Raw genomic sequence first — 288,358 nt, 5'->3', positions numbered from 1 at the left:
TTTATTAGTATTGGCCTGTTGAATATGCAGTGTAACATCATGAGAACTGCAACAGCAATTTCTGCTGTATGAATTCTCTATGCTGTCCACAGTTCATTCAGTTAAGTAAAAGTTAGATTTTCCATTGCAGTCCTATGCAACCCTGACAGCCAATAGAAAGAGTCTGCCTGTATTTTATTTCAGCACTCATCTCTAGGCCTCTATCCCTGAGCAGATAAACAACTTGGAGCCAATTTCTGGTGTGGCCTTTCTGTGAACTTGTTGTTTTCTCTGCACTGTATATGTCAGGAAATCATATGTTCCCACCAGAAGTTTTCAGAGAGGTAGAGAACTAAGTGGAATAGTATAGAAGCCTCTGGAAAGTGAAAGAAGGGTAGGAGGGCTTATGAAAATTTAGGGAAGGGTCTGGTGGCAGCAGTAATCTCCCCCTAAGTATTGTAAGTCTTCTGTTTGCCCACCAAATTTGTCGGGTTCCATCTCCTGCCTTTGACCCTTACAACTAGGGAGATCCCTCATGTCCAGCCTGATATAATAATCTTGACTTGCAGAATCAACCTGTTATACTCCCATGAGTTGGCACTAAAAGGCACTTGCTAAAGGAGCAAGGATTCAAGGACCAAGAGACAAGTTACAGACCCGAAGCCCTGTTGCTGGATGGTTTTCGTGGGGAGGTATGGGGAACCTTCCCACTCCTGTGTAGTCCAGGGAAAAGGAGAGAGGATTCATTCAGGGTACCTGCTGTGCCATCCAGGATGAGAGAAGAACTGCTTCACCATCTGATTACATTATCACTTCAGAGTCACAGTATCTATCAGCAAGATCCCAGCGAGCCTGTTAGACACCAGAGATGTAAATGGTGGACTGTTCCAAAGAGTGAGATTCATAGGCAATGTGTTCAAGATATAAATTTACAAAGTTTTACATGTGAAAAACAAATCTTGACAATAAGCATAAATGAGCGTCTAAGGAACCTCTGTAGTACAGCAGAAAGCCAGGAGATGACTGCAAAAGACGATCCACCACCAAACAACGGCATCTGTAGAAATTACTGCTGCTGTTGTGAAGGAAGTAAACAACTGAATTACACTAATAAACAAGAGTCAAATGCCTCCACAGTCAAATGCACCAGATTTTTTTTTAAAACATAAGACCAGTTCTCTACTGTGACAGATGTCTGTCTAGAAAGCAAAGACAGACACAGATTATATACTGAAACTCTGGTAGAAGACCAGAGTGAACAGCTGGAGTAATTCTCTGTAGAGAGGGCAAAGCAGGAAACAAACAGCAGCACTAAAAGGCATTCTGCTGAGAATGACAAATTGCATGTTGCCATTTAATTGTGTCTACATTTAATGATATTATTATGATATTATTGTGACAGGAGTAGGATGAGTGATATACCAACATCTTGATAATGTACATATATATTTCATAGAGATGTTTTGAATATGATGCTCATATATCTGAATAAATGTGAACTACGTTGCTTCAATCCCAACATCGGCATTATTCAACTGGCGGTACCACAATCATCTATATGCCACTCTGTACAATTATATTTTTACTCCCACTTTCTATGCGTCTGTATGGACACCACCATATCACCACCAGCAAACCATCTCTTCCCATATAAGTAATGGAGACATGCATAAACTTTAGTGAGAAGATTAAAAAAAACTCTTCTAAAATTAGTATCTTCACTAATCTCTTTCTAGAGAGACAGATTTCGCCCATCACTTTCAAACACAAACAGGCATTCACTTGCCGCACTCATAATGGAAAGCATTCACGCATTCATTCTAAACTGCCTGCATCTTCATATTTAAAAAAAAATGAACATCACAATAACAGAACTTTTGTAGCAGTAAACTCAATTCTCAATTAAATGAGACAACGATTTCAATGTGAAAGTTATTCTTATATATATATATATATATATATATATATATATATATATATATATTAGTATTTTCTTTTCTTTTTTGATATGACACTCATACATTAAATTTTGTATGATCATTGTTTGCTTAAAGAATAAATAATATTTTCTAACTTAAAGGTGAAACACCTATTATACTAATATGTTGTCAATTTATTATGCAACGAAACAGATATAGTAATAAGAATTGAAGATGGAGACTCAGAATTAAAATAAGCAGACTGTTAGCTCACGTACATCAGAAGCAGAAAGCCTGCAAGGGAATTCATGGGACCATTAGAGGGAATCCGTGGGACCATTAGATCATGAAGGCGTAAAAGGGGCACTCAGGGAGGCAAGTCCATAGCAGAGAAAGTGAATAAATTTTTTGCTTCTGTCTTTACAGAAGAAGATGTAAGAGATCTGCCTGTACCAGAAATGGTTTTCAAGGGTTATAATGTGGAGGAACTGAAAGAAATCTCAGTGAACCTGGAAGATGTACTGAACCAAATCGACAACCTAAAGAGTAGTAATTCCCCTGGAATAGATGGCATGCATCCAAGGGTACTGAAAGAACTCAAACTTGAAACTGTTGATCTGCTGTTAGTAATATGTAACTTGTTGTTAAAGTCGTTCATAGAACTTGAAGATTGGAGGGTGTTCAATGTGACACTGAGTTTTAAAAAGGGTTCCAGGGGTGATCCGGGAAATTACAGACTGGTAAGCCTGATGTCAGTGCCCAGTAAAATAGTAGAAACTATTATAAAGAATAAAATTACAGAATACATAAATAAACATGATATGATGGGATAGAGTCAGCATGGTTTCAGCCAAGGGAAGTCCCATCATATTATGTCTTGTCTCTCCAATTTGCTTAATTTCTTTGAACGCATGAATAAACGTGGATAAAAGTAAGTCGGTTGATGCAGTGTATCTAGATTTTCAGAAAGCTATTGAAAACGTTTCACATGAGAGACTTCTAAGAAAAGAGTCATGGGATAGGTAGCAATGTTCTGTTGTGGATTAGGAATTGGTTATTGGACAGAAAGCAGAGGGTTGGGTTAAATGACCGTTTCTCTCAGTGGATGAGGGTGAATAGTGGAGTGCCACAGGGATCTATACTGAGACCGGTGCTATTTAACATATTTATAAATGATCTAGAAATCAGAACAATGAGTGAGGTAATTAAATTTGCAGATGACAAAAAAATATTTAAGGTTGTTAAAACACATGCGGACTGTGAAAAATTGCAGGAAGACTTTAGGAAATTGAAAGACTGGGCATCCAAATGGCAAATAAAATTTAATGTGGACAAAAGCAAAGGGATGCACTTTGGGAAGAATAATCCGAATCATAGTTACCTGATGCTAGGGTTCAACTTGGGGATCAGCACCCAAGAAAAACTCTAGGTATCATTGTAGATAATATGCTGAAATTTTTTGCTTAGTGTGCGGCGGCAGCCAAAAAAATCAAACAAGATGCTAGGAATTATTAGGAAGGGGATGGTAATAAGACTGAAAATACTATAATGCCTCTGTATTGCACTGTGGTGCAACCTCACCTTGAGTATTGCATTCAGTTCTGGTCACCATATCTCAAAAAAGATATAGCAGAATTAGAAAAGGTTCAAAGAAGAGTGACCAAAATGATACAGGGGATGGAACTCTTCTCATATCAGGAAATGCTAAAGAGGCTAGTACTCTTCAGCTTGGAAAAGAGATGGCTGAGGGGAGATATGATTGAGGTCTACAAAATCCTGAGTGGTATAGAACGAGTTAACGTGAATTGATTTTTTACTCTCAAAAAGTACAAAGACTAGGGGACACTCAATGAAGTAACATGGAAATATTTTTAAAACAAACAGGAGGAAATATTTTTTCATTCAGCGAATAGTTAAGCTCTGGAACTCTTTGCCGGAGGATGAAGTAACAGCGGTTAGTGTATTTGGGGTTAAAAAGGTTTGGACAAGTTCCTGAAGGAAAAGTTCATAGTCTGCAATTGAGACAGACATGGAGAAGCCATTGCTTGCCCTAGGATTGGTAGTGTAGCAGGTACCCACTCACACCTGTGTGAGATGTAATCAGAAACAGGGTTCCAAGTAGCCAGATGTTAGTAGCCGTGGCAACTCCTTGGACCCACCATACAGGAATGAAGGGCAAGCTAAAGAAACTAACCATGTCACCTACCCTCGAAGGATAGGTGAGGAAATGTAAACTAATTTTTAGGATTTTACCATGTTTAGGACAACAAACACGACCACAAGAATTACTTAGAGTCTATGTATAATTAAGAAACATTTATTTAAAACATTTCTTCGGTTGTGATGTAAATAACCTTTTTGTTTGTATCTCATTTAGGAAACACAACTAACAATTATATATCATTTGAATTTGTGTTATGACAATATAATTCTAAATTTAAACCCCACTAATCAACAATAATGAGTAAACTTTGGTCTCTTGTACCCGTTCCCTTCACTCTTTAATCACCTTAACAAAAGAATAACTTTTTAACATATTATCATTCTTTTCTTTTACAGGACATCCCTCTGCAATCAGCAAACCCAACAGCGATCAAATAAGTATTATTTCTTAGTTCTCTCTCATTCTTCAACTTGTCACTTTGAATCTGTATCAATGTTACTATCAAGAATTTGATTCGCTGTTTCCCTTTCTCTTTGCAGGTATTTCCAAGATCTTCAATCCCGGGAGACTCTAGGTAAGTATATTCCTACACAGTTTTCTTTTTATTGCATTCCCTCACTCCTCTTTCTATTGCAGTGGTACGTAGCTGTAGGGTCCACGGAATCTTTCTTGCGATGGGGCCCTTCTTTTCTCCGAAATAGTTGTTCTTCTCAGCCGTGCAGTCTTCTTGCTACACCTCACACTTAACAAAAAAAAACAAAACTGCAGACAAAACCCTGTCTTCCTATAAATTTTCAGCAACCTTCATGAGATATTAATCAGGGTATCAATACTGTGACCAACTTTTCTAATTAAAATAAAATTAATTGAATATTCCCTTCTACACACCTATTCTGTATTGCAGTTCCTTATTCTAAGCGCTGCAGTGCTTTGCTGTCACTCACTCTGCACAAGATTCTTTCTCTCCACCCAGACAGTGAACATTCTATCCACATCTCTTTTGATGCTTAGGATAAGAGAAACTCCAATAGACTCCTTTTCCTCTCTTTTGAATCCTAAAAGAAATGGTTTTTTTCCCTTTTTCACTTCTAACCTATAGTAACTCTCCCCTTTTCCTCATTCAATCCCCTTCACCCTTAGGCTTTAACCTTTATCAATCATCAAACAGCTTCACTTTACTTCAAACAAACTTCCTTTATACTCTTCCCCTACTACCCTATTTTTTCATACTCATTCCCACATTTCAATCTTGACAATCCTATTTTCACTCTCAATTATACTACAATTCTCAATTCCCACTCAGAGCTCACTCACACAACATCCTTCTCCTTCAAAGCAGCAAGCTCATCTCTAAACTGCCACTAACACCCGTTTCCTAGGAAACCCAGCCTTGGCTTGCCATTCCGAGCACTCCCCAGCCTTTTTCATTCCAAATTACACTGCTGACCAATGGAATGTTGGCCAGCACAACTTACTCTCCATTTTAATTACTATTTTTACAGAGAAACCAATAGAAAAAAATATTTTCTTTAACCCCTAGTTACAGTAGCATGGAATGTTTCAACAATTTGGGTTTCTGCCATGTACTTGTGACCTGGACTGGGCACTGTTGGAAACAGGATACTGGACTAGATGGACCAGTATAGCTATTCTTATGTTCTCCCTCTACTTACCTTCTTTATTTCCCTATACATCGACATACAGATGAATGGACTGACAGATAAAGTATGTTTCATAGAAAAGCATGAATGTCTTCACATTAGGTGCTCATGCTTTTGTGTGAAATATACCTATTGTAAAAATGATGGAAACCAACAGTCCTTGAACAGGAAAAGAGTCTCTCATTTTCTGCAAGCACATCCAAGTCAAAGCACACAATACCAGTAATTATCAATTTCTGCACAAGATGCATGTAATAAATACTAAACAAACCTATTCTTTAAAAAAAAGATGAGCTGGGCCTGTACAGTTTCCCTGAATTGTCTATTCTCCTTGGTTGCCTGGATACCAATCAAAAATTCTCCTCCTAAGTCTCAGTCATTTAAATTTGCTATATTATTAACCATTGTCACCTTTAAATCTGTGATAAAGATATTTTAATAAGTTTTGGATAATGTAAGTATTCATAGTTTATCTATCTGCAAAGACACATTGAGAGACATTTTCAAAGATATTTACCAGGATTCTCCAGATTGTCTGAAAACTGCCCTCCTCTTCCTGGTTATAAGTACATTCAGGCTTCAAAAGCACAGCATCCTTTAGTCAGGTTAAAAAAGAGGAATTCCCAATGGGGTGTTGTGTAGGTCAGCAGAGGAAAAACAACATACAATGCATTGATGGGATTTCAAAAATATGTGTTATTTTATGCTTACCCCAACAGAAATAGCAGGTGTAAGGTGTATGGGTCCTTGTAGAGGGCAATTTTATAAAGCTGTATATGGTTAATGCATGTTTTCACATATCTGTTTTATACCTAGTTAAATTTAAGTATATCCACTTGATAAAAATATTAGCGTAGAAGAGCATGCATATCTGCAGGCACTAGGTAATATAAAAGTACCAGGGCTGATGTAAATATTACTGTATTCTTTCCAGGCATATGCACATAAATTAAGGAAATTTCATTTTAATTGTGGACCCCACTCATTGTCGAGTCAAATGCCACCCCCGCATATACTCAAGAAAAAGTACATGCCATGTAATTTATATGCCTACTTTTAAGCTGGTTGATATTTCATATGACTCCTTTCTTGACAAAATGGCATTGGTTGCCTGTGGCCTAGAATATTAAGTTTAAGTTGCTATTGCTTGTCCACCTTGGATTGTATCAAGATTCATCTTTTTATTTGCGGGACAATCTGCACTGGTATGTGCCATTGAGACCTTTGTGATCTCTGCAGGCCTGTATGCTTGAAGTACCTAATTACCAGTGTTTATGACTTGGTCAAACAAGAAATGGCATGTTTTCCATCACCGGGCCCCGGGAGTGGAATAAGTTGCACTTGGCAATGAGACAGCAAAAGAATGTCAGCTCTTTTAAGTTGATGTGGAAGCATCATTTTTTTAGGATAGGCCTATGACCTGTTGTGATCTTACTGCCATTTGGATTGATGCTGTCAGGGCTGTGCTAACACGGTAAGCGAGGTAAGCACCGCAGGGAGGCGCCGACCTCTGGAGGGCGCCTACCGTTTCCTGAGGTCAGCTCACTTGCAAAATGTTTTACCTGAAGCTGTGATTCTCCTCTCTCCCCTGCCCTCCCCTCTTTGACCACAGTGCTCACTGAGACAGGCAGGCTCTGCTGAAGCTGTTTGAAAGAATACAACCAGTGCTATTTATGTCTTTGGTGTGGGACGAACTCCTAATTCAGGGTGAGCTTGAACAACATTCAAATTAAAGAGAACAGCCAGGTTTGGAGGGAGGTGTGCAAGTGAGACTGGGGAGAAATAAAAACTAAATAGTGTAATTGTTAAAATCTGTAAGTGGTTCAAAGTTTTTGTTTTTTTTTTTTCTCTGAGCTTGTACACCGAGAGGAGGGCATGACTGCAATGATGTTTGCATAATTGTCTGGTAACCCGGTAGCTACAGCTAAAAGCCATTTCATTGGCTGATGGTTCCAACAGTAGTTTCAGAGGAAGTTTAGCTGACATGGAGGGGCATAATCGAACGAAAACGTCTATCTCCATGGGCGTTTATCTCCGAGAACGGGTCCGTGAAGGGGCGGACCGTACCGTATTTTCGCAAAAAATAGACGTCCATGTTTTATTCGACAATTTGTGAGCTGGGTGTTTTTGTTTTTCAGCGATAATGGACAATGAAAGCGCCTAGCTCAAAAACGAATACATCTAAGGCATTTGTTCGTGGGAGGGGCCAGGATTCGTAGTGCACTGGTCCCCCTCACATGCCAGGACACCAACCGGGCACCCTAGGGAGCACTTTTACAAAAACAAAAAAAAAAGTTAAAGAGCTCCCAGGTGCATATCACCCTTCCCTTGTGTGTTGAGCCCCCCAAATCCCCCTCAAAACCCACTGCCCACAAGTCTACACCATTACTATAGCCCTAAGGGGTGAAGGGGGGCACCTACATGTGGGTACAGTGGGTTTGGGGGGGGGGGGGTTGGACGACTAAGCAATAAGCAGCACAATTGTAACAGGTAGGGGGGATGGGCCTGGGTCCATCTGCCTGAAGTCCACTGCACCCCCTAACAACTGCTCCAGGGACCTGCATACTGCTGCCAGGAAGGTGGGTATGACATTTGAGGGTGAAAATAAAAAGTTGTGAAACATCATTTTTTGTGGTGGGAGGGGGTTAGTGACCACTGGGGGAGTCAGGGGAGGTCATCCGCGATTCCCTCCGGTGGTAATCTGGTCATTTATGGCACTTTTGGGGGCCTTATTCGTGAAAAAACAGGGTCCAGGAAAAGTGCCCTAAATTCTAGCTACAAACGCATACTTTTTTTCCATTATCGGCGAAAGGCGCCCATCTCTGTTCGGGTGATAACCATGCCCCAGTCCCGCCTTCACCACGCCTCCGACACGCCCCCGTCAACTTTGTACGCTTCCGCGATGGAGTGCAGTTGAAAACGTCCAAGTTCGGCTTTCGATTATACTGCGTTATTCATTTTTGTGAGATAAACGTCCATCTCCCGATTTAGGTCGGAACTTGGGTGTTTTTCTCGTTCGATTATAAGCAGGATAGTGTAGTAGAGCTGGTAAGTGAAAATCTGACTGTTTTTTTTGGTGTTTGTTTTTATATAAAAGATTCTCCTTGGATAGGGCTGAGGCTCGGAAGCAGGCAGGCAGGTTACTCGATTTGTTAACAGGCAGATGGATTGGAGCAAGCCGGAACAAGCTGAGGCAAGCAGGAACAAGCCGGAATAGGCAGGAACAGATGGGCAGGCTGGAACGAGCAGGAACAGATGAACTGAGTCAGGATGAGCAGACGGACAAGCTGGGATCAGAAAGACTGGAACGAGCTGGAACACGCTGGAGCAGAAGAATCGGAGTAAGCAAGGAGAGGCTGGGTCAGGCAGGCTGGAACACACTGGAGTTGATGGACAGCAGGGGGAAGGCTGGATCGGCGGCTGGAACTAGCTGGACACGCTGGATCCGGTGGACTGGGGCAAGACGGAAGAAGCTGAATCAGGCGGACTGGAACACACTGGAGCCGATAGACTGGAGGGATCAGGCGGGCTGGAACAAGCTGGGCTCAGGAGAACTGGAACGAGCTGGAACACGCTGGCTGGATCAGGCGGGCTGGAACGCGCTGGAGCTGATGACTGGAGCAAGCAGGGAGAAGCTGGATCAGGAGGACTGGAACAAGCTTGAACACGCTGGAGCAGATTGACTGGAGCAAGCAGGGAGAAGCTGGGTCAGGCGGACCGGGACACGCTGCAGCCGATGGACTGGAACAGGCAGGGGGAAGGCTGGAACGGCGGACTGGAACAAGGTGGATCAGGAGCACTGGAATGAGCTGGATCCTGCTGGAGCCAGTGGACTGGAGCAAACACGGAGAAGCTGGATCAGGCGGACTGGAATGAGCTGGAACATGCTGGAGCCAGTGGACTGGAGCAAACAGTGAGAAGCTGGATCAGGCGGACTGGAACACAGTGGAGCCGATAGTCGGAACACGCTGGAGTCGATGGACTGGAACACGCTGGATCTGCAGACTGGAACACACTGGAGTCGAAGGACTGGGACATGCAGGGAGAAAGCTGGATCTGCGGACTGGACAGCAGAGGGAAGGCTGGATCTGTGGACTGGGACAAGCTGGGATCAGATGGATAGGAGGACTGGAACAAGCTGGAACACGCTGGTGAAGATGGACAGCAGCAGGCAAGGAGGATCAGGCGGGCTGGAAGACACTGGAGCAGATGAGCAGCCTGGAGCCAGCAGGGGGAAAGCTGGAGCCGGTGGACTGGAGCAGCAAGCAGGGAGAAGCCGGGGAGGGTGGACCGGGGCAAACTGGAGCAGCTGGGCAGCCACACTCAGTGCCCACAAAGCAGCAGAGCAGCAAGGCGCACGGGCCGTGGAAGCATAGTACCCCGCCCCGAGGACCCAGCACCACGATGGGGGCAGGCCGCGGGATGACGGGCAGCGTGGGCGTCGGGCCGCCGGAAGATCAAGAGATCCTCGGCCAGTGTGGGCAACACTGAAAGCAGCGCCAGAGGCAACCCCAAACCAGTCCCGCAGCCTGCATCCACAGTCACCAGAAGCGCCGCGGTGGGCCCCCTGGACCGCCGGGTTGGGTCGGGCCGCGCCACGAGGTCAGGTGCGCACCACGAGGCCGCGGGCGAGCTTGCTCCAGCTCACCCGGGTCACACGGTGCGCTCACCCGACAAGGCCCGGGCAGTTCCTGCCGGGGAACGGGCGGCCGGACTCGCCCCGGACTCGGCGAACTCGGCGCCCGACAGCGCGTGGCCGCCTCACAGCTGCAGCTGAGCCGCAGCGATGGAGAGCCCAAACCGTCCCCCGAAGCGGCTCCCAGAGTCGGCAAACCCGGGCAGCGCCGGATCCTCTGGGGGGGGGGGGGGACCGGAGCGGAGCACCGGGGAATCGCCCGGAGTCCGAAGGAATCGACTCTGGATCGATCCACGGCGGAGCTCCCCACGGCACGTCCTACCAGTCGGCCATCTTAACCCACTGTAAAGGCCATATGACCCATCCAGTCTGCCCATCCTCTGTAACCCCTAATTCTTCCTGTTCCTAAGCGATCCCACATGCTTATCCCATGCCTTTTTAAATTCTGAAACAGCCCTATTGTGCCAAGGTGGCTTTACATTAGTATTTTATAATGCCTAGGTGCCACTATAGAACTGTTTCTAAATGTGTCCCATAGTGGTGCCTATATGGAGGTGCCAAGTCATAGAATTGCCCCCTATGGGTAGAGGAACAGCCAAGTTTTTATTTATTTATTTATTTTATGCAGAACTTATAGCCCACAAATATCAATACAGTTCAACGGGGGTTATAAAATAAAAGAATGAACACAACATTCAGATAATATAATACAATGCAAACAATACTACACTCTAAATAAAACAAAATAGCTTATACAGACAACTCAATTAAAAGAACCTGCTACATATTTCTTAAATAAAAAAGTCTTAAGTAACCTCCAAAAACCATTAAAATTGCTACAGTACTTGCCCTGAGTTCCAATGGCAATGAGTTCCAAAAAGTAGGGGCCTGATAGGAAAGAGAAGATGACAAAAATCTAGTAAATCTAGTAAATATAACCATCCTCACCGAAGGAAAGGACAGAAGTTTACAACACAACCTAAAAATACATTCATTGCTGCAGTCAAATAAAATGGAGTCTCACCTTGCAGCATCCTAAAAACTGTAATACCCAACTTAAAATAAATTCGAGCCTCAACTGGGAGCCAATGTAATTCCAAAAAATAGTAAGATAGAGGCTCGAATTTATTCAAGCAGAAAATCAAATGAATGACTGCATTCTACACAACCTGCAGACTTCTCATAGAGGATTTAGTACAACCTACATACATTAAATTACAGTAATCAAGCATAGACAAAATTAAAGTCTGAACAATAAGCCTGAAAACAAAGACATCAAAATAGTTTCTAATATAGCAAAGCTTTTTTAATTTGACAAAAACATTTTTTAACTACGGAATTAATTTGCGGCTTCATGCTAAGCGTGCTGTCCATCTCCAACACCAAAATCCTAGACACTGTTCCTAAAGTAAACTTCCAAGTTCCCACACTTTAATTAAAAAAACAGCTCCCTTTCTCAAGTCCTGGTTTCCAACATCTCTGATATTAGCTTATTTGAGGCATCCCCCACCCTTTCCGATAAAGAGGTACTTCCTTCTGTTTCATCCAAACCTTCCTGCTCTCAACTTCATGTCATGATCTCTTATTCAATTACTGCCAGAGCACTCAGGTTTTCTGTGTTATAAGCTTTGGAAAAAAGGAGGGAATGAGTAATGTTCTATTAAAATATACTGAAGGAAGGGAAAAAGTGAATTTTGCTATCACAGAGCTGAGATTCTCTCCTTAGACAGGGAAGCCAGGCGGCTGTGACAATCACTGCTCTTCTAAAGAAGAATTGAAGTGTTGGGGGTTTATGAACCTTATTAAACCAGAGTTCACACAGACACATCAATGAAATATTATCTAAGTCATGGACTATGTTCATGCTTCTCGCATGTGTTGATGCAAATATTACTAGATTCTACAGGGCATGACATTTAGCTGACAGGGCCTGGGAGCATATCTCTAGGGCATCTTTTAATTGCTGTCCTTAGGATAAAATAATTTTGTGTGCTAAGAAGAAATCTAAAGGGACTTGTTCTAGTTTTTGAGACCATTTCTGCTGGAAAAAAATGTAAATATCAACAACTAGGAACTTGGAAATAAAATTGGAACCACGTTACTGAAAAAGGATGTTTGATCAAATCATATATAGGGACAATATTAGAAAATCCTGACACCTAAACCACTGGTGTTCTGAAATGTATATATTTCAAACATACTTCACTGACTGTATTTTACATCTGCTAATAGGCAAGTTTTAAAAATAAATGTTTTGCTTCTAGGGTTTTTTTTTTGTAATAAAAGAAAGGTGGACTAGAAAATCCTCAAAGAATAATGACACAGAGGCAATCCAGACTTTGAAATATACTTGGTCTCAACAGAGGCATCATTCTCAGCCCCTAGACCTTTTAAAGTACCATTTGGAAGTATGACCCTGATGGTAGTACCATGGGACTAATGCTAGGGGTCAACCCACACCATTTTGAACTAGACAACTGCTGGGGCAACAATGAGTAGCCATGCCGCTTCCCCCAACTTCTGGACATCTAGGAGTGAGTTGGAGACCCAGGAGGGGACAGTAGGATGGTTGAATTGCAAGCTCTTTACTGAGTAAGGGATGGGGCTTGGGGGAGGGAGAGGGTCTTTTATGTATTCTCACCCTGTGTCGAAGCTGGGGAGGGAAATCCACTGGCAGGGCCGGCTCAAGAGACTGTAGCACCATGAGCCAAATTTTGAATCAATGTTTTCCCCTGTTTGCAATCCAGTATCTCTCCTTCTACTTCCCCATGCCCATGATCAGGTATCTTTCGGTCCACTCTCCCCACCCACCCACAGTCCAGTATCTCTCTCCTCCACTCCGCCACCTGTGATTCAGTAACTCACCCGCTCTTTCATCCCTTCTGCAAGACCTTGCCCCCTTTGAATCAACTTCCTGGTTTCAGTGGGCCTGGAAAAAGGAGGTTGCATCAGAGGGGATGAGATGTAGCAGAGGGAAGGCTCTGGGACCAGCTGTAGGCAATGTAGGTGAATTGCTGCTGCTGACTATAACCTCTAGGAGTAAAGACAAGTTTGAAGGTAGACCTGGGGGGGGGGGGGGGGGGGGGGGGGGAGGGAATGGGAGGGAAGGCTACAATTTATGCCACTGGGCCCTTTAATTTTTATTTGAGATTATTTGTTATATATCCTATCGCCATTGGCATCACAGTGGTATACAATAACCAAAAGATTACAGAATAAATAAAAATTAAAGTCTGAAATCAGACAACAAAAGATCAGACAGAACAAGGAAACATAAGGGGAGGGGGAATGCTTAGAAAAATAAAAAAATCCTGCTAACAATGTATATAATCAAGGAAACAAAAGGGAAAGGAAAATTGGCCAGAAAGATAGGATTAAAAAAAAAAATCAAGGGAAGGCCTGGCTATAATTTCTTAAAAGTTGGAGCAATGGGGTTAGTTTTAGAACACCAAAGAGTACATGTGGGAGCATATGGGTGAAGGAGAGAATGCAGGCAGACTGGATATCCTTGGATACTGTTACAATGCTAATGGCAATAGGCAGTCCTTCTTCACAAAAATGGTGACAGAGAAGTGGGAATGTTCTGTCCCCATATTCATGGAGGCAGGGTGTATTGTGATGTATATTTAATATGAGTATTATCTGCATTCAGTTGCATTGTTGTGTATAGATAGCACTGTGTTTTAGGGCTGCTTTTCCTATAGTTTGCAGTATGCTGTGATTGACTCCTTGTGAGCTTTCCCTATTGGCTGTTACCTCTGAGCTGGGGCCAACCCTCCCTCTCTGCCCCTGAGCTGTGTGAGAGAGTCTTAGTTTTGCTAGCATGCCTTGATGATCTGCAGCTATTCTAGGGGCTGATCCTTACTTTTTTTTTTTTTTACTGTAATTCTATGAATATTTTTCAGCATTTCCCCAAGTCTTTCCCCATTCATTTTCTCTGAGTTTCTCCCCAATATTCCCCTTTGAATGCTACAGCTTTTCCTGTCAGCTGGGGTGAGGTTCTGGCCATCTTTTTGCCTCCGAAGTGGCTAGATACAGACTCTATTTGCAGAAGTCAACAATTCTCTTCCAAGAAACTGAACAGTAAGTTGGATTTTCTTTGTTTATTATTAGTACTATGATAAAGAAGATTTGCTTAAGATTTGAGAATCTACTGGTAAAGCTTCTACTTTGGGATGGTTTAGCTGGCTGTTTAAAAGCTACACTATAATTCGCCTAGAACATCACAGGGAATCTATACACTGGTAAGCCTAACTTCAACGATGGGAAAAGTAATGGAAACACTGTTGAAGGAAAGGATAGTGAATTTCCTAGAATCCAATAGGTTCTGAGACAATATGGTTTTTACCCAAAGGAAATCTTGCCAAATGAATCCAATTGATTTCTTTGACTGGGTCATCAGTGAATTGGATAGAGGACATGCGCTAGATGTAGTCTACTTGGATTACAGCAAAGCCTTTGATTTGCTTCCTCATAGGAGGCTCTTAAATGAACTCAATGGGCTGGTTAGGATCCAAAGGGCTGAACTGGATTAGAAACTGGTTGACTGACAGAAATCAGGGGGGTAGTGGTTAATGGAATTGACTTGGAAGAAAGAAAGATGAGTAGTGGAGTGCCTCGAGGAACGGTGCTGGGGTCAATTCTATTTAACATATTTGTGAGTGACATTGCCGAAGGTTTAGAAGGGCTTTCTGCAGATGATACCAAGATTTGCAACAGAGTGGACATGCTGGAGGGAGTAGACAACAGGAAAAGTGAAAAGTGATCTGCAAAAATGAGAGAAATGATCTAATGTTTGGCAGCTAAAATTTAATGTGAAGAAATGCAAAGTGAAGCACTTGGGGAGCAGAAATCTAAGGGAGCTGTATGTTCTAGGAGGAGAAAGGCAGGGAGAGGGACCTTGGGGTGAAAGGGTCTGAGGTTCTCAATGCAATGAAACAGTGTGACAAGATGATGGCCTTAGCCAGAATGATGCTAGGGTGCATAGAGGGGCATAGCCAGTAAAAGAAAGGATGTATTGATTCCCCTGAATAATTCATTTGTGAGGCCTTATTTAGAGTATTGTATTCCGTTTTGGAGGTCATATCTTTCTAAGGACATAAAAAGACTTGAAGTGGTTCAGAAAATGGCGAAGAATATGGTATGGGGTTTGTGCCAAAAGACATATGAGAAGAGACTGGAAGACCTGAATATGTATACCCTAGAGGAAAGGAGAGATAGGGTAGATATGATACAGACATTGAAATACTTGAAAGGTATTAATATACTACTACTACTACTTAACATTTCTAGAGCGCTACTAGGGTTACGCAGCTCTATACAGTTTAACAAAAAAGGACAGTCCCCGCTCAAAGGAGCTTACAATCTAATGGACGAAATGTCAAGTTGGGGCAGTCTAGATTTCATGAATAGAGGTATAGTGGTTAGGTGCCAAAGGCAACATTGAAGAGGTGGGCTTTAAGCAAGGATTTGAAGATGGGCAGGGAGGGGGCCTGGCGTTTGGGCTCAGGGAGTTTATTCCAAGCATGGGGTGAGGCGAGGCAGAAAGGGCGGAGCCTGGAGTTGGTGGTGGTGGTGAAGGGTACTGAAAGGAGGGATTTGTCTTGAGAGCGGAGGTTACGGGTAGGAACGTAAGGGGAGATGAGGATATAGAGGTAAGGAGGGGCTGCAGATCCAGTGCATTTGTAGGTTAGTAGGAGAAGCTTGAACTGTATGCGGTACTTGATCGGAAGCCAGTGAAGTGACTTGAGGAGGGGGTGATGGGAGTATATCAGTCCAGGCGGAAGATAAGACGTGCAGCAGAGTTCTGAATGGACTGAAGGGGGGATAGATGGCAAAGTGGGAGGCCAGTGAGGAGTAGGTTGCAGTAGTCAAGGCGAGAGGTAATGAGAGAGTGGATGAGAGTTCGGGTGGTGTGCTCAGAGAGGAAAGGGCGAATTTTGCTAATGTTGTAGAGGAAGAAGCGACAGGTCTTGGCTATCTGCTGGATATGCGCAGTGAAGGAGAGGGAGGAGTCGAAGATGACTCCAAGGTTGCGGGCAGATGAGACGGGGATGATGAGGGTGTTATCAACTGAGATAGAGAGTGGAGGGAGAGAAGAAGTGGGTTTGGGTGGGAAGACAATAAGCTCGGTCTTGGCCATGTTCAGTTTCAGGTGGCGGTTGGACATCCAGGCAGCAATGTCGGATAAGCAGGCTGATACTTTGGCCTGGGTTTCGGCAGTGATGTCTGGTGTGGAGAGATAAAGCTGGGTGTCATCGGCATAAAGATGATATTGGAAACCATGAGATGAGATCAAAGAGCCCAGGGAAGAGGTGTAGATTGAAAAAAGAAGGAGTCCAAGGACAGATCCTTGAAGAACTCCAACAGAGAGCGGGATGGGAGTGGAGGAAGAGTCATGAGAATATACTCTGAAGGTATGGTGGGAGAGATAAGAGGAAAACCAGGAGAGGACAGAGCCCTGGAACCCAAATGAGGACAGTGTGGCAAGAAGTAAATTGTGATTGACAGTGTCAAAAGCGGCGGATAGGTCAAGGAGGATGAGGATGGAGTAGTGACCTTTGGATTTGGCAAGGAACAGGTCACTGCAGACTTTAGTGCCATTTCTGTCGAGTGTAGGGGGGCGAAAGCCGGATTGAAGCGGATCGAGGATGGCATGAGAGGAGAGAAAATCAAGGCAACGGCTGTGAACGGCGCATTCAAGTATCTTGGAGAGGAAGGGTAGGAGGGAAATGGGGCGGTAGTTGGAGGGACAGGTAGGGTCAAGTGATGGTTTTTTGAGGAGAGGTGTGACTACAGCATGCTTGAAGGTGTCAGGGACAGTTGCAGTGGAGAGAGAGAGGTTGAGGATATGACAGATGGGGGGGAGGTGACAGTAGGAGAGATGGTGTTAAGTAAGTTGGTGGGGATGGGGTCTGAGGAACAGATAGTACATTTCGAGGAGGAAAGAAGATGGGCAGTTTCCTCTTCGGTGATATCAGGAAAAGAGGAGAAGGAGGCCTGGGTTGGTTGGTTGAGGGAGTGGGTTATAGGGTGAAGAGGAGGAGATGGTTTGGTGGTGAATTCGAGATTGATCTTCTGCACCTTGTCGCGGAAGTAGTCAGCCAATGATTGAGGAGAGAGTGAGGGGTGGGGTGGGGGTGGGAGCGGAGGGCACTTTGAGGAGGGAGTTAAGGGTGGCGAAGAGACGACGAGGGTTTGAGCTGAGGGAATTAGTCAATTGGGTGTAATAGTCCTGTTTGGCGAGGAATAGGGAGGACTGGAAGGAGGATAGCATGAATTTGTAGCGAATGAAATCAGTATGGGTGCGGGATTTCCTCCAGAGGCATTCAGCTGATCGGGCGCAGGAGCGAAGGTGTCGGATGCAAGGGGTCAGCCAAGGCTGGGGATTAGTACGCCTTATGGGATGGGAGATGGATGGTGCAAGGGCGTCCAGAGCAGAGGAGAGAGTGGCATTGTAAGTGGAGACAGCCTTGTCGACAGACTCGGAGGACATGATGGAAGGGAGGAGATCAGAGATACTAGAGGATAAGGTGGGAGGGTCGACAGCCTGGAGATTCCTGGAAGTAGTGGTTAATGTTGGGCGGGACTGAGGGGGAGGGTGATAAAGTGTGAAGGTGATTAGGTGATGGTCAGAGAGAGAGGAAGAGCTGAGGCGCAGAAATTGGAGGGTGAGCAGGTAGAGGAGAGGACCAGGTCAAGACAGTGGCCAGATTGGTGAGTAGGGGTGGTGGAGCTCAGTTGGAGGTTGAAGGAGGAGGTTAGAGTGAGGAACTGAGAAGCGTATGAGTCAGATGAGTTATCAGTGTGTATGTTAAAATTGTTGGAATGTAATTGTATTTTACATGCATTGACTGTCACCTATTATTTCTCTGTGATTACTCTGTGACCTCTGATGTGAATTACTTAGAGAGGTCACACAGCTATGCAACTTCCTGTGGGGGTTACATGCAGCACATGCAGCACATGGAGCACATGGAGCTCATGATCTCTCCTAACCTGAGAGGATCTATGGTGGTGTGAGCATCCATTACCATCTAAGCACATGGAAGGAGCTGATAATACAAATGTATAGTAATATGTATATAAGCCTGTCTGATTATAATCTAACTACAAACTGTGAGTAAACAGATGTTTTGTTACTTCAACTTTAAAGTGACTCAGCAGTGAATTATTCAGGGGTGAATGAGAGAGAGATGAAGAAAGAAATTAACATTTCTAAAGCTGAAGCTGTGTGTACTAAAATCTGCTAATTATTTACTACAAATAATCCAACAAAAGGGTTATGGGCCCAGGGCTCAGGAATTGAAAAAGAAGAGAAATATTACCAGGCAGAAAAAAAGGCCACATTTTTCTCTTAAGTTTTAAAGGAAAGATTCAGTCTGTCTCTCTCTCCCCCCACACAGCAGACAGAAGGCTAAGAAAATGGCTGAGGGAAGAAATTCACCATTTTTCTATTCTCTCAAGGTGCCTAAATTAACTGAGTTTAATTATCAGCAGTGGGAACTAAGATTCATATGTCTCCTTCGAGCAAAAAGATTAGATATATGCTTAGACCAAGACAGAACAGCTGAAAATATGGCTGAATGGGACAATGCAAACTATTATGTGAAGTGCATGCTTTTGGAAGCTCTCTCAGAGAAACAAGCCATATTAGTGGAGGGAAAAGATACACCAAAGGACATTTTATATAAACTGAGAACTATGTATGCAACTACATATGCAAAGCAGCAACCAATTTGGCTGGCAGAGTTGAATGAAACCAAATTAAGGGATAAAAGTAAATGTAATGATCACATTATGCATCTTATGTCTTTATTTCAAAAGTTAGAACTTTCTGGAATTCCCATGTGTGATGCATTGAAAAGAGCATTTCTTTTTACCTCACTATCAAAGAAGTTTGATGTTTTTAGGTCTGTAAATGAGGCCATTGAAGGGCAATCTTTTGAACAGGCAACATCAAAACTAAGGCAGGAATGCATAATAAATGATTCTGAGGAGATGTGTTCTCAAAGTCAGTCAGAGAGAAATGAAACAAATTTCTTGGCAAAGAACAGAGGAAGGCGGAGCTATGGGAAAACTCCACCCAAGGGCAAGCTGATTTGCTACTCATGTGGAAAGGAGGGACATGTATCTAAATGGTGTAAGGAAACACAAAACACTCCCTCTAGCTCACCTAAGCCAATGGAACTAAAGAATTTTCAAACCAGGAAATGTATGAAGGACAAAGATAAACACAAGGGCTATCTAATGGCAGAAAAATCTTTGACTATGGTAAATAATAATTCAAATGAAAGTACTTGGATTTTGGATTCAGGGAGCACATGCCATTTAACCAATTGTAAAGATTTCTTTCAGGAAATGTGTCCAGAGGAAGGTATTCTTAAAACTGCAAACGCAGGGACTGCTCAGATCCAAGCAAAAGGAATTGGATTCTTAAAATGCAAAGTGTCTAATGAAGTTAAAGAAATTCCTGTAAGTGATGTCTTGTATATTCCCCAAGCAGTTTGCAATATGCTTAGTGTATCTACATTAGATAAGAAGGGATTTGCGATTCATTTTGAAAACAGTAAGTGCACAATCTCTAAAAATGATGAAGTGTATGCTGAAGCTTTTATGCATAATGATGTTTATAAACTGAGCATTTCAGGTGAAGCCTCACATATGGCGCAAGTAAGGAAGAATGATGGTAAATGTAGTCTGGAAATCTGGCATCGCCGCCTGGGACATCGTGATTCTAAGGTGATCCAGGATCTTTACAGTAAGCAACTGGCCACCGGCATTCAGATAAGTGCAGATGCTGGTAAAATGGAGAAATGCATAGACTGTGTTACTCAAAAAGGTGTGAGACCCTCATTTCCTGCATACACAGGAAATAGGAGTAATAAAGTGCTGGACTTAATACACAGTGACTTATGTGGACCGTTTAATATCCCATCATTGGGAAATAACAGATTTGTGCTAATATTCTTGGATGATTTCTCTAGATACTGTGTGGCCTATTTGCTGAAAGAGAAAAGTCAAGTCACAGACATGCTGAAGAAATACGTAGCCATGGTGAGCAATAAATTTGAAAGAAAACCAAAGGTTCTTCAGACCGACAATGGTGGTGAGTTCACTTCACAAAGCATGCGCACATTTCTAGAACAAGAAGGCATTCAACATATCACAACAGTAGCTTATACACCAGAGCAAAATTCTGTTGCAGAGAGAAAATTTAGGTCACTTGTGGAAATGACCAGATGTATGCTGTCAGATAGCAATCTCCCTAAAAGACTATGGGGGGAAGCCATTCTCACAGCAGTGTACCTACAAAATAGAATGCCAACTAAAGGCGCTGAGCGCACACCACATGAGACATGGCATGGTAGGAAGCCAAACCTGTCACACATAAGAACATTTGGAAGTACAGCATATGCTCATGTACCAAAGCAAAGAAGGCATAAGCTGGATTCCACAACAGAAAGGGGCATTTTAGTTGGCTATGCTCCAGGACACAAAGGATATAGAATTTTGAATCTGAAAACTGGCATTGTTGGCATAAGACATGTTACATGTTTTGATGAAAACAAAAGGGTTGATAAAGGCTGGATTATCCCAGATGAGCCTTATCATCCAGAATATGAAACTAGAACCATAATAGACATGCCAGTGTATATAAATGCCATACCAAGGCAGATGTCTGAAAGCAACTCACCTGTATCTAACGAGGAACAGGCAGAGGAAGCAGACACAGAAAGGATCATTGAAGAAGACAGTACAGTTGGAGAAGGGGAATCAATTGGAGAAGGACTCTCAGATTTAGAGGATGCGGAAAGGTCAGACCAACCTGTTGTCAGACGCTCATCCAGGGAAAACAAAGGTGTTCCACCCCCAAGACTGTCTTACCTAACAAAGTCAGCAGAAGCTCAAGAGCCCTTAACATGGGATGAGATTGAGAAAATGCCAGCAGAAGAAGCTGCTGAATGGCATAAAGCTGCACAAGAAGAAATTGATGCATTGGATAAAAATAATACTTGGATTCTTACAAAATTACCTCCTGGCAAGAAAGCTATAGGATGCAAATGGGTATTCAAGTTAAAAAGGAATGCACAAGGAAAAGTGGAAAGGTATAAAGCCAGATTAGTGGCAAAGGGATATCTTCAAAAATATGGAGAAGATTTTGATGAAGTGTTTGCACCTGTAGTGAAACACACGACAATCAGAACACTTCTGAGCATTGCAGTCTCAAAAGGCATGCAAGTCAACCACATTGATGTGAAAACAGCGTTTCTTCACGGAGATATAACTGAAGACTTGTACATGGAACAGCCAACAGGTTTCATAAATACAAAACAAAGACAGCTAGTGTGTAAATTAAACAAAGGTCTTTATGGATTAAAGCAAAGTGCAAAATGTTGGAATGAAAAATTGCATGAAATATTGACAAATTTAGGATTTAAGCAAGGTGAAGCAGATAAATGTTTGTACACTAGGTGCACAAATGGACAATATGCATACATTTTAGCTTTTGTTGATGATCTGCTCATTGCAAGCAAAAGTGAGCAAGAGTACAAGGACATTGTAAAGTGTTTAAACCTCAATGTTGAGATAAAAGAACTGGGTAATGTGTCATACTATCTTGGTATAGAAATTGAGAAACAAAATGATGGTTCTTATCTTCTAAGCCAGAAGCAGAAAATAAATGAGCTTATTAAAAGTTTAGGTATGCAAGATGCCCAAGTTGTAAGCACTCCCATGATCACTGATTTTCTGAAGGATGAAACAGTAAGAGAACCTTTACCAGATAACATCCAATATAGATCAGCCATAGGTAAACTTTTATATCTAGCTACCACATACAGGGCTGATATAGCAAATGCAGTAGGAATTTTGAGCAGAAGGGTCAGCTCACCTACCAAATCAGATTGGACTGCAGTTAAAAGGATGGTAAGGTATTTAAAGGGTACCATTGATTGTAAATTAAAGATTTCAGCCAATAGTAATCCAAAACTAATATGTTACTGTGATTCAGATTGGGCAGGGGATCATTCTGATTATAAATCCACAAGTGGATATGTGTTTATGTATGGAAATGTACAAATTTCATGGGCCAGTCATAAACAAAGTATTGTGAGTTTGTCTTCTACAGAAGCTGAATACGTGGCCGTATCGGAAGCGTGCAGAGAACTGATGTGGATTGAAAAACTTTTGCTGGATTTTGGAATAGCTGAAAAGAGACCAATCCAGATAATGGAAGATAATCAGAGCTGCATCCGACTGTCACAGAATGACAAGGTTCAGTCACGTACCAAGCACATCGCAACGAAATACCACAACGTGCGAGAGTTGGCGAAAGAAGGGGTCATCAGTCTACACTATTGTCACACCAGTGAGATGACAGCTGACATCATGACCAAACCGTTACCCAGAGAACATTTTGTGAATCTGCGTATAAAGCTTGGACTTTGTATGAATAAATAATTGCATGACAGTTATGCATGAGAAGGGGTTTGTTGGAATGTAATTGTATTTTACATGCATTGACTGTCACCTATTATTTCTCTGTGATTACTCTGTGACCTCTGATGTGAATTACTTAGAGAGGTCACACAGCTATGCAACTTCCTGTGGGGGTTACATGCAGCACATGCAGCACATGGAGCACATGGAGCTCATGATCTCTCCTAACCTGAGAGGATCTATGGTGGTGTGAGCATCCATTACCATCTAAGCACATGGAAGGAGCTGATAATACAAATGTATAGTAATATGTATATATAAGCCTGTCTGATTATAATCTAACTACAAACTGTGAGTAAACAGATGTTTTGTTACTTCAACTTTAAAGTGACTCAGCAGTGAATTATTCAGGGGTGAATGAGAGAGAGATGAAGAAAGAAATTAACATTTCTAAAGCTGAAGCTGTGTGTACTAAAATCTGCTAATTATTTACTACAAATAATCCAACAAAAATCTCAGAGAATGAGGGATGGGGATGAGAGCTCAAGAAAAACGGAGAGCCAGGCATCGAAGTCGGTGAGGAAGGAAGAGAGGGACTTATCAGGAGGGCGGTAAATGACTGCAACTCTGAGTGGCAGCGGGTAGAATAGACGGATGGAGTGAACTTCAAAGGATGAGAAGCAGTGAGACTGCGGTAGGAGGAGAGGTTGAAAACTGCAGGAGGGCGAAAGTAGTAACCCGACGCCGCCACCGCGGCCAACTGGGCGGGGAGAATGGGAGAAAAGATAACCTCCATGGCATAGGGCCGCGACTGAGGCAGAGTCGTCAGGGGTGAGCCAGGTTTCAGTTAGGATGAGCAGTTGAAGGGAACGGGAGATGAAGAGATCATGGGTGAAGGAAAGTTTGTTGCAGACCGAGCGGGCATTCCACAGGGCGCACGAGAAGGGGAGGGAGGAAGGGGGAGGAGGGGAATAGAGATGAGATTGGATACATCACGGAAATGTTTGCATGGATGAGACGAGGATGAGGACAGATGTGGGGGACCTGGGTTGGGATTGATGTCTCCCGCGGATAGCAGGAGAAGGAGCAAGATAGTGCGTAGGAGGGCGGGGGAGGTAGGGTGACGAAGGCGACGAAGACGGGATGCGCTTAGGAGGAATGGGGATGTGTTAATGGCAGGGAGGAAGTGTTGAAGGATGAGAGATAGGAAGGAGGAGGGGGACAGAAGAGATGGTTTCCAGAGACAGGGAAATGGTAAAACTAGAGGGCATGAATTGAGACTGTAGGTTGGTAGACTTAGGAGTAATGTCAGAAAATACTTTATCATCGAGAGAGTGGTCAATATCTGGAATACTTTGCCAGTGCATATGGTGGAGACAGAAACAGTGACAGAATTCAAGGGATAAACACAGAGGATCCATAATTAAAAAGAAGACGGTATTAAAACAAAAATTAAATGATCTTATAGATATCTGTGTTGAGAGGTGCCTAGACAGCGACTCAAGCTATGAGGAACTAAGACCAGTGCTAGACAGACTTCCACAGTCTGTGTCCCATATATGGCAAAACAGATCAGGATGGAGTTTGCTAACTACTTGCAACTTCAGTAGTTAGCATAAGATCAAAAGATCATTAAAAGACAAATCTCTCAAAAAATAAAATTCTTATTTTTTAAATCATTTTATATATATAAGAAATGATAATAGTGAAATGCTGGGTGAGCATCATAATGCACCATACAATGGTCTAAACAGATCACAAGACTTCTTATGACTCATGCCATTTCAGGCAACGGACAGTAGAGCAAAAAACCTCTCTCAGATGGGTGTCCACAATGAAGTCTCTCATTTTACTTATCTGAATAAAGACTTGAGGACACCCATCTGAGAGAGGTTTTTTGCTCTACTGTTAAATAAAATAGCACTTAGCTTTATCTTTCACTTCTTTTCATTCATCACCAAAATACATCTGACACTTGTGGGCTCATTTTCAAAAGAGAAGGACGTCAATCTTTCGATATATATCGGAAGATGGACGTCCTTCTCCCAGGGATGTCCAAATCGGTATAATCGAAACCCGATTTTGGATGTCTCCAACTGCAGTCCATCGCAAGGACGTCCAAAGTTCAAGGGGGCGTGTCAGAGGCGTAGCAAAGGCGGGACTTGGGTGTGCCTAACACTTGGACGTCTTTGACCCATAATCGAAAAAAACAAGGATGTGTCTGACGAACACTTGGACGTTTTCACCCGGACGTGTTTTTTTTACGAATAAAGCACAAAAACGTGCCCAAAATGACCACATGACCACCGGAGAGAATCAGGGATGACCTCCCGTTACTCCCCCAGTGGTCACTAACCCCCTCCCACCCTCACAAAAACATCTTTAAAAATATGTCGTGCCAGCCTCAGATGTTATACTCAGGTCCATGACAGCGCGTGCAGGTCCCTGGAGCAGTTTTAGTGGGTGCAGTGCACTTCAGTCAGGTGGACCCAGGCCCATACCTCCCCTACCTGTTACATTTGTGGAGGAAACAGCAAGCTCTCCAAAACCCACCACAAACCCACTGTACTCATATATAGGTGTCCCCCATCACCCGTAAGGGCTATGGTAGTGGTGTACAGTTGTGGGTAGTGGGTTTGGGGGGGCTCAACACACAATGTAAGGGAGCTATGTTCCTGGGAGCATTTTATGAAGTCCACTGCAGTGCCCCCTAGGGTGCCCAGTTGGTGTCCTGGCATGTCAGGGGGACCAGTGCACTAAAAATGCTGGCTCCTCTCACACCCAAATGGCTTGCATTTGGATGTTTTTGACATTGACATATTTGGTTTCAAAAATCGCTGAAATTCAGAAATGTCCATGTCTAGGGATGTAATTCTTATGATAAAGACAAAACTGACAAGTGTCACTGCTGAGGCCAGCAGACATATTTAGGTGGATGCTGTGGAGATTTTCTAGTGGACATTTTTCAATTGTAGACATGTATATCCTGGTTTATGCATATCTAAAACTCAAATAGAACTTCTAATGTAAGCACCTTAATAAACATGTGTAAACTCAGTTTGCATGTGTTGAAAAGTTCTAATGTATGTTAAAACAAATTTTAACATGAATTTGTGAAATGATCCAGCAGTCCAAAAACTAGGAAAAGAAGTTGAACAAACCGAAACTTTCTTCTCTGTGCAGATTCCTGAAGTGCAGTAAAACAAATAATACCAACTGAAGAAAAGCCAACAAATTCTTTTCTAAACAAAGCTCAAGGGGTAGTGAGTTCTGCCAGACTGGAGCACAGAACACAAAAACATGCCACTTGAAATAAATACATTTTCTTCACTTGATGCAATTATTGCTTTAGGGTACCTGGAATGTTTTCTTTTCTTTCCCAGCTGGAGTGAAACCATTTCTACAGTAAAGAAGTTCCCATAGGATTATGACTTTCAACAGCGGTGTTTCTGAACACAAGAGCTGTAGATTTATTTCTGACCCTCATCTGCATTGCTAGTAGTGATTGATGATTATAGGATAGAAACCATTTAACTTATCACATGCTTTCTAAGTCTAGCAAGTCCCTTTTTCATATCTGTTGGTTAGGGCCAGCCTGTCTTGATTGAATAGAATAATGTGAAATCTGTACAGCAGATGGCGCCATCATTCTTTACAACGCAGTTTGCTTTCTACTCTTCGATCTGAGCTTATTGCTTTAGCTGTTCTTCTAATTCTAAGCAACTCGGAAGCTTCATATGTAAAAGTGAATTTACAATAACATAGGGACATTTTAGATGGTGACAGAAAGTGACCAGCTGACCCATCAGTCTGGTTATTTATGCCAGTGCACACTCCAAGGATATACCCTAGCTGCTGGCTGTAGAAAATGACTTGTTGTAAGGTATCTAATTTCCTCTTACTCAGGACTGTTTTTCTCTTTCTTCCTTTATATTTTATCTTCTCAGCGAGATGAACCTGCAGGATCCTCCATATAGTTCACACGCAACACTCTGTCCTTTTTCTTGTCTATCCACAAGCTTTTTGTGATTCGATGACCTGTATAAAGCGATGTGGTAGCCATGTTAGACCACTTTTAAAGGCAATGAATAGAAATAAAACAAAACATAGAAAAGAAAATAAGATGACACCTTTTTTATTAGACTAACAATACATTTTTCAATTAGCTTTTCTTTAGAACGGAAATAAGCAAATGTTGACAAATATCAGAATAAAATAAGTGAATTAGAAAAGGTTCAAAGAAGAGCAACCAAAATGATAAAGGGGATGAAACTCCTCTCATATGAGGAAAGGCTAAAGAGTTTAGGGCTCTTCAGCTTGGAAAAGAGACAGCTGAGGAGAGATATGATTGAGGTTTACAAAATCCTGAGTGGTGTAAAACGAATAGAAGTGAATCAAATATTTACTCTTTCAAAAAGACTAGGGGATACTCAATGAAGTTACATAGAAATACTTTAAAAATAAATAGGAGAAAATATTTCTTTGCTCAACGAATAGTTACGCTCAGGAACTCTTTGCTGGAGGATGTGGTGACAGTGGTTAGCGTATTTGGGTTTAAAAAAGGTTTGGACAAATTCCTGGAGGAAAAGTCTAAAGTCTACTATTGAGACAGACTTGGGAAGCAACTGCTTGCCCTGGAATTTGTAGTATAGAATGTTGCCACGATTTGGGTTTCTGCCAGATACTTGTGACCTGGCTTGGCCACTGTTTGGAAAACAGGATACTGGGCTAGATGGACTATTGGTCTGACCCAGTATGGCTACTTTTATGTTCTTATTCCAATGACAATCTCACAGGAAGAGGGTGGGGTGGGTTAGGTGAGAAACAGGGAGAGCTGGGTGGGTGAAAGACAGGGAGAGATGGATAGGTGCTAAGAGGGTGACAAAGCTCATTTCTGATCTGAAGAAGAAGGGTTACCTTTGCAAGCTAAGCTAATAAAAAATGTATTGTTAGTCTAATATAAAGGTATTGTCTTATTTTCTTTTCTATGTTTTGTTTTATGATTTGTATAGAAACCAGTATCAGAATAACCATTGTCTGAGCATTTGTGGGGCAATTCTGTAGGCTCATGTCACTTACACTCATCAAAGGCGCCTTTAATTGTCAGTTTCATATATAAGTGCATTAGGTGCTATTCTAAGTGGGTGTAAATGTGGGTCTTAGTCCATGACAAAATGGACAAATAATAAGCTAGCCCTCTACACATCTTTGAGACCTCTAAGATCCTCTCAAGGACTATCACTATCTGTCCACTCACCAAAAGTAATTGTACAATGTGATACCTGCCAGCGAGCCTTCTCAGGAGTAGCCTTGGGTGAATCTCTTCATAAAGGTGATTAATAAATCCCAATAAATAAATAAAAAATAGTTATTCTCCAATGAGCTACATTTTTGAGAATCCATCAGTTTGTTGTTGGAAAACTCATCCATTGACCTTACTGTTCTACTGCTTTAAACTTGGGGTGGACCATAGGTGTGGGGAAAAATGATGTATGTAACTTATACAATACTATCACGGGTCAGTTGGCACACTCAGGTGTGACCATTTACACCTTCCATGGATATAGGGTAAGGGGTTGGGCTTATGTTTTGGTGCGCCAATGTGGATTTGTGCTAGTATTCTATAATGACTTCAGCACATCTAAAATGCCATTATAGAAGTGGAAAAGTCTTCCACTGAGACACCGGGTGAGGTGATCGCTTTTTCCCCACACCGCTGCTGCTTCTCCCAATGAGCAGCAGCGGCGGCAAAACAACTTCTGCATCCTGCTCCCCCTTCCATCCGGTATGCGTTTCCTGGTCACTGCTGCTTCTCCTTTTGGGCAGCAGCGGTGGCCACAAAAAAAAAAAAAATCTAACAAACAAAAAAAGCACTCGCGGGGCTGCATCAGCCTTCAGGCATGTGCTATTGCTCAAGAGCACACAATATTGTTCAATAGTGCACTCTGTTTATCAATAGGTGCAATAGGATTCACTTTTTGAGCGACAGAGGACAGACACAGAACTGTGTATGTCTAGTAGCTCTGTAGAAATGATAAGTAATAGTACTAGTAGTGGCAGTATTTGAGCAATAGTGCAAACTGTTAGCGACAATTCCCCCTAAACAAAAAACAAACTTGAAAATAACCCTGAATAAAATGAAAAAAATCCTGTAAATGGCACAGGAAACTAAGCAAAATGACAATTTTTGGTTGACATACCTCTACTATCCAGTTTGCCTATCTACACCAATTGCTAAGGTCTCCTATCCCTTCCTCACCCTCAGATTCTCTGTGCTTGTCCTATGCTTTCTTGAATTACGATACTCACCTTGTCTCCACCTCTTCAACTAAAAGGCTGCTTCATGCACCCACTGCCCTTTCACCTTCATTCTATGATCCCTCAGTCCAGAGCTCACAGTGATTGCAGAGATCTAGCTCCTATGTATTTGCAACTTAATGTATCTAGTATATCTCCCTCTTCTATCCTCTCTTCCAGGATGTACATATTTAGATATTTAAGTTTGTGCCCATAAGCTTTAGTAGCTGCCCCCTGAACTGACTCTATCTTATTTATGCCCTTTTGTGGTCTCCAGAATTTTGCACAGTACTCCAAATAAGGTTTTACTAGAAATATACAGAGGCATTCCTCCTCCTTATTCCTGCTGGTTTTTCCTCTCCTAATGTACTCAAGCATCCTTCTGATTTCTCACCTTTTCTACCTGTCTGATCACCTTAAGATCATCGTATATGATCATCTCCTGATCTTGCTCTTCTTTCATACACAGAAGGGACTGAAACCCTGTACCGTACCATTTCTGAACACTAGACCAGATCACACATCATGTTTTCCACATCTTCAAGAAGTCAACTCTGTTGCAGATCCTATATAATAATTTGCACATCCGTCTGGATGCCTGGGTTCGTAACACAGTTCCCATTGGTCCACCCTGGGGATAACATCACAGGGTGGACCAATGGGAAGTGAGAGGGAAGGGAACCCAGCACCAGCAACCGGAGGTGAGTATAGAATCGCCCCTCCAAGTTCCATGACCCCCTATCTCCTTCCCTCCCTCCTTCCACTCGCGTCCGAGTTCCACCGCCCCGAGTTCCATGCCCCCTCCCTCCCTCCCTCCCTCCTTCCCTCCTTCCACTCCCGTCTGAGTTCCATACCCCCTCTCTCCTCTGAGTTCCACCGGCCCGCACGAGTTCCACCGCCCTAAGCGTCCCTCCCTCTCTCTCTGTGGCCTTCGAGTGCAAGCAGGACGTGTGCGGCTGCCCCTCCGCTTCGTAAGTGCCGGCTGTTCTTTAAAACGTTTTACCTCCTGGTCCTCCGGCAACAGTGAAGTCGAGCAGGTACAGCTTGGTGCTTCACACTGCCTTCGCTTTCGCTTCTGTTTCAGCTGTGCCTCTGGTCCCCCCCCATACCTACAGTATGTGAAACTGTGTCAAAGGTCTTGCTGAAATCTGAGCATACTATAATTCTTCCTGCTCTAACTCTTTAGTCACACAGCAAAGAAATTGATCAGATTTATCTGATTAGATCTATGTCTCTTGCAGCATAGGATCCTGTAGTCTATCATATTCCAGAAACAGGACTATCCTTTGTTTTAGTATTGATTCCATTAATTTACTCACCACAAAAATCAGATTAGCTGGCCTATTCTATGCTTCGTAGCCTCCTCCTTACTTTCATTGTTGAGAAACGGAACCACATCTGCACATGACAGTTCTTTTGAACTGCTCCTGACTCTAAAGAAGCATTGAAAATGTCTGATAGTGGAACTGCCACAACTGTAAGTTGCTTAACACTCATAAATGTATCCTGTCAAGTCCCATCATTTTATCTAGGGAATGTAGATATCCTGGGTGGCTTGTAGATGTGAGGACTGTTTGGTAACTTACCTGCTTGATACAAAACTGGTGGACCTGAAACATAATCTAGATAAGATTGTAGACTGTGCTGAGGAGATATTGGCCAATAACAGGAAGGGGAGGATTTGGAAGCCAAATTTAGGATTTTAGGTAGAAAGCAGGAATCCAGAATCTCAGGGTAGCATTCTCAGGCAGAGCTCTGGAGTCTCAAAGCATGAATGAGATGGTACAGGGAAGATAGCTTTAAATTTATTTATTAGGATTTATTTACCACCCTTTTGAAGGAATTCACTCAAGGTGGTGTACAGTAAAAATAAATCAAACATGAGTAATAGACAATTACAGCAGTAAAAATATTCAAATAACAATACAAAGTATGGCAACAAAGAATGTCAACACAATATGTAATAGAACATTTTAATTGACAGTGTAGGGTAGAAGCAAAGATGGAACATATAGATAGGTAAGGGAGTAAGAAGAGTTAGAAAGTATGGTGATTATTTTAAAGAAAGTTGTATATGAGGTCAGAGAGATGGTTAACATATAGATAGGTAAGAGAGTAGGAGGAGTTAGAAAATAAGGTGACTAATTTAAAGAGAGGTGCACATGAGGTCAGAGAGATGGTTACATATTATCTTAGCTAGGGTAGGAGTGGATAAACATATCCTCCTGCAGTATGTGCAGCCCGTGTCACTCCTTTGTGTGTGTGAGTGAGACTAACAAGTTAGTTAGTTAGTTACTTCTTCCATTAAAGGCCTGGTTGAAGAGCCAAGCTTTCACCTGCGTCCTGAAGTAGAGATAGTCTTTTATTAAGCGGAGCCTTTCAGGGAGTGCATTCCAGAGTGTGGGGGCTACTCTGGAGAAGACTCGCTTGCTAGTATCACATCGTGTAATGTCATTTGGTGAGGGTGTGGTTAGTGATGGTCCATGAGAGGACCTTAGTGTACTTGGAGGTGTGTAGAGGATCACCCTATCCTTCAGGTATACGGGGCCATTTCCTTTAAGGGACTTGAAGATCAGACATAGTTGTAAATTTAGCCCTGTATTGTACTGGTAACCAGTGATGTTTTTGCAAAAATGGTGTGATACGGTCATGTCGCTTGCAAGCTTCTTTTTTTTTTTGTTTAATTTCTTTTATTGATTGTCAATATAGAGATAAACAAGAGCTTGCAACATAGCTACAAGCAACATTCTACAAAATAAAGGAGCTCACATTTAAGAAGGAGCTATCCGTATTTAGGTAAAGATTAGATTAAGAAAAGAGAGAGGAAAAAGGGAGAGAGAAAAAAAAGGGGGGGGGGGGGCAAGCTTCTATTAGTCTTGCTGCAGCATTCTGAATCAATTGGAGCTGGTGCAGGCCCTTTGTAGTCAGACCGTTGTAGAGTGCATTACAATAAACCAGTCTCGATGCTATCATGGCAGGCACAACTGGGATAAGATTTACTTTCTCGATTTAAGGAGAGAGGCAGTGCAGCTGCCATAAATAGTAGAAGCAGCTCTTGAAGGTTGCTTGGATTTGGGATGTCAGAGTAAGTGTTGAATCTAATTGTATTCCAAGGTTCCTGACTTGTGATGTGAGAGTGAGTTTGTACTTCTCAAAAGAGATTTTGATGTCAGATATATATCCATTTGTGTAAGGGACCCATATAAGCTTGGTTTTACTTGGGTTCAGGCAAAGTTTCTTGTGTTTGGCCCATTCTTTGATTGATGTTAGACAGGTAATCAGTTTATTCAGGGCTGTAGGTAAGTCAGGTTCAATGGGTATGAGTAGCTGCACATCATCCATGTAGATGTAGAACAGTGTCCATTGACTGAATCAGCTCAGCTAGTGGCTTCAGGTAGATATTGAACAGAATAGGTGACAGTATCGATCCTTGTGGTACCCCACAGGTCAGTGTCCATGGTGGTGATGAGTTGCTGCCAAACATTATGGATTGTTGTCTGTCTGATAGAGAGGATCTGAACCAGGCAAGTACTGTTCATTGATACCTGTTTCTGTCAGTCGTGCTAGCATGATACCATGATCCACAGTGTCAAAAGATACTGAGAAATCTAGCAGTACTAACACCGAGGAGAATCCCGTCTCGGTTTCTGTGAAGATTTGTTAGGAACTGGGCAACATTTTGGGGAAGGGGGAGCCTTAACCAGGATAGAACAAGGCTACTGACACTAAATTTTGAAAAAACATATAGAAAAGCTTTTAAAATAGATCTTGACGGAAAACTGACAGTCGCTTAGGTTTGTCTTATAAACACAGTCTTCTAAAAATTGTTTTAGGTCTACCTTACTTTTGTTCTATTTGTCATTTTTTTCTGGTACTACTGATCTTTCTTCAGTGAACACTAAACACAAAAATTTTCTCATTAGTTTCTACACATTCCTCTCCTTTACCTTTGAGTCTCACAGTGCTACTTTTGCACTTCCTCTTGTCAATAACACATCTAAAAAATGTCTTATTTTCTTGTTTTAAACTAAACTATAAATCATAAGTACATAAGCACTGCCACGCTGGGAAAAGACCAAAGGTCCATCAAGCCCAGCACTCTGTTTCTGACAGCGGCCAATCCAGGCCCCAAGAACCTGGCAAAACCCCCAAATTTAATAACTATCAATGGACTTTTCCTTCAGGAATCTGTCCAGACCCCCTTTAAACTCAGCAAGGCCAGCTGCCGTCACTACCTTCTCCGGCAATGAGTTCCAGAGTCTAACCACACGCTGAGTAAAGAAAAACTTTCTCCAATTTGTTCTAAACCTACCACATTCATTTCATCTTGTGTCCCCTAGTTCTATTATTGTTAGAAAGCGTAAACAAACGCTTCACATCTGTCCGCTCTACCCCACTCATTATTTTGTAGACCTCTATCATATCACCCCTCAGCCGCCTTTTCTCCAGGCTAAAGAGTCCTAGCCGTCTTAACCTCTCCTCATAAGGTAGTCGTCCCATCCCTTTTATCATTTTCGTCACCCTTCTCTGCACCTTCTCCAATTCCTTTATATCTTTTTTGAGATGAGGTGACCAGAACTGAACACAATACTCCAGGTGTGATCGCACCATGGAGCGATATAACAGCATTATAACATCCTCATGCCAGTTTTCCATCCCTTTTCTAATAATACTCAGCATTCTGTTCGCCTTCTTAGTCGTCGCAGCACATTGAGCGGAAGATTTCAACATTCTATCCACGATGACTCCCAGATCCCTTTCTCGGTCCATAACTCCTAAAGCGGAACCTTGCATGACATAGCCGTAATTCGGGTTCCTCCTTCCCACGTGCATCACTTTGTACTTCTCAACGTTGAACTTCATCTGCCATTTGGACGCCCAATCCTCCAGTCTCACGAGGTCCTCTTGTAATCTTTCACACTCCTCCCGCGATGAGACGACCCTGGATAACTTTGTGTCATCTGCGAATTTAATTACCTCACTAGTTACTCCCATCTCAAGGTCATTTATAAATATGTTAAAAAGCAGCTGTCCCAGCACAGACCCCTGAGGGACCCCACTAACTACTCTTCTCCATCGAGAATACTGACCATTCACCCCTACTCTCTGCTTCCTGTCTTTTAACCAGCTCGAGGTCGAGATACCCAGAACTGCTAATAGGCACAACCAATTAACGGGGTTCTCTTAGACAATGAATACACACTCTGTGTTAGTAGAGGAAAAGCCTCGAGAGGCTCCCAGACCTTTATGCTGTCTTATGGGAGCAGGACCTTAGAGATGGTCGACCTAAATGTTGAGATGGTCGACCCCAGTTTTCGGCCATAATGGAAACCGAGGATGGCCATCTCAAAAACGACCAAATCCAAGGCATTTGGTCGTGGGAGGAGCCAGCATTCGTAGTGCACTGGTCCTCCTCACATGCCAGGACACTAACCGGGCACCCTAGGGGGCACTGCAGTGAACTTCAGAAATTGCTCCCAGGTGCATAGTTCCCTTACTTTGGGTGCTGAGCCCCCCAAACCCCCCTAAAACCCACTACCCACAACTGTACACCACTACCATAGCCCTTAGGGATGAAGGGGGGCACCTACATGTGGGTACAATGGGTTTCAGGTGGGTTTTGGAGGGCTCCCATTTACCACCACAAATGTAACAGGTGGGGGTGGGGGGTGGGCCTGGGTCTGCCTGCCTGAAGTGCACTGCACCCACTAAACTGCTCCAGGGACCTGCATACTGCTGTGATGGAGCTGGGTGTGACATTTAAGGCTGGCATAGAGGCTGGAAAAAAATGTTTTTGAATAATTTTTTTTGGATGGGAGGGGGTTGGTGACCACTGGGGGAGTAAGGGGAGGTCATCCCCGATTCCCTCTGGTGGTCATCTGGTCAGTTTGGGCACCTTTTCGAGGCTTGGTCCTGAAAAAAAAGGGACCAAGTAAAGTCGACTAAATGCTTGTGAGGGACGCCCTTCTTTTTTCCATTATCGGCCGAGGACACCCATCTTTTAACCACGCCTCCGTCCTGCCTTTGGTACACTGCTGACACGCCCCCGTGAACTTTGGTCGTCCCCGCGATGGAAAGCAGTTGAGGACGCAAAAAATCGGCTTTTGATTATGTCGATTTGGGCGACCTCGGGAGAAGGACGCCCATCTCCCGATTTGAGTCGGAAGATGGACGTCCTTCCCTTTCGAAAATAAGCCTGATAGTGTGTATTCATTTTCTAAGAGAACCCCATTAATTGGTTGTGCTTATTTTCTTGTTTTACCATATTAGCAATTTTTTCCATTTGCAACTTTATTTATTTTATTTATTTGTAACATTTATACCCCGCTCTTTCCCGCTCAATAGCAGGTTCAGTGTGGCTTACAATGTAGAGTACAGAGTATCACAGAGATAACACGATTGTATAGAGTAGTACAAGAGGAAGACATGTGGGGTAAGGATTGAGGTGTAGGTAAAGTTGGTGGTGTGGATTAGGTTTGTAAATTATGTTGGGTCATTTGGGTAGGCTTGTTTGAAGAGGTAAGTTTTCAACAGCTTTCTGAAGGGTAGGTGTTCGTTTGTTGTTCGGATATATCTTGGTATGGCTTTCCAGAGTTGGCTGCCTAAGACGGAGAAGTTGGATGCATAATAGATTTTGTATTTGAGACCTTTGCAATTGGGAAGGTGAAAGTTGAGATATGTTCGAGAAGATTTGGACCCGTTTCTGGTTGGAAGGTCGATCAGATTGGTCATATAACTTGGAGATTCTCCGTGGAGTATTTAGTGGATCAGTGTATGGACTTTGAAGTTTATTCGTTCTTTGCTAGGGAGCCAGTGGAGTTTTTCAAAGAGTGGTGTTGTGCTTTCAAATCGTGATTTACCAAAAATGAGTCTGGCTGCCGTGTTTTGGGCGGTTTGGAGTTTTTTCAGGATTTGAGCTTTGCATACGATGAATATGCTGTTGCAGTAGTCAGCGTGGGTGAATACTGTGGATTGTACAAGATTGCAGAAAGTTTTTTTGGGGAGGAATGGTTTTATTCATTTCAGTACTCACATCATATTGAACATCTTCTTCGTCATGAGTTTTTAGAGTTAGGTCGTTGTCTAACATTACTCCTAGGATTTTTAGATTGTTGGATATTGGGATTGTAACATCGGGGGTGATCAGGGTGGTTGGGAGTAGAGTGGAGTGTTGTGATGATTAAGCATTGAGTTTTTTCTTTGTTCAGTTTCATCTTGAAAGCGTTAGCCCAGGAGGCTAGGATGTTCATGCCAGTGATTATTTTCTCAGAGATTTCTGCAAGGTTGGATTGGAAAGGGATGAATATGGTGACGTCATCTGCATAGATGAAGGGGTTTAGACCAGATTTGGATAGGGATTTAGCCAGAGGAATCATCATAAGATTGAGTAGGATCGGGGATAGGGGCGATCCTTGGGGGACTCCGCATTTTGAAGACCACGCAGATGATATTGATGAGGTTGATTTGACTTGATAAGATCTGGTGGTGATGAAACTTTTTATCCACTTAATGATGTTACCGCCGATCCCTAGTTTATCCAGAAGTTTTGTAAGAATATCATGGTCTACCATATCAAATGCGCTGGATAGGTTGAACTGTAAAAGAAGTGTGTTATTGCCAATTGAAATTTCTTGTTTGAACTTAGATATTAGGGTGAGTAATACTGTTTCTGTGCTGTGTGCAGGTCGGAAACCCGATTGTGACATGTAGTATGGAGAACTTTTGTATGAATTCGTTGAGTTGGTAGGTCAATCTATTTTCCATTAGCTTGGTTAGAAAAGGGATGGAGGCCACAGGTCGATAGTTAGTGATATCTCTCGCTGGTTTCTTGGGGTTTTTTGGTATTGGTGTGAGTTGAATATTGCCTTGCTCGGAGGGGAAGGAGCCTTGTTGAAGTAGGAAGTTTAGGTGAATGGTGAGGTCCGTAATGAATCGTGCTGGGGCATTTTTCATTAGGTAATTGGGGCATGGATCCAGGTGGCAGTGAGACTTGGAGAGTTTGGATAATGCTGTGGAGATTTCCTTAGTGCTGGGGGGGGGGGGGGGGGGGTGTGTGAAATTTGTCCAGTAGCGGTCTGCCGGGATCTCTTCTGAGTCGGGGTCTAGTTCGTCGAGGAAAGTCTCTATGTTGGCATCGTCATGTGGAATTGGGTTGCACAAATTAATGATTTTATCGTTGAAGTATTTGGCCATCTGGTCAGTGGATGGACAGTTTGAGAGTGAGGTTGTTACTGGATTCGTGTTGAGGAGATTCTTTATAATTTGGTATTGTTTTTTTTTATGTCTGTTCCAGTGGCTGTGATTTGTTTTGTGTAGTATGTTCTTTTGGCTCGTTTGATGTCATTCTTGTACTTCTTTTGTGTTTGTTTCCACTCATTCAGGGTGAGATCGTCTTTTGATCTGCTTCAAATTTTTTCTAGTTTCTTTAGTTTTTTTAGTTCCTCGTTGAACCATGGTGAGGGGTTTTTCTTTGTGTGTAGGGTTTTGGAGTGTAGCGGAGCGATTTCATCCAGAATAAGTTTGCATCTGCGGTCCCATTCTGTGAGGAAGTGGTTTGAGTTTGGATCTATTGACCAGTTGTTGTCATAGATTTGTTGCCAAAAGGTTTCCTTATCAATTCGTCCTTTGGTATTGATTGTTATGGGGTTGGGAGGTTTGTAGTAATTTGTAGTTAAGAATACAAATTCTCCAAATTCTGTTGTCTTCCTCTTTCTGTGATCTCATGTAGTTTATGAAAGATAACCTGCTTTTCTTACCCTTTTAGCTACTATTTTAGGAAACCATAGCAACCCCTTTTCTATAATCCTTTTTTTTTTTTTTTTTAGTATTGGTCTTACAATATTGCCTTTCAATTTTGCCCATGCTTTTCTACTTTTCCTAGATTTTCCCATTCAACAAATGACTTCTGGAGGTATTTCCCCAACCTAACAGTCTGGGGTTTTCAATCCTCCTCACTCTCTACATATGGGAGAAGCATGGGAGCGAATGATCGGAATAACTTGTCATATCTTTAATGCCATGCTCTTCAAAACTGAACTTTCAACTAACACATGAAGCTTTAACAACATTTCTTGCAGAGGTCATGGCTTTCATAAATGCCAGACCCCTAGTACCAGTGTCTTCAGATCCACAGTTACCATTGATTTTAACACTAGCTATGTTTCTGACATAAAAGACAAATGCCATTCCTACTCCACCAGGAGAGTTCAAAGGTAGCAACATCTACAAGCCTCAATGGAAGCACGTTGAAAACCTCATAGACATCTTTGCAGTATTGAAATAAGTGGCAGGATAACCAGCCTAACATACAAGAAGGTGACCTTGTATTGCTGAAAGACAGCCAAGCACAGCACAACAGTTGGCCTTTGAGGCTCATCACTAAAACTTTTCCAAGTGAAGATGGGAAAATCCACAAGCTGGTAATTAAGACAGTGAATCAAAGGTTGGCAAAGACCTTCATCCGACCAGTCACCAAAGTGTTACTTCTCTTACCTCATGAGGAGATGTGAACTCTGTGGACTGTTGTCCGCTCCAGAGACTCAGACACGTTTTCTCTCTTTTATGTTGTTTGTTGTTTGTGTTTCCTATCTCTCATTTCAGCTCCTCCAAGATTACAAGAGAGAAATCACCTGAACGACAGAGAACTTGGGACAAGCAAAGAGTTGTCAACCTTACAGATCCAGCTTTGTTAATGGACTTTGCATGCTTATAATATTGATAGCTTGGTATATTAAAAAGTAGTAGCTACCTATACCAGGCGGGGAAGTTTTTGCCCCCATTTTCATGGAGGTAGGGAATTGGGCTGTGCCTTTGAAGTACAAATCCCTGTAATCTTGTAGTTCCCTGTGATAGACTCTTTCAGAGCACATGTCCAGCTCCCTGTGTCTTTTGGGACTTTTTCTGTTGGCTTGCCTTGTTTTCTGTGCATGCTGGGGTAATTGCCCCCTCCCACACACCATTTTCTCTCTCCATCAGGCCTCTAAGAGTTAGTCTGCAGCATATCTCCTTTGTGAACTGAAACTGCCTATATTGTATTTTGCTGTATGACCCCTTCAATCTACTGTGACAGTATCAAGATTTTACCAGTGTAAAAGAATAAACAGCATCAATACTCAGTGTGTTGTTGAATTATTCTCATCTTCTCTCTTGCATGGAGAGAGAGAGCTGGTGGAACAGACTACCAGTTTGCACAGCAAAACTCTTGTCCAGCACATCTGAACTGTAAGTTATTTTTCTTTGTTTGATTACTGCATTAAAGATTTTGGTTCAAGAGTTCTGAGTCTTCTCTTGGTGATGCTATATATTCTGGTTTAAACTGCAGCAAATCATAACCAGTGAGAAAGCTGAACAATAATGTATTGCTTAAATCCTTTTGTTTAGTTTTATGTTTTGTGGGAAGCTGTCAAACTAGAAGCAACATCAGGAAATACATTTTCATGGAAAGAGTGGTGGATGCTTGGAATGCCTGGAGGTGGTGGGATCAAAAAGAGTGCCAGAATTCAAAAAGGTGTAAGATAAACACAGAGGATATTTATGCTGCAAGAGGATGGAATCAAAGCAAAACTTAAATGACTTTTACACCTCAAAAAAAGGCTGCTTCAAAATGGCTGCCGCAACTTCAAGCACCATCCTTGTGGTACTTGAAGCTCTGGAGGCCAGGGTAATACGAGTTAGCCCTAGATATTCAGTGCCAGTGGCCAGACATGGCACAGCACTGATTGTCTGGGGCTAATTGTACCCATGGCAGTCAGTGTTTAAAAAAAACACCAACAGCCATGGCCTGAATATTAATCAGATATTTTTAAATGCTGCAGTCAGCATTTATCAAAACTGTCTCACTGTCATGGCTGAATATGGACCCTAAATTGCTTTCATTACTGGTACAAAGTACATGGATAATAGTTTTTGGATTATTGCCTATGCAACCATTCTAACAGGATTAGAATAAAGAGTCACACCCCAAGTCTCAATTGAAAATGTACTTTAATCGAGATATGGCCTATAACAAAATACTTGTCAGTAAATAAAAGATTAATGTACAAAACGTTGCATGAAAAATTGCATTCCTTCAACTAACTAAATATACAAAAGCATCAAGCACTCACTTCATGGAGTCACAGTGTTGATGAATTAATACAATACATAAACAAGCAAAACTAAAAACAGGATTTTTCTGCAAATATCAAGATAATTTTATATTGCTACCTTAAGGCAATGTTTTTGCAGGGCTTGCAAGCAATTTGGCACTCAAATTTAGGAAGCTAATGTACTTTTGCTTATCTAGGTTTGCAAATTTTTAATGACTCAAGGCCCCCTAGTACAGTCATTGAAAGCTTCCTAAGAAGCCATGAGAAGTGAATAGAAAAAGCTTGCTGTGTAATTGTATCACCCAAATGAAGTGCAAATCAGTTTTTCTTTCCAAAAAGACAACTTTTGGGGGGCCCATTGCTTCATGTGGATGAGGGAATTGGCATGATTCCCCCTCTTCACAGATTATTTGCACAGAAGATGGTCTCTGCTTAAATTCAAGCTTTTGCAGTCCTCCTTCAGTATGTCAAGAACTTTCTTCCCAGTAGCTTGACGGATTTGTTCTCTAGAATTCCCTGCCTTCAAAATGGAAATTCTCTGACAATTCTTTTAAACTTCCTAAAAGAATTCAATACTATCTGTAAACAAAAGAAACATCCATCTTCCATAATAGCGTTCTATATGCTGCCAGTGCACGATCCTGCTCCCCAAGTCCAAAAATATATTACCAAGCACTCCACATTTAGAAAAATGCGACAAAAAAAAAAAAACCCTTTCAGATTCCCAGCACCATGAAATGCTTCATTGTCACTATAAGGGGGGATCTTCTAAGTTATGGTGAATTTTTGTTGCTCACAGAAGGTGCTGATTGAGAGCGTAATATAAAGAAATAATCCATTTATGCACAGAAAAGGTGCAGTATGGATTGTTAAATTATGAGCTTTCTTTATAGTGCCCTGCCACTGGGTTTAAGCCTATTCATAAGGATGATAAGAGAATTCATTTTCCATGCTCATTCAGTCCTTAGCCTCTGCTCAGACTGATAAAATTGTTGGGCCAATATTCCAAAGTTTACTGGTGGTGATCAAATGTATACTTTCCTTATCCATAATTTTTAAATGTTATTTAGAGAGATCTCTGAATGGCCTGATATTATCTTTATATTTGTGGGCTGGGTTAAAGATGGCCCTAAAATCTTTTTGTATAGCAGCGATATTCAGTCGCTAAATGGAAAGTGCCATTATGGTCATTGGCCAAGACACACATTCAGTACCACTATTTAAACGGATAATAACATAGTAACATAGTAGATGGCATTAAAGGCCTGCAAGGTCCATCCAGTCTGCCCAACAATATATGGTATGAAGTGTTATATCATGTATTCCTCTTCTTGATTTATCCTTACTATTTTTACGGCATTTTTAGGGCATAGACTGTAGAGGTCTGCCCGGCACTGGCCTTGTTCTAAAATTTCTGACATTGTTGTCAAAGCACCCGAGAAGTTCCACTCCAGTCCATCTAAATCTACTCAGCCTCCATCTGGGCACAGACCATAGAAGTGCTGTTTATTTAAGCCGGTGAGTGTGCCAGTTCAAAACTGACCCAATAAGAAAGTGGCAATTGTGCACTTGAAGCGAGACCACCAACCCAAGCCAGATAGTCCATCAAATAACTTTATGATGGTAATGGTCTTTCAGCCACTGCTGGCCCAAGCTGAATTTGAAGCTGATAATTCAGAGATGTGGTACTCAAATGAACTATTTGGGTCCTACTATTAGTAGGTAGATGATCTTCTTTTCTGTACAGTGTCTTGTATATCATGCGTGGGATAAACATAAAGGAATCCTGTTCGGAAGGAATGGATCCTCAGAAGCTGAGCAGAGATTGGGTGGCAGCACCAGTGGTTGGGAGGCGGGGCTAGTGCTAGGCAGACTTCTACGGTCTGTGCCCTGAAAATGGCAGATACAAATATAAAGTAGCACATATGAGTTTATCTTGTTGGGCAGACTGGATGGACTGTACAGGTCTTTCTCTGCTGTCATCTACTATGTTACTCACGTTAACATAGTAACATAGTAAATGACGGCAGATAAAGACCTGTATATTCTTAGAACGGTGTAACAAATATCATGGAATGGAGATTTTGAATTCAGTGACAAAATAAAGGGAAAAGATTATTTTTATTTAGTTTGTGGGCTTTTTCAGTTTGCAGTGATAAATAATCAGTTTTACAAGGTTTGATGGTTAGACTGCAGAGCTTGAGTTGGTCTCACAGATTCCCTATAGTAAATTGAGGGACCCTTTTAGTAATGTTTAGTGCATGCTAATAGGCATTAGTTGCACTAAATGCTGCATGTCTTAGTTTATACCAATGGACTATGTGACACTTGGTGCACATTAATGTCTGTTAGCGTGTGCTAAGCTTTACTAGAAGGGCCCCTATTCATTTTAAATGAATGTTGGGGCATTAAAACATACGGCACAAAGATAGAAAACCATTAAGCCTTTACCATTATTGGTTCCTTACAATGCAACTGCCCGTGCATGCCTTGAAACACTGTTGGGGTATTTTACTAAAGCTTAGCTTGAGTTATCTGCAGCAGGACCCATTTTATTCCTATGGGCCCTGCTGCAGATCACTCGAGCTAAGCTTTAATTAAAGGCCCCCTTTGACAGGTTTGACAGCTATGCTGTGACCCCACTGGAGTGGAGGAATAGCCTAATGGTTAGTGTAGTGAGCTGGGAAACTGGGTTCAATTCCCACTGCAGCTCCTTGTGACCCTGGGGAAGTCACTTAACCCCAGGGTCACAAGGAGCTGCAGTGCCCCAGGTACAAAAAACAACAACAAAAAAACTTACCTTGTGAGCCCACTAGGGGCAGAGAAAGCACCTGCATATAATGTGTACAGTGCTTAGCATATCTAGTAGCACTATAGAAATGATAAGTAGTAGTATATAGCAGCAGGGTGATGCTGACACACTGAGATGAAGGGGTGTGGATATCAGAGCCATATCACACATTGCTTTGTACACAATGATATATAGAATATGATGGCAGATAAGAAGTACTCAGTATACCCAATGTATGGTGCACCAATTACAGTATTCTATAATTTACACATATAATTGTGCATCCCGCCCATGATACACCTGGACTCCACCCATGTGCATACCCTTCAAACCATGTATCATCATAGTTATCTTATAGAGTAGCATATAGCAAGTATTCTGCTCATTTAGGCATGTTCTTGGTGACCAAATTTTGATGCCCTCTTTATTGAATTACTTCCTATCTTCCTGATATTCAAAGCTATTTAACCGGCTGGACAAGGCCACTGACCGGTTAAATAGCATATCTGCGCCTAACTGGCAATATTCTGTGCGAGATAACTGATTATCTCCACTGAATATTGCCGGTTAGCACCTAGCACATAACCGGCTATATCACGCTACTTATCTAGATAGGTGCCAATATTCAGCGCCTAGCCGGATAAGTTTAGCGGTCAAAGAGGTGCCCTATCTTAAGCCACTAAAATGTTATCCGCTTAGCATGGAATATCAGCAGAACCGGTTAACTTTTTAGTAGTTACAAAAATCCAGATATTCAATGTCGGCCGTTGGAAAAAGCTCAGCACTGAATATTTGAGTTTAATGCCGGCGGTCGACAGCAAAAGCCCTGCCTGCCGCTGGCTGAATATCGGGCCCTATGCTTTTAAGTGCCTACTGTTCTGTATGTACCCCTGGGCAATTTTATAAGGGCCTATGTGAATGTCTAAAATATTGCTCTACACACATAATTCTGTGGGGCCATATCTAAGTTTCCCCTATAGAAGGATTGCAAAGAAATGATCAATGGGGGAAAGGAGCTACGTGAGGCATTAGGCTGAATATTTTAATTTTTTTTTCTATTTTGAATTTCCAGGTCTCCCATGCATTTTCTGTTCAAATTACAAAAATATATTAGTTGAACTAGTCAAGAATATATATAGCAAAACATAAATAGATATGCATAAAAATAGCTGCCAACCAGCAGTGACCAGACTGAATGAGCAATGCTGAAAATCATCTCTGTTGTGCAAAATAACATAGGAAGGATGTTTGGAGCCTGAGGTTCACAGCCAGTTAGTACATTAGTCAAGTGTCTTGGAGAATGGAAACCAGTAGACTGTGATCAGCCCTTGCTGGGTTTAGTTCTCAAGGCAGATATAATGATGTTACTAATTAGCATCAAGAGCATTTGAATGCATTTGTGTCACAAAACGGTAATAATTTATCATTCCTTTTTAGACTGTTGTTTCATCAAACCAAGGTACAACATATATATAGAAAGCTCTAGTGCAGGAAATCCATTAGAAACAACCTTCACTATTACACTTAGAGGCATATTTTCAAAGCACTTTGGGAGGCTAAGTTCCATAGGTTTCTATGGAACTTTGGGAGGCTAAGTGCTTTGAAAATAAGCCTCTTAGGGTCCTGTTTACTAAGCTGCGCTAGAGGTGCGCTAGCGTGTGCTAAAAATTAGTTTGCGCTAATCGTGTAATGCCCATAATATTCCTATGGGTATCCTCACAGCACATGCTAAAAACGCTAGTGCACCTTAGTAAACAGGGCCCTAAGAGAGGTTAACATACGTATTCAGGTAGATGATGCCCCAAAATAGATTAAATTCCCAATTGCTCAGCTGCAGACGTGGCAAGTAAGCCATTGTACGGTCATGAAACTTGAGGGCAAGGTGTAGACAAGGCTGTCATAAGAGGTGAGCAAAAGAGTAGCAACCCCAGACACTAAGAGCTCCTTTTACTAAGCCACCCTAAATAGTGGCTGGTGGTAAGTTTAGAGCGTGGATTTCCTGCATGCTCTGGCCACTTTTAAGCTTGGCTCAAAAATGGCCGAATTTCAATTTTTTCTATTAATGGTCATGTGCTAATTTCCAAATTAGCACATGGCCTTTACTGCCTGGGCCCTTACCGCCTCCTATTTAGGAAGCGGTAAGGGCTCACGCACTACTCATGTGGTAATCGGGCAGCATGGCAATATGCTCACACTGCCCAATTACTCCCCACCCCCCTGCACTAGAAAATATTTTCTAGCATGGGAAATGGCATGCGGCAAAACCAAAACTATCGCAGGGCAGTGGTAGTGCTGTTTTGTCACACACTAGCCATGTGGTAGCTCTACTGCACCTTGGTAAGAGGGCTCCAAAGTTGGGGAAGAGCACCCTTCCTCCCTTTTGAGCCAGTCAATGATTTTGTGAGCAGGTGAACTCTAAAGAGAAAGAGGGGCACTGAAAACAACCTTTGCCTGGGACAATGTTTAGTCTGAATGCTCCACTCTGAGTATGGACTTGTTTATGTAAAAGCCTGTTTTAGGTTCTGGAATGCACTAAGGATAATGTGAATATTTTGTTGTAAAGATTTTCAGTTAGCTCCACTGCTTTTGAAAAAGCTCAAGCCAGCCAGGAAAAAAAGAGAGAGAGAAGGTGATGTGGGATGGTGAACAGAACACTTGTTAAATCATGTCAATTATTGCAAATGAATTCTCTTTAAAAAGCCTGGTCTTTAATGAGGCTGTAAATCTGCCATTCTTGTATGATTTGTATCTTCCGACAGCTCATTGATTGGAGGTATGCATAATGAGTAAATTTTACAAGCTGCTAAGAAAAAATGCAAACTTCATAAGACAATAATATCAAGAACAATGATCTTTGGTGGCAGCCTCGCTTTAAATCACCATCTCATATTTCCTTCTACTTATTCAAACATTTTTCATGACTGGCCTGATGTGGATTTTATCCTTTCATTCTATGTAATGTATCTGGTCCCTCTCCCTCCAATTGTGTTTACGGGAAACATGCTTGTATGTCTGACTAAGACATTTTTTTCTAATGCACATTCTGACGTTTGGTTATAAATTGAATATAAAAATATGTGTCACTATTTAAAAGCATTGGTGCAGCTGCAAAGAACCTGGAAGACACAGGATTAAGCAGCAACTGCTGAACAGCTGTACTCCAGTTGCAAAGGTCAGGCACCAAATGGGAGAAAACCTTGGATAAAATTACCCTGTATTGCATTAAAAGCATTGGCAGCTAAGTTTAAGGAGGTGCAAGGCACAATTAAGTAACTGGCAATAAATTACAATGGCATACAATTTATCTGTTAGATTTACAAATCCCCCTATGGTCAACCTCAGTGATGCTTTAATGTAACTTCCTGCTCCACCCATATCCTTCAAAAATAATGTACAATGCAGAAGACTTCTTAATAAATAAGGCATAGCAGCAGAATTGTTACCATGGTGATTGCTACATGGTATATTACAGTACATAATTAATCAGGTCTCTGGCATATCATAAAATTATAATACGGTTTTTGGTTGCATAAACTGCTTTGTGCAATTCACAGTGATTATATAACACATTGAGTTTCCACAGCATATCAGTACCAGCCAGATCAACTAGCTGGCAGCAAAAATATGCACATATACTCCAACACTAAAGGCTGATATTGCACTTGCAGAGAAACGTTGAGAAGTTTCTTTCTTTCTCTCTCTCTCTCATTAAATAAACTTCACAGCTGAGCAGAAAGAGAAATTAGCAATGTTTTTTTTTTTGTTCCTGATGTTCATCATCCCAATATGGGTTGTACAGTAGCTCCACAGAAAGCCTGTATGAGATTTAAAGGATCTTTGAATGTCTTTTTCAAGCAAGGCCCTTTAAATTGTCACCGTACTCACACTTCGTCGGTGGTTGGCACTTGTAAAGTCTTCTGTTTTATCCATCCATTGATCGGAATCACCCTGACTGGGTTCCAGCCCATTGGATACTAAGCTAGGAGGCATATTTACGCGATGCCTTCTGGGAGAGGGTCTTGATGAAGAGGCCGCAAAACCAGAGGGATCAATTTCTACACAACAATCAATGGAAGTTCTGTTGCTATCTTCCCTACATAGTGTTGAGTTCCCAGGAGGTTGCATTTTAGGGGAGAAGGGTGAACCTAACATATTTTCAGGTCTGTTGGCGTCATTTGCGGTGGGTGATGCCACTGTGGCCTGAGCTTGGTCTCTCCTTTGTTGAATTCTGCGCTCTCTTTCTTCTTTACTGAGTTTGTCCAGTCTTTGTGCTTCCAGGATAAGAGATGAGCCACAAGTTCCTTGCACAGCTTTAATAAAGAACCTGCAAAGAGAGGGAAAACAGACACATGAATCTACATTTTGTATTAAAATTAAATACTTTTTGGACTTTTTTTGCAAGATCAGAACCAATGATACCCATATAGTAACTCTTATGCCTTTGGCAAGTATGGCTGAAGTATTAATACAAGGCTACCTACACCTATCATGGGGACCCCTCATCCTGTTGGCTTTTCAGGATATTTGCAAGGAATATGCATGTGTGAATATACTGGGTATCCAGTATATGAAAGCGTATCTGATGCATAATGATAAAGTCCTGCTGCGCTGATATCTCCCTCCCTCCTGACAGCATGATATGTGCAGCAATTTCTCTAATTTGTGTTGGAGACAATGTGGATTACTTGGCACTTATCTGCATATGTGGTGGGAGTGATCTATTATATATTCATTTTGGCTGGCGGTAAGAGGTGAGATTGCACGCATACTTGGTACATCTGGCTGCTTGTTTTCTCTGGAAACATGCCTTTTAAATGTTACCTTGCCTTACCTAGACGACAATTCACAAAAGATTGTATCCAAGCTCCCACTTTAGTGGACTGGAGAAGTAGACTGTGATATCTATTACTGGTGGAAAAATTGACAGCTATTTAGCATGATAAAGAACAGCTATTTGTTCTGGACTTCTCTGCAGCAATATCTGAACTCTTGTTAATGTTCTAATTTTGTCTTTTTAGACCCTATCCAGTATATGATTTTTTTTTAGGGTTTTTTTTTTGGGGGGGGGGGGGGGAGTAGGGGAAGAGAGGGTGGTAAGGTAAGAAGGTCTGGTTTGGTGTTTTGATGTTGCTGTTTATAGTGTTATTGCCTATTAGTACTTTGTTGGCACTTGATTGTATTCTTCTTGCTGGTAAAATACTTTAATAAAAATTTACATTGAAATAGCCATATAGACTACTGCAATGGAATTTTTGCGGGATGCAAAGAACAAACCTTAAAGAAACTTCAGACTGCTCAAAACACGGCAGCTAGGCTTATCTTCGGAAAAACGCGATTTGAAAGTGCAAAACCCCTTCGCGAAAAACGACACTGGCTCCCAATCAAAGAACGCATTGCTTTCAAAATCTGCACTCTGGTTCACAAAATTATCTACGGTGAAGCTCCGGGATACATGACAGACTTGATCGACCTACTAACTAGAAACACATCTGAATCAACACGAACGTACCTAAATCTGCACTACCCAAGCTGCAAAGGACTCAAATACAAATCAACTTACGCGTCCAGTTTTTCCTACATAAGCACACAACTGTGGAACGCATTACCAAAAGCCTTGAAAACTACGAACGACCATCTAAACTTCCGGAAAATACTAAAAATTAACCTGTTTAAAAAGGCATACCCTACCGATCCAACATAAATGCCTGATCTTTGCAACACAACAAAACTAAAGAACGTAATGGACATAACACAACTCTTCCGTTCTACGATTCCCTAGTGTGGTTGTGCCACATGAACTTTATCTTACCACAACATCACTTTGTATTTGTTTACACCGGAGTCTGCAATGCCTCTCCGGTACTATGTAAGCCACATTGACCCTACAAATAGGTGGGAAAATGTGGGATATAAATAAATTTTTTAAAATCACGATTAAAGGTATGATTTATTTTCCCACTGCAGCTCCTTGTGACTCTGGGCAAGTTACTGAACCCTCCATTGCCCAGAGTCACAAGGAGCTGCAGTGGGAAAATAAACAACTAAGGGCTATGTTTACTAACGTACATTAGTGTTTTTAGCTCATCTACACTTAGGGCATGCACTAACCATGTAGGTACCTATAGGGATATTGTAAGCACGTACATGGTTTACGTGCATTAAATATGTTAATGCGCCTATAATGCTGCTTAGTAAACAGGGCCCTAAATAAGATATCTTTAATCATGTGATTAATCACAATTACAAATTTTAATTAATGTGTAGCCCTAAAAAGATTAAAGAATAAAAAAGTAATGAAAAGATAAGAAATTCAAAATACACATTGAAAAATTACAAATTACAGAATCTAAAACAGCCTTATAGTTTATAGTTTATTTAAAATTTCTGGACCGCACTAGCTGTCGGGACAGAACAGTGTGGTTTACATAACTACAATTATAAAGCATTAAGAAAGGAATGCCAAAGTATGATAGGACAGATACACACTCATACTAAAAGGATGGGGGAGGGGAGAAAAAGGGATATGGTGAGAGAAAAGTGGGATAGAAACCCTGTCTTGCCGAAAGCTTGTTGAAAGAGGAAGGTCTTCAGATTTGCTTTAAAGGATCTTAGAGAGGATTCGCTCTAATTTTGAATATTGTGAAAAACCGACTAGCAATATGAAAGGGTTGGGAAGTGCTGTATTAATATTAGGAGATCATGGATTTGACTTTCATTTGTAGAATTCATTTTGTAATTAATGATGATACCCTTTTAAACAACATGATTTATTTAAGTACCATTCTTTACACTGCTAGTGTTACTTATGCCTACTCTGATAGTTATTTTGGAACTAAAAGATTACAATGAAGCACAGTTTAGGCATAACTTTGGTACGATAGCAGCCATTTTGCCTCTGAATTCAGTTTTCCATCGCTCTTAGCATGATGCTACAAAGGGATAACCAATGAATTGAACATTGTTGTGTTTGCTCTCAAGGAAATCTGTGCTAAGTAGATATTCTGAAGCCTGTAACAATGATATTAAAAAAAAAGAAAATTCTTTCATTTTGCATTGAAATGTCTATTTATTTATTTGTACTTTAACTGTACAAAGCCAGTTTGGTGGCCAGTCGTGGGTCTGGGCACTGTGTAGTGTATCCCTGATTGATTTCCAGGGCACTGCCCAAAGAGCATCATTGGACTGGATTTGAACAGAAAGCACTTCATGGATAAATACTGTCCAAGACATGAAACCCCACAGATATAGTCACAATCATTTTAAAATGTGCAGCACTGTTTCTAGGAGGGAATGTCCACACATCCTCAGGCACAAATGCCAGTCACAGTTTGAGCCGGGGCTATATTCTGATTATAAAACAGTATCAATACAGATTCTGTAACAGACGTCTGGGGAGAAAACTGGGACCCTATGTCAAAGTTCCAAAAAAGGAACCTATTTTTTAAAGGCAACATCCCCCGGATTCTATATAGCGTGCTTAGAGATCTGCGCCGAAATCCAAGCGTATTCTGTAACAATGCGTGTAACTTAAATAGCTTAATTAGTTAATCAGCATTGTTAAGAGCACTTAACAAGCAGTAATGAGCACTAATTGGCAATAATTAGAATTTACATGCACAAATCCCTAAGTGGATTCTGTAGAGCAGTGCGCCAAGTTCTAACACATGCAGGCAAAAAGGGGTGTGGTTAAGAGCGGGGAAAGGGGCATTTCATGAGCAATCCAAAATTTACGCATGTAGTTATAGAATATGGACCTCAGTTCCTAAATCTACACGCCGGGATTTACGCCACATTTTCGTGGGTGTAAATGGATGCACGTAGTTGTAGGTGCTAGGACTACAACTAAGCGTATTCTATATACTGTGCCTAAATCTAGATGCTTCTTACAGAATAAGCTTAGGGATTTGTGCATGTAAATTCTAATTATTGCCAATTAGTGCTCATTACTGTTTTCTGCACGGATTTTATAGGCGCCATATATAGAATCTGGACCAATACGCCTATATGCTTCTGTGAGAGTAGCTCCTACAATGATCCCTAGCAATGAATATATTATTTGGCATAGATTTACAACTGCTCCAAAGGTGGCGTAAACATGAATATATATTCTGTGTGTACTCATATATTTGATAAAATAGTGAACACAGCACAACTCTGCCGATATTGAGGGGCATTTTAGAAACGATGTCCAACTCAGAATATCAAAGTCCAAGTCAGTACGTCACAAATGGATGTCCATCTCACATGCATTTTAGAACTAGACACAGCCTGTTCTTTTTCAGCATGGATGTCCCTCCTCTTTCTGTAATTGGAGCTGGACATCCATCTTTTGGCCTCTTTCTAGTCCTGCCCAAATCATGCCCAGACCACTCCCCCTTGCCATATGGACATACAGCAGTGTTAGACATCCATATTCTGGCTTTATAAAATCGGTATGTGGATGTCCATATGCTGGTTTTCAGACATCCAGAACAAGAACAGAGATTCTAAAATAAGCACCATAGTGAATAAATGTAAGGGGACGCTTACATGGGTAGAACATGGGCAGGGAATGGGCAGTGCTGCCACTTAAGCATGCCAATTATAGAATACTGTAAGCTACATATGCCGCATTTAAGTGCCTGCAATTAAGTCAGGTGTATGGCTAGATTGTAGTCGCCCCAATACTGGGATATGCTAGTATTCTATAATGGAATCCCGGCACCCAGATACCACTATAGCATAGGTTCTTACTACGTGGCATCAGGACGCCTAAAGGGAAGAAAATGGAATGGAAGAAAATCTTTAGTAAAGCAGACCAAAAGGTGGAAAGATTTTGTTCATCACTGACCTTTGAAGGTAAAAGTTTGTTGACAGAGTGTATGATGAGAACTACAAGTCCTCAAGTATTCACTCCTAAATTCTTAGGCCCCGATATTCAGACCGCAGGAGATAACTGGGCTATCTTCCGTGGTCCACGCTGAACACGAATATTCAAAGCCGGGCCATTTCCAGTGATCAGCATTGAATATCTGAGGTTTTTTTTGACTGGTTTGAAGATAACTGGCTATGTTGATATTCACATAGCCGGTTATCTTTCAACCGGCCAAAGATATACCAGGGTTTCACGCAGCTAAATATGACCAACAAACCTGGTTTAAAAATTGGTGGATAGCCGGTTATATCGCGTGATATAACTGGTTATCCGCCAGCTGCTAACCACAGATATTCACAGGAGGCTAGCCGGTTATCCCCTGCTGAATATCAGCAGATAGCCAGTTAAGTGTTGTTTAACCAGCGAAAATTAATTCTGACCTGTTAAAAAGCACTAAATATTGGGCGGTTAGTTAATAGGTGTTTCCAAAGATATAAATCCTAGAGGAACAGGGCAGTGGCGTGCCAAGGGGGGTGGCGGTGGGGGCGGTCCGCCCCGGGTGCACGCCGCTGGGGGGGTGCTGAGCGCCTGTTGGCTGAGTCCGCTTGTTCCTTCCCTGCTGCTCCCTCTGCGCGGAACAGGTTACTTCCTGTTCCGGGGCAGAGGGAGCAGCAGGGAATGAGTGGACTTGGAGCCGAGAGGCGCGCGGCACCCCCCCCCCAGCAGGTACAAATGCAACCCGGGGGGGGGGGGGGGGTCACGCTGCACCCAGGGGGGGGGGCACATCGGTGATCTGCCCCGGGTGTCAGCTAGCCTAGGAACACCACTGGAACAGGGTACAAGAAATCTGCAACCTTAGAGAAACAGGGACATGGCCTACTCCCAGTTCTTAACAGGGAGTGAATGCTGTGTAACTGGAAGGCAATAACTCCAAATCATGCTCCAATTTAAAAGGCATAACTTTAGCCATATAGCCACTTAAGTGTTTGACAGCCTGGGAACTTTAAAGCAAAACTGTTATGTTGTTGGCAATCTGTCAACTGCAGAGCTGCTTCTGAATATTGATCTCCCGGCTTAGAAGCAAATGCAAATCCAAAGTCATATACAAACCTTGGTAAAAGAGCAACAAGTGGGGTAAATAGGCATAAGAGGTAAAAGACAGGATCTGACATCTGAATCTCCATAATCCAGTAGGGGTTCGCAGGGCTGGTGCATGTGACACAGATTGCACTGTAGACAAGTGAAAGTACAAAATAGAAAACGATGCTCCCGATCATTATCCCCGCATGCAGTATCGTCTGTGAGCAAAAACAGAAATGGAAATATTATTATAAGAACATCATGGGTTTTATGACACCTAACTTTGCATAAATACTTGTGGCCACAAATAATATGAATAAATTAATTGCTTTGTATAAATCACTCAAAAGAAGATGGAACATCCTAACCAGATATCTAGCACTCTATGGTCTAGGCATTGTTCAGTTATTATAGATCTGCCTTTGTTACCCTATATCATTGCTACAGTTGTACTACTGATACCATATGGCTCCAGAAAAAGGAGGACACATTGAGCCAGTCTAGGTTTTACTTCCATTGCTTTCACTGGAAGCAAAACCCAGACTGGATCAATGTGTCCTCCATTTTCTGGAGCCATATGGTAACCCTAGTTGTACAGACCTGTGTATAAGGACTCAAGTGGCACCTAGTTTATAATTTACTTTTTTTACAATGACCACACCATGGTCTGATAATCAACAGAAATGTATCACTGCCTTGCTCCTACCACCAGCTGCCAGTGTGAGGAGACGACCTGATACCAACAGACTGAGGTTGCATAACCTAGAATTTAAGGTCTGTGACCACAAACAGAAGGGTTTTTCATTGTTATTCTATCTGACTTTTGTTCATGTTATTACCATCCTACTTGTTTGTATTTGGGACTTTTCACTCTGTGCTAAACTTTTACATAAGACCATAAGAATAGCCACATTGGGCCAGTCGCCAGACCAATAGTCCATCTAACTCAGTATCCTACTTCCAGCAGTGGCCAACTCAGGTCAAAAATACCTGACAGAATCCCAAATGATAGCAAGATTTATGCTACTGATCCCAGGGACAAGCAGTGGCTTTCCCCATGTCTTCTGTTTACAATTTGTTCTTGAACGTGATCCCTGTAAATAAATCCTTTTCTATTTTCTCTGTGTGGACTGTGTAGCTGATCAGTGAATAATAAGAGGAAATTGTGAATTTTAGGCTCTTTTGTGTAGACGTTCTTTCCCTTAGATTTAGTGTCATTATTTTCACGTTTATATTGTACATTCTCCAATAGGAGACATGTCATAACTTCTCCCTCACATTGTTATGTTCCAGAGGGAAGATGTGAATGGGTCAGATGACCTTCAAGATCTCAAAGTATATGTTAGTAGAAGTCTTCTGGTCTTTTTGTGTCTATAGGTCTATCCCTAAATAAATAGTAGCAGTCAGCTGCTAATACCTGAAAATCTAATTATCTATTAGTGACATGCAGAGGAAAATTTTTCAGTTCATCTTCAGGTCTTTGTTGGGCTTTTAAATTATTTTTATTTTACTTTTTTGGGTTCATTTCAAACATTTTATTGGTCCATTGGAACTTTTTAATCAATGTTAATCGACTTTGTATGCATTGATTCATGGGTTTATGGGTTAAATCAATTTTGCAAGCAGTAAATGTTTTAAGGTACACTAATGAACTGAATGTGTACTAACATCCACATCCCTATTACTCATAGCTATTTAATTCTGCCTCCTGCATTGTGGCCTTCACCAACCAACATAAATTATATTTATTGGATGACTTAAGATAATTTTATAAAACCTTTTGCACATGATAAAGGTTCATTTTGCTGTAGTTTTGAATATTGACGGACTAATCAGAATGACAATTATAGAGATAGGTGATATGAACTGCTTAGATAATATGCAATGGATAATATGGGACCATTTAAATAGCAAATCTGATGACTTTTTTATTAGCATATGGACAGTTGGTCTTGCTTCATACCCATCAAAATATCATGAGGTCTCTGGTATACTTAGGCCAGTGATGGAAAACTGGTTGTTCTATATTTTAGGATTCAGAGGACTCTTACTGACAAAAGCGAAGCCTCTTAGGCTCTTACTAACTAAAAGCACTTCTTATACAGCAATAGAAATCCATGAATACACACAACTCAAACATTTATATTCATACTACTTTAAAAAATGAAATTTTGGTAAATTATCCCTTCCTGAACACAATGAAGGGGCATACTTAATATTGGTGATGCTCAGCACCCACTGGTACCTGCTGGCTGCTATGTCCAAGTTATAAGAACATAAGAATAGCTGTACTGGGTCAGACCAATGGTCCAACTAGCCTAGCATCCCGCTTCCAGCAGTGGCCTATTCAGGTCACAAGTACCTGGCAGAATCCCAAAGAGTAGCAACATTCCATGCTACCAATCCCAGGGCAAGGAGTGGCTTCCCCATGTCTGTCTCAATAGCAGACTATGGATTTTTCATTCAGGAATTTGTCCATCTTTTTTTTAACCCAGATATGTTAACTGCTGTTACCACATCCCCTGGCAATGAGTTCCAGAGCTTAACTATTCTTTGCGTGAAAAAATATTTCCTGCTATTTGTTTTAAAAGTATTTCCATGTAACTTCATTGAGTGGCCCTAGTCTTTGTACTTTTTGAAAGAGTAAAAAAATCAATTTACTTCTACTCATTCTACACCACTCAGGATTTTGTAGACCTCAATCATATCCTCCCGTAGCCATCTCTTTTTCAATCTGAAGGGCCTTAAATTTAGTCTTTTCCTCATATGAGAGGAGTTCCATTATACATGTTCAGACTTTTTTTTACATATAAACATTTTAAGAACAATTCCATTATATCACCATAGAAAATTGCATGAAAAAACCATCTCTTTAGCACAGCAGGTTGAGGAGTTTTAAGACACGGGGGATGTTGGTCAAAGATTTTCTAGTTCTTTATAACAGTTTCTCCAATTTAAGACTATTAAGGGTATTTTACAAGAGGTGCCACATTTTACAGAGCCCTTTGCAAAATACAGAGGGAACTGTGCAAGTTATGACCTGGAACATCTCAATTAAAATCTCCACAAGATAGTTAAAATGGACTATCAGATTTTTAACTGATAATATCACCTAAAAATTTCTTTCTTAGGTTTGGATCTGCTACTCATTTGCCTACATTTAGGAGTCTAATTTAGGTGTCTTGTGCTAGAAATCAACATTTTTTGATCATTTGGACTGCATCTCCTATGTACCAATTGGCTAGAATAGGCAGAATTGGTCAATCATGATGGCTGAGTTTGCTTTTCCTCAGTTTCTAAATCTCCTTAACTGGAATGGAAGGTAATGGGCACATGGGGGTAACTTCTATAAAGAGGTCACCAATATATAGGCGACAAGAATGAGCATAAATGAGTAGAATGATGGCATATGGATGCAAAGGTGCATTATTCTAAAAAAATGGTGCCTAAATGTGATGGGGTATAGTTTGAAAGTGGGCACACACATGGGCAGACTCTGGGTGGAGTGTGGGTGAGGCACTTAGGGGCCCCTTATTACTAAGGCATGGTAGGCCTAAAGTGGGCCTACTGCATGCACTACTGTGGGATGTTCTGAGGCATCCCGGGGTAGTGTCCTGCTAGGTGTGTGCTAATCCCGAACTGGAAAATATTTTTTATTTTCTAGCATGGAATGTGTGCCCATGGGCAGAGATTAAGCATGCCTGCGCTAATCAGTTAGCGTGGGCACATTACCGTGAGCTACCCGAATTGCACGGGAGTAGCAAAGGAGCCCTTACCGCCTCCTAACTAGGTATCGGTAATGGGGAAATTAGCGCATGGCCATTACAAAGAAGTATGGCACAATGGCCATTTTACCGCCATGTTAAAAGTGGCTGCAGTGTGTGGAAAACCCAAGCACTGACACCACCAGAGCTGGCCATTTTTTTAGTGTGAAAAGGACCCCTCAGTTGCGTGCATAAATAATATAATGCTACAATTTACGTATATTCTTTTAGCATCTATGTCTGGTATAAACACATATTTGCCTTGCTATTCTAGTCTTCTATAAAGGAAAATAGACCCCTACTTATGTTTATAGAATAGACGCCCTTTAAAGAATCACCTGATTTTATTGATTGCTACAAAATCTTTTATACATACCCAAGTCTTCATTTCTATGGCTAGGTGAAAGTTAACTGTTAAGATGGCAATGGTGTTTATGGGTGTTCCAAACGAAATGAGCCCAATATTGGATCTGTAGTATGTCTAGACAAACAGAGGAGAAAAACATAAATTAAACTGAACATCTGAAAATGCATACTGTACTTTGCAACATTTTTTTTCCTCTTTAACACTGGTTTCTATGGCCACTTCTATAAATGCTACAATCGTTGGATCCATTTCTACTGCACATTAGACCCAGATCGCTGGTTGTAGAGAGTAGCACCTCTCCATGGTTTGATGCCACTTCAAGACCACCCTGGGGCCAATTTGTAAGAGGTTGTTATCAGCAGAACATCTTTTAGAAATGCAGGGCTCATCTACTTCATATACCAAAATCTCAATGTCACAGTTTCACAGGCCATCAGGCTTAGTCAATTTTTTGTATTAAATATCAGAAACTTACAAAATAAGGAAGAAAAAAGCAGATAACACTCTGGTAGAAGGCATCCAGCAACGTAATCCAAAATACAGGATGACTGTAGGCCTGCAAGTGTACAGAATAATTGCCATTATTATTGATGTACAGAATAATTGACATTATCAGTTCTGGTTGCTAGTTCAGGCATCATTGCTTAGTTCTTTGGACTATTGCAATGTTATTTATTTGAGTTCTCAATCATTGCAGATGACTCAGAGCAGAGCACTGAGACTGAGAGTGCATGTGGGGGTGGGGGGAGGGAGGGGGAAGTACTTACTGCCACTCATTGAGGTGGTGGTAAGGATTCCCGTGCTAACCCAGTGGTAACCAGGCAGCTCACGGCAATGCCCGATTACCACCGGGTTAGAGCCATGCTATAAAATTAAAAAATATTTTCTGGTGCACCAGAAATGGTGCGCACTTGAGCTGGAACTACCGCCAGCAGCCGTGTTGAGATAATGTGCGGTAAGCCCGCGTTGGGCTTACTGATGCTTTGTAAAAGGGCCCCTAAATGTATTAATTTTAACTGATTATATTTCTTTGATTGTCATTAAGTTATGTGTTCCTGGCGTGCCCATGGAGAGTAGGCATGTCTGCGCTAATGAGGTAGCGTGGGCACATTACCGTGTGCTGTCTGATAAGCGCTGAAGCCCTTATTTCCTCCTAAATAGATGGCAGTAAGGGCTCCCAGGGTAATAGCCATGCACCAATGGGGAAATTAGCACATGGCCATTACAAAAAAGTATGGCGAGGTGGCCATTTTACCGCTGTACTAAAAGTGGCTGCACTGTGCAGAAAACCCATGCGCTGATACCAGCACTGGCCACTTTTTAGTGTGGCTTGGTAAAAGGACCCTAGCTGTAGCATGCAGTTTATACCCATGCTCCACCCATGATCTGCCTAGGTCCTGCTCCCTAACACAACATGGGGGTTGGTTACACATGTTAACTATAAACCTATATAGATGGAAGCACATACGTAAATACCCCAAGTCTAACAAATCAACTCATACAACTCCTTAGGCTCAAACAAATAATATTTTTTAAAATTTTCTCTTAATGCAATTTAAAAACAATTCTACACAAATTTTATTTTTGTATATCAAAATGTGCTCAGTCTGTGCCTGGTGCAAACATTATATCCCCAGGGAGAATATGTGGTCATGTCACAGTTGGAACCATCACTGCACATTCGATGTTCTGCCTCCTTAAATGTATGTACATACACCCAGAACAGATATAAGGCCTTCACCATATATGAGATAGTATAATAAATTTAAATTATCACATTTTTATATTTGTTGACAAAACATTGCCCAACATTCTTAGACTCTACTAGCTCACTCCTGCACTAAATATATGGAGGTACATGCATATTCAGTGACACTGATATAACTATCCCCACAAACAAAACAACCAAATCTATCCAAAAAAATGCATAGTAAAATATTATTATAATCACTTCCCTTAAGGATATCTCGTGCTCTTGTTGGTGCTCAAAACATACTCATACATTCATCCATGCTTTCTCTCAATTTCAGTACTTGTTCCCTTTTCATCCCTTTTCATGTGTTAACTGCCATGCCACCACAGTTAAAAGCTGGCAGTTCTGCAGAAGCAGTTAACACATGCTAATTTATGTTGTAACTGCTTCCTGCACTTTAGTAAAATGGTTTCCTAGGGTGCTTTAAATCCCATGCAAACTGTTTGCTGTGTGAGAACTGGGCAGGTTATGGAGAGACACTGGATTTGGACAATGCTTATAGTTAGTGCATGCTAAGTTACTGTGTGCTGTCACTGCTGCAGATAGCATGGGAGCAGTAAATTGAGCTATACTATTGGTTGCAGTTAACACTGCCACAGACTGAACCTGTCTCCTGTCCTGATAAATATCACCATAACCCATTCTCCTCGAGAAACCTCATCATATCCCCTGATAACCAGATCCTCCCTAATTCCCTCTCCTGAAGAGCAGCAAGCTCCCTGATGTCCATAACCCACCCTCCTAAAGAAGACCCCAACTTTCCTCCATCACCCAGCACTTACTGGTGATTTCCATGGAGAGATAGTGGCAAAGCTGAGCAATCTCCAGATACTCCTGCCCCACTGCAGTCCTGTGTTCAAAATAGCTATTCTGACCCCTATTTATTTATTTAGATTTTGCTCACACCTTTTTCAGTAGTAGCTCAAGGTGAGTTACATTCAGGTACACTAGTGGATGTACTGCACATCCCGAACAATCATTGCACAGTGGGACAGTGTTAGCTGTTTGTAAATGACCCCCATTATCCACCAGTGGTTCCATTTTGTGTAATGGGACCTATTTAACAGCTTTAGTTAACAAAAAAAGGTAAATCTTGCCTTTAGATTTTGAGCTAACTGCTGAACCTGAATGTAACTCACCTTCACCTGCTGTTGTAAAGGTGTGAGAGCAATCCAACTCCCCCCTCCCCAAACTATGGAACTTGTTTCCAGAAAATGTCATCAAGGTTAGCAATTTAGCTGAGTTTGAAAAGATTTGGATACACTTTTAGAGGACAGGTCCATTAATTACTATTTAGCTGGATAACTTACGAAATCTGTACTTCCCACTTGTATGAGTGAGCTTAATGAAATGCATAGTTCTTTTTCCTTTACAAATTATTTTTTTTCAACATCTTTTGCAAGGATCAATAATTTAAGGCTTTTCATCTTGTGCACTCCTTAGATGGTTTTAGATTCATTGCCCAACCCAAAACCACTTTCAAACTCAAATTTTCTGTGTTGAAGTAAGAAGAAATATTTCCTTGAAATGGTACTGAAGGAACTATATTACCCTTCAGTTCAATTCCTAAAGCACAAACACTAATTTTGTAATTACATCCATAATAAAAATCTCAGTAGAGAATTCCCAGGTGTTGCCATCTTCTCAGCTTTCTTATAAACACTAAGCTATTGGCTTGTCAGGTCTGCTCTTCATGACACTTTCTAATTACTATGTGAAACAGAGGACAATGAAAAGCTACTGACTGTCCAGTGGAGCTGGGAAACAGGAAGAGGAAGAAATTGTGGCTCCCTAAGGCTCTTTGCCAGGGCTTTTATTGTTGGAATGTAATTGTATTTTACATGCATTGCCTGTCACCTATTATTTCTCTGTGATTACTCTGTGACCTCTGATGTGAATTACTTAGAGAGGTCACACAGCTATGCAACTTCCTGTGGGGGTTAGATGAAGCACATGCAGCACATGGAGCACATGGAGCTCATGATCTCTCCTAACCTGAGAGGATCTATGGTGGTGTGAGCATCCATTACCATCTAAGCACATGGAAGGAGCTGATAATACAAATGTATAGTAATATGTATATATAAGCCTGTCTGATTATAATCTAACTACAAACTGTGAGTAAACAGATGTTTTGTTACTTCAACTTTAAAGTGACTCAGCAGTGAATTATTCAGGGGTGAATGAGAGAGAGATGAAGAAAGAAATTAACATTTCTAAAGCTGAAGCTGTGTGTACTAAAATCTGCTAATTATTTACTACAAATAATCCAACAAAAGGGTTATGGGCCCAGGGCCAGGAATTGAAAAAGAAGAGAAATATTACCAGGCAGAAAAAAAGGCCACATTTTTCTCTTAAGTTTTAAAGGAAAGATTCAGTCTGTCTCTCTCTCCCCCCACACAGCAGACAGAAGGCTAAGAAAATGGCTGAGGGAAGAAATTCACTATTGTTCTATTCTCTCAAGGTGCCTAAATTAACTGAGTTTAATTATCGGCAGTGGGAATTAAGATTCATATGTCTCCTTCGAGCAAAAGGATTAAATATATGCTTAGACCAAGACAGAACAGCTGAAAATATGGCTGAATGGGACAATGCAAACTATTATGTGAAGTGCATGCTTTTGGAAGCTCTCTCAGAGAAACAAGCCATATTAGTGGAGGGAAAAGATACACCAAAGGACATTTTATATAAACTGAGAACTATGTATGCAACTACATATGCAAAGCAGCAACCAATTTGGTTGGCAGAGTTGAATGAAACCAAATTAAGGGATAAAAGTAAATGTAATGATCACATTATGTATCTTATGTCTTCATTTCAAAAGCTAGAACTTTCTGGAATTCCCATGTGTGATGCATTGAAAAGAGCATTTCTTTTTACCTCACTATCAAAGAAGTTTGATGTTTTTAGGTCTGTAAATGAGGCCATTGAAGGGCAATCTTTTGAACAGGCAACATCAAAACTAAGGCAGGAATGCATAATAAATGATTCTGAGGAGATGTGTTCTCAAAGCAAGTCAGAGAGAAATGAAACAAATTTCTTGGCAAAGAACAGAGGAAGGCGGAGCTATGGGAAAACTCCACCCAAGGGCAAGCTGATTTGCTACTCATGTGGAAAGGAGGGACATGTATCTAAATGGTGTAAGGAAACACAAAACACTCCCTCTAGCTCACCTAAGCCAATGGAACTAAAGAATTTTCAAACCAGGAAATGTATGAAGGACAAAGATAAACACAAGGGCTTTCTAATGGCAGAAAAATCTTTGACTATGGTAAATAATAATTCAAATGAAAGTACTTGGATTTTGGATTCGGGGAGCACATGCCATTTAACCAATTGTAAGAATTTCTTTCAGGAAATGTGTCCAGAGGAAGGTATTCTTAAAACTGCAAACGCAGGGACTGCTAAGATCCAAGCAAAAGGTATTGGATTCTTAAAATGCAAAGTGTCTAATGAAGTTAAAGAAATTCCTGTAAGTGATGTCTTGTATATTCCCCAAGCAGTTTGCAATATGCTTAGTGTATCTACATTAGATAAGAAGGGATTTGTGATTCATTTTGAAAACAGTAAGTGCACAATCTCTAAAAATGATGAAGTGTATGCTGAAGCTTTTATGCATAATGATGTTTATAAGCTGAACATTTCAGGTGAAGCCTCACATATGGCGCAAGTAAGGAAGAATGATGGTAAATGTAGTCTGGAAATCTGGCATCGCCGCCTGGGACATCGTGATTCTAAGGTGATCCAGGATCTTTACAGTAAGCAACTGGCCACCGGCATTCAGATAAGTGCAAATGCTGGTAAAATGGAGAAATGCATAGACTGTGTTACTCAAAAAGGTGTGAGACCCTCATTTCCTGCATACACAGGAAATAGGAGTAATAAAGTACTGGACTTAATACACAGTGACTTATGTGGACCGTTTAATATCCCATCATTGGGAAATAACAGATTTGTGCTAATATTCTTGGATGATTTCTCTAGATACTGTGTGGCCTATTTGCTGAAAGAGAAAAGTCAAGTCACAGACATGCTGAAGAAATACGTAGCCATGGTGAGCAATAAATTTGAAAGAAAACCAAAGGTTCTTCAGACCGACAATGGTGGTGAGTTCACTTCACAAAGCATGTGCACATTTCTAGAACAAGAAGGCATTCAGCATATCACAACAGTAGCTTATACACCAGAGCAAAATTCTGTTGCAGAGAGAAAATTTAGGTCACTTGTGGAAATGACCAGATGTATGCTGTCAGATAGCAATCTCCCTAAAAGACTATGGGGGGAAGCCATTCTCACAGCAGTGTACCTACAAAACAGAATGCCAACTAAAGGCGCTGAGCGCACACCACATGAGACATGGCATGGTAGGAAGCCAAACCTGTCACACATAAGAACATTTGGAAGTACAGCATATGCTCATGTACCAAAGCAAAGAAGGCATAAGCTGGATTCCACAACAGAAAGGGGCATTTTAGTTGGCTATGCTCCAGGACACAAAGGATATAGAATTTTGAATCTGAAAACTGGCATTGTTGGCATAAGACATGTTACATATTTTGATGAAAACAAAAGGGTTGATAAAGGCTGGATTATCCCAGATGAGCCTTATCATCCAGAATATGAAACTAGAACCATAATAGACATGCCAGTGTATATAAATGCCATACCAAGGCAGATGTCTGAAAGCAACTCACCTGTATCTAACGAGGAACAGGCAGAGGAAGCAGACACAGAAAGGATCATTGAAGAAGACAGTACAGTTGGAGAAGGGGAATCAATTGGAGAAGAACTCTCAGATTTAGAGGATGCGGAAAGGTCGGACCAACCTGTTGTCAGACGCTCATCCAGGGAAAACAAAGGTGTTCCACCCCCAAGACTGTCTTACCTAACAAAGTCAGCAGAAGCTCAAGAGCCCTTAACATGGGATGAGATTGAGAAAATGCCAGCAGAAGAAGCTGCTGAATGGCGTAAAGCTGCACAAGAAGAAATTGATGCATTGGATAAAAATAATACTTGGATTCTTACAAAATTACCTCCTGGCAAGAAAGCTATAGGATGCAAATGGGTATTCAAGTTAAAAAGGAATGCACAAGGAAAAGTGGAAAGGTATAAAGCCAGATTAGTGGCAAAGGGATATCTTCAAAAATATGGAGAAGATTTTGATGAAGTGTTTGCACCTGTAGTGAAACACACGACAATAAGAACACTTCTGAGCATTGCAGTCTCAAAAGGCATGCAAGTCAACCACATTGATGTGAAAACAGCGTTTCTTCATGGAGAAATAACTGAAGACTTGTACATGGAACAACCAACAGGTTTCATAAATACAAAACAAAGACAGCTAGTGTGTAAATTAAACAAAGGTCTTTATGGATTAAAGCAAAGTGCAAAATGTTGGAATGATAAATTGCATGAAATATTGACAAATTTAGGATTTAAGCAAGGTGAAGCAGATAAATGTTTGTACACTAGGTGCAGAAATGGACAATATGCATACATTTTAGCTTTTGTTGATGATCTGCTCATTGCAAGCAAAAGTGAGCAAGAGTACAAGGACATTGTAAAGTGTTTAAACCTCAATGTTGAGATAAAAGAACTTGGTAATGTGTCATACTATCTTGGTATAGAAATTGAGAAACAAAATGATGGTTCTTATCTTCTAAGCCAGAAGCAGAAAATAAATGAGCTTATTGAAAGTTTAGGTATGCAAGATGCCCAAGTTGTAAGCACTCCCATGATCACTGATTTTCTGAAGGATGAAACAGTAAGAGAACCTTTACCAGATAACATCCAATATAGATCAGCCATAGGTAAGCTTTTATATCTAGCTACCACATACAGGGCTGATATAGCAAATGCAGTAGGAATTTTGAGCAGAAGGGTCAGCTCACCTACCAAATCAGATTGGACTGCAGTTAAAAGGATGGTAAGGTATTTAAAGGGTACCATTGATTGTAAATTAAAGATTTCAGCCAATAGTAATCCAAAACTAATATGTTACTGTGATTCAGATTGGGCAGGGGATCATTCTGATTATAAATCCACAAGTGGATATGTGTTTATGTATGGAAATGTACAAATTTCATGGGCCAGTCATAAACAAAGTATTGTGAGTTTGTCTTCTACAGAAGCTGAATATGTGGCCGTATCGGAAGCGTGCAGAGAACTGATGTGGATTGAAAAACTTTTGCTGGATTTCGGAATAGCTGAAAAGAGACCAATCCAGATAATGGAAGATAATCAGAGCTGCATCCGACTGTCACAGAATGACAAGGTTCAGTCACGCACCAAGCACATCGCAACGAAATACCACAACGTGCGAGAGTTGGCGAAAGAAGGGGTCATCAGTCTATACTATTGTCACACCAGTGAGATGACAGCTGACATCATGACCAAACCGTTACCCAGAGAACATTTTGTGAATCTGCGTATAAAGCTTGGACTTTGTATGAATAAATAATTGCATGACAGTTATGCATGAGAAGGGGTTTGTTGGAATGTAATTGTATTTTACATGCATTGCCTGTCACCTATTATTTCTCTGTGATTACTCTGTGACCTCTGATGTGAATTACTTAGAGAGGTCACACAGCTATGCAACTTCCTGTGGGGGTTAGATGAAGCACATGCAGCACATGGAGCACATGGAGCTCATGATCTCTCCTAACCTGAGAGGATCTATGGTGGTGTGAGCATCCATTACCATCTAAGCACATGGAAGGAGCTGATAATACAAATGTATAGTAATATGTATATATAAGCCTATCTGATTATAATCTAACTACAAACTGTGAGTAAACAGATGTTTTGTTACTTCAACTTTAAAGTGACTCAGCAGTGAATTATTCAGGGGTGAATGAGAGAGAGATGAAGAAAGAAATTAACATTTCTAAAGCTGAAGCTGTGTGTACTAAAATCTGCTAATTATTTACTACAAATAATCCAACATTTATTAGGGCACCATCATCATTAAGACTTGACAAGCTGTGATCCAACCTCACAGTCCTCGGGCATCTGCCATATCAGCTGCCACAGCAAAAAATACCTCTGTGTAAATCAACAACTTGGCTTCCTCTTTCCCCTTAACTCTAATTGCCCCCCCCCCCAATTTCCCACACACTCTTTTATAAACACAGTTCAGCAGCTGATTTCAACAAAAGCTTGTACTGTTGCAGTACCCTCCCCCCCAGTTATTGCACTCCTAGATCGAATTGGATGGGGTAGTCCCAAATTAAATATCTATGGCGTAGCTTCCAAAAATAACATAGTGGAACAAAGTGTGGTGTGAGCACTCGTGTGTCTGCTGAGAAACAGAAATAATGCATTTGACTACACAGACCCCTGTTCTCAGTATGTATTATTTTAAGCCCTACGTCTGCAGAATTAGGGGTCCTTTTACTATGCTGTGGGAAAAGGGCCCTGTGGTAGCAGCGGGGGCCATTTTCCCATGCACCAGGGCCCTTTTTACCATAGCCGGTAAAATATCCCCCCAAAATTGGTCAGGCGGTAAGATAATTCTTACCGCGTGGCCAAGCGGCAGGGTGCACTTACAACCACCCATTGAGGGGCCGGTAAGGGCTCCCGCTGTAACCTGGAGGTAACCAGGCAGCATGCAGTGATGCCTGATTACCACTGGGTTAGTGCCGCATTAGGAAAAAAAAATTTCCCAGAGCGCTGGAAATGGTGCACGCTCCAGCCAGAACTACCGCTGGCGGCTGTGTTGGGCCGGCGGTAGTTTCATTTTAGCATGCGGCAAGCCCACGTTGGGCTTATCTCAGCTTTGTAAAAGACCCCCTCAGCAAGTAAAATATTTTGCAATTGATTGACTGAGCTCACCTCAGAATTCTGCCCATATTTGTAAAGTTCTGGCAAACTCAAGAGCGTTTCTTCAGAAACATCTTTATTGAGGATTCCAAAAATGAGAGGCGGCAGTGAGGTGAAAAAGAGGTTGAAGAAACTCAGTTGCCAGGAGTCAATCATGGTGGTGCCGGAGAACATGCAGAAAAACTGGAACCAGAAGAGCAGGTTGACATATGCCTGTGGGGGCAAAAAACAACAAATATACCTGGAATCGTACTTTATGACACAGTACATTTATATATAACATCTCTAACGTACCAAGGGCGGGGGGTCCACCCTAGGTGCAGGCAGCAAGAGGGCAGTCACATGGCTGTTAACTCTGCCGGTTCCCTATCCCCTCTGATGTTACTTCCTGTTCCGGGGCAGGGGACTAGGACAGCAGACAGCTGCGCGACTGCTCCGTACACCCCTAGGTGGTGAGGATGATGCCCTTTGGGGGGGGAAGTGGGTGAAGCACGTCAGGGGGGAGGGGTGATGCACCAAAAGATTGCAATGCGCCCCAGGGGGGGGGGGGGGGGCGAAGCGGCGACCTGCTCCGTGTAGCAGTCAACATAGGTACACCACTGTATTACGTTTTAGAACTAGAGAAAGGAAGATGCATATTAATAAGGTAAGGCACAACTACTGCAGCCTATCATTTCACCTATAACCTAAAGGGGTTAAAATTCAACATGATTTAACTGGGCCTAGACCCCCAGCTCTAGTGTATCTAGGACAGGGCATGGGGCGGTCCACCTCGGGTGCTGGCAGCAAGGGGGTGCGCGGAGCAGGCATGCGGCTGTCAGCTCTGCCAGTCCTCTGACCTGGAACAGGAAGCTGACATCAGAGGGGGCAGGGGACTAGCAGAGCTGACAGCTGTGCACCTGCTCCATGCACCCCCTTGCTTGGAGAAGGGGGGTGTTCTGCCTGGGGGGGGTGCTCTGCCCAGGGGAGGTGTGTGTGGGCACCATATATGGTAAGTATGCCGCTGGACTCCAGCACTGATATTCAGCGGCATTTAACTGGATAGTATACTGTGGCACATTGGGTAGTGCTGGAGTGATCTGGGGGCAAATAAAGGCTGAGCTAGGAGTTATCTGGGCACCACCATATAAGGAAAGGCTAAAGAGGTTAGGGCTCTTCAGCTTGGAAAAAAAAGACAGATGAGGGGAGGTATGATTGCAGTCTACAAAATCCTGAGTGGTGTAGAATGAGTAGAAGTGAATCGATTTTTTACTCTTTCCAAAAGTACAAAGACTAGGGAGCACTCAAGGAAGTTACATGGAAATACGTTTAAAACAAATAGAAGGAAATATTTTTTTCACTCAACAATAGTTAAGCTCTGGAACTCTTTACCGGAGGATGTAGTAACAGCGGTTAGCATATCTGGGTTTAAAAAAGGTTTGGACAAGTTCCTGGAAGAAAAGTCCATAGTCTGTTATTAAGTTGAACATGGGGAAGCCACTGCTGGGATTGGTAGCATGGAACGTTGCTACTATTTGGGTTTCTGCCAGGTACTTGTGACCTGCATTGGATACTGTTGGAAACAGGATACTGGGCTAGATAGACCATTGTTCTGACCCAGTATGGCTATTCGTATATTCATCAATATTCAGTCCTGATAATTGCATAACTATCTGGTTCAAGTAGGGTCACATATAAAGCAGTCCTAACTTGTCCAGCTAACTACCTGGGTTCAACACTGAATATTGTTGGTACCAGGATAACTTGCCAAAGACTGAAATACTTAGTACTTTGCCCCAGATATGAGGTGGCACTAAATATCCGAGTCTAATTCAGTCTACATTTATAAAAATGCTGCCCTCTGCAGACTGAATATTACCTGGTAAGTCAACTGCATTACAAGTTAAAAAAAAAACAACCAACCAACCAAACAAAACATAAAAACAGGATGAATACTTCTTAAAGTAAGCTTTCAAGCGTAAATAGAATCTCAAGTCACATAGACTTGCCTGCACAAACTTGCAGAAATTGTTGCTCACAGATTTATCCAATTTAAATTATTTTCTACCACGCAGTTCATTTGCATATACATTAAACTTTTAATAAAACTGCTAGATTTGACTGCTCTGATGCTCGCAAGATGTTTATAAAAAATCATAACTACAAATAGGAGAAAATGTGAGCATATTTCTCCCAAATCTAATAATTTGATTGTTTATACTATCTAGTTTCGTATGTTGCTGTGGGTTTTAAATGTCTTTACCTAAACATGGGTAGGACAATTTTCAAAATAATAGATTTGTGGGTAAATTAGCTATCTGAAAATTGGCCTTCAGGACCAGATTTTGGCACCCACAGGCAAAATCAGTGGGTGCCAGAACATAAGGTGATACAAGTACAGATGCAGGGGGATGGATTAGATGAAGTGCACCCCAGCCCTATCCATTCTGGAGTGGAGGAGTAGCCTAGTGGTTAGTACAGTGGACTTTGATCCTGGGGAACTGTATCTGATTTCTATTGCAGCTCCTTGTGACCCTGGGCAAGTCACTTAACCCTCCATTGCCCCAGGTAAAAAATAAGTACCTGTATATAATGTGTGAACCATTTTGATTGTAACCACAGAAAGTCGGTATATATAATATGGAAACCACTTTGGGGGTCTTTTACTAAAGCTTAGCTTGAGTTATCTGCAGCAGGGCCCACAGAAATAAAATGGGACCTGCTGCAGTTAACTCAAACTAAGCTTTAGTAAAAGACCCCCTTTGATTGTAACCACAGAAAGTCGGTATGTCAAGTCCCATCCCCTTTCCCTTTTCTGGAAGCCACCCCATGCAAGTATGGCACAGCAAAATGTAAAGCAGTATGAGGAAGCTATGGAAGAATCCTACATTAACTTCTATCATAGGTGTCTTGTGTTTTGCAGATGGTAAATCAAATGCCATTGGAAAGCTTTTATTGCCATGAGCACATTTTCAGATGTGTCAACAATAACTAGGGAATTCTATATATGGCGCCTAGCATCATGCGTTATTTCTGCACTGATTTTTCAGGGTAGGAAAGCGTTATAACAGAAGCAAGGTGCCAAAATGGCCCAAAAATGGCAGATCAGTGGGGAACTTCACTTATGCTGTTATAAAATAGCGCCTAAGTGTTTCCGCACAGATCTGTATGCGGTATCTTCCATCTTAAGTAGAGGAGTGTGGTAGCCGTGTTAGTCCACTCTTAAGGTTATCAATAGAAATCAAACAAAATAAAGCATGGAAAAGAAAATAAGATGATACCTTTTTTATTGGACATAACTTAATACATTTCTTGATTAGCTTTCAAAGGTTGCCCTTCTTCGTCAGATCGGAAATAAGCAAATGTGCTAGCTGACACCCCTCACCTATCCACACCCATCCTGTTAGAATATCAATGATATGCTTTGATGTCCCCATGCATACATCCGACCCACCCCCATCCTCCCACCTTGTCAGACTGTCATAGTAATGCTTGAATGTTTTCACTTATATACACTGTCAGCTAGCACATTTGCTTATTTCCGATCTGACGAAGAAGGGCAACCTTCGAAAGCTAATCAAGAAATGTATTAAGTTATGTCCAATAAAAAAGGTATTATCTTATTTTCTTTTCCATGTTTTATTTTGTTTGATTTCTATTGATAACGCACAGATCTGAAAAGGGGGCTTATTGATGGAGGGACATGGACGGGTCAGGGGTGTTTCCTTAAATGCGTGCAGTGTTATAGAATTCAGAGGATCTGTGCCTAACTTGCGAGCTGGGATTTACACCTGGTTTCAGTTGATGTAAATGCTCATGCCCAAAGTTAAGAACATAAGAATAGCCATACTACTTTAAAAAAAAATGACATTTTGGTAAATTATCCCTTCCTGAACACAATGAAGAGGCAATATTGGTGATGCTCAGCACCCACTGGCACCGGCTGGCTCCTATGTCCAAATTATAAGAACATAAGAATAGCCATACTGGGTCAGACCAATGGTCCATCTAGCCCAGTATCCTGTTTTCTACAGTGGCCAATCCAGGTCACAAGTACCTTGCAGAAACAAAAAGGGTAACAAGATTCCAGAATTCCCGAGTAACAAGATTCTAGGCTACTGATCCCAGGGACAAGCAGCGACTTCCCCATTTTTACAGTGATGGTGAAATAAGATTTGTTTCCATTGTTTTATTTGCAGGTCCTATGCTAATGTTGTCATTATTGAGCGGAAACTGCAAATAATTAGGATGCATTAAGTGTTCCTGCTTTAACCCAGCGTTAACCCTTTACTGTGCAGTAATGTGAATGTGCTAGCTGTTTCCACTCTCCACCTATGACATGCCCCCTCAAAAACTATTTTAAAATTAGTTTATGCGTGATTACCACGTGCAAACGGGGAAATTAAAGCAAGACGCTTAAGTGCTTCCTGGAGTACGCCTTTTTTGGCATGCTAAGCTCATGATAGGGCTTAGCTCACTTTATTAAAAGATCCCCCTGTACATTTTCTTCTTTTTTTTTCGTTTTAAAGTGCTTATGTGGTCAGTGCTTTTGACTGTTTTCCCCGGGTGTCCCTTACGCAGTGCAAGTTACAGGAAATTTTGTGGATACACCTTAAGAATTTTAATTTTGATGCACCTCCTTTTGCTGCTGTAACTTACCACATTCTTGTAGAAGAAGTAAATCACCATCTTTGCCAAGCGTGAGTAGCACCAGTGTCCATGAACCAGAAGCAGCTTCTTTAAATACTTAAACTGAGATATGGCAAAGTCACTGGCCATCACAGCCTGAAATAAAAACCCAAGAACCATCATTAATATCAGCAAAGTAAATCAATTCTAAAACATGTCTACTTGGCCAATCCTGTCATAGAGCTCTGTTTACTAAGGTGCGTTAGCATTTTTAACACACTTACAATTAGCACGTGCACTATGTAGGTGTTAACGCGTGTACATGGTTAACACAAGTTAAAAAACGCTAATGTGCCTATAACGCAGCTTAGTAAACAGCGCCCATAGTGTCACCCACGCATCAAACGGGCAAGGCTGTGCTAATCCTAGGCAGAGCCCATGTAAGTATCACACTGACACATGCAAAGTACAAAATGTGATGGAAGACTAAGGAGGAGTTTAAAATGCAATACAGTTTGCTTTATTGGAGGAATAGCCTAATGGTTAGTGCAACAGCACAAGATCTGGGGGACCTGGGTTCAATTCCCATTGTAGCTCCTTGAGACCCTGTACAAGTCACTTAACCCTCCATGGCCTCAGATATACAATATGTCAACTGCTTTGACTGTAACCACAGAAAGGCAGTATATCTCATCCCCATTTTCCATTTTTAAATCTCTCCCATTTTCTTAAGACAAAATAGTGCAGAACTGGTAAATTTCACTGGTTTTCAACATGTTGACAAAAATTCTCCCATTAAAGTTTTAGGTGAATAATATTTTGGTTGTTAGCCACATTTGCCATGAAAAAAACCCATGTGTCATATTTAGTGTGATGTACGTAAGTACATAAGCACCGCTATAGTGGGAAAAGACCAAGGGTCCATCAAGTCCAGCATCCTGTCTCTGACAGCGGCCAATCCAGGCTTCAAGAACTCGGCAACCGCCCCCCCCCCAAAAAAAAAAAAATTAATAATGTTCAATGGACTTTTCTTTCAGGAATCTGTCCAAACCCCCTTTAAATTCCGTAAGGCCAGCTGCTGTCACTACATTCTCCGGCAACGAGTTCCAGAGTCCAACTACACTCTGAGTAAAGAAAAACTTTCTCCTATTTGTTTTAAATCTACCATATTTAACTTCATCTTGTGTCCTCTGGTTTTGTTGTTGTTTGAAAGTGTAAACAAACGCTTCACATCTGTCTGCTCTAATCCGCATCATTGTACAAAAGAAAGCATACAAAAATAAAAAAGCGTGGTATTGCCTGGGTTCTGTACATGTAAATAGCACCACTTACATATGTTAGTAGTATCATTTTCACATTAAAATGGCAAGTTTGGCAAATCTACATATCTAAGAGGAACCAATTAAGGAGTCAAACTGCAAAACTCTAATCTTTTGCATTTCAAGATGGTTTTTAATCACAAACAAGAAATTGTATGACTCAAATCTGGAATAAATGCCAACATTTCAGTTTTCATAGGTATAAGTGTCTCAATTAAAAACATTCACATCCTTCAAAGCCTGCCAAAACCACACCCACAATAAGCCTCCTTTACATTATAAATAGAGCCTGCTCTAAAATTGTTACTTATATAGAAATAATCCTGTTTTACAACAGTAACCCTTCCCAAATTGTCCCCATATGTTCTTAGGTCTAAGCTCCTGTTAACTATAGGTAGTGGGAGTGCACCAAATCTGAAATTTCAGAGAAAATAGTCTGTGTAAAAATTCATTTCCTCTTACGGAAACTGTCCTCATTTGCACCGCATTTTTGTACTTTCAGCATAGCAGTAATATTTCAACCTAGTCAACTTTTCTGTATAATTTATTGAACAGCTATGACTAAGGATGATGTTCTTCTACACGTCCTCATTCCGGTTCTCCATTTGCTTGATTGATTCATAAAGATGACAGAGTAGAAATGTACCTGCATGCCCTCTTGACCAGAGATCCCAATGCCAACGTCTGCAGCTTGAATCATGCTCACATCATTCGCACCATCACCTAGAAAAGATTGAGGCACACTTCTTCAGGTGTGATAAATCAACAAACAAAGCAGAAAAATAAACTGAACAAAAGTGTTGATGTCTACACGGCCTCTGCATCTTTCAGCAGGATCTTGGGAGCTTGCAGTCTGTTTGGTAGAAGATGGTGTCTTAGGGGTCCTTTTACTAAGGTGCACTGAAAAATGGCCTGCGGTAGTGTAGACGTGTATTTTGGGTGTGCACAGAATTATGTTTTAGTGCAGCTACAAAAAATGTCTTTTTAAAACTTTTGTGGAAAATGGACGTGCGGCAAAATGAAAATTGTCACGTGCTCATTTTGGGTCTGAGACCTTACCTCAAGCCATTGACCTAGTGGTAAGGTCTCACGTGGTAACCGGGCGGTAATGGTCTACACGTGTCAAATTCCATGACGCGCATAGCACCATGTGTCAGAAAATAAAAAATATTTTTCAGACACATGTAGCGGACGTGCGCCAAAATTGAAATTACCACAAGGGCTACATGGTAACCAGACGGTAACTCCAATTTGGCACATGTTGGGCACACATAGGTGCTTACATGGCTTAGTAAAAGGGCCCCTTGATCAACTAGGAGCTAATTTTATGAGGGCATCTATGTGAAATTTTTAAAAAGGGCAACTATGCTAAGAACCCTACTTTAGAAAGGACTTGGAGAGGGGAATTGTAGAATTTCCCACATTATTGTACAAAGGCTCTGCCACATGCAGCACTTCTTGTAAAATATATATATAAAGACGAGCAGAACTGCACGTCTATGTCCCTCCACGTACCGCGGGTGCAGTAATTTTTATAAAGACGTATGTGGGGAAAAAAATCTATAAGTCTATACACCAACAGCATATCCTCATATGTCGATCTTCCCCACACAACAGCAGCGACTCTCCACTTGAGACATCACCCAGATATCAACATGCTTTGGGGGTGCTCCTTGCAGATATTAGAACCACACCACTGGAGCACCACCGATCATGATGTCCCCTCAACTGAGCTGTTTGAACATGAAGACCCTCTGATAAGCTCCTCCGCATATGAGCACCTCAACCAAAGGCTCCTGAGGCAGACCTACCATCACCCTACCCCTTGATCCCTGCCCTGGCTCCTACTGAGGGTCCCTGGTGATGAGGTAAAGTGGCTGAGATCATGCACAGATTGAAGCCACACACACACATATATGCTTGCACAGAAGCTGAAATAAATTTTCTCATGTAAAGCCAAATTTCACCTCTGAACATGCATACAACAGAACTGCAAAAAGTATAGGGTAATTTTATAAAAGCCTTTTAATGCATATAAAAATGCCTGTACATGCAAACAATCCTTAGTAAAATTATCCACTAAATATAGTCGATTCCTTTCCCAAGGTTGAAATGGCTGTGCAGTAAGTATATACTTGCTGTGTGGCCATTTCCTGAAGGAGCCCTTACTGCCTCCTATTAAGGAGGCGGTAGGGGCTCCTGCGCTGACCCGGTGGTTACCGGGCAGTGAAAACTGCATAAGCCTCTGGCAGAAAAAAATAAATAATAATTTCTGGCTCGCTGGAAATGGTGCGTGGTGGAGGCAGCACTACCACTGGCTCCTGCGGTCAGCTGGAAGTAGTTTCGGATTGGCATGCGACAAAGCAGTTGTAGCTCTACCATCGCTTTGTAAAAGGGCCCTTTGTGTATTAACCACCTGAACCATCAACCCATTCTCAGTTCATTGAAATCTATACATTCATCTTGTAATCAAAGACTACGTTGGTGCAAACCACTGGTGACAAGAAGCATCAAATGGAAACACACATTCAGTTATCACTACTTGCTACTTCATGGTCAATCTGAAATTGTTTAGTGGCTCTGAACACTGATATGCCCTGATTGGGTTTAATCCAACGTATTCAAATAGAAAATAAAAAGGAGCAGGAGTCTTATCTTTATAGGTTACATTGAATGCATAATGATGGAATGTTGGAGGGGGCATTGGTCGGGATGGGTAAGGAGTAGTTTTGCTACACTATAGAACATTGTTTTTGAAATTACTGATTGCATTTTATGATTATATATTATAAATCACATTGGTCTATGAAGGGAGGTGATAAAGAAATCAAATCTGGTTCATATCAGTATTTGCAGAGTTGGCAGTAGGCATAAGCATATTGAGCAATTGTTTAGGATTCTGGTCAGCTCAAGGGGGACCCTGGACCCCCCCTTTTTTAATTATTTTCCTCTTGAATTTTTGCTTCTTTTTCTTTCCCTCTCACTTAAGGTCCTCAGTGGGCAAGCACCACCACCAACTGGTTGGTATAATTTGTACTACTATAAAGGATTTCCTACACAGATAACTTTCACTCAGTGGGTCTAACCCAGATTTTCAGTGGCACTTAGTCAAATAATGCTGCTGAAAATTTGGGCATATTGCCTCAGCATTATTCAGAGTCTGGACAGAACTGGGATTTATCCAGGCACCACTGATATTTAACAGTGATAACCAGAGAGCTACCTGGCTAACTTTGGACAGAAAAGATATGTCCCAGCAATGAATATCTGGGACTAACCCAGACTAGGGTGCCCAACATTAAAAAAAAAAAAAAGTACTGACTGCCGTAGGCTGAGCATTGACTGGTATCTCAGTGCACCAGGAACAGACCTATGCCTTAAATGAAAAGAAAACTTAGGTGTAAATAATTATAAACCTTTTGTCCTCTGTATGTCAATCTTGTATGGTATTGAACAAATTTTATCTAATAAAAGGTCATACTTGACATCTTTCATTTGGTTTTAATGCTGTCATGTTTGTTTGTACTGTTCAAAAGACCTAGGGACTAAGGGATTTTATGTTCAGTTGTTCATGTAAAAGTTAAAATAGATAAAAGAAGGTGAACTACTGTAATGAAGCACTGATTATAAAATTAAACTAAATAAACAGCAATGCATAGCTATCAGCAAAGATGCAAATATATGGTTGGAGTAGTAGGTTCAAATCCCACTGCAGCTCCTTGTGATCTTTTGGGCAAGTCATTCCATTGCCTCAAGTACAAACTGTGACCTCTCCAGGGACAGAAAAATAATTGTACCTGAATGTACACCACTTTGAAAGCTTTCAGATTCCTTTGGATTTTTGTAGCCCAAATGCATGACCCAGCACTTTTTTTTTTTTTTTAAGCATTGAGGGGGTCTTTTACTAAAGCTTAGTTCAAGTTATCTGCAGCAGGGCTCATTTTATTCCTATGGGCCTTGCTTCAGATAACTCGAGCTAAGCTGTAGTAAAATACCCCCTAAATCTTAGCCCCGAATTTTAGAACCATTTTTCAAGTTTTGCTAGATCACTTCTCATGTTATTATTGGCTTTCATTTTCTTCCTAGGGAACACCTTTCCTAGGGAACTCCAATGTAGACAAAAGAAGAAAAGGACATACAGTGGGGGAAATAAGTATTTGATCCCTTGCTGATTTTGTAAGTTTGCCCACTGACAAAGACATGAGCAGCCCATAATTGAAGGGTAGGTTATTGGTAACAGTGAGAGATAGCACATCACAAATTAAATCCGGAAAATCACATTGTGGAAAGTATATGAATTTATTTGCATTCTGCAGAGGGAAATAAGTATTTAATCCCTCTGGCAAACAAGACCTAATACTTGGTGGCAAAACCCTTGTTGGCAAGCACAGCGGTCAGACTTCTTCTGTAGTTGATGATGAGGTTTGCACACATGTCAGGAGGAATTTTGGTCCACTCCTCTTTGCAGATCATCTCTAAATCATTAAGAGTTCTGGGCTGTCGCTTGGCAACTCGCAGCTTCAGCTCCCTCCATAAGTTTTCAATGGGATTAAGGTCTGGTGACTGGCTAGGCCACTCCATGACCCTAATGTGCTTCTTCCTGAGCCACTCCTTTGTTGCCTTGGCTGTATGTTTTGGGTCATTGTCGTGCTGGAAGACCCAGCCACGACCCATTGTTAAGGCCCTGGTGGAGGGAAGGAGTTGTCACTCAGAATTGTACGGTACATGGCCCCATCCATTCTCCCATTGATGCGGTGAAGTAGTCCTGTGCCCTTAGCAGAGAAACACCCCCAAAACATAACATTTCCACCTCCATGCTTGACAGTGGGGACGGTGTTCTTTGGGTCATAGGCAGCATTTCTCTTCCTCCAAACACGGCGAGTTGAGTTCATGCCAAAGAGCTCAATTTTTGTCTCATCTGACCACAGCACCTTCTCCCAATCACTCTCGGCATCATCCAGGTGTTCACTGGCAAACTTCAGACGGGCCGTCACATGTGCCTTCCGGAGCAGGGGGACCTTGCGGGCACTGCAGGATTGCAATCCGTTATGTCGTAATGTGTTACCAATGGTTTTCGTGGTGACAGTGGTCCCAGCTGCCTTGAGATCATTGACAAGTTCCCCCCTTGTAGTTGTAGGCTGATTTCTAACCTTCCTCATGATCAAGGATACCCCACGAGGTGAGATTTTGCGTGGAGCCCCAGATCTTTGTCGATTGACAGTCATTTTGTACTTCTTCCATTTTCTTACTATGGCACCAACAGTTGTCTCCTTCTCGCCCAGCGTCTTACTGATGGTTTTGTAGCCCATTCCAGCCTTGTGCAGGTGTATGATCTTGTCCCTGACATCCTTAGACAGCTCCTTGCTCTTGGCCATTTTGTAGAGGTTAGAGTCTGACTGATTCACTGAGTCTGTGGACAGGTGTCTTTCATACAGGTGACCATTGCCGACAGCTGTCTGTCATGCAGGTAACGAGTTGATTTGGAGCATCTACCTGGTCTGTAGGGGCCAGATCTCTTACTGGTTGGTGGGGGATCAAATACTTATTTCCCTCTGCAGAATGCAAATAAATTCATATACTTTCCACAATGTGATTTTCCGGATTTAATTTGTGATGTGCTATCTCTCACTGTTACCAATAACCTACCCTTCAATTATGGGCTGCTCATGTCTTTGTCAGTGGGCAAACTTACAAAATCAGCAAGGGATCAAATACTTATTTCCCCCACTGTATCTGTAATAATCCTGCCTAAATGTGATTGTGTAGTATTACTGAAATGTTGTAGCTTCGGATCCCATACATTTATCCAGCCTGTATCCAAGATAGATATCCTGTTATCTGAATTATCTAATCCAAGCCCAAAGAATAGCATTCTATAACTACCTAGATTCTATCTCTCAGGTAAACACTAGACAGCAATTCATGACAATCAAATATAAGTGTTGGAGAAGCTCCCATTGAACAAGAGTGTATAAGACCATAAAAAAGCTCCATACCTATAGAAAGAGTCATGACCTTCAGCTTGTCCCGAACCAGTTTGACTACCATGCTCTTTTGTAAGGGTGTGGCGCGGCAACACAGCACTGAGCGGCAGGCTCGGGTCAGCTCCAAGAATTTCATCTCCAGGTTCCCTTGAAAGATTACACTTAGTGTTTTCCCATCAATCACCAACCCAAAATCAGGAGCAACAGGTGGAGGGTCCAGAGATGAGGTAGGTGTCCTTCTCCTTCCAAGAAACCATCGCTTTGGCTTTGTAGGAGTGGAATACTTTCTCACCTCTTCCAATGTGCAATCAAGCAAGGATTCACAGATTTCCTGTCAAATAGGAAGAAAGGTTACACCACATTTCTGTCTCCTTTTCCTCCAAGAAAAACTTTCACTGTTAAGATTTATTTTTTAGAAGGGAAGAAACTGTTATTTTGTTTTGTTTTTAGCTCTTTTTAGAATCCTGTCTATTTTTATGTATCTTTAGTCAACTGTCAGGTTGACCTAATTCAGCCCCATAATATCTCATTTGTTTCTTTGTTCAGCTATAAAGTTTTGGTGGACTTGGGGTTCTGAAGATTATGGAAAACTCAACTATTTTAGGAGGCTGTTTTGAAAGAGAGCACCCATCAGAAGCAAGGCTTGGTACCAAATCAGCAACCTACTAAGAAAAGGGGAATATATAACACTGAACTCTACAGTAGTGATTTTCAGCCTAGTCTTCGGGGCAGACTTAGCCAGTAAGGTTTTCATGATATCCACAATAACTATGCATGAGACACATTTATATACCAAGGAGGCAATGCATGCAAATCTATCTCATATATATTTATTGTGGATATCCTGAAAATCCAACAGGCTGGGCGTGCCTCGAGGAGTAGATTGAGAACCAGAAGAGTCCCTGTCAAACCATTATTTAACAGTACTGAGATGTTGCCTGCTGTTTGGAACTAAAACCTTTACACCGGAGCTATAGTTTACATCTCTGGAAGACTTTTCCAGATACTGATTTTTCTAATGCTTCTTGTGTTAAATAAGGGAAAGCTTCTCTTAAGTAAATGCATGATGATGGCTTGGGGCAGATCTTGCATGGTGATGGCTTGGGGCAGATCTTATGGGTGTACAGCAGGGGTTCTCAACCCATAAGCACATATGAATAACTATACTGGGTGAGACCAATGGTTCATCTAGCCAAGTATACTGTTTCCAACAGTGGCCAATCCAACTGAGTGGTTTCAATTTAGGCATACTTTATAGAATAAGCCTGAATTTCTGCACGGTTTACAAAATACACAGTGCATCTGTCAACACAACTAAATTTAATCGCAGGCAGTTACACCAAATAAAACCTGGTATAAATGCTGACGCTTAAATTATACACGGACAGGGTGTATTCTATAACAACACACATAGATTTTAGAAACGCCCATGACCCGCCCATTCCACGCCCATGGCCATACCTTCTTTTCAACTATGTAACTTAGAATTTACACTCAGCGCATTATAGAAAATGCCTAGACAGTTCTTTGTGTAATTTCTAATTAATGTCAATTAGTATCAATAATTGCTTGTTAATTGGCAATTATCAGAGCTGACTGACTTGTTAACCAATTAGGTTACGCACATTGTAATGGATTACGCTTCAATTTCCGTGCGGAAATCTCGGTATGATATATAGAATTCGGGGGAAAGCAGTTTACATTACAAAAAAAATGATAGGGAAGGAGAGAGGTAGGTAGAGAGGGGGAGAGGGATCCAGGGAACAGAATAAGGAGAAGGCAAAGAGGTATAAGAGAGGAATAAAGAAGGTTAATGTCAATGTCAATGTAACTCTTGTTAATCCCTAATCAGGTTCAATGTGGTGTACAACAGAAAATACAGGATATTGTGATCTTTAAAAAAAAAAAAAGAGAGAGAAAAAAGTAACACAATTCCATTTCTAAAAATAATTATTCTTTCAGACATACAAAACAAGTTACTCCTCCTAACTAATTAAACAAAAATGCTTTAACCCTTTTCCGAAACGATTGATTTTTATGCTCTATTCTAATATTCAAAGGGAGCGAATTCCAAAATGATATGCCCAAAACCGAAAACAAGGTATTTGGCTATTTTGGAAAAACAAACATTTCAGAAAGAAGGAGGTCGAAGTATCAATTGATTATATAAGCACAGAGAAAAGCTTGGGCAAGGTCAATGAGACAATTTTTTTTAATCAACAATTCAGAAGTACACCCATTCAGTATTTGAAAAAACAAACAAGATATCTTAAAACTAAGGTAAATTAATAATAAGACACACTACTGAATCTACTGAGTCCAAAAATCAGCCTAACTGCAGTGTTCAATATCAATTGCAATTTTCTTATTGATGTAGAACTTAAACCAAAGAAAAAAAAACTAAGAAGTAATAAAAAAAAAAAAAGAAGCTGGAGAAAAGGTGAGTTTTAAGGGCCTGCTTGAATTTAGGGAGTGTTGGTTGGTTTCTGACACGCAATAGAAGGTTGTTCCATAGCTGGGGACCTAAGTAGCAGAAAGCAGATTCACAGGTAGAGGACAGTCTTATACAGGTGGGAGGTGGAAGGGTGAGGAGGTTGTCAGCAGAGCATAAACAGCATGTAGGGAATAAGGAGATTGCTGAGGTAGGCTGCAGCAGATGGAATCTTGATTTAAATACCAGCAGAAGAATCTTAAATTTAATGCATGAAGAGACAGGAAGCCAGTGTTCCATGTAAATGTGGGCGCCCACTTATCAAATTGCTCTTAAAATACCTGGAAAATAGCTTACTTTCTTGCTGTACGTGCAAAGCAAACTACTTTTGCAGGTTCTGAAGAAAAAAAAACGTATTATCAAGACAGAGGCTTTTTCCAGGAAGGACACAGAGGTGGGTGTAACCATTTCTTAGCAACTACATTCCACACAAGGGCAAGGAAATCAGCAACAATAGATATACTTCGTTATAGGGTGTTTGAAAGTTAATGGATGAATGCCAACATGTTACCTAAACTGACATATATACTATGTTGAAAATACAAGTGTCACCTGGGGCTGGGATTATATTATCAGCACAACACAATTTCCATAGCACTAAGACCCAGCGTTATGCAGGTTTTTCAATTTAACTCCTTGCATGTTTTCATGTTTTGCAGTTTTATGGGTTTCTACGTGTCTCAGGAGGGTGGAGGTTCCCCATATGAAGACTCAGAGAATGCCTATGGCTTAAGGATCCACTCAAATGGGTCATTACACCTCCCTCCCCCATTTTACCATTACTTTCTCTTAGTTCTAATTGCACTGTGCATGGCAATGCCTGGTCCTTACTGATCTCAAGTTGAAATAATAGTGATGGCTGTGCAGATTTCATGTCAGTTGTAGTAAAAAGACCTACATAAGTACATAAGTATTGCCATACTGGGAAAGACCAAAGGTCCATCAAGCCCAGCATCCTGTTTCCAACAGTGACCAATCCAGGTCACAAATACCTGGCAACCTCTTACCATACTGTGCCATTCTCCAGACAGCTTAAGACCATGAGCTTAGTACTATTTTCTTTACTTATCTGAAGGCGTGGTAAGGGCAACATCACACCCATGAACACCACCACATGGTAAGGGCAATTCTATAACAAGGCACCCACACTTACATGCCTCTTGAGACCATACTAGCACGTGAGGACAGACTTAAAGATCTCAATATGTATACTTTGGAAGAAAAGTGGGAGAGGGGAGATATGAGAGAGACATATGCTACATAAATGCATAGGCGGCAAGTCACAATTGAAAGGAAACTGCAACAAGAGGGCATGGGATGAAGGTGAAAGGAGACAGACTCAGAAGTAACCTAAGGAAATACTTCTTCAAGGAAACAGTGATGAATTCATGGAACAGCCTCCTGATGGAAGTGGTAGAGATGAAAACGGTATCTGAATTCAAGAGAGCTTGGGACAAGTACATAGGATCTCTAAGGGATTGAGAGGGAGAGTAGATGGCATGGATGGGCAGACTGGATAGGCTATATGGTTTTTATCTGCCTACATTTTTCTCTGTTTCTATGTTAATTGTACAGTTACGCCATTTAAGTGGCAGAAGGGCTACTAACACTGTTCTGTATGGGCATTCATAAGTGGTAAACCCCCAGCTTCTACATGGGTTGTACAAAGTTGGGCACACAAATTAATTAATTAATGAGGTATTAATAGCCAATCATTGGTGTTAACTGGCACTCACTCAGAGTTATGCACAGATCTTTCCTATGCCCTATTCTATAACACAAGCCTAAATGTCATAAAGCACAACTCAAAAGGGGGCATGGCCATGAGATCGGCATGGGCATTCCCAGAAATTAGGCACAATGTTATAGAATACTTGGATTTACGTGCCCAACTGCCTTCTGTTGGGTGTGACGATTTACACCAGTATTTGGCAGGCATAAGTGCTCATGCCCAAAGTTAGTGTGGGAAGTGCGCCAAGCTATTACTGTTTATAAGATGCTCTATGCAGAGCGCAGATTATAATGGCGCCTAACTTTGGTTGCCATTTACTGAATCTGGCTCATAGTGTGTAAAAGCAAGGAGCTAGTTCTCATGGGGGAGCATGGGAGGGGCATGGGCGGGTCTGTTAAGCATGTAACTTACAGAAAACAGTGAGTTACACATGCTCCTGCCAAACTTACAAAATCACAATTATTCTAGGTCAATGGATGGTATATCTGTGGCTGCAGGGCCGCCGAGAGGGGTGGTGGGGGGGGGGGGGAAATTCCCGGGCGCCGGGGTCTCTCTCTCCTGCTCCTGATGGGACCTAAGTGATCACATCCCGACAGGAGCAGGAGAGAGAAAATTCCGGCGCCGGACCCCCCTTGGAGGCTGGGGAGGACCTGGAGCAGCAGACACTGCAGGTCTTCCTCCAGTGCTGCTCTTCTGCCCATTGCTTGCTGAGCAGCTGCTTTTCCTCTCAGGTACGCGCATGCTCAGTTTTGAAACTGAGCATGCCCTGAGAGAAAAAGCAGCCGCAGGGGCAGGCAATCGGCAGAGTGAAGAGTCAGCGCTGGAGTAAAACGTCTTCTGCTGGCGGGGCCTTAAGATCCCTGCCAGCCAAGGTATTGAAATTTTGAATTACAGCAACGATCCGGGGGGGGCGGCAGAGGCAATGATCGTGGTGTAGGGTGGCAGTAGATGATGATTGTGGGGTGGGGGGTGGCAGCAGCGATGATCGTGGGGGGGGGGGGGGGGGGGGTTAGCCCTGCTCCAGGCCAGTTCAGTCTCCCTCAGAGGCTCTTTATTGGCAGTACCAATAGAGAGACCTTAAATTGTGACACACCTTGGTCTCCGTGTTAATTGTAAAGACCATATCTTTCTGGTCTAACAGCTGGCATGAGTATGCAATATTTATGGCAGTCTCCTGCTTGTCTCCAGTCAGCACCCAGATCTGAATTCCTGCCTCCCGGAGTGCAGCGATGGTGTCTGGCACCCCTTCCTGCAGTCGATCTTCAATACCTGTTGCTCCTAGGAAACATCACAAGTAAAGCAAACATTTTCCTTTGAAGAATGGGTTTTCAAGTCAGAAAATCTTGCAATTTAAAACTTTTTTCTTATAAGGCTATACATTGTGGACAAGTAGTACACAGTTAAAACCATCATCTTTGCCTAAAATGTTGCTTTAACTTAGCAGTAAGTTTGACATATTTGTGAGGCTGGGGTTAGGATATGAGCACAAAGCTTTGAAACATGGAGGTGGTTCATTCCCAAAGTGTGACTTTGAGTATGTCACTTAACTTTCCTATTTTATTTTTTTTTTACTATAGACCCCAATTTACTTGAGTTTTTCTCCCATTTTGGGATCTATTTACTAAGTTGTTAATACAACAGTTAATGAATGCGTTTAGTTAAACCAAGGGTAATTTTGTAACTGGGTGACTAGTTGAAAATAGCAAAAATGTGCCTATTTCAAGCCTATGTTATAAAAAAAAAGTAGGCCTCTTTTTTTTTTTTTATAAAATTCTACTGTAAATGGCTGAAAAGTACCTTCATGTAAGGTGCAATCATTAGAGAATGACATGGGGATGCATGGTAAACCACAGTAAATCCACGGTAACAGCAATAAATTTACCAGAATTTGTGGGGTCAGGGTGGAGATGGGAATCAAAGCTTGTAGGGATGGGGTGGGGATGGGGACAGACTCTGTTCCTGTGTCATTTTCTATCCCTGAGATACACCCTGACCAATTTACCAACTTTTTGTTGAACAAGTGATGCTGATGAAGATGTTTTGTCATTTACATGTACTTGAAATATTTTTCTTTGGTTATAGGCCTCCATAATACATAAAATTGCAAAACATGCAGCGGTGAGGTCAAAGCTTGCGGAGAAGGGGGGTGGAGTTTGAGTATGAGGGGACTAGGTGGGGATGGAGTCAAAGCTTGCAGGGATGAGGTAGGCTCGCTTGGCACATTTGGCAAAAACACACATAAATTATGGTATTTCATCATTTTTGTGCATATATGTATGCTCCGTCCAAACTCTGTTACATGCACACCCATCCTAAAAGTACATGCAATGCAATTAAGGCACATACTTTTATTTTCTGAGGCCTTTACATAAGTGTTCCCTTACACACAAAAATGATTAAAATTCCAGCATTTAAGTGCATTGCTTTGCAAAAAAGTTTAGTTTCATTTAGGGCTCCTTTTACTAAGTGGCAGTAAGCCCAACGCTGGCTTACTGCTCGCTATACAGGAAGTACCACCAGGCTACTGCAGCAGCCTGGTGATACTTCCCACCCTTAGCGTGCCGTCATTTCTGGCACTACAAGAATTTATTTATTTTTGTAGAGCCAGAGTGTACCCGGTGGTAATCAGGCAGTGCCGTGCACTGCCCAGTTACCACTGGGTTAATATGGGAGTCCTTACTACCACCTCAATGGGTGCTTTACTTGTTGAATGGCCATTTCCTGCAGGAAGGCAAGACTTCCCTTTTACCAGCTGCGGTAAAAGGGGGCCTCGGTGCACATGTAAAACACGAGCCGACACCAGCGCCTGCCCCCCTTTGCCGCAGCTTGGTAAAAGGGGCCCTTAGTTTATTCGTACTTGCAATATCACCTTATGCATGAAAAAGTTGGTAAGTTTCCTAAAATCTATTTCAGCTTCTGTTTATAAAGAGAGCATTGCAGAAAAATCATTGCGCCAGAAAATGTTCAAATAATGCTGCTTTGCTGCCCAGCTTGCAATGTAGAACATTTTCCATATGGCTATATTTTAGGGATTCCTTTCTCACATTTACCCAGTAAAGTGAGTTTAGTTTCCAGATGCTCAGCTGTCTCCATCAGTAGTTCCTCTCGGTTATCAATTGCTGCCTCTGCTTCTTGGCGAAAATTGGACCATTTCTGAAAATCCTCTGGACTTAAAACCTACAAGAAGAAGGATTAAACTAAGTCATATGAACACATTCTTTAGGACAGGCCTTCCCTGATGTGTCCTGAGATCTTACAGCCACTTGAAGCTTCAGGATATTCTCAATGAATATGCATGAGATAAATACCACTGTAGCTCCTTGTGAGCTTGTGCAAATCACTTAACTTTACCTCAGGTACAAACTTATTCCCACTTTTACAAAGTTGCGCTAGTGGCTGCCAGTGCAGTAATGCCAACACAGCGGCTTTGTAAAAGGGGGGTTAGATTGTGAGCCCTCCAAGGACAGGGAAAAATACCTACTGTAGCTGAGTGTAATTCACCTTGAGCTACTACTGAAAAAAATGTGAATTAAATGCAAATAAATAAATAAATAAGTAAAACTGGTGCACTGTGTTGTCCAATTTTATGCAAGTTTATCTCATGCATATTTATTATGGATACCCTGAAAACCAGGTGGCAATGGGATCGCCATAACAGGTTTCAGAAGCCTTGATTTAGAGTAAAGCCAGAGTAGCCAGACAGATTAAGAATGCACAAGGGTCTTAGTAAGAAGGCTAGAGCACACCAGCTACCCTAAATGGACACCAGATAGATCATATGAGTTAGCCCTGTTTGGTATACTGCTCAGTAGTTGTAAACCAGCACACAGGTTTAATTGTGTGCATGTTATCAACTCTACAAGGCAGTCATAATCCCCTCTCCAAACCATGGGTTAGTCTGCCTCCCAGTTTGCAAGAATTCAGAATAAGATATTTAACTTTTCCGTTTATTGAGGACCCTATTAAACTGCTTCTCCCAGTCTGTCTATTTGTTTCTGCTTACTGTGCTCTTTCAGGCCCTGGTTAGGGGCCTTTTTACTAACAGGCGGTAGGGCTACCACCACATTCGTGCATAGTAAATTGGGCCTACCGCCGGGTTACCGCTGGAGCCTGGCGGTAGTCCTGGCCTCTGCCACGTACCAACTCCAATGCTAGATCAAAAAAAGGAGTGGCGGTCTGGTGCCAATGCAATCCAGTGGTATCTATGTGGCGATTCATGTCTAAATCGGCTCTACAGAGTTGTCTCACGTTTGGGCACCACACAAACCTTGTAGCCTCTTAAGTGTTGTAACTGACTCCTGAAGCAGGCGGGCATATCGGGTGAAACACGGCCCCGTGCCAGGTCAATTGTTGGCGCCTCAATAAAGCCCTATGTTTTGACACTCTCCGTGTGGAAGTCAGTGTGCTATCCACTACTCTTCTGTTTCCCCTTGGACTTATGGAGAGGTTTCTTCCTGGCTTTTCTCCTCTCAATTCTGTAATTTTACAAAGTGGTGCATAACTGCGGGCACCAGTTATACATTGCCTTTCATGTGTCTTCTCCAAGCACAATATCTTTCTTTCAAATTTTATTTCCCTTCATCTCTGCTGGAAGTTGTGTCAAGTGACTACCACCCTCTTGGTGAAGGATAGGAACTAAAGAATTGTGTTCAGTTGGATGCCTTTTCCTACCTTTTTCGCTATGCACAGAGTCCTCAGACCATCTCTCGCATACCAGTCCAGATGCCTTTGAGTCCGCCCTTGTATTTTTAGCAGTTTCTTTCCCTCATTCGCACTTGCTGTAAAATAAGGATGCAAAATTCTATAATTTTTTCTGGTCACAGATTTTCCCCAATCGAGCCTCAAAACCTTGAAGCCAAGCTTGAAAAGGGCACAGATTACAGCAGTAGTCAGTTCCCATATGATGAGCTATGTGCTGGTCTATAGGAACAATGGAAGTTTTTTATTATCAGTTTTGCAATACCTCATATCCAAAATTCTTATATAGTCTGGGGACTCTGAGTTACTTTAGTGCAGAGGTAACCCGGCAATAATCGGGCATCACCACATGCTGCCCAGTTACCACTGAGTTACCACAGGAGCCCTTACCGTCACCTCAATGGCCTTTACAGCATGGCCATTTTATTTTGGGGGCTTTTACCCACTGCAATAAAAAGGGCCCAGGTGTGCCGGAAAAATGGCCCCTGCTGCTACCACAGGGCCCTTTTTCCCCACCCCCAGTTAGAGAATAGGGTCATATATGTGTGTAACATAATTAGTTAATCTGTGCCAAATTGGTACTTAATTGGAGATAAGGACCAATAATTGGCCTTAATAAGCACTACTTGGAACTAAATAACAGTTGGACATGTAACTGATTTATGCCCCTATTCTGTGAACTGAGGGCCTTATTCTATAAAGTTATGCTCCTAAATTTATGCTCCTAAAATTTAAGATCCTAAATTATGAGCATAATCTATGCTCCAAAATAGATTAAGCTCGTAATTTAGAGCATAAATTATGCACATAAATTTAGAAGCATAAATTTTAGGAGCATAACCTTTATAGACTAAGGCCCTGAGTGCCTAATTCTTTTGCATGCAACTGGAAAGAGGGTGTGGCCATCATGTTCTCTTTCATGAACACACTAGAGACTCTATTTTCTCAGTGCAAGGCCCTTCTCTTTGGAATACTCTCCCAAGTTCATTATGGTCGCAACCCATACTTTAAAATTTAAAGTGGAACTTAAAACTCATCTCTTTGGAAACTTGGCATGAGCAGGCCAGGGGCATTCCCAGGATTTAGGCACGGATGTTATAGAATAATGTCATTTCCACACCTCAGTTGAGCACCAGCATTACACCAGGTTTTAATAGGCTTAACTCTAGCGCCCAAAATTAGATGTGAGATTGCCGCTAAACTAGTACTCCACAAAGGACACTGTGAGCAGGGCACGCTTTGTAGAATACCAATTTAGGGCTGATGTTCCCAGCACCTAACCTTGGATGCCATTTACTGAATTCCCCCAATCCTCCAGATTCTATATAACGCGCCTAGTGTTCCAGGCTGAAATCCAAGCATATTCTATAACACCGTACGAAATGTAATTGGCTTAACAAGCTCATCAGTGTTGATAACAGCACTTAACAAGTAATAATGAGCACTAATTGACAGTAATTCAAATTTACGTGCAGAACTTGCTAAGTATATTCTGTAACGCAGAGTGCCTAAATTCTAAGGTGCGCAGCCAAAACGGGGTGTGGTTATAGGCAGGGAAATGAGGGTTTTGTGCTCATTACAAAAATTATGCGCACTGTTATAGAATATGCCCCTTTGTGCCTAAATCTACACACCGGTAATTACACCACAGTTTCCTTGGTGTAAATGGATGCATATAATTCTAGGTGCTGGGATATCGACTAAACGTATTCTATATTTTGCGTCTAAATCTAGGCGCCACTTACAGAACACACTTAGGTGGAAATTTGTTCCATATGGATTTTTCAGGCGCCACATATAGAATCTGGCCCAATATGTGCAAATTGCAAGGGGATGTGGCCTGGGTAGGTCAAACATCTGCATGTTTAGTCCCCGTTTCAATAGGAGAAAGCACACAGATGACCTAATGTTTTCATGCTCGGATTTACAAGTGCTCCCTGGCATGCATCGGTTTAAAAAAGTGTTTGTTTTACCAGCCCTTTGCAGAAGGGATTAAGGGAGGTATCCTTTTTAATCCCCCATTGTTTATTTCCCCCTTCTAAATTGAAAATAAATAAAGGTTATGGTCTCTTTAGATAATTAGCAGAATTTATACATACAGGCTTACAAAATAGCTCATATATACCTGTAACTTGTGACATGTCAACCAACACATGCAAGTTTCAGCAATTTAAAAGTATAAGTTAGCAAGGGCCTCTTTTAGTAAGCCACGTAGGTGCCTATGTGCGCCCATATGCGCGCCAAATTGGGGTTACCGCCCAGTTACCATGTGGCCCTTGCGGTAATTTCAATTTTGGCGTGCATCCACTACGAGCATCTGAAAAATATATTTTATTTTGTGGAGCTCATAGCAGACGCGCGCCAAGTGGCATCTGACTCGCATAGGTCATTACCGCCCAAATTCTTTACTGCTAGGTCTATGGCTGGCGATAAGGTCTCAGACCCAAAATGGATGTGCAGTAATTTTGATTTTGCTGCACGTCCATTTTCGGCAAAAAAAAGAAAAAAGAGGCATTTTTTGCAGGCGCGCTGAAAAATGGATCTGTGCGCGCCAAAAACCCGTTCCTACACTACCACAAGCTATATTCAGCGTGTCTTTGTAAAAGAACCCCCAAGTTTCTTGCATTGATTTTTTCCACATGTAGATTTGTAAAATGGCTGTTTCTACTGCATGTGCCAGCAAATATGTCTGTATCCCTGTAATTATTTTAGTAAAGGCTCTATATCCACACAAACATAGGCACACCCTAACCTGAATGTCTCAATTCTGATCTCCTCATTCTATGTAAAATGGGGGTCTTTATGGTGTAGGTCCCATAAAAATGTTTTAAAATTTCCCTATAAAGTCTGGCATTTCTAGGTTATGTCAGAACACACAATTCACTTGCTGTACGTTGCCTATGAGGCTTAACTAATCTGTTCTGTATTCAGAACACTTGTTCAGTAAAGTATGCACTTTATCTCTGATGGAGAAAGAGAATACTAGGGGTTGTTATGGTAACATCTCTCAAAAGCTTGGAAGTATTTGTGTATCTGGAGAAACCTTAACTCACTAACATTCTGTGAGTCAGAATACTGCCCTTGGGGACATGCAGATAATGTGGACAATATTATGAACTAGTATAAAAGGCCCGTTTCGGTAGGCAATGAAACGGGCGCTAGCAAGGTAATCCCCCTCTGCAGCGTCCTTCCTGTCTCCCCTGCCCCCCCTGCAGCCACCCATCTGGTCTCAGGACCCCCTCCCCACCAACCCTCCTCTGCCCCTGCAGCCACGCATGTGCAGCGGCCCTCCTCTCTCCCCTGCTCCCCCTGCAGCCACCCATGTCCAGCGACTCTCCTCTCCCCCTGCCCCCCCTGCAGCCACCCATGTCCAGCAACCCTCCTCTCCCCCTGCAGCTACCCATGTCCAGCGACCCTCCTCTCCCCTGCCCCCTGCAGCCACCCATGTCCCATGACCCTCCTCTCCTTTCCCCTTGCCCCCCCTGTAGCCACCCATGTCCAGCGACCCACCTCTCTCCCCTGCCCCCTGCAGCCACCCATGTCCAGTGACCCTCCTCTCCCCCTGCCCCCCCTGCAGCATCCCTTCTGCCTCCTCTGCCCTCCCCTGCAGCCACCCATCTGGTCTCAGGACCCCCTCCCTACTACTACTACTATTTAGCATTTCTATAGCGCTACAAGGCATACGCAGCGCTGTACAAACATAGAAGAAAGACAGTCCCTGCTCAAAGAGCTTACAATCTGCCCCCCCTGCAGCCATCCATGTCCAGTGACCCTCCTCTCCCCCTGCAGCCACCCATGTCCAGCGACCCTTCCCTCCCCCTGCCCTCTCCAGCCACCCATGTCCAGCGACCCTCCCCTCCCCCCTCGGCGCATCACCCAAAACTCTACCCCCCCCAGCGCATCACCCAAGCCCCTACCCCCCCTTGGGCACATCAACCCCATCGCCACCCGCAGCCGCCAATACTAACACTGTCCGGCCACTGCTGCGTCTCCTGTTGAGCAGCAGCAGCCGGTACAAAAAGAAAAAAAAGCCAAAAAAAGATTTTAAACCTGAAACACGGCTCCATAGACAGCCATCTGGCATTGGCTGTCATCTCTGCAGCCGCTCCTCCTCTCCCCTCTGACGTCGCTGCGCTCCTCCGGGGTCTTCCTGCAGGGGCAGTGACGTGGAGGGGAGAGGAGAGACGCTGCAGTGACGACAGCCAATGCCAGATGGCTGTCTATGGAGCCGCATTTCAGGTTAAAAATCTTTTTTTGGCTTTTTTCTTTTTGTACCGGCTGCTGCTGCTCCACAGGAGAAGCAGCAGCGGCTGGACAGCGTTAGTATTGGCGGCTGCGGGTGGCGAGGGAGTTGATGTGCCCAAGAAGGGGGGGGGGGGTAGGGGCTTTGGGGATGTGCCAGGGGGAGGGTCTTGGGTGATGCGTCGAGGGGGGGTAGGGGCTTGGGTGCTGCGCCAGGGCAGAGGGGCTTGGGTGTTGCGCCTAGGGGGGGCACTGAGAGCTGATTGGTAGGCAGGGGGAGGAGTAGGGAAACACGCTCCGTGTGTTTCCCTACTCCTCCCCCTGCCTGGCTCGCGGTTTTGCAGGGCAGGGGCTTGGATGTTGCGCCGAGGGGGGGGGCACTGACAGCTGTTTCCCTTGGAATCAGCTGTCAGTGACATCACTGACGTCAGTGCATTCTAAACTGCCTAGCAGACCACCTCCGAGGGAGCCACGGTACCAGGCACATTAGAACGTTGGAGGTGAGAATTATTATAGAGGATGGTATAAAACATGCAGTAATGTTAATGTACTTGGAGATTTTAATTACCTTTCGCAGGGTCTTCTAAAAGGTCCATGATGACTGAGTCTGCTCCTTTGGTATATACGATTATCTCCTTCGTCAGCGGGTGTCGCACAACCACCGACATTCTCTTTCTCACCGAGTCAAAGCCCAATGTGTAAAGAAGTTCAAAAGTCAAAAGGGTTCCCTGTGGAAGCCTCACTGTCACCTGATCAGGGGTCCGAGATACAAGAGTGAAACTGTAAGCTCGAGCAGCATGCACCAATGCAGCTTCATCTGGGCTTTCAGCTTCATAACAAAATTCTGTCTCTTCTGGACTTGGGGCAACTGAAGCAATGATGTCCTTGATGCTGTCTATACTGTTTTTACTGACTGAAGAGTCTTCTCTACCCACATAGTCTCCATATCCTGAACCGAAGCATGAAGTACTATCTTTGTCCAGTTCGCTAGTGGCTGGGCTCACTTTGTTGCCTTTTGCAGTGGGTATTGCTCCAATATCTGAGCTGGACTGCATTGAAGACGATGACTGACTAAGTCTCATGAATTTTAGCCTCTGGAACAGCTGCTGAAACTTCTCTAAGGATGTCCCTGGTGACTTCAGTTGTGGTGGCTCTGTAACCTTGAAATGTGCACAAGAGAAGGAGATGATTGCAATGTGACATCTTACATGACCCGTAGCACACAAAAATGGCTTGCAGTATAGGCAATAGTGATGAAACAAGAAGTGTGGGTTCTTTTCTCTATCATGAAGTACTACAGAAGGTGAACTGGAAGACATGATTGGCCGACATACCCGTACCACTGCTCAATGAGTTTTCATATAATCAAATGAAACACATCTAGCACTCAAAATGGTTGCGCCATACAGATCTCAGCAGACACTCTTTTCACAAGGACACATAGTCCATGACTCGCCTGCCTCCTCATCGGTCATGCTAACTTAAACTGGATTTTAATTATAATATTAATATGAGTAGGCACGCGACCATGGACTGTGTGACCATGTGAGTCACCGCTGAAGTCTATATGGTACAACCATTTTTTTTGTTACATTTGTACCCCGCGCTTTTCCCACTCATGGCAGGCTCAATGTGGCAGGCAATGGAGGGTTAAGTGACTTGCCCAGAGTCACAAGGAGCTGCCTGTGCTGGGAATCAAACTCAGTTCCTCAGTTACCCAGGACCAAAGTCTACCACCCTAACCACTAGGCCACTCCTAGTTTGATTACTTGAGTGGAACCCCCCCACACACACACTTTGGACATTACATTGACCAATTAAAGTGACTGAGAATTTTCATATACATATGATTGTGATCAAAATCAGGGAATACAATAAATAAGGTTCTTATAATAATTAATTGAATTCAAATTATGACCATTTCATGATGCCTTTCTTTGTTTGCTACTTTGCTTAATAACATCACAATGTACTTTTGATATAGCCTAGATTTTAAGTGATCCAAACTGGTCTGTTTTCCTATAGGCAGGTCCATATTCAAAGCTATTTATCTGGTTGACAGCAGATGTCAACCTGGAAAAAAGACATATATAATTATACAGTTGTTGCCACACTGAAAATATCCAGGTATCAACGATGTTCAGACTGTTAGAACATAAGAACATAAGAGTAGCTATACTGGGTCAGACCAATGGTCCATGTAGCCCAGTGTCCCATTTCCAAACAGTGGCCACCCTAATTCTAAATATGGCACTCAAAATTGCGCACCCAAATTTGGGTGCCCACCCAAAGTCTGACAAACGAGCCAATTAGTGCCAATAATTGGGCACGAATGGGAATGGGACTTTCTGTGGTTTTTGCAACTACATTCAAAGTGGTTTACATAGTATATACAGGTACTTATTTGTACCTGGGGCAATGGAGGATCAAGTGACTTGCCCAGAGTCACAAGGAGCTGCAGTGCAGTGCGAATCGAACCTAGTTTCCTAGGATCAAAGTCCGCTGTATTAACCACTAGGCTATTAATAATCAATTATCAGTGCTAACAGGCATTAAATAGTGCAGATCCGAAAGGGGATGCGGGCCATGGGAGGAGCACGGGTAGATCATGGGCATTCCTTGAATTTGTGCACAGTGTTACAGAATAAGAAAGATCCATGCCTAATTTAGGTGCAAGAATTTACACCAGGTTTCAGTTGGTGTAAATCGTCACACCCAAAACTGGGCAAGCATCCCAGTGCCAAACGCTATTTTATAAACAGCGCCCAACTTGAGTGCCGTTTATAGAGCAGGACCTGATGCTGTAAACAGAGTTTAGTCCTTACTGACCAGATAAAGTTAGGATCGCCTCTTTGCTGCTAAACCGTAACTAGAAACTCTGCTCGGGCTCTGCCCCCAGATTGCCCCAGCAGTACCCAGATAGTGCGGTCTCCTTTGGATTTTCAGGGGCACTATCTGGACAATGCCCCTGAAAATCCAGGTATGACCCCAGTGATGGGCACATATTTGAGTAGGAGCTGCATTTAAACAGATCAGTACTGATGAATAACAACCAGTCACCTTTTTGTGGTTGCTTCAAAATTTAAACCCTAGCTTTTCATGTCAAATTTAATCATCTAATAAATGAATTTTCCAAAGTCTCTTATCTGTATGCTTTGAGTAGTCTGTACATTCCACAGACTCTGCTCATGTATTAATGCTACAAAAATAATAAGCAGCAGTAGTTACAAGAGAACAGATAGAAAGACACATAGACGTGATGGTTTTACAAAACCAGTGTCCCTGTAGGAAACTATACTAAAAAGCATGGTGGATAATTCATCCATGGCCTAACATGAAATATCCAAGTGTCATTCCACTGTGGTGTTGTTTTTATTTGCAAATTTTTTCACTTTCAGGGAATGTTGTTAATGTTCTCTTTTCTTAAAGAGTGCACACTATGTGCACATAGGGGTAAATGGCACCTAAAAAAATTGGTGCCAAAAAATCCTGCTTAAGCAGTATTCTATAAGCCATGCCTAAAGTTCGGTGTGGTTTATAGAGTACACATTTAAGTGAAGAATTGCGTGTAAATATAGGCATGGCCATTTGCACTAATGAAAACATGATACAACTGCCCACCTCTACATTTATGCGCGGAGCACCATTACTCTGTGATTACATGTGTAACTCAAAGCCACGCCCCCATTCTACCCCAAAACACCCATGACCCTACTATTTTTGCACCTCATTTTTGGAACATGCATAAATTTTAGGTACTGATCCCTACCGTTACACATGTTGGTCCCAATTAAATCTAATTTGCGCCAATAAATTGCTTGTTAAAAAGCCAATTATTGGCACTAATTGACTTGTTATTCAATTAAATTATGCACGCAAATCGGGAACATGCCTAACTTTGCGTACACAATTTTTGGAGACCTTTACAGAATCAAGGAGATAGTGCAGAATCTTTCCCAATAGTTTGCACATGCACCCTAGATGGAAAAGAGCGTGCACTATTTGCAAAGAGAGCGCACTATGACTGGTAGATGACATTCATTTCAAACATAGTAACATAGTAGATGACGGCAGAGAAAGACCTGTACGGTCCATCCAGTCTGCCCAACAAGATAAACTCATATGTGTTACTTTATATGTATACCTGACCTTGATTTGTATCTGCCATTTTCAGGGCACAGACCGTAGAAGTCTGACCAGCACTAGTCCCACCTCCCAACCACTAGCCCCGCCTCCCAACCACTGGCACTGCCACCCAATCTCTGCTAAACTTCTGATGATCCATTCCTTCTGAACAGGAATAACGACCCATCCTTACACTGAATGCATGGGCAAAAGCAGGAAGTGTGTGACTTAATTTGCAAGAGGACCTTATGAGACTGGGACACTGGGCATCCTAAGGGCAGATTATGTTTAGGGCCAGATTCTGTGAATGGCATCTAAAAAATACGTGCAAGCACTTAGCACTTTTCTATAAACTGCACCTACAGGTAGGCACAGTTTATAGAATAGCATATAGGGCTGGTGAATGCGCCTACATTTAGGTGTGGCTATTTATGCCACGGAAATCCTAGTGTAAATACCTGTGCCTAAATCCCCCTAATTCTATAAGCACGCGTGTAAATTTGTGGAATGCCCTGACACGCCCACAATCTTCCCATGGTTGCTCCCCCTTTTCAGCTAAACATGTTAGGATTTGCACACATCTCTTTTTAGAATACACGTGTAAATTCTAATTATTTCCAATTAGTGCTGATAATTGGTTATCGGCCAATTATCATCACTGATTGGCTTGTTAGTCAATTAAGGTGCGTGTATAAATTGGCCGTACACTCAATTTAACTTGCACAACTCACCATGCCTTCTATAGAATCCGAGGGTTAATGTGAGCAAGGGCAAAGTGATGCATGTGGGAAAGAGGAACATAAACTATAGCTAAGTGATGCAAAGTTCCACATTAGAAGTCACCGCCCAGTAAAAAGATCTAGGTGTTATCATTGATGATACGTTTAAACCCTTTGCTCAGTGTGCAGCAGTGGCTAAGAAAGCAAATAGAATGTTATGAATTATTAGGAACGGAATGGAAAACAAAACTGAGAATGTCTTTATCTGCTATCATCTGCTATGTTCATGTTAGAATGCCTTTGTATTGCTCCATGGTGTCACAGTACCTCAAATACTGTATGCAATTCTGGTCACAGAATCTCAAAAACGATATAGTGGAATTAGAAAAGGTACACAGAAGGGCAATAAAAATGATAAAGGGGATAGGATGACTTCCCTAGGCGGAAAAGCTAAACCGACTAGGGCTCTTCAGTTTGGAGAAGAGACAGCTGAGGGGAGGTACTGAAATAACTGAAACAATACTAATTGGAAAATGTGGGGTAGAAATGTTGAAATAAATAAATAAATAAATAAGCAAATAAGTAAGTAAGTAAATAAATAAATAAATAAATAAATAAATAAATAAATATAATGTAGGTCTATAAAATACTGAATGGAATGGGTAGATGTGAATCACTTTTTTATTCTTTCCAAAAATACTAGAACTTGGGGGCTCACAATGAAGCTATTAAGTAGTAAGTTTAAAACAAACTGGAGAAGATATTTGTTCCCTCAATGTGTAATTAAGCTCTGGATTTCATTGTCAGAGAATGTGGTGAAAGCATTTATCTTAGTAGGGCTTTAAAAAGATTTGGATAATTTCCTAAAATAAAAGTCTATAAGCCATTATTAAGATGGGCTTGGGAAAATCCACTGCTTATTTCTAGGATAAGCAGCAGAAAATCTGTTTTACTCATTTGGGATCTTTCCAGGTACTTGTGACCTGGATTGGCCACTGTTGAAACCAGGATACTGGACAAGGTGGACCATTGGTCTGACTCAGTACGTGGCAGAAACCCAATTAGTAGCACAATTCCCATGCTACTAATTCTGGGGCAAGCAGTGACCTCCTTCACGTCCATCTCAATAACAGACTATGGACATTTCCTCCTATTTTTTTTAAAGTATTTCCATAAAATTTCATTGAATGAGTGAAAAATCGATTCATCTCCAACCGCTCCATACCGCTCAGGATTTTGTAGACCTCAATCATAACCACCCTCCAGCCGTCTCTTTCCAAGCTGAAGAGCCCTAACCTCTTTAGTCTTTCCTCATATGGGAGCAGTTCCATCCCCTCTATCATTTTGCTCGCTCTTCTTTGAACCTCTTCTAATTCCACTATATCTTTTTTGAGATACGGTGACAAGAATTGAACACAATACTCTAAGTGAGGTTGCACCATGGAGCGATACAAAGGCATTATAATATTTTTGGTCTTATTTTGCATCCCTCTCATAATAATTTCTAGAATCCTGTTTGCTTTCTTGGCAGAAAATTGCAGCTTATTGTCTACAATGACACTTAGATCTTTTTCTTGAATGCCGACTCCTAAAGTGGACCCTAGCATTAAATAACTATGATTCATACTATTCTTCCCAAAGTGCATCACTTTGCATTTGTCTTCCAGTTTCCTAAGTTCTTCCTGCAATTTTTCACAATCTGCTTGCGTTTTGACAACTTTAAATAGTTTTGTGTCATCTGCAAATGTAATCACCTCACTCATCATTCTGATTTCCAGATCATTTATAAATATGTTAAATAGCACCGATCCCAGTTCAGATCCCTGCAACACTCCACTTTCCACCCTCCTCCATTGAGAAAAATGGCCAATTAACCCTACCCTCTGTTTTCTGTCCAATAACCAATTCTTAATCCACAGAAGGGCATTGCCTCCTATCCCATGATTCCTTAGTTTTCTCAGGAGTTTACAGGCCTAAAAGTTAATTAAGGGTACCCAATTCTGAAGGCTCACCAAGGGCACCTTATTTGCTTGCACAGGCCTTGCTGCCAGGTTTTTCAGCAGCTTGTTTCACAAAAGATACACAATATTTAATCAATCTCACGGAAGTAGTATCAGCATCCTTACCCTTTGCCTGGGCTCAGTTGCTGTAGACACCACCACTGTGTTACAGATGGCAAGAGCCAGGAAGAAGTCATTGATGGGGGAGGTCTCTGGTCTGCGGCCACTTGCTGGATTACACCGTGATAGTTCATCAGTCTGGTTAGTGGCATCTTTCACCTTCTTCAACAGTGTGTGATCTGGAGCAACATCCTTTTCCTGAAGCACAAGACAGAATTTCTCAGTGAAGGTCTCATGTGCCGACACAACCAAACTGTGTTGCAGCAGTCAAACAAGATATTCAATGGCACTATCCAATTTTGTGCTGATGAATATCCTTTGGGGACCCAGTCAGTGCTAGTTAACTGGGTAAGAGCCTCTTCTATCTAGTTAACTAGCACTGAACATCAATGCCTATGATTATACAGTTTTGTTTAGGTTGAATGATAAGCTGAAATCAAATCTCAATCAACATATGTTGATTAAGGTATAAATTCTATAAATGGTGCCTAAAAAATTAGCACTGAAAAAATTGCTAAGCGCTATTCTATACATGGTGCTCAGTTAGGTGATGTTTATAGACTAGCGCTTAGATCCAGGAACCACAACTACTTTTAGGTGCGACCATTTACACCAACGAAACCCCGGTGTAAATCACTGTGCCTAAATTAGGCGTGGATCCCCTGAATGCAATAACAAGATGCATACATTAAAGGAATGCCTCTGATTCACCCATGACTCTCCCATATCCACACCCCTTTTTGGACTTGTGCGTAAAATTTATGCACAAATCCCGTGCCTATATTTAGGCATGCAAATTTTATTTAAATCCAATTAGCACCAATAATTGCTTGTTAAAATTCCAATTATCAGCGCTAATTAGCTCATTATTCAATTACATTGCAGACATAAATTGGGCACATGACCACATTTGCATGCACAATTTAAAGTGCCATTTATAGAATTCTTGGGTATGTTGCTATGCAAACCATGATGTCCACACAACTTTCACTTGGAGTAGTTTCCTTATTACATGCAACTGCATTTGGGCTCTTTTTAGGGCTAATATGACTGCACTAGGCTCTGTGGCTGGTGGTGGTATCTAGAGAGGCCTAAAGAGGGGGCAGATGCAACTGAAAGGAGCAGCCTGGCCTGCTGGCAGGAGGAAGACCAAGTGACATTTCCAGGAGTGTTGCAAGACGCTCAGAAGTTGTGAGGGAATAACCCTTCATTGCCTCAGATATAAGCTTAGATTGTAAGCCATATGGGGACAGGGAAATACCTGCTATACCTGAATGTAACTTGCTTTGAGCTATCCTTGAAAGGTATAAGCTAATTGTAAATAAAATACAAACTTGGTGTGGCAATGAAATGCAGGCTTAATACAGCACTAAGGTCTCCTGCCGTCTAAAAAGAATAGATGCCTCAATAGCATTTTCCTACCCACATTTTGAAGAAAAGAACCTTGCTGAACCTCTGTGTTACACAACTGCTGTGGTCTTTAAAATAATGACATTGAACTAACTCTCAAACCTTTTACTGTTTGACTAAAGACTTCCAGTGGCATTTCCTTTACAACAAAACAAAACCAACCTATCAAAAACTGAACCATTTTGGAAAGAGTGGCAGGGGAGAATGGATATAAAAAATACATACAAAAAGAGATAAATGATCCAGTCTCAGTAAAATGACAGATACCAACAGTGACAGTGGATGAGATCATTACTTCTCACAGGACTCAGCAAAAAACATGAGGCAGCCCTGGTTACTGCGGGGGGCCATCCCCCGTGAGCTGCTGAAGGTAAAAAAGCTGAATTCTGCTTTAATGCTTTCCTCATTGTCTGGAGGACAATGACATTTTGAAACACTTGACATGGGAGATTTCATTCTCCAGGCTCACTCCTCAATGAAATGTAGTCAGATTATTAGCAGTCATGCCACGGCTCGCTCTGTCTGAGGGATTAGAAGTCGGCAGCATTATTCATTCTGGATTCATCTCCACTCAGAGACACATTCGATGACAGCAACTAGAGATAAAGCTGACAGGTTCTCTTTAGTACTGCTAAGCATTAGAGAATTAAAGAGCAGTTCTATAAGGTGCATCTAAAGTTAGGCACCGATAATGCTCCCATATGTACAGTATAATAGAACAAACACGCGTGACTGGCAGTTTCACATATAAGCGCTGGATGCTGTGCTATAAAATGTGCCCTTGGGTCTCTTAAGGACCCTTTTAATAAGCTGCGGTAAAAAGGACCATGCGCTAGCAGCGGGAGCCGTTTTTGCCATGCGCTGCGGCCCTTTTAAGCGCAGCAGGTAAAAAGGCCGACAAAAGAAATGGTCATGCAGTAATATTGAACATACCGAGTGGCCATGCAGGAGGGGAGGGAGCACTTACTAACACCCACTGAGGTGACGGGAAGGGCTCCTGCGCTAACCCTGCGGTAATAGGGCAGTGATTACCATGGGCGAAGCGTGGGCATATCATGTGAGTTTTAACTAGCGATGCACACAGATTATAGAATAACGCAAGTTATGTGCATGGCATGGCACATTTACACCTGCCACTGAGCTGACAGAAGCTTCCACGCCTACGTTTTGGTGCATCTATGCCGTCTTATGCCTAGCTTAGGCACTCCTATGCACCATTATAGAATTGACGTAAAGTGCTAGATTCTATATATGGTGCCTAAAAAATTGGCACTGAGAAAACCCACACTTAGCTCTATTCTATAAAGCTCGCCTAACGTTAGGAGCAGTTTATAGAATATGCGTAGTGGCCGGCCCGTGACTAAAATTTTAGCGCAGGCATTTATGCCAACTAAAACCTAGTGTAAATTCCCATGTTTTATTTAGGCACAGATCAGGCATATTATGTAACAGTGCGCATAATTTTCAGGAACACCCACAACCTGCCCATACCCCTCCCATGGCTACACCCTCTTTTGAGATCCACAAGGTTCAATTTACATGCATCACTTTATAGAATACGCTTAGCAAGTCTTGCACATAAATCCTAATTAGTCCCAATTAGTGCTGATAATTGTTTGTTAGCTTCTAATTATCAGCACTGAAAACTGCTATAAACTGAAAACCGCTATAAATATGGCAACTGATCTTTATACGAGGAAAGTAAACAAAAACAAGAGAAACAGGAAGCCTATATGGTTCTCCAAACAAGCGGCTGTAAAAATAAAGGCAAAAGAGGCTTCATTCAAGAAATACAGAAGAATGCAACAAGAGATTACCGGATTAAACTCAAAGAAGCAAAGACAAAAATGTGACTAGCGAAAGCACGTGCGGAAGAAAAAATGGCTAAAGAAGTAAAGAGAGGTGACAAAACCTTTTTTAGATATACTAGGGAAGAAGAAAAAATAGGAATGGAATTGCAAAACTGAACGATACTGAGAATAGCTATGTGGAGAGAGATGAGGATAAAGTGAATGGACTAAACAAATAATTCACTTCGGTGTTCATGGAAGAAAATCCTGGAGAAGGACCCCGATCGGCTGCCGAGGATATATCTGGGAATGGACTGGATATAGTGCCGTTCACGGAAGAAAGTGTTTATAAACGGTTTGAAAATCTGAAAGTGTATAAAGCTATGGGGCCGGATGGGATACATCCCAAGATACAGAGGGAGCTCAGAGAAATCCTTGTGGGACCTTTTAAGGATTTATTTAATAGATCTTTAGAGATGGGAGATGTTCCGCAGGATTGGAGATGAGCTGATGTGGTCCCTCTTCATAAAAGCGGAGATAGGGAAGAAGTGGGAAACTACAGGTCGGAAAACCTCACATTGGTGGTAGGAAAAATAATGGAATTGCTGCTGAAGGAAAGGAAAGGATACAGGATCTGAGGCAACGTGGCTTTACCAAAGAACTGGATGAAGTATATGCGGTAGATGTGATCTACTTGGAATTCAGAAAAGCCTTTGATTCAGTCCCTCACAGAAGACTTGTGAATAAGCTGAAAGGGCTGAACTTAGGACCCAAAGTGGTGAACTGGATAGGAAACTGATTGACCAACAGGCGGCAGAGGGTGGTGGTAAATGGAATCGAATTGGAGGAAAGGAAGGTGAGTAGTGGAATGCCTCAGGGGTCAGTGCTGGGGTCGATTCCATTTAATATATTTGTGAGAGACATTGCTGAAGGGTTAGAAGGAAAGGTTTGCTTTTCTTTGGATGACATGAAGAAAGCCAATAGAGTAGATACCCTGGAGGGAGTAGAAACCATGAGAAGGGATCTCCAAACGTTAGAAGAATGGTTGAGGGTCTGGCAGATAAAATTTAATTCTATTAGAATTTGGGGGTCAAAACATATGTACTGGTAATATCTATTGAATCTCCATTATTGATTTACCAGTCTTAAACTATTCAGTAAATTTTAATAATTATCATTTACTTTAATAATTATGGTGTTCAGTAGTGTTCCTAGTAACCATCCAGCATGGTAACACTTATTGGGTGACACTTCTTATTGTAACATCATAGCTCCTGGACCCTCCCTACCAGCCCTTGACAGAGCTGACTATGTAAATTCTACAATCTGTCTGTATAGTCCCGATTTTCACTCTTGAACAGAACAAATTGTGAAAAAGCAAATCACTTATCTTCTGAGTGGGGGGTCCAGTGTCAAAGCATTACTGTTTCCATGCTGGTTAGTCGAGTTAAAATTTAATGCCAGGAAGTGCAGAGTGATGCACTAGGGGTGCAGAAATACAAAAGAGATGTACCAGATAAGAGGGGAGAGATTGGTAAGCTTGGTTCAGGAGAGGAACCTTGGGGGTGATGATGTCTGAAGATCTCAAAGTGACAAAACAGCGCGACAAGGCGGCGGCCACGGCCAGAAGGATGGTAGGCTGCTTAGAGAGGGGTATAACCAGCAGAAGAAAGGAGGTGTTGATGCTCTTGTACAAGTCGTTGGTGAGGCTCCACATGGAGTATTGTTTTGGAGGCCTTATCTTGCTAAGGATGTAAAAGACTTGAAGCAGTTCAGAGAAAAGCGACTAAAATGGTAGGGGGTTTACATAGCAAGACATACGTGGAGAGACTTACTGACCTAAACATGTATACCCTGGAAGAAAGGAGAAACAGGGGTCATATGATATAGATGTTCAAATATTTGAAAGTATTAATCCGCAAACAAACCTTTTCCAGAGATGGGAAGGTGGTAGAACCAGAGGGCATGAACTGATGTTGAAAGGGGCCGACTCAGGAATAATGTCATGAAGTATTTTTTCACTGAGAGGGTGGTAGATACCTGGAGTGCCCTCCCGTGGGAGGTGGTAGAGATGAAAACGGTAACAGAATTCAAAAATGTGTGGGACAAACACAAAGGAATCCTGATGATAAGAATTGGATCCAAAGAAGCTTAGCGGAGATTAAGTAGGAAAGCTAGTGCTAGGCTGACTTCTATGGTCTGTGCCCTGATCGAGGCTGAATAGATTTTGATGGGCTGGAGTGGAGCTGTTCAGGGGCTTTGACAACAATTTCAGAAATTTTAGAACAAGGCCAGTGATAGGCAGACTTCTACGGTCTATGCCCTAAAAATGAAAAGGATAAATCAAGATCAGGTATACATATGATGTATCACTTCATACCATATGCAATGAGTTTATCTTATTGGGCAGACTGGATGCACCATACAGGTCTTTATCTGCCATCATCTACTATGTTACTATGGCGCTGATTGGTTTGTTAACCAATTAAGTTCTATGCACAATTGGCTACGTGTGCTGATTTGCATGTGGAACTTTAGTCACTATTTATAGAATCTGGGGGTATGTGCATCTTTTTTGCCACTTTATGCTTTTTGAAATATTTCATTTGCTATGCACTTTTAAAGTGTTTAACAAAATGCCTTTATTTTATCCAGGGCCAGAATTAGGGTGGAACAACTGGAGCATTGCCTTGGGTTTTATATTTAGAGGGCACCAACCTCTGGGATTTGGGGAGGGGGAGGGGAAGGGACAATACACCCTATGTTTAATACAGTGCTATTTCGAGTACATTTGTACTTGGTTCCAGCACTGCTTTTATGGTAATGAATATTCTATTTCAGACACTGAAGTTACACAATCCAGGGTGTAATTAATCTGTTGTGCTTGAGACACATGGCATTGTTAAGTAGCATTCTAGACAGAGGTACAGCAATGAGTATTCCCAGAAAAGGGTCAGTTTAAAAAAAGACTGAATGAATAAAAAATCTGGTTAATTTTAGCTGGCTGTCTTTAGGGAAAAATTCAGTTGAACACAACTGACTAGGCTTTCATCTGAAATACACCTGAATCATGATTAGATAGATTTAGCACAACTATATCCTGTGGCCATGGTTGCCACCCTACATTTAGCATTGAAATTCTGTACAAAGGGGACAGTTTTATAACTGGGTCACACTTAGGGCTAGATTCTACATATGGCGCCAAAAATATCGGCTCTGAAAAAAGCGCTATTCGATAAACCGTGCTTACAGTTAGGCATGGCTTATAGAATAGCGCTTATGCCTGGGAATCATGCCAAACTTTAGCTATGGCCATTTGCAACTACTGAAACGTGGTGCGAATGTACACACTTACATTAGGAGCATATTCCCGTTATTATAAAACAACATGCGTTAATTTTAGGAATGTCCCCGTTCCGTCCAGCAGACAAAGAAGCAGACTAGAAATACTAAAATGCTGGTGGTTTTATCCCCTATAGGTATATGTTCCCTTTTGGTGCTTTTCACTATTTTCCTACCTTGTAGCATCAATGTTACACAACTTGCTGTCAATACTAGAGAATGACACGGGGATAAGATTTGTCCCCATCCCTACTCCATCCCCGCAGGCCCCATCTCCGTCCCCAGGTTCTATCCCTGTCCCTGTCCCATCCCCGTGGACTCTGTTCTCATCTGCAGAAGCCTGAAACACTTATGATTTTATATTTAAATCTTTGTATTAAAGTATAAAAAGGAACAATATGCTGTGCAACTGTTGTGTATAAATTACAAATAGAAAACAATAACAACAACTAGCAGCTATAATAACCCTCCCACCACCACCATCCTCTACCCTTCCAACCCCAACAATAACTGACTTCTACTACCCCAAGGAATCCTAATCCACCCTGTTAAATTGTCTAGGCGTACAAAATACAACCTGTTCTGTATGACCTAGAGGAGAGAAATATGCCCTATGAAACACTGTTATGAGTTTTTAATCTGTGGATGAATAAGAAGTCATCACCAGTCTCAGGATTCAGTTTAGCTCTCCTGTCTTCCACAGTCCCTCCTGCAACAGAAGATATCTTCTTAGAAAATGCTGGTATCAGGATGTACAGGATCCCCTATGCAAATTTTGCTAGCTGTGGCCAGCATGTTTGCTTGTTTTTCAAAAAAAATAAAAATATTGTTGTCTGTATCAAACGTAAATAACAGGTTGCCCTGTCCCCGTGGGATGTGTCCCCATTCCCACCCCATCCCTGTGGGATCTGTCCCCGTCCCCATCCCCGCAGTTACTGCGGGCCCCTGTCCCCGTGTTCTCTACAATTTATCTGCAGGAAAGTGATACTAGATCAGACTGCAACTGACAGTGTTCTGGGGTTATTGTCACACTCTGCTTCTATGGTTCTAGAAACCTGCTAGGCCAGCTCTGATTCTCAGGCCTCTCTCATCCTAATGGTATGTAGAAACTTGCTGGTGGGAAGGAAATTCAATTTTAAAAAGTTTAAATTTTTTGGGAGTATTCCTTTGGTCCCCTGTGCTTTTTCTTTTGAAGACTGGGAAGTAAGAATGAGTATGAGCAGAGAGAAACTTTTCAAAGACTCTTCTGGAAGAACAGTGCTAATTAGGCTTTGTACTTTGTCTTCCTGATCACTGATTTCCAAACAAGCAGGCTATCTAAAGACAGACTCAGTCGCTAAATGCTTCACTGACTAAATTATTATTACATTTCTTTACAGAAATGAATTGGCAGCTTTCTTAAACAAAGGTACTATTCAACCATAATCAATTTACATCTTCTTTTAATGCATTTATTAACCCTATATACACCATTTTAACATTGTGTAGGGGGTGTAGAAGTGTGAATGTGAACAGATACTGCTTTGGCTGGGGGGGGGGGGCATTCAGAGTGAATGTCTACAGTTTTCATTTTATTGGAAAACATATTGGTTCTTGAAGCAATATTTGTTAAATAATGATGTCAATACTGGATTCTTACCTGCAGTTCTGGGAACCTGCAGTATAATTGTTGAAATGCTTTTAACCTTGATAACCCAGCTCAAAGTAAGAGCAATTAAGCACTGATTTTCTGACCCTGCACCTCCTTTCATGTCTTACTATTTCAAGAGATATGTTCAAGATTGGTACAATCACTGTAATTCGTTTACAAGACATGCAATGGAATCAATAGGGCTGATCTATTCGGTTGAACTAGTTCTGCTGAGTGACTGCAGAGTCCCTGTTTAATCCATTGCCATGTCTTTGCTGTAGTGCCAGTTATAAATGATGCTCACCATGCAGCACTGTTGCAAGGGGTAGACAGGCACAGTGATTGCATGGGGTGCCAAGCTGGGGTGGGGACAAGTACTATGCTGCCTTTTTGAGACATGATGTGAAAGCAAAGAACTCATAAAGGATGGGGAAAAGCACGATATAACCGAAATCACAAATGAAATCAAACACAGCCTCCAAATAATGAACTCATGGGCGGACACATTCCAACTAAAGCTAAACGCAGAAAAGACACAGTGTCTCATCCTATCCTCTCAATATAACACAAACAAACCCAATACTATAAACACCCCAGACTACACCCTTCCAGTCTCAGGCAGTCTGAAAATTCTGGGAGTCACAATTGACCGAAATCTCACACTCGAAGACCATGCGAAAAATACTGCAAAGAAAATGTTCTACTCAATGTGGAAACTTAAAAGGATCAAACATTTCTTCCCAAGGGAAGTATTCCGCAGCCTAGTATAATCAATGGTACTAAGCCATCTAGATTACTGCAATGACATTTATGCTGGATGCAAAGAACAAATCATTAAGAAGCTTCAGACCGCCCAAAACACAGCAGCCAGACTCATATTTGGGAAAGCGAAATACGAAAGTGCCAAGCCCCTAAGAGAAAAACTGCATTGGCTCCCATTAAAAGAACGAATTGCGTTTAAAGTTTGCACCCTGGTCCACAAAATCGTTCACAGGGAAGCCCCGGCCTACATGTCAGACCTTATAGACTTGCCTACTAGGAACGCAAAAAGATCAGCATGCTCATTCCTCAATCTCCACTACCCCAATTGTAAAGGGCTAAAATACAAATCCACATATGCAACCAGTTTCTCCTACATCTGCACACAACTATGGAACGCACTACCGAAGGCCATAAAAACAACGCAAGACCTAACTATCTTCCGAAAGCTACTGAAAACTGAACTGTTCAAGAAGGCATACCAATAACATCCATCCTCAATGCTAAATAATAAGACTGCACATGAACTAGAAAAACCAAACTCTTTACCACTTAAATGTATAACCTCTTTAATAATAATAATCAAGCACTACCACTTTAATCCTTATGTCGATTATGGTCTCTCTATAGTCGATGACCTAATGTATGTTACAATCTAATCTATCACTCAGGAACTAATATGCAATACCATAACGTATTCTTCTTTACCATGTATGTATGCATCTTAATGCAATGCCTTTTGTAAATCTGTTACCCGGAAATGGCAACCGCCATTACGGCAAATGTAAGCCACATTGAGCCTGCAAATCGGTGGGAAAATGTGGGATACAAATGCTACAAATAAAAAATAAAAATAAAAAAACCCTTGTCCTGGGCATTGTTTTGTCCAGAGAATGTCCTGTGGTGCATCTAAAGGAAGGGCTGATTTCTACTTTAATGCTGGAAACAGCTTTCATTCACTACCAAGTTTTACACTCCACCAATGACCAAGTAGCAGAAGGTCCAATTCGGAAATAGAATTTCCTCTTTACAGTCTTCCACATGTCAAATTAACCATAAGTGATTATGATTATAAGATCAGGAGTTTATTTCTTGCCAACTCTCTGATATAAAATTCAAGGTGAATCACACTCAAATTAAAATAAGAAACTGAAAACAAACATCAGACATTACGCAAGATCAGAGCAGAGAAATACTTAATTAATGAGTAAAAAACCTAAAGCTCCCCAGCTCTAGTATACAGGTACTTTTTTTTAATGCTTTACAAAACAAAAGATAATTCTCCATCAAGAGTAATTCAGATAGATGATTATTCCAATAGCGTACAGCTAAGAAGAAAAACAATTGAGAACAAGCAGCCTTAAATCATATATTTTTTGTTGAAGGAAAAGCTAGCAATAGATGATTGCATCTTCTGGAAACTGTCCTAGATTTTAACACATTTAGCAATTGAGGTCCACCTTCAGGACACAAACATTTCAAGAATATAAAAACTAAACAGACTGCCTTAAAAATAACCCAAGGCATTGCTTAGAAGACTTCACAGGCAACCAGTCCAATACGCCTAATAAAAGGCTTATATGATCCAGCTGAGTTTTCCGAAATATCAACCTAGTGGCTGATTCTGAATCATCTGAATTCTGGAAAGTTGTTTAGTAGATAGACTCAATTATAATGAATTTCCAAAATGCAGTAGCCACCATGGTTTGGTACTAGCTCTGTATTCAAGCTAAAACAGTTCACAATATCCAGCTTGCACATAATTTTGCAATAACTTGTCTCTAAAGCGTTTGTTATTGGCATCTTAAGAATCTGACAGCTGATAACTTTCAGCAGCAAAACTCAGCTAAGGAATTGAGGGTAGTGGGGATTGGGGGGGGGGGGGGGGAGGAGAGAATGAAATGCATATCACAAGTATGAATAATGAATCAAGTGAGACCTGCCTCTAATTGGAAAGGTGGGCAGTAAGATTTCTAAGGTAGTTGTAACACTCTTGAAAGGGCTGGAGGGCTACAATTAGAAAATTATTTCTGCCTGACAAATAAAAGAAAGATTTCGATTTTAAAAAGAACCAAGTGAGGAAAAAGACAGGAGAATTAATCATTCTATCTCCTATGTTTGCATTATGCATGCAACAGATGTTATGCAGAAACATTTTAAGAACACACGTGGGTTGCAGTGGGAGGAAAGAGGAAATTCCTTTATCTCAAGATTCACAGGCCTTGTACGACACAACACACATGGTTTTACAAGGATGAAGGTTGATTTTAAATGCAGGAAAAATGGATTCATTGTACCATATAGAACTTCTATTGTTGAATGCTTATATGGCTTTTTTTTAATAGCTAAGATACATTATTGAGAAATCACAGTAATTATATTATATGAATACTTTTCTCCATGTCTCCTCATGTTGTCTTACTTCATTGACTTATTTACATACAGTATCTGAACCTTGATTCCTCCTTTCTGATATTAGCCAGCTTCCTATTATCACGAGCTCTTAATTAAAATGAGGTGCAGCTTGTATTCCATGGCCAAATATTCTTGCATACACACCTCTTCATTTGTAATTCTAACAAATTATTACTATTTTTCTGTAGATTTTCTGTACATTGCTTAGGATGGTCTAATGGAGACCTTCCCTATTGGGCACATTTGTCGGAACATCTTCCCTGAGCTGTGATTTTCATGCTTATTAAGAGGTATTACAGAAGTCAGTCAACTGAGTCTGCATAAGGGAATTTTCAGTTGCCTGTGTATGTATGCACTGACTCTCATAATATTCATATTTTTAGTCATATTACCCATGTGTATGTGTTTGTGTGTGTGTGTGTGTGTGGAGGGGGGGGGGGAGAGTGGAGGAGTGGAAAGGTTGTTTCATGGGTATGGTTGGAAACTACATACATTGGGGGTATTCCATAACTGGGCACCTCCATTTAGGTGCCCTGAGGCTCTGCGATAGGACCCTATTCTATAATGCTATAACTACAAGCATATAAATAATAGGCATGCCGATACCAGTTTTTGCTAGTATTCTACAATAAAAGCTGGATGCCCCAGTGTCAATATAGAATCAGCTCCCACTGTGCATCCTCAGGTGCCTAAATAGAGAGGCCTAGTTTATTGAGTTGCCCTCATAATTTTTAAGTTAGGTTCCCTAGTGAATATTAATCTTATTAAGTCACAATCCCCATTTATCCAACACTTTGTATTATTGCTCTGCTCCTCATCCTCTTAGTGTGTATATTTTATTTTCTCCAAATCAGACTATAAGTTCTTTATGGATTGTAATACCCTCATTACATGTCTGCATGCAGTTTGTCTAGCATTGCATTCACTGTCAGAGCTATAATTAAACAAAAGGTAATTTCCTTTCTGCTTCTAACACCCCCCCAAATATCAGTTCACTATTCAGCTAACCCCTTAGGAGCAGAGCAGCTTTGCTAGCCATATTCCAGGGTGAATTACATTGTACAGCATCAAAACCACTTTGAGATCCATTGAATATAACAGACCATTAGATTTGCAGCTAAAATTGGTCTTAAATAAATAAATATTTTGACTGGCTAGATTTATTTATTACATTTGTATCCCACACTTTCCCACATAGCAGTAGGCTCAATGTGGCTTACAGGTTCCGGTGAGGAGAGTACCAACTCCGGGAATATATATGATCTTTGAGTTCAACTGCTAGTACTGGAAATCAATTCTGTCAGGCTAACTTATGTCCCTCAACCTAACCCTGGTCCAGGGATAGCTCAGACTTTGCGGGTCTAAATCCAGATGTTTGGGATCAACACATTTCAAAGTGGTCAGTCTAGCTTCCAAACTTTAATTGTAAGTGGTTAGAATATCAGCCCCTTAAGTATAGCTCAAGGGCCAAAAGATTCACTGAGAATGGTCTTACTCACTAGTGGACTGCTGAAAGCCACTTGAGATGGTGGGATGTCAAAACGCCCCTCTGACTTCTTTCGACAGTGGCCCTGGAAATGTGCCCGGGCACTATGACACCTTCTCAGGGCTCTGGTCCCCCTTTGCCTCACAGTAGATTGGTTGCTGAAATGTAGATTATGCCATGGTATATTATGCATTGCTGGGTCATCTTCTTCATAATCCATTTCAATATAGCTCTCAAGGCGTTTTGCTGTAAAAATAATTAAGAAATTACAAATTAGTTTTCTTTGTCAGAAAATATTCTATTTATGTTAAATGTACAAAACTGATAACAGAAATAAGGAATAATAAAAGGGTGGCTTTTTCCTCTCATATCTATGAACTTTTCAGGTACGTAGATAGATCTCTTGGTCTATTTTCACACTCTCAGGACTTATCTAGCGAGACAAGATTGTGAGATCTGGATTTGGATTTCACAAGGAAAAGGCACTCCTTTTAATGCTAATGCCCCAGTGGCCTTCACAAACAGATATATTTACCTCTTCAAAAAATATATATTTTCCTGACAGATATGAATATTTAGTAATGAAAAATAGAGTTATAGCTTTAACAGATCTTTGTAAGAAGGGTCTTGCAAGTGATTCAAACATTTTCAACATGTCTTACCATTCTCCTGATGGGAAAACTCATTGCCTGCAATGGTGCATCGTCGAAATACCATTTTATTCTCTGTTAAAGTTCCAGTTTTATCAGAGAAGATATATTGGATTTGCCCCAGATCCTCTGTGATATTCAAGGCACGACACTGAATTGGTAAGTCTATTTCTTCATCATACAAATCAAGGTCATTATGAATAAAGTAGATCTGCCCCAGCTTTACTAATTCAATAGACACATACAAGGAAATAGGAATCACAATCTGAAAGAAAGGTATAAAAATGTTAAGATGGTCTGATAGGCCTTCCCTTATATCAGTACAGTCTTATATTAATCTGCCCATCTATTCCAAAGGTTATTCCATTTGTAACCATAAAAATTCTGAAATTAACGGAAAACTGATAACAGTCTAAAGCACCACATCTTCATCCTACCTCAGCCAAAGAATTATGGGGGCAGTTCTATAACTTGGTGCCTCATTTCAGGTACCTCAATGCCACGCGCTGAGTGCCAATTCTATAAGAGTATCTAGGCACCAAGATTCTAGTATAAGTTGGCATTGCCATTCCAAAATGTAGGCACCAACCATTATGCCATGTCTATGAACATAAACGTAAGAACATAAGAGTAGCCATACTGGGTCAGACCAATGGTCTAACTAGCCCAGTATCCTGTTTTCCAAACAGTGGCCAAGCAAGGTCACAAGTACCTGGCAGAAACCCAAACTGTGGCAACACTCCATACTACAAATCCCAGGGCAAGCAGTTGCTTCCCATGGCTGCCTCAATAGCAGACTATGGACTTTTCCTCCAGGAATTTGTCCAAAAGTTTTTTAAACCCAGATACGCTAACCGCTGTTACCACATCCTCCAGCAAAGAGTTTCTGAGCTTAACTATTCATTGAGTGAAAAAATATTTCCTCCTATTGTATTTTCCCCCAGACTTTGTACTAACCTCACCTAGTGGCTGCCGGTGCACTAATGGACTGTGTTGGCATTACTGCGCGGCAGCTGCTAGCATAGCTTTGTAAAAGGGGGGGGGGTGAGTGCGCCAAGTGATGCACGTAACCTAAATACTGGTGCTATAGCGCTATTCTATAAAGGGTGTTCAGAGTTAGGCGCTGTTTATAGAATAGCACTTATGCCGAGACCCACAACTAACTTGAGGTGCCAGCATTTACGGTAACTGAAACCTGGTGTGAATCCTCATGTCTAAATTAGGTGCGGATTCCTGTTATTCTAGAACTACATGCATAAATTGGAAGAATGCCCCTGATCTGCCCATGATCCTCCCATGGCCACACTCCCTTTTTGGAGCCACAAGTACAATTTTTGTGTGGATCACAGTGTCTAAATTTATGCACATAAATTCAAATTAAAGCCAATTAGCACCATTAATTGATTGCTAGGGCCCAATTATCAGCACTAATTAGGTCTTTATTCAATTAAATTTCACATGCAAATTGAATACGCCCAAATTTGCACGCACAACTCAAAGCGCTATATATAGAATTTGGGGGCATATGCACATAAGAGCTAGTATTCTATAACCTGTGTATGCAATTGGTGCCTAACTTTAAGTGCCAAGGTATACATTGAGGGAGATATATAATTAAGAGAGTAATTCTCTACAGGTCACGTAAAGGTAGGCACTAAAATGCAAGATGCTAAGTGCAAAGTCTAGATCAGCAATTATGGGGTGAATTCTATAAATTGTGCCTAAAAAATTGGCATGGGAAAAAAATGCTTAAGTGCTATTCTATAAGCCACGTGGTTTATAGAATGGGGCTTAAGCTGAGGGGTTGCACATAAATTTAGGCACATCTTTTCTAAAGTCATCTTGTCTAATTTATTTGTGGAAGTATCTAATTCTCAAAAATCATGCAAAGTAAGGCTTCTGTGGGGCTAAAACAACCTTTTGATCTCAGTTCAAAATATTACCTGCAAAAGAATGATCATTGTCAGGAACATGTAGAAACTAGCAAGAGCAGGAGATATGTGCGTGCCATTACTTTCTGGAGTATCAAAGATGGGTCTTTCATTGAATGATACAGTCCAAAGGCCATGCCCTAGAGCAAATGGAAACAAATGGTTTCAGTTGAATAATATCCAGACTGTGCTTAGGTATGGTGAAATTAATTGAACAGCTTTAACGAGCTATGCTAGATCCTTTGTGGTCTATACGGGATTAACCAGGTAACAGCTGTTCAATCCAGTGCTATTCTAGATAATGTTATTTGATTGGATCCCAGGCATCCAATCACACAAAAGTAAAAGAAATGGAGTAGCCTAGTGGTTAGAGCACTAGGTGACACCCAGGGAAGCCAGGTTCAAATCCTAGTGCTGCATTTGTGATCCTGGGCAAGCCATAAAACCCTCCACCATCCCAGGCATAACCTTAGATTGTAAGCCCTCTGGGAACAAGGAAATACCTACAGTATCTGAATATAACTCACCCTGAGCTACTACTAAAAAAAAAGGTAAGAGCTAAATCCAAATAAGTAAGCAAATACAGCAGTTTTCTATTTTTAGCCTCAGATATAAACGTGTTCTCTTGCTTCCCAGAATTCTGAATTTGAGCATATTGAGCTATAGTAATTTGCTATTTTTAGTGATAGTACAGTTTTATATTGTAATAGTTATTTTTTTTTATTTTTGTATTTATTATGTGTGCTTTATTGTTTTCCACCCTAGACAAGAGAGGATAATAAATAATAAATCTAAATGTACAGAGAAAATACAATAGTTGAAGCTATTCTCAGAGGGAATCACCTTACCTATGGTATGCATATAACTTCCACCACTTGTTCATGGTATCAGTGTGTGGCTTCTATTCCTATCTATGGATATCAATTTACTTTGAATAGTGTTTAGAAATTCTTTTAAGGCAAAGGCAAATGATTTAATGAGAAAACATAAAAATACAGCGATCTAGAAACCCTGACTGATTAGGGATGCCTTTAGGGTAGAGTTTGTAAATACTGATTACAGTATTAACTTAGAGCCACAAAAATGAAAGGGATGCCCCCCTCCCCATTTCAAATCCTCCTTCGAATGTTTCCCATCAGAACCTCCCTCCAGAAAACAACCCATCACAAACCTCCTTCAAAGACTCCCCCATCACAAATCCTCCCCTGAACAGTCCACCTTTCCCCCTAAGTCACCCCACTGTATGCCCTGCTGGACCTAGCTGTAGAGACCTTTGGTGTCTAGGAGTTCCAGACAGGAGTGATCCCCATTTTGAATCCAGTGCCAACAGGGGCAGGAGCAACTAGGGATAGGCTTGGGGGGGGGGGGGGGAAGGTACCCACAGGAGGCTGGTGGGTCTTTGGGGGAAAGGGTGGCTCTTCAGGGGATATTTGCCATGGGGGTCTTTGAGGGAGAGCTGATGTGGGTTTTTTGGGATGGGCTTCGTGATGGAGGGGCTTTGGAAAAAAGATGGAGAAGAAGCCTTTAATCCCTATCCCCTTTAAGTTGCTGCTTGGGAGTATCAAGCTGCAGGCATTATTTTTCTTGTAATAACACAGTTTGTGGTGTTCACTGCAAGCTGTATTATCAGATTTCCATAATAATGAGATGTTTTGCATGGATTTGCATGCTTTATATATCACTATTATGTATTCTGTGGTAACTTAATGTGCATTAAGGTAATACAACACAGCTTAGTTGTCATTTTGTGCATTTTAAGGATAATTAATGTGGGCTCTAGCTAAAATGCCAAATCCTTAATAATTACCCCCTCATTCTAAGCTGCCAAAAGTTTTCAAGTGTATGTCCTTCTGACACAAATCATAAAACAATCTTGCTTTGGATAATGGTATGAGTTGAAGAATACTTAGCATTAATGAATAAGATTTCCACTTCCAACTATATTTTCTAAGGAAGGACATGGCTTTTCTAACATCTTACCTAATGCTCCAATGAAGCACATGATGAATAAGATCCCCACACAACAGAAGACATCAACATTCATTTGCCTCTCTATCTTGCTGCGTTTGTACCGAGGGCCACTGTTGTTCAGCATTGCTTTTGTCTCATGACCTAGGTAGCAAATAGAAATAAAACAAACATAAAAAAAGAAAATAAGATGATACCTTTTTTATTGGACTAACGTAATACATTTTTGATTAGCTTTCGAAGGTAACCCTTCTTCTTCAGATCAGAAATGAGCAAATGTTAACACATATCAGAATTTGTAAGTGAAACACAAAAGCATTCCAAAGGCAGTCTCACAGGAAGAGATGGGATGGGTTAGGTGAGAAACAGGGAGAGTTGGGTGGATGAGAGACAGGGAGAGATGGATGGGTGATAAGAGAGTGTAGAAAGGGTAAAAGTGAATTGATTATTCACGCTTTCAAAAAGTACAAAGACACTCAATGAAATTACATAGAAATACTTTTTAAAACAAATAGGAGGAATATTTTTTCACTCAATGAAACTGATAGCTGGAGGATGTGGTAATGGCAGTTAGCGTTATCTGGGTTTAAAAAAGGTTTGGACAAGTTCCTGGAGGAAAAGTCCATAGTCTGGTATTGAGATGGACATGGTGGAAGTCACTGCTTGCCCCGGGATTGGTAGCATAGAATGTTGCTACTAATTGGGTTTATGCCAAGTACTTGTGACCTGGATTGGTCACTGTTGGAAGCAGGATACTGGCTAGATGGACAATTGGTCTGACCCAGTATGACTATTCTTATGTTCTTATGTTAAAGCAGTATAATTTTATGGTTTACAATGGGATAGGAAACCCAGATCTTTGTACTGTCTCATGACCTACAAAGTACAAATTGCAATTGTTCTTTAATTAGGTAGCATGCTGAACATTAATATTCATTAAGGGGTGAATTCTATATATTCTGCCAAAAAAACTCTGCTTAGCGCTATTCTATAAACTTAGGCCCAGTTTATAGAATTTGTGTGGTGCACATTCCCACAACTAAAGTTTAGGCGCAATCATTTACGTCAAATAAAACTTGGTGTAAATGTCCGCATCTAACTTAGGCACGGATCAGGCATATTTTATAACCGTGCGTGTAATTTTTAGGAACACCTACGGCCACGCACCCTTTTGAGATCCGCTCGTTAGAATTCACAAGCACCACTTTACAGAATTCGCTTAGAAAGTTACGTGCATAAATTCTAATCAGTGTCAATTAGTGCCGATAATTGCTTGTTAGTGGCCAATTATCAGCACCGATTGGCTTGTTAACTAATTAAGTTGTTTGCACAATTTGGCTGCACTCCTAAATTTGCGTGCACAGGTTAGTCACCATATATAAAATCTGGGGGTAACTGGTTATTATAGACACCTTATGGCCCTGTTTACTAAGGTGCGCTAGCGGTGCATGCTAAATGCTAGAGACACTATAGATGCCCATATAGGGGTGCCAGCCATTGACCTAGTGGTAAGATCTCACACAGTAACTGGGTGGTATTGGTCTACGCAGGTAAAATGCCGATTACTGCCCGATTACCGCCTGCACACCAGAAAATAAAATATTTTCTACTGCAAGTAAAAAATGAACTTACTGCACGGGCCACATGGTAGCTGGGCAGTAACTTGGAATTGCCGCACATTGGGCGCACATAGGTGCTTATGCGGCTTAGTAAAAGGGCCCTCTAGTTTTGTTGTTTCTTGCAGATGCACTACTACAGAGGCCACTTTTCTTAAGGCAGCTATCTTTCCCTTAAAATTCCATCAATATGTAATTAATTAGAAGTCAACAAGTTCCTGATAGGTCCTTCTTCCTCTTATTCTTTCTTCCCACAACCCCCCCCCCCCCCCCCCCCAGAAGCCAGAGCATGAAGCATGCCTATTTAATTCATAAATTTGTTTCCTTGACAGAATATTAGGTATGATAATAATTAGGACAAGAAGAAGGTGATTAGTGTGACTGTTTCTTTATTAACAATTCATTATAAAAAGGCTTTAGAAACAGTGATTCCCACAGTTCTTCTCCTATAATGCTCATCACAACAGTATTGCAATTTACCTTGAGTAAAAGGCATAAGAGTAAGAGTTCAGTCTAATACTATAACAGCAACAAAAGAATAACCTTCTTTTTGCAATGCTTATGCCTCTAAACTTAACACCCTGCTTTCCTATACATTAATGGAGTTCTTTTCTTGTTTCCTATTTTTTTAGCCTGTACATCGATCTGTTCTGCCCATCAGCTAGAGCAGTATACAAAATTATTGCAAATAAAGAAATAAAAAATAAAATAAAAGAATCATTAGTTTGTATACTATGGGTCAGATTCTATATATAACTCTAACCCTCTTGTTTACTAAGCCACACGCTAATGCTGACCTGACCCATTCACTTAGTGCGGCTTAGTAAACAGGCAGGTAACAGTTATGTGAGTTAAATTGGGCATGTGCCCAATTTAACATGTGTAACTTAATTGAGTAATGAGCCAATCAGCACTGATTCTTGGGCTGGTTCTTTTAAACATTTTTGTAAGCGATATTGCTGAAGTGCTGTCTAGTAAGGTTTGCCTGTTTGTGGATGATACCAAAATGTGCAATATGGTAGACATCCCTGATGGTGTGGATAACATGAGGAAGGATTAGCGAAGCTAGAGGAATGATCTGGAATTTGCAGCTTGGATTTAATGCTAAAAAATGCAGTGTCATGCATTTGGGCTTCAAAAACCAGAGGGAGTATTATAGTTTAGGGGGTGAAGAACTTTTGTGCATGAAAGAGAAGCAGCACTTGGATGTGATCGTTTATGAGACCTTAAGGTGGCCAAACAGGTAGAAAAGGAGATGGCAAAAGGTAGAAGGATGCTTGAGTGCACAGGGAGAGGAATAGCCAGTAGGAAAAAGGAGGTGATGATGTCCATGTATAAGACTCTGGCATGACCTCATTTAGAATATTGTGTACATATTTGGATACCACACCTTCAAAAAATATAAACAGGATGGAGTCATTCCAGAGGGCGGCAACTAAGATGGTCAGTGATCTTCATCATAAAGCCTATGTAGATAGACTTAAAGATCTCAATATCAGGCTTATTTTCAAAAGAGAAGGGCGCCCATCTTCTGACACAAATCGGGAGATGGGCATCCTTCTCTCAGGATCGCCCAAATCGGCATAATCGAAAGCCGATTTTGGGCGCCCTCAACTGCTTTCCGTCGTGGAGATGACCAAAGTTCCCGGGGGCGTGTTGGAGGTGTAGCGAAGGTGGGACTGGGGCGTGCTTAACAGATGGGCGTCCTCGGCCGATAATGGAAAAAAGAAGGGCGTCCCTGACGAGCACTTGGCTTTTACTTGGTCCATTGTTTTTCATGACCAATCCTCAAAAAGGTGCCCGAACTGACCAGATGACCACTGGAGAGAATCGGGGATTACCTCCCCTTACTCCCCCAGTGGTCACCAACCCCCTCCCACCTAAAACAAAACCCTAACATTTTTTTTTTTGCCTGCCTCTATGCCAGCCTCAAATGTCGTACCCAGCTCCCTGACAGCAGTATTCAGGTCCATGGAGCAGTTTTAGTGGGTGCAGTGCACTTCAGCCAGGTCGACCTAAATGTTGGGATTTGGGCATCCCCAACCGTATTATCGAAATGAAAAATGGACGTCCATCTTGTTTCGATAATACGGGTTTCCCCGCCCCTTCGCCGGGACGTCCTTAGAGATGGGCGCCCTTAGAGATGGTCGTCCCCGTTTGATTATGCCCCTCCATGTATACTTTGGAAGAAAGGTGGGAGAAGGGAGATGTGATAGAGAGATTTAAATACCAACATGGCATATATGCACAGGAGGGGAGTCTCTTTCAATTCAAAGGAAGCTCTGAAATGAGGGGGCATAAGATGAAAGTGAAAGAGGATAAACTCAGAAGTAACCCGAAGAAATACTTCTTCACGGAAAGGGTGCAGAATTAATGGAAAGGCCTCCCGGTGGAAGTGGTACAGACTAAAACAGTATCTAAATTCTAGATAGCTTGGGACAAGTACATAGGATCTCTGAAGGAGTGATAGGGAGAGTAGATGGCACAGATGGGCAGACTGGATAGGCCATATGGTCTTTATCTGCCTATATTTTTCTTTGCTTCCATGTCTACAGCAGCTGTATTTGTTTAGCAAGGCAGCCATGTCCAGACGTTTCGAAAAACTCAAGTTGTTGTAACCATGATTTGCATCCTCTGTTTACAAAGATCAAAGAGAACAAGAGCTCTATAAATACACCCATAAGAGAATTAGAACTCTATAAATATACCCATAAAGATTCTCAAAACATATTACTAGGGGAATTTTAGCTGCAATCAGTAGCATTCCCAGAAGGACAACACAGCTAGAACAAAATGATTTCAATTTGAATGATTTTTGCCAATTAAATCTTTTAAAAATAGGAAATTCAAGAGCTTTTTACCATTGAGCTAAATGCACTTTATGAACAAAATTAAAATAGTGAAAAAAAAAAGAGAATGACCCATATGGTTTGAACTTGATTAGCCAGGATGCTTCGGGAATAGTAAACGGCCCTCAGCATTTCACAACAAATTAGCAAAAAAAGAAGAAAGTCAGTTTTATGGTGGTGTGCAACTGAAAGACCTGATAAATCTGCAGTTTAAATTTTATTTAGCTATTCCCAGAGGTCAATAAAAAGGCTAGAGAAACAATATTGAAAATCTATTAGATAAGAATAACTCTGCTGCTTGTTTTATATTTTACTTAAAAATTAAATGATATAAGCACCGATTATTAAAGGCAGTGAAATATATAAATCGAAGATGCTGTCAGTGTGGAGCATTAATGGCTTCTAACTTAGTGCTTTCCAAAAACATCTTTCATGAACAAAGCAGCTTGTTTTAGTAAATGACACATTGGAGGATTATTACTTGCTTATGGAAAAGGCTTTAACAATTCTGAACTAGAATATAAAATATGTTTTAAGCCTGAAGATGTCTCTTGACAACTGTTCTAAAGAGCTGGTTGCTAAGAGCTTTCCTTGTTGCTAAGCACATTGTCCATGATTGCAGTTGTCATTCTCTCTCTCTCTCTTTCACTCCTTTGCTTGCTGTTTCACTTTCTTCTCTTGCTGTCTCTTTCCTTCTTCTTTTGCTCTCTCTCACAGTTTACTCTCTTTCATTTCTCTTGTACTCTTGCCTCCTTCCTGTTGTTCACTCTTCTCTTGCTCTCTTTCTCTGCTCCCTCGTTACTCTCTTCTTTTGTTGCCTGTTTCTCACTCACTTTTTTCTCTTCCTCTGTCTCTTTCTTCTTTTGCTTTTTCACAGTTTACTCTTTCTCCTTTACCCTCTTCTCTTGTTGCCTTTCTGTTTCTCACTTAGGGGCCCTTTTCCGAAGTGACAGTAGGGCTACCGCATAGGTAGCACTTGCAGTAGTGCTGATTCTGTGTGTGCTACCCGCGTCCTGAGGCATCCCACGGTATTTGTGAGATCAGCACACACCGATTCCTGTGCTAGAAAATAAAAATTATTTTTCTAGTGTGTGTGTTTGTGTGTGTGTGTGGGGGGGGGGGGCAGAGAGTGGGCATTTCCTGTGGTAATCGGCTAGTGCATGGCCATTGCCACACGCTGCCTGATTACCACACGATTAACATGTGAGCCTTTACTGCCTCCTAAATAGGTAGTGGTAGGGGCTCATGTGGTAATGGCCAAGCACTAATTTGGAAATTAGTGCGTGGCCATTAATAGCAGAAATAGAAATTTGGCCATTTTAGAGCCATGCTAAAAAGTGGCTGAAGTACGTGGAAACCCACGCGCTAAAACTACTGACAGACATTTTTTAGCATGGCTTAGTAAAAGGACTCCTTACTCTCTTGCTATCCTGATTTTATCCAATAGTTATTTGGTTAGTGGACTGAAAATCACTGCTATCTGGATGACTCCGAGAACCGCTCCGCTCTGCCCATGGATCATACCAGTGCTATCCAGATAGTACAGGGCAGTGTGCAATGATTTTTAGCAGAATGATCCCCCAAATTCTATATAAAAGAGGAGATTCTACATATCATGCCTACTTTTCCATGCCAAAATCCAGGCATATTCTATAACAATGCATATATCTTAATTGACTTAACAAGCTAATCAGCATTGATGAGGTCTTAACGAGCAATGAGTACTAATTGGTAATAATTAGAATTAATGCACACAAGTCGCTAAGCGTATTCTGCTACTATGTAGATAATTGTTTTTGAATATTTGATCAAGAGAAATTAAATGTCTTGCTTTCAAAGTCATGGAATCCTTACATGTAAATACATGTAACTGACACAGTTCTTGGGTATTCCAAAAATAAACTGGATTTTCTCTTTCTAGGATGAGACTAATGAAACTGGAGGCCTTCAGAGTGATATTATGTTGTGATGGTGAAGCTGTTTCCAGGTTGTAAGCGGCAATAACACTGCAATAACAATGCAATTACCTCCACAGGCCTCCCATTTGCCATGAGAAGTAATTCACCTCCTTGTACTATTATTCTTGTTGCATGTTAACTTATGGACTCAGAGGTTCATTTTGGCTTCCACATTTGGACTCGTTTACATGTCTCAGTAGTCAGGGAACCATTTTTCTACTTCTTCACATTGTGAGCCTGGAATTTACTCATATTTTCAGAGTTCAGTTTGCTGGCAAGTAGTTTGACATTAAAGACGGCTTTACTGTGTTGTTTCCTGGAGTAAATTAAATTGTTATTGCTTGATCCATGCTGCTCTGTACCTCTGGTTCTCCTCAACAACATAAAGATGACTTATCTAGCCTGGCTAGGCTTTCTGTCATGGGTCATTTGTACGCGTCTCATTTAGTGCAAGTATCTCATTTAACGACTTGCCCATTGTAGATCTACTGCAAAAATAGGAACACTGGACAACGATGAAATCAAAGCATCATGCACTTGAAAAATGAACTGAGTGACCCAGTCACATAAATGGGCCCTAGCTTAGGATTTACTGCACAGTAGATATTAGGGTTGACTGGTGTTAACATCTAATGTGCTATTACAGCAGCCAGCTTGATAAAAACAAACAAACAAAACAACCAAACATGCTAGCTTGCTTAATGTGGTTGTGGATGGGACATGGGCAGGTGGAGGAGTGGCTGGTTATGACAGGTAGTGCACAGGTTGGTATCACATGCTAACTGTCATGACTGCTGACAGCATGCCTGCACTTACCGCCACCTCAAGAGCAGACAGTAAGTGCAGCCACACTACTGTCAATCCAGTAGCATGGTCCAGTAGAATGATTCAGAACCTGGATCACAAGGCCTGATCTGTCTCATCCGAGCGATCACAAGGACTGTGCCCCCTCCGCTTTCCCCCAATCACAATCTGAACCCCTCTGCTGAGCCCTTCCCTCTAAGTACGGTCCTTCCCATCTGTCCCCAGTCCAGCCCTCCCACCACACCCACCAGATTGCCCCGCAACTCCCATCTATTTCCAGGACTTATCCAGAGGCAATGTCTGGGTTCAAAATGGTGCCAAAGACCATTAGCAGTAATGTTATGGCACTATAGCTAGGGGGCAGGCTTTCTACATACTACCTAAAATGGGGCGGAATATGTGGTAAAAAGTGCCAGTAAGCTAACTGCATACTGTGTTAGATGGCAGGACCTGGATACATTATTGGAGGTCAATGGGCATAGACTGTATATTGCCATTAAAGGGCAATTCTGTAATCTAGGCACTTGCATTAATATGCCCTTGAACATGTAAATGTATAGATTACTGGCACTTATGCATGTTAACCTCTGGATTCTATATATGGTGCCCAACTAATTTGGTTAATGAGCCAATTAGTGTTAATAATTGGGTGATAATTTGAACTAATTGGTACCAATTTGAATTTGCAGGCACATCTTGCTACATACTATTCTACAACTACGTGCACCCAAATCCCATAGCACGCAACCCAAAAGGTGGTATGGCCATGGGCAGGTCAGGGGCATTCCTAAAATTTGTGCATAGTGTTACAGAATTGCGGCGATGTGCACCAAAATTGGGCGCCGGGAATTATACCTGGTTTTAGCAGGTATAAGTCCTGCACCCTATGGGTATTCAATGCTATTCTACAGTGGGTGCTCATCTTTGAGTGCCCATTATTGAATAGCATTGATTTTTTTTCAGTGCCGATGCTTGAGCCCTATTTACTGAATCCAGCCCCAAGTGTATGTTTCCCCACCAAAGTGCTAGCAGGGTGTCTTAAGTACTATATTATAATGGCATGTGTAACTTACATGACATGAAACAGCAAGGCAGACAATCCGCAAACTCCAATGTGGAAACAGGCAAAGCAGATCACGGAATGCCCACGGAATGCCCATTTCCCCACCCATAGTCATGCCCCTTTTGTACTGCGTGCATTACAAAATATGATTAGTGAGTTGTGTGCGTGTAAATTCTAATTATTGCCAATTAGTGCTCATTATTGCTTATTATGTGTTGTTATCAATGCTGATTATCCTGTTAAGCCATTTAAGTTATGTGCGTTGTTATAGAATATGCCTGGATTTTGGCACAGATCTCTAGGCATAGAATCCTGCAGTAAGAGCTATTCTCTAAAGGGAGCTCCAAGATGGGTGCCATTTATAGAATAGCATTTGGTTCCAGGATCTGCGCCAAATTTTAGGTGTAAATCCTCTTGCAGCTCGATCTTATTCTGTAACAGTGCTCACAAATTCCAGGAATGTCCCTGACCCACTCATGCACTCTCATGGCCATGCCCCCTTTTCAGATCTGAGTGGAAAAATTTACACATGCATCTTTATACAATAACAACTATAAAGATGAGCTTGGAATTGCCAATAATTGGCAATTAGTGCCAACCTTAACTTTTCTCTTTTTCCTCTTTATACACACAGATTGTTAACGCTGAATTATCAGTGCTAATTGGCTTGTTAAGCAATTTTGAGCACTGTATATCGAATTAGGGGGTTAGAGAGAGTGTACATCCATGCTAAATAAACTTTATATACAGTAAAGAACATTTCTATGTGGTAACTTCAGGAGGCATGCTGAGCACACCGCCCAACAATTAATGCACAATAGCTTTTGCTGTTAAAACACAGTTAGCACAAAAATGTACCACAATTTAGTAAACAGAGCCCTTGGTGACAAAATCTCAGTATTTTATACCATCAAGTTAGCTATTGATAGAGGTCGGAAAATATTCCATCATTAGCTATCGCAAAGGGTAGGCAAGAAGGCCTTATTCTAGACCCCTGATTCACATTTCGAGTCCCTCCTACAACTGTGAATTCTACCTTGTCTATCACTCCTATGCCTCTTCTCAATGTACAACCCTTTGCGAGAGAGCTTTTTCACCTTCTGTAACAGTACGTTTCTGGTACTTCTTCTATCACTTCATGTGAAGTCTGTACTGCAACCACATTACTTCCTGTCTATTACATAATGCTGTGTGCATTCATATTATCTTGTAGCCCATTTTGACATAACACGAAGACTTAAAACAAACAAACAACCCCACCCCCATAATGGAACAGCAATAACCTGCATAGACGACTATTCCTATTGCCTCTTCAGTATTCCTGATGGTGCACCCACGAAGCAAAAGGCTGTCATTGCTGAAACCAATGCGTTCCTCATTTGATTGTTCCCTGTAATAAAAAAGCAAGAACAATATTTTTGTAGATTCCCTGGTGGAGTGATTTTAAAAGTGGTAAGATGGAATGGGTCATGGTGTATGGTCTCCCACACCAAACCTACATTACTACAGAGAAAATTTGAGGAAACAGTAGATTGTAAGTGTTATATACTGTGCAATTTAAGGCTGTGAATTTGTTTCCTCAGATGTTCACTACAGACAAGGATGTTAAATTAATTTGGTTTATTGCACAAAAAATGTAAGTTTTAAACATTTGCTAATATATACAATTAAAATGTGTTAATACAATTAAAACTATCTATCTATCTATCTATCTATCTATCTATCTATCTATCTATCTATCTATCTATCTATCTATATCAATAAATATTTTAAAACCCAGGTTCAAACACAGCTGTATTAAAAAATTTTGGCCTGTGTTTACAAAGGCGCACTATAGGCACGTTAGCGTTTTTAACGCACATTAACTGCTAATGCATGTCAAATGGTAATGCGCCTATAGGAATGTCAGCTTGCTACCTCTGGAGCTCATTCTGCGGTTCGGCAGCACCACAAGCAGATGCGTCTGAGTGCACTGGACCCTGAAGAGTCCCTGAGCCTCCCCCCAGCCCCAAATTTGGCAACTGGCCACCAATATAAATATGAAATGGGCATGGGATGGCCCAAAGAAAGACAGGACACCCCCAGGGCAACTTTGGACTCCAAACGGGTCCTAACTCAGTTGGGCTGACCACGGACAGTTCTGAAACAGCCCAAAGACAGCATGGGCCACAAACAGACCCCCCCAAACATCATGGACCCTCCCAAAGGGGTCCCACCAAAGTAGGCCAGAGCCAGACCAGCCCCCCCCCCCAGGGCCCAAGTAAGCCCTCTTTTTAATTTAAAAACATTTTTAAAACCCATTTACATTTTGTTTAGCATCTTTTCTCCAGGCAGTTGGAGTGGAAGAAAAGAAAGCCTAGTGATTGAGTACTGGACTAGAAACCAGCGAAGGCCAGTTCAAATCCTGCTGTTGCTCCTTGTGATATTGGGCAAGTCACTTAGGGGCCCTTTAACAAAGCGGCGCTAAGCCTAACGTTGGCTTACTGTATGCTAACCCTGAACTACCGCCATCCCAATGCACCCACTGGCGGTAGTTCTGCCTAGAGTGTGAGCCGTAAAAATTTTTTATTTTATAGAGCGAAACTAACCCGGCGGTAATACTGGGTTGTCGTGGGAGCCTTTACCACCACCTCAGTGGGAGGTGGTAAGTGCTCCCCCTGAATGACAATGTGGTAAGAGTAATCTTACCGCATGGCCATTTTTTTTAGAGGCTTTTAACCTGCTGCGGTAAAAAGGGCCCTGGCATGCAGGAAAAATGACCTTCTCTGCTACCGCAGGGCCATCTTTCCTGCAGCCTAGTAAAAGAACCCTTTAATTTCCCATTGCTTCAGGTACAAATTTAAGGGCCTTTTACTAAAGGGCATTAAGCACTCAACACATAGAAACAGGCTACCATGCAACTGCATTAAGGGTTTTGCAGTTCTTTGCCTGTTTCCATGCATTTCAGAATTTTTCTGTCAGGAGCATGGCTTGGGTGGAGAGAGGCATGGAAGCATTAGCGAGCTAGTACATTACACTTACCGTGTGCTAACTAGTTAATAAAACGCGGGCTTTCCGCTTGCTTAAAGGGAAGTAACACCGAGCTACTGCAGCAGCCCAGCAGTAGGTCCCACCCCCAGCGTGCGCCATTTCCAGTGCTACAATGTATTTTTATTTCTATAGCGCCTGGTGGCGGTAAGGTCTCCCCTCGGAATGGCTGCATGGCAAGTGCTTTACTTGCCACACGGCCATTTCCTGCAGAAAAAAAAGACTACCCTTTTACCAGCAGCAATAAAAGGGAGCCTCGGTGCGAGTCAAAAACACGTGCCGATACCAGCACAGGCCCCCTTTTGTTGCAGCTTGGTAAAAGCGGCCCTGAGTTAATTGTGGGATCCCGTGCCCTGGAAGCATGCAGGTACTCGCATGCAGCCTGAACACCTGATTATCGCTACCACAGCTAGAGAGGCAATAATACTTAAAAGAGCTCTTGAAAGAGGAAGTGAGGGCAGTGTTCTGTCAGAAACTGTCTGATTGAACAGAACAAAGAAGCAAATAATCTGTTCAATTGTGACCTGCTCGCACAGAGTACGGAACTGCACTAAGAATGAGGAATCCATACAACCCGATTGAAACTGTAGAAACAATTCTATTACAGCCATTGTAGAGAGATAGGAATGACCCCAATCAAACTAGATGACAAAAAAATAAAAAAAGAGGAAACTATGGGTTGCTGTTGTAGAATTTTAATGCTGAGAATTTTAAGAAAGAGCAGACTATAAAATAAACAAATAAATAAATAAATAAAGATTATCTTCTGGATCTTTAGGGGTCCTTTTACTAAGGTGCGCTGAAAAATGGCTTGCGATAGTGTAGGTGCGGGTTTTGGGTGTGCGCTGATCCATTTTTTTTTAATTTTTTGCCGAAAATGGACGTGCGGCAAATTCAAAATTGCCGCACGTCCATTTTGGGTCTGCGACCTTACCACCAACCACTGACCTAGCGGTAAAGTCTCATGTGGTAACTGGGCGGTAATGACTTACATGCACCAAAAATGAAATTACTGCAAGAGCTATGTGCTAGACAGGTGGTAACTCCATTTTGGCGCGCGTTGGGCATGCGTAGAGTCTTAGTAAAAGGGTCCTTAGAGTGGAAAGTTCTTTTTGAAAGTTTTTTAAAAGTTTGCCCATTCATTAACCATATGCTGGCAGCAATTATCCACAAGAAGGATAATTGCTAGACAGTGGAATAGCCCTGTACTTCCTTAAGTAACATGGATACAATTGCAATACATATGCATTTGTTACTTGAATGAATATAGGAGGCTCTTCTGATAAGGTGCAGTGAACTCTGGACTTAGCACATTCTAACATGGGACTTTCCCATTTGCTAAGTACGGACTTGCCACAGCATTAAAGATGGGCAGCTGAAAAAAAATAACATGGGAGCACTTACCACCTCTTATTTAGGAGGTTCTAAGCGCTCTCAGATTACAGTTACAATTATTTTTCTCATATTTCGCTAATTTCATTTGCATAGTTCAAAGCGGATTACAGAAAGATAAGATCACAAAGAGGCCCTTTTACTAAGCCATGTAGGCACGTACGAATGTTCTTTGTGCGTCAGTTTTGAACTACTGCAAGGCTACCACGTGGCCAGGGCGGTAATTTCATTTTTTTACGTGCATCTTCTAAGTGCGTCGGAAAATTTCCGGCGTGCAGTGCTAACCAGGCGGCAATCCGCATTGTACGCTCGTAGACCATTACCGCCTGGTTAACGCATGAGACTTTACCGCTAGGTCAATGGGTGGTGGTAAGGTCTCAGACCCAAAATGGACGCATGCCAATTTTTATTTTGCCACATGTCCATTTTCGTTTCCTTTTGTGTGCTGACAACTCCTAAGTGAGACAAACACATACTTTGGATTCCATTGGAAAAGATACCCAGCTATAGTATCTGTGGCACAAAAACTGATTTTTGTAACCTTTTAGAACCCTTAATTATCTGGGAAATAATTAGCCAAATTTACAGACATCTAATAATAGATTTTAACTAATGCCAAGTTCTTTAAAAGCAAAGAAGAAAGTGGGTAGGAACAAAGACTCGTTAATAGAGCCTATTTAATATCCTTTATGTAACTGCTAAAGGAAGAATAGACATGTCTATAGAAAGTATGGCTCTTTAAGGTGCCATAGAGATGAAGCTGTTGGGACTCTAGGAATACTTTCAATGATATGAAAGAGTCTTATATTGTACTACAATGGCTGAAGCTATTTTGCAAAAGTTCTATTGAGTCTCAATATTCTACTATATCCCAACTTTTCCCTCCCTCCCATATACTCTGCACCAGGAAGCAAAAACAGTTCAACATCTGGAGAGCATCCAAATTTGACAGCACACACTACATAACTCTATTATCATGTACTTAAGGAGTGGAGGAACAGCCTGGTGGTTAGTGTAGCAGCCTGAGGACCTGGGTTCCCACTGCAACTCCTTATGACTCTGGGCAGGTCACTTGGGGGCCCTTATACAAAGGTGAGGTAGGCTCTATGTGCATGCAGCGCATGCCAAAATGAGACTACCACAGGCTAGCATGCATCGTGGCAGTAATTTCAAATTTTGTGCAACCATACCACTGGGAAAAATATATTTTTTAAATTTCCTACCATGCACGGCATTTCTGGCATTAATCGGCAGTTGGCGCATGCGCTGACTGGACAACTACTACTACTACTACTATTTAGCATTTCTATAGCGCTACAAGGCGTATGCAGCGCTGCACAAACATAGAAGAAAGACAGTCCCTGCTCAATGAGCTTACAATCTAATAGACAAAAAATAAATAAAGTAAGCAAATCAAATCAATTAATGTGAACGGGAAGGAAGAGAGGAGGGTAGGTGGAGGCGAGTGGTTACAAGTGGTTACGAGTCAAAAGCAATGTTAAAGAGGTGGGCTTTCAGTCCAGATTTAAAGGTGGCCAAGGATGGGGCAAGACGTAGGGGCTCAGGAAGTTTATTCCAGGCGTAGGGTGCAGCGAGACAGAAGGCGCGAAGTCTGGAGTTGGCAGTAGTGGAGAAGGGAACAGATAAGAAGGATTTATCCATGGAGCGGAGTGCACGGGAAGGGGTGTAGGGAAGGACAAGTGTGGAGAGATACTGAGGAGCAGCAGAGTGAGTACATTTTTAGGTTAGTAGAAGAAGTTTGAACAGGATGCGAAAACGGATAGGGAGCCAGTGAAGGGTCTTGAGGAGAGGGGTAGTATGAGTAAAGCGACCCTGGCGGAAGACGAGACGGGCAGCAGAGTTTTGAACCGACTGGAGAGGGGAGAGGTGACTAAGTGGGAGGCCAGCAAGAAGCAGATTGCAGTAGTCTAAACGAGAGGTGACAAGGGTGTGGATGAGGGTTTTGGTAGAGTGCTCGGAAAGAAAGGGGACAAGTCCATAAACCACTACTAAATGGACTTGGGAAAAATCCACAATTCCAGGAATAACATATATAGAATGTTTGTACATTTGGGAAGCTCGCCAGGTGCCCCTGGCGTGGATTGGCCGCTGTCGTGGACAGGATGCTGGGCTTGATGGACCTTTGGTCTTTTCCCAGTGTGGCATTAGTTATGTACTTATGTACTGTGTCTGTAGTGTGTGAGCCCTTACTGCTAGGTTCATGGGTGACGTTAATGGCTCAGGCTGTAAATAGGTGCATGCTAGTTTCAATTTTACCCCAGGCCCTTTTCCCTGCCATTGAAAACCCCCCCCCACATTTTCCCAGACATAGTAAAAACTGGCCCGGCATGCCAAATACACATGCCCACACTACCGCAGGCCACTTTTTGCCGTGGCTTAGTAAAAGGACCCCTTAACTCTCTCTTGCCACAGGTAGAAAATAAGTACCTGCATATAACATGTAAACCACTTTGATCATAACCATAGAGAGGCAGTATATTAAGTCCCATTCCCTTTCCTTTACTTACATGTATCCTTTGAATTTATTGAGGTTATTGTTTGGTTTTTCACAGATTATGGTGTCCTTAAAGGTTTCTGGGTCAAACAGAGCATCCTAACAAAAGAATTTCAACAAACAGTTGTTATTATTAGTGCCATATGCTATCAATCTCATCTTAGTATGCAGATTATATAAATTTGTATACAATGCAGGTTTATTGCATTCACATCTGAAACTAATTTTGACTGGAATGGTAGAACATGCAGTAAAATGGTCTGTGAAATAAATAAAAGTTTTCTGTTTAAAAGCACCAGACATCTTGATCACGCTTTATTGGTACTCAGATCATTTTATAAATAGAATGAGATGTTTCAGAGGAATTGTTAAACCAGTTTCTTTGTTCAGCACATCTTATCCTAATAAATCACCAGCATGAGGATTTAGGAACAGGTAAGATAGGGATGTCTTTAAGTTATCAAATTTTGAAAGTGTCCACAAAAGGGATCCTCTTCACCATTTGCCCCATTGGTCCTGCTTATGGATAGCTTAAATCCAGCCCTGCAACTCTCCAAGATGCCCAGTGGACCAAGCTGAAAGGAGCTGTAAAAATCACAGCAGATTTGTATGTAAGGAGATTGAGAGGCAAAGGAAACAAATATGGTTCTTCAAACAAGTGGCTGAAAAAATAAAGGCAGAAAAGATAGCATTCACAAAATACAGAAGAAGACAAAAAGAAGAACCCAGAAAAGAATACTAGATAAAGCTCTAAGGGGTGAAAACATAAGGATGGTAAAAGTATGAGCAGAAGAAAAAATATGTACGATTTTTTTTCAAATATGTCAGAGAAAGGATGAAGGCTAAAAATAAGTAGAGTTCCGTAGTCTAACCACACAGGGTTTAGTATGGGTTGAATGAGAAAAAAGCTTAACATTTTCCAGAGATTCAGGGACAAATCTTTGCATTTTTTTGTGTGGGAATTTGTCAGTCCCAGGGAAATCCATGCAGAGTTTTGTAGGAATTTTCAATAAAATAATGGAGAAATTTTGCAGGTTTGATGAACTGGTGTTCTGAAACTTCTTTATAAATTGTTTACCTATCCTTTATTTTAGGCTCTATGTGTCATGCTGACATCACCAACATAGTGAAGTCAATAAAAATATATTTTTTAATATGTCTAATCCATCAATAGCATCAACCAAGGTGCTATACAAAATTATATATATAGTACAACAAAAAACCAACTGTAATAAAATACATCCCACAAAATTAAAAATCAACAATATAAAAATAAACAAACAAAATATATATACTGATGTGGATGAGCAGTAACTAGTAGGAAACTACAGGTCAACTACTCCAACCACATTAAACAGTCAAGGAAAGAACCCTTCTTCCGGAAACTCAAATAATTTTGTCTTAGCCTAATATCTGCTGGCAACCTGTTCCATAAATTGACGGAAAATATTCTGGTTCTGAATTTGACTTTCCCTAATTCTTTGTAAGTTAAAATAAATTTAAAAGCCTCCCCCCGACTGACAAGATACCACCTAAGCTTACTTAAGAGATAGGAGGCACCGTTTGTATGCAGCACTCCAAAAGCCAAAGATGAAATCCTGAACTCTGTTCACAAATTAATAGGAAGCCAGTGAAGTGCAGACATGAAAGGAGCTGGGGAGATCTGCATTCCCATCTCTCACCCTGTTTACCTCAAAAGTTCCTTTCTCCATTCAGGGCTTTTTGCTGCTGACCAGAACCTTCTCTCTGCCTCAGCCTGCCCCTTTCTGATGTAATTTCCTGCTTCCGCAAGGGTGGGCTTCAGCAGAGAGGTTCTGGTCAGTAGCAGACAGGGTCCTGTACAGATAAAGGGATTTTTGAGGTAAATGCGAGGGGAAAGAGCCAGATCCAGGGACAGAGAGGAGAGAGGGATAGATGTTGGACCTGAGGAAGGAAGGAAGGAAGGAAGGAAGGAAGGAAGGAAGGAAGGAAGGAAGGAAGAGGGCAGAGATTGTGCATTGAGGGGAGGAAGAAAGAATGAGAGGGATAGATGTTGCTTCTAGGGGGCAGAGGGAGAAAGATGTTGGATCTGGGGAGGGGGAGACATATGAGACCCAGAGGCAGGGGACCCAGGACCCTATTATTGCTCAGGGACCGAGATCCCTGTCAGTCCACCCCTAGTTGCTATCACATATTAACGATAATGGTAATAATGTTTGATGCTCTACTTTGTCTGACACATTAATAACTAACATGTGGTTGTGATATCCACGTTAACAATCAGATAAAGTCCATGCCCGGTTTCTACCTCAAAATGGTGGTTTCTGCATTAGCTATTTGCATGTGATAAACTTCACACTAAGAGCCCCGTTTACCAAGCTGCGGCAAAAAGGGGCCTGCGCTGGCATGGGTGTGTGTTTTTGACGCACGCCGAGACCCCCTTTTACTGCAGCTGGTAAAAGGGTAGTCTTTCTTTTCTGCAGGAAATGGCCATGCAGCAAGTAAAACACTTGCCGCATGACCATTTCTGGGGGATCCCTTACCACCACCTATTGAGGTGGCGGTAAGGGCTCCTGCGCTAACCTGACAGTAATGGGGCATCAAGCAGCACTGCCTGATTACTGCCAGGTATTTTTCTAGCACTGGATATGACAGCACACTGGGGGTGGGAAGTACTGCCGGGCTGCTGTGGTAACCCGGTGGTACCTCCTGTTTAGTGAGCGGTAAGCTCACGTTGAGCATACTGCTGCTTTGTAAAAGGGGCCCTAAACAACTAAAGCAGCTTAATAATAGTGCAAAAATGTTCTCCCAGTATAGTTAGACTCTCCACTGAATTTCAACATTTCAGTGTGAACAACTGTCACACAGCAAATGTCTGAGTGGTTAAAAGTTGTTTGGTTCCTATCATTAGGAACATCAGGAGCGGCTAGGTTAATTATCTGACTGGCTGTTCTTAATTACTCTTTGATAGGAAAAAGATATAAGACAGAACCTTGGAACAACATACAGCTATACCACGTGGTAGACCTTCAAACATACTTGTCTGATTAGAAAATGCCACTAACCAGATAAGAGCAAGTGAGAGGGATATTCAGCGTCAATAACCAGATAGTGCTATTGAATAGAACAGTGTTTCTCAAGTCCAGTCCTGGAGTACCCCTTGCCAGTCAGGTTTTCAGGATATCCACAATTCTTTCCTAGATGTCCCGCTGAAAATTGACCACTGTGTATTTTACTCTGTCTATCTTCACTGTCTGGTCTAGAGAAAAACTAGCAGCTCTGTCAGAAGGAGACACTCAACATCATGACGAGATGCCTGGGGCGGTAGTGCACTCATTTATGCTGCTCTGTGCTGAAAATATCCCTAATAGGATTTATGCCAGGGGCAAACAGAGGGAGAATACATGTTATGCATCAGAGGCAAGCCAATAGATGTGAACTCATAGCAAATTACAATAATACCCACTTGGTTTGGTTAATTGTCTAACTGAAATACATTCTGCTAGCCAAGGGTTAAAAATCAAAAAGTTGTTTCGTTGACATTTTAAACCTAAATCTGAAAGTGAGAGAAGTTCAAAGACTGAATCACATAAAGTATGATAATTAATCACGCTGGTGACAAAACTGATTTCAGAAAGGAGACACGATCCAGTCCTCCTTACAACTCAAGCTCTGAAACTTAAAGAAAGCTTTGACAAATGATTTTAAAAAAATGATTCCAATTTATAAAAATATCCTCCCTTTTGAATCTTTCTCTAGCTGTGCTGTGCATACCCATAGACCAGTGGAGGAATTCTCTTGCATTCCTTCCTCCTCTGCATGGTACAGCAAATACTTGTACTTGGGTACTTAAAAATGTATGTATAATTACAAATTTTGCCCATGGGAACAGCACATAAACTGTTTTCTAAAAACTTAAAAGTACATCCCTGTAGTGCAGAGGGGGCCACTCCGCTTTATTTAGATATGATCCCCTGCTCTGGGGTCTTTCCAGGGTCCTTTATTTGAATTTCTGCCAGCACATGGGGATTGAAATCCCTGTGGCTAAAATTATAGGTGCTCTTCCACAATGTAGATTTGTTTAGGGTGGGGGAGGAAGAGTACTTGCATGGATGGTATTATCAAACTTTCAGATTTCATTTTCCTGCAAACTCCTACCTACAGAGAAAGCAGCAGGCGCAAGTGGCTGTGTGCACTCAGCTTGACAACCCATTTCCCTGTGCAATCGTTTTAAAAATTGCCTAACAGGTCCTTTGTAGTCCTGCATTTTGTTTTCTGCTTTCAGTCATAGTTCTTAGCAAAAGTAAATTGATGGCATTTGGAGGATGCATTGAAGAAGGATGTGTTTACTTAAAACCAAAGTCGATATTTGAATTCCAAGAATGACTTTCAGCCTCATCAGCAATTTGAATACATGGGTGCCAAACTGAATTGAGTTCAGCTATTCCAGCTGAGTCTGATTTAACTTGTGTCTCATCAGATGTCTGTCATGAGTATATCTGAAATGGCATTTAAATATGAAAAAAACCTGATCAAAATCAAACTGTATTGTAAACGTAAAGCTGAATTAAAGATTGCATTAAAGAAGTGGCTTTCGACCCAGTCCTCAGGACATATGCAGCCATTTAAGGGGGCCCTTTTACAGAGCAGCGGTAATTCCAATGCAGGCTTGCTGCTCGCTATTTTGGGACTACCACTGGCCCAACAAGGCTGTCAGCGGTAGTTCTGGGTCAAGCGCGTGCCAATTCTAGGGGAGAAAAAAACTGTGGAAATGGTTAGCGCAGAGGTAACCCAGCAGTAATCGGGCACCACCGTGTACTGCTCGGTTACTGGCGGGTTACCACGGGATCCCTTATCACCACCTCAGTGGGTGACGGCAAGGGGCCCCCTGCTGCATGGCCATGCGGTAAGAGATTTCTTAATGCATGGCCATTTTGTTTTTGGGCCTTTTTACCCGCTGCGGTAAAAAGGGCCCTGGCATGCGGGAAAAATGGCCCCACAGCTTGGTAAAAGGACCCCTAAGTTTTCTAGAAATCCACAATGAATATGCATAAATATGAGATAGATTTGCATACAATGGAGATAGTGCATGCAAATTTCTTCATGTATATTCATTGTGGATATCCTGAACACCTGTCTGACTAGGTGTGTCCTGAGGACTGGGTTGAGAATCCCTACATTAAAGGGTTAACTTAATAATTCAGGCATTGGATCAAGTTGAGAAATGCCGACATGCACACAGAGCTCACATTCAGTGCTTTGTAATCTATTCTGATATGAAATATTCAATTTGCTTTGGGAAATATGCTATAACTCTGCTGCTATAAGAGTGATCAGAAGGGAGTTTAGTGGGTTTGATGAGTTTAAAATAATGCCCCCTCCACCCCTGACTTTTTTTGAATATTATCAGAATAAGAATCAGCAGGAATCCCTGATGAGGCTCATGGCTTTAATGCTGTTGAGAGCCATGGGTTGAACTAGACCCAAAAATGCAGTGCCAAGCCTGATCTGGGTCATGTGCAACCACTAGCAGTTACCCAAGTGCCAGTCAGCAGTCGATATTCAGACCAGTGCCCAGTTAGCTAAGCAGAAAAATTAGGATAGCCTTTTCTGGGCACTTACCCACCTAACGGACTGGGTAAGTCCTTGCTCTGCTCTGACTCCACCCCCAGACCACCCTGGCACTAATCGCGTAGTGCTGTGGCAATCACAGTTGATATTCAGGGGCACTATCTGTTAAGTGCCAGCCAAGGCGATTTAACCAGGCAAAAGCCTAATGTCCATTTAAATCATTTGAATATCTAGCCTTTTATTCTTTGCGCATATAAAACACTAAATGGTCAAAACACATATCATAAAGTCCTGTCTAATTCTTCAAGAAAAGCAATAGACATTTAAAAGCATGTTCTGTCTCCTCCAGTGGTGTAGCTAGATGGACAATTTTGGGTGACCTGAACTCAAGGTGAGTGGACGCAAAGTTCTCTCCATTCCCGCTCTCCGCCCCTGCCCCTCAAAATATAAATAACTGAGCTGATGGGGATCCCCAAACCCCACCTGATGAAGACTTCCTCCTCTCCCTTTGGCAGCCAGAGCTTCTTCTAAGTGGAAGTCAGCGTCAATGTCCCTGGACTCCCACTGCTGCTACAGCCGGGCAGGCCACAGATGCTCAGTTTTATGCATGTGCTAAAATGGAGCATGTGGTGGTGGTGGGGGGGGGGGGGGGCAGTGTTGGTGTCTGCTTGGGGACACTGTCATTGGCTGCTGCTTGAAAGAAGCCATGGCTGCCAAAGGAGAGGAGGAGGAGGTCTTCAGCTGGCAGGGCTTGAGAATCCCCACCAGCCACTTCAAGAGTGCTATAATTTTGGATCAGCCTGAATTAGGTGGGCCCCTGTCCACCAGGACCTACCCCCCCCCCCCCCCCACTTATGCCACAGGATCCCTCCCTCCCTCTTCTTTAGCACATTGGTGTAGAATGCAAAAGAAAAAAAAAGACATCTTCACTGTGACGCAGTTATCACAGGGTTGTCTTGCTTATCCCAAAAGTACAATCCTTGACCTATATGTGGATTTTATATATTTAGTCCTGTCTTTCAGTACCTGTGAAATTTCCATGACAAACCCGTAATGCTTAACAGCAAACATCTTGCCTTGTACCAAATGTGTTCTTTTATTTATTCCACATCTTTAGGACAAAGTATTTATTTTAGGCCTGAGCGAATCAGCAGGATAAGACTTAGATCTCTTACATCTTAGTCGAGTTGCGATTACTTGTATTTCTCAAAGGATTTTTGACCTAGTTCTACCATACATTGAACTGGGAGCACGGCATAAACTCAATTTTACATAGAACGGTGAGATGGGAATTGAGACATCCAGGTCAAGATCAGGGGTTTAGCTACGTGGGGCCACAGGGACATGGGCCCCCATAGATTTGGCCCTAGCCCCATCCGCCGCCAACCCCTTCGACCCCCCACCTGCCACCAACCCTCCCCTGCTGCCGCCATTGCTGTCGGGTACCTTTGCTGGCGGGGGTCCCAACCCCCGCCAGTCGAAGTCCTTCTCTCTGGCGCAGCCGCGTTGCTGATCTGCAAGGCTTCTGTTTCTGTGAGTCTGACGTCCTGCACGTACAACAGAAACAGAAGCCTTGCAGATCAGCAATGCGGCCGCACTGGAGAAGAGGGCTTCGGCTGGTGGGGGTTGGGGACCCCCGCCAGTCAAAGGTACCCGACGGCGGTGGGGGGAAGAGGGGTCAAGAGGGTTGGTGCTGGGGGGGGGCAAAGGTGGCAGTGGGGGGGGGGGGGGTCAGCATCAGGGGGTGGGCTAAAATGTGCCCCCTCACCTCGGGCTCTGGACCCCCCTCCTGCCGAAGTCTGACTACGCCCCTGGTCAAGATGTGCTCAATTCCAGTGATATTTCACAAAAAACTCTGCCGAATGCAGAGTCTCTGAAAAATAAATACAAGAACATGCAGAAGTGCACATGTATCTGCCGGTGGCACAGCGGGAGCAGCCGTTTACAAAACAAGCATTATTTTTCACAAGTGGCAGGTTTGCAGTTTCCACATGTAGCTGCTGACACGTGTGTAGCCTGGTCCCATTTTACAAACTTACATTCCTATGTTCTGCTGATTAAGTACTGAGGCCACAATATATTTCTTTTTGGAGTTAGAAATAATGAGGATTTAGAAGCCCTTTTACTAAGGCGCAGAAGGCCTAATGCTGGCCTACCGTGCGCTAAAAGAGTACTACCATGAGACGTGCTGAGGTGTTCCATAGTAATTTCCCACTCAGCACATGCTAATGCCATGTTGGAAAATATTTTTTACTTTCCAGCATGGGAGGCGTGCCCATGAGCAGAAAGTAGGCGTGTCTGCGCTAATCGGTGGCATGGGCACATTATCATGTGCTACCCGATTAGTGTGGGAGTAGCACGGGAGCCCTTACCACCTCCTAAATAGGTGGTGATAAGAGCTCCTCCAGTAATGGCCACGTGCTAATGGGGAAATTAGCTCGTGGCCATTACAAAAAAAATATGGCATGTCAGCCATTTTACTGCCATGCTAAAAGTGGCTGCAGTGTGTGGAAAACCAACACGCTGACACCAGTGCTGGCCACTTTTTAGTGTGGCTTGGTAAAAGGAACCCTTAGAGAATTATTCCCTTAATCCTTTGTATAAAACCCAGAGTGAAACAAGAACTTTTAAAAAATCTGTGAGTACCTCCATCTGGTGCAAAACCAACAGGGGCTTTTTTTTTAAACAAAGATGTCTATTTCCTCTGTAAGACAGGGAATAAAGGTGTAGATATTTGATCCACCCAAGCACCTTCTAAACCATGTTCAAGCCACATCCTCTTGAAATCACTACGTCCCAGTGACCTTCATGTGTACATTTGTGGCTTTCTGAAATTGTCACTTACCCATTGGGTATGTAATCTACTTGTGTAAATGCCACTGTATACATACAGAGATGGTTACAAAACATAAGTGCTATCGAGATGAATCAATGATTGTTGCTTTTAGCATGTGTAAATTAATTTTAAAGCAAAAAATGTGGTAAGTTCTATGTTATATTGAATGGAGAACGGCTATCTATGGTGACGTGGCATGTGGACCAGTTTATATTAACCAGATTTGGTCTGCTCATCTCAAATATACATAATCACTTTTTTTGCATGCTCAATATATAATTTAATATTTAGCTAAAGGTAGTTTTCCTTAAAAAGAGGAGACTGGATCTGTTGTGCTTACTTGACTGGAAAATCCTTTGACCACTTGTCTCTGCTTCAGATTACTTTCTCCATCTAGGTTTGCAGTTTCTATGTGACAGATGCCATTCTGGTCAGAGGAGTACAGGAGCAGAATGTCAGCTGGGATGATCTCGTTGCACTCCAACTTGATAAAATCTCCCACCCGCACGTCCTTCCAGCACTTCTCTACATAATCCTTCTCCGACCTGCGGGTAGAGAGAAGCATAGTTTGCCAATTAGCAATTGCAATGGCTTGGTAGAGCAGGGAGGACATCATTCAGTTTTGGTTTACTGGACTCGAACAGGTACCTGGACACAAAGGTACTCTCAATTTATGAAGAATAAAAATTCATCAAGGGATCCTTTTACCAAGCTGTGCTGAAAAGTGGCCAGTGCTGGTGTCAGCGCATGGGCTTTCTGGGTGCTGTGGATGCTTTTAGCATAGTGGTAAAATGGCCGCCATGCTATATTTTATTGTAATGGCCACACATTAATTTTACAATTAGCATGTGGCCATTACCACAGGAGTCCTTATCACCACCTATTTAAGAGGGGGTAAGAGTTCCTGTGCTACTCCCATGGTAATCGAGTAGCACGTGGTAATGTGCCTGCACTACCCGATTAGCACAGGTATGCCTACTCTCCACTCATGGGCACACCTCTCATGCTGGAAAATAAAAAATATTTTCCAGTGCGGGGCTAGCGCATGCTGAGCAGGAAACCAGCATGTCCCGCAGTAGTGCCCTTTTAGTGTGTGGTAGGCCCATGTTAGGCCTACTGCACCTTAGTAAAAAGGCCCCCAAATGTTTTATGTGCCACCTTTTTATTGATACATTTTTGAGAGAAATGGTCCAACCTTTATGTCAGTTTATCAAAATGGACTAATACACAACTAGGTTTTCAGGAGAAAAAGTTTCATTTTGTTTCATTTCCCATGTCATTTATGGGATTATTTTATTTTATTATTATTATTATTTTTGTTATTTATTTCAGAGCATTGTTGTCAATAACGCATACTATTTTGCAATAGTGAGCACTATTTGAAAAAAAAGCACTATTCTGAAATAGTGAGGATTATTTCCAAATAGTGCTCACTATTGTGAAATACTGTACCTTTTTACTCAGATAGTGCATACCATTGCAGAATAGTGCATGCACTTGTGAAATAGTGTGCACTATAGATGACAGAACCCCCCCCCCCCCACACACACACATACACACAATATTTTGGTTTTTTTTTCTTGTTTCAGGTTGGAAACAACATGAAGGGGCTCTTTTACTAAGCTGTGCTAAAAAGTGGCTAGCACTATTCTCAGCACTGGTCTTTCCTATGCACTGAGACCAATTTTAGTGTGGCAGTAAAATGGCTCCATTTTCCATGTTAATAAATATAAACACTTGGAAACAGATCATCAAGTAAGCAAATACATAAGTGCATCAGGAGGAAAACCTCAAGAAACACCTTCTCCCACACAACACACGGGTAGAAGGGCTAGGGCTTCTTCATCATCGGAAAAAACCTCCTGGGAATGTTGGTTTAAATTTACTGCACTGTTGAGCTTTTTTTTAGGTGTTAAAAAAATAGAGAAGGTACTTAGCTTGACTTAGCTCGACTGCAACAACCTTAAATTTCTCTAAGGCTCCTCCATAACTGAGACCGTGGTTAACGGTGGCCTCCGTTTCACCACTGCTGCTTCAGAACTTCCTGTCCAGTGTTATTCCGTTCAGACTGCCGACAGACACATGAAGGGCAGACCGTCGGCAGTCTGAACGGAATAACACTGGACTGGAAGTTCTGAAGCAGCAGTGGCGAAATGGAGGCCACCGTTAACCATGGTCTCAGTTACGGAGGAGACTTAGAGAAGTTTAAGGTTGTTGCAGTCAAGCTAAGTACCTTCTCTATTTTTTCAACACCTAAAAAAAAGCTCAACAGTGCAGTAAATTTAAACTGTTTTGAAGCCAACATTCCCATTGGATTTTCCTTGATTGGAAACTTGTTCCCTGAGCTATTTTCTAGTTGATGTGCATTTTCCATGTTCCCATTAATGGACATGGGCTAATTTCCCCATTAGCCCGTGGCCATTAGCGTGTGAGCACTTACGACACCTATTTTCTAGGCTGTAAGGGCTCATGCACTAACCACTGGTTAGTGCGCAGTGATGTAGCGATGCTAACCGATTAGCACAGTAAACGCCTACTCTCCGCCCCCAGGGCTAAAAGTTAGTGCATGGGAAGTGCACAACAATCCCAAAACTACCCCAGAAGTGTAGCCAGGTTTTGATGTTAGAGGGAGTAGAACTTTTGTAAAATAGGGGCTAGTGAGAAGCTGAAGGGCCAATCTGCACCCCACCTAGCACCTCACCTAGCTATGTCCCTGCGGGGCATGCTTGAGTGTGCCTCACAGTAGTGCTCTTTACCTTGCAGTAAGCATGCATTAGTGCTTACCGCAGCTTAGTAAAAGGACCCCAAAATTATATGTGAAATGTTAACATTTTCAGTGCTGTTTCAAATGAATGCACATTCCAAAAAAAACAAACAGACTCCATTATTCAATTTGAGGTCCTTTCACTAAATTGTGATATGTGGAGGGGCATAATTGAACGAGGTGCCCAAGTTGTCATGAGGGTGTCCTCGCAGGATGGCCCTGTAAAGGGGCAGGGAAACCCGTATTATCAAAACAAGATGGGCGTCCATCTTTCGTTTCGATAATATGGTCGGGGACGCCCAAATCAATGAAATTTAGGTCGACCTTAGAGATGGTCGTCCTTAGGTCGTTTTTGAGATGGTTGTCCCCGGTTTTCGGCGATAATGGAAACCGAGGACGCCCATCTCAAAAACGACCAAATCCAAGCTATTTGGTCTTGGAAGGAGCCAGCATTCATAGTGCTCCCTTACCTTCGGTGCTGAGCTCCCCAACCCCCCCCCCCCCCAAAACCCACTCCTCACAACTGTACACCACTATCATAGCCCTAAGGGGTGAAGGGGGGCACCTACATGTGGGTACAGTGGGTTTTGGGGGGGTTTGGAGGGCTCAATATTTACTACCACAAGTGTAACAGATGGGGGGGGGGGTGGGCTTGGGTCCGCCTGCCTGAAGTGCACTGCATCCACTAAAAACTGCTCCAGGGACCTGCATACTGCTGTGATGGAGCTGGGTATGACATTTGAGGCTGGCATAGAAGCTGGCAAAAAATGTTTATTCATTTTTTTGGGTGGGAGGGGGTTGGTGACCACTGGGGGAATAAGGAGAGGTCATCCCCGATTCCCTCTGGTGGTCATCTGGTAAGTTCGGGCACCTTTTCGAGGCTTGGTTGTGAAAAGAAATGGACCAAGTAAAGTCATCCAAATGTTCGTAAGGGACGCCCTTCTTTTTGCCATTATCGGCCGAGGACGCCCATCTCTAAATCACACCCCAGTCCCGCCTTTGGTACGGTCCTGACATGCCCCTGTGAATTTTGGTCGTCCCCGCGACGGGAAGCAGTTGAGGATGCCCAAAATCGGCTTTCCAGTATGCCGATTTGGGCGACCCTGAATGAAGGATGCCCATCTCCTGATTTGTGTCAGAAGATAGGCGTCCTTCTCTTTCAAAAATTCACCTGATAGTGACCTTAGCGCACCTTTATGTGGGTTTTTCCTAAGCGCTAAGTTCATTTTTACTGCAGCAGTAAAATGGCTGATTTTCCATTTTTGGCATTAATGGTCATGCACTCATGTCGCCATCAGTGCGTGCCCATTAAAAAAGAATTACTGTGTTCTTACTGACCCTTAGGGCCCTGTTTATTAAGGTGTGCTAGCAATTTTAGCGAGTGCTAAATATCTTCCTATGGGTGTCTCTAGCACTAGCATGCGCTCATTTTTAGTGCGGCGTAGTAATCAGGGCCCATATTTTGTAAATAATAAGGGCTGAAGCAGTTAATTCTGCTCTAATCAGTGTGTGATAATCTAGCTGCACTGATTAGTGCCCCCAAACCTGCCTCCCCATGCAAAAATTAAAATATTTTTTAGTGTGAGGTTAGCATGTGCTGATTTGGCATGTATCACATGATGCGTGAGTGCTTACCACAGCTTAGTAAAAGCACACCTTTTTTTATATAGCAACATGACCAAAAATCACAAGTTTTCAGCTGGATACAGTGAACATTCTCAATGGATTTCTTTTGGCTTTTACAAGCATAAATTGACTCAGTACAGAAACAGTATGATGCTTGACTCAATAACTGAAATCCTGATACTCTGTTCCCTCTGTATACCTTTTTTCTTTTCAATTCATTTTATTTTGCAACTAATCCCTGCATACAGCTTTTGATCCACATAAACCAGCTTGTGAGCGTTTTAATGCAAAGATTATACTAATAAGGTGATAAGATGCAAAACTATACAAAACAGATTCAGAAGGTAGCCAGGTTATGATATTAGGAGGAGCGGACCTTTTGTAAAATAGGCTACAGTGTGAAGCTGAAGGGCTAATCTGCATAGGTGCCATTTTATTCAAAATCCATATGGGGGAGCAGCTGTTCCCCTTGCATCCCACCTAGCTACACTTCTGAACAGATTACCTATTAATGTATCATACAAGTATGCATTAATGCAAAATACTTCAGGGATGTGGACGCACTTTGCCATCTACCTCATTTGCATGACATTAACATTGACCATTAATACACGTGATAAACACTGTCTGACCGATAGCGTTTTTATGTCTGCTGCTGACTGTATTCCTGGATATTCAATGCCGGGCCATGTCATACTGAAGCCACCGAAGAATTTCAAGATTTTCCCTGAGACCCACAAAATTTCACTACAACTCCAAAGATTTTTACTGTTCTGCCCATTCAATGCCTTGGCATAAATGGCATGCAGCTAAACAAGTGCATAGAACATATGAAGAGACTCAGAACTCTTGAACCAAAATCTTCTTTAATGTAGTAATTAAACAGGATTCTTTCAGTATAGGCTGCAAAGAAGCTAAGCTAGAATTTCAGTGGTGGGGGGCGGGGGAGTGTAATTTGGTCTTTATGAACAAAAAGGCCTAACTGAGATATTACTGACAAAAATTCACAATCCACAGAAAAAAATGTAATTCTAGTCTAATTGTATTTTACCACAAGTTTTATGTACCAACAAAATCTGATTCAGAAAATCCATAAAAATGATCAGCGCTGAACATGGCATGCGAAAGAAGAGGAAGCAGAATGTGCTTTTATACATCACCTATGCCCATCCCTGTTTATTGAGTTTAGAACCATATCGGGCCACGTTTAGATAAGACGTTATCAAACCTGGTGTGGAAAGTGTAAACAGAGCGAGGAAAGCAAACTACTCTGCAACTTCGAGCCAAGGTGCAAATTTCTCAGGTATATCCAATGCTGCCAACAAGTTTTACTGAAGGTACTTTAACCTCACTGCTAAGCCAACATTCCCTTCAAGTGTACCGAGATAAATATAGCCCTAAACACACACATAAAATAATTTTCCATGTAGCTTGGGAATGGGCACACCTCAAGATGAATGTTCATCCCTCAGCAGGGCTTAGAAGGCAGCCAGGTGCAGAACAGCTGGAAGAAATCTCCCAAATTACAGATAAAATAATTTTCAATTGAAAACATTTTCTTCTTCTGAACCAGGAAGTATAAAAGGCAGGGCCAGACTGAGGTTAAGGAGGCTCAGGGAAGGAAAACCGGAAGCCCCAGAACAGTGGCGTACCAACGGGGGGGGGGGGGTCTGCCCCGGGTGCATGCCGCTGGGGGGTGCCGCGGCGCGCGCCTGTCAGCTGAGTTCGCTAACTTCACTGCAGCTCCCTCTGCTCCGGGGGGGGGGGGGTCATTTCACCAGGGGGGGGCAGCGCTGCACCGGGGGGGGGGGGGGGGGGGCGCATCGGCGATCCGCCCCGGGTGTCATGCCGGCTAGGATCACCACTGCCCCAGAATATGCTGCTACAGTGTATGTCTAATGATTTTAACCTAGTTGAGGTAAGCCACTTTTGTTTCCTGATTTGAAACTAGCAAGCCTTGCTCTGAGGTCTGGCTGGAGTCAAGAATGGGGAAGAACTTACAGGCTGTATTTAGGGCATGGCAGCCCCACCAGCTACAGACTGTGTTTTGGGCCTACTAGCCAGGGGCCTGTTTAAGAATGTATTTACTGAACTACAGAGGAATTTCTCTTTGTGTTTCTGGCCCTGTGACATAACAGGCTTCAGTATTTTGTAAATAAAACACTTGGTTTTTATTTATATACCTTTGTGTTATTTCACAGGCCCACCCTCAATCCTCACTCGGGGCATCACAGGCATTAACATTGAAGCACTTGTTGACCACACAAATATTTAGACTAATGGTATTTACATGGCTATGTACACACATATTCCGCCTGAGCGATATTCTATAAAGACCTACTTAACTTGCATAACACATAGACATAGGGGTCCTTCTTCTAAGGTGCACTAATGGATTTAGGGGCCCTTTTACTAAGCTGTCATAAAAGGGGCCCTGTGTTAGTGGCGGCAGCTGTTTTTGCCATGCACCAGGCCCCTTTTACTGCAGTGGGTGAAAATAGCCAAAAATGAAATAACCATGTGGTAAGTTCGCACTTGCTGTGCAGACATTTTTTTTGGGGGGGAGCACTTACTGCCACGTATTGAGGCGGCAGTAAGGGCTCCCGTGCTAACCTGACGGTAACCAGGTAGTGTGCGACACTGCCCAATTACTGCTGGGTAACCCCCTGCGGAAATATTTTTTCAATATTTACACTAACGTCAGAAATGGTGCATGCTGGGGGTGGAACTACCACTGGCACCTGCATTGGGCTGGTGGTAGTTTTGCCGCGCAGCAACCGTTTACTAAAAGGGCCCCTTAATGCATGCTAATCATTAGCATGGGCTAAATGCCGCACAGCCCATTGTACACCTATGGGCTGCATAGCTCTTAACACACACTAATTTGTTAAACCTCACTAAATCCATTAATGCACTTTAGTAAAAGGACACCATATTTACAAGGGGGTGTACGCATAGGTTGAGTTTCTTTCACTACTCACATGAGCGACGTCCTGCCAGCGTTTATTGGCGAAACATTCTAATTTTGTGCAACAGCTACTTACTGATCGATTTTTTTGAAGATTTTCTGGAGATATGAATCATATGACAAGTTTTCAGACCCCTGATGCAGGCCAGTACAGCCGAAACACGAGTCGTGTTGGGTCTTCTTTGCTGTAGTTTTTTTGGAAGAGGATTTGGACATCATCTGCGAAAGGTTCCTTCTTTTTTGGTCTCTTCTACTGTTTTGCACTTGGTTGCTTCATCCGTGGAAGTTTTTTCTTCTGTTTGTGGTTGAGTTTGGATGAAGCATGGGCAATGTTCAAACATATGTGCATAATTTACAGAATACTGTAGATGACTTGGGTATGTGCAGGACTTAAAAGCTAACACTTCAACCACCTCTACGGCTGGCATTGTGATTTGCGCCTAACTACCTACACACATATATACCCATTTGTCCTACTATTCTATAAAGAAGTGCTTCTCAATCCAGTCCTCATGGACACCAAACTAGTCAAATTTTCAGCATATTCTCAGTGAATATACATGAGATAGATTTGCATACACTGCCTCTTTGGTATGCAAATCTCTCATACACATTGATTGTGGATATCCTGAAATCCCAACTAGCTGGATGTACCCCGAGAACCACTACTATAAAGGATTCTAGGGGAGATTCTATATATGGTGCCTAAAAAATCTGCACGGAAAATATTTCCACCTCAGTGTATTCTATAAGAGGCGCCTATATTTGGGCGCGGTATATAGAATACGCTTAGTTGATATTCCAGTGCCGAAAAATATGCACATCCATTTATGCCAATGAAAACATGGCGTAAATCCCGGCATGTAGATTTAGGCGCTGTTATCAACACTGATTAGCTTGTTAAACCAATTAAGTTACGTGCGCTGTTATAGAATATGCTTGAATTTTGGAGCAGAATGCAAGGCGCACTATATAGAATCTGGTGGTTAGGGGCTCTTTTACTAATCAGCAGTAAATAGTGGCCTTAGTATGCTCTTACATGGGTCATTCCCATGCACTAAGGCCATTTTTTCTGCTGGGGTAAACTGTGCTAATTTTCCTATTATTTATTTATTGCATTTGTATCCCACATTTTTCCACCTCTTTGCAGACTCAATGTGGCTTACAGTGAATTATTTTTAGTAGGTGGTAGGTTAAGAGGTGACAGTTATTGTTACATAAAGAGTATGACAATTATTGTTACATAAAAAGTATCATTATCGAAGTTTAACAAGTATATAAGTAGAGAATAATACTGATAATAGGTACAGGTGGAGGTGCCATAGAAAATAACGTATTCGAAATTCAGACCAGTAGATATAGGCAAAAGCATAGCTGATAATAGGTAAATAATGATAAAGGTAAGGTGGAGATGCCGTAGCATATAACGTATTCAAGGATTAGACAAGTGAGTATAGGCAAAGAGCATTACTGATGATAGGTAAGGCTGTGATGTATTACATTGATAATTGCTGATCTTATTAGCGCGTGTGCCTCTACCGCCACCTATTTTGTAGGCGATAGGGACTCAGGCAACAAACCTGTCTAATTTTAACACGCTAACCGATTAGCGCAGAACATGCCTACTCTCTGCCAAGACCCGCCACCAGTGCTAAAAAATAAATTTTATTTGTAGCGCGCACACATTCCCAAATTACTGTGGGATACCTCAGTACACCCTACGATAAACAAATTTTGTGCTGTGGTAAGCATGCGTTAATGCGTATTGCAGCTTTGTAAAAGGGTCTCTTAGTCTCCTTTACATAATAGGTTCCTCCCACATCTCCTTAGCCTAATACTTAGAGCAGCTCCTTGTGACTCTAGGTAAGTCATGTAACTCTTCATTGGCCCAGGTACAAAACAAGTACCTACATATAATATGTAAACTGCTTTGTTTGTAACCACAGAAAGGTGGTATATGCTATCCCATCCCTTCATTGTAGGCACCCTGTTAAAGAATTGTCTTTCAAGTGCTTATTTAGAAAGAGTGCTTGGTCAGCATAACTGCAGCAGTGGCTTTCTAAGACAAATGAGTGTTATGCAAGGAATGTGGTATTCTACAGCCTGACAGGAAGTATGGAATTCTGATACATCAATCTGCTACCTCTTTGGTATAGGACATCTTGCTGGTGAATGTCACTGTAGACATATAGGCCTCTTTCTCACGCATCTAGCTGACATGGTGATGAGGTGAGGTGGCAATGAGAGGATATGAAATCATTTCTGGTCCTGGATAATAAGCATATGATGTATTGACTAATCAAATTGCTCTCTAACTATAATACTAATTAGAAAGCAAGTCATAGTAAACTAAACAGACGAAGAACATAAACTGCGACTCTGACTAGATAGATCTGTTGGTGACTAGGGAAAATTTAGAATGAGACAAACTGAAAACAATGTGTAAGCAGAAAATACGGAAGAAATGAAGGAATGGAGCTAAATAAAAGAAAAAGATGATAAAAAAAGAAGAGGAACAAAAGATTAAGTAGAAAAGGTAGAAAAAGAAATAAGGATTTCCTGGAGTCAGATTCATCAGCCACTGCTTGAACTGGGCAATAAACGATTTTGTGGCAAGTAAACCCATTGGCAGATTAAGAAATATGCAGTCATGTAAACAAGTGTAATCGGTTGATTAGACCCTAAAGATCTGGGCCAAGGACACTTCTTAATGCACTATATAAATGTCATTAATGTTATTTCTTGGAGGGGAAGGTGATTTTTGTCCTCATCTGCAGATATTGTCAATGATCCTGACACCCCCAGCTGGAGAGGAAATGACCTCTCAGATTAAAAATATCTTGGTCTTTTTCCTCAGGCGGTACAGATAGTCCTGAAACCTCAATGATCCCAACTCTTCCCTTTGCTTGGGGTTAGAGCACATTACCTTAATAATGAGCCTGCACTCTGTACTTTCCTCTTAGCAGGTGAATCAAACTTGGGTGCAAACCACAGAACTAATTATTTATCTACATCCTCATTCTAATATCCTTCAGGCCAATATTAAAATGGACTTATATGTTCACTGGTGGCTGACAAACATACAAGTCCACTTTCTGTGGATTTTCATATGCTATATAAATAGTGTCAAGCTGAAAATCATCCTAAGGGCTCAACACTACCTGTATACTAACAGGATAGAGAGAGGGAAGATGGAGCAGCAACATTTTCTGGATGGTGGCCATTTTCAGCCATTATCCAGATAATCTATCCATTTAGGGTTGGCCTACAGAATAGGTAGCAGATAGTAGAAGTGACAATAACTGCCCAATAGGTATATTCAATGCCCCTGGAGGAGTGGCCTAGTGGTTAGGGTGGTAGACTTTGGTCCTGAGGAACTGAGTTCAATTCCCACTTCAGGCACAAGCAGCTCCTTGTGACTGTGGGCAAGTCACTTAACCCTCCATTGCCCCATGTAAGCCACATTGAGCCTGCCATGAGTGGGAAAGCACGGGGTACAAATGTAACAATAAAAAAAAATATATATATATATATATATAGCAGTGTTGAATATATTTGTTAATTTAAATGCCTACACCTGTTGTTAAATTAAGTAATTCACTGCCATCACTGAATAACAGCCCTCTTAGGTCCATTATCATATATTAATGATAGCATCATATATGTGTATTTTGTATAAAGGTAAACAATAAGACAACTGAAAACTATCTACAGTAGGTAGGATAGAGATACAAATTCTGTTTGCAAAATACAGTGCTACAAGGCCAACACTTGTATTTACTGCATTTGTGATACTATGGAGGGTCAGACTCAAGAAGATGCTTTAGGCATACGAGCATTGGTTTGATGTGAAATAAATGAGTTATATCACTGTGGATCCAACTGAGGTTTGAACTCTGCAGTTTGGAGTTCCACCTAATTTGGTGGTTTGGTATCTTGAGTAGAAAATTAAACTGTAACCCCCACCTCCTGTTCTGTTACTATCTGAATCTAGTAAGATTTGACTTTAAATATATTTTCCATCCCCGGTTATTCCATGCATGACAGACTGTGATCCAAGGCAGATGAATTGGTGTATTGAGACAAAGTTCTAGAGGAGACACATTATTCAAGCAATTGAAACCATTTTGCCTAGAGTAATTGAACTGTTGTTCTATATCTGAATGGATGTACTTAAAGTTTTTCTGCCCAGACTTCCACCGTTGAAAGACACGATATGCAATAAGGCATCTATAAAAGACTGGTAGTAAGAAAGTAAAATAATGTGCCCTTTTGTGTTCTACTGTTACTAGCTAACAATACTTACGTTGAATTCTATTCTACTATTGCTCTCTAAAGAACTATGCAAGCTCTGCACTGTAATTAAATTCCATGAATTGAAATAAACTTCTTAGAAGCCTCTGTCAGACACAGATGGCGAGGGAGCTCAGCTAGGTAAATTCAGAAAGCTAAGACCTAAGGAGGACCTTACTCACCTAGAAAAGCTTCTGATCTCAGAGCTAGTCTTTGCATTGGTAGAAGACAAACTATGAATCCAATTTTACAGAAAATTCAATACATCATCAACCTAACAATGCATGTGTGTACTTTTCAGCTTGCACAAACCAACACTGAGCTGATAAAAAAATACATATGGGGGTGAATTCTATATATGGCGCTGAAATAATTGGCACTGAAGAAAAGTGCTATCCTATAAGCCACACTTAAAGTTAGACGTGGTTTACAGAATAGCGTTAATGCCTGGGGATCATGTCTAACTTTAGGTGTAGCTATTTCCGCCAACTGAAACATGGTTCAAATGTATGTGCCTGCTGATAGCAGTTTTAAAAGGCTTCTCCTGTTTATTTCTATGCATGCAATAGTCTATTTTATTCTCTTCTACCTCTGTGCTCTCTAGGATAAAAGATTTGTTTGGTTTGGTCACCTTTTGCTGCCTTCCCTATTCCTCCCAGCAGACAGACCTTGCTGCTGACTAATGCTAGTGCCAAGCTGACATAGGGTTTTCAGCAGCAAGAGTGCCCTTGTTTGGCATGCTGTCGGCTGAGCATTGGGGAGGAATAGGGAATCGGCTCATCAGCGTGCATTTGCATGCTCGTTGCAAAACCACATGCATCCCTCCTATGTAAAGCCCAATGACACATAATACATGCAGCCCACCAACTCATCACTGCTACCCACCAAGATAGTATCTATGCAATCCCACTCACATAAACACGCCCCACCCACTTGGTGAAACAACCACCACTTTGACCTTTGTTAAGCGAAAGTGGTATGTCAAGATCGTAATAAACATAAACATTTGCAATGTTCCCTCTGAACAAGTTAGGCCCCTGGAAATACCTTCTTTTACTGAATGCACATTGTGAATGTAAGTACCTGCTTTTAGCCAACCAAAAATCTACATTAACAGATTCAGCAATTTTACTTGCTTATGACCATATAGTTCCAGATAAAGTCTTTGGAAAACAATTCTTTATATTTCATCTTCAAAACTGGAAATGCTGTCTTGCTGCATTCTTATATGATGCAAGTGACAGAAGGAAGAAACAATTAATATTTCTGATTCTATAACAGAATACAATTAGCCAACTAGGGAATGCAAGAGCTGCACAATCACATGTGCCCTAAGTCAACTTGCTGGCCCTGGGGAGCTTCTGTTCTTCACTGTTAGCACAGCACATGTTTATTATTTTCTACTACAAAAATCATCCCCCCTCCCTTCTCACTGTGCCCTTGTCATAAGTCAATGACGAGATGTGCACAGAATTTACAGGAACCTGACAGGAGCTGCGGTGAGAATGCTTTGGCTAGGCATAAGAGTTCAGCCCTGGAAGGCACCAGTCTATAGCTCCTGCCAGATGAACTTCTGGGTGGCGCATGAACATTATAAATGTATAGAGCGAACAGCAGGGCATTTTCTTTCACATGCAAAGAAGCAGACTAAAAGTGTGCAGTCCCCTTCCTTCACAATATCCTGAAACTGCATTCTGTGCATTTATTTTAAGGACAAAACACATAGAACCCTGAAATATCAGGTTTATTGTAAGCTAGCTAATCACTGTGCAGCACTCCATTGTTAAATATTTTCGTACCAACTGGGAGAAAATATGTATCCAACAGACATAAAAAGTAAACATCTGTAAGGTATCACTGAAATTTAGTAAATGACAGCAGATGAGGTCCATTCAGTCTGTCCAGCTGAAATTCTTCTTTTATTTTCTACCACTTTGGGTAGATAAGCACTGAAGTTAACACTGGCTTCACCCCTGACATCCATTACTACATCTCTCAACCTTTTTTCCTACTCGTACTCTCTGTATCTGTTCCAAGCATGTCCATGATCTGTTACAGTGCTGGCCTCCACTAGCTCAAGTGCTAAACCATTTCAGGCCTCATCATCTTCCTCTTTGATTGGCATGAGAACAATATATAATCCAACACCCAGTTCCTCTTCTATGTCCATCGACCTTCTTCATTTTTTTTATTGATGTTTGAGTTTTAACATTGTCAATTAGGTTAGTCCAGCCTTCTTGGAAGCTTAATGCAGTCATGACATTGCCATTTAGGGTTATAACTACAGCCCCATGCTGGTTATGACATGGCTTCTCTATCCTCCTGAACAGATGATTACACAGGATCTCATACCATACCATGTACTCTGTCCACCTATTTCCATATCTTACCATCAAGTTTTGTAATAAAGAACTAAACAAAACTTCTGAGACTGCAGCCCTAAATATCCAGGCTCCTAGGTTCCTGTGGATTTACTGAACAGGTGGGCTGGTTTCTAGGGAATTGTGACCTGCTGTACTAATGGCTACCCTATAATCAGCACTATCCTTATCACCTCTCTCCTTACTTAAGCTCATGAGGGAGTGAAGGGTGAGTTGTCTGTAATACTGTATCTCCTAATCCTGTTTCTATAAAATAATGAGTGGAGTGGAACGGGTAGACGTGAAGCATTGTTTACTCTTTTCAAAAATACTAGGATTAGGGGGCATGCAATGAAGCTACAAAGTAGTAAATTTAAAACGAATCAGAGAAACATTTTCTTCACTCAACATGTAATTAAACTCTGGAATTCATTGCCAGAGAATGTGGTAAAGGCGGTTAGCTTAGCGGGGTTTAAAAAAAGGTTTATATTGCTTCCTTAATGAGAAGTCCATAGACCATTATTAAAATGGACTTGGGGAAAATCTACTGCTTATTTCTGGGATAAGCAGCATAAAATGTTTTGTACTTTTTTTTGGGATCTTGCCAGATATTTATGACCTGGATTGGCCACTGAAGGAAACAGGAAGCTGGGCTTGATGGACCTTTGGTCTGTCCCAGTATGGCAACACTTATGTACCACTGTCATAGAACAGAAGAGCAGATAAGGGCTATTATGCCCATCTAGTCCTTTCAACTGTACTCCCAGCACAATGCTATAGAATCCAGCCTTGTATATTCATATAACCTTTTCTCTCCCATTTCCATATAATATTTATATACAACACCCATATTTATACATACACACACACACATCTCCTTTCTTATTCTTGCTTTAGTATCATGTCATCATGCCATGTTTAGAGTAGAAATATCTTATGGCCGGGATATTTCTTTGTTCACGTCCCTTGAGCTTTGGACCTGAGACATGATTTCATACAGAGTTCAAATATTTAGACTGTAATCTAATCTTTCCCTAAGTCTGACTAATGGGTCACTTTTACATAGGGAGGGACCCATTACTGCTTTCAAACAAAAGACCTGAGTGAGATCAGAGTTCACTACACACATCTGTTGCCAGTTAGATGGCCCAGGAAGATAGAAAGAAGGAAGAAAACTTTCTGAGAACATAAGAATAACCAAACTGGGTCGGAGCAATGGTCCACGTTGCCCAGTATCCTGTTTCCAATAGTGGCCAAAAAAGAGGAAAAACAATCTTCTGCAAAGCAGCACAGCAACAACACAAAAGTGGACGATGCCACACAATGTCAAACTGGAGCAAGACAAAAGTTTATCGGTCTAAAGGTACCAACAATGCTAACAGAAAGACCCAACACAGGACATGTTTTGGCTATTTAGCCTTCATCGAATCAGCAGAAGATCACAAGAGACAGCGAACAAAGGTTTGGTTTGTTCGCTGTCTTTTGTGAGAACGCGCCCTGCTGGTAAATGTTGTACTGTGTCTTTTTAGTTTTTAGAACATGGTCTGTTTATAGAGTACAAGTGATCTCTTGCTGATACTTAAAGACCTCCGATGAAGGCCGAATAGCCAAAACACAGCCTGTGTTGGGTGTTTCTGTCAGCATTTTTTTTGTAACTTTGGACCAATAAACTTTTGTCTAGCTCCAGTTTGACATTTGGTGACATCTTCCACTTTTGTGTTGTTGCATCAACAGTGGCCAATCCAGGTATAAAGTATCTGGCAGACACCCATTTGTGGCTTGCAATGCTCCTGTTCAGCTACAGGTTCCAGCAAAAGGTTATGTTATATTATAATAGACTTATAACCTGACAACTCCTTCAGTTGAGGCTCTAAGTAGGAAACAAAAGAGAACTGATACAGTCTATCAGGATTGACAAAAACTGATCATAAACTATTTCTTAAAAAGACATAGAGGGGCATTTTCGATATGACGTCTAAGTCAGACTTTGGACGTTTTGCGCTAAATGTCCCAAATCTGAATAGAAAACATGACTATTTTTGTAACAAGGTTTTGTGCTCTGTGCATTTTTTTTTTCAGGCCATTAAATACAAAATGTACAAGTAAAAAACGTAGAAAATCAAGCCATTGGGATGCAGGAGGAACCAGAATTTTTAGCAGACTGGTCTCCCAGACATCCCACGAGAGCAATGGGGGACCCTAGGAGGCACTGCTGTGAACATCATATAACTGCTTTCAGATACACATCTCACCGTTCCCCCTTTATCTTGTCTGCTGAGCCCTCAAAAACCATTCAAAACCCACTACCCCCAACTGTACACCAGTATAATAACCCTTATCAGTGAAGGTGGCACCTATATGTGGGTACAGTGGGTTTCTGGTGAGTTTTGGAGGGCTCACAGTTTTCACCACAAGTGTAACATTTAGGGGGACGTATGGCCCTGGGTCATCCTGTCTACAGTGCACTGCACCCACCACTACACTACTCCAGGGACCTGCATGCTGCTCTAATGGATCTGACTATAACATCTCTCATAGAGGCTCGTGAGTACTATTTTTATTCTCATTTTCGGGGGTGGAAGAGGGTCAGTGACCATTGGGGTAGTAAGGGGGAGGGTCATCCCTGATTCCCTCCAGTGGTCATTTAGGGCACCTTTTTGTGCCTTATTTGCTATAAAAACAGGTCCAGACCAAAACATTGAAGTTCTTGCCCTAGACGTTTTTGTTTTGTTCTATTATGGCTGTAAAACATCAAGTGTTGGGCACACCCTAAGCCTAATCCCACCTTCAAAGCACCCCCCGACATGCCCTCTTGTGATTTGGATGCACTGCAGATGAAATACATAGATAAATGTGTGCAAAACAGGTTTCAAAAATACGAATTTGGACGTTTGGAGAAGAAATCCATCCAAATGGTGCTTTATGACACTTTGGATGGTTTTCTCTTTTGAAAATGAGCCCCTTAGAGAACAAATAAGTCTTCAACATTTTGTGAAAAGAAAATTAACTTTTTAAAGAACGGATCTCAATAGGGAAATCATTTGCTAATTGCATGACAGAATATATAAAAGTGAGAAAAATGGCTTTAAATCTCTCATTTCTGACAGTTGGAAAACCAAAAGCAAGTGATTACAAATCCTGTTCATCCTGGTGAAATTCAGCAGTTTCACCAACTGAGATAATCCCTCTGGGCAGTAGCCTTCAACACCAGGCAAACCACCTTAAAGTGGACTTCAGCCCATAAGGGCAGGCCAATGCAGCTCCCTCAGCAAAGGATGACTAAACTTCAGTGTTTTTCAGAAACAAACATTTTCCATGTCACAAGGATCTTGTGCCTGAAAAACGCTGAAGTTTAGTCATGCCTTGAGACAGCTTTACAGCGAAACTTTGGCCGCAGTCGGTGTGATTAATTAAAGTTGAAGCGCACTCCATTCCTTGAAAGCTAAGTCCTTAGACTTTCTTCTTTTTGTCAGGGTTAAGTTTGTTGATCCAGAAATTGCATACAAGTGGCATTTTAAATAATCCTTTTGAAAAGGGTTTTTATGCCCATGGTGAGTGTTTACCCTCCTTAAAATCCTTTTCATCATGTAAGCTACTTGCAAGGGGTGGAGGTGAGAGAACTGAGGCTTTTTCCCTTTTGGATTTTTTTTGTACTCCACAAGTTGTTTTGAAAGTACTTCAGCTAAACATATGGAGAGTATCCTTGAGAATTAATGTGTTAATTTGACTCTTTCATCCTCTTTTTTTGATTGAACATTATTTCACATCTACAACACCCCTTTCTCCCTCAGAGGACTACATTACAATCAGTATGTGAGATTCAACTAAAGTTTAAATATCAATGCAAGCATTACACTTGGGGCAAAGTTCCCAAATCACTATTCCAAAGATCAAAGTGCTTTCTAGCTCATTTTTACTACTTTCCAGGTATAATTTTGAAAGGGTATCATTTACCCCAGGTGCTGCTTTTTCTGAGTACTGTAGGCTATTTTGACTTCTTTTATGTACAAGCTTGAAAGAGAATCTATACCCAAGATACACTGAATGCTGCTTTTCTGCATTGCCTCTTCCCCTCCTCTTGATATTATTTCTGTTCAAAAGCAGATTAAAAAGAAAAGCACATTCCAACCCTAAAATTTGGCTGCATAACAGACTATCAACCTGCACGTGCAAATAAGTAAATGGAGTTGAGGGGAATAAAATCGAATTCCCCCTCTAACAGGCTCATATCAAGTAGATTTGCAAAAACAATGTAGATCTGTGCTTTATGCAGTCCACAAAAGCAGAACACGTCTTCTAAAACAGATTTTATTTCACAACTGCAAAGTCAAACAATGCCCAACATGGCCTTCCTAGAGACTGCATCAGGGCCTACAAGTATTAGGGTCCCAGAGGTGGCGGTAAGGGCTCCTGTGATAACCTGTTGGTAACTGGGCAGCACCAATTACTGCCAGGTAACCACCTGTGGAAATATTTTTCATATACTTCTGCTACTGCCGGAAATGCAGCGTGCTGGGGTGGAACTACAGCTGGCGCCTGCGTTGGGCTGGCGGTAGTTCCGGATTGCCATGTGGTAAGCCCGCAGTGGGCTTGCCGCAGCTTAGTAAAAAGGCCCCTTAATTTGGACTAACAACTATTAGGTGTAAGTGCCTTCTGGGACCCCCATACTTGTAGGCCCTGATGCAGCCTCTAGGAAGGCCACTTCGGGCATTGTTTGACTTTGAAGTTGCGAGTGAGAAAACTGCTGCTAGCTGCTAGTTCCTGTTTTTAAAATTTGGACTAACAACTGTTAGGTACAACTACTCTTTGGGACCCTAATAGTTATAGCCCGTGACGCAGCCTCTAGGAAGGCGAAACATAGCCATGTCGGGCATTGTTTGACTTTGAAGTGGTGGAAATAAAACCCTTTTTAGAACAGAAGGTGTATGTTCTGCTTTTGTGGACTGCTTTGTGCAGATTGCAAACTATTGAGAACATGGTAAAGGCAGTTAGCTTAGTGGTGTTTAAAAAAAGGTTTGGACGGCTTCCTAAAGGAAAAGTCCATAGACCATTATTAAAATGGACTTGGGGAAAATCCACTGCTTATTTCTGGGATAAGCAGCATAAAATGTTTTGTACTTTTTTGGGATCTTGCCAGGTATTTGTGACCTGCTTTGGCCACTGTTGGAAACATGATGCTGGGCTTGATGGACCTTTGGTCTGTCCCAGTATGGCAATACTTATGTACTTATTGTTTCCGCTTCTGGACTTCCCTTCGATCTGTGTTTTATGACAGTACTTCTCAACAATCTCCTGGCCTTTTCAGGACTACCACAATGAATGTGCATGAGATACATTTGAATATATTGAATATCCACTGTATGCAAATCTATCTCATGCAGATTTATTGTAGTAGTAGTCCTGAAAACTGACTGGCTTGGTGTGCTTCCAGGAGAGGGTTGCGAAGCACTCATTTATGAAGTCAGTTGCTGTAAAACAACATTCTAACTTCAGCAACAACTAGCTTGCTGATATTCCAAGAAAAACATATTGTTCTTCTGGATCGAAAGAAGGAATTTAATATTCATAGTGCAGCAGTTCCAGTAGCTAGGTCCTGTGATAATTCTGTCAAGTAGCTCCCATATATTTCTAGCTCATGACTGATTTATCTGTCATTGACAAATACAGAGTTTTAGGCCATTATCAGAGTGCTTAGGGCAGCAGGTGCTTATGAAAGGAAACTGGCAAGGATCCAGTGCAATGAAGCAATCTTGTTTTCTAATCTCTGTCCCAGTACAGTCAGGGTGGGATGAATATGGAAAGGAACAATACCAGGCAATATAGCACTGAATTTGAGGGAGGGAAAATATTGCGTGGCACGGAAAGCAAATAACTTGAAAACAACCCTCTAACCAAGATAATACTAGTATTGCACACTTTCTAAAAGGAAATAACTTTTATCTAACAAGGATTTCATTGGCTCTCACCAGAGAACTCTTTGCTTTTGGGAGGCACTTCAGCCACTTTGGGCTGTTGAACACTGGGATTCATGTTAGAGCTGATAGTAGTAGCAACTGTTGAATTTCAAGCATCATATTCTGGTTGCCCTATAAATCGACTTGGACAAATAGAAATAAATGTGAATTAAATGAGTCATAGGTGGCACTTTTTATTGGACCATTAGAACGGGAGCCCTTACCATCACCTATTTACTAGGTGGTAAGGGCTCCCAGGTTAATTCCAGGCCAATAGGGCAGCGCATGCCAATGTGCCTGCACCACCCGATTAGCAAAGGGCAAGCCTACTGTCTGCCCATATGCACACCTCCTGTGCTAAAAAATAAAACTATTTTTTTATCGTGGGATTAGCGCGTGCAGATTGTCACACTACCGTGGTTTGCCTTGGCACATCCCACAACAATGTCTTTTGGTACAAGCTAGTGTATACCACAGCTTAGTAAAAGGGACCCTTAATCCAGTATTGGTTCTCATGACATTTAGGCACTCTTATTAGTTACTCAGCCATAGACTTGGTGTAACTGAGGGTAACTAAGGAGGCCTTTTACAAAGGCACACTGAAAAATGGCCTGTGGTAGTGTAGACGCATGTTTTGGGTGTGTGTAGAATCATTTTTCAGCACACCTGTACAAAATGCCTAATTTTTGCCGAAAACGGACATGCGGCAAAATGAAAATTGCTGCGTGTCCATTTTGGGTCTGAGACCTTACCGTCAGCCATTGACCTAGTGGTAAAATCTCACGTAGTAACCGGTCGGTAATGACCTATGCGTGTCAACTGCCACTTGGAGGGGCATAATCGAAAGGCGCTGGCCAAATCGATGACCGGCCATCTTCGGGGCTGGCTCCGCAACGGGGCAGAGCCAAGCGTATTTTCAAAATACGCTTGGCACCGGCCAAATCGCTCGCCGGGTTTATATAAGATGGCCGGCTTCGCTTTTCAGCCATAATGGAAACCGGGCCCGGACATCTCAAACCTGGCGAAATGCAAGGCATTTGGGCGTGGGAGAAGCCAGCATTTGTAGTGCACTGGCCCCCCTCACATGCCAGAACACCAACCGGGCACCCTAGGGGGCACTTAAAAAAATTAAAAACAAAAATAGCTTCCAAGTGCATAGCACCCTTACTTTGGGTGCTGAGCCCCCCAATTCCCCCCAAAACCCACTCGCCTAAACTCTACACCATTACCATAGCCCTAAGGGGTGAAGGGGGGCACCTACAGTGGGTTTGGGTTTGTTTTGGAGGGCTCAACATTAACCACCACAAGTGGAACAGGTAAGGGGGGCATGGGCCTGGGTCCACCTGCCTGAAGTGCACTGCACCCACTAAAAACTGCTCCAGGGACCTGCATACTGCTGTCAAGGAGCTGGGTATGACATTTCAGGCTGGCATACAGGCTGGCCAAAAAAGTTTTAGTTTTTTTTTTTTTGGGTGGGAGGGGGTTGGTGACCACTGGGGGAGTAAGGGGAGGTGATCCCCCGCTTCCCTCCGGTGGTCATCTGGTTAGTTGGGGCACTTTTTTCAGACTTGGTCCATTTTTGGTCCTAAAAATAAATGGACCAAGTCTGGCCAGCGAAATGCTCGTTTGAGCTGGCCATTTTTATTTTCATTATAAGGTGAAGCCGGCCATCCCGTACCCAAGCCCCCGTCCCGCCTTCACTACCCTACCAACACGCCTCCTTGAAGGTTGGCTGGCGCTGCAATGAAAAAGCAGTTAAGGCCGGCCAAAATCGGCTTTCAATAATACCGATTTAGCCGGGATCAGGAGATCATCGGCGATCTCCCGATTTGTGTCGGAAGATCGCCGACAATCCCTTTCGAAAATGAGCTGGTTTGTGTGCGTCTGATACGAGGGTCCGAAATAAAAATTATTTTTTCAGATGCGCATATTTGGACACACACCAAAAATGAAATTACTGCATGAGCCATGGGGTAGCCGGGCAGTAACTCCATTTTGACACGAGTTGGGCGCACATATATGCTTACGTGGCTTAGTAAAAGGGCCCCTAAATGTGATGAGGATGGCATATAACTTGGAGTCCTGCCTGCGTGTTTGCCCCTCTAGCATTTGCATGCTATTGCACGTATAAATGCCATTATAAAATAGACCTTAGGGCGCTAACACATGTTAAGTGCTTCTTTTTAAAGTTTATTAGATATTTGATATAAAGACTATTATCATAGGCAAATTAGCAGTTTACAGTCATTTATAAAAAGGCCATGATGTAAAACAAAAGTAAAAAGAATGAAAGAAAAACAGTTACAATACACAATCAGAGAAGGAAAAGAGAATATTTAACTGCAATGCATCCTGTTGACCAGGATCCACAACAACCACAGATCCACAAAGGGGCGCCTAAGCACAGGTACCTACTTAAAGGATTGCTCTTATAGTCAGGAGTGGCCAAAGGCAATTTGCCACCTGAGGCAGGGATGAGATGCTACCCCGCCCCTGGCCACGGTTTGGCATCTCTTCCTTCCCTCCTCAAACCTCTTTTCCGCATTTACTTCTGTTTTTCTTTTCTAAAAGGCAGCAGCAATTCCCATAGCCTGTCCTTCTGCTGGCACCAGCCTCTTCACTCTACTGCGTCCCACCTCTGAGGAAACAGGAAGTTACATCAAAAGGTTGGCCACACTAGGGAGAAGAGGCTGGTACCAGCGGCAGGGCAGCCTATGGGAATCACTGCCGCTGCTACTCTTGCCTTTTGGAAAAGAAAAAAAAAAAGAAAGTAAATGCGGGGAAGAGGGTTGAGGAAGGAAGGAGGGAGATGGTACTCCATGGAGATTGCCGTCTGAGGACCCTGACTCACTGGGCCTAATGGTAAGGCCGCCACTGCTTACAGTCATTAAGAACTCAAAGAAAACAATTGCTTATTAATACAGTCACTTGCTTACAAAATAAACATATAAGTATGCTGAGTTTTTTTGCAATCAGTTGTGATGGAATACTACTAACTTACTTGATGCCTCTTGAGGTGATCTATCTGTATCTGTATACAATACATCTAAACACATATTTGAATCATTCTTATTGGTTAATGGGTAGGGCAATAAATTCCACTGAAGCAGTGATAATTGCACACTTCCACATTACATGATTCTTTCCCTGGAATAACATTCCAACCAACTTGCTCATGACAAAATCAGAATGAAGTTAGGCATCTGGATAATTTGTGGGCCTTTGTTTTGCTGATGGTGGTTAAGAGAAAACGCCGGCCTTGGAAACATCATTTTAATGCATAGTTTATCCATGGCTTAGCCTGAAATCTTTAAACAAAACTTTTTATATTTGTTTTCTCTTTCCTCCATAGAATGTTCTTCTGGTGATGTTTATAGTGGCTGTTAGCGATGCTGATTAGACACGATTGAAGACTGATACTTTGCAATTCTCTCCTCTCACCCCCCCCCCCCCATCTTCAAACTGTCCAGTGCATCTCTAGGTGTGAGGTGATCCAGTCTCCCTGCTTGTTCAAATTCTGGACTCTCTGATGAAATTATAAAAAGTGGAGTCGATGTTCAGCGGGATTTACCTAGGCAGGAATGGCTCCTATCTGGATAAGCACCACTTGTCATGGTCCATATCTAGATGTTCAGAGTATTATCCTGATAAGGCTGCTGAAGATCAGGACAGATTGGGGCTTCTGGGAACGGAGCTAAGGCAGAGCAGTGAGTTACTCGGTGAGTGGCGATATTTAGACCCTAATTCTATAAAAGTTGCAAAAAAATTGTGTTTGCAAATTTGGGCATGTGCCCAATTTAATTGAAAAATGAGCTAATTAGCACCTATAATTGACTTAATAAGCCATTATTGGCACTAATTAGATTTAATTGGAATATACACATGTACATTTAGGTACAGGATTCACACCTAAATTTTATGTGTGAATTCAAAAAGGGGGCATGGAAATGGGAATATCATGGGCAGAATGGAAGTGTAAATCACCGGGACCTGATGGTATTCATCCCAGAGTATTAATAGAACTAAAAAATGAACTTGCGGAGCTACTGTTAGAAATATGCAATCTGTCCCTAAAATCGAGTGTAATACCGGAAGACTGGAGGGTAGCCAATGTTACTCCGATTTTTAAGAAAGGTTCCAGAGGAGATCCGGGAAATTATAGACCGGTGAGTCTGACGTCGGTGCCGGGCAAGATGGTGGAGGCTATTATTAAGAATAAAATTGCAGAGCATATACAAAAACATGGACTGATGAGACAAAGTCAGCACGGATTTAGTGAAGGGAAGTCTTGCCTCACCAATCTAATGCATTTTTTTGAGGGGGTAAGCAAACATGTGGACAATGGGGAGCCGGTTGATATTGTATATCTGGATTTTCAGAAGGCGTTTGACAAAGTGCCGCACGAAAGACTCCTGAAGAAATTGCAGAGTCATGGAATCGGAGGTAGGGTATTATTATGGATTAAGAACTGGTTGAAAGATAGGAAGCAGAGAGTAGGATTGCGTGGCCAGTATTCTCAGTGGAGGAGGGTAGTTAGTGGGGTCCCGCAGGGGTCTGTGCTGGGTCCGTTGCTTTTTAATGTATTTATAAATGACCTAGAGATGGGAATAACTAGTGAGGTAATTAAATTCGCCGATGACACAAAATTATTCAGGGTCGTCAAGTCGCAGGAGGAATGTGAACGATTACAGGAGGACCTTGCGAGACTGGGAGAATGGGCGTGCAAGTGGCAGATGAAGTTCAATGTTGACAAGTGCAAAGTGATGCATGTGGGTAAGAGGAACCCGAATTATAGCTACGTCTTGCAAGGTTCCGCGTTAGGAGTTACGGATCAAGAAAGGGATCTGGGTGTCGTCGTCGATGATACGCTGAAACCTTCTGCTCAGTGTGCTGCTGCGGCTAGGAAAGCGAATAGAATGTTGGGTGTTATTAGGAAGGGTATGGAGTCCAGGTGTGCGGATGTTATAATGCCGTTGTATCGCTCCATGGTGCGACCGCACCTGGAGTATTGTGTTCAGTACTGGTCTCCGTATCTCAAAAAAGATATAGTAGAATTGGAAAAGGTACAGCGAAGGGCGACGAAAATGATAGTGGGGATGGGACGACTTTCCTATGAAGAGAGGCTGAGAAGGCTAGGGCTTTTCAGCTTGGAGAAGAGACGGCTGAGGGGAGATATGATAGAAGTGTATAAAATAATGAGTGGAATGGATCGGGTGGATGTGAAGCGACTGTTCACGCTATCCAAAAATACTAGGACTAGAGGGCATGAGTTGAAGCTACAGTGTGGTAAATTTAAAACGAATCGGAGAAAATTTTTCTTCACCCAACGTGTAATTAGACTCTGGAATTCATTGCCGGAGAACGTGGTACGGGCGGTTAGCTTGACGGAGTTTAAAAAGGGGTTAGATAGATTCCTAAAGGACAAGTCCATAGACCGCTATTAAATGGACTGGAAAAATTCCTCATTTTTAGGTATAACTAGTCTGGAATGTTTTTACGTTTGGGGAGCGTGCCAGGTGCCCTTGACCTGGATTGGCCACTGTCGGTGACAGGATGCTGGGCTAGATGGACCTTTGGTCTTTCCCAGTATGGCACTACTTATGTACTTATGTACTTATGTACCTAAAATTAACATGCATAGTTATAGAATAAGGGGGAAATGTGTCTAATTTATGCGCAAAGATTTGCACCACATTTCAGTGGCGCAAATGGCCATGCCTAAAGTCAGCAGGCATATGCACTACTTATTAATTAATTAATTAATTAATTTATTGCATTTGTATCCCACATTTTCCCACCCATTTGCAGGCTCAATGTGGCTTACATTTTCCGTCATGACTTATGCCATGTCAGAGTACAGATACAATTGGTAATATATATATAGAGACATAAACCACACCTAAATTTAAGCACAGCTTATAGAATAGCACTTTTCTTTATGCCAATTTTTTTTGGTGCTATATATAGAATTCACCCCTAACTGGGTAACTATCTAGATAAAATACTAACTTTATCCAGTAGTTATCTGGGTACCAGGCTGAATAGTGTCAGTAGATGTATAAATGCCAGTGGTCGCTTTATACCCAAATATTAACACCAGTATTTGGGTAGGCAGGCAGGAGTGGAGGAGTAGCCTAGTGGTTAGTGCAGTGGACTTTGATCCTGGGGAACTAAGTTCGATTACCACTGCAGCTCCTTGTGACTCTGGGCAAGTCACTTAACCCTCCATTGCCCCTGGTACAAAATAAGTACCTGAGCATATGTAAACCGCTTTGAATGTAGTTGCAAAAACCTCAGAAAGGCGGTATATCAAGTCCCATTTCCCTTCCCATTTCCCCTAATGGGGGACTTCTATATATGGGGCTAGATTCTATATATGGTGCCTGAAAAACCCACACAGACTAAGCGTATCTAAAGTACACCTAAATTTTATAAAATAGACTTAAATTTTCATGTAGTATATAGAATATGCTGAGCGGCTTCTCATGTGATCAAATTTGGTCGTGTCCATTTAGGCCACATTTTACTTGGTGTAAATCCCAACGCCCAAATTAGACATAGTTTTTACTATTTATTTTCAACACTCCTGAGGCAGGCCTGCGGCTGAAACACAGATCCGTGTCGAGCTTCAATAAATTGCTTCAGATATTTGTCTGTTGTCTTGGTCTCTTGAGCCATCGGCCTACTTCCCACTTTTTGCTGATAATTGCTTGTTAACATGCAATTAACAGCGTTGATTAGCTATTTAACCAACTATGCACATTTTTACAGAATATGCTTCAGTTTCTGCATGGGTTTTCAGGCGCCATATATAGAATCCGGGGGATGGTGCCTAACGTTAGGTGCAACTTCTGTGCCCACTTTTCAGTGTAGAGTAGAGTTATAACAGATTCAAGGTGCTGAAAGGGGCAGAAATGGCAGATCTGCTGGAAAACACACTTATGTACCTATTTACATAATTTACATCATTAAGTTCGCCTACGGGAACTTAATGATAGGAGGGACATGGGTGGGCCTTGGGTGTTCCTTTATAATACGCGTAGTGTTATAGAATAGTGCGGGTCCATATCTAACTTGTATGCGTGGTTTCAGTCGGTGTAAATCCTTATACCCAAAGTTGAGCATGGATTCTCTAAAGGACGCCCATCCTGGAATGTCATTTATAGGACACCATTCAGTACAGATTTTTTTTGGTACTGAATTTTGAATGCCATTTACTAAATCCAGCCCTAAACATCCAGGTATAAAAATCCTATGGTGGCTGGTGTGTTAAAAAAATACTGACCTCCGCAAACTGAATATTTACCCCTAGTGATTTTTGGGGATAGATACGGAGAGCTACACTAGGAACTGGAATGAGATCTCAACTCATTTCACGGAAGCCACTGTATGTCCTTCACCTAGCAATGATATTTGATTGCTACTGAGCTTGGTTTGGTTAAAGATGCTAGAAAGGCTCCTTAACCCTGTGCCAGTTCACTGAACAACCCTTGCAACAGAAGTTTAACCACACAGCAGTTCAGCACAACTACACTAGAATGCAGTGTTAGAAACAGCTGGCTCGTCCTGTTAGATGTGGCATGTTGCATGGCAGTGGCATCATGATTCAAAGCTAGGAAATACAATACAGAAGACTATAATTATGATGCTTACTCTCTTATGATAGCACAAGAGTTTCAATTTAAATTTATATGACAAGTTCCTGTCGATTGATTCCCAGCCAGTAATTTGTACACAAATGGCTCTAATCAATGATTGAAATGTTGAAGAAAAGCAGGTTTGGACACACCTCATAATATGCAAATAACTTCCCTTTATGGTTAAGACACGTTTTCCTTTAAGCCATTCACCTGATTGCAATGTTACAATGCAGAGGATACTCACTTATAGAAATATGAGTGACACAGATACACATGCCACACACACACACACACACACACACACACACACACACACACACACACACATACATACACACACACCACCACCACCACACATACATCTGGCTGACAATTCTTCATGGCATGATACTCTCACTTTAGATATCTCCTGCACAGTAACCACATAAAAATCTTAATGAATGCAACTTATTTGAACTGTGTACAGGATAGGAAGAACTATTTCCAATGTCTGTGCAAGATGCTTCATGTCAGATTCCAGAAAATGAGAAGCATTTGAGAAGGACATAATATAATTAAAAATAATGTGAGTACTACAAATTCCCCCTATAGCAACTGAGGTTTCATTAATATCATGGTCTTTTATGTGATACTAAGATCAGAAAATATCTATTATGCAACTTCCTGTAGACAGGACGCAGCACAGGAAAGGCCCAAGTGGGGCAGAGGCAGCTTGCTTGAAACCTCCTGGGTTTGAATTGCTGTCTCTGCCGCAGACTCGAATGTGTCTTTGAAGACCCTGGGGAAGGATGTGTAAGAGATACCGGGTCACACGGATATGGGGGGGGGGGGGGGGGTTGGAGAGATGCTGGTGTGGGGACTGGGACTATCACTGAGGCTGAGAATGAACAGAAACTGTGGCAATGGATACGAAAGTTGAATGTCACATACCGTGGAGGGGCATAATCGAACTGGGCGCCCACCTTTAAGGGTGCCCATATTTACGGGCGCCCCAGCGAAGAGGCGGAGCATCCCGTATTATCGAAACAAGATGGTCATCCATCTTTCATTTCGATAATAAGGTCGGGGACGGCTAAATCTCAACATTTAGGTCGACCGAAATGTTGAGATCACCGACTTTAGAGATGGCTGACCTCGGTTTTTGCCTATAATGGAAACTGAGGACGGCCATCTCAAAAACAACCAAATCCAAGCCATTTGGTCATGAGAGGAGCCAGCATTTCTAGTGCACTGGTCCCCTCTCACATACCAGGACACCAACTGGGCACTATAGGGGGCACTGCAGTGGACTTCACAAATTGCTCCCAGGTGCATAGCTCCCTTACCTTGGGTGCTGAGCCCCCACAAAACCCCCTCAAAACCCACTACCCACAACTGTACAACACTACCATAGCCCTTAAAGTGTAAAGGGGGGCACCTAGATGTGGGTACAGTGGGTTTCAGGTGGGTTTTGGAGGGCTCCCATTTACCACCACAAGTGTAACAGGTAGGGGGGGATGGGCCTGGGTCCGCCTGCCTGAAGTGCACTGCACCCACTAGAACTGCTCCAGGGACTTGCATACTGCTGTGATGGACCTGAGTATGACATTTGAGGCTGGCATAGAGGCTGGAAATTTTTTTTTAATTTTTTTTATTTTGGGTGGGATGGGGTTGGTGACCACTGGGGGAGTAAGGGGAGGTCATTCCCGATTCCCTCCAGTGGTCATCTGGTCAGTTTGGGCACTTTTTCGAGGCTTGGTTGTGAACAAAAAGGGACCAAGTAAAGTCGGCCAAATGCTCGTCAGGGATGCCCTTCTTTTTTCCATTATTGGCCGAGGACAGCCATCTCTTAACCACGCTCCCATCCCACCTTTGGTACACTGCCAACACTCCCCCTTGATCTTTGTTCATCCCCGCGACGGAAAGCAGTTGGGGCCGCCCAAAATCGGCTTTCGATTATGCCGATTTGTGCAGCCCTGAGAGAAGGATGCTCATCTCCCGATTTGTTCGGAAGATGGGTGCCCTTCTCTTTCGAAAATGAGCCCGATAGTAACCATGTTATTAAGGGCCTACAATGAAAATGGAGAGACCTGAAAAAACATTCAAGGGTAGACAGAGTGGAGTAACAGCCTAGTGGTTAGTGCAGTGGACTTTGATCCTGGGGAACTGAGTTCAATTCTCACTGCAGCTCCTTGTGGCTCTGGGCAAGTCACTTAACCCTCCATTGCCCCTGGTACAAAATAAGTACCTGAATATATGCAAACTGCTTTGAATGTAGTTTCAAAAACCTCAAAGGTAGTATATCAAGTCCCTTTCCCTTTCTTGTGTTTCTGAGAGAAAAAGACATGTGTAAAGGCCTGTTTTGTTGTAGGGTTTGTGTCTTTATGTCCTAAGAAAGGTTAAAGATATTAAAGTGTGTGTGTGTGTGTGTGTGTGTGTGGGGGGGGGGGGGGGGGGGGGGGGGGGGGGGTCATTTACTAATGCAGATAATGCCTAGACTTTTAGCCATAATAAGATGAGTTATTCTTAGGTGTGTGTTATGAATGGAGGAAGAAAAGTACACACTTACAATAGACAGCCTTTTCTAGCAAAACTCCATGCACAGAAAAAGCAGATGTTTGTACCCAAAGCAAGATGCGAAGCAAAACTTCATGCTTGCTTTTGTTTTACAAGTTGGAGCAGCACTCATAGGTAAATACCCCAATGTGGACAGTTTGAAAATTGGCCCAGAATGTGAACTTTTCCAGCATTCATTCATACAATGAGAGCACTTTAACACAGCTGATTCTAAAGCTGAGCTACCTTCATGGGATGTGTAGACCTAAAGCAGGGCACCATACAAAAAGAGAACGTATGAGTTCTAAATAAGAATTATTTTCCTCGAACTTGCAGGACTTTATTTCAGGTGCCATAGATGTGCACTGCAATTCTATAAGTATGCATGAACAGTTACGCACCGATTATGCATGTATGTCATTATAATAATAGCGCATATAGATGCAGATATGCTAAATTCTGCTTAAGTGCTAGTCTATAAATCTGCATGTATCTCACGTAGCGCACATTTTACAACTAGGCATACACGTAGGCACAGTCCGGGCAGACTTTGGGTGGAACTCACACTTACACCACATAATTTATAGAATATGAGTTACACATGTATTTATGAAACTTAGGTGCACACACTTATGTCAGCTCTATGCGTCAAGAGCCAGATTCTATATAAGGCGCTTAAAAAATCCGTGTGGTAAAAATTTCCACCTAAGCGTATTCTATAAGTGGTGCCTAGATTTAGACAAGGTATATAGAATACATTTAGTTGATATTCCAGTACCTAAAACTATACACCTCCATTTACATCAACAAAAACATGATGTAAATCCCCACACATAGACTCATACGCATTGCGCTATATTCTGTAACAACATACACAAATTTGAGAATGCCTACAGAATGCCCACCTATAGCCATGCCCCTTTTGAACTGCGCAAATTAGAATTTATGCGCAGTTCATTACAGAATACGTTTAGCAAGTTGTGTGCATAAATTCTAATTATTGCCAATTAGTGCTCATTATTGCCTGTTAAGTGCTGTTAAAAACGCTGATTAGCTTGTTAAGCCAATTAAGTTATGTGCATTGTTATAGAATATGCCTGGATTTTGGCACAAATTTCTAGGCAAGATATATACAATCTGGGGGCAAGTGCTTACCCATAAATTATAGGCATGCATTTTTGCTGACATGCTAGTATTCTACAAATGAAAGCAGGGACCCAATTAACTGGATAGTGCCACTGAAAACATCCAGTTAGTGTCCTTCTGTACTGTTTTACCCTCTCTTTTGTTAACCAGTTAATGCCCAAAACAAAATCAGCTATTCTGGGGGCCGAGTCAGCATTTAACCAGTCTACTACTACTATTACTACTTATTTCTATAGTGCTACTAGACGTACACAGCGCTGTTCACTGGACATGAAGATACAGTCCCTGCTGAACAGAGCTTACAATCTAATTAGGCCAGACAAACAGGCCAAATAAGGGATAAGGACAAAGAGTAGCAAGATTCTGGAATCCTAAATAATACTACTACTATTTAACATTTCTATAGTGCTACTAGACGTGTGCAGTGCTGTACACTTGAACATGAGGAGACATTCCCTGCTGGACAGAGTTTATAATTTAATTAGGACAAACAGGACAAATAAGAGATAAGGGAATTACTAAGGTGGGAATGATAAAACATGGGTACTGAACAAGTGAGTAAGGGTTAGGAGTTAAAAGCAGCATCAGAAAAGGTAGGCTTTTAGCCTAGATTTGAAGGCGGCCAGAGATGGAGCTTGACGTACTGGCTCAGGAAGTCTATTCCAGGCATATGGTGCAGCAAGATAAAAGGAACGGTGTCTGGAGTTAGCAGTGGAGGAGATGGGTGCAGATAACAGAGATTTACCCAGTGAATGGAGTTCTCGAGGAGGAGTTTAGGGGGAGATAAGAGTGGTGAGGTACTGAGGAGCTGCAGAGTGAATGCACTTATAATAAGAGGAGTTTGAACTGTATGCAGAAATGGATAGGGAGCCAGTGAAGTGACTTGAGGAGAGGGCTAATATGAGCATATGAGCCCTAACTTTATGGAGTTGTAAGTGCTGAATATCACACTTAGCTGGCTATGTTTTCACCGGCCCTGATTACCCAGAAATTCAATGCTGGAGCCCAGACATGGCTAGGCATTAACTTTCTGGGGATAATGACGGCAACGGTCAGCAAAACACCAATTCCTGCTGGCTGAATATTGAGCCCTCAGTGCCTACATTCCTTTCAGGCACCTATTTACATTCCCTCAGCTATAGAATTACTCCCATGATGTCCATCTAATATCCTGCTGAGGGCTCCCTAACAGGGTCAGGGTGGCTTGAGACATCCCCAGAGATCATGTACCTAGCCTCAAGCTAAGGAGAAAATAAGCTTGTATGAATAACTTAGCCTTCTAAGTGTGTCATGTGCTAAATATTAGCACTACACACTTTCAAGGAACATTTCCCTGATACTAACGTTTTGGAGGGAGCTGAAGAATTTCCTTAAATCTTAGCCCCAAATAACAAAAAAATTTAGAAGATAATTTATTAAAATGTACAGCACAGACATCATCACTGACTATTAGCATTTTCATCCCCTTACTATCAGTACAAATGCAATACACATTTTAACTAAATTTTATCATTATAAATGATTAGCTGATCTGCTCTCCTCAGTCGTCTTCTTTTCTTGTTCTCCTCTCTGTCTTTTATCTCACTTCTCAATCCTGTGATATGTTCATCACTAATGAAACTGAAGTATGTTGTACATGTAGATCTGATTTTAATAAGACCTTTTCCCCATTGCGTGCCTATAAAAATTCTCAAGAATGGCCTGCTTAGTTTATAAATGCCACAGTGAAGAGTGATTAAAGGAATGGAACAACTCTCAAATGAGAAAAAGCTTGGAGAATAGAAACCTGAGGGAAGATAGGATAGAGATCTATAAAATCTTGAGTGGAGTGGAACAGATAAACAAACTGATAGTTTATTCTTTCAAAATGTACAAAGATTAAGGCATAGGCTGTGAAGTTACATAGTAATACTTTTAAAACAAATAGGAGAAAATATTTTTTCACTCATTGCATAGTTAAGCTCTGGAACACATTGCTGGAGGATATAGTAAAAGCAGTTAACATAACTGGGTTTAAAAAAGGTTTGGACATACTCCCGGAGGAAAAGTCCATAAACCGTCATTAAGCCACTGCTTACTCCTGACAATTGGTAACATGGAATCTTGCTACATTTGGGACCCTGCCAGGTACCTGTGACCTGGATGGGGCCACTTTTAGAAGAAGGATACTCGGCTAGATGGACCTTTGGTCTCACCCCGTATGGCGATTCTTATATTGTTATGGTCTTAGGTACCTATGTACCTCTAGAACAGAGGTTTTCATTCCAGTCCTTGGGGCACACCAGCCAGTCGGGGTTTTCCGGATATCCCCATTGGAACCCCCTGCTCTAGAATATAGGCTCCTATAATAATCTACAATAGGATATAAATGCTGCTGTAAAAATTAACACCTGCTCTGAGGCAGATGTGATTGTGTATATGCACTCTCTGCATGTACATGTGTGTTTTATATAGTATATATGTACATTACAGTTCTCCACTCCTGCTCTGCTTATTCTATGCCAACAGGAATTCCTATTCGTACATAGCATCAAGGTAGGCCCTAAGCTGCTGTATGCCTACTTTTACAAATGTATCCCTCTGTTCTAGTTTACAAGGACCATTTTCAGAGTGTAAAATATGTATCACATGCAGAAAATGTTCTATAAAATTACCTCTTGAGTGGCTATAGACCATAGCTTAGTAAGTCAGCCCTGTAATGTACGTCCATCCACAGTGTGAATGGTCTGATATACTACTCTTATATTTTGCACGTGATATTTAACTATGTGAAAATAGGCATGAACTGCACTGGAATACATAATTCATCATATATTTCGCATAGAAATCTGATCAAGTTCAGAAAAGCTAAATTTAGCACTTTAAAATTCCTAATCGCATATGCCTATGACCCAAGAGGATGCCAACGGATGTGCACAGGCAAAATATTTTTAGTTCATTTTGGCCCAGATGCACAAAACCTAACGAGCCCACAACTTGCGTTTTAAACTGGTTCCAGCCAGTTTAAAACGCAAGTAGTTCACCCCGGGCATGCACTAAGGGCATTTTCCCTGCCACGGTAGCAGGCAACGAAAATGGAATGCAAATGTTTGAAAAGCTATTATAATGAGCTGCAGTACTGTTGCAGCCCATTATAATCAGATGCACTACCGTTTTTCCGATTCCCTTACCGTAGGAACGAGATGTCTGACCTCTTGTTAGTGCTCCTGTGAGGGAATCGGAAAGGAAAAGGGCCCCCAAAAAAGGTTAAAAAGAAAAAAAAAAAAGCAGGGAGCGCATGTGAGGGGCGTCCTTTAAGGACGTACTCTCCCTGCGCTTCTGAGAGACGTCTTTTTTTTTTTTGCAGTTTTTTGTTCTGCCGGCGCTCATGTTTTTTCCCCCCTTCTTGAGAGTCTTCGCCGCGCCACTTACCCCTCCACAGCGAAATTTTTCTATTTTCCTGGTTGCCGGAGAATCGGGATGTCCCTTTACATTAGGCTCCTCTTCCTGGTCTCTTCAGCCAATCAGAGCGCGTTTCGCTGACAACAGCCAGCTAAGCCCGCTTTGATTGGCTGAAGAGACCAGGAAGAGGAGCCTAATCTAAAGGGACGTCCCGATTCTCCGACTCAGGTACCAAAGGACTAGAGAATGCAAGTGAGCTACAACAAGTAGCTCATTTGCATTCCCTATCGTTGATGCATTTCCGTTCCCTACCGATTCGCTATGGAATCGGTAGGGAACGGGAATTACCAATGTCTTTCATGCATCTGGCTCTCACTTATCAGACTTTTTCTTAATTTTTTTTTTTTTTTGGGGGGGGGGTTCAGTTTGCTCATTCATTTTAATTGTTTATTGTGTGTTAGAACATTTTAAAGCTCAAAGTCCAATTATAGAGCATTAACTCATACGTATTGAATCGATTTTGCACAAACAAAATATTTTAAGGCAGGCTAACAACCCCTACTATCTGTTTCTGTAATATTTGTATCTATCTCCATTTATCTAGGTGCTGTGAGAGATATCATTCATGTTTTGTGTCATCATTGAAATATGGTAGTCTTTCAAGATAACATGTCAGTGCAAAGTAAAGTCAATATGACAGACATATAGAGTTCCATCCAGTTGGAGAAAAACAAAAAAAACTACTTATATACACAAATACAGGATCTCTTCCTACGGCAAAAGATTCCCTGTGCGCTCTGTGGATAAAAATGAGCATTTAGCCTGTGTTACTTACCTGCTGTAAATAAGGCAGCACATGTTATTGATCTCCTTATCCGACTTGCACCTCCTAAAATCCTCCCAGCCATCCTTGATCGCAGTGATAGACAGAATAACAATAATAGGGATCATAGAAATTGCTGGCTGAAATGCGTTTACCACTGGCACAAAGTTCAACACTGCCACAGCCACAAAATATAAATTAGCAAAGCGGTGAAACTGTTCAAAGAGGTTCTTAGGGAGGAAGGATAGGATGGTGTATTTTGTGGTCTTGATTTCGTTGGTCGCATAGTCCTGGTTTGGGTTGTCCTTCCATTGACAATCTTCAAAGGGTAGATTGGAAGTCACCACTCGCTTCTGGTCCTCTCTTTTTTTCCTTGGCCATCTCCATATTGCATTGCACAGGGCTCCGGTGCTTAAAGAAGTCATCTTTGATTGACACTGTTTCTAAGGGCTATTTGTCCCTCTCCCTTAACTCAGTCCGTACTTGTGTGCCTGGGCATACTTGTTCAGTTTGAAGATGACAACCTTTTCTCCTTCCAAACCTGAGAGAGAGAGAGATGAGATCTTGCGCTCTACCTGATTCTCCTGTGTGACTTGCTTCAAACAATTTGTCTGTTCTCTTTCACTCTATAAGCACACCTGTTGCATTCCTACGTCACTGCAGGTATATGTGTCAGCCCATAAACCAGTTATACAAAGGTAGGAAGGGCTGACTCTGGGTCCTAACACCTGTCAAATTTGGAATCAGGAACAGATATTCAACTTTAAACTTTATTGGGCAATACATAATTATGACTTATAAAACATTCATCATGCAGAAGGAAGCACAACGTGCTGCATAGTTTCAGTACTTCAAAAATACACATGTGAGGTGACCTGGCAGAAAAGTATTTTGCAAATACAGTGAAAAGAAAATTTTATCTGATTTATCAGAAATGGTTCCTTTATATTCTGGATATAGACATTACTATATAAAATCTAATTCCCATCTAAACATCAAATATACTAAGATTTCACTTGAATTCTTTAAGCTTTTATTTCCCCCTATGCATATAAGTGTATGTGTGGGGACGTGCTCATAAGTTTTCTTAGGACAGTCACAGATTCAAGGATCTTCAAAAGTTGTCCAGGCATTTAATCACAGAGCATTTCTAATGATTTAAAGAGATGCCTCCAAGTGCCATCTTTTATAACATTCTCTGTGCAAAAACTTCCTATATAATAAAACACATTTCCAACGTTCTGAAGCTGAGAAAGTGAAGCCTTCAAGCCTTGAAGCATTCCTGCAACGTTCCGGAACTACGTGTCGTCAGTTGAGGAGATGGAGCCTTACAGAGCGCACGAATGCTTCAAGGCTTGAAGGCTTCACTTTCTCGGCTTCAGAACATTGGAGGTGCGTTTTATTATATAGGATGTGCTCGGTGCTTTTCTGTAGCACATGGGGGGAATTTAATATATGCTGATTAAACTGGAGGAGTGGCTGGAGGGGGGCAGGGGAGAGAGGACAATTGCTGGGTGGTTAGAGGGGGGGCAGGGGACACAGGAGAATCGCTGGGTGGCTGGAGGGGGGCAGGGGAGAGAGGAGATTCGCTGGGTAGCTGGAGGGGGGCAAGGGAAAAAGGAGAATCGCTGGGTGGCTGGAAGGGGACAAGGGAAAAAGGAGAATCGCTGGGTGGCTGGAGGGGGGACAGGGGACACAGGAGAATCACTGGGTGGCTGGAGGGGTGGCAGGGGAGATGGAGGGGGCAAGGGAAAAAGGAGAATCGCTGGATGGCTGGAGGGGGGAAAGGGGACACAGGAGAATCACTGGGTGGCTGGAGGGGGGCAGGGAACAGAGGAGACTCACCGCATGGCTGGAGGGGGGAGCAGGGGACAAAGGAGACTTGGTGGGTGGCTGGGGGGGGGGGCAGGGGAGAGAAGAGCATCAGTGGGTGGCTGGGGGGGGGGGGGGCAAGGGAAAAAGTAGAATTGCTGGGTGGCTGGAGGGGGGACAGAGGAGACACACTCGCACCCAGCAGTCTCACTCTCTCTCTGTCACACACACACACTCGCACATTCACTCTTTCTCTCTCACACACAGTCAATCTCACACATACTCTCTCTCTCAAACATACACACTCCGAGGAAAACCTTGCTAGTACCAGTTTCATTTGTGTCAGAAACGGGCCTATTTTACTAGTTTTCTTAGAAGTTTAGAATAATGAGCTTTCATTTAGCTTATAAGGCTGAAAACGGGTCTCGACATGGTCCATGTTTCGCCAAGGCTGTTTCAAAACATCCGCCAGTGAAGCTTTTAGATTTTTAACAATGGAAAGTGTCCCTGAAAACAAAATCCAAACTTAAAAGTTCTTATAGATCCAACATTTAAGGAAAATACTGTTTTTAAAAGGCTACCTACAGCTATCAAGCTGAAGCGGAATGTCCTCACCTGATTGCTTAGACTGTCAACTGAAGTACAGACGCTCAGGAAAAAAACGGAAGAATATTTTCCTAACCAGGGCCTGAAAGAGCCACAGTAAGCAGAAACGAATAGACAGACTGGGAGAAGCAGTTTAATAGGGTCCCCAATAAACCGAAAACTTAAATATCTTATTCTGAGTGCTTGCAAACTGGCAGTACATTACTGAGAGGCAGAATAACCTGTGGTTGTTGGAGAGGGGATTATGACTGCCTTGTAGAGTTGCTAACATGCACACAGTTAAACCTGTGTACTGGTTTACGACTACTAAGCAGTATACCAAACAGGGCTAACTCATATGATCTATCTGGTGTCCATTTAGGGTAGCTGGTGTGCTCCAGCCTCCTTACTAAGACCCTTGTGCATTCCTAATCTGTCTAGCTACTCTGACTTTACTCTATAAATAAGCCCTTGTGTGGAGGGGGTGGGGTGGAAATTTGGCCAAACAATTATGGAGACGAGAACAGATCTGGATTTACTCTTGGAATGCAGTTGAACCGGAGGGTTTGAATAGAGAAGTAGAATGGTGGGCTTATTTATAAGTTTTTTGAAATATACCATTTACAAGTCTTATATTTTTCATTAATTTTTTGTTGTTCATTAAGCCATTTCTCCTTCCGGAGTAGTGACGTCTCCAAGTTTAAATGTAGCCTCTGCTCTTCTGGTTTTTTCCTGAGCATCTGTATTTCAGTTGACAGTCTAAGCAATCAGGTGAGGACATTCCGCTTCAGCCTGCTAGCTGTAGGTAGCCTTTTAAAGACAGTATTTTCCTTAAATGTTGGGTCTATAAGAACTTTAAGTTCGGTTTTGTTTTCAGGGATGCTTTGCATTGTTAAAAATCTAAAAGCTTCACTGGCGGATATCTTGAACAGCCTTGGCGAAACATGGACCATGTCGAGAGCCGTTTTCACTACTACTACTAATCATTTCTATAGTGCTACTAGACATACGCACCACTGTACACATTATATACAGGTACTTTCTCTGTTCCTAGGGGGCTCACAGTCTAAGTTTTTATACCTAGGGCAATGGAGTGTTAAGTGACTTGCCCAAGGTCACAAGGAGCTGCAGTGGGAATCAAACCCAGGTTGCCAGGATCAAAGCCTGCTGCACTAACCATTAGGCTACTTTTGGAATGTGGTTGAACCAGAGGGTTTGAATAGAGAGGTAGAATGGTGGGCTTATTTATGTTTTTTAATATACCATTTACAAGTCATATTTTTTTATTAATTTTTTGTTATTCATTAAGCCATTTCTCCTTCCAGGGTAGTGATGTCTCCAAGTTTAAATGGAGCCTTACAAGCTAAGTGAAAGCTCATTATTCTAAACCTATAAGAAAAAGTTTTTGCACAGAGAATGTTACAAAAGATGGCACTTGGAGGCATCATTTTAAATCAATAGAGACACATTGAGATTAAATGCCTGGAAAATGTTTGAAGATCCTTGAGTCTGTGACTGTCCTAAGAAAACTTATGAGCACGTCCCCACACATATATATTTATATGCCTAGGGGGAAATAAAATCTTCAAGAATTCAAATGAAATCTTAGTATATTTGATATTTAGATGGAAATTAGATATTATGTACTTAATTTACCTTTCTCATCTAATTTTTAAAAAATTTCTTCCTCTTCTTTTGGTGGATATAGACATGGTCAGAAAATTACTTTGCACAGTATTAAAGTCCAATTTTCATTTTCACACATATTTGTTTAGGGTTGTAAGAAAGAAAAGAGAGGGTCCAGAGTACACCAATCAAACAGAACAAAGCAAAAAGCACAAATGGACCTTCAGGAGCAGGACAATAAGAGAGTCTTTATTATAAAGAAGACTGGACATGGGCCGTGTTCCGGCGATTCTATGCCTGCATCAGGGGGTCACAAGATTTTGCAGAATTCTGTATAAAGCAATTCTAGAACTGCCACTAAAAGGGCAAAGCAATGCAATCCTGCTTCCAAAAGCACAATATGCGCTCAATAAACATATAATTGAGGTAACTGCCTAAAAGTCCTATAGACACAAAAGACGCTGTCAGAGAAAACCAACAGAACAGAGGTTTTCCCTGACATCATCTTTTATATCTATAGGACTTAGGGGGTCCTTTTACTAAGGTGCACTGAAAAATGGCTTGTGTGGGTTTTGGGCATGTGCTGATCCATTTTTCAGTGCGCCTGTAAAAAAGGCCTTTTAAAAAATGTTTGCCAAAAATGGACGTGCGGCAAAATTAAAATTGGATCCATATTGGGTGTGCGAGCTTACCGCCAGCCATTGACATAGCAGTAAAGTCTCATGCGGTAACCAGGCAGTAATGACCTACACGTATCAAATGACCCTTGGTAAAGGGGGTTAGCTTAGCGGAGTTTAAAAAAGGTTTGGACGGTTTCCTAAAGGAAAAGTCCATAGACAGTTATTAAATGGACTTGGGGGAAATCCACTATTTCTGGGATAAGCAGTATAAAATGTTTTGTACATTTTTGGGATCTTGCCGGGTATTTGTGACCTGGATTGGCCACTTTTGGAAACAGGATGCTGGGCTCGATGGACCTTTGGTCTTTCCCAGTGTGGCAATACTTATGTACCCTTGACACGCGTCCGATAGGCGCGTACGAAAATAAAAATTATTTTTCAGCCACGCGTATTGGATGCGCACCAAAAATGAAATTACCGCAAGAGCCACACAGTACCTGGGCGGTAACTCCATTTTGGTGCGCGTAGATGCTTATGCAGCTTAGTAAAAGGGCCCCTTAGGCAGTTACCTTGCCTTAAGTTTAGTTAACCATCAAATTATCTCAAACTAGTAAAGAAGGCCTGTTTCTGAGATCAATGAAACGAGCGCTAGCAAGGTTTTCATCGTAGTGTGCATGTTTGTGAGTGACTGTGTGAGAGAGAGAGACAGAATGAATGTGCGAGTGTGTATGTGACATAGAGTGAGGCTGTGTGTGTGAGAGAGTGCAGCAGGCCCCCCCCCATCTCCTTGCCTCCTTCCACCTCCCCTGTGTCTGCTTTCCCCTCCTTCCTTCCTATCCCTCTGTTCCTTTTTCTTCCTTCCCCTCCCCCCTACGAGCTGGGACTTGTGGAGGCTTCAGTACAGCGTTGGTGAAAATTAAGATCAGGAAAAAACGGTTCTAGTAGACCCAGTATAGCTATGCATAGAACATACACATAATCACATTTTTCTGAATGTCCCAGACATGGTCATAAGTCACCGTCAGACATGGATACGCAGGGCTGTTTCCCTCAGCCCCTGCGCCTTTCACACAGTGGTAAGCGTTTCCTCGTCCTTTCTAGGGGTGGAAAGAGAGAAAGGAAGGAATCCCCGAAAGCAACAGAACTCACCCAGCACGGGTTGCAGGCACACAGCAGAACCATGTACCAGCGGCGCACTCTGTAAACACGGAACTGATCGGCCTTGACGTCACGCGGAGGAGGGTAGAGAGCGAAGAGTGACAGCACACTGGGCAGGGTTATGCCCAACGCATGCGGCGAAAGGTAGTTCAGTCTGTTGTGTCAGGCAAGAAGGTTGAATAAAACAGGAGGCGAGTGCTGGGTTCGGCTGTGCACTTTCGCGTTGTGGTTGATGTCATGTTTAGGTGGGCGATGCAATTTGCTGAGTGTATTAGCTCCGCCCTCGACGTCATCACATTTGACGCGAGGGCAGGGATAACACTCCTGGGCAAATTGTGGTTTCACCACCATGCAGTTGGAACATTGGGACTTGTGGAGGCTTCATAGAACGTTGGAGGTACGTTTTTTATACATATAGATGATTCTGTACCATGCATCTTGTTCCCATCATATATCTGTTCTTAGTCCCTCAGCTATATGGTAAGCTGTATTGTAGAAAATCTTTAGCATCATATCTATATTAGTTGATTGTTCTAATGCATGCTTATTAGGTGTTTCTTTTTCATTATGCTAACATTGTACTATATCTCTGATATTTGAATTTCAGTGTAATTAAATGTTTATATTTCTGATATTATTTCACGGTAGTTCTATTATTAGGTTTCAATTTACTGTTTTAAAGTTTACCTCATTTGTTATTGTATTTAATTTATTCTTGGTTATTTTACTATTGTTATGCTGTTAACAAAATTATAAGTTTTATGTTAAACTGTACCTGCTGTACACCATCTTAGATTAACCTCTTCATAAAGGCGGTTAATAAATCCAAATAAATAAATAAATGTATAAAGCTCATATTATGCTAATGAAAGCAGGGTTGCATTGTTTTGCCCTTTTAGTGGCAGTTCTGGAATTGCTTTATACAGAATTCTGCAAACTTTGCGACCCCTGATGCAGGTATAGAATTGCCAAAACATGGCCTGTGCCAGGTCTTTACAATAAAGATTCTCTCATTGTCATGCTCCTGAAGGCCCATTTGTGCTTTTTGCTTTGTTAGGGTTGTAAGAGTGAAAGGCACTAAGGTGACTAAAAAGTTGAATTACTGTTAAGCCACAGTGCACTAGGGCTGTGCAGGGGAAAATGTTTTGCTTCATTTTTCATTTCCTTTCGCTGTTTTTGTTTCCCATTACATTTTTTTCACGTTCAATTTTGTTTCATTACTTTGCACACATACATAAGTACATAAATAATGCCATACTGGGAAAAGACCAAAGGTCCATCGAGCCCAGCATCCTGTGCACGACAGCGGCCAATCCAGGTCAAGGGCACCTGGCAAGCTACCCAAACGTACAAACATTTTATATATGTTATTCCCGAAATTGTGGATTTTTCCCCAAGTCCATTTAGTAGTGGTCTATGGACTTGGCCTTTAGGAAACCGTCCAGCCCCTTTTTAAACTCTGCCAAGCTAACAACCTTCACTACATTCTCTGGCAACGAATTCCAGAGTTTAATTACGCATTGGGTGAAGAAATATTTTCTCCTATTTGTTTTAAATTTACTACACTGTATTTCATTGCATGCCCCCTAGTCCTAGTATTTTTGGAAAACGTGAACAGACGCTTCACATCCACCTGTTTCACTACACTCATTATTTTATATACCTCTATCATGTCTCCCCTCAGCCGTCTCTTCTCCAAGCTGAAAAGCCCTAGCCGCCTTAGTTTTTCTTCATAGGGAAGTCGTCCCATCCCCGCTATCATTTTTGTCGCCCTTTGCTGCACCTTTTCCAATTCTACTATATCTTTCTTGAGATGCGGCGACCAGAATTGAACACAATACTCAAGGTGCGGTCGCACCATGGAGCGATACAATGGCATTATAACATCCTCACACCTGTTCTCCATACCTTTCCTAATAATACCCAACATTCTATTCATTTTCCTAGCCGCAGCAGCACACTGAGCAGAAGGTTTCAGTGTATTATCGATGACGACACCCAGATCCCTTTCTTGGTCTGTAACTCTTAATGTGGAACCTTGCATGACGTAGCTATAATTCTGGTTCTTTTTTCCCACATGCATCACCTTGCACTTGCTCACATTAAATGTCATCTGCCATTTAGCCGCCCAGTCTCCCATTCTCATAAGGCCCTTCTGTAATTTTTCACAATCCTCTCGCGAGTTAACGACTTTGAATAACTATGTGTTATCAGCAAATTTAATTACCTCGCTGGTTACTCCCATCTCTAAATCATTTATAAATATATTAAAAAGCAGCGGTCCTAGCACTGTTGTACACATGGGGTAATTTATAATGCTTCCCCCCCCATTTATGAGGTAAATAAGGGGGGCCTTTAAAGCCCCTCTTTTAAGCTTATTTCGAAAAGGCTTTCAGCAACTCATAAGCCGTATAATTTGGGTACTTGTGTTAACTAAGTTTTAACATTTTATTTTAAGTTGAATTTAATGTGTGGGTGTTTTTTTTAATTCCAACTTATTTTTTAAATTATATGTTATTTTTTTGTAAACCACTTTAAGGGGCCCTATTACAAAGCAGCAATAGAGCTACTGCCACTTTGCCACACATCAAATCAGGACTACCACTGGGCTCCACCAGCATGAGCCATTTCCGGTGGAACAAAATTTTTATTTTTTATTTTTGTAGTGCCAGGGCTTACACAGCAGTAATCCGGTAGTGCCGCACGCTACCCGGTTACTGCCGAGTTAGCATGGGAGCCCTTACCGTCACCTAAATAGGAATGGCCAGCACAAAAAAAGTGATAGTGCCTTTATATGTCTCTGTTGAGACCCCATTTAGAGTACTGTGTACAGTTCAAGAGACCACACTTTCAAAATGATATAAACAGGATGGAGTTGGTCCAGACAGCAGCTACTAAAATGGTGAGTGGCCTCTGTCAAAAAGAGCATGGGGATAGACTTAAAAATCTCAATATATATATTTTGGAAGAAAGGCAATAGATGGACATATTTAAACCTAGGACCATATTTAGGTTCTAAGACCATATTTAAATACTTTCATGGCATAAATGCGCAGGAGGTGAGTCTCTTTCAGTTGAAAGGAATCTCAAGAATGAATGGGCATGAATGAAGGTGAAAGGGGATACACTCAGAAGTAATCTAAAGATATATTTATTTAAGTAAAGGGTGGTGGATGCATGGGACGGCCTCCCAGTGGAAGTAGTGGAGACCAAGACTGTATCTGAATTTAAAAAAACACACATGGCACAAACATATAGAATCTCTAAGGGAGAGGAAGAGATAGTGGATGGTATAGGACTTCTAAAGGAGAGGAAGATATGGTGGATAGTGTAGATCAGGGTTGTCCAACCTCAGTCCTCGAGGGCCACAATCCAGTTGGGTTTTCAGGATTTCCCCAATGAATATACATGAGGTCTATTTATGAGGACCGAAGTTGGACACCTCTGGTGTAGATGAGCAGACTGGAGAGGTCATATGGTCTTTGTCTGCCATCGTTTTCTATGTTTCTATTTAAGTTTATTATATTTTATTCAGACATGTTTTTTACATATTTGTGTGTGTATGTTTATATCTATCTATCTAACATAGAGGGGCATAATCGAACGGGGCGCCCAAGTTTTCATGAGGGCGTCCTCACAGGATGGCCCTGCGAAGGGGCAGGGAAACCTGTATTATTGAAACAAGATGGGCTTCCATCTTTCATTTCGATAATACGGTCGGGGACGCCCAAATCTCAACATTTATGTCAACCTTAGAGATGGTCATCCCCGGTTTTCGGCCATAATGGAAACCGAGGACGCCCCATCTGAAAAACGACCAACTCCAAGGCATTTGGTCGTGGGAGGAGCCACCATTCGTAGTGCACTGGTCCCTCTGACATGCCAGGACACCAACCGGGCACCCTAGGGGGAACTGCAGTGGACTTCACAAATTGATCCCAGGTGCATAGCTCCATTGCCTTGGGTGCTGAGCCCCCAACACTCCCCCAAAACCCACTCCCCACAACTGTACACCACTACCACAGCCCTAAAGGGTGCAGGGGGGCACCTACATGTGGGTACAGTGGGATCTGGGTGGGTTTTGGAGGGCACACATTTACCACCACGAGTGTAACAGGTAGGGGGGGATGGGCCTGGGTCCGCCTGACTGAAGTGCACTGCACCCACTAAAACTGCTCCAGGGACCTGCATACTGTTGTCATGGAGCTGGGTATGACACTTGAGGCTGGCAAAAAAAAAAAAATAAAGTTTTTTTTTTTAGGGTAGGAGGGGGTTGGTGACCACTGGGGGAGTAAGGGGAGGTCATCCCCGATTCCCTCCGGTGGTCATCTGGTCAGTTCTCAAGAAAAAATGGACCAAGTAAAGTCGAGGACATCCTTCTTTTTTCCATTATCGGCCAAGGACGCCCATCTGTTAAGCACGCCCCAGTCCTGCCTTCGCTAAACGACACTGATGAGGATTGTTGGCTGCCGCATGCCAATTCCAGCAAGCACACCTCTTCCCTGAAGAAGTATTTCGAAACCTGGCCATGTCGGCAGAGGTTTGCTTCGGGAGAAAAATGCTGTTGAATGGTGACTATAAAGTTAAGTTTTAAAATTTTGAATACAAAACTGCTCAGAAGTATATGTACTTATATAAACACAAGTAAGGCACTAAATAATAGAGAAAATATTTCATTACGGGTGGATCAATGAAGATCTATGTGACGCCGATACACGGAAATAATTATTCCGAATGGCGGGAAAGTTTAAATCTGAAGACCCCCGTTTTGGAAAACAATGAAAAAATGAAAAAACTGTGTTGAGTTGAAGCACTGGGATACTATTAAATAAATATTTAAGTTGGAAGTGTCTGGGAAATTTGAGATATACATTCGCTAAACCTCCAACACGCCCCCTGGAACTTTGTCGTCCACGCGATGGAAAGCAGTTGAGGACAGCCAAAATCGGCTTTCGATTATGCCGATTTGGTCGACCCTGAGAGAAGGACGCTCATCTCCCGATTTGTGTCGGAAGATGGGCGCCCTTCTCTTTCGAAAATAAGCCTGATAGTAACATAATAAATGATGGCAGATATGTATGGTCCATCCTGACTGCCCAACAAGAAACTCATTTACATGGTATGTGATACTTTATATGTATACCCGAGTTTGATTTGTCCTTGCTTTGAGAAACTCAGGCACAGACCATAGAAGTCTACCCAGCACTGTTCTTGTACTAAGTTTTGAAGCTAACGTCGAAGCCCCTTAAAATTTACATTGCAGCCCATCCCTATCTATTCAGTCACAATCAGGGCATAGACCGTAGAAGTCTGCCCAGCTCTCATTTTGTTTCCCCAATTACCAGTGTCGCCACCCAAACTCCGCTAAGATTCCGCTGAACCATTCCTTCTAAACAGGATTCCTTTGTGTTTATCCATTGCATGTTTGAATTCCATTACCGTTTTCATCTCCACCACCTCCCACGGGTGGGCATTCCACATATCCACCACTCTCTCCGTGAAAAAATACTTCCTGACATTAGTCCTGACTCTGCCCCCCTTCAACCTCAATTCATGCCCTCTAGTTCTACCGCCTTCCTGTCTCCGGAAAAGGTTCAATTGCGGATTAATACCTTTCAAATATTTGAACGTCTGTATCATGTCACCCCTGTTTCTCTTTTCCTCATGTTCAGGTCAGCAAGTCTCTCCTTGTACAGTTTGCAATGCAAATCCCATACCATTTTTGTAGCTTTTGTTTGTTACATTTGTACCCCGCACTTTCCCACTCATGGCAGGCTCAATGCAGCTTACATGGGGCAATGGAGGGTTAAGTGACTCGCCCAGAGTCACAAGGAGCTGCCTGTGCCTGAAGTGGGAATTGAACTCAGTTCTTCAGTTCCCCAGGACCAAAGTCCACCGCCCTAACCACTAGGCCACTCCTCCACACCACTACCAGTCTTTTTACATCTTTAGCAAGATACGGCCTCCAAAACTTAACACAATAGTCCAAGTGGGGCCTCACCAACGACTTGTAGAGGGGCATCAACACCTCCTTCTTCTGCTGGTTATGCCCCTCTCTACGCAGCCTAGCATCCTTCTGGCCACGGCTGTCGCCTTGTTGCATTGTTTCTTCACCTTTGAATCCTCAGACACCAAAACCCCGAGGTCTCTCTCCTGAGTCGAGCTTACTAATCTCTCCCCTCCTATCTATCTATCTATCTATCTATCTATCTATCTATCTATCTATCTATCTATCTACCTATCTATCTATCTATCTATATACACAGGGTGAGGGCAAAAAAGTAACCCTTAGATTTTTGAGCTGTTTTCTCAGCAACTACTTGGAATTTCAATGTGGAACCTTTCAGCTTTATTTGCATGTTCAAAAATGTTTGCAATGTAAAACTACCATTATTTGAAAAAAAAAAAAAAAGGTACCAGCTTACTGTTAATGATGTCACAGTGACAGATACTTTTGAAAACAATATTTTGAACTTGAATAATTTGTATTTGGAGAATATGATAATTTCCAGATAATTTCTTTAAAAGCATTTCAGATCAGAACAGGAATTGTGGGCAAGGTGTCAGTAGTGGACAAAATAAAATTCCAGACACTGCACGAACAAGGTTTCAGAGCAAAGGCGATAATGGTTGCGTATCATCTTAAGAACTGGAAGCTCAGCATTGTGAAGAAAATTTGTAGATGTGACTGCAAAATGATGATGTAATTTTACTGTATTTTAGTGCAAAAATTTTTAATGCAATGCTAAATGTCAGTACCATCAATACAGATTATGGTAATTACATGTTTATTTATGTTACATTTGTACCCTGTGTTTTCCCACTCATGGCAGGCTCAATGCAGCCTATATGGGGCAATGGAGGGTTAAGTGACTTGCCCAAAGTCACAAGGAGCTGCCTGTGCCTGAAGTGGGAATTGAACTCAGTTCCACCAGAACCAAAGTCCACCACCCTAACCACTAGGCCACTCCTCCACTAGTAATATGTAAGTATGATGACTAAATAAGTATGTAAAATTTCTCATTGAAATTCAATGTGGTTGCTGAGAAAACGGAAACAAAATGTAGGGGGTTACTTTCTTTTGCCTTATATATATATATATATATATATATATATATATATATATATATATATATATATATATATATATATATATATGTATAAGGCAAAAGAAAGTAACCCCCTGATGCAGGCACGCTGATGGGTCTTCAATAAATGTTATTTGTTCTACCTCGTCTTGTGGCCAGCTATGCTCTTGTTGCTGTATTGTTGATTTCTTCTGATTTGGCACATGCCCCCCTCTCCCCAATATTCTAAAGCATTTAACTGGCCAGGATCAGCACCTGGCCTGTTAAATGCCCCATAACTGGCTATCTAGTGATATTCAGCAGGGGATAGCTGACTATCTCCTGTTGAATATCTCTGGTTAGCATTTAGCAGATAGCCGGTTATATAGGCCGACATAGTAACATAGTAGATGACGGCAGAAAAAGACCTGCACGGTCCATCCAGTCTGCCCAACAAGATAAACTCACATGTGCTACTTTTTGTGTATACCTTACCTTGATTTGTACCTGTCCTTTTCAGGGCACAGACCGTATAAGTTTGTCCAGCACCACCTCCATCTCCTGCCATCGGCTTTGCCACCCAATCTCGTCTAAGCTCTTTAGGATCCATTCCTTCTGAGCAGGATTCCTTTATGTTTATCCCACGCATGTTTGAATTCCGTTAACGTTTTCATTTCCACCACCTCCTGCGGGAGGGCATTCCAGCCTAGACTTGGTGAGAGAAGGACGTGTGCTTGAAGGCTCGGTCTCTAGAGAGCAGGAAGGGTGCTGGGCTGGCTCCTTCCCCAGGTGGGCAGAGAGACCCGGGGAAGAGTTTCCCAGGAAAGGCCCAGGACATGGGGCCTCTGGGCCCTACGGACCAGAAGGCCCGGAAGGGTTGTGTGCAGCTCAGTCCAGCCTCGGGGAGCAGAGAAAGGAGCCCTGTGGACCGCAGGGCTCAGCGCCTCCGAGATGAAGAGGTAACAGGTACCTCCTCCATGACCCAGCGGTTTCCGGAAAGGGAGCCTGAAGAACATGGAGGGGGGAAGTGGATAGGGAGGGCCTCGGGCCTCCAGACGGTGGAAGGAGAGGAGCCGATGGTGGTACACCAGGAGCTTCAGCCGGGTCCGGGCGTACAGGACTATGATAGTGATTGGTCGGAGGAGGAGGAGGATGAGGATGAAGACAGGGAGGATGGTGCACGGTCGGTGAGTGAAGGACCGGGGCACTTGGCTGAAGAAGTGGTACAAAGGGTGCGAATGATTAAAGCCCTGGAGAAAGACATAGAGGAGCAGGGGAAACGGCTGAAGATGGCAAAAGCCATGACTAGGCTGGCCCCGGGAGATAAACAGGACATTTACAAGAAAGAAGAAGCTCGTTTGTTAAAGCAGCTTCAACACAAAGAAAAGACTTTGGTTTCATTAAAGAAGAATACTGATAATCCCTTAAGGGAACTTTACATAAACCAGGAGAGAATGGCACAAGGCACAGCAAAATCTCAGAGTCAGGTTTCCCCAGTATATACAGCAGAACTTTTTCAACAACAACAGTGTGTGAGTGAGGACTTGCCAGCTACAAACACTGGACATACACTGCAATTTATGAAGGGCTTAGCAAGTCAAACAGATTCTGGTGCACTTACTGTGATGGCTGCTTCTGGTAATGAGAGGGGAGGAGGCAGCAGGGAGTCCCTAGTATCTCTGGAGCCTACAAGGACAGAGAAAGAGCTTCAAAAGGCTCCTACACATTTGCAGGCTATGGAAACCAGAGATAGAGACTTTTTCATACAAGAGCTCCAGACAAGTGTTCCTAGTCTTACAGAAAGAAGGTTTCCCGAAGAAGGCAGGACAGGAGAAGGTACAAAGGACAGTTTTACTCTGGTTGAAGGTGCATTTGTGGAAGAACTGTTGCCAGCAGAAGAGCTCTGCTTGCAAACACAGCTGCACTCTACAGGCTCCCTGAGTGCAGGAACGGTTGCTAAATTACAAGGAGTAGCTGCAGCTGGGCAAGCAGGCTCTGGCAAATCCTGCCTTCCAGAGCTGAAAAGACAGGAGGTTTCTGCCAATCAGGAGGAAGCAAGGGGAAATTCCTCTCATAACACAGAGACTGGTCTCGCGCGGGACCCTTCTGAGCATAGGGTTACCATTTTGTGTCCTCTGAAAAAGAGGACACATGTCACGCCCCCTACCCCGCCCCCGCCACGCCTCATGCCCCGCCCCTGCCACGCCCCCTTCAGGTCCGGGTTCCGCCCCTATTCCCCCCCCCGTCACATAGTCCCCTCCCCCCCATCACATACCCCCCCCTCACTTACTGTCTAGCCCTGGTGGTCTAGTAGCGTCTTCTCTTCGGGGCAGGAAAGAGCCCCCTCTTTCCTGCCCGGAGCGCTGCCTGCCCTTGCCTGCTGCATCCTCCTCGGTATGGCTGGGGATTCAAAATGGCCACCGAGAGTTGAAGCGGCCTCGCGAGAGTTCAACTCTCGGCGGCCATTTTGAATCCCCAGCCAGACCGAGAAGGATGATAGACAGGGGAGGCAGCCCCCTCTTTCCTGCCCCGAAGACGTCACTAGACCACCAGGGAACATGGTAAGGAAGGGGAGGGGAGGGGACGGGAGACCAGGTCACCAGACCCACGGCGCCGATCGCCCGCCCACACGCCCACCGCACGCACGCGCCTGCCCGCACCCGCGCCCACGTTTGTCCAGAAATCCGGACAAACGTGGGCGGGGGCAAAATCCGCCGGACGCCCCGGACATGCCCTCAAAAAGAGGACATGTCCGGGGAAATCCGGACGTATGGTAACCCTATCTGAGCAGAATGCAACAGCCAGCCAGCTGGGAGCAGAGGAGCCTGAGCAGCAGGATATTCAGAGGGAGCAGCAGTGCAAGGTTTCTTCTGAACAGATAAGCAGGGATCTCCCCTGTGGACAAAATCTGGAGAACAGTGACAGTCTAGTAAATGGTTTCAGTTTGGACTTGGGGGGGAAGGCTGCTTTGGATGGGGTGGATGAGCAGGGTGGGGGATTGGTAAGAGAAGAGGGACAGAATGGGTGTACTTTTGAAGCTATGGAGGTGGCAGTCTGTGATCAGAGGAGGGGGGAGGAAGGGAGGGGGGTGGTGCCAGGGCAGGCTGCAGAAGGTAGAGGGGGTGGGGGCATGGGGACAGCTCAGAAGGGGCAGTTGAAGAAGGGCATGGGTTTGGATGGTCGGGACGGTTCCAGGTCAGGGAAGAGCGGGGGTGGGGAGGGGAAGATGTCGGTATCTTTTGCGGCTGTGGTGAGGGGGGAAGGAGAGCAGGGGAGGGGGAGGTTAGGTTTTGCGGGTAGGGGGGGAGACGGGTTTGGAGGAGGAGGGAGGGGGCAGGGGCAGATCCCCAAACGCCGAAATGTCATTCAGCTTAAATGGGTGGGGGAGGGGGTATGCCATCCCGGGATAAGGTTTTGCAGTTGGTACTAGGGCTAGGGTTTATTCCAGAAGATTTATATGCTTGCATCCACCCGGCTAACATTCCGGAATATGATGTTAGTTTTTTGACTCAAAGGGGGATGGAGGTGTTTTGGGAAAAGTATGAAGAAGTTCGAGGGAGGGGGGAATGGAGAAATTATAGGGTGATTCCGATAAGCAGACCTGATCTGGTGCAGGTGACCCTTTTAGTCCGGAATGAATCCATCTCAGCGGCGGACCTGGCCTTCTGGGTTCAGCGGTATGCTGAATTGAGAACTCCACTAACCAAGCTCCCGGATCCAAGTAGAGTATGGGCAGGGGGGTGGGGGGCTTTAGTTAGGCTTAAACAGGTGGGTCAGGTGGTCCAGCATATTCCCTCGGCAGCTTTTATCGGGAGAGATAGGATCCTGTGCTTCTATAAAGGACAGCCAAGACAATGTTTTAGATGTGGGTCTTTCCGCCACTTTAGCATGTCCTGCCCGGTACAGCAGTGTGCAAAGTGTGGGTCTAAGGATCACCTTTCGGAAGAATGTTCCTCTATCCGGTGCAATCTTTGTGGGGATCTGGGGCATGCCTTTCGGAATTGCCCGAGGGCTTTTCATAATGAAGGGGAAGAGGGTGGGGGACGGGGGAGTTTGGTCCAGGAGAGGGGGGGGGGGGGGGGGGCGGTTTCAGGGTCAGGGCCCGGAGGTACAGGGAGTAGGGAAGCTGCAGAAAGGGAGGAGGGAGGAAGAGGTTTCAGGGGTACGGGGGGAGGAACAGGTGAGGGAACGGGGGGAGGGAGAAGGGGGTTGGGTTCAAGTTCGTAAGAAACAAAGGGGGGCTGAGGGGAAGGGTAGGGAGGAGTTGGGTGGCTCGGGGTTTGGATCACAGGAGTGTAGGGTGGAGAACCGTTTTCAGATTCTGGAAGAGGAAGGTAGGGAGGAGGAGATCGAGGAAGGTGGGGGAGGGGAGGGAGTCCTGGGGGGGGATGAAGGGAAGAGGAAATTTGAGGTGGAACAGGGAGAGGGTGGTAGGTGTAAGAAGAAGGGGGGGAAGGTCCGGATGGTAGGGGTTGGGAACGAAGGAGGAGGGGGGGGTTGGAAGTAGAGGGAGTGGAGAAGAAGGGGACAGGAGAAGGAGAAGGTATTAAGAGGCGGTCTGATAGGATCAGATCTAGACAGGAACAGGGTAAAAGGGGTGATGGGAATGAGGTAAGGGGGGTGGGGGGGCAGGGGAGCAGCTCAGAGTTAGAGAGCAAGTAGGGGAGGGGGGATGGGGGCCTTCTTTTGTGAGAGGGGAGATGGTGGTCTGGATGACTCTAAGAAGAAGAAGGGGAGGAAGAAAGGAGGGGGGAGGGGGAAGGGAAGGATAAGGGTTTTAAACTTGGTGTTCGGGATTGGGCGGAGGAAGGAAGGGATTCTGCAGAAGGGGTGCAGGGCGTTGGTAGTGGGGTGCTGCAGAGGGCAGATATGCAGGAAGGAGGTGAGCAGAGGATACCTTCTACTCAATGATGGTAATGGCAGGAATTGTTTTTTTGTTTGCCACATTGAATGTGGCGAGTGTGGCTTCCCAGAGGGCACAATGTTTGGCCTTTGATGGCCTCTCTAAGATTCAGGCAGACTGTATCCTGCTTCAGGAAACACGGCTACAAACGCTAGAAGCGATTAGGCGGGCACAACGGGCCTGGAGATGGGGACCTTCGGTTTGGGGTTTGGCAGGAGAAAGGTATGGGGGGGTAGGGATCTTATTCAAAACACATAATGTAGATATTCAAAAAGTGATAGAGTTAGGTATAGGGAGGTGTTTGGTGTTAGATGTGTTGTGGCACGGGGTGGCGTTGCGGATTATTAATATTTACGGGCCTCAAAGTAAGAAGGAACGTTCCTCGTTGTTTGGGAAAGTTAAACCTTATCTCTATACAGCACGTCAGGTGGTTTGGGGGGGGGGGATTTTAATACTATTTTAAGGAGGCAGGATAGTGGGGGGAGGACAGCGCAGGTGAGGTATGATGGGGTACGTTTGGCAGGGATAATGAAAGGGGCAGGGCTGGTTGATGTGCACATAGAACATTCCCCTGAGGTACAGGGTTTCACATTTTCACGGGGTCAGTGTAAGAGTAGGATAGATAGATTTTTGGTTCGGGAAGGGGCATGCGGGCAGGGCCCCAGATTAGTGGACGTAGACTTCTCGGACCATAAGCTGGTGTTAATTGAGGTAGGAGGTTGGGCGGGGCATAGGCCAGGAAGGGGTTTATGGCGGCTCAACCTTAAATGGGTAGCAGATATGAGAATGCAGGAGGAGTATCGGGCCTTCCTGGAGGATCAGCTCTCCATCCAGGGTATTTTTCCCTCTATTGGAGAATGGTGGGAGGTAGTCAAAAAGCGCACGAGGAGATTTTTTACCCAACAGGCAAGAAGGGAAGGACGGGAAAGGACGAGGTTAGGAACGGCACTTAAGAAACGCAGGGATTATTTACTCTCCACAGGGGGTAGGCGGGAGGATATCCTGGAACTGCAAGCGCAGTTAGAGAAGGTCCAATACGATAGATATGCCTCCTTGCTTTATGAACGTGATTTCGGGAAATTGATTAGTCCTGATCCGTTTGTCTGCTGTAAGGAGCGGAGGGAGCGTAGGGTAGTGGGAGGGTTAAGGGACACAAGGGGGGTAGTGCAGGTTTCGAAGGAGGGGATTTTGAAGGTAGTAGGAGAACATTTTGCACGTTTTTTTTCGGGAGGACACTTGGATAAGGAGGTGATGGGACACTATATCGACGGGACACCAGGGGTGGGAAAGGGAGGGCCCCATCTCCAGGCCCTGTCACGTCCCTGGACACTGGGGGAAGTGGAGGAGGCCATCGGGGCCTTACGGAAAAGAACGGCTCCAGGGCCAGATGGCCTGACAGCTGAATATTACCAAACTTTTAAGGTCCATCTGGCTCCAATTCTGTTGCAGGTCTGGGAAGCCGCACGACAGCAGGGGATTCTGCCACAATCTCTGACAGAGGCAGCATTAGTTTTGCTTAGTAAAGGGAAAGATCCTGGGTCCCTGTTGAACTGGCGTCCTATCGCCTTGTTGAATGGGGACAGGAAAATTTTTGCACACATGCTCTTAAAAAGGATGAAGTCAGTGGTCCAGGAAGTGGTGGCAGTTTCACAGCAGTGTGGGGTTAAGGGGAGGGGGGTCTTGGAGGCGGCTGCATGGGTTAGGGAGGGTCTAGAGCACAGCCGGGGGGAGGGGAACGGGAGGTTGGTGGTGGCTTTAGACCAAGATAAAGCTTTTGATAGGGTACAGTGGTTTTTTCTTTGGAGGTTGTTAGAGCATTATGGATTTCCAAGGGATTGGGTGGCACAGTTACAGTTACTTTACACCGGGGCCAGTTGTTTTCCTCTGGTAAATGGTTGGAAAGGGAAGAGTTTTGGGGTCACAGCAGGGGTTCGGCAAGGATGTCCCCTAAGTCCTCTGTTATACACCTTCGCAATAGATCCCTTTGTTAGGCGTTTAGAGCAGGGAGGGAGAGAGGGATTTCGGGGGGTGGAGGTGAGTACAGGGTGTCATTTGAGGGTGGTAGCTTACGCAGATGACATCACAGTGTGGATGGCGGATCCAAGGGAGGGGGAGAAGTTGCAGGAGTTGATTTCCAGTTACTCACGGGCCTCGGGGTCACTGATTAATTTCCAGAAAAGTCAGAGTTTATGGGTGGGTCCACCAGGGCTGGCATTTGCTTTGGGAGGGGGGTTTCCGGCCGCAATTGCCAGAATGAGAGTGTTAGGGGTTTATTTTGATCAAGGAGATTATGCATCTTTTAACTGGCAGCGGTGCATCCAGGCAGCTACAGTCAAGGTTGACAGATGGAAAGTCTGGAGGATGACAATGTCTGACCGGGTTCAGCTGATTAAGAGGCACCTGGTGCCCATGTTCCTGTTTCTCAGTTATATTTGTTTGGTGCCAGCACACTGTTATACTACCCTGTATAGTGTGTTTTTCCAACTACTGTGGGGGAATCGGCTGAACCCGGTTAAACGGAACATTACATACTTACCCCGGAAGGATGGCGGGGTGGGAATGGTGAACCCAGTGTTATTTTTCAGCTCCCTGTTCCTCCAGTTTAATTTGGGACGGGCAATGGGTAGGGACCCGCCAGGGTGGGCACAAAGTGTCTTGTTATGGTGGGAAAGATTTTGGATTCCATGGCGGATGGGGGGAAGGGTGGCGGCTTTAAAGAAGGGGGCACCCATGCAGGTAGGGTACTATTGGATGTTGGTTCGGTTGGTAAGAGTTTGGGGGATCACGGTGGAGGAAATTAAGGCAGGGAGCAGGGAGGTATGGGTGGAAAGGGTGCGGGCCCAGGCCTTTTCAGCACCCCTGACACTCCGAGATGCACCTGGGTTGGTGCTGCAGCAGGGCTTGCTATTGGTTACATCGAGGCGGATTCCGCCTAAGTACAGGGACATTGCTTGGCTGTCCTTTCATGGGAAATTGTATGTGAGAGGAAATCTCAACTATAGGACTATGCAGGATCGGGATTGTCCAAGGGGGGAATGTGTGGGTACGGAAGAAACAATGGACCATTTTTTGCGGGATTGCCCCTTTTCAAGGACCGTGGGGGATAGAGTGGCATCGCTTTTGCACATTTCTAGCTTCCGGTCGTACTCATATGCTGATTGGGTCTATGGGCGGCAGCAGCGAAGTGGGGGTTTGGATCCGGTGACGGAGTTTATCATTTCGGTAATACTCAGGTTTTACCTTTGGATGGCTCGGTGTGGGGTGTCCCTGCACCAGGACTACAGGTCAGCTGAACAGGTTAGTTGGGACATAATTAGGGGAGTTCAGGAGGTGGCTAAATGGGAATGGGTGACGGAAGGGTTACAGAAGGCAAATGTGTGGTGGAAACATGTTCATTTGAAACCTCCATAGGGGAGGTTTGGTATAGGGTGGGGGTTTTTAAGGTGGGGGGGGGGGTTAGTTGGCTTTGTATAGGTGTTTAGGGTCTAGGAGATATGTGGGAGTTTTTTATTGCTTGTACATACTTTTGTTGAAATATTGTTTTGCGTTTCTTTTAATAAAAGAGTTCTCCAAGCATCCACTACTCTCTCCATGAAAAAATACTTCCTGACATTTTTCTTGAGTCTGCCCCCCTTCAATCTCATTTCATGTCCTCTCATTCTACTGCCTTCGCATCTCCGGAAAAGGTTCATTTGCAGATTAATACCTTTCAAATATTTGAACGTCTGTATCATATCACCCCTGTTTCTCCTTTCCTCCAGAGTATACATGTTCAGGTCCGCAAGTCTCTCCTCATACGTCTTGTAACGCAAATCACATACCATTCTCGTAGCTTTTCTTTGCACAGCTTCAATTCTTTTTACATCCTTAACAAGATACGGCCTCCAGAACTGAACACAATACTCCAGGTGGGGCCTCACCAATGACTTATACAGCGGCATCAACACCCCCTTTCTTCTGCTGGTCACACCTCTCTCTATACAGCCTAACAACCTTCTAGCTAGGGCCACCGCCTTGTCACACTGTTTCGTCGCTATTCGCCAATTTTCAGTCTCACTTGAGCAGCTATATTTGGCCGTGTGAACATGTGGGATATCTTTGGCTGGTTAGAATATAACTGGCTAAGTCTGAATATCAACATCAATGGTTATCTTCTAACCGCCCAAAAATAAACTGGATATTCAATGCTGATTATGGGAAATGGCCCGGCAATGAATATTCAGGTTTACTACTACTACTATTACTTATCATTTCTATAGTGGTACAAGGCATACGCAGCGCTATACACCATACATAAACAAGACAGTCCCTGCTCAAAGAGCTTACAATCTAGATAAGACAGGTAGACAGACAGATTTGTAGTAGTAGAATAATTAAGGGAAAGGGTAAGGGAAAGGGAATAAAGAGGAGGATAAAAGGACAGGGCAAGTGAGTAGTGGTTAGGAGTCAAAAGCAGTGGTAAAGAGGTGGGCTTTAAGTTTGGACTTGAAAACGGCCAAAGACGGGGCTAGACGTACAGGCTCGGGAAGTCTATTCCAGGCGTGAGGTGCAGCAAGATAAAAGGAACGGAGTCTGGAATTAGCAGTAGAGGAGAAGGGGACAGATAAGAGAGATTTATCTACAGAACGGAGTACCCGATGGGAGGGTGTAGGGAGAGACAAGAGTGGAGAGGTACTGGGGAGCGGCAGAGTGAATGCACTTATAGGTCAATAAGAGAAGTTTGAATTGAATGCGGAAACAGATAGGGAGCCAGTGGAGTGACTTAAGGAGAGGGCTAATGTGAGCATAGTGACTTTGGTGGAAAATGAGTCACGCAGCAGAGTTTTGGACTGATTGAAGAGGATAGAGATGGCTTAGAGGGAGGCCGGTGAGAAGCAGGTTGCAATAATCAAGACGGGAGGTGATAAGAGTGTGGATAAGGGTTCTGGTCGAGTGCTCAGAGATGAAGGGATGGAAGGTTTAGCAGTGACCTCGGGAATTAGCCATTTATTTATCACAATTTCTGTGAAGAACTATTCTCCTATGGCTACCAGAATCTAACTTTACCTACTTTGACCCTTATGGCGTCACTCCCTGCTCTGTTTTATCTCCCTTCTCTCTTTCATCTTCTAGACTGTACATAGATATATTTTCTGCTGAATTGTAGTTAGAATAACCCTACAGTAATTGGAGACACTGTTTACAAGTCTTTCCTCATTACCTACGCTCAGAGCACATCCTCAGTATGTCCAAGAGGACTAAAATTCTAATGCTTTAAACAAGGAAACTTTAAGAAGAAGAAACATAGATGGCCAGTTGCTTAAGAGACTGTCTCAATGACAAGGAGTTTATTGACCTATGTTATCTAACACTGGAAGATAATTCAATGGTTAGTGTGAAATATGTTTTTTATTTGACATACTTGATAGGTGTCATGAAAATCAAAGGCAATAAGGAAGTACTATACGTGAACCAAACCAATGAATTTTTTAACCCCTAAAAGTACCAATTAGCTACTGAGTATACTTCCTTGAGTGACTCATGAGAGTTCTACTGATAAGAATTATGAGTTGATATGCTTTGCTGTACAGTTCTTTCCTAACCTACTCTGTACTGGGAATGGGACTTAATTTGTTTCCTGAAATTTCTGTATTTTTTTTTTTTTTGTGTTTACCCAAATGTTGCCATATGAAATGTTCACACTTGGTTTATAAAAAAAAGCCCAAATATGTCTTCTGACTACTTATCACCTCTTTTGAAGCTTTATATGTCTGGTCAAACCATTAGAACCTACTCTCAAAACATATGTACCACTCCCTCTCTGGCCACAGGCAAACTACAGATGATAAGTCTTGCCTTACCAATTTGCTTCATTTCTTTGAAGGCGTAAATAAACATGTTGATAAAGTTGAGATGAAAAACAATCATGTGCCAGCAATGTATTAACAAATAAAACTAACCAGTTTATAATATCAAAAGGAAGATCCTTCATTAAGTAGGAAGGAAGCATATCTAGTGAACAATTAGAGTAGGCTAATCTATTAATCAAAGGAGACAACACGGAAACAGAAAATGGATCAAAAGAAGACCAACATCTATCTGCTGGGAGATCATCTAAAATAAAAATAGGTTCTAAAAGATTATTAGGAGAAATACCATCAGCTGAAGGCTGAGAGACATTTGCCAACAAGGAAGATGTCAAATTTGAATTGACCAAGTCAAATAATTATCTTAAATTAGGTTTTTCCAATACCACTAAAGAGGAATAATTTATTTTGGCCACATTCAAACTACATTTATATCATTTTAATATCTGTTTCCATTCCATCCTCACAGTATCATTTTTTAGTTTTCTCCATTTACATTCTGAACACCAACAGCGTGTGTGTCCCAAGTAACAACTTTAATTCAGTTAAGTACAAATTGATATTTTAATTGCAATTAAAATCTATATAAGTGAAGCAACTTTGGTTGTTGGGTAGAATAAAATTCAGCCTGCCAATTTCTGATTTTCATTCGGTGAAAAGCTTGATTTGAAGTGGGCTTGGCGATTGTACTTTATATCTGGACTTGCCTGGGTCAAAGTTACATGCAGCACACAACTAACCTCAGGTATTTCACATTTTCAACGTGTCTCACCCACTTTGCAGACTGCATTGGCTACAAATTAGGGAAATGATATTATTCAAAGTATTACTGTTGATTCACAAAATGTTGAAGAATGGGGCTTATTATCTTTCTTCAATTTTGTAAAAACACGTATCTAACTGACCTTTGAGATTTGGGACGCTTGTACATTTGACTATTCTATCTTTACAGAAGGTGCATTAAGAGTAGTGCTTCCCAATCTTTTTGTGCCTGTGACCCTGTGATTGAGGTCATATAAAATTGTGTGACCCCCCTGAAGGTGCAGTATAATGATGTATCTATGGAGAGTCCTCTTAGGTTGAAACTCCAAAAGCAGGATTTGTGACCCCATTTGGAGTCCTGACTCACAGTTTGGGAAGCTCTGATTTAGAGGAAATCTGTAAATGCTCATTCTTGATTCCTGAGCCACTTTTGTAGAATCAATTTTTGGAGCAGATATGGGAAAATACAAGATACATCACAGTTCAAGAGACTTTTGAAATCACATCCAGTGGTTTTATGAACTGTACACTGGGCAGAGTTCTAGAGTCTGAGGTTTCATTACTGATCTATTAATTTGAAAACGATTTTATAGAAGGTTTAAGTGAGGGTGGGATTTGTGAGGGGGAAAGTACAAGTTTATATATTTGTGGGGCCTTTTACTAAGCTATAGTAAGCACTAATTCATGCTTATTGCAGGTTAAAAAGCACTACTGCAGGGTGTGCTCAGATGATCCAAAGTAGTTTTTGGATCGGCGCGTGTTTCTCATGCGCTAAATAATGGATGTCACTTTTTAGCGCTGAGGTGGGTCGGGCATGCTCTGCACTAATTGGTTAGTGCATGGTTAGCGCGTAGTTAGCATGTGAGTGCTTATCGCCCACAAAATAGGTGGAGGGATGGGCTCACATGCTAATGGCCATGCACAAATAGGCAAAATAGTGCATGGGCCTTAATGGGAAAAATGGAAATGGGGCCATTTTACCACCTCTCTAAAACTGGCCTCTGCACCTTGGAATGACCCACGCAGAGGACAGTGCTGGCCAACTTTTAATGCAACTTGGTAAAAGGACCACTTGATTTGTTGCTATGACTGTGCTGTTGTTATATTTGTAATTTTATGTATGTTTGCTGTACTCTGTTTAGTTATAGGTGGAATATAAATGAATAAACCTATAAACTATAAACTATTGGACTTCGGACTTATGATTGTTTGGGAGTCTGTGAAGTGATTTTGAACATGACTTCAGCATATACGAATGCTTCACTTTCTTATTAAGATTTTTTGAAGATTTTAATGTGTTTTTTTTATCCTATAAGATTTTTGTTTTCCCCCTTTTTGTGAAGATCATTTTTTCTTTATTTCATCTTTCCCAAAATGTCTTTTATTGTAATGCTAACAGCAGCAAGAATTTCATTTCAGGATGAAAAAAAAAATGACAATCTTTTTTGCTTGATAACTCGCTACACCAAAAGGTAAGTTTGATTAATACAAACATTGCAGATGTATTTCTTTAGATGAAGTTTTCTGTTCTACTTACTTAGTATATACTTTGGTTTTGGAAAAATTGATCTTTCTATCAAATTTGTATCTTTTGTAATCCTCTACACCATCCTTGATCCCCATAATTACCAGTACGATAGCCAATGGCAATATTGTTATGTCCCTTTGGAACACCTCCAGATTGGGAATCCAATTGAGGACAGCAAGGAACAAAAAGTAGAGATTGGCGAACCTGAAGAGTACAAAGGTAAGAACAATAACTTGGTTATTCATTAACTTTCATTTCATGTCAGGGAAAACGCAAGTACAACCAGAAATGATGTCTGGAAACTTACTGTTTTATTCCAACTCTAAATCCCTGTCCCTTATTCTCTTTCTCTCCCTCAGTATCCTCACAAAGGTCTTAATAGAGCAATAAAAACTTGTGAAGAGCACTGAATCTTTCAAGACCCGGTGCCTTTCCTACCTTTGTTGTAGAGGGCAATTTATTGTTGCTTTCCTGATTTTCTTATTTTTTCCCACTGATTTGTTTTAATAACATGTTTAAAATATATATTAATAGACATATGGGGCAATTGTATAAACTGGCACCTAGTTGTATGTGCCACTTAGGTACATCAAAGGTACCACTTATTGACAAGGTATGTATTCTATAAGGTAGTGCCTAAGTGCCACAGTGCCTAACTGCAAGGATGTGGAGGCGGAGGAATATGGGTGAGCATAGGTGAGCCATGGGCATGTCTTCAAGTTATGCAGATGGGATAAATTCTAGAAATAGAGCCTAAAAAAATTGGTGCCAAAAAATACTCTGCTTCAGCAGAGAGGTCACGTGTAAATTTAGGTGCTGCCATTTGCATCAATGAAAACATGGTGCAAATGCCCATGCCTAAATTTACATGCGGAGCACCCATATTCTGTAATTATGCACCTAACTCAAATCCACTCCCCCATTCTGCCGTAATACGCCCATGACCTTCCATTTTTGTGTCCCTTTTTTTTGGACCGCGCATTAATTTTAGGCATGGATCCCATGCCTAAATTTACATATGTTAGTCCCAATTAAATCTAATTAGTGCAAATAATTGCTTGTTAAAAGCCAATTATTGGCATTCATGGGCTCATTAATCTATTAAATTGCATGCACAAATCGGGGTCGTGCCTAAATTTGCACATACAATTTTTGGTAACTTTTATAGAATCAGGGAAATAGTTTATAGAATACTATAAATTATGCACATTACTTGATGCACCTAAGCACACCAGCTTACACTTGCCATTGACATGGCGTAATAGGGCACATCTAAACGTGGGCATGCCAATGCCGACATTTGCTAGTATTCTATAAGATGTTATTATTTAATTGGTGTTAAGCGCATTGCATTGTGCCACCTCGAATGAGTGTCAACTTATAGAATTGGCCTGATAGCAATTTTTAATTTGTAGGTTAACATGTGAGATGCACTTAGAAACTGAATGTACACTAACAAATGCACATCCCTACTTATTTCTTGTCCCTGCTTTAAAAAGTATCTTTTGTGTCCTGTACTACATTTTAGAAGTAGTGTTAGGGCAACATCAGTAGAGGAACCCGACACGGTCTGTGTTTCGGCGGTACAACCTGCCTGCCTCAGGGGTCACAATCGAACTCTCTGTAGCTAGAAAGGTGTGTAAAGCACAGGAAAACAAGGAGATGATCTGTTCAAACAGAGCAGCCAGCCTTTATAACCTATAGAGAGTTAATTTGTGACCCCTGAGGTTGGCGAGTTGTACCATCAAAACACGGACCGTGTCAGGTCCCTTTACTGATGTTGTGAATAAAGTGTATTTAAGCAACATTTCCTGTGTTGGATTGTCCTTTGGCCAGACATGATTAGGCAGAATTAAGGGGATGTAATGTGCTGGCCCCTTATTAAAATCAGTCTCAGGATATTGTGTGAGATTTTTTAGCCTGTGCACATTCACTATAATTATTTAAAAATGAGTTAAGTAATTAGTATCAATTAAAGTTAATATTAGTGCTTAAATGTTTTATATATGTGGTAAAAACATGCCTGGATTATTCTCTGGGGGTCCTTTTACTAAGATGCGCTGAAAATGGCTTGCGGTAGTGTAGGCATGGGTTTTAGGCATGTGCCAATCCATTTTCAGCGTGCCTGTAAAAAAAGACCTTTTAAAAAAATGTTGCCGAACATTGTCGCGTGTCCATTTTGGGTCTGTGACCTTACCACCATCCATTGACCTAGCGGAAAAAGACTCATGTGGTAACCGGGCGGTAATGACCTACGCACGCCAAATGTCACATGGCGTGCACCTGATACGCAAGTCCGAAAATAAAAATTGTTTTTTGGACGCACGTATCGGACGCACATCAAAAATGAAATTACTGCAAAAGCCATGCAGTAGCCGGGTGGTAACTCCATTTTGACGTATGTTGGGCGCTTAGTAAATGGTCCCCAAAAGTGCTGGTGCTGACTATTAGTGGTGACCGGATATTTTTCATCTCCACTTTTGCTCTGCTCTTAGACTGCCGTGCACTACCCTGAAATTTGCCCAAACATTTTTTTTAACCCAGCTACATTAACTGCTTTTGCAACTTGTTCCAACAGTGGTTAATTTGGACTCACATTTAACAAAAAGGTGTTCCATTTCCCTGAGTAGAAGAAGGAACTAATGGCTTTGGAAGGGGCTAGGTATTAAGGAAGAAGATATGGGTGACTATACTTAGGTCCCAAATCCAGGCATCCCAAGTTTAGCTAACTGTATTTTAGCTAGTTAGATTTATGATTATTTTCAGTCAAAATATAGTTGCCTAGGGGCCCCTTTTACCAAGCTGCAACAAAAGGGGTCTGGTGCTGGTGTCGGCACATGATTTACACACGTGTCGAGGCCCTCTTCTACTGCAACTGGTAAAAGGGAAGTCTCGCCTTCCTATTGAGGTGGTGGTAAGGGCTCCCACGTTAGCCCGGCACATTCATGGTGTTAGCATATATCAACTTTTAGTGAATAATCCTTTGTGTCTTAAAAGCCCATCTTTCAGTTAGTAACATGATGGCAGATAAAAACCTGAACAGTCCATCCAGTCTGTCCAACAAGATAGACTCATTTTACAAGGTATACGATACTTTATATGTATACCTGAGTTTGATTTGTCCTTGCCATTCTCAGGGCACAGACCATAGAAGTCTGTCCAGCACTGTTCTTGTACTAAAATTTCTGAAGCTAACATCGAAGCCCCTTAAAATTAACACTGTAGCCCATCCATATTTATTCAGTCACGATCAGGGTGTAGACCATAGAAGTCTGCCCAGCACTGGTTTTGCTTCCCAATTACCGGCGTTGCCACCCAATCTCCACTAAGTTAACATCATTAGAGATGGTCTCAGATCCTGCTTTGTCAAAAAAGCAGACAGTGGGGTCTCACAGCTCTTCCATTTCACTTTGTTCATTGAATTTCTCTTGTACAACACTACCAAGCACAATAATCACCAGACCTCTGTGTGCAACACATAAAGTGATGCTCACCCTGTACCAGCCCCACATTCCTTTGCATGTACACTCCAGTGCTATAAAAATAAATACATTTTGTAGTGTTGGAAATGACGGTGTGCTGGGGTGGGAAGTACCGTCGGGCTGCTGCGGTAGCCTGGCGGTACTTCCTGTATAGCAAGTGGTAAGCCTGCGTTGGGCTTACTGCCACTTAATACAAGGAGCCCTAGGTTTGGCTGAAATTGTGCTTAATATACCCAGTCAAAATCTGGCTGGCTAAGGGCCCTTTTTACAAAGCTGCGGTAAAAGGGGCCTTGCGCGGTAGCATTGGTGTGTGGATTTGCCTGTCGCCGAAGCCCCCTTTTACTGCAAGAGGTAAAAGGCTTTAAAAAAAAGGGAATGGCGATGTGGTAAGTGAACTACTTGCTGTGTTGCCATTTCCTTGGGGATCCTTTACTGCCACCTATTTAGGAGGCGGTAGGGGCTCCCACACTAACCCAGTGGTAACTGGGCAGCGCATGGGGCTGCCTGATTACTGCTGGGTAAGCCCCCCGGTGCTAAAAAATATTTTTTAAGCACTGGAAATGGCATACTCTGGGGACAGGCACTACCCCGGGCACCTGTGGTAGCCCGGCGGTAGTGCCAAAATGATGTGCAGCAAAGCAGCGGAATGGCTATTGCCACTTTGAAAAAGGGCCCTAAATTAGAAGCTGTGGGGTTTTTTGAACATTTATTCCATGTCTCCATCTTACAATCAACTACAGTGGCTGTGACTGTGACTGTTAAATTTGGTTTGAAACTATTACATCTTATGAACTGGGGATTATTTACCGACATACTAACAACATAATACTGTAGATACCTGTAAAGCTGTTGAAAGAGGTTTTGTGGAACAAAAGTGAGCATGGTATACTTTGAAGTACGAATCCAATTCTCGGAATAAAACCTTGAGATTTTTTCCCAATCAGTCTCACATTTCTTGTTGTTCGGAAAGATGACCCTTTGTTTATCTAGGCCGCATCGAAGCTGACATTTAACAGAAGACAGTAAAGGTGTGGTTTCTGTGTCTTCCTGATGAGGTTCTTCCAGTGCCAGATGTTTACATCGGTACAGAGCTGAGTCCACTGAGATTGCCATACTTGTCTAAGGAAGTCTGGAAAAAAAAGAGATGAAATATGAACTCGGCTTGTGCCTAGTTGTTCAGAATAGTTCTACAAAGATTAATCAAGATTTTTTTTTGGCTTTGTCTGAGAGTATATTAACTTTATTCTTTGGTATGATTGAGTTCTTTACTGTCTCAATAGAATTCCTTTCCTATTTGTATTCATAATTTATGCTTTAAAATTGTACACCACTTTGACCTTCACCAAAGAAAAGGTGGTATAGTCTTGATTAAACTTAGCATTTGCAGTTTTTTATAAGAAGAAGACCAGACCAGCTTTATTTGATCATAAAATTGAAAGATTATTGCTTCAGAACAGAAATGGCAGTGCAGAATTTGTTTATCAAAGGCTATTAAAACTCATTTACATTTTTGAAAAATAGATGTATGGGAGGACTAACCCTCCTGGTTTGAACAGGTTCAAAATAGTTTCACATTCCCTTCTGGTAGCAGGGTGTTAACCCCTCACATTGTACAAGTTCTGTCATAATCAAAAAGAATGTCATTAGTTCATGACATAGGCAAAAATACATTTATAAGCAAAAAAAGTGGCTAATTATTCTTTCTCTGGGCGTCATTTACGAGTTGTTAATGCATGCTAATGCCATTCATGTGCATTATTTGCCACAAGTCCCTTTTTCTGTAATGCACATATATCAACTTTTAGTAAATAATCCCTTGTGTCTTAAAAGCCCATCATTCAGTTAATGTCATTAGAGACAGTCTCAGATCCTGCTTTGTCAAAAAGCAAACAGTGGGGGTCTCAACTCTTCCAATTCACTTTGTTCATTGAATTTCTCTTGTACAACACTACCAATCACATCAATCACCAGAACTCTGTGTGCAACACATAAAGTGATGCTCACCCTGTACCAACCCCATATTCATTTGCATGTACACAGGATAATCTTGCATGTACAATTTAACGCTTAGAAAGCAAAACTATGAACGCAGGTTATAGAATAACTACAGTAATACAGATAGCTTAATTGACACATTAGCTGCTAATTGGCACTAGGCAACCAATTATTGGTGATAGTGGGTGTTAATTGGCACAAATTTGTAGTTACATTTATAACTACACTTACTTGGTATTCTATAATATTAGGGACCCTTTTACTAAGCAGTGGTGGCCGTTATTGCTGCCCGTTGAGGCCTTTTTTACTGCAGCGGGTAAAAAGGCTGAAAAAAGAAATGGCCATGTGGTAAGATTGCACTTACAGTGTGGCCATGTGGGGGAGAGCACTTACCCACCCACTGAGGTGGCGGTAAGGGCTCCCACGCTAACCAATTACTGCCGGGTAACTGCTGCGGTAAAAAATAGGAACCTATTTTCTCTAGTCCTGGAAATGTCATGCGCTAGGGTGGAACTACCACCAGCGCCCATGTTGAGCCATCGGTAGTTCCAGATTGCCGTGCGGTGAGCCCGCGGTGGGCTTACCATTGCTTAGTAAAAGGGCCCCTTAATGCACAATTTCTATAGCAAAGGGGTGTGGATGTTGGGGAGGCATGCACAGGTCAGGGGTGTGCCTTGCACTCGTGCACACAGCAGTTAGAAGTGAGCATTTATACCAGCCTCTGACATGGAATAAGTTCTCACAACTGAAGTTAAGCACTAAAGTAAGGACTTACATTAGCATTCTACAATAACAATTACATATGTAATTGCTGATATAGAATTCATAGCATTTTACTGCTTAACCTTAGATGACCTTTATATAATTACCTGTGTAGTGGGTCCCAGCTATTATGAAATGAAATTGTTCTATTACATTGTTCTGTGACCACTGGTTCATAGTGACACAAATTATATTCAGCCATGCATTTGAAATCAATTGGCAAACAGTCTTTCCAGTTACATAGAATATGTTTCATTGCCAAAGACATTACCACATCAAATAGCCTCTTTGGTACCTGGTCAAAATAGCCCCGACAAAAAGATTCAAATACAAAATAGCCCAAACCAAAAAAAAATATCAGACAAAATAGCCCCTGGCAAATAAATCCCTGAGAAAAGGGTCTGCCTACAGTGTGGCCCCTGAAAAAAAGGGCCTGCCCCTAGTGTTTTACCTGTTTTGCTCCTGCTTCTGCTACTTTGAGCCAAGGTACGACTCCCCTTTGCCACCCCAGTTTCAGTGCAAACTGTCTGGAATGTTTCCCTCTTCCTCCTGCCTGCCTGCCCTGCACGGTCTGATATCTCTCTATTTCTCTCGCCCCCCCACCCCTACCCCGGTGATCCTCCAGTGTTTCTGTGGGCTGCCAGCAGTGTCAGCAAGGAAAACAAGCTGCTTCTGAGGGCCCTGGAAACATTCTTTCTGTTGTGTCCCACCTCATCTGATACAACTTCCTACATCCACTTAGGCAGGACATAATGAAGAGAATGCTTCCAGGGCCAGCCGAAGCAGCTTGTTGACACTGTTGGTGGCCCACAGGAACGTTGGAGGATTCTGGGGGGGATGGGGGGGGAGGCCGAGAGGGATACCAGACCGCAGAGGGTAGGCAGAAGGGACAGGGAGACATGCTGGACTGTAGGGAGGTAGGTGAGACGGTAAGGTACGAGATGCATTTCCTGACCATGGGAAGGGGAGGAAGTAGGGTTACCATATGGCTCCAGAAAAAGGAGGACACATTGATCCAGTCCAGGTTTTGTTTCCATTGAAAGCAATGGAAGTAAAACCCAGACTGGCTCAATCTGTCCTCCTTTTTCTGGAGCCATATGGTAACCCTAGAGGCCCGAGGAAGGGAGAGAGATGCCAGAATACTGGAAAAGGGGTAGTAGAACAGAGATGACAGAACATGGAGGTGGGGAGAGCTGCACTGGAGAGGGAGTTGAAGGAAGAGAGAGTTCAGATAAGGGAGTGAGGGATAGAGATGTAGAAGAAATGCTGGACCCCCAGAAGAAGGGAGACAGAGTTTTTAACTATACTTCCAATTTTTGTGAAGAGCTATGGGTTATCTTGCTACAGGGGCTATTTTGTTTAGGCTATTATGTCAGGGTGCCAGCTTCATTATAGGAGCAGCCAGTCATAAGTATATAAGTATAAAAGTGTTGCCATACTGGGACAGTCCGAAGGTCCATCAAGCCCAGTATCCTGTTTCAATAGTGGCCAATCCAGGCCACAAGTACCTGGCAAGATCCCCAAATAGTATAATACATTTTATGCTGTTTATCCCAGAAATAAGCAGTGGATTTTCCCAAGTCCATTTGTAATAAAGGCTTATGGACTTTTCTTTTAGGGAGTTATCCATACCTTTTTTAAACCCCGCTAAGCTAACTGCTTTTACCACATTCTCTGGCAACGAATTCCAGAGTTAAAGTATTTTTATTTATTTATTTGTTGCGTTTGTATCCCACATTTTCCCACATATTTGCAGGCTCAATATGGCTTACAATTTTCCGTCATGACTTATGTCATTTCAGAATACATATACAATTGGTAATATATATAGAACATGAATGCTAAATGAACAGTTGGATAAAAAAGGGAGAATACACAAATGGTATCACATATTGAACATGGATTGCATATTAAAGTTAAACAATACGGTATAGGAAGAGAGTAATCCTATTGTTAAGTAAATGATGGTGAATTACAGTTCCAATTATAAGTCATTATGGTATGTCATATTAAAGAGATGTGTGTTCAGTGCCTTACGGAAGTTAATTAGGTTGTGAATTATTTTCAGGTCCAATGGAAGAGCATTCCACATTTGTGAACTCAAGTATGAAAAGCTGGATGCATGTTTTAATCTATATTTTAGACCTTTACAACTACATGTTGAGTGAAGAAATGTTTTCTTTGATTTGTTTTAAATTTATTACATAGTAGCTTCATTGCATGCCTCCCAGTCCTAGTATTTTTGGAAAGAGTAAACAAGCTATTCATGTCTACCCACTCCACTCAGTATTTTATATACCTCTAACATATCTCCCTTCAGCTGTCTTCTCCAAGCTGAAAAGCCCTAGCCATTTCAGCCTTTCCTCATAGGGAAGTTGTCCCACATCATTTTCGTCGCCCTTCTCTGTACCTTTTCTAATTCCATTGTATCTTATTTGAGATGCGGTGACCAGAATTGCACACGGTATTCAAGGTGCATTCGCACCATGGAGTGATACAAAGGCATTATAACATCCTCATTTTTATTTTACATTCCTTTCCTAATAATACCTAACATTCTATTTGCTTTCTTTGGTGCTGCAGCACACTGAGCAGAGGGTTTCAAAGTATCATCAACAATCACTCCTAGATACTTTTGTTGGTCGATGATTCCTGATGTGGAACCTTGCATCATGCAGCTATAGTTCGGGTTCTTCTTTCCAACATGCATCACTTTGCATGTGGGAAAGAGGAACTCGAACTATAGCTGCATGATGCAAGGTCCGAGTCTCGTAAAGTCATCTTGCAATTTTTCACAATCCTCTTGTGATTTAACAACTTTGAATAACTTTGTGTTGTCGACAAATTTAATTACCTCACTAGTTATTCCCATTTCTAGATCATTTATAAATATGTTAAAAAGCAGCGGTCCCAACACAGACCCCTCCGGAACCCCACTATCTACCCTTCTCCATTGAGAATACTGACCATTTAACCTTACTCTCTGTTTTCTATTTTTTTAACCAGTTTTTAATCCACAATAGAACACTACCTCCTATCCCATGACTTTCCAATTTCCTCTGGAGTCTTTCATGAGGTACCTTGTCAAATGCCTTTTGAAAATCCAGATACACAATATCGATCGTCTTACCTTTATCCACATGTTCGTTCACCCCTTCAAAGAAATGTAGTACAATGGTGAGGAAAGATTTCCTTTCACTAAATCCATGTTGGCTTTGTCTCATTAATCCATGCTTTTGAATATGCTCTGTAATTTTGTTCTTTATAATAGTCTCTATCACTTTGCCCGGCACTGACATCAGGCTCACCGGTCTATAATTTTCCGGATCACCTCTGGAACCATTTTTAAAAATCGACGTTACATTGGCCACCCTCCAATCTTCCAGTACCATGCTTGATTTTAAAGATAAATTGTATATTAGTAATAATAGTTCTGCAAGTTCATTTTTCAAATCTATCAATACTCTGGGATGTATACCATCTGGTCCTGGTGATTTGCTACTCTTCAATTTGTCAATTTGCCCCATTACATCTTCCAGGTTTACAGAGATTTGACTCAGTTTCTCTGACTCGCCAGCATTGAATACCATTTCTGGCATCAGTATCTCTTCCACATCTTCCTCTATTATAGACATTTTATATATATATATTTTAAAATACAATTAATTGTAAAGTTCCTGGTGCGAATCTGGATAAGGATTCAAATATTTTAGAGAGAATTTAAAATAAAACTCTGAGCTCTATGAGATAACAAGTTAAGATAGGGAGTCCATATAGCCAGTAATGTTTTCTTCCTTTTAATTGAGGTGCCCACATGTAGCTTTTCCATGAGCATATGATGATGTAACATATTACCCTAGCCCCAGTAAGAAGGAGCCTCTGAGACTGTACATACTTTCAGAATAGCTATATTACCTAATAAAACTGCCTTGTGAATAAGGAGACGATGATTACCACACTGCAGACAAAAAGTCTCATGTTTATCCAGTAGGTGACTCACCATTGACAAATAATAGACCAACCGTTTCCAGAAATGCCTGATGACCAAGCACTCCCAGAAAGCGTGAATAAAAGTATTATGAGAAGTATTGCATTTATAATATACTAGTAAAAAAGGCCCGTTTCTGGCACAAATGAAACGGGCGCTAGCAAGGTTTTCCTCGGCTCCCCTCCTCTCCCCCTGCGCCCACTGCAGCCACCCATGTCTAGCAAACCTCCTCTCTCCCCTGCCCCCCTCCTGTCACCCATGTTCAGTGACCCTTCAGGTGGTCTTATTTACTTTGAATATGTACTTTAAAGTTTTGTGATGGAAATTGTTCAAAGGCCTTATGAAGTGCTGAGATCAATAATCGGTCTCTCCTTTGCATAGAAGAATTTTCAATTTCTATACATGTCCCTCAGCCAAAGCTGCCTTCTCCAAAGATTATATGTAATGTCTTAACTGATGGTATGCAAAAACTGTCCCCCATATGTGAGAAGATCCCACCTCTTAAAGTTGACAATTGTATAGGTGAACCCTCTGGTGAAAGTACCTGATAGATATGCCATATGCATAATTCTACCCATCGTTTAAAGTTAATATTATCAATACCAGGCATAAAATCTGCATTACCTTGAATAGGCAGTAGAGCTGAGGTGTGGGCAGAAATCCCCCAAGAAGTAGTAAGCAGTACTCTCCACAGATGTCATAGAGGGGCTATCAAGACACGGCCCCTTGCCACCCCCGGAAGTCATCCTCCTTTGGGCCTGGAAAAGATACCCCAAGTTCCAAGGTGCGAAAATTTCAGCTTCTACCGTGATTGGGGTGGGCCATTTTGTTCAGTGCCAGCAGATGAGAGTTTTTTGGAAGTTGCAAGTTTTGAGGCATATCTTGGATGAAATATAATGTGAGATTTTTTTTCCCCTGAAGCAGCCTGAAGTGGTGAAACAGGGAATCCCTTGGGATTTGGAACATTTAAAAGTGAACTGGAATATGGGCTCAAGATTGAAGAACAATTGTGGTTTCCAAAATAAGCACTGTGTATATTGAATTAGGCAACTCTGTTTCAAACACTTTTTCAGGTTTATTCTGTATCTTCAACTGGTATTTTGTCATTTTTTAAAAAAATAGGAACTATTGAAATTTGTATGAAAGTGAAGTTTTCTTATGACCAATGACAATGAAGAGCCTCATATATATACAGTATGAAGGTTTATCCTTCTAGTAGGTGTGTCTCTTTTTACAGATTGAGGTTTTTTTTGTCCACTTTATTTATATGTTAATTGATTGGTGACATTTTTGGAGATACAGAATATTACTGTAGAAGTATAGTGGTTTTGTATGTGATTGAATTCTACAGATTCCTTATATTAGTGATTTCAATTACCCCAATATTTGCTGGCTAAATATTAGATCAGGGAGCGCTAAGGAGGTAAAATTCTTAGATGTAATTAATGACTGCTTCTTTAAGCAACTGGGAGAGCAGTAGTTCCAGCCCTGGCGCGCACCATTTCCCTTGCTAGGGAAAATTGGCACATACTTTTAGCATGGTGCTAACCCAGCGGTAATTGGGCAGCACCACACGCTACCTGGTTACCACCGGGTTACAGTGGCAGCTCTTACCGTCACCTCAATGGTTGGCAGTAAGTGATCCTCCTCACATGGTCATGCAGTAAGAGCAATCTTACCACATGGCCATGGCTTTTTTCAGCCTTTTTCACCTGCTGCGGTAAAAAGGGCTGCAGCATGTGTCAAAACTGGCTCCCGCCGCTAGCGCAGGGCCCTTTTTACCACAACTTGGTAAAATGACCCCCCCAGTGAGCCAGCAGGACACTGAAATAGAGGCATCAAGCAAACGTAAAGCCCCATTTTCCATAGAATATTGGTAGGAATTGAGATTTCCAAGTTGGGATGTTCATAATAGTATTATACAAAATGATCTGCTGAATGTGGAGGTTTTGTAAGTTATTTATAAGGAAGCCAGCAAATACAAGTGTATTTGCTGCTACATACAAATTAAAAAAAAAAAATCAATCACATTCAAAAGAATGATGGCAGCATGCATGCCTTACACATGCAATCACCAGTAACTACCTGTGTAATTGCTGATCTAGCAGCATACACCTCTATTTGTTGGCACTTAAGCTGTGTAAGTGTTGGATTGCACAAGACTACATGTACAAAATGAGTCAATTAAGGAGCTGAGTGAAACAACATTTTAAAAATTTTAGAAGTGGTTTCAGATACCACAGAGTAAGTATAATTGCCCTCTAGAGACCCCAAGTCCAAACTGGGACAGACCAAAGGTCCATCAAGCCCAGTATCCTGTTTCCAACAGTGGGCAATCAAGGTCACAAGGACCTGGCAAAATTCCAGAACAGCAAAACAGATTTTATGCTGTTTATCCTAGAATATGTAATGGAGTTTCCCAAGTTTGTCTTATTAATGGCTTATGAATTTTCTTTTAGCAAATTATCCAAACCCTTTTAAAACCCTGCTAAGCTAACTCAGAGCAGGCGTAAATGCAATTATAAAATTCATATCAGCTCTAAAGGCCTGGCTGCTGCTAATACCATTGGTTGTTTTTCCACCTTGATCCCACCCTTTTCTCTCCCATATCCACTTCTCCCTTAGCTCTCTCTACTATCCTACCCTCTCCCTGAGTCCTTATAAAATTGTTATACCCTAATGTTCTCTTGATATTGTTCTATCGCCCTATCATTTCCCCATTGTTACATTCCATTGTTCTATTCCCCAAACGATATTTTGACTTTGACTTTGTCTTCCCATAACTCTTCACAATGTAACCCATAATCGTACTATAACAAATTGTATTTCCATCATTCACAATGTATTGTAAGCCACACTGAGCCCGCAAATAGGTGGGAAAATGTGGGATACAAATGCAATAAATAAATAAATAAATAAATAAATAAAATCTTTTAGGTTTCATTGTGTAAGAATGATTGCCTATTCTTTCCTGTCTTGTTTTGTAGTTCCTTTGTCCTATTTTCTGATATTTTCTGCTACCACTATAAACCTCCTAGAGCTACCCATTAGTTAAGGCAGTATAGTAAATCTCTTTTAAATAAATAAAATGGGAAATACAAGTATATTTCTGTGTACTACTGAGCCACACTCAGAACACATCCCCTTAAAATCTATGCATAACATATATGTATAAATAACTGCATTGGAGAATTGGTATGTACTTGTGTAGATGCCACACAACTGTCCTAAAATTATCAGTTTATTAAACAGAATAACTTAACCATGTAATAGGGCCCTTTTAGTAAGCTGTGTTAGGTTTTAACGCACACCTAACACAGAAAAAAATGGACTACCACAAGATGTGTTACAGTGCCATGTGGTAGTTTCGGAATATGCGAGCGCATAGAGAATGCAAAAAAAAGTTTCTTTATTTTTGAGGGGCATGTTATGGCAAAGAGTGGGCATTCCTACGCTACACATTTAGCACTTCTGTATTACCACATGCTAACTAGTTAGCGCATCGATAACACAGGAGCCCTTACCGCCTACAAAATAGGAAGCAGTAATTACTCCTGCAGTAATTTTTTTAAATGGCCGCCCACTAATGGCATCATTAGTGCATGAAAATAACCCACATCCAAGGGAAAATGTTCTTCGGAAACTCTTAATCAACACCAACATACAACTAGTTTCTGTTGTAGTACTACTACTACTACTACTTAGCATTTCTATAGCGCTGCCAGGGTTACGCAGCGCTGTACAAGTTTAAACACGGGGAGGGACAGTCCCTGCTCAAGAGAGCTTACAATCTAACAGTAACAGACTACGTAGTCAGTGTAGGTAACAGGAATGGGGAAGGTGGTTAGGTGCCAAAAGCAAGGGAGAAGAGATGGGCCTTGAGTAAGGACTTGAAGATGGGCAGGGAGGGCGCATGGCGTATGGGCTCAGGAAGTCTGTTCCAGGCATAAGGTGCTGCGAGGCAGAAGGGGCGGAGTCTGGAGTTAGCGGTGGTGGAGAAGGGTACAGATAGGAGTGATTTGTCCTGAGAGCGGAGGTTACGGGTGGGAACATACGGGGAGAGGAGGGTAGAGAGGTAATGGGGGGCAGCAGATTGAGTGCACTTGAAGGTCAATAGGAGAAGCTTGAACTGTATACGGTAGTGGATTGGGAGCCAGTGAAGCGACTTGAGGAGAGTGGTGATATGAGAGTATTGGTTCACGTGGTAGATAAGACGTGCGGCGGAATTTTGGACAGATTGAAGGGGGGATAGGTGGCTAAGCGGGAGGCCAGCGAGGAGAAGGTTGCAATAGTCAAGACGAGAGGTAACGAGCGAGTGGACGAGGGTTCAGGTGGTCTGTTCAGAGAGGAATGGGTGAATTTTGCTAATATTATAGAGGAAGAAGCGACAGGTCTTAGCTGTCTGCTGGATATGGACAGAGAGCTAAGACCTGTCGCTTCTTCCTCTATAATATTAGCAAAATTCACTCATTCCTCTCTGGACAGACCACCCGAACCCTCGTCCACTCGCTCGTTACCTCTCGTCTTGACTATTGCAACCTTCACTATGGACCTCAGCGGTGCCCCCTTACTGGAATCCACTTTACACCCAGCAAGACTTACATATCCATCTCCTCATTGTTAGTGCATGGTTTTATGACCACAGTAAAAATGGCCTTAGTATGCAGGAAACACCTGTCTAACAGTGCACTAAGGCCTACTTTTACTGCAGCTTAGTAAAAGAACCCCAATATTTCTTAATTCACATCAATGATCTAAAATAAAAAAGTGCTATCAAAAATCTTTAAGTGCCTTCCCTGCAATTCTCCAGGGGTCACTTTTGTTGAAATGAATATCTGAATGACAGATCAAACACCTTGAGAAGTACAACAAAATAAGGGAATATTTAAAGAATTCTTTAAGTAAAGATACATTATTGTGATTGCATTGATAGTGATTGCATGGGGAGTTGAACAATCACCTAAAGAATGCAGTAATAAAGTAAAGATTTAAAACTAATACATAAATATGCTTAGACATAATTCATATTATGAAAAATAACGTATAGATGGTGGGCTTGATATTCAATCCAAAAAAGCAAGAGTAAAGCCTCTACAGTTACGCACAAAGCACCACAAACAGCAAAGGTGATCCAAATAGGAAGAACAAGCAGTGGTTCACCAAAGCAAATTTTATTAATCGGGAACCCAACTTGGCCAAGTTTCAGCTGTGCCTTCATCAGGGGTCACCAGAATCTTCAAAACAAAACGTAAACAGTTCACTCCAGCAGAAAACTCATCAACAACCAAAGTGTCTCTTCTCACTGCATGAACCATACAGTGAAACAATTTAAGTGGATAGGAGAGATACTAAGGGGCTGATGCACTAAAGTCCCCGGAAGCAACCACCTGCTATTTCCACCCCGGTAAAAATTACCGAGGCGGAAACAGCGGGTGATTCATGAAAGGAAACATATGCAAATGGACTTTTACTGTGCAGCTTAGTAGGGAAGGCTGCCAAGATATGTGCAGAGCAGTCAATTGATAAACGTTGCTGCTCTGCGCATGCTCATACAGCGTGTGCTACACATGGCTTTCATACATGCATACAAGCTGTGTGTATCAAAGCTGTGTGTACAGAGAGAAGCAGCACAAAAAGTCCTGGACGAAAAAAGTTTTGTTAGCTATAAAGGGAAGGTTTCAGCTCTCAGCTTTGTGACTTGCAAGGAGGAGTTCTTGTGCTGCCACTGCCCTGCCCCTGGGCGGATTGTGGCAAGGAAGCGGGAGCGGCAGAGGAGAGGGAGGTAGACAAGAGCCCTGGAGCAATTCAAAGGACTTCTTTTTTCTCCTGCAGCTTCTCCAGCCTGCTCTGGGCTCCCAAGTCCTCTCCAGAGTTTTACCCTCCCTCCCCTAGCTTTTTTGTTTCTTTAAAAGCTTTGCTCTCCTCTCTAGTCCCTGCTATCAATGCTACCGGCTGTTCCAGACCTCCCATAAAATTACTCCCAGTAAAGGTAGGAGGGGCTTTCTGTGCATCACATGTAAATGACTGTGCATCCTTCAGAATGTACATTTGAATACTGATCAGGTCATTTAAATGAATTAGCATACCATTTCTGTTGTCTGTTGCCCCAAATGGAAAACAACCCGCAGAACCCCTTTGTTCATGTCCAACTGAATAACGTCCTCGGTAAACCGGCTGGAGCCGGTCATAAAACCACGTTGCTGCATCTCCCCCTAAGTGGGTTGGGAGCAGATTTTTAGCGCTTAGTTTTAGGGCAGTCTGGGGGCAGAGTCTGGGTGGAGATGAAGGTTATGCGGGCCCCAGAGATATTCACCGCTGATGCCCACATTGCTAACTGGGCATGTCAGAGTGCTTAAATAGTAGTCATAATTTTGTCTGGTTAGTTATGAGTGTACAGCACTGAATATCACCTCTACCTGCAAAAGCTCCAGGCGCCACCACAATCAAGGGTGGTCCAAGACAATCCGCTGTCTGAGGCAGAAAATGAGCTACCACCCTGGCCTTTCCACTGCTGCCTCCCCCGTCCTTCCCTCCCCAACCCCCTTCCCTGAAATTACCTTTTCTTGTTTTACAACAGGCAGCAGCAGCAGCGAATCCCATAGGCTGCCCTGCCGTCGGTCTGGCTCCTTCTCTCCACTGTGGGTGGCCTGCCTTTCTGATGTAATTTCCTGTTTCTTCAGAAGCGGGCACCTGCAGTGGAGAAAAGGGGCTGGGACCGGCAGCAGGTCAGCCTATGGGAGTCGCCGATGCTGCCTTCCTTTGAAAAACAAGAAAAAAAAAGAAAAAGGTACTTTTGAGGAAGGGAAGGGTGGCCTAATGGTAGGGCTGCCACTGAGCAAAATTCAGGATATTCAGTATCAGTGCCTGGATATACTAATCATTTCTATAGCGCTACTAGATGTATGCAGTGTTTTACACATTATTTGAAGGTACTTTCTCTGTCCCCAGAGGGCTCACAATCTAAGTGTTAGTACATGGGGCACTGGAGGGTTAAGTGACTTTTCCAAGGTCACAAGGAGCTACAGTGGGAATTGAACCCAGGTTGCCAGGCTCAAATCCACTGCACTAATCTTTAGGCTACTCCTCCACTTGACACTGACACTCTAGGTCTATTTTAGCCAGTGACAGTCAGTGTTTAAAAAAAATTGTGCCACTGCAGGCTGAATATTGACCAAGGTAATTTTATAACAGGATAACCCAGGTTTGCAGGCAAGAAGGCACCTATTTTATAAAGACACTTAAAAGGCAATTCTATAACTGACCATGAGCAATTATGCACACTTTGTTCACATAAATGCACAGAAAATTGTCACTTGCGCATATAAGTGCACTATATGCTATCCTATAAGTGCACGTGTAAACGCTATAACATGTAACTGCAAGGGGAGGGTATGCACGTGGGAGGAGCATGGGCCATTGAATGGCGCACTTAGGAGTGCCCATTTACTCCTGCCATTGACCTGGTGTAAATGGGGCACTTGCGTTTAGGTACCAGTGCGGGCTTACGTTAGCATTAGTATCTAGATAGCAGTAATGCTCAGTGCTGTATTCCGGATAATAAGCACTGAAAGCTGAATTTGGCTCCATGAATGGGATCCTTTTACTAAGGTGTGCTGAAAAATGGCCTGCGGTAGTGTAGGCACATGTTTTGGGCGTGCACAGAATCATTTTTCAGCGCACCTACAAAAAATGCCTTTTAAAATATTTTTGCCAAAAATGGATGTGCAGCAAAATGAAAATTGCCACGTGCCAATTTTGGGTCTGAGACCTTACCACCAGCCATTGACCTAGCAGTAAAGGCTCATGCAGTAACCGGGCGGTAATGACCTACACGTGCCAAATACCACTTGGTGTGTGTCCAATATGTGTGGCTGAAAATAAAACATTATTTTCCAGATGCACATATTGGATGCATGCCAAAATTGAAATTACCGCAAGAGTCACGCAGTAGCCAGGCAGTAACTCCATTTTGGCGCACATTGGGAGCATGTAGACGCTTATGCAGCTTAGTAAAAAGGTCCCCAATATGTAGAAGAGTATGAGAAGTTTTGCATGTTTTTCTTCCCTTTATAAAGTAGACATAAATTTGGTGTCTTTTGGGGCTTTTCAGATAGGTGCAGCTTTTATGATAATTCACCCCTACATAATCATTCCAGAGAGCTGAGCTATGCACACACTACATTAAATTTTTCTGACTCCTTCAGATGTCCTTTCCAGCAGGCCAGGTGCATAGAGTACCCATTGCCACATCTGAACACTAACAAATGGAGCAGGAGAGACAGACATGATGGCTTCTGTGCCAAGGGCTCATACTTTTGCCTGTGTTGTCAGGGAGACATACATCAAACAGCAAGTGCAGTATTACGGAAGGGTACAGAGACAGTATTTTCATTTGCATAGCAATTATTTTTTCCCGAAGCAGTTTGATGCTTGCACTGCTCCAGAGAGCCTTGTGTAATCAGAAACCAGCCACAACAGTCCTGAGAAAACATTAAGGGTTATTCATTTCATTAACAGTCCATAAAAATGCAGCATTTGAGAACACCCTCAAGAAGGAAGACGTAGATATGCAAAAACAGCATAGAGGAAGACCTGGGTCCTGAAGAGATTAAGATCTTTAAAACCAGAAAATGCAGGCATACTACTAATTAGCAGATTGCCAGCACAGACTATAGATTATGCTGTTGAAAAGGACTTAGTTTTTTGTTTATCTGTGATATAAGTTATGCATTAATCCAGTGCACAGTTAGAATGAAGCAATCTCCTTTTGCTTCAAAAGCATGTTTATTTTAGTAGGAACAATGAGGATTTAGATTTATCTTTAATAACTCACCTTTCAAAACCTGAATTAAAATAAATTTCATTCAGGTGTGTCAGGTATTTCCCTGCCCAAGAGGGTTTATAATCAAGGGTCTATTTACTAAAGGTTTTCTCCCATTTTGTGTTAATGGGAAAAATGCTTCATAAATAAGGCTCTAAGTTTGTACCTAAGTCTATGGAGGGTAAAGTGATTTGCACAAGCTCACAAGGAGTGTGAAAAGGAAAACTAGGATTTGAACCTTGGCTTCCGTGAATCACAGTCTAGTCTAGTTTATTGACACTTGATATACCGCTTCAGCTGATGCACAGATCAATGATTGAAAAAAAAAAAATCAAAGAAACACTATTTAGAACAGGACAGGTGCACACTAGTACCAGGAAGAACAGCAGGAGAGGTTAAAAGGGGAAAGAAAGAGAAAGTAGCCCAGACATCCACAGACATCCATTCCAGAATCCCCAAAGGCCAAACAGAAGGAATAGGTTTTTAAAGAGGACTTGAAAATGTTTCATGAGATGCACTCCCTTCAGTTCTTGAGGGAAACCATTCCACAAGAAAGGAGCTAAAAAAAATGCACGCTCATGTGTGGAATCTAAATGGCTACACATAGGGAAGGAAGGATTAAGCAGTGATCATTAAGGAAAGGAAGCTCTGGAAAGAGGGGGCATAGGATGAAGGTGAAAGGGGATAGACTCAGACATAATCTTTTTCATGGAAAGGGTGGTGAATTCATGGAATGGCCTCCCAGTGGAAGTGGTCGGGACAAAAACAGTGTCTGAATTCAAGAGAGCTTGGGACAAGTATATAGGATCACTAAGGGAGTGATAGGGAGAGTAGATGGCATGGATGGGCAGACTGGATAGGCCATGGGGTCTTTATCTGCCTACATTTTTATCTGTTTCAATGTTTAATAATCTTGGAGTGTATTGGATGACCTTCAAAATCAGATAACTAGGGATGCCCTCATGCAGAGCTCAGACTTCTAGAAGGAGCAGTTTAAATTTAATATAGTAAGCAATTAGGAGCCACTGCAGATGGATCAGTAAAGGGTGAACAGAAAACTACTGACAACAAAAACTAGCTGGGTGGTTACCTAAGTCAATCACCACATCTCCAAAGAACAGAAGTCTACATATTGACAGCAATCAAAAAGATTAGATGAAACTCACAGACAATGACTCAGACTGAAAAGCTCATCTAGCTATCAGATGAAGCCCACCTACTCTCAGACAATGGATGTATATCTACCAGCAGATGTCCAGATGATGTCATTAAACATGTGACCAGTTACCATGCTCCATCTCAAAACTAGATGCAACCAGTTTTCAGCTATCCCTGAGTTTTCATTGGATCAAGCCCATCCCACCTGACTTCAGCCTAGGGTCCAGCAAGAAAATATAAAAAGCCTGGAAAATGCCCAGCTCGCTCTCTTGGGATCTGGTTCTCTTCGCTCTGCCTCCTGCTTCTCTCTGCTGGACTTCACACACACCCTGACAAGAATCCTCCAGGCAACAACCACAACTTTGCAACAAAAGACTTCTTCAGCAGAGATGATCTTCTTCATCACTTCAACCAGCTAACAGCAGACTCTGTCAAAGTAAGTTACCATTTCCACTTGTGATAAGATTCTTAAAAACTGCCTCTCTCTCTTGTAACATTATTACATTACCTGTATTGTAAATAAACCTTTTTAAAGTTAAATATATGGCCTTTATGTTCTAAGCACATGTCCTTAAACCTTGCAGTGCAGGTTAATGTAGTTTAACAAATATAGTATTTAATTCCCCTTTTTCTTACATATGCTTATCTTATTACCTTATAGGTAATTGGTGGAGAATAGAAATATATTTTTCTTACAACCCATTAAAATGATGTTCATGTAACCAGTTGATCACTAAGTCTAGGCAAAGTTGGAGCAGTATACATTCAGGATTGTACAAGAATATCATCCACATAGAAGTAAAAGCTAATACAGTACCTGCATCTTGGATGATAGTAGCTAAGGGAACTCAGGAATATGTTAAATAGCATAGGGGACAGAATCAAGCCTTGAGGGACCCCCACATGATATAGGATTACAAGATGAAGTAGATGCAGGGCCTTTATAAAGAATTATTGGTTTTGTAGAAATGAGGTTCACTAATGGTAAACAGAATCCATTATGCCAATTTTGGAAAGTCAATGTAGGAGCAGATTGGGATCTATGAGGTCAAATGCTGATGACAAATCTAGAGAAACAGCCAAGACAACATGGTCTCTGTCCAGCACAGCATGGGTTCATTAAAGAGCGATGTCAGAATAGTCTCTGTACTATGTCCCAGTCTGAATCCTGATTGCTGAGGGTTAAAGGCAAAGACTTTGTTCAAATGATCCATAGCTGGCTGTAAACTAATTTTTCTGTCAATTTAAAAGGAAAACAGAGGTTAGAAACAGCAGGGTCAAGGGTTCCCTTTTCAGAACAGGCCTGATAGCAGCCACTTTCCAAGACTGAGGAACCTCACCAAGGGTTAAACTTTGAATAATCATCATAAGGGCCAAGGAAATAGCTATATCTCGACTCCTTAATCCAGTGGGAAAGAATTGGATCAAGGTTGGAAGAAGTCAGCTTTAAGGAACTGCATGCTATAGGCAAGGTACATAGCATAGGAATATGGAATTCTGACTATTCATGATAAAAGGGAGCATATGAAAAATACAACAAGAGGATCACAGACAAGATTATCGTATTAAACTCAGAGAAGTGAAGAGGGAAATACGGCTAGTGAAAGCACGGATGGAAGAAAAAATGGCTCAAGATGTTAAGAGAGGTGATAAGACCTTCTTCAGATATATTGGGGATAGGAGAAAAGATAGGAATGGAATTGGTAGACTGAAAGATGCTGAGAATGGCTATGTGGAGAGTGATGAGGATAAAGCGAATGTGCTAAACATATACTTTTCTGTGTTCAAGGAAGAAAATCCTGGAGAAGGACCATGGTTGTGTGCTGAAAGAGAATCTGTGAATGGTGAAGATATTGTGCCTTTCACAGAAGAAAGCGTTTATAATCAGCTTGAGAGACTGAAAGTGGACAAAGCTATGGGGCTGGATGGGATACATCCCAGGATATTGAGGAAGCTCAGAGAAGTCCTGGCGTGACCTCTTAAGGATTTATTTAGTAGATCTTTAGAGACAGGAGAAGTTCCTTGGGACTGGAGATGAGTTGATGTGGCTCCTCTTCACAAAAGCGGAGACAGGGAAGAAGTGGGAAACTACAGGCCGGTAAGCCTCATGCCAGTGGTAGGAAAAATAATGGAGTTGCTGTTGAAGGAAAGGATAGCTAACTTCCTAGAAGCCAGCGGGTTACAACATCCGATGCAACATGGTTTTACCAAAGGAAAATCCTGCCAAATGAACCTTATTGACTTCTTTGATTGGGTAACCAAAGAATTGGATGAAGGATGTGCTCTAGAGTAATCTACTTGGATTTCAGCAAAGCCTTTGATACGGTCCCTCACAGAAGACTCATGAATAAACTGAGAGAACTGAATTTAGGACCTAAAGAGGTGAACTGGATTAGAAACTGGTTGACAGGCGGCAGAGGGTGGTGGTAAATGGAATCTGCTCAAAGGAAAAGAAGGTGAGTAGTGGAGTACCTCAGGGGTCAGTGCTGGGGCCGATTCTCTTTAATATATTTGTGAGAGACATTGCTGAAGGGTTAAAAGGAAATGTTTGCCATTTTGCGGACGATACAAAGATAGCCAATAGAGTGGATACCCTGGAGAGAGTAGAAACCATGAGAAGGGATCTCCAAACATTAGAAGAACAGTCAAGGGTCTGGCAGTTACAATTTAATGCCGAGAAGTGCAGAGTGATGCACTTGGGGTGCAGAAATCCAAAAGAGATATACCGGATAGAAGGGGAGAGATTGGTAAGCTCGGTTCAGGAGAGGGACCTTGGGGTGATGGTGTCTGAAGATCTCAAGGTGACAAAACAGTGCGACAAAGCAGTGACCACAGCCAAAAGGCTGCATAGAGAGGGGTATAATCAGCAGAATAAAGGAGGTGTTGATGCCTCTATACAAGTCATTGCTGAGGCCCCACTCGGAGTGTTGTGTTCAGGTTTGGAGGCCTTACCTTGCTAGGGATGTAAATAGACTTGAAGCGGTTCAGAGAAAAGTGAAGAAAATGTTAGGGAGTTTACGTAGCAAGGTGTACGTGGAGAGACTTGCTGACCTAAACATGTATACTCTGGAGGAAAGGAGAAACAGGGATAATATGACGTTCAAATATTTGAAAGGTATTAATTCTCAAACAAACCTTTTCCAGAGACTGGAATGTGGTAGAACTAGAAGGCATGAATTGAAGTTGAAAGGTGGAAGATTCAGGAATAATTTCAGGAAGTATTTTTTCAGAGCAGGTGTTAGATAACTGGAATGCCATCCTGCAGGAGGTGGTGAAGATGAAAATGGTAATGAATTCAAAAATGAGTGGGACAAACACAAAGGAATCCTGTTTAGAGGGATTAGATCCACAGAAGATTAGGGGAGATTAGATAGGAAAGACAGTATTAGGCTGACTTCTACGGTCTGTGCCCTGATGGAGGCTGAATTAGATTTGGATGGGCTGGAATTGAGCTTTTCAGGGGCTTTGACAATAACTGCAGAAATTTCATAACAAGACCAGCGCCGGGCAGACTTCTACAGTCTATGCCTTAAAAATGGCAAGGATAAATCAAGTACTGTTTGTTGTTAAGGATAAATCAAGAACAGGCATACATACAATATGTATGAGTTTATCTTATTGGGCAGACTGGATGAACCATACAGGTCTCTATCAGCCGACATCTACTATGTTACTATGAAGACCTTTCAGGAGATTCAGAAGACTGCTAAAACTTTAGCAGTTTAAAGAGGTCACTAGAAGAAGACATGAGTGATATATGGATATTCTTGCTGACAGATTCTTGAAGAATGTGAATCTTGCAGCTAAAGTAGTAGGCAAGATCATCTGTGTTTGGCACATTAGATGAAGTTCTAATGGAGCCTCTACAAGTTGGTTCATGGACTATAGAAAACATTATACCTACTGGGTTAGCAGAGGTGTTAATATGAGTGGCATAATGTTTCTGTGCTAATTTCAATGATAAGCATATGACTTTTGTTGGGTCTTGTATAACTGCAATGTTTTGGGAGATCTGTGTTTCTTCCACTGATGTTCAATTTTTCTGTCCCGTTGCCTCCATAAGTAAAGTTTATTATGAAACCATGGGTGTTTATGGGACACCCTTATCAGATAAATTGTCAGGGGAGCTAAGTCATCTTATCTGCTTATCAAACTGCATTGGTTACCCATAAAGATCAGGATTATCTTCAAAACATGTACTCTCATCTATAAGATAATTTATGGGGTGGCTCCAAACTATATGCTTGACTGAACAGATTTTCCTGTCTGAAATGTCACTCTTAATTCTAGAGACTATCTCACATTGCATTACCCCAATTACAAGAACATAAAATACAAATCCACTATAGGTATTTTTCTTATTTAGGTACCAACTGGTGGAATTCAGTTCCAATTGAAATAAGATGAATTAGTAATTACTTAACCTTCCGCTTTAAATTTTTCAAGCCTTCCTCTTCACTAATGGGCCGATGATCAGAAGCAAATGCAGGTGCTAGAGGCTATTAGTGCTATACTAGCACCTGTGTTTGCTACTGCTCCAAGATCAGAGCCCCTGAGATCATGAAACGTTCAACAACTAGCATGCAAATGCATGCAAAACAGAGCTCTTAGTGCAAGTAGCATGCAAATGAATGCTAAATGTATTCCTTCCCAATGATCAGCGAGCAGCACGCCAAACATTGGTGCGCTGTCCGCGGCAAATCCTATGACAGCTTGGAGCTGACATTAGGGTTTGCAGACCATTGGGGAGGAATGGTGAGCCCTATCCAGCATGCATTTGCATGCTAGCAGGCCTCCCATTCCCCCTATGCAGCAACCCCTCCCCATGCAGGAGCAGGAATCCCGATCTCCACCCAGCAACACGGGGGCTGGAGGTCCAGTCGACCTCCAGTTCCCCTGACCCTCCCGAAACAAGTTCAGGGGGGGAGATCTGGAGATCTGGTGGGTCTCCAGCACCTCTAACCCCCCAGCATCCCCTCAAATAGAGCCCTGGTGGCCCAGTGGGCCACAAATCAACCCCCCCCCCCACCTGGTGGTCTAGTGACCCTCTTCCCCACCCCCCTACTTTTGTTGGAGGAGGGAGGTGGACTTCCTCCTCTTCCATCAGCGCGCCTCAAAAATGGCAGTACCCAAACCTGCCCAGTGCATCCTGGGATGTGCTGGGTGGGGCTTTAAGCCATATAAGGGAGAAACTCTACACATGGGAAATCCCATTGATGAAGATGACATATTCCCCCCTAATTCTGTAAAAGTTGTCAAAAGTTATGCATGCAAATTTACGCCCAATATATGTGCACAATTTAATTGAATAACAAATCAATAATTGGCTTTTTAACAAGCAATTACTGGCACTAATTAAAGCTATTTACACGCCTATAATTTACACACATTTTGAAAAAGGAGGCATGGAAATGGGAGAGTTATGGGTGGAATGGGGGCATTTCTAAAATGAACACACATTGTTATAGAATAACGGGGATATGCACCTAATGTAGGCGCATATATTTGCACCACATTTCACTTGGTGCAAATGGCCATGCCTAAAGTTAGGTACTATTTCCGGGTGAAAGCACTATTTTGGGGGCCAAGTTTTTTGGCACCATATAGAATCTAGCCCAACTGCCAAGGAGTCTAACCATAGGTGAAAAGTGAAATACAATGATAATGATTTTCTGATCCCGGCAGAAATAGGCCAGGCAGTAAGCGCTAGGCATGTGTCTGCCCTGAGGCAATCCTCTTTCCTGATACTGAGCACAGGCGAGAAACATCGACTGAAATTTCTTGCTGGATCTAAGTCAATGTTAATAGTCAGTGATGAGTAACCTGCTGAGTAATAGGACACATGAGGCAATGCCTTCTAACAAGTCTCTACATACTTTACTTTTCTTATGTTGGGAACTAAAGAGACAATGAATATATCTATAAAATACATGAATTCTAACCTTATACTGGAGTTTTTGTTTCAGCTTAATGCACCTTATGACCATGCTTAATATCACTTATTTTAAATGTCGAGACAGAAAATCTTGGCCCCCACTCTGTACAGCTAAATGGTTCATCTTCTTAAGCATCACAGAGCTCAGTTATGTGAATAAAATTCAGTGCTGGTACTTAATTTTATACACATTCAAGGGTGTCATCTGTTTAACTAGTGCTGCAGAATGTACAATATACATGGTCAGAGAACAAGCCAGAGCTTATAGATTTAAAGTTAAGCCTGATGTTTAGTGGTCAAATATCACTACTAAATGTTTACATGCTGGCTCTGCCTTTACCCTGCCCCAATGCCAACTACTTTTTACATTTATAAAATCTTACTCTTCAGCTAGTTAAACAGCCTGATGCTATATGTACAAGCACAGAGAAGAGAGATATGCATTCATCACCAGCTGATGAATGCATAACTTACTTAAATATCAGTCATGTGATGTTCATCTGTCCATGATTGCAAAAGGAAGATTTTCAAAGCAATTTATGCATGTGAAAAATGTCTGAAAACTGACTTCCTTCAATATGGCTGACAAGTTTACACGTCTTTTACAACACACACACACATTTTACCCACATTGAAAAAACGATATTCTTGGGGGAGTATTTAGGTTGGGGAGGAAAGGTTTGAACATAGATAGCATTTTCAAATCTACTTTTCCAGAAAAATTTTAACTACAGAAAAACAGATACAAGTAACCACATGGGCTCTGAACCCAATGCAAGTTTCAAAATGAAGACTGTCCTTTTGCAGTCCTTGTCCCAGTATGAATAATTTGAAAATGGTCTCCTAAATGCACACCACTGTTGCTATCTTGACAAGGCTCAATATAAACATGAGTTCTGTGTGTACACATCTGCACGAGACTTTAACATGTGAATTCCTCTGCATACAATGAAGCAAATGCTTTCAGTCTTCCCTGTGTGTAACAAATATTATACAGCTCAGCTGCAGAAGAATGTGGGCAGAGTTGGAAATCAACCGGATGCTTCAACAATCCTTAGATGTACAGTAAAGGAAAACCCCACCCTTTAACTTGGCAAAAGCATTAATACCCATCAGTGTGCTTCTGGCTTGTGCATGTGAACTGTATATTTTTAGATATATTCATGTGAATCACAGGTGAACTTCACGGTGAACTTAGTTCAGCTCCTGCCTATAAGAATAAAGCTCACAGTTAGGTGACAGGACTACTACTTTTCAGAGAAGGATACATTTCTTCAGATGCTTGAGGAAATGGCATATTTTACAGCTTTAAGCAGTTTAATCCACTGCGCACAACTTACTACTTACCAAATCACAATCACATGGGTCAATGAAAAGTCACAAAATTGGCTAATACTCATAGCTACAATGACCAGGGCACCACAATGAGAACCTTACTCTTTACGTGTGGAGAAAACTTGCTTCTATATCAGATGGGAAATGTTAGATTCCTATTTTTTATTACTTTCTTGGTGTCAACAGGTTAGGTGAATAATAACCTGAAATCATTCCACTGAAGACCTGAGGCATTTAGCTAGGGACTAATTGCAGGTCTTCTATTGTTCAGTTTTAAGATTTTTTTTTCATTTATTTTAGGAATAGTATTGATGCCAGTGGAGCTACTTCAATGGTTTAAGTAATCATTGGTAGCAGTTTTAGATTGTTTGTAATTATGTATGGTTTAATATTTTATATTGTTTTTAAAATTCATACTCTGTTTTGGGTGGGTCCTTTTGAAGGTTGGTATCTGAGTTTAGCCCATGCCTTTTCAGCTTTAGCTCAATATGAGTTACATTTAGGTACACTAGGTATTTCCGTGTCCCTAGAGGGCTTATGATCTAAGGTTGTACCTGAGACAATGGAGGGTTAAGGGGTACTATTACAAGGGCGCGCTAAAAAATGGCCTGCGGTAGTGTAGGTGCAGGTTTTGGGCACACGCAGAATCATTTTTTAGCACACCTGTAAAAAAGGCCTTTTTTTTCCTCCCCCGAAAATGGATGTGCGGCAAAATCAAAATTGCCGCGCGTCCATTTTGGGTCTGAGACCTTACTGCCAGCCATAGACTTAGTGGTAAAGAATTTGGGTAGTAATGCTACGTGCGCCAGAAAATAAAAAATGAAATTACCGCAAGAGCCACACGGTAATCGGGTGGTAAGTCCATTTTGGCGTGCATTGGGCGCATGTAGGCGCCTAAGCAGCTTAGTAAAAGGGGCCCCATGTGACTTATCCAAGATCACAGAAAGCACTGTTCGGATTTTAACCCTGGCTTCCATGGTTCTCAGCTCTTGGCAATGCCTGACTGTGAGTTATGAAGATATGTAACTTCAGAAAAATAATTGATCTATGTAGTTTCACATGAAAGCTCTTGGCACTTTAAGTCAGAGGAAACTAGTTCCAATTGGAGCTCCAAAGGAGAAAGAAAAAAAAAACTATTAAATTCAAGTCAGGTACAATTCTGGGTTCATGAGTATTGTGTATTAAACAGATCTACAGGTGTGTATCTCCAGCAGAGGACCCCTGATACAACGACTAATTTATAGGGGAGAAGAGTAGGGCCTAACTGGAAAAAAAAATCCTTGACAGCTATGAGAGTTCATGATGTTAGCATTAAACCCCCAATATCTTAAATAGTAGTAAGCATGACTAGGCAGGCTCCAAAACAGAAGAGAAACACAAGATAAAATAAAAAAAATACTGAGGCCCCCTTTTACTAAGACGCGCTCACGTTTTTAGCACGCGCTAAAACTGTGGGCGCACTAAATGTTAGAGATGCCCATAGGAATGCATTGGCGTCTCTAACATTTAGCGTGCCCACAATTTTAGCGCATGCTAAAAACGTGAGCGCACCTTAGTAAAAAGGGGCCTGAATTTTCAGGAGAATCAATTTAAAGCACCACTATAATCACAGATAAAATCAAAATTGTGCTACTATGCAAGAATGCAAATGTTTGGATGGATCTTCAGTTTTCTATCTCTGCAGGTAATTAGGAATTACATCAGTTAGGAGTAGCCTAATAATTAGAGCAGCAGAAAGAGAACTGTGGGAGTCTGGTTCAAATTCCCCTTCAGCTCCTCATGATTTTGGACAAATCATTTAACTCTCCATTACCTAAGGTACAAATTAAATTGTGAGCCTTTCAGGGACAGAAAAATATCTACTGTAGCTGAATGTACACCACTTTGATAGATTTTGGGCTAGCAGGCAGTATACAATTTTTAAAAAATGTATGTGTATGTTACAGGTACAGAAGTGGGAGCAACCATTTTCCAACTGTGAACATGAAGAACATCAACAGAGACAACTAGGCAACTTAAATGTGCGAGTACTGACTCGTACACATACAAAAGGCTGTTTCAGAACCTACATGAATAGGGGCAGACGTACCTGTATATGTCTGCCATTTTAAAACTCACATGGGTAAATGCTCCAAATAAGATCAGAGGTGCAATCTTTCTGCACATTCAGTTTTGAGAAAGAGAGAGAGAGAGAGAGAGAGAGAAAATAATGGGGACTTAATCCCTCCTGTAAAATACTGCCCAAAACAATCATGTTTAGAAAACCTAGATGTGCTTATGAGCAGCTACAAATCCTAATGCTGAGGTAATTAGGCATCCATGTCTATTCCTTTTCTGAAAGGGGGAATATGTGTGTAGATTTTGGTTCTACCCAAGCTTCACCCGAGGCCCCCACAAATCACGCCCTCCTTCTCATCCGCATGTAGTGCAGGTTTACATGTGGAAGTAACAACTTTATAAAATCAGGTTTTCTATATGTATCTAAGATACAGGTGTGTCAGTATTTACATACGTACCGGCCAATATTCATCCCAGGGGGAGGCAGGTTGGTTAAATCCCACATCGGAACTGAGCCCGATGACCGGCATTGAATATCTGGGGTTTCCTGACTGGTTTAAACTTAACCTGCCAAGTCAATATTCAGCACCGCTATTTGTTCGGCCAGATATGGCCACAAAACTTAGCCGGTGATATGCTGGACGTTCATGGCTAGCCAGTTATATCATGTGATATAGCCAGTTAGCCACTATCCACTAACCCCCAGATTCTATATAACATGCCTAGAGATCTATAACAATGTGCATAACTTAAATTTAACGAGCTTAACAAGCTAATGAGCGCTAACAGCACTTAACAAGCAATTATGAGCACTAATTTGAATTTATACACACAACTCATTAAGCGGATTCTGTAACAAAGTGTGCCGCACTTCTAATGCATGAAGGCAAAAAAGGGTGTGGTTATGGGCGGGGTAATAGGCATTTCATGGGCATTCTAAAAATTACATGTGTAGCTATAAAATATGGCCCAGTACATGTAAATCTACACGCTGGGATTTACGCCACTTTTTCATTGGTATAAATGGATTCACCTAGTTTAGGTGCTGAGTGGCCTAGTGGTTAGAGCACCGGCCTTGATATCCAGAGGTGACTGGTTCAAATCCCACTGCTGATCCTTATATTCTTGGGCAAGTCACTTAACCCTCCGTTGCCTCAGGTACAAACTTAGATTGTGCGCCCTCCAGGGACAGAAAAATATCCAGTGTACTTGAAAGTAACTCACCTTGAGCTACTACTGAAAAGGTGTGAGTAAAATCTAAATAAATAAATATCCAGCTTATTTTCGAAAGTGATCACCAGCCATCTTCTGACATAAATCGGGAGATGGCTGGCGATCTCGGAAAAGCGGCGAAATCGGTATAATCAAAAGCTGCTTTTTTGACAGCATCGCCGCTTTCCCGTTGCCTTGCCGGCGAAGGTTCAAAGGGGCGTGTCACCGGCGAAGTGAAGGCGGGACATGTGCGGGCATGGGCGTGGCTACCAGATGGCCGGCTTTCGCGGATAATGGAAAAAAAAAGCAGCGTTAAGCAGTATTTCGCCGGGTTTACTTGGTCCTTTTATTTTCACGACCACACCTCAAAAAGATGCCACAACTGACCAGATGATCACTGGAGGGAATCCTAGTAGCACTTCAGAAATGTTAAGTAGTAGTAGTAGATGACCTCCCCGTAGTCCCCCAGTGGTCACCAACCCCCTCCCTCACGAAAATAAAAATAAAAATAAAGCACTTTTTTGCCACCCTCTATGCCAGCCTCAAATGTCATACCCAAGTCCCTGGAGCAGTTTTTAATGGGTGCAGTGCACTTCAGGCAGGCAGACCCAGGTCCATCCCCCCCACCTGTTACACTTGTGGTGCTAAGTGTTGAGCCCTCCAACCCCCCCCCAACACCCACTGTACCCACATGTAGGTGCCCCCCTTAACCCATTAGGGCTATGGTAATGGTGTAGAGTTGTGGGGAGTGGGTTTGGGGGGGGGGCTCAGCACCCAAGGTAAGGGAGCTATGCACCTGGGAGCTTTTTTGTATTTTTTTAAACATTTTTAGAAGTGCTCCCTAGGGTGCCCTGGCATGTGAGAGGGACCAGTGCATTACAAATGCTGACTCCTCCCACGACCAAATGCCTTGGATTTCGCCGGGTTTGAGATGGCCGGCATTTTTTTCCATTATCGCTGAAAAACAAAACTGGCCATCTCAAACCCGGCGAACTCTGGCATTTGGCCGGCCATCTTTTTCGATAATACGGTTCCGGCCAGCTGTTGCACCGCTGCCAAAATAGATCGCCGGCGATCTATTTCGCTGGCGACATTCGATTATGCCCCTCTATATCAGCTAAGCTTATTTTATAATCAAGGCACTGATTATAGAATATACTTAGTGCTAATTTTTAGGTGACATATATCAAATCTCCCCCTAAACAGTAATATTCAACAAAGATAACTGGTTATCTCACACTGAATATTAGCACTTAGCCGGTTAAGTGCTATTTAACAGCCAGGAGCTGCTCCTGGCTGGTAAATTGTGCTGAATATTGGCTGGGAAAATTGCAAACAGGGCCTTCTAAAATAACCTCCATACATGCTACATATACAGTATTGAACTTGCTCTGGTGGTTCAGGCCCTATATTAAAACTGCATTTATGATGACAGACATTTTTTTCTCTTTCATGTTTTGGAAGCAAAGCAATTTGCAAAGTAACCTCTTAAGCTTCATATAGGTACTTATTAAAAAGAAAGAGAAATGTGTTCTTTATACTGCCTTTAGACTGCAGAAATATCTCTGCCTATCCAATTACATGTTCTTAACAGTTTGCCAGTACAATGTAAAACTGACAGCACTTTTATTACAGGGAAGAAACCTGGGTACTGATGACAAATAAAGGCAATTCAATGTTATTATAATAATTATACAAATGAGCTCACTTTCACTGCATCCTAAAGTGCTCTGGAAGCCTGGGGGGTGGGCAGGGGGTTACAATGGTAGTTAGGAGAACAGAACCATGCTTCTGTTCTCCTTTCAGACAGAGGGAGAGAGACAAAAAAAAAGGAAAGTTCATTTACTTGCTCAGATTCTTGCAGTAATGTGTTAATTTCCAAATGCAGTTAAATTTTCACTAATTTCCAGTGAACATATAGGGAGTCATTGAGGCATATTTTCAAAGCACTTTGGGAGGCTAAGTTCAATAGGTTTCTATGGAACTTTGGGAGGCTAAGTGCTTTGAAAATGAGCTTGATTGTATACCACTGCACCGGTATATTGGTGCCCAGAGGATGCCTATGTGACATCTGAACTGTAAAGGAAACTAGACACTATAGAATACCAACCTAACTGGATATATGTGTACCTATAATCAGTGGTGTACCTTCTTTATATGGCACCTAGGGTGGAGCACACCTCCCCGGTGGAACGTGCACTCCGCCTGGCGGAACGCACACCCCCTCCTCCAAGCAAGGAGGAGCGCAGAGCAGGTGCGTGGCTGTCAACTCTGCCGGTCCCCTGCCCCCTCTGATATCAACTTCTTGTTCCATGGCAGGGGACCGGCAGAGTCGCGAACCGTGCGCCTGCTCCCTGCACACCCTTGCTCCCGGCACTGGAGGTGGACCGCCCCCACCGCCCCACCCTAGGTCCGCTAGAGCCTATAATTGAGGCACAAGCACTTCTGCAAGACACAAAGCTGCTGTAAGTGCTCACACCTATATACTGGAGATACGCATGTACCGGCCAATATTCAGCACGTGAGAGGCAGGCTGGTTAAGTGCCACAATTGGCGCTGAGCCCGGATATTCAATGCCAGGTTGTTTCCGGTGAATATCTGTTTTTTTTTTTTGCTGACTTAAACTTAACCAGCCAAGGTAATATTCAGTGCTGGCCAGTTAAAGGGCCCTTTTACTAAGCCGCATAACATAGTAACATAGTAGATGACGTCAGAAAAAGACCTGCACGGTCCATCCAGTCTGCCCAAGAAGATAAATTCATATGTGCTACTTTTTTTTATTTGTACTGTCCTCTTCAGGGCACAGACCGTATAAGCCAGCCCTATCCCCGCCTCCCAACCCCGCCTTCCACCACCAGCTCTGGCACAGACTGTATAAGTCTGCCCAGCACTATCCTCGCCTCCCAACTACCAGTCCCGCCTCCCACCACCAGCTCTGGCACAGACTGTATAAGTCTGCCCAGCACTATCCCTGCCTCCCACCACATACGTGCGCCCAATGCACACCAATTTGGAACTACTGCCGGGCTACCGCATGGCCCAGGCAGTAATTTCATTTTTTATGCATGTTCGGGCGCTAACCGGGAGTTAATTGGCAGTGTAGACATGTTGACGATTACTGTTTGGTTAACACGTGAGACTTTACCGCTAAGCGGTCTAGAACATTAAGCACGCGCTTAACTGAACATAGAAGTGCCGTTAATACCCTAAAGATAGGTTTACCTTTGGTTAAGAATTGCATTGATAAATCGCATGTTTTTGAAAATTTGAAGTGTTTGGTTGTACAGGAAATTTTTAGACCCACTAGAGGAGGTGATCATCAGAAGCGATTACTACAAATAGAACAAAAATGGATCTTTAAATTGCATTCCCTAGAACCGCAAGGTTTGAATTCTCGCCTGGACTGGTGTCATTTCTTTTAGACACTCTGATTGGCTACTAGTGAATTGGCGTCTGACGTAGGTAAAACTATATCTAGACGCAGCACTGGCTCTCTTTAAACACAGAAGCGCTGCTGTGGAGAGCTGTGCTGACATTTCAAGTATTTAGTTGTTTGTGTGGTTTTGCTATATATTTTCTTTGCATGGGTAATTTAAACTAGACCACGATTTCTTTTTCCTCCAGTTGCAACCCGAGACCCTGAAGAAGCAGCAAAACGCTGGCCACCGTCGGCTCAGGGTAGCATGAGAGGAACTGCATAGCGAGGAGCAGCACCCAGGGAACACTATTCATTAAAGATAAGTGCAATGGTGTAAACTGAATGCTTGGACATGTTCTAGTAGAGACTTGCGCAAAGATAATAACAAATCTATACAAAATATATAACATGAAGTGTATTTAACACAGTATGTGATCGCAGATTTTCAAAGTTTTTTCAATAAAAGAACTGCAATATCGGGGTTTTTTGCCTATGATGAAGAGAAGACTATCAGGTCTGTTATAGCTCCGGAAGATTATTTATTGATCTTGGAGCTCTTTGAGGCTTTTTTCCTGATAATCTAGTCATTTTGTATAGTGTGACATTTACTATTTTTGATTACAATCAATAAAACCAGGAAAGAATCATCCACACAAGCCTTCCAACATAACTGTCACACTACTATAACAGTAACAATATACATCAGCACATACATAATATGTCAACCAATCTGTTAAAACTAGAGACCTCCTTAGAGCCCACATCAAGTCAATCTAAACGCCTTCTGAAAAAATAGGCCTTCAAACAGGCCTTAAAATGTAATATGAATTTTTCTTCTCTGAGCTCCATTCTTACAAACAGGACTGACAGAGAACCCCAGACAATGCACTGTGACCATGGCAAAAACAGGATGTCTAGGGTACATCACAAGCAATGGGAGAGTGAGAACCCTGCTTGACAAAGTCTGGGCAGTTAACATACATCCAATTCAATCACTTTGAGTCTAACTATAAATTCATAGCCTGCTCTCCAATACAAAAGTGGAATAGAATTTTGAAACAGAAACTGAAAATAGCAGTAATGGGACCCTATTAACAGACCAAACAGAAGAGTAATGTGACCAGCAGGGAACCTTCAATAACAACAGGAAGACGGAGAGCTAGTGGAAAAGTCCATAGTCTGTTATTGAGATGGACATGTGGGAAGCCACTGCTTGCACCGGTATTGGTAGCATGGAACGTTACTAATAATTGGATTTCTGCCAGGTACTTATAACCTGGATTGGCCACTGTTGGAAGCAGGATAATGGGCTAGATGGACCATTGGTCTGACCCAGTTTGGCTATTCTTATGTTCTAAATAGCAAAAGAATATTGAAAGATATAAAAATGCCCTGGATCTCATTCCAGAATTTTATTTCCATAACAACAAACGAGGACTGGAAAACTGACTTAAATCTGACAAATTTTGAGTTCAGGAGATGTAAAAATAAAGTATTCTGTAGTTTTATGGTATTACCCTGACATGGAAGAGTAAATAATGTCAGCATATATCTGTGAGCAAGACCATGTAAAGTTTTAAAGATTATTGTACAAGTTTTTAAATACATTCTAGCTTTAATAGGAAGCCAGTGGTGGACCCTCACCAAGAGGGGAGACACCCTATCATACTTCTTAGCAGAACAGATCAAACAAATTGCTACATTTTGGAAAGTTTGCAGCCTCTTTAAAATTAGTTGTGTGCATCCAATAAAAAGTATATTACTATAATCTAGGTGACTTAAAATCAAGGCCTGAACAACCAACCTAAACTGTATGGATTCAAAGCAACATCTAAACCTTCTTAGCCTTCTCAGACTAAAAAATACCTTTTTAGTTAGTTGTGCCATATGTTTTTCAAAGGAGAAACCAGTATCTGGAACTACACCCAAAATATTTAACTCGGATTCGATCGGAAAAGAAATAATGTTTATAGTAATCATATTTTTTATAGTAATCCACTTACACCCTATGCTGTCTGTTAAGATGTTTTAATGTGTATTGTGTTGATATTGTAAGCAGCATATTATGCCATAATATTGCATTATGTTTATGTTTTTCTAAAATTTACTATACCAGTTTGTCTGATAAAACAGGTCAGAGAGGTTTACAGACTAAAAATATTAAGGGGCCTGTTTACTAAGCCGCATAGAGGGGAATAATCGAATGGCGCCGGCAAAATAGATTGCCGGCGATCTATTTTGGCGGCGCCGCCGCAAACAGCTGGCCCGAACCGTATTATCGAAAAAGATGGCCAGCCATCTTTTCTTTCAATAATATGGTTTGGACCTGCCAAATGCCAGAGTTCGCTGAGTTTGAGATGGCCAGTTTTGTTTTTCAGCGATATTAGAAACTAAAAGCGGCCATCTCAGCCCCGGCCAAATCCAAGGCATTTGCTCGTGGGAGAAGACAACATTTGTAGTGCACTGGTCCCCCTGACATGCCAGGACACCAACTGGGCACCCAAAGGGGCACTTCTAAAAATTAAAAAAATATATACAAATAGCTCCCAGGTGCATAGCTCCCTTACCTTGGGAGCTGAGCCCCCCAAATCCCACCCCATAACCCACTCCCCACAACTGTACACCACTACCATAGCCCTTATGGGTGAAGGGTGGCACCTACATGTGGGTACAGTGGGTTTTGGGGGGGGGGGTTGGAGGGCTCAACACTTACCACCACAAGTGTAACAGGTAGGGGGGATGGGCCTGGGTCCGCCTGCCTGAAGTCCACTGCAACCAACAAAAACTGTTCCAGGGACCTGCGTACTGCTGTCATGGAGCTGGGTATGACATTTGAGGCTGGCAAAAAAGATTTTTATTTTTATTTTTTCAGTGTGGGAGGGGGTTGTGACCATTGGGGGAGTACGGGGAGGTCATCCCCCATTCCCTCCGGTGGTCTTCTGGTGAGGCACCTTTTTGAGGCTTGGTCGTGAAAATAAAAGGACCAAGTAAAACCGGCAAAATACTGATTAACGCCGCTTTTGTTTTTTCCATTATGCACTGAAGCCGGCCATCTGGTAGCCACACCCATGCCCGCCCATGTCCTGCCTTCGCTACACCGCCGACACGCCCCTTGAACTTTCGCCGGCTCAGTGACGGGAAAGCGGTGATGGTGTCAAAAAAGCAGCTTTCAATTACTGTATACCGATTTTGCTGCTTTTGAGAGATCACCGGCCATCTCCCGATTTATGTTGGAAGATGGCCGGCGATCACTTTCAAAAATAAGCCTGCTAGGCACCTAAGCATGCCCAATGCATGTGAATTTTAAGTTACCGCCCAGCTACAGTGTGGCCCTTGCTGTAATTTCATTTTTGACGTGTGTCTACTACGCACGCCAGAAAATAATTATTTTCTGGCACGTAGCAGAAACCGGGCGATAATTATCATTCTACGTGTATAGACGATTGCTGCACAGATACCACGTGAGACCTTACTGCTAAGTCAATGACTGGCGGTAAGGTCTTAGACCCAAAATGGATGCACGCTCCAATTTTTATTTTGCCACACATCCATTTTCGGCAAATATAAAAAAAAGACCTTTTACTAAGGTGTGCTGAAAAATGGATCTGCGCACGCTCAAAACACACGTCTACACTAGCGCAGCCCATTTTTAGCACACCTTAGTAAAAGAGCCCCTAAAAGAAAAGAACTCTATAATCTGAATAGGAAATTAGCAATCACACTAGAAAAAGAGCACAAATAATAAAATAAAATAAACAAAATAAAATAACAAATAAACAAGCAAAAACCCTAAGATCTAACAACATTCATCAAAAAATTGGCCAAGCAGATAAAGGAGATAAACCACTGTCACTGAACAGATGACTGAGAACTAAACGCTTGTTCAGAAAAAGAATGTTCTAAGGCCTGCCTTAGGTAAAGATGATTCAGTACATTAAAAAAAGTGTGTGGGGGGGGGGGGGGGGGGGGGATCATTCCAGAGTCTAGGAGACAAAAAATAAAAAGCTAAATGATGAGTAGATTGAAAATGTAGTTTGCGAGGAGGTGGGACAACCAATTAGTGGTCATCAAGGGACCTCATAAAGAATGGACACAGAGGCTAAGTACTGAGGTAGACCTAAATGTGAAAGTCTGTGCGTCAAAACAAGAACTTTAAATTTGATTCTGAAAGCAACAGGCAACCGGTGTAGTTTAATAAACAATGGAGTTATCCTATCATACTTATGGGCCCAACAAAGAAAGCATGCTGCAGTATTATGAAGAGATTGCTAGTTCAATATGTTTGTTAAATATGTTTACTGCTTTAATTTGTAATTTTCTATTGACTATGTTTGGCTTAATTCTTAGGGCCCCATTTATTAAGCCATGCTACAGGTGTGCTAGCATTTTTATGGCCATAATATTCCTATGGGCGTCTACATGGTTAGCACACACTAATTTTTAGCATGTGCTAAAAATGCTAGCACGTCTTAGTAAACAGGGCCCTTAATGTTTTCCCCGCTCTTTCATAGTGACACTCTGGCGTTTTGTGTGGTGATTTGGACAAGCTGTTGTAGCAGTTGTTTTTATGCTGCGTGATTTCTGTGAATAGATGTTGAGACAATTTGACAGATACTTAGACTCCTGAAGCAGGCATACTGTTGCCGAAACACAGGACTGTATCGAGTCCATTGTATCTACTTTTTAGCAATAAGGACTTTTTATCTATTAACCACTTAAGTCCTACTTGTTTCTGGTTGGCCCATGTCCCTTCTCTACTTTGTTGGACAACAAAATTAATTAATAATGTACAATGTCTTGGATGAATTTCTTCAAAAAGGCAGTAAATAAGTCCTAATAAATTTATTACTCAGTCTGGTCCTTCAATGTGAAAGGGGTTTAAGAAACTTAAAAGAAACTGGTAATGCAAGAAACCAATCCATTGTAATGTGAATTTCAAATAGGAATTCATTTTCCAGACCAATGATGCTGAGGTAGTTCACAGTGGTCTTGGCATAGGAACTAGAAGGAGAGTAACACTCAGCCCTTTCCCTAAGCAAAATCTACTACTCTGGGAAAAGAAGTCTTTGAATTGAAAAGATTATTTAGCCATCAAACAATACATTTATAAGCTTAAGTATTATCTGCCCCCTTATTAATTAGTTTCAGTCTATGAAGGGAGTTTAATGGAAGAATGATGAGATGATACTTGATGCTACAACTGTATCATTTTAATATACATCGCTGTTTCAAGAAGGAGAATCTGAATGCAGAATTCATATTAAAGAAGGAAGGGGCATGGTGAATGCCAGCAGTGGTAGGTTGTTCCCAGAAAAGGGATACATATCCCACACCTTATACAGGCACAGGGTAGAAGCAACTGGCACACACACACACACACACACACACACACACACACACACACACACACACACACACACACACACACACACACACACACACACACACACACACACACACACACACACACACACACACACACACACACACACACACACACACACACACACACAATACCAAAGGCAGTCCCTGGATAGAATTCTGGAAGAGGGAGAGACCAAGCTCCACCCCAGCACACACAGATGCTGAAATCACAGTATTGATTAAAAGACAAAGAAAGGGGAGAAGGAGGGAGGAAGGAAGGAAGGATGGACCAGAGAAAGGGACGGGGGGGGGGGGGGAGGCAAAGAAAAGAGGAGGATGTGATTACAGTGGTTAGCATATCTGGGTTTAAAAAAGGTTTCAACAAGTTCCTGGAGGAAAAGACTGTGGAGGGGCATTTAAAAAAAATCCTGCTCATTAAATCCCCCCCCCCCTCCTCAAAAACAATTTGGCCATCTCATAACCATAATCAAACAGGATTATGGCTGTGAGATGGACATTTTTGCACTGAAAACATCCAAAATGAATAGCCATTTTCCAAAGTTAAACATCCAACTTTTGAATGACATAAAACCAGGGACATGAATGTCTGGCATCATTTTCAAAAATATGGCCACACAGACATCCCTGCAGAACAGAACAGTAGCCTAATGGTTAGTACAGTGGACTGTAAATCAAGGGACCGGGGGCATAGACATGGGTGGGCCTGGGTCTGGGCCCCCTAATTTGGGCTCAGGCCCATCCAGCAGTGGCGCACCCTTGCATATGGCATTAGGGAGCAAACTAGGCTCCTGCCGCTGTTTTTTTATTTCCCTCGGCACCTGCTCAAAGGCTTACTGACAGCTTGTAAGAATTGCTGATTGGAAGCCTTTTCTCTGTCACGCCCCCACCCCCCTCAACTCTGATGCAAATTCCTGGGAGGAACTTGGCAGAGGGAAGGCTTCCGGGTCAGTCAGTAGCAGCGGCAGCAGCAGCAGCAGCAATTCTTATATGCTGCCAGCGACCCTTTGAAAGATGTTGCACAGGGGGAGGTGTGGGGTGGGGGTTAGGACTAGAAAGAGGGAAAATTGTTGGGTATGGGTGTTGAGGGGAGGGAGAGAAGGAGAGATGCTGCACGGGGGGGGGGGGGGGGGGGTAGGAGAGAGGAAAAAATGTTGGGCATGGGGTGGAGGAATAATTGTTGAACATGAAGGGGGAGAGAGGGAAAGATGCTACAAGGGAGTGAGGGAGAGATGCTGGACTATGGGTGGGAGGGAAGAGAGGGAGACATTCTGGCCCACAGGGAGGGGGCAAGAGGAAAGAGAGAGAAGGGACAGGAATATGCTGGGAGGGTGGGGAGAGGAGAAAGAGGGAGCAGATGCTGGGCTAGAAGGGTGAAGAAAGGGAGACACACGGAATGGTGTAACCATGTGGGACAGGGCAAGGGAGGTGGGAAGGAAATGAATGAGAAGAGGATAGTGAATACAGGGGGTAGAAATATGATAAAGGGGAGTAGATTGAAGATGGAAGGGGATGGAAGGCTGGGAAAGGAGAGAGATGGGGGAATAGGACAGCCAGTGGGTGAAAGAAGGAGATAGAAATCTGATAGGTATCTGAAAAGTAAAAAGAAGGAAAGGGGTTAGATTGAGGGTGAAATTTGAGTGAACAGAGAGCAGAAAATGGAAAAAAGAAAGGACAGAGCTAAAATGGAAAGATTAATCTGTCAGAGGCAAGTGTAGTGAGGGAATGGAATGATAGGGGGAAAAAATCCAATCCATGCCCATCCATGGTCCTCTGTCCCCTGCCCCCTCCATTCATCCCTTTCCAGCAATTGCCCTCTCTCCCTGAGCCCTTCCAATCCATGCCCATCCATGCTCCTTTGTCACCTGGCCCCTCCATTCATCCCTATCCAGCAATACCCCTCTCTCCCTGAGGCCTGCCCTGCAATCCATATCCATCCATGCCCATCTGTCCCCTCCATTCATCCCTATCCAGCAATTCCCCTCTCTCCCTGAGTCCTGCCCTCCCAATCCATGCCCATCCATGGTCCTCTGTCCCCTGCCCCCTCCATTCATCCCTTTCCAGCAATTGCCCTCTCTCCCTGAGCCCTGCCCTCCCAATCCATGGCCATCCATGCTCCTCTGTCCCCTGCCGCCTCCATTCATCCTTTTCCAGCAAGTCCCCTCTCTCCCTTCCATGACCCCCCCTCGCATCCATGCTCCTCTCTCTCCCATGTGCCAGCCTGGCCCGCCCTCTTCTGCCCCCCCCCCTTCGCATCCAAGCTGTCGTTTCTTCCCTGCCCTCCCGCTCCCATTGTTGTACTTTACTGGCCACCCTCTTCTCTCCCCCCAATATGCGTGTTTTTGTTTTTTTCTTGTTTTTAAATTTACCTCCGTGGCGGTTCCGGCAGCGAAGCGTCAGGGAAGGAGGCGGTGCTCCCGACGTGTAGGTTTCCCTTCGCTGTGTTCTGCTTTCTTTTGACGTCATCCTTGACGTCAGCAGAAGGCGGAACACATGGAAGGGAAGGCTAGACGTCGGGAGCGCCGCCTCCTTCCCTGACGCTTCGCTGCCGAGCGATGCGATTGGTTGAGTGTCATTGCTCCGCCCTCGACGTCATCACGTTTGACGCGCTGGGCGGGGCAGACACAATGCGATCTCACCCCCTTCACTTTGCTAAGAGAGGCTTCATTAGAACGTTGGAGGTGCGTTTTATATAGAGAGATATTAACTGAAATATGTTAGCTTGAGAAATGTGCATGGTGGATGTCTTTTTATTATGTTCAGTAGAAAAGGAAATACATTTCTGTTTTTATTTCTCTGCTGTTGCAGTACATGCTGAGGTTCCCAGTTCAAATTTTGTCTACATATTTTTATTTCTAATTTGTGATCTGTATTTGGTGAGGGTCTGTCAGTGTGATTGTGATGGCAGGTGGAGGGATTGTGGGGGGAGGTGGGTTTCTTTATTTTCTGCCCTGGGCCATAGTATGTCTAACATCAATCCTGGCCCTTGCTGTATCTGGTGGGAATCCCCAAGCCCCATCAGCTGAGGACCTCCTCTGAAGGCAGCCAAAACTCCCTTCTACTAAGCTTGGCAGACAGTGGCAATATCCTTGAGCCACCGCAACTAAGCATGCATGGGGTGCCAGCATTGGTGGCTCAAGGAGTTGCTGCTGTTGCCTTGGTAAAAAGGAGTTTTGGCTATCTTCAGAGGAAATCATCACCTGATTAGAGCTTGGGGATGGTATATTTCGAGTTAGGAGGTTCCAGGGGTGGAGAGTGGGGGGAGGAAGGGGTCAGCAGCAGAGAGAAAACTGTGCCTACCCACCTTGGGCTCAGGCCCACCCAAAATTGGCTGTCTGGCTATGCCACTGCAAGGGACACAGGTTGAAACCCTAATATAACTCTCTTTTTGGAAATGTGATCCCTCAAGGACCTGAAAAATATCTACTGCACCTGAATGTCCACCACTTCAATAGCCTTGAGGCTTGTAGGTGTCTTATATATTTATATACAGTAGGTATTTTTCTGTTTATGGAAGACTCAGAATTGTTCAAAAAATGAAGTGAGATTTGAACCTTGGTCCTGTGGTCCTCTGGCCACTAGACTACCCTGACCTGGTTGCTGCTTTCTTCAGAATGGCTATAATACCTGCAGCTGACATACAGCCTGGTTTTCCTTTCCAGTTTCACTTTCAGGGGAGAGGGACAGGGACAGCAGCCACTGGGGGATTAAGGAGGGTTGCATAAGTATATAAGTATTGTCATACTGGGACAGACCAAAGGTCCATCAAGCTCAGCATCTTGTTTCTCGGTGGGTTGATGACTTAATCCCTCCAGTGGTCAGATGCTCAATTAGAAAAACCTTATGTAACTTAGATGTGACTAAAACAGGTCTAGATAAATTCTTTTTAGACATGGACATTTTTTTCCATTTGAAAATTCCTGTTGGACATCCTACTTTTGGGCCCTTCCTAGGCCCACCCAAAACACAACCACAACATGCTTCCTTGTTATTTGGATGAACTGAAGTGTAATATACCCAAATTCTGACTTTCCAAAATCAGGATTTGGATGTTATTCGCAGATGACCATTTTTTTGACATTTTAAGATGTCCATGTGTTTTCAAAATGAGCACCATAGTCTGCTATTGAGATAGACACAGGGGAAGCAACTGCTGTCCCTGGGATTGATAGCATGGAGTCTTGTTTCTATTTGGAGTTTTGCCAGGTACTTGTGACCTGGATTAGCTACTGTTTGAAGCAGGCCCATGTGTCTGCCTCAGTATGGCTATTCTTAAGTTCTTATGTATACAGCCACAGTTACAAATAAGGGGGAGGGGGCGGCAGCAAAGGAAGGGATGGGTGGGATAAGGAGATATAAAAGGAGATGGTGTTTAGGGAAACACCTGCTCAAACATTCTGCTTGATCTGCTCATTTGGTGCTTGATCTGATAAAAGGGTCTTGAAAGTCAGAGTATCCAGGTGCAAGCCAGAGGTATGCTAAGTCCATTTATAAATGACCTAGAGATTGGAGTAACTAGTGAGGTAATTAAATTTGCTGATGACATAAAGTTATTAAAAGTCGTTAAATCGTGGGAGGATTGTGAAAAATTACGAGAGGACTTTACGAGACTGGGAGACTGGGCGTCTAAATGGCAGATGATGTTTAACGTGAGCAAGTGCAAAGTGATGCATGTGAGAAAGATGAACCCGAATTATAGCTACGTCATGCAAGGTTCCACGTTAGGAGTCACAGACCAAGAAAGGGATCCACGTGTCATCGTTGATGATACGTTGAAACCTTCTGTTCAGTGTGCTGCTGCGGCTAAGAAAGCAAATAGAATGTTAGGTATTATTAGGAAAGGAATGGAAAACAAAAATGAGGATGCTATAATGCCTTTGTATTGCTCCATGGGGTGACCGCACCTTGAAATTTGTGTTCAATTCTGGTCACCGCATCTCAAAAAAGATATAGTGCAATTAGAAAAGGTACAGAGAAGGGCGACGAAAATGATAAAGGGGCTCTTCAGCTTGGAGAAGAGGCGGCTGAGGGGAGATATGAAAGAGGTCTATAAAATAATGAGTGGAGTTGAACAGGTAGATGTGAAGCATCTGTTTATGCTTTCCAAAAATACTAGGACTAGGGGGCATGCGATGAAGCTACAATGTAGTAAATTTAAAACAAATTGGAGAAAATTTTTCTTCACTCAACGTGTAATTAAACTCTGGAATTTGTTGCCAGAGAATGTGGTAAAGGTGGTTAGCTTAGCGGATTTAAAAAAAGGTTTGGACGGCTTCCTTAAGAAAAATTCCATAGACCATTATTAAATGGACTTGGGGAAAATCCACTATTTCTGGGACAAGCAGTATAGAATGTTTTGTACTTTTTTGGGATCTTGCCAGGTATTTGTGGCCTGGATTGGCCACTGTTGAAAACAGGATGCTGGGCTTGATGGACCTTTGGTCTTTCCCAGTATGGCAATACTTATGTAAGGGACTAGAAAAGCTGAATCCAAAAGAGCTGTGAAAAGGAAACCCAGGGCTGCTTCTTCAGAACAACACTTCATACCAATACTGTGATACATCTTACAGGTACTAGGGTTTGAATTCTACCTACTCCGTGCCACACATGAACAGTAAGCATAAGCATGCTGGTAATAAAGTCTTGGGAATTACTGACTGGTTATAAATAATAATTAGCTAATTTTCCAGGCAGCTGGCTTTCTAATTAGCTCACACTATGCTGCACCTTAATAAGATGAAGTTACAGTAAGATGCCAGCCATGCAGTACCTGATGCTTAATAAAAACAGTAGGAGGGAGGTGAGGAAAGGGGTGGAGAAATCTTTTGCAGTGAATCTCAGGATGTCTGAATCTAAGTGCTGTTTAATTCATCCAGAATCAAAATAAGGCATCGGTGCTTCCAAAGCTGCTCAGGACTGCATTTTCCGGGCAACAAAGGGTAAACTTTCAAAGGCTTAGGTAGCTTTCACACAGGTGAAATTAGAGGCTTTATTTTTCACCAGCACTTATCCAAGTGGGAGCTGTTCCTTCCCAGATAAATGCTGCTCACTGGGACCAGCCACTGATTTCTACATAATGCTGATGAAAATCTTCACTGACCACCCCAGCACTATCTGGATACTGTTGAGGCAGTCCAGGGCTGGATCTAGAAATTATCTGGGCACTACCAATATTCAGCTATCCTAACCTATCTGCAGAGATGCCAAGTTACCCAGTTCCAGGCTGGAGATTTTGGGACAGTATTGGATTTCTGACCACCCCATCCTGGTGCATTATGAGACTTGAAGCACTGATATCAATGGGTGGGATCAGGCAATGCAAATCCCACACTGCTTCAGAATGTTAAGTTCAAAACCAGGACGGGCAAAAAAGTCTCCATCCTAGAACTGGATAACTTGGCATCTCTGTATCTGAATAGTTATCCTGGTCCTGAAACTAGCAGTACCCATATAGGACTACATTCTTTATATGGAGTCACAAAATTCAGAGCCAAAATAGCGCTATTCTATAAGTTATTTGCTTATTTATTGCATTTGTACCCCACATTATCCCACCTTTTTGCAGGCTCAATGCTCATTCAGGGGTCCTTTTACTAAGGTGCACTGAAAAATGGCCTGCGGTAATGTAGGCATGTGTTTTGGGCGCACGCAGATCTATTGATTCACTGGTTTTTATTGTAGATAAATTTCTATAATATCAATTAAATTATATAGAGTTAATTTGCTTTTTACCCACTTGGTCGCTTGTCTGATGGTATGATAATAATATTTTGTTAATATATCAGATTCTATGTGAGAATATTTGATTTATATTAGGAATGATTAATATTTTTAATTTTTAACTTTTAAAATTTCTAATATTATTATGTGTTTTTTAAAATTGATTGTAATACATGTGATTTAATTTGTTTATATCTTTCTTTCATTTAATTATATATGTGTTTTGTTATTTATATTTTTGTTGTTATGTTATAGACCCCTGATGAAGGTTTTTTCAAAAACCGAAACACGGACCGTGTTGGGTCCACAATAAAGTTTTTTGGAGCATCTTATCTCTTGTCTTGGATTGATCCCTTGAAGTTGTTTTTCCACTTGTTTCTTTTCTGCAAAATCAAAATTACCACATGTCCATTTTGGGTCTGAGACCTTACTGCCAGCCATTGACCTAGCTGTAAAGACTCATGCGGTAACTGGACGGTAATGACCTATGTGCGTCAAATGCAGCTTCAGATGTGCGCCAAAAATTAAATTACCGCAAGAGCCACGTGGTAGCCAGGCAGTCACTCCATTTTGGCACATGTTGGGCGTGCGTAGTCGCTTACGTGGCTTAGTAAAAGGACCCCAAAATTAGGCACAGTTTGTAGAACAGCACTTACGCCTGGTAATCATGCCTAGCCTTAGTCGCAGCCATTTGCACCAACTGAAATGCAGTGCGAACGTATGTGCCTACATTAGGCGCATATCCTTGTTATTCTATAACAACGTGAGTTAATTTAAGGAACGCCCCCATTCTGCCCATGACCCTCCCATTTCCGTGCTCCCTTTTTCAAATTGCACATAAAATTTACGCGCCGATCCTGTGCCAAAATTTACATGCATAAAGTTCAATTAAATTTAATTAGCACCAATAATTGCTTGTTAAAAAGCCAATTGGTGCTAATTAGCATGTTATTTATGTTGCACGTGCAAATTGGGCACACACCCAAATTTGCAAGCACAATTTTTGGCAACTTCTACAGACCTAGGGGGATAACTTTTGGTGTCCACCATATACCCAGATATCCAGTGCTAGTATCCGGGTATGGCTCAGTGCTGAATAACCAGACATAAATTTAAACACTAGGGTCAGTATTTGAAGTCAGCATTGACTGCGGTATTTAAATATTTTTTTTTGGGGGGGGGGGAGGGAGGGGGGGAGTTCATTTTCCTAAGTCAGCCATATCCGGCTAAGCAGAATTTTAGCCACTTGAGAAAACGTGGTCCATATAGAAGGCTTGGGGCCATTTCAAAGGCATGTTTGTAAATTATGATCATACATTTGATTTCTCCAAAAGGACGTGTAATTTATATTGTAATTTGGAAACACAGAAAGAGTACATGCATGCCATCTAACAAGCCAATAAGCTTCCACACTGTGTTTGAAAACTGGCTTATGTTATTCAGACTTAACAGCACATGTGTATTTTTGCAGCTAAACACCCTTTGGCAGCCACATTGATATTATATAGATGAATCACTCTGAGAAAAGCAGTAATAGAGGAGAGTTACATTAATGATTGTATATGTTATTTTACACACTTCACAGGAAGCTCCCTTCAGGTGCTGCACTGAGTCATGACTAAGTGGCACTAGGATAAACATGTTTTCTGAGACCACTGCAGAGCTGTAGAACTCCTTACCCAGTGGACTGTGGCAGGTCAAGGCCTTCAGATCTTTCAGGAGGGCTGTTAAAATGTGGCACTTTCAACTGGCATTTCCAGGGTAAGTAAACTATTTAATCTAGGTTTTAGTTTTAAAGTTTGGTTCCTGGAAACAGGTGATTAGTTTGAGAATGTGGGATAAACACAAAGAAATCCTGTATAGAATGCATGGACCCAAACAAGCTTAGTGGTGCTTAGTTGGCAACACCAGTAATTGGGAAGCAAAGCCCGCTGCGCTAACTATACCGTTCCTCCCCCTTCTACCTCCTAGTGTCATCCGCCTTCATAAGTACATAAGTATTGCCATACTGGGAAAGACCAAAGGTCCATCAAGCCCAGCATCCTGATTCCAACAGTGGCCAATCCAGGTCACAAATACCTGGCAAGATCCCCAAAAAAGTACAAAACATTCTATACTGCTTATCCCAGAAATAGTGGATTTTCCCCAAGATGGACTTTTCCTTTAGGAAGCCGTCCACACCTTTTTAAAACTCCGCTAAGCTAACCACCTTTACCACATTCTTTGGCAATAAATTCCAGAGTTTAATTACACGTTGAGTGAAGAAAAATTTTCTCCGATTCGTTTTAAATTTATTACATTGTAGCTTCATTGCATGCCCCCTAGTCCTAGTATTTTTGGAAAGCGTAAACAGACGCTTACATCTACCTGTTCAACTCCACTCATTATTTTATAGACCTCTATCATATCTCCTCTCAGCTGCCTTTTCTCCAAGCTGTAGAGCTCTAGCCGCTTTAGCCTTTTCTCATAGGGAAGTCATCCCATTCACATTCCCTTTATCATTTTCGTCGCCTTTCTCTGTACCTTTTCTAATTCCACTATATTTTTTTGGAGATGTGGTGACCAGAATTGAACGCAATATTCGAGGTACGGTCACACCATGGAGCAATACAAAGGCATTATAATATCCTCATTTTTGTTTTCCATTTCTTTCCTAATATCTAACATTCTATTTGCTTTCTTAGCCACTGCAGCACACTGAGCAGAAGGTTTCAACGTATCATCAACAACGACACTTAGATCCCTTTCTTGGTCTGTGACTCCTAACGTGGAACCTTGCATGACTTAGCTATAATTCGGGCTCCTCTTTCCCATATGCATCACTTTGCACTTGCTCACACTAAACGTCACCTGCCATTTAGATTCCCAGTGTCCCAGTCTCGTAAGGTCCTCTTGTAATTTTTCACAATCCTCCCACGATTTTATGACTTTGAATAATTTAATTACCTCACTCTTACTCCCATCTCTAGGTCATTAATAAATATGTTAAATGTCACAACTGTGAGGAATGATCCAGAGTAGTAAGCTCTTGGGCCGCTGCCGGGGACTGGCAGCAGCAGGTGAACCACCCAACAGGAAGCAAGACTAAACACAGAGAGGCTGGTACAAGATTCAGGACTCTTAAACAGGCTTGGCTGGACAGAATTCTGGAATGGACTTGACTTGGCTGGACCCGGATGCAGGAACAGCTTTGGCTGGGCTTGGCTGGAGCCGGATGCTGGAACGGACTTGGCTTGGCTCGGCTGGAAGCGGATACAGGAACGGACTGGGTTTGGCTTAGGTGGAACCAGATACTGGAACGGACTTGGCTTGGCTGGAGCCGGATGCTGGAACGGACTTGGCTTGGCTGGAACCAGATGTTAGAACGGACTTGACTTAGCTTGGCTGGAACCAGATGCTGGAACGGACTTGGCTTGGCTGGAACAGGATTCAGGATACTGGAACAAGATTCAGGATACTGAAACAGGCTAGGTGGAATTGAAAGCTAAAAACAAACAGGGCAGCCACAAGCAGGAAGGGAACTGAAGCTAAAGACAAATAGGGCAGATACAAACAGGAGGGGGACAGAAGCTAAAGACAACCAGGGTAGATACAAGCAGGAGAGGAACTGAAGCTAGAAACAAACAGGGCAGATACAAGCAGGAGGGGAACAGAAGCTAAAGACAAACAGGGCAGAAACAAACAGGAGGGGAACTGAAGCTAAGACAAAGAAGACAAGAACTAGCAGGGCTAGAACTGCAACAAGCACTCACAGACAAAAGCTCATCTGATGACCTCTATTGCAAAGGCAAGTCTGAAAGTTCCCAGGTGCTTAATAAAGGCAATTACAGATGATGTCACAGGTGAGGCTTGGCAGCAGAAACACCAGGGCAAGTCTGGAGTGCTGGAACATCAGGACTGGAATGAACTCTGGAACATATCTGGGAAACAGTCTACAGCAGCCATAGAGCCTGGTCACATGGAATACAGTCACAATTGTGACATTAAAAAGCAGCGGTCCCAGCACAGACCCCTGGGGAACCCCACTAACTACCTTCTCCATTGAGAATACTGACCATTTAACCCTACTCTCTTTTTTCTATATTTTAACCAGTTTTTAATCCACAATAGAACACTACCTCCTATCCCATGACTCTCCAATTTCCTCTAGAGTCTTTCATGAGGTACTTTGTCAAATGCCTTCTGAAAATCCAGATACACAATATCAACCGGTTCACCTTTATCCACATGGTTGTTCACCCCTTCAAGAAATGTAGTAGATTGGTGAGGCAAGATTTACCTTCTCTAAATCCATGTTGATACGTCTCATATATCCATGCTTTTGAATATGCTCTGCAATTTTGTTCTTTATAATAGTCTCTACCATTTTGCCCGGCACCGACATCAGACTCACCGGTCTATAATTTCCCGGATCTCCTCTGGAACCTTTTTTAAAAATCGGTGTTGCATTGACCACCCTTCAGTCTTCCTGTACCATGCTCTTCTTCTTCCCACCAAATCCCATCCATCTTTTTCTTTGTTCCCCCAAGTCCCATCCATCTTTTACTCTGTTTCCCTTCTCCCCCCCTCAAATACCATTCATCTTTTACTCTGTTCCCCTTCTCCCTCTCCCCCTCGCCAAGTTCATCCATCTTCTGTGCTTTCCAGGGCCTCTGGACTGTTTTGATATTTCTTCTCTGTCCATATCCCTCTATGTCCCTGTCCATCCCAGTGTTCAGCTTCTCCCCTTCTCCTCTCTATCTTCTGCATCCCCCATCCTAGGGCCAGCATCCCTCCCCTTGACCCTCCCCATGGTACAGCATCTTCCCATTTCCCCTCCTCCATCCAGTCTCTTACTGTTTTCCTCTTTTCTCTCTGCTCACTCCCCCCCTAATCCCAGCATCTCTCTCCCTCCTTCTGTGGGTCCATCTTCTCTCTCCCCCCCCCCCCTGTGGGTTCAGCATCTCTCCCTTTCCCTTCATTCAAGCTCTCTCTTCTCACCCCCACTCCCTGCAATCTGACATTTCTTTTTTCTTCTCTCTCTCCCCCCCCATGTGTGTATCACCCATCTCTCTTTCTCTCTCACCCCTCATCAGACCTCCCCCCCATGTGTGTATCATCAATCTCTCTCTCACCCTCATGGATCTGTCTAGCCCATGGGTGCATCATCAATATTTCTCTCTCCCTACCCCACTGAACCCCCCCCCCCCTTGTGAGTGCAATGCATATTCCTCTCTCCACCCCTTCAACTCCCTTCCTGCAGGTACATCATCAATCTCTCTCTCTCTCTCGCCTTCTGTCTCGGACCTCCCCCATGAGTGCATCATCTATCTCTCCTCTTCACCCCCCCCCTTTGGACCTCCTCCCTCCTTGAGGGTGCAGTGCATATCTCCCACAGGTGCATCATCAATCAATCAATCTCTCTCTCTCTCTGTTTTCTTCCCTCTTGGATCTTCTCCCCCCTTCTCCAACCCAGTATCTGTCTCTCTTCCCTTCACCTACCTGTGGTCTGGTGTCTTCCCCTTCTCTTCCGGCCCCGGCACAGCAGTCTTCAGATCTTCCAGCAGCATCACAGGTCAAGGCAATCTCATCACCTGCTGGCCACGAAAGTCTTCCTTCTGCATCGTCCCGCCTACACGGGAACAGGAAGTGGTGAAAAAGAAGATTTCCAGGGCCAGTGGGCAATGAGGCTGCCTTGATCTGCGATGCTTCTAGAAGGTCGGAAGACTGCAGTGCCAGTGGGCAGAGACAGAAGGGAAAGAGATGTCAGACTTGTGGAGGGAGAGATACAGTGCCATGCCGCAGACATAGAAAACCTGTGCACCTGACTGGGGGGGGGGGGGGGCTGAGCCAAAATTGGGGGGGGGGGGTTGGGCCCCCAAGGCCCCCAATAGCTACATCCCTAATTATGACTGACAGGAGTAAGGATGGCGAATTCTGAAGGGATGTTGTACTCAAAGTATTAACATCAAGGGTATTATTCAGTGGGACTTATCTAGGTAGAAATGGCTCCTACCTGGATAAGTCTCATTCACCTGTTCCATACCTGGATTAATAACCTTGGCACTATCTGAGGGGCAGAGTTAAGTAGGAGACAGGAGTTACTTGCTTAGTGGCAGCATTCATTCCTCTTACTGGGTAACTATTTGGATAAAGTTAGGATAGTAAAAAAGGCTTTCCTAACTTTAACTAGTTAGTCATCCAAGTACCAGTTGGGGGGGGGGGGGGGGGGGGGTTGTTATCGATGGGGGCTACTGTTCTTTCCCAACTTATTGGAAAGCTGATATAGTATTTCCACATTTAAAAGACAAACACGTCCAGGAAAAAAAATTAGATGTTTTGGTTTAGACCTGTTTTAATCACATCTAAGTCACAAAGAGATGCCCTAAATGACCAAATGACTACCAGAGTGATTAAGACATGACCCCTACTTACTCCTCCAGTGCCCGCAATGAGACTTCCAGGCCTTATGTGATGTTTTTTTACAAAAATCCTTCAAACCAGTTCAACAGTTTATCTTGAATTCCGAACTCGTTCAATCTAAATAGTAGTAATGACTGGTCAACTGTGTCGAAAGCAGCAGAAATATCGAACTGCAAAAGTTCTGCTTACTTACCCTTACTAAATAAAATCCTAATTTCAGAAATCAGTTTCACTAACAGAGTCTCAGTACAGTTCAAAGACCTAAATCCATGCAGAGAAAAATGAAAATAATTTGGTGATGAGAGATAACTTGTCAACTGTAAATGTACTAGGAACTTTGACATCTTGGCAAACCATGGCATGCTTGAAATTGGTGTATAATTTCTGGTTTAGTCATATCCATCCCAAATGATTTGGAATTGGGGGGGGGGGGGGGGTCAAAACTATTTGCATCAAATCATCTGGGTAATTTCCATCGCCCAGGATCAGATTCACAAATTTAGTTAACCATTATACTAAACTTTCTGGAATACTATTTAACAAATATAAGGGACAACAAACATGTAAGACACAATATTTTTTTGAAAGTTTCTTCAAAATATTCCCAACTGTTGCCTCATCTACCAATAAAAAATTGTGACCAATATCTATCACCTGGTACACCATTAATATCAACTTAAATATCTTCCCTTTCTGATAAATATTTTTGTGTATTCAGAGAAAACTCACTCCTAATTTTATTCACTTTGAATTGAAAGAACTCTGCTAACTCATTCACACCAGTTAGTGTGTAGTAATTTAGATGCGCTAACTGGGTAGCATAGGAACACCCATTCTCTGCCCTGATATACCCACTCAAAAAAACACAAAAAAATATTTAGCGTGTGGTTCAGCAGGCACAAATAGCAAAACTAACATGCAGCACTATAGTGTGTCCTGTGTTAAGGCATTTTTGCTGCATTAAATCCTTAATATTGCCAATATTTAGTGGTACTTAACCGGTTAGCACCGCTGAATATTCCTGGCTAGCCCTAAAAAGCAGATTCAGACTTGCTATACTGCCTTTGTTAATGTATAGTTCAAAGCAGTGTACAAATTTAAAATTAAAGCATATAACACACAGAAAAGGAACTACAATTTAAATAGGAAAGAACAAATGTAAAGAACAGAATAGTAAACCAATAGAAAAGAAGATTACACACAGTGAGACATCAAAATCACTTTGCTCAAGTTGTGGAAAAGGCTGATTGAAAATGCCAGGATTTAAGAAGGGATTTGAATTTCTTTACGGATAATTCTGCTGGGATACTGGGGAGCAGAGAATTCCAAAGGGCTGGTGCTGCAAAATAGAATGCTCAATGTCGTGTAGATTCTAGAATGGCTTGTTTCAGGATAGGAAGAATAAGATGATGGTCATTAAGCGAACAAAGGGAGCGGGACGGACATTAGGGGATAGTAAGGGATGAGAGACAGAGAAGGACGCCGATATGAAGGGCTTGAAAGGTAAGCATATGAACTTTGAATGTGATCCATTGTTCTACTGGAAGCCAATGGTGTGATATAAAAAAAGGAGAAATATGGTCAGACCGATGTGAGTTACAGAGAAGCCTCATAGCGGTGTTTTGTAAGGTTTGCAATTTCTTTAATAGTGAAGATGGAAGATGAAGAAGCAGACATGGTGGAAGATGAAGAGAGTGGGTAAAAGGACGCCCAATATGGCCAGGTTTTGCCCAGCGGGGCTGCTTCAGGAGCTTATATATTACTAATAAGCATATAAAAACATAAGTAAACATAGATGCAAATCATATTGCAATCAAAATAAATCAATAAATATAAATAAATAATTAAAACCATAACATAAAATCAAATGAAATGAAATATAAATACTTAAATAGATCAATAAATATACATGTGCCTCGCTGCTCATCAGCCGTTGTTGCCTGCATGTAGGAGCATATCTCCACATCAGTGCTGTCGTCAGCTGTTTGTAAATCGTAATCAACAGCTACGTAGTGATGAAACTCCTCTTCAGTAACACCAGCTGGAATGTCAATAACCTGTTCATCTGACGCGTTTGCAACAGCTGCATCTGTTTCGTCCCTCTCCACATCCTTAACAAAGCTTGCCCACTTGTAGCAGTTCACAATGGTTGCCTGTGTAAAATGATTCCAGGCTTCTTTCTGCATATGTAGGGAATCCAACAGTGATAGATTACGAGCTCAACAGCACGTTTATCCTTGCCAGTCTGGTCATCCATAATGCTCATCAGATGACATAGAACAAGAGCCCAATAATGTTGTTTGAAATTGGCTATTATGCCTTGATCCATAGATTGGATCAGAGAGGTAGTGTTTGGTGGCAGGAAGATCACCTTGATATTAGACAGCCTGACATCATCCCTGTGTGCTGCACAATTATAACAATGCAACAAAATCTGACGCCTTCGTGCACGCATCCTAGTGTCTAACTTCTTTAGCCACTGCTTCCAAATTTCCCCAGTCATCCATGAATTTGCGTTAGCCTCGTATGACACAGGAAGTCGCTTAACTTTCTTAAAGCAATGGGGCTGTTTGCTCTTTCCAATGACTAGGGGTTCCAACTTCTCACTCCCATCCATATTGCTGCAAAGGAGGATCATCAGTCGGTCCTTCGACGTTTTACCTCCAGTAGTTTCAGCATGTTTGAATGCAAGTGTTCCATCAGGAATCGCTCGCCAGTACAGACCGTTTTCATCAGCATTGAAAATGTCACGAGGTGCAAACTTGTTCAAGATGGTAGGAAGAACTGAAACAACCCAATTTTCAGCACCAAAGTCATCAGCGTCTTGTTCCTCACCATGCTGTTTCTTGAAATTTATGTTGTTCCTCTCCTTCCATCTTTCCAACCATCCAACAGCGGCTTTGAATTCAGTTAGTCCAAGACTTTCAGCTAGCTGGTTAGCTTTCTCCATAAGCAGTGGACCACCGACAGGAAACTGCCTGCTCCTGACTTGAGAAAACCTCCGAAGAAGTGCATCTTCTACCTCCTCAGCTTTTCCCGCCGGTTTTCATTTCCGTTGTGGATTTGTATTGTTTTGCCAGTCTTCCAGAAGATGGTCTTTCTGCTTCAAGACACATGAAATTTGACTGGGATTGACACCATATTCTTTAGCAATAGATGCTTGACTTTGTTTTCTAATTTTTCAAGAACTTCTATTCGTTCAGCCAGTGTTAAAGTCTTACAGTTCCGCTGCCGTGACGATGACAACCCCAGTGCACACTTTAACAACATTTTTTCACTTATTTTGCCTGTGGCAGTTAAAGGGGCGGTAAATTTGAAATCTCGTTGGTTGTCAAGTGCCAATCGGCTTCCATATTCCATCCGCGCGTGCTTATGCAGAGTCTTTCCTGCAGAGGAGAGGTCTTAAACCATGCATATAAGCGAATCTTGCACTTATCAGTGGTGTACTAAACCAAAAACGGGACTGAACTGTGGCATGCAGTTAAACAAAGCATGCGCTTATCCGACGTGCACTTAAAAGGAGTGCACTGTATAACATTAATATAGCAATTAAATACATAAAGGCATCCAGGAGCCAGTTGTGGTGTCCTTATATAACTAATCATACATGCTAATTATATTGCAATGCAAATCCATCAATAAATAAATAAATAAATAAATAATTAAGAAAAGAGAGACTGAAAACACCATGAAGTCAAATAAAATAAATTGCATATACTTAATGACATACATAGAAAACATGTAATATATAAATAGTGTATGGGGAGCTAGTTATGATGTTCTTACATACCCTCAAGGAGTTATCCTGTCACTTTCCTGAGACGTGGTATAACCAACACCCAGGAAACAGTGAAATAGTCACAAAACAACATCAGTGTTAGTAGTTGAGTCAAAAAATGCTTGTGCTGAAAGTCAAAAAGAACGATAAAGTGAAAGACAAAGTTTACCAGAACATTCAACACAGAGGAGATCTTTACTCACTCACAAAGATGTGTCATGCCTAGCTTGGAGAAGCTGGCTTTAAACTCTGACTGGGTCACATATGTCAACCACATTAAACTTTATTAGCACTAACAGTGCTCATATAATATTGTGCATAACTCAATAAGGAAATGGATTTATACAAAAGTGAGGACATATCCCAGTAGGGCATAAGTGCCCTGTCACCCTTGGTACAAAAAATCTGATCATTAAGATCAAAAGAAATCGTGATTAAAAGCACTAAAACAAAATGGCTGTCATTGCATAAAAAAGTGCATAAATGCCTAAAAACATTCAATAATTGTAAAAAAAAAAACCCCACATATTCCGGAGGAGATACCCTCTCATGACTTGCACAAGTCAAACAAAAATGAAAGTGGAACTTTTAAAAAATGTTATTAAAAACAGCAAAAAAGGCCCTTAAAAACCTCGAAAATGCTTATTTCAAGATGCGGGAACAAAATATAAATGGACATGACTTTCTCGACTTGCATATATGAAAAATAAAGTTTTATAAAAGTTGTAAAATTGTGATGAAAATGGCAAACAAAGATGGCTGTTGTGTCAAAAAAAGTGTCATAAAAACCTTTAAAAATGCTCATTTTTGAAAATGGAAGGCAGATTTTTGAAGGGCAAGATGACCCCAATAAGCACAGGGATGGGATTATATTACTGCCATATAGAATCAAACTTCTCTCTAGTTCCCCAAACTACAGAGTAAATAACCTTTAAAAAGCTACCTTTTATAAAGGTCTGTAGCAATTTTACTGTGCTAGCACTGAGGATGGGGGGTAGTGGAGGGAGGTGTGAATTTCCACTAAGTAAGCAGCTATGATGGGGTGCCCACTTGAATACCAGGATACCCCATCATACAGTAGAAACCATATCTAAATAAAGCATGATATTTAACACAAAGAAACATTTAAAAGCATTGCTTCCTCTTGACTTTCCCTCCCCCCTCCCCCCCATTGGTGCTTTCACTTTTAGTACAGGTCAACTAACTCAAATGACAAGCAATTATCTACAGAGAGAGCTCCAGTGGTGGTGAACTATTGCTAAAATAATACCATAAAGAAAAGCTATTGGCATGTGGAGAAAATCTTACCTTAGGTGGTTCAGGACTCATTGTTAATTTCTACATTTACACAGCAGGGGCATGTGTTACTGGCTACTGGAACATTAATTCCCAAATGGCCAATAATACATTGCCCTTGCAGTCAGCGATACTGTTGGCTGTGACATTTCAAGTTATTTAAATCTCAGGAACAAAAAGAAGCCAAAAGTACCTCAAATTTAACAAAATTTCTTATTAATCAGGAATCATTAAAAATAGTTCCAAACTTCACTAGTGCCAGGAAACAATTAAGCTAAGAGAATCAACTGTAGCTGGCTTGAACACTCAAAACAGTGTATTGTGCATTTTAATCATCTACTGCAGAAATTTAAATTGCTTGCAAAACTCTTTAAAACTTTAGAAAGGTTGAATATATATGGTCATAATCCATTTGAATTCTCTTATTTTTATGTGGGCTTTTCTAAAGTATTAAAGAATTTTCTAAGCAGTTTAATTTTTTCAGAGGTTGATATTTACAGGCACAAGACATTGTTTTCAATGCTCAGACTGCTAGAGTTGATCTCCTTGTAGATAGCTTAATTGTTTCATGGCTCTGGTGAAGTCTGGAACTGTTTTTACAATCCCTGATTAACAGATATTTTTAGCACAATAACATATTGCTGACACACACTCAGTAGTGAATGGAGAGAGTTTAGCTTCTTTCTAATAGCTTTTCTTTGTTCTAATAATCTTGAACTAATTAGGGTAAATAACATCTTGAACATCCCTATGGAAATTCCATTCTATATAGTGAGATGCATGTGTGTTGATGGGCACGTGTGTCAATACTTGGGAAGAAAGGCTGGAGAAAGGAGATATGATAAATATATTTAAATAACTCTGTAGCATAAATGCATAGGAAGTGTGTCTCTTTCAATGGAAAGAAAGTTCTGGAATGAGGGGAGGGGGGTATGATGAAGAGAAATGGATAGTAGATGAAATAGGCAGATTAGATGGGCTATATTGTCTTTTGCTGCCATCCTAATCTGTGTTTCTCTGCTTGAACGTTTCAAATTTAGGGCCCTAATAAACCACGCTAGCGTTTTTATCGTGCACTAAAATTAGTGCACACTAAACGCTAGAGTCGCCCATAGGTTCCTATGGGCGACTTATCATTTAGTGCATCCTAATTATTAGTGCACGCTAAAAACACTAATGCAACCTTAGCACTGCTTAGTAAACAGGCCCTTAATCTTTACTGCTAGAGTTCACTAGCAGCAACAGCATTTCACACCCGATGCATCATGTCATGCCTACATCCCACTACTTTGATGTAATTTCCTGTTTCTGTGTAGGAGGAACGCGTCTGAGGGAAGGTTTGAGGGAAGGTTCTAGGGTAGGCTGTAAGAACAGAGTTTGAAGAGCTGTCGCTGCTAGTGACATCTAGTGGTAAAGATTAAGTTTGTGGGGGTGGGGCGGGGGATGAGAAAAAACACTGGATCGTGGTCATGGTGAGGGGAGTAGAGATAGAAAAATTGGACTGAAGATAGGGGGAGGGGTGAGAGGGAGAGATGTTGGACTTGAGGGCAGAAAGGACATAGTAGCATAGTAAGCGATGGCAGATAAAGACCTGAACGGTCCATCCAGTATGCCCAACAGTCACATTCATTATCAATTCAAGATTAAATTAACAATGAATTTAAGATTATATACTTGATCATGGTCTTTCTTTGGTGTTTCTGCGACATAGACTGTAGAAGTCTGCCTAGCTCTGTCCTTACATTCCAACAAGTGGAGTTGCTGTCAAAGCCCACTCCAGCCTATCCAAATCTGTCATGTGATTTGCGGGACACAGGCCATAAAAATCTGCCCAGCACTGTCCTCACGCTTCAAATTACTGGAGTCACCATTGAAAAGTGGGAGAGATGAGAGAGGGACGGATGGTGGAACCATATGATGGGGGGGGGGGGGGCAGGAAGGAGTGATAGCCATAGTCATCATTATTTCATATACCATCCATCAAAATAAAATATCTAAGTGGTTTGAAAATGTTAGCAAATTGGACGAGAGAGAGAGAGAGAGAGAGAGAGAGAGAGAGAGAGAGAGAGATATGCTGCACCATGAGGAAATGGGGGTAGGGAAAGGGGAATTGCAAGATTGTTACTCTTTATGGCAGGGGTCCTTAAACTATGGCCCTTCAGCTGATGCTGAAGGGCTGGGGGTAGGTGAAGGGGGCTGAAATGAGGGTTTGCTATGTCAGAAGGGTTCTGGAAGGATGACACATGGCTGGGGATGGCAGAAAGTGGATGATGTTGGCAAATGGGCCTTTTTCTACAATGGATTCAGAGTGGCCTTACACTTTGTGTTTGATAATTCTGCATGAAGGGAAAGAGGGAACATGTTGCACAGTGTGGGAGAAAGGTAAAGAAAAAAAAGTTATTTAGGGTTAATGCAAACTGAAAATGGAATATTGAAGGGATTGAAAGGTGGTGCTCTGTTGCAGAGCAAGGTAATCTGGAAGGGACATAGGGTGATATGGTTGAGGCAAGATGGGGGGTAGTCCTGTGTGAAGGGTCTTGTTGAATCTTGTAGGGGACACATAGCCAGTGATATCCGTGAAAAAGTGGAGTTACTTGGTCAAAACGTTAGGCCTGAGCTAGCAACTTTATGGAGGTATTTTGGACAGTTTACAGAGATTTCAAGAGTACAGAATTAAGTCCTGCATAGATAGTGTTGCAGTAGTCTAAGAGACTGTCTACAAGAGAATAGAACAAAGTTGCATACACTGAATCATCTAGGTAGTTGCAGATCAAATGAATGAGTATCTTGCTAAGCAATGCCGATGAATATCCTCGTATTAAATATGCATCACAATATATCCTGCCTCCATGATTATGGGGGCAGAATAGGTAACCATTAGTTTTATGATCCCACCTATTCTGCCCCCCATAATCATGGAGGCAGGATATATTTGTGATGTATATTTAATATGAGTATTATTTGTATTTAATTGAATTGTATGTAATAGATAGCACTGTGTATTAGGACTGCTTTTCCTATAGTTTGCAGTTCCAGTGATTGACTCCTTCTGAGATTTCCCTATTGGCTGTTAGCTCTGAGCTAGGGCCAGCCCTCCCTCTCTGTCCTTGCGGGCTGTGTGAGAGAGCCCAGTCTTCCTAGCATGCCTTTCAGGCTTATTTTCGAAAGAGAAGGGCACCCATCTTTCGACACAAATCGGGATATGGGCGTCCTTCTCTCAGGGTTGCCCAAATCGGCATAATTGAAAGCCAATTTTGGGAGACCCCAACTGCTTCCTGTCGTGGGGACGACCAAAGTTCTCGGGGGCGTGTCGGAGGCATAGCGAAGGCGGGACTGGGGCGTACCTAACAGATGGTCATCCTCGAGCAATAATGGAAAAAAGAAGGGCGTCCCTGATGAGCACTTGGCCAACTTTTCTTGGTCCATTTTTTCTTATGACCAAGCCTCAAAAAGGTGCCTGAACTGACCAGATGACCAAAGGAGGGAATCGGGGATGACCTCCCCTGACTCCCCCAGTGGTCAGTAACCCCCTCCTGAAGAAAACAACTTTAAAAACTTTTTTTGCCAGCCTGAAATGTCATACTCAGGTCCCTGGGGGGGGTGGGGGGTGGGGAGGTGTGTGTGTGTCAGTGGAGGCATAGCGAAGGTGTGGATGTCCTTCTTTCAAACATTTTGGATGTCCTGAACTGCCCCCCCTACAGGGATGGCCAAATTTCAAGGGAGTGGAGTGGAGGAGTGGCCTATTAGTTAGAGCACTGGTCTTGCAATCCAGAAGTGGCCAGTTCAAATCCCAGTGCTGCTACTTGTGATCCAAAATCCAAATAAATAAATAAAGTGGGTGTCAGAGGCATAGCAAAGGCATGGACGTCCTTCTCACAGAAACATCCACTTTTGGACGTCCTCAACTGCCCATTGCAGGGATGGAGGCGCCTAACACTTGGACGTCCTTCATCCATACTAAAAAAAAAAAAAAAAAAAAAGACGTCCCTGACGAGCACTTGGATGTTTTCACCTGGACTTGTATTTTTTTTTAAGGTTGCAGACAACTATTATACATGCAGCTTGTCTGCGTGTATGAAGCTGTCTTTGGCATACGCAGAGCAGCCACGCATAACGCTTGGCTGCTTTGCACTGGCTTCCCCTCCTTAGGAAGGAAATCGTGTGCTAATGAGCTAACAGTGAGCAGCTCATTTGCATGCGATTTCCTTCATGTATGCCCGTCCCTTTCCGAATCACTAAGGGATCGGTAAGGGAAGGGCTTTTTCCGTTCAGTTAGTGCATCAGTTAGTCCACTGCAGTGCCCCCTAGGGTGCCCAGTTGCTGTCCTGGCATGTCAGGGGGACCAGTGCACTATGAATGCTGGCTTCTCCCACGACAAAATGAGTTGGATTTGGTCGTTTTTGAGATGGGCGTCCTCGGTTTCCATTATTGCCGAAAACTGGGGATGACCATCTCTAAGGTCGACCATCTCAACATTTATGTCGACCATCTCTAAGGTCTAAATGTTGAGATTTGGGCGTCCCTGACCATATTATTGAAACGAAAGATGGACGCCCATCTTGTTTCGATAATATGAGTTTCCCCGCCCCTTCACAGGGACGTCTTGCGAGGATGCCTTCAGGAAAACTTGGGCGCCCCGTTTGATTATGCCCCTCCACGTGATCATCAGTTGCTCTAGGGGCTGATCCCTCCTTAATCTACTGTAATTCCATCAAGATTGTTCACCATCTCCTCAAGGCATTTCCCCAAGGCATTCCCCAGGACATTCCTAAAGTCATCTTCCCAAGTTATCTCCCATTTATTTTCTCTGTGTTCTTCCCCTTATTTTCCTTGAGTGGTACAGCTTTTCCTCTCAGCTGGGCTGAGGTTCCTGCTATCTTCTTGCCTCTGAGGTGGCTAGATACAGACTTTATGGGCAGAAAGCCACAATTCTTCTACAAGCCACTGAACTGTAAATGGAATTTTCTTTGTTTATTCTGAGTACTACAGTAAAGACGATTTGCTTAAAAATTGGGAGTCTACTAGTGAAGCTTCTGCTTGGGGATGGTTTATGCTGGCTGTTACCTAATGCTTTTAACACTAGCTCTAACTGATAATATATATATATTTGTGTTATATCCTAGCCCTCATTTGCTTGTTGTATTTATAATGCAGGCTTATAGTAGATGCTTTCACATAGATATTCTGTTTCTTAATTACCCTTCAGCTCTTTACAAAGCCCTTCCCACTAAATCAATAGATATATGTATCCATAGTACCATCAAGAGAGATGTTTTATAATGTTTATATGAAAAGATGATCCTCTTCTCAGTTGTGCTGTTCTTGTAAATGTGCAGCTCTGAACTAATTATATCTGCCACCAGTGACAACTGATTACCACCTGTTTAAGTGCTGAATCTTCTTATCAGATTGCTAAATGAGCCATATTGAGAAGTCACGCTTGCTGTGATCTTTAATGGCTTCCTGGTGCACTGGGAATCCCACATATATGGGGAATAGTCATGTTCCATTGAAATAATCCTACAGGAGCCAATCGGTATCAACTGCTATGCACGTGTGTGCCCTCTTCTTCCCCAGGAGAGAGGAGCCCAGTGAAGTCTCTAACCAACTGCTCTTCATCACCAGGGAACAAGGGTTACATTCTTATTTACTTATATAAAAATAGAGTCAGGAATATAACATTAGCTTTATTTCTCTGTAGGCAGAAAAGTCAAGAGGAACAATTTCAGGGTAATTTTCAAAAGCTTTTTACTCAGATAAATTGGCTGTCTAAAAATTACCCAGCCTTTCCCTGGGTAATAGTATGGGGGGGGGGGGGGGGGTCAACAACATGACTACTTTTACCCAAAGGAATATAGATGGGCCTGAAAGTGGGGTTAGGCCAGGGATGGCAACAACACTCCCTACTTTTGGGAGAAATTTTCCAATGTCTGTAGGGAACTGCAAAGTCTGTGGACACTTTTACCAGTGCTGAAAAGGGCAAATATGTGTTTACTTTCTAATGAAAAGTACCTATGGAGATCTGCATCTTCTTTTTCTTAGCAGGTGCTTTAGGGCTGGCACTTCATTAGACGAAACAAGAGGTCATTTCCTATTTCCTCTCAATGCTCGGAGAACAGCACATAAGGTTAAGCTGCCCTCACAGCGGAAAATTAATGCCAGCTCGGAGCAGGTGTTAGGTATTTTGAAGAGATTTCTCATAACTCTTTAAAATCTGCAGTTTTTTCTTTAATTTTGAAGCAGAGGGAAGCCTGTACAAGTCCCTAAGCACCATCAATGAGAATCAAATGTGTGCGAGTCCGAGTAAACCCGAAAATGAAAGCACACATCGGTGCCTGTTTGCTGTGTTTAAATATAAGCCTTCCAAGTAAAAAAATAAAAATAAAAAATTGAAAGTTTATATTTAAAGGCACAGAAAACAGACGCCAATATGTGCTTTACATTCGTATTTGCCTGGTACGTGTGCCTAAGAGCCAAACTTACCGCAAAATTCTTCTGCGCATGCACCAAGCACGTTCCCCCTCCTTGCTTTCAGTTTTACAGCAGGCATATAATTTGCATACCATTTTCTTTGAGCATTGGCGAGCTAATTTTCTGCGTTATTCTGGTAGTATATTTTCTGCTCTGTTGGCTTACCACGGGGGCAGCAATTCCAGAGTTTTACACGTTGAGTGAAGAAACATTTTCTCCGATTCGTATTAAATGTACTACTTTGTAGCTTCATCGAATGCCCCCTAGTCCTAGTATTTTTGGAAAGAGTAAACAGACGTTTCATGTCTACCCTTTCCACTCCACTCATTATTTTATAAACCTCTATCATATCTCCCCTCAGCCGTCTTTTCTCCAAGCTGAAGAGCCCCATCTGCTTTAGTCTTTCCTCATAGAGAAGTCATCCCAACCCCTTTATCATTTTTGTCGCCCTTCTCTGCACCTTTTCTAATTCCACTATATTGTCTTATTTGAGATGCGGCAACCAGAATTGAACACAATATTCGAGGTGCGGTCGCACCATGGAGTGATACAAAGGCATTATAATGTCCTCAGTTTTGTTTTCCATTCCTTTACTAATAATACCTAACATTCTATTTGCTTTCTTACCCACCGCAGCACACTGAACAGAAGGTTTCATCGTATCATCGATGACACCTAGATCCCTTTCTTAGTTGGTGACTCCTAGCGTGGAACCTTGCATTACTTAGCTATAATTCGGGATCCTCTTTCCCAGGGCCGTGCCAACACAGTAAGCGGGATAAGCACCGCAGGGGGGTGCCTGCCTTCAAGGGCGCCACTGCGGTGCTGCCCCGCCATACCGCTCCCGCTGCTCCGCCTCCCACCTACCATTAAAAAAGTTTGTGAAGCCGAGTTGCAGGCAGCGCCTCGCTTCTGCCCTGCTGTTTGTAAAACAAGTAAATCTCTTCTCCTCATCATCATCGGGCCTCACTGTGTCCCGCCCTCCTCTGAGGTAACTTCCAATTTCCGGGCGGGACACAGTGAGGCCCGACGATGACGAGGAGAAGAGATTTACTTGTTTTACAAGCAGCCCGGCAGACACGAGGAGCTGCCTGCAACTCAGCTTCACAAAATTGTTTTTAAAGGTAGGTGGGAGGCGGAGCAGTGGGAGCCCTCCAGCTTTTTGCAGTCTCCGTGCTCCTATGCTCTACTTTGGGCCTTCCTGCAGCTAGCACACAGACCCCAGAAACCCCCACTGCACCAGCGTCACCAGTCTCCACAGCTAGCATTGCACCGGTACTTGTGGCAGCATGTGCTCCGGATCCTCCTCCCAACTGACTGCTCCAACGCTGCGCCATACGCATGCAGCCCTTGTCCCCACCGCACTTGCTCCTCAAGTCCCCAGCACAAGGCCATTCCATAGCGCGACCTCTCAGTGCCACAGCCCTGACACGAACTTCAGCCCAGGTAATTATATTTTATTAATAAATAAAAATAAATGCAAAAACAAAAGAAAAAAAGATATATATGTTTTAACCCATAGGTTACACACATGTACATTGCAACTCTATCCTCACTCTGCCCAAACTACACCCCTAGGAACTCCTACATGTAGCACAAGTATAAGTACATGGTGTCTTGCTATGTGTACTCATACATATGTATATCATGGGTTAATTATATGAGGACTTTTCCACATGTAAAAGAGTATGTAGATGCAGAAAAACTTTTATATAATTGTTCTTCTTATGGTCTAATGGGAGTAGATATACCAGGGCCTAGGACAGCCATTCTGAGGGGCAGTTGTCCAGATTTATGAGTTGCTTGTTTTACGTCATCAACTATGATAATCACCCATCTTATCTGAAACTCGGGGGAAGGAGGGGCCAGCTGGCTGTCTACATGCCTAAAGGTAGTCCAGGGATATGAAATCCGCCACTGTCCACTGCCATGAAAGTGTGATCCACCTTAGCCAGCAACAGATCCTTACACAATCTTAAATAACTCCAACTTTCACATTGGCACCAGTTTAGAGAGAAATTTCTATTTTGTCCTAACAATGTGGTAACAAAATGGGTTAAACAGAAATATCCAAGTCATTGCTCTAAGAGTTATTCCTCAGCACCAGACAAGATATAAAAACACTAGGGTTAGAGCAGCTAATGGTATGTTTTCTATATATAACCAACTTGAACAAAATTGGTTATACATGAATTTAACTCTTGGCAATATTATATAGACTCCTGATGTAGGTACCCAGCCAAAACATGGCAGTGTCAGGACATTGGATATTTTCTTCAATAATATATTTTATGTTCATTGGTTTCTGACTAACTTCATGGCCTCTCTGCTACCTTTCTGACCAATCCACAGTCAGACATGGAGGAGCATTTTCGATATGACATCTAAATTCAACTTTGGATGTTTTGCAGAGAGAAAGGGCAGACAGTGGATGGAAGGGGGGGAGAGAGAGGGCAGACAGGGGCAGATGGTGGATAGAAGGGGCAGAGATAGAAGGCAGATGTAGATGGAAGGAGCAAGGAGAGAGGGCAGACATTGGATGGAGGGGACAGCAGAGAGGGCAGACACTGGATGGCAGAGAAAGAACAAAGAGATGCTGGATGGAAGAAAGACAGTGAAAAGAAGATGAGGAAAGCAGAAACCAGAGACAACAAACTGTAAATAAAATATATATTTTTATTTTTTTGCTTTAGGATAAAGTAGTATTGTAGCTGTGTTAATAAATGTTTATAATAGAACCTGTAAACAAGGTAATATTTTTATTGGACTAATTTTATACATTTTGGTTAACTTTCAGAGAACAAAACCCCCTTCCTCAGGTCAGGATAGGATACTGTAACAGTACTATACTGTATTGACCTGAGGAAGGATGTTTTGGCCTCTGAAAGCTAAATGTATTAGTCCAATAAAATGGTATTATTTTATTTTCTATATTTGTTTTATTTCTATTTGTTAATTTGTAAAGTGGTGATTGGTACTTGTTAGTTTTTTCAAATTTACATCTGCTGTCTTTATATTTTGCACAGTATGGTATTTTGGTATTTATGGTATTTTATGTTAGATGGGGGGGGGGGGGGGGGGGGCGCCAACTGATAGTCTGCAGGGGGGCACCAGAGACTCTAGGCATGGCCCTGCTCTTTCCCACATGCATCATATAGCACTTGCTCAGATTAAACGTCATCTGCCATTTAAACGCCCAGTCTCCCAGTCTCGTAAGGTCCTCTTATAATTTTTCACATTCCTCTCACAATTTAACAACTTTGAATACCTTTGTGTGGTTAGCAAATTTAATTACCTCACTAGTTACTCCCATCTCTAGGTCATTTATAAATATGTTAAAAAGCAGCAGTCCCAGCACAGACTCCTGGGGAACCCCACTAACTACCCTTCTCCATTGAGAAGGCTATACTCACATTAGCCCTCTTCACTGGCTCCCTATCCATTTCCGCATTCAATTCAAACTTCTCTTATTGACCTATAAATGCATTCACTCTGCCGCTCCCCAGTACCTCTCCACTCTTGTCTCTCCCTATGCCCCCCCTCGGGTACTCCGTTCTGTTGATAAATCTCTCTCTTATCTGCCCCCTTCTCCTCTACTGATAATTCCAGACTCCGTTCCTTTTATCTTGCTGTACCTCACGCCTGGAATAAACTTCCTGAGCCTGTACGTCTAGCCCCTCTTTGGCTGTTTTCAATTCCAAACTTAAAGCCCACCTCTTTACCACTGCTTTTGACTCCTAACCACTGCTCACTTGCCCTGTCCTTTTTATCCTCACCTCTTTATTCCCTTACCCTTAATTGTTCTGTCTGCTTGTCTTATCTAGAGTGTAAGCTCTTTGAGCAGGGACTGTCTTTTTTGTCTATGGTGTACAGCACTGCGTATGCCTTGTAGCACTATAGAAGTGATAAGTAGTAGTAGTAGTAGTTCTGAGTGTAATGGTATCAGTTTATTACTGAAATATGTAGCATATTTGCTGGATTATATATACACCAATATATTTGTGTATCTTTTAAAAATATATATTTGACACTGCAGCAGAGAGAATAGTTTCATTTCAAGCCCCTCTCTCTCCATTCCTTTTTCTGGGAACTTCTGAGAGCAGGGATAGTTAATTACAAACACTTAACAAACACAAAAGAGCTTCCTCTGCCCTCCCACCTAACAAAAGATTGACTACAAAGAACTCAGGGAAACCATAAACAGGACATTTGTTTGTCAAAGGTATACCTGCCCCTCCCATCAGCTTTCAGACATGTGCAGAAAGGAAGGACTTGTAATGTGTATCTGCCCCAGAGACTGAGCAGGACATCAAAAGAAAATCCAGACTGTAAGTCTCGTGATGTCATAAGACATGAGACCAAGACTCAGGGGTCGTGTGCAGACATGAGACCAAGATACCACAATGCTTTGCAAATGCCCAAGGGTTGTGTGGAAACCAGGACAAAGATCCACATGGCATATCCTCCTGCAGCTTGCAAGGTATAAAGGGACAAGCTGTTTCCCAAGACTCAGATTCTCATCAACTGCCAGCAACTCAGATTCTCTTCAACTCAGATTCTCTTCAACTGCAAGCAAGATTCAGATTCTCTTCAGCTGCAAGCAACTCAGATCCACTCACTGCAGAAGCCCTGATGCCTTGCTCCTCAACATGTGCTCATCAATCAGCTGGACCACACCATGCTTGTAACAAGGACTTGTAAGTTAACCTACCTGCTACTTTGTTCTATTTTATGCACAGATTATCTGTTCTAAGATCCTCTTAAAACCTACCTCTCGTGTGCAATTGTATATTAAATCAACCTTTTTGAAGCTAAAAATACGGTCTCTTTGTGTTCTGAGTATATATACTTAATTTATTTAATTTATTGCAATTATCACCTTTGGTGATTGGTGGAGAAATTAATATCCTAAAACTTATAAATACAGCACCTGCTCTTAAATTATAAACAGTGGCGAGTTGCTCTAGAGCTATTTTCCCCAAAATAAATCCTTTCTTGTAACACTGAGCATCGAGGTCCTAGTTGGCATTGCTCTCAATCTACTGTAAACTGGCAGCTTAGCCTGTAGTAGCAACAGTTTTGCCTTTATTATGGTAACAATTTCTGCCTCATTTGCACAGACCTCTGGGATGCTTTTTGTGTGAAGTGTGATCAATGCAGATGTAGTTTATAGAAAACAAAGATATCCAAATAGAGATCCAAAGTGCATCTGTGAATCAAGTTGCATCTGTTCTATGGCACATTGTGCTGGCTGAAAATTTATGAACCAGGGATTCTGTGCTGTACCGAAACCCAGTTCAGTAATCATCATGTATCACCTTCATCAAGCAGCATGCTTGTTACAGATGGCACCCAGCCATTTTTCTCATTTTTGTTGCTCTCTCAAGCTACTGATGCAATCAAAAGGATTTCTTTTGTTAATGAAACTCTACAAGTCTGACAATCCTTAAGAAAGAACTCAGAAGAATTGAGAATTTGCAGATTATGAACTTGCTGATGGATACTTCCCTCAACTGTAGCAAAGCAGAGTCATGTAGCCATCTTGACATTGACAGCCTGGAACAACTTGGTTGGCTGAGGGGAGGAGAAAGTGGGTGTGTTGTAGTTTAGAAAGGCATTTTAGAAAGGACGTCCAACTCAAAATATGGACTTCCGAGTCAGTATTTCACAAATGGACGTCCATCTCACATGAATTTTGGAACAGGATACATCTTGTTTTAATATACATGTGAGAGGGCTGTCCATGTGCTGGAAATGTCCAGCATGAACATTCATTTTGCAAACTGAAAAGTCCAAATTATGAACAGGAAAAACACGGGACATGGATGTCTGTGTGGCAGCATAGGAACAGACAGAGGTCTATGTAGAGCAACCTAGTGGTTAGAGTCATGGGCTAAAAATCAAGAGATCCAGGTTAAAATCCCACTTCCACTGTTTGTGATTTTTTTTGTAAATTGTGAGACCTCCAAAAACAGAAAAATACCTACTGTACCTGAATGTACACCATTTCAATAGCCTCCAAGCTTGCAAGTGTGTTATATATTCAGGTACAATAGGTATTTCTTTTATTCCTAGAGGGCTCACACTTTACAAATAATTAAAAACAGTTGAAGTGGGATTTGAACCTGGGTACCCTGAACTTGGTGGGGGGGGGGGGGTCTGGTTGGAGCACCATTATGAGGTGACTTGATTGGGGGAGACAAGAGAGGTTTTAGGCTTGGGTGGGGCTCTCTGACCATTGCTCTTATTGATAAATGCTGGACTCTTGCATGGCCCAAGAGCATTGGGCCAATGGAATAATGCTGCTTATGAGGCAGCATACTAGCATGCTACTTATTTGTCATGGGAGTTGGCAAAACAGCTTGTTTTATTTGTGTTTTTTATGCTTATTATTGACCTGTGGACACTTTTATGGATGTTTTTATTGTAATGAAAAACAAGAGAAGTAGAAGATCTGCGAAGCAAACACAGTAGAACAAAGAGCAGACCAACACATGTTGGAAGTAGTAGCAAAAGCTTTAATTCAACCTAAAACTTATGCCTGTTGTGGCTACAGTTCACCAAAGGCTGCATCAGAGGCAAAAACTAGAGAGACAAAATCATACTGGAGATTTTCTTAAGGAATTGCCGCAGAACTCATTCCCTTGGAGTATTACACTAGAGAGAAGTATGTATTTGATTTGCATTGAATTAAAACTTTTGCTACTATTTCCAATGTGTTGGTATGCTGTTTGTTCTGCTGTTTTTATTGCAATCCATCTAGGTCCAGATTCTGTACATGGCGCCTAAAATCTAGATGCACCCGATTAACATGCCCAGTGCTATTCTATAAAACACGTCTAAACTTAGGCACAGTGTATAGAATAGCCCATAGGACCAGGGAAACCGACATTTAGGAGTGCCTATTTGCAGCACTGAAAACCTGGTGTAAATATCCATGCCTACATGTAGGCGCAGTCCCCTGAATTCTATAACAACGCACATAAATTTGAGTAATGCTCCTGACATGCCCACACTCCTTCCATGGCTGCACCCCCTTTTCAGCTACACACATTGGAATTTATGTACACCTTTTTTTAGACCATGCCTAAAATGGAGCATGCGTCAATTCTAATTATTGCCAATTAGTGATAATTGGTTATCGGCCAATTATCACTAACTTGCTTTTTACTCAATTGAGTAGTGTATGTAAATTGGTCTCATGCTCAATTTAATGCACACTACTCACCGCGCTTTACAGAGAATCCGGCCCCTAGTGTCTAGGCAGAATATAAATTTACAAAATTAATCAAATAAATAAACCAAACTGCAGTAAAAGCCCACCATTTATTGCACCTTGGTAACTCCCCCTCCTTAAAGTTAAGCTAGAACTTTTAGGACTAAATTTACTTAAGTGTACTACCATTAATATGCTATTAGTAAATAGGTCTCATTGCATAAAACAAGACCTTCAATAAGTGATGATGAGTATTAGCAAGTGGTAATATTTTAGGGCCTTTTAGTAAATCTAGCTCTTAGCAACTGGAGAAGGAATTAACTTCAGAGTACTGCTCCAATAATCATAGTAGATTAGGAAAGCATTACTACAAGTGCTCCTCATTTGATTTGTTGTACTCTGAATGACATCTGGTGGCCAATATTCTTATTGGAGCAAATAAAGAAATTTACTATTTCAAAGTAGTGTGGATACCCTAAGTAGATACCACTTAGTAGATCTGGAGAAATCTAACTGGAACTATCTTTCCCATCTTTTAAAAGGCTATGGTTAGACAACTCCTGTAATACTGTTTTTAGCTGTGTTGCACCCACACTGTGGAACTCCTTTCCTCTTGAATTGAGTCATGAAATTTCAGTTAGAAAATTCAAAGTTGGCCCTAGAATCTGGTTATTCAAGCTCTTTTTTTAATGCTGCAGGTTAAGGCAAGATTAGGCTGAGAAACGGGCCTTGACTGCTGTTTAAATAATCGTGATGTGGTTCTGGTTTTGTTTCATTAACCAGGAAATTACTGTTATGTTATTCACCATCCTTTCCTTGAATGCTCGGTTGTCAGTGTGTTTTTGATACTTTTGTCCCATTTTTATATGTTTTTACAATTTTTCTGGTTTTTATTGTAAACAGCTGTGATTTTGCTGCTGGAAAGGTGGTATAACAAATACCAACAAATAAATGATTAAATAACTAAATAAATTATTACTAGGTTTTACTAACTTAGGTGCTCATGATTTGAGATTTTAACATTAGTTAACACAGTCCCATTTTGTCAATGGGACTGTATTTGTCAGTTGGGCCTATTTACTAACTAAGGGCATAACTTGCATATTAGGAGGATAGTTATTAAGGTGCAGTAAAAGTCGGGCTCATAACTACAGGTTAGTCACTCCTACGCTACAAGAATAACACTGCTTGTGATCAACCTTGCAAGCAGCGTTATATTTCCATGATGGGTACATCGAGCCACAAAGTGGCCCTTTTACAGAACTGCCCTCTATAAGCATAAATATTCCTTGAAATAGACTATGCAGCAGAATCTTATCATTAGCTATAATCACTATAAAAAAATAACAGATAAAGACCTGTACGGTCCATCCAGTCTGCCCAACAAGATAAACTCATTATAAATGGTATATGATATTTCATATGTACACCTGACCTTGATTTGACCTTGCCATTTTCTGGGCATAGAAGTCTGTCCAGCACTGTCCTTATTCTAGAATTTCTGAAGATGTCGTCAAAGCCCCTGAAAAGCTCCATTCCAGCCGTCCAACTCTGTTCAGCCACGATCAGGGCCCAGACTGTAGAAGTCTGCCTAGTATTGGCTCTGTTTCCCAATTACCAGTGTTGCTACCTAATCTCCGCTAAGCTTCTTTGGATTAATTCCTTCTAAACAGGATTCCTTTGTGTTTATCTCATGCATTTTTGAATTCAGTTACTGTTTGCATCTCCACCACCATCCATGGAAGGGAATTCCAGGTATCTACCTTCCTCTCTGTGAAAAAATACTTCCTGACATTATTCCTGAGTCGACCTCTTTCAACCTCAATTCATATCCTCTAGTTCTATTGCCTTCCTGTCTCGGGAAAATGTTTGTTTGTGGATTAATACCTTTCAAATCAGTGGCGTAGCCAGACCTGACGTTTTGTTTGGGCCCAGAGCTAATATGGGTGGGCACCCAGAAGCCCACCACCAGAGCCATCATTTTGGTTACAAGAGTAAGCAAAATACTCGCTGGTGGTGGGCTTCTGGGTGGAGGTGGGCTCTTCACTACCTAGGGCCAAAAAAGGTATATTTTAATCATTAAATATACCTTTTTTGCCTTAGGCAGTGAAGTCCTTACCCCACCCAGAAGCCCACCACCACCAGCAAGTATTTTCAGACAAAAATGCAAATCAATTAAAACATGACATGTTAAAAAATATTTTAAAATACATATGTATTTATTACCTGGCTCCCATAGCTGTGTGGGGCAGCGGGGGAGTGCTGCTGCTGTGACTGTGCATAGATCCAGCCGGCAGGACAGGGCACAGGGTGGACTTGGAGCGGCGACCGCAACCGCGACCTTTCCCATGCGGCGCTGCGTGTGACGTGATGTGGTGCGACGCCAACGTGCTGTGTGCAACTGCACACTGTGGGCCCTGGCCAGGCTGGGGGGGGGGGTGGAGACGGCAGTGTGGTGGCGTGCGTGGCGCCAGCGCGTGTGTGGTGCCGGCTGCAACTCCTGAAGACTTTCGCGCGAGATTACATGCGGCCCGGCGTCTGGCCAAGGAGGAGCTTCCAGTGAGTGTGACTGCTGAGAAAACCAGGTGGGAGGTGGCTGAGCAGGCCGACAGCAGATTGAGCAGAAACTAAGGCTGTGGCTGCTCAGCTGCTGTAAAACTGGGTGGGCCTGAGCCGAGATCAGGTGGGCCTGGGCCCACCCAGGCCCACCCGTAGCTACGCCCCTGTTTCAAATATTTGAATGTCTGTATCATATCACCCCTGTTTCTCCTTTCCTCCAGGGTATAAATGTTCAGGTCAGCAAGTCTCTCCTTGTATGTCTTGCTACACAAACTCAATACCATTTTTGTCCCTTTTCTTTGAACCGCTTCAAGTCTTTTTACATCCTTAGCAAGATACGGCCTCCAAAACTGAAGACAATACTCCAAGTGGGGTCTCACCAATGACTTGTACAGGGGCATCAACACCTTCTTTCTTCTGCTGGTTATACCCCTCTCTATGCAGCGTAGCAGCTTTCTGGCTGCAGCCACCACCTCGTCTCACTGTTTTGTCACCTTGAGATCCTCGGACACTATCACCCCAAGGTCCCTCTCCTGAGCCAAGCTTACCAATCTCTCCCTTCCTATCTGATACATCTCTTTTGGATTTCTGCACTTCAAGTGCATCACTCTGCATTTGTTGGCATTAAATTTTAATTAACATTACACCACACTAAACTCCAACTTATATATGTAAAAATCTCTTTATTATAAATGCTTATGCTTTATACCAGCTATTAACTTTAAACATTAAAACACTCATTCATCACCTATCAACCACCACTCACCCTATGTACTAGTTATCTAAAATGTCTTTAGAAATTTAAATATCAAACCATTATACATGAAAAAAATCCTGCTTCATCACATTAGTGAGGCAGACAGTTCATAGCACTCAATAATGTCCACTGCTGTAATGCGCTGTATAACGACATCCACTGTGTGATCCTTTGTTAGTTAATTTTCAGCAGCTGATTAGTCGCTCCTCCTTGGCATATGCACACAGAAATTGTTTAGTGTGGTGTAATGTTGTTTATATACTCCGACTGAACTGTTTTTTCCCCCCTTTTTTGTAAGATTAAATTATAATGCCAGACCGTTGACCATTGGATGGATTTCTCATGGTTTTTACTCCCTCCAGCGTATTTGCTTTATTGGCTATCTTCATGTCATCTGCAAAAAGGTAAACCTTTTCTTCTAATCCCTCAGCAAGGTCTCTCACAAATATATTAATTAAATTCAAACCAGGACTTATATACTTCTAATATCAACTGTTTAGGGTTCAGTGCAGTTTACATCATCTGTGGGACAGAAGTTGGTACAATATTACAGGTACGACATTGGGTGAATACAGTCTTGTTGGTTATATTTGGTTGGTACAATATTATTAGTGGGATGTTGGGTGGATACAATCTTGTTGGTTACTTTCAATGTTATCTAACTAACAGTATAACACCATTGGGTATGAAGGAGTAGTTTCATGTAGTAGTTCTATAGTCTGTTGGGGGACTGAGGAGTAGTGATTGTTATGTAGCTGGCTTTGGGAAGAGGTAAGTTTTTAGCATCTTCCAGAAACAGGTAGTTTATTTCTAGTCTCGTAGCCAGAGGGAGTGAGTTCCATATTGAGATTCTTGATAACAGGAAGAGCGAGTTAAAGAACTTCTGAAATTGGATTTCTTTGTAGAACAATGGGGCTAGAATCAATTCCTTCCATCTGAATGAATGATGCAAATAAATGATATTGATCAGCAGTTTAGAGGTAGCACCTTGCAGAATCTGAAAGACTTGGCAGGTGGCTTTGAACTTAATTCTTTCAACTATGGGTAACCAGTGCAGTTTAATGAGATATGGCATGACGATAGTGTATCTCTTTAGTCTGGGAGTTAATTTTGCTGTTGTATTCTGCTGTTGTTTTTTTAAAATATTGGATCTTAATGCCAAAAAATAATTCAGTACAGTAGTCCAGATGCGGTGGGATCAGCATTTGGACCAATGGCGCAAAGGCCTTTTGATCAATGAATGATCGGATTAGGCATGTTGTCTCATTTTAAATTTTGTTTTTCTCCATAGTTGGTTGATATGGGATGATTATACATTGTATACGGAGGAGTCTAGAAGGACCCCAAGCACTATAGCTTCTGATTTGACTGGGAAGGTTCTGTCTTCAGTTAGTATTATTGACATTGGGGCCTCGATTCCTTGATTTCTGAACCAAAAGATCTTGGTCTTTTGCACATTCAGTTTCAGTTTGTTTGCTAAGACCCAGGACTGAATGGTGTTCTTCCCGGTTGTTATTGGTCGGATTGGATCTTGGTGTGAAGATGTCAGTGGTAGAAGGAGCATGATGTCATCAGGGTATGATAGTAGTAGCTCTCCTAGTCCCATGTGTATTGAGTTGAGCGAAGACATGAAGAAATTAAACAAGATGGGGAAGAGCGGGGAAAATATGATGCAGATGCCAGATGCTTCATTGAAAGAGACTTTTACATTGATGATGGTTTGAAATCCTTACCTACTGCAGGAGAGGCCATTGACTTACTAAAGAGAACACAAGCAATGCTGGCAGAGGCCAATCTGAGACTTCATTGCCACCAATAGTCCAGAAGTAATGAGAGCATTTCCTAAAGCGGATCATGCCAAAGATTTAAAGGATTTAAGTGTAGATACCCCTCTGCTTGGATTATATTGGGATCTAAAGAGAGACATTTTTGCCTTTCAAGTTTCTACCCCCTCCTCTTCTCTGCCCTTCTCTTGCGCCCTTTGGAATGCCCGCTCTATCTGCAACAAACTCCCATATGTTCATGACCTCTTTATCTCACGTCACCTCCATCTGCTCGCCATAACAGAAACCTGGCTCTGCCCTGATGACTCTGCTTCAGTCACAGCCCTCTGCCATGGCGGTTATCTTTTTTCACATACACCTCGCCCTGCTGGCCGCGGGGGCGGTGTTGGATTACTTCTTTCTCCCTCCTCCAGATTTCAACCCCTTCTTCCACCTCAATTTCACTGTTTTTCCTCCTTTGAAGTCCACTCTATCCGCCCTTTCTCTCCTCTGCCTCTTCGAATAGCAGTCACCAAGGATGAGAGAGAGGGAGGAAGGATCATGGAAGAAGGCAAGCCAGGCATCAAAGTCACTGAGAAAGGATGAAAATTGCCTCTGTCTGGAGAAGTACAACTAAATTGTTGTAGTTGGCCCTTTCATTTTGATTTATCCCATTTGCGTGGAGGCAGGTTGTCTGTTGTTTATATGTATATGATGGACATTGTTTTTAGCAGATTGCATTGCCTATAACAGTTTACAGTGCTTGTGCCCTAAAGAAAGGCAGAAAGTGCCTTACAACTACAAATCATAGTCTTCCTGCAGTGCTTTGTGATATGCTCTGAGCACATGTCCCTGTTCCCTATGCCTTATGGGACTTTCCCTATTGGCTGGCCCTTGTCCCTGTGTATGCTGGGTTGTAGCTGGCCAACTTCTTTCTCCAGTGGGGTGGAGGGAATCTGTCTGCACTGCAGAATGCTTTTTCTAAGGACTGAAAAACTGATTTGCTGTACCTTGTTGCATTCTCCCCCCTTTTAAGCTACTGTATTATAACCAAGTTTTTATCAGTTTAAAACAGCATCTACCCTCACAGCTTGGTTGTATACAGAGTGAGCTTAAAGGCATAAGTACATCTCAAAAATGATATAGTGGAATTAGAAAAGGTACAGAGAAGGGCGACGAAAATGATAAAGGGGATGGGACAACAAGGCTAAAGCGGCTAAGGCTCTTCAGCTTAGAGAAAAAAAAGATGGCTAAGGGGAGATATGATAGAGGTCTATAAAATAATGAGTGGAGTGGAACGGGTAGACATGAATCACTTGTTTACTCTTTCCAAAAATACTAGGACTAGGGGTAATGCAATGAAGCTAGAAAATAGTAAATTAAAAAACGAATTGGAGAAAATATTTCTTCACTCAATGTGCAATTAAACTCTGGAATTCATTGCCAGACAATGTAGTAAAAGTGGTTAGCTTAGCGGACTTTAAAATGGTTTAGCTGGCATCCTAAAGAAAAAGTCCATAGACCATTATTAAAATGGACATGGGGAAAATCCACTATTTCAACAATACTGTTTTGGGATCTTGCCAGATACTTGTGACCTGGATTGGCCACTGTTGGAAACAGGATGCTGGGCTTGATGGACCTTCTGACTGTCCCAGTATGACAATACTGTACATATATACATAAGAATAGCCATACTGGGTGAGACTGATGGTCCATCTAGCCCAGTACCCAGCTTCCAACAGTGACCAATCCAGGTCACAAGTACCTGTCAAAAACCCAAATAGTTACAACATTCCATGCTATCAATCCCAGGGCAAATAAATTGAACCTGGGGCCCCCTGCCGCTCATATTCAAACATCCATCGAAGAATTCATTACTGACTCACCTAGCAGAAGCTTGCCTTAGATCTGGACCTGTGCTTTGTCCTTTGAGCCAGGAAATGCAGTGAGTGTGGCGCTGGCCTGGACTCGTTGTTGCAGCATAATGACAACAGAATGTGAGTCCAGCTCATACAGCTCAAGGGTTTTAATCAGAGTCTCCTGCACAGCAAAGGAAAAGAGATTTGTGTGAGCCTGGGAGAGGTGCGGCTCATGACTGTATCTGTACATCTTACCTAGCACAAATTCTGTTTGACGAATGTAGGGCCGCCGAGAGACTGAACCAGGCCCAGGGCAGGGCTGCTGCTGCTGGGCCTGGGGCAGAGCCACTGCTGCCCCCCCCCCCCAATTGTCATCTGCAGCTGCCCCCCATCGCTGCCGCCTCCCCATTGCTATCGCTGCCGGAACAGGGAATACCTTGGCTGGCGGGGATCCTGAGGCCCCGCCAGCAAAAGACGTCTTCCTCCAGCACTGACTGCCTGCCCCTGTGGCTGCTTTTCCTCTCAGGGAATGCTCAGTTTCAAAACTGAGCATGCGTGCCTGAGAGGAAAAGCAGCTGCTCAGCAGAGCAGTGCTGGAGGAAGCTCCAGGTCCTCCCCAGCCTCCAAGGAGGGCCCGGCACTGGAGTTCTCTCTCTTCTGCTCCTGTCGGGATGTGATCACTTGGGTCCCATCAGGAGCAGGAAAGAGAGAGAGAGACCTTAGTGTTGGCCCCCCCTTGGAGGCCGAGGCCCGAGGAATTTTGCCCCCCCCCCCTGCTCCTCTCTCGTCAGCCCTGGATGAATACAAGAGTACTCAAAGCATCCTACTACTGAATGATCTGCTCACTGTATAGCCTCTGTTCTCACAAGATTAGGTGAATGCAGGGCCTGACTGCAAGGCAAATCTAACTAAGTTATTTTCTTTTGTTTAATATTCATTAAAGAAAATTTTGGTTCAAGAGTTCACAGTCTTCACAGTGATGTTCTATATTCAATTTTAAGCTGCGGTCTATCACAGCCAGTAAAAGGGCTGAACAATGTGGTCTTTACCTGCCTTCATTTTTATATTATTCTATATTTCTAGTAAAATTATATGCAAATTATAAAAACATACAGCACTTAAATCACTCAGAATAAAATGCCTGTTCAAATTACAATATGAATCAAATCAGCATTTCTTAAGTCATCTTAAATATTCAAGAGAACATTATTCTCTCAATCATTAATGAAACTATGAATAAACACATTGCACTTTCAATAAACAGAAATTTTTTTTAACACAAACATAGTTTCTCAGAAAAAAAAATCTTAAAGCATAGACAAATCAAACATGATCATGCTTTAACCTTAATGATTTGTCTCTAGGGCAAGAAAATATTTTAGCTTCTGTGTGTTTGAAATCTAATGAAAATCAAGACATTTTCCCTTTTGATGTCAGGACTAGTTTTATCATGGAAGAAAAACAATATGTATCCTTGAATGGGACCCAGCTATTTTTATTTCAAAGGGTTCACTGTATAAATGCTACACAACATAAGGAAAACAGAACTGAGGTTGCTCAGTTTAGCATGATAATGCTATGGGGGGGGGGGGGGGGGGGAGGGGAACTCATAAAGTGGCATTAGGGTCTTAATGCGTACTATTTGGTCCTTAACATGACCTAAATGGCCCTAATGGCACTTGGTGGTGATATTTAAGTCATCATGGCTTAGGTAATAATGAGAAGCAAAATACGAAAATGCTTGTTTTGCATCTCATTACTATGCAAATTCCCTAACATGATTTGCGGTGATACACCGCAAGTCACATTTGGGCTCAAATCTCATGGTAAAATAAACTTGGAGCATCGAACTGCAAAGCTGCAACCCAATGCCCCCGGCCCTCCCAGAATCCTGGTAACCCCTCCCTCCAACTGTAGACCCCCTTGCACATGGCCCACCCCCTTCTCACAGGGGCTACCTTTCAATTTCATTGGTGGTCCTGGATCCCACAGGTTGCTGAATCCTGCGGGGCATCAAGGTGCAGTAAAGGATGAACTTTTACTGCACTTCGATGAATCTCCCCCTTTTGTTTCCAGTCAGTAAGTTACCTGGTTATGATATTTAGCCAGTTCATTTCCAAGATTTCATGTACAATATTAGAATAGCTACTCAATCAGCCATTTTTACCATGCCCACACTATTTCTTATTGTTATGTGGTGTTTTAACATGCACATTAATCATTTTTAACATATTTGTGCTTGTGATAATGTGGTCAAGGGTGTGGCTTGGATTGAGCACAAACTCAGACATAGAAGGTTTGCAAGAAAAAAAGGAAAATATTTTATTTATTCACTCAACATGTGCGCCCATGTTACTTCACAGGTTTTAGTCCAGCATAATTACAGTTTCTGTTTTCTTGTTGGGTTCTCAGATACTACTACTACTACTACTTATCATTGTCAGCACTGTCTCTCTAGGGCTGGCTCCCAGCCTAGCCCAACAGTGTCCTCTAACCCCTTCCTGGGTTCCATCTGCACATGTATCAAAACAAGTACTTTCTGTATAGAATTCAAGATTCTCTCCTACCGTGATAACCTTTCCACACTCCCACTCTGGAGTGTTAAGCTTGAGCCACACTGTTTCTCTCCTACAGTACTGCAGCTTAGCTTAAAGTGGAGTCCTCTTCTCTCCTGGAGCTCCCTCCTGGAAACCTCTGTATGAAGGCCTCCCCAAACTGTGCGGCCTCAGAGTTTTTAGCTTCCTCCTGGCCTGAGGCCCATCCCTCTGACTCAGGCTCAGCCTAGTGCCACCTGCTGGAAGGTAACTGAACTGATTCGACCTCAGCCTTGGCAGACTAGCGCCATCTGCTGAGAGTGCTGAACTGCCCCATTGAGGGAGTGTTTCCTCCCCCTATGTCACTCAGTCCCTCACAGTGCTGAACTGTTTTTAGCTGAGTTTTAGTGCATAGTTTCCATTGTGTTGAATGTATCTAATTCTCAAGAACTCCTAGCTATTGGTTGCAACAAACATTTGTCCAGCTGTGCTACTGAGAAACATCAATAACAATGGCTGCTAACCAATTAGAATAAATGTAAGAAAAGATCAGTTTGTACTACTGTTCATGTAATGACTCACTGCCTGATTTTTATTAGGTTACTACAGCTGTAACATTCAATCAGTTCTCCTATCTCAGAACCAAACAACCTCTCGTTAATCTTTGTCACTACAGTCATTAAGTAAAAAGCCCCAGAAAAAAATTATTCCTCAAATATCACAGCTGTATTTCAAACCGTAGTCTTGCAACATGCTTTTTCTGGGCTAACAATTATGAAAACTGAGTTCTTTGGTGCTTCTTACAATCATTTTCATATGAATTCTAGTTTTTGGTGTTTTTCTGATTTTTACAGAGAAAATTGCTGTGTAACTCTAACTCATGGATTTTGAGATTTCAGGGGTCCTTTTATTAAACTGCAGCTTAATGTGAAAGTATACTGCATAGTAGCTGCAAATTTTCATTTGGCAACCAGTGGGAGCAGAACTAGTGTTTTCTAATTCTGATCCGAAATTAAAATCCCAATTAGCATGTGGTATCTGGCCATAGTTAGTTAAGTCTGTTGGGAGAGCAGTAGAATCCAAGTCAACGGATAGGCAATGGGTAATCAGTGTTCTTCTACCAGGAGAGGAGTTACACTTTTGTATTTTTTAGCACTGTGTGTTCAGAATTAATTGGAAGTATCTAAATTGGTATTATGGGAGGTCTAAAAACAAAGATTTGCAGTAATCTAGCCTGGAGATTACCAGGGAGTGGACTAGTAAATGAATGGAGGTTAGGTCAAAAAAGGAATGTGCCGCTCTTTTTTTTTTTTTTAATATTTTTATTAATTTTTAACCATTATACAGAGCATTGTCCAATAGCAGTAAATAAGATATTTAAGATACAATTCACATCAGCCGTCAATATCTTTAAACAACATCTTTTAGCCCCCCACATTAAACTAAACCCACAGCAACTTGTCCATCCCTCCCCCCCAAAACAAATCGCACAGATATAGTGACTTATTTTAAATCTTTTCTTACAGTGTCATAAGATTGCCAAATTTTCTGATAGATGCTTTCCTCACCGCCGTGAGTCTTGCCATCAGGTGCAGGTAATCTACTCTAACAAGTACCTCTTTAATGGTGGGGGTTACTATGCTTTTCCAGGCCTTCGCCAAAGCCATTTTTGCTGCCACCCAAAATTGGATTGCCAGCTTATGTTCATGTGTCCGGCATCTTGGGGGTCTTGAGTGTAATAGGCAGACCTCTACTTGACAGGGATATTCCACCTGTACCACTTTTTTCACTAAGTCAGTTATCTGAATCCAGTATGCCTGTACTTTTGGGCATTCCCAACAAATATGTAGGAAAGTTCCACACCCTCCACATTCTCTCCAGCAATCCAATGGGGACTGCAGATACATCCTATGCAGCCTTTCCAGCGTGTAATACCACCAGTATAGTATTTTATAGCCACTCTCTATCATGACTTGGGCAATGGAGGGTTTAAGCAAATGTCTGAGACTCCCCGCCCACCACTCCGGGGCATATCTCGTCTGGAGGGCCTCCTCCCATCTCTCAATGTAGAAATCTTGTGACGAGAGGAGAAGCAGAGCTCTATAAAGCCTGGAGATACTACCTCCCCCCCTCCTCCCCCCATAGCCTTCTCAAGCCAGGTCTCTGTGAGTTCTAATTCCTCTTTCGCCCTTCGGAGTATGTAATTTCTCAAACAATGGTAGTACACTAAATCTCTGTCCTCCAGTCCACAGTCTGCTTGTAATTCGTCAAAGTCTCTCATTTCCCCTTTTCCCCACACTTGGTCTAGTCTATATAAACCTTTAAACACCCACTGTTGATAGGTCTTCTGTGACTCCCCCAATGGGAAACCGGGCGCCCCTCTAATAGCCATTTGTAGGAAATATCTTCTTTCCGGGAACACCTTTCTGCGTATTTGCAGCCACGTGCTCAATAGATGGCTCATCCCTATTAGTATCCTGTGTACTGCTGCCAGTATTTCAGGAATGTGCCACTCTAATCTGGTGGAGAATGAAAAGTGACTTCTTAGGGAGGCGATTGTGGAAGGTAAAGTGAGTGTCAAGGAGGATTCTACAAATTTTAATGGAATCCATTAGAGCAGGGGTTCTCAACCCAGTCCTCAGGACGTACCTAACAGTCAGGTTTTCAGGATACCCACAATGAATATACATGAAGTAGATTTGCATACAATGGAGAGAGTGCATGCAAATTTATCTCATGCATATTCATTGTGAGTAGCCTGAAAAGCTAACTGACTAGGTATAGTCTGAAGACTGGGTTGAGAACCTTTGCTTTAGAGGTATTTGGTTCCCACGTATAGGAAGTAGGGTTGGGAGTGAGAGTGTACTAAACAAAGGGAAAAAAAGAGCAACTGTTGGAAACATTTAATTTCAGTCTTTCTGTAGATGGCCAGGTAGCAATAACACCTAATTTGTTTGATATTTCTGGAATGGTTTGGGAATTGTATGACTCTAAGGGAAACAGTAGTTGATTATCATCAATGTAAATATAGAATGTGATGCTAAGAGTCTGAATGAGAAGAAAAGAGTGAGTGAGGCTAGGAAAATGATAAACAGAATAGGTCCAAGGACTAAGCCCTGGGAAGCACCATATGAGAGAGTATGTACCATTGAATAAGACTGTTGCCAGAGTACACAGAACATCCTATTCTTCAGATAGATAGTAAACCACAAAAGTTTCATACCTGTCATAGGAGCCAACTTTTCAAAATTATTGGGGGTGCTAAGCCCAATGGAAATGACCTCTCCCTGGACACATATAAGGAATTTTCTTAATATTGGGGTGCACAGAGTCAGCTCAAATGATACCTGTTATGCCAAGTTCTGTTAAATGGTCAAGTAACAGGGAGTATTCAAGCAAGTCAAATGCTGCACTTAAATTGAGCAAGACAAGCAGAATTTCATTCATTCAAAGTGATTCAGATGTTCTACTATCTTTTCATTAAGTTTAGATAGGAAGGAGAGTTGGGAGATAGGCTGGTAGTTCAGGGGACATGAGGAGTCCATTTGAGGACCTTTGAGATGAGGAAGAATAGTGGTAATTTTCCAGTGCAGTGAAAAGAGCCCAAAAGAAGAAATCACTGAGTGCAGGTAAGAGAGGAAAGAATTGTAAACCTGCTTTAAGTGAAAGGTAGGCAGAACATCGGTAGGGGCAGTAGAGGAGTTTGATGAGGTGATTTAGTTATCTTGTACAGGTTAGAAAGTGCACTTTGAGGGATGGATTTTGATGAGGCTGGTGGGACAGTGGATGATATACTCTTGCAAAGCTAGGGATCTTTGAATATCTAAGACTTTATGGTCAAAGGCTGCTGCAAAATCATTAGTGTGTAGCTGAAGGGTAGATGGTAACTTCTGTGAGGAATTATTTATTTGGTGAAGTTATTCTTTCTTTGCTATTGTGACAGATTTTCTATAATGAGAAGCAGTTGCTTTGCAAGAGGTCAGGTCTAGCAGCAAGGGAGATGTACGCCATTTACAGTAAGTTTTTGTTGGCGAAGTTGTCTTTTGAGGAGTTTAAAATCCAGGTGGAACCAAGGGTGAGAATGGGACCTGTGGGTCTTTAAGGGTCATTTCTATAACAGCTGACATAAGCAAGCCTCAGGTGGAAATCTGCACATTCACTACTACTACTACTACTATTTAGCATTTCTATAGCGCTACAAGTCATACGCAGCACTGCACAAACATAGAAGAAAGACAGTCCATGCTCAAAGAGCTTACAATCTAATTCAGACACAAGGAAACAAAGAGGGACATAATCGAATGCGAACGCTCATCTCCATGGGCGTCTATGTCTGAAAACGGGTAAGTGAAGAGGAGGGACAGACCGTATTTTCGGAAAAAATGGACGTCTTTTTTTTTTTTTTTCGAAAATACGGTTTGTACTGACCAAATGCCATGAATTTGTTTGTTTCTGAGCTGGGCGTTTTGTTTTTTTAGCGATAATGGAAACTAAAACCGGCCAGCTCAAAAACGTCCTAATCCGAGCCATTTGGTCGTGGGAGGGGCCAGGATTCGTAGTACACTGGCCCCCCTGACATGCCAGGACACCAACTGGGCACCATAGAGGTCAGTGCGGTGGACTTCAGAAACAGCTCCTACATGCATAGCTCCCTTACCACGGGTGCTGAGCCCCCAACCCCCTCCCCCAAAACCCACTACCCACAAATGTACACCACTACCATAGCTCTTAGGGGTGAAGGGGGCACCTACATGTGGGTACAGTGGGTTTTGGAGGCCTCCCGTTTACCAGCACAACTGTTACAGGTAGGGGGGATGGGCCTGGGTCCGCCTGCCTGAAGTGCACTGTGGTACCCACTAAAAGTGCTCCAGGGACCTGCATACACGCAGGCCTCTAGGACTTGTTGCTGCTGTAGAACCTTGGCACACCAGTTGACACCTGAAGACTAATGTCTCTGAAATTAGTGTGTGGTCATTAATGGGATAAAAATTGTGGCCATTTTACAGCCACGATAAAAGTGGCCTTAGCTCATAGGAAACCCACATGTTAAAAATACCAAAGGCCAGTTTTTAGCACAACTTTGTAAAAGGGCCCCTAAAGGTGTGGTAAGTGTGATTAACCATATGCCACCTTGTAATAACTAGGCACACAGAGAGGGGCATAATCGAAAGGGGCGCCCAAGTTTTCCTGAGGACGACCTCGTAGGACGTCCGGGCGAAGGGGCGGGGAGACCCATATTATCGAAACAAGATGGGCGTCCATCTTTCGTTTCGATAATACGATCGGGCATGCCCAAATCACGAAATTTAGGTCAACCTTAGAGATGGTCGTCCCCGATTTTCGGCAATCTCAGAAACAACCAAATCCAAGCCATTTGGTCATGGGAGGAGTCAGCATTTGTAGTGCACTGGTCCCCCTGACATGCCAAGACACCAACCGGGCACTTTAGGGGGCACTGCAGTGGACTTCATAAATTGCTCCCAGGTGCATAGCTCCCTTACCTTATGTGCTGAGCCTCCCAACCCCCCCTCCCAAAACCCACTCCCCACAACTGTACACCACTACCATAGCCCTAAGGGGTGAAGGAGGGCACCTACATGTGTGTAAAGTGGGTTTCTGATGGGTTTTGAAGAGCTCACATTTACCACCACAAGTGTAATAGGTAAGGGGGGGATGGGCCTGGGTCCGCCTGCCTGAAGTGCACTGCACCCACTAAAACTGCTCCAGGGACCTGCATACTGCAGTCAGGGAGGCTGGCATAGAGGCTGAAAAAAATATTTAAAAACATTTTTTTGAGGGTGGGATGGTGTTATTGACCACTGGGGGAGTAAGGGGAGGTCATCCCCAGTTCCCTCCAGTGGTCATCTGGTCATTTAGGGCACATTTTTGTGGCTTGGTTGCAAAAAAAAAAAAAGGACCAGGTAAAGTCGTCCAAGTATTTGTCAGGGACGCCCTTCTTTTTTCCATTATCGGTCGAGGACGCCCATATGTTAGGTACGCCCCAGTCCCGCCTTCGCTACGCCTCTGACACGCCCCTGTGAACTTTGGTCATCCCTATGACGGAAAGCAGTTGAGAATGCCCAAAATCGGCTTTCGATTATGCCGATTTGGGCGACCCTGTGAGGACGCCTATCTTGCGATTTGTGTTGAAAGATGGGCATCCTTCTCTTTTGAAAATAAGCCTGAGAGGCACACAAACTCACTCTACACTTCTCTCACTGAACCGGTAGGAAATACTGTAAATTTCTGATCCTGGAGATATTATGGGCCTTATTCTATAAAGATTATGCTCCTAAAGTTACGCTCGTAAAAGTTATGCTCCTAAATTAGGAGCATTATCTATTTTGATGAATAGAGTATTCTCGTAATTTAGGAGCATAAATATTGTTCATAAATTTAGGAGCATATATT

The 288,358-nt window shown here is 42.3% G+C and overlaps 1 protein-coding gene across 3 annotated transcripts; it reads right to left on the bottom strand.

Annotated features, from left to right (window-relative positions):
* Nucleotides 1–45,174: 45,174 nt before the first annotated feature.
* Nucleotides 45,175–279,509, bottom strand: ATP10B (ATPase phospholipid transporting 10B (putative)). Of its 3 annotated transcripts, XM_030212611.1 has the most exons (23): nt 279,441–279,509; nt 205,364–205,654; nt 201,053–201,247; nt 139,987–140,191; nt 131,274–131,359; nt 125,610–125,716; nt 116,049–116,180; nt 114,081–114,208; nt 112,150–112,402; nt 111,501–111,733; nt 98,662–98,853; nt 92,260–92,851; nt 87,423–87,529; nt 85,802–85,928; nt 83,845–84,029; nt 78,541–78,859; nt 73,191–73,267; nt 71,256–71,381; nt 66,630–66,830; nt 57,516–57,596; nt 57,050–57,154; nt 52,940–53,127; nt 45,175–47,299 (listed from the first exon to the last, which is right to left on the bottom strand). In XM_030212611.1, the coding sequence occupies exons 2-23, from the start codon at nt 205,636–205,638 to the stop codon at nt 46,840–46,842; spliced, it is 4,374 nt and encodes a 1,457-aa protein (XP_030068471.1). In that variant the 5' UTR covers nt 205,639–205,654; nt 279,441–279,509; the 3' UTR covers nt 45,175–46,839. The 3 variants fall into 3 exon arrangements, with proteins under 3 accessions (XP_030068471.1, XP_030068472.1, XP_030068473.1); XM_030212612.1 differs by lacking the exons at nt 201,053–201,247; nt 205,364–205,654; nt 279,441–279,509 and adding an exon at nt 175,149–175,727; XM_030212613.1 differs by lacking the exons at nt 125,610–125,716; nt 131,274–131,359; nt 139,987–140,191; ... (1 more) ...; nt 205,364–205,654; nt 279,441–279,509 and adding an exon at nt 120,574–121,085.
* Between the last annotated feature and the right edge of the window lie 8,849 nt (nt 279,510–288,358).

Source organism: Microcaecilia unicolor, chromosome 8 (assembly GCF_901765095.1).
Source record: "Microcaecilia unicolor chromosome 8, aMicUni1.1, whole genome shotgun sequence".
NCBI lineage: Eukaryota > Metazoa > Chordata > Amphibia > Gymnophiona > Siphonopidae > Microcaecilia > Microcaecilia unicolor.
This window is presented reverse-complemented; position numbering and strand designations above follow the sequence as displayed.

Excerpts from the sequence above, each read along its gene's own strand:
- ATP10B (XM_030212611.1), bottom strand. The coding sequence starts at position 205,638 with ATGGCAATCTCAGTGGACTCAGCTCTGTACCGATGTAAACATCTGGCA. Across the intron at positions 73,268-78,540 it reads GGTCATGACTCTTTCTATAG|GTGATGGTGCGAATGATGTG; the intron begins GTATGGAGCTTT and ends AATCTTTTCTAG. Across the intron at positions 53,128-57,049 it reads CCATAGAAATGAAGACTTGG|ACGATACTGCATGCGGGGAT; the intron begins GTATGTATAAAA and ends TTTTGCTCACAG.